At 51.9% G+C, this 224,732-nt stretch overlaps 2 protein-coding genes across 2 annotated transcripts; both read right to left on the reverse strand.

Moving 5' to 3' along the window:
• Nucleotides 1–6,275: 6,275 nt before the first annotated feature.
• On the reverse strand, nucleotides 6,276–9,492 carry NRARP (NOTCH regulated ankyrin repeat protein). The gene has a single exon (XM_061353049.1). It carries the CDS (start codon nucleotides 9,394–9,396, stop codon nucleotides 9,049–9,051), a length of 348 nt encoding a protein of 115 aa, XP_061209033.1. The 5' UTR covers nucleotides 9,397–9,492; the 3' UTR covers nucleotides 6,276–9,048.
• Nucleotides 9,493–49,785: 40,293 nt separating this feature from the next.
• On the reverse strand, nucleotides 49,786–212,193 carry EXD3 (exonuclease 3'-5' domain containing 3). The gene is given in 18 exon segments (XM_061353050.1): nucleotides 49,786–51,031; nucleotides 146,859–146,990; nucleotides 149,111–149,164; nucleotides 155,007–155,177; nucleotides 157,420–157,586; nucleotides 158,652–158,862; nucleotides 159,928–160,037; nucleotides 160,773–160,986; nucleotides 161,600–161,735; nucleotides 165,339–165,505; nucleotides 183,796–183,834; nucleotides 186,524–186,597; nucleotides 194,494–194,594; nucleotides 195,385–195,524; nucleotides 196,192–196,245; nucleotides 206,457–206,624; nucleotides 207,900–208,067; nucleotides 212,042–212,193. Coding segments are annotated over 18 exon segments (2,649 nt in total). The 5' UTR covers nucleotides 212,162–212,193; the 3' UTR covers nucleotides 49,786–50,608.
• Nucleotides 212,194–224,732: the final 12,539 nt, after the last annotated feature.

Consider the following 224,732-nt stretch of genomic DNA (forward strand, 5'->3'; position numbering starts at 1 on the left):
GGCCCTAGGGCACGGTCAGGCAGGACACGCAAGAAGCAGAAGGAGCTTAGGGGAAGGTCCTGAGAGCCCTCCTCTGCTCCCACCGCCTGTTCTGGAACCCAGACACCACCTTGGATGGACACCCCGAGGCCAGAGCTGAATCCCATCCCCCTGACCAAGCTGCATAGGCAGGGTCCCAGTGATCACAGAATCATAGAACAGTTTGGGTTGGAAAGGACCTTAAGATCATCAAGTTCCAACCCCCCTGCCACGGGCAGGGACACCTCGCTCTAAACCACATCACCCAAGGCTCTGTCCAACCTGGCCTTGAGCATTGCTGCCTCCTGAGCACTGCATGTCAACATTGCAGTCTTCATGGTCCATCTGGCATCACTCAAACAGCTTCCATCCTCACATGCTAAAATCCATGGTTTTAAACCCTTTTTCCATATTTGGTACCAAAAGCCCCATCTCCTGGATGCCAATGACATCAGCAGAACCTTGTACCAGAGGACAGCATGGAATCCTTCCTGGAAGTATGTGTCCATTTCCACCTCTGAAGGCAGCAGAATAAAATCCCTGTCTGTTCCTCCTTCCATGCCCTTCAGGAATCCCACTAGTCCCCAACAGCTGACATGGAGCCCACCTATACATTCACCTCCAGTGCTGCATCCTCCTACCAGGGGATGGGGTCTGAGGTCTTTGCACCAGAAAGCTGCTCTGACTCCAGGGAGAAATAGGCAAAATGGGTGGGAAATCATCAATTTTGGCACAAGGGACACCCGTTACCAGCACGAGGCACCTGCCCTATTGGGAAAGCACCAGCTTGTGAGGCAGAGGTGGCTGGTCCTCGCTCAGGGGCTGCTGCCGTGTCGCAGGCCCTTGGCTGTGCCATTCCTCTCCCTTTTCACCCTTCACCAAGACCAGGAGCTCTGATTTGCCTGTGTTAGACCCTTGCCACACTCAGATTCGTGTGTCCCCATTGCCCCATCACTGCTGCAAGAGGAACTGGATGAGCTTTAAGGTCCCTTCAAACCCAACCCATTCTATGTGTGTCAGTGGGAACTCTGCTGCAGATACTCTTCTAGTGGAAGGTGTCCCTGTCCATGGCAGGGGGCTGGAACCGTGTTAGCCTTACGGTCCCTTCCAACACAAACCAGTCTGGGGTTCTAGGAACAGTCTATGAGCAGTATCAATAGGCAGAGGACACAGGGGGATCCCCAGCTCGTTGCACCCCCAGACTCTCCCACCCCATGCGGTTCCCATTCAACCCCGAGCTGCCCAGGAGCTCCATCCCAATGGAGCCTGAGTGTCCCCGGCAGGAAGAAAGCTGACACATGGGTGAAAGGCAGCTCATGTCCCTCTGTGGTGGCCAGGGGGCTTTTGTCCTTCTCCTGCCATGCCGAGGGGCCGGAGCCCGGCGGTTCCCAGCCCATGCGGATGGAGAGCCCTTCCCTCCGCCCGGCCGGGATAGAGAGGGACCACGGGGCTTTCTCTTTAATGCAATGCTATGAATACCCAGGGTCTTTCTGCTCGCTGTTTAATGGATTTGAATGTGAAAAGGTGGTAGAATTGGGAGGAGGGGAAGGGGAGGGGGGAGGCCAGGCCTCTTTGTTCAGGGATGCTGCTCCAGCCTTGGATTTATTTAGCATTTGGAGGGCTCTGGGGTCTTTCTCTCCTCCCCAGCCACTGCAAAGGCTCGCTGCCTTTTCTGCCTCATGCTTATTAGCATAGCAGCTGCTCGAGAGAGGGGCTCGGCAAGAGAAAAGGACAGAGGCGTCCGGGAAATGAATAGGAGGGGAAAAAAATAGCTTAAAAAGACAGAGGCTTTGAATGAGGGGGAGCAGCGAGTGGAAAAGGGGATGGGGGCGGCTCGGAGCTGTCACCGCACTGTGAATGCGAGCAGGGTGCAGTGTGGGGACCTGCTGGCCAGGGGCTGTGCTGGGAGACCAGGGCCTCACACTGGTGCTGTGGGGAGAGGCCAGGGCTGATCTGTGCCCCCTGCTCATGGAGACACGCAGGGCAGTGGGAGCTGCACCAGCACCCTCCTGCACCCACAGCCCCTGAGAATGGGGTTCCCCTGTTGTGACCTCACTGAGACATCAGAGGGGTGAGCACACTGAGACATCAGAGGGGTGACCACACTAAGAGCTCCCCAGGCAAACAGGCAGAAAACCTGGCAGAGACCTGGGCACAATGAGCCTGTCTGTGCAGCTGCACCATGTGTACTAAACAACATTGCTGCTGGCATAGGTGAGAAGTGTGCTTAAAGCTGGAGAAAACAAGAACTGAGGCTGCAGTGCACTGCTGGGGTGGAGAGGAGACCACAGAGATGCTGTTTCCAGGCAGAGGATTTCCTTGGCTGTATAATTCATTAGAAGCCAGGAGTCTGCTCATTGTGCCCTTGTGTTTCAAACCATCAGTCCCAGGGTGCTGCTCAGGCCCCAGGTGAAGGCTCAGCCCCACAATGCCCTACCAACACATTGCCACCAGTTGGTGCCTGGATGATGCCCCCTCCGGTCATGTCCCCTCCTGTCAGTGCTGTGCATGGCTCAGCCCTGCCCTGTGCTGTGCGGACCCTCTGCTGCACGCCTGTGCCAGGGTCCCCATGTCCCCCACACCTGTGCCAGGGTCTCCATGTCCCCCACGCCTGTGCCAGGGTCCCCATGTCCCCCACGCCTGTGCCAGGGTCCCCATGTCCCCCATGCCTGTGCCAGGGCTGGCACTGATGGGGGTCAGCAGCTCCCACCCTGCTGCTGCTGAGTGCATCCTGCCCGGAATAAAGGTGAAGCTGGTTGGTGCTGGGCTGGATCAGATACAGGGAGCTCTGCCACCTTGCAAGGGTACTTCAGAGGCGCTGCTCTGCTTGGCCTGGCCTCAGACACTGCTCCCAGCCACAGAATGCTCTTGGGTTCAGGCTGAATGAGGAGTTTCCAGTTAAAATGGTTGTCCCAACCACCCCTGAGCCTGTCATCCACCCAGCTTTAACTCTGCTCGTTGTTCTACCCATCCCTCTGCCCATCCTCAGCCATGCTCTATTCCCCCATTCCTCCCAGCCACCCTCCATCCCTCCACCCAAGCAGCTTTCCACACCTCCGGACTCAAGCCCCTTCTTGAATATCTCCGTAGGGTCAGGAGGAGAAATCTGCTAATGTGAAGAAGCCAAAACCTACATTGCAGCCACAGCTCCGTGTCCCACCCAGTGTGAGACCCGGAGCTCACCCCTCCCTGGGTACCCCTCGCTGGGCACTGAAGGGATGGGTGCTGGTGGTGGCAGTGGGACGTGGCAGCTGAAGGGTTTCTGGAGGAGAAGGATGATGTTTCTCCTGTCCACACGATGGAGCAGTGTCATTCCCTGGGATGCTCGCTGCCACCAAGTAGAAATGAGAGGGGCTTGCATTCCCTGTGCTGATGCCTGGGAGCATCCCTGGGGGACACATCCTGCTGAGCATGGAGGTCTGCAGAGTGACAGTGATTTTAGTGCACGGGAATCCTGTACCCAGCCTCACAGCAGGATGTGAAGGTTGTGTGCATGCCCCAATGACTCTGCTGCAGGAACAGGGCAGCCAGCGCCAGCCCCAGCCTGGGAGCCTTTCCATCAGCTCCCAGCACCAAACGCTGAAGCACCTTTGGGTCAGAAGCAACATAGGTGGACACCATGGGCTGTCCTGTCCTGTCCAATGTGCTGTGACCCCGGTGCCTGCCCGGCCACCCCTCAGCCCCAACCCGCACCGGGGGGCTCCACGCTGGAGCAGGGGTGAAACCTGCAGCTGGAGAAGCGCCCATCCCATCCGGCTCCGCCCCAGCCCCGCACAGAGGTCGATTGTGATCCTCATTTTGGTACGAAAAGGTGACTGTGTTGGACCCGCAGCCTGCGGCATTGTCACCGTCACACAGCCGCCAACAAAGCGGCTATTTAAAATGTCCTCAGTTTGATTGCAGCCTGTCCCCTCCCGCTCGCCCGGCGTCGGCGCTTTCTCATTCATTACTCACTGTGTTAAGCTCCCTGAAATTCAAATCAAATCCCACCTCCTCCCCCCCATCCATATGCGTTGGTCGGTTCAGTGCCGCTGCCCGGGCTTGACGGATGAAGGGCAATAGAAGAGAAGACAAAGCTGTCGAACCTCGCCGGGCTGCGCTGACTTCCCATCACCCCTGCGGCCCGAGGGGAGCCCGATCCATCTGGTTTGGAGTCAGTAGCACAAACAAAAGCAAAAGACAATGGCAGGAAGCACTTGAAAGTTCAGATTCTTGCTTTGGTTTCTCTTGGAACAACAGCACCTACGTAATGCGGCCGGCGGACAATAACGCGCAGCCAGGGACATGCAAAAATGCCAGAAGAATGTGCTTACACCACCAAAGGAGCCAGTGGTTGTGTTTTACTGGAACAAAAATAGAAAAGGAAAGAAAGGAGGAAAAAAAACCCCAAGTCTTCGGAGTTCCTCGAGTTCTTGGACAGGGTTTCTGCACAAGGAGAGCTGTGGAGCGGGGTGGCCATGGGCCATGCAGGGACCCAGCACTGGGACCATCGCATGTGGGAGCTGGGGGACACAGGGTGATTTGTATTCACCAGCCAGCCCATGTCCCCGCAGAGGGGCTGTCGGAGGCCCCAGTGGTGCAGAGAGGGGCTGTGTGCAGGAATGCAGCTTTCCCTTGAAAAAACCCATCCTTGAGGTAGCAGCTGGAGCCCGGGGTTGGTGAAGGGCGAGAGGCCGCCGGGCTGAGCCCAGCTCAGTGGCACCCCAAAGCAGGCATCTGGATGATGTATCCTGCAGCATCCTGAGCCTGGGGCAGGGGACGGGGGAGGCTGCACCCACAGGTAAAACCCAGCAGCACTGCGATGGTGGGAGCCTTGGTGCCATCACCAGTGCTCAAGTGGGACAAAACCCAATGCACACATGTCCCACAGTGAGCAGCTACTGCAGGACCCTGGGTGATGGACCCTCAGGACCACCAGTGTTTGTGAAGGATGGTTTTGGCATCATCGGCTTTTTCCTAGTAAATCCAGGCAGTGACTCGTGCCCATCTTTCCCATGCTGGCAGGAGGTGGCATGGCTCTGGGCACATTGGGATGGAGGTTGGCCAAGCCTGGTAAGGAAAGCCTTTAATTCATGTTTCCTCCACACTGCCGTGGGGGATACCCCTCTTGGCATCCCTGGGAATCCACACCCCAGAGCCAAATCAAGCATGGCACAAATTTCCCAGGGATTCCAGTATTCCCAGAGGTGGCAAAATTATTGATACAGAGAAAGCCCCATGTCCAAACCTCACACTGCTGCCAGTGTGGGAGCCCTGCCTGCATCCTGCCTTCAAAGCCCCGGCTGCAGGCAGGGCTCAGCCAGCACAGGCTCAGGGCTGCCTCTGCTCTTCCCACTTCCCGAAGCAGCCGGATCCGGCCTGGAAAGCCTCCAGCAGTGCAGGGCTCAGACCACTTTTGGGCACCAGCTTGCTCCAAGCCACACAAGAGAATGGAGATGCCTTTAGGGATGGAGAGCTCATGCTGACCCTCAACCCATGCCCCTTCCAGGAGATGGCTGAAGCCACCATTAGTCTGAAAGCAGCTTCTTCCTCAGAGCCCAAGGACTTAGAAGCAAGGAGCCTGGGCAGGTTTGCAGGGAGCCATGGGGTGCTCAGCCAGAAAGGCTGGGGCTGCAGACTCAAATGTGACCACAGTCTTGGTCCATGGGGAGCTCCCATCTTACTCCCTGAGGGAAGCAGGTGCTTTAGGAACATCTCAAACACACTGTGACAGCCCCAGCCCAGGGTTTGGTCCAAGCCACCACACCTCCACCAGCCTGTGGGATGGGGTAAACCAGGACAATCCCCAGAGCCTCAGGGAGCTTCCTGCAGCCCATAAGCTGCACACTCCAGTCCCCCAGATCTACCCTAACCATCACCCTTGGGGATGCATTTAACCCCAGAGGAACCGCAGATACATCAGTATTTTTGACAAGGGCCTGTAGGGACAGGCCAAGGGGAATGGCTTGAACCTGCCAGAGGGGAGACTGAGCTGAGCTCTTAGGCAGAAGCTCTTCCCTGTGAGGGTGCTGAGGCGCTGGCACAGGGTGCCCAGAGAAGCTGTGGCTGCCCCATCCCTGGCAGTGCTCAAGGCCAGGTTGGACACAGGGGCTTGGAGCAAGCTGCTCCAGTGGAAGGGGTCCCTGCCTGTGGCAGGGGTTGGAGCTGGAGGAGCTTTAAGGTCCCTTCCAACACAAACCAGGCTGGGGTTCTGTGATTTGGCACCAAACCAGGGACCCCCCCCATCACCCCCCATGGGAAGGAACAAACAAATAAAGTCTTTTTCATTTTTTTATAAAAAGATCAATGAAAAATTTATTTATAAATTTCGCACTCTGGGGCTACACGTCTCTATCATACACTCAGGAATATGCTGTACTGTACAGACTTTATCCAGTTAGAAATGATCATATAGTGACCCACATACAGCTTCAATATAAGCCTAAAAATCCTTAACATTAATTAACATAATTAAAAAAGGTATTCGCATCTAAAGGAAAATCTACAGAAAAACTCCTTTCTGGAGCAATCTGTGCATCAGCTTCAATGTCTGCTTATTCCACTGACATTAGCAATATATTCTTCTTACAAAAATAATAATAAGATGACTGCTGGAAGGCACCAGTCATGCCCGAAGGAGCCTCCCCCACCTGCCTCTTTCCTTGCTTTATCTTGTACTCCCCGTTTTGGCGTGAAGGGTCAGCAGCACGATGAGCCAACAAGGGGGGGCGGGGGGGACCCTCATTTCAATTTGAATCAATCTGCATCCCTTTTATTTCTCAGGATCAAGAGAGACGAGGGGTGGGGGGGGTGGGGGTTGCATAGAAAATTGAAACTCCAGGGACTAGGAAGGGCAGCAGCTTTTCAGTAAAATACAACAGGGATGTAAAAATACATCAACTCACAATTTCAGAGCAAACCCCCGTCCCCGATGTACAGACTCCCCAAATCTCAGTGTGTCCAAAGCTCCAGGAGGCTGGAAAGGAACAATACTTTTCTTCAACGACTCACCCAGCAATTCACACAGGAGATTCACAGTCTCAATAGGTATTTTATAAAAATATAAATATGGGTTACATCATGTTGTCTTTACAACACTGGACAGAGCTCCCTTTAGACTGGGTTTATAACCAAGGCTTCTCTTTAAAAACTCCATCTAGAACTTGGCTTTACAATACACTTTTAATACCATGTCATAAATGTTATGACATTTCCTTGTGGCAAATCCATTTAGTCAAAATAAAAAACAAAAAATAATATAAATGTGCAACCATCTGGTAACGACGACAAAACCTTGCTAGAAAAGATCTTGTTCCCACCCCGTCACTGTCACACAGAAGCACCAGGGGAGGTGCTGGACACCCCCTTCCATGCTCACAGAGAAGACTTGGGCCAAGCAGTTCCTTGGGAATGGCAGCATCGGCAGCAGGCGCTTGCGACAGGGCTGCTTCTATTCCGCTTCTTGAAGTCTGGAGCTTTGAAAAGAATCATCTCAAAGAGTTGAAGTGGAGAAAAACCAAAACCAAACTGCAGTGAACCCACCGGAGACAAAGCGGGATATTCAGTGCAATGGGAAATCATCATGGCAGACTCAAGTGTTTTAGTTTTAAGACTAGAACAACAACAACAAGAAGGCGTATTTCCCAAACCGTATTTCTGAAACACTCACCACCAGCTTCCAACAAAACCAGGCTCACAGTCTTCACCCACAAATATATACAGACATGATAAATAGTTAAGACACAACCCAAATAAACCAGCAGGTAACTATTTGCCTTTTTTAATGGGAATGGCTGGGATGCAGGGAGCGAGAGAGGGAGGAGCGGGGAGGCGACAGTGAGACGGATGGCTTTAGTGCAGATGGACAGGGCTGAAGGACCAGCGGGAGAGAGGAGACTTCGGAAATCTTCCGCATTTTCCAAATGGATGTTCTTGTGCCATAGCAATAAAAAGCAGCATTTGCGACTATACGTGCAGTCACTTCCGAACGCGACTTCGGGTGGCTTCCTCTTCCTCCCTTTCTTTTATAAATATATATGGAGATATATATCATATAAAAGACGGGTGAATCTACAGACATCAAAGGAGTCGTTCTGCATTGAGAAGTGTTATCCAAGTTTCACCAAAAGAAAAAAATAATAAAATTCCCAAACTATTTTCAGTAGTTTTCCGGCATCTCTCCAGGCAGCAGAGAGCGCTCGCGGCCCTTCCTGTGCAAAAGCAGCTCCTCTGCCTCCAGAGTTTATTCACTTCTTTAAAAGAAACACAAAAACACAAGTCCAGGATTTGCTAATCCTCCTTTACTCATAAAACCAGAAGGATTCAATGTCTTTTCCTGGGATCTCACGTGTGCTAAACGGATTCAAGGTGGGTGAGGACACAGATTCTCTTCAGACACCCATAAAAAAAAAAAAGAAACAAAAAGAACCAGAGGAGAAAACCCAACGCAAAATACAACAAAACAAGAGCAGTTGGGGCGAGAAAACCGTGTCGGTCGTATTCCAATGGAGTCGCCTTGGGGAAGAGACAAAAATCAGTGGTGGGAAAACACTGGGAGCTTCCTGGAGGAGGAAGGTTTTCCCACTTTTCCTTGCCGGGAAGGGCTGCCGGGAACCCGCAGCCCATGACGGGCCCTCGGGGGGACCGGGCACCGGGACAGGGGAGTGAGGGGGGTTTTGGGGAGCGTTGAAATGAATTCGCTTCTGAGCCAGATACTTCAGGTCGGCGGGATGAGGCCAAGGGGAGCGGGGAGGGAGGATTAAATATTAGCGGGGAGGGGACGGGGGAGCCCTTAAAGCATCTGCCCAGATGTCAAACTGAAACCGTGAATACTGTGAGTGCAGCCGAGGTAGATGGAGGAGAAAAAAACAAACGTATTACAGTAGGAAAACAACCCTTGGAAGGAAAACAACAACGAAACAACTTTCGAAGCAGGCGAACGGCGGCGCTTTGCGGGGGGGGCCCGGGTCTTCGCCAAATAAACCCCGCGCGGGGCCGGGAGCAGCTTTGGCGGCCGGGTGACGGGAGGAGGGAGGGGGGGTGGCCCCGGCATCACCGGGCACCGGCGGAGTATTTGGCCTTGGTGATCAGGTAGAGGACGATGTCCTGGTGGCCCCCGAAGGCGGCGATGTGCAGCGCGCTCCAGCCGTCCCGGTTGGCCAGGCGAATGTCGGCACCGAACTTGACGAGGAGCTTGACGAGCTCCAGGTTGCCGTCGATGACGGACTGGTGCAGCGCCGTCTGCCCCTCGGGCCCGAAGGAGTTGACGTTGAACTCGCAGTTCGTCATGTTCTGCAGCAGCGACTGCAGCTCCTTCGTGTTCCCGCGCCGCACCGCCTCCTGGAACACGCGCTGGCTCGGCGGCGGCGCCGCGCACGGGGACACCTCGCTCTGGCTCATGCCGCCGCCTCCCGCCCGCCGCCCCGCAGGGACGGCGCAGCCTCCGCCCGCGCGGGCATGCGGTGGGGCTGCGGTGGGGCTGTGGGGCTGTTGCGGGCGCTGCTGGTGCTGGTGCTGCTGTTGCTGCTGGTGGTGATGCTGGTGCTGGTGCTGGTACCGGCGCGCAGCGCTCGGGCCCCGCCGCCGAACCCCTCCGGTCCCGTCCCGCCGCACCGCTCCCGCTGCCGCCGCCGGCCCCGCGCCGCGCCTTTTACCCGCCCTTTTATTAGCATAACAATGTCACGGTCGTGACGTCAGCAAGAGGGCGGGGCGCCGCACAGCGCGCCCATTGGAACCGCCGGGAGGGGAGACACGCCCCTCCCCCCCTCCGCTGTGAGCTACGCGGGAGGGGGCGGTGGGGGGCGCTCCCGGCTCGGCTCGGCTCGGCTCGGCTCGGCTCGGCTCGGCCCGACTCGGCTCGGTCAGGCCCGGCCCGTTTCGACTCGGGCCGGAGTCCGGCTCGGCCCGGCTCGGCTCAGCTCGGCTCCACTCGATTCGGGTCGGAGCCCGGCTCGGCTCGGCTCGACCGGGCCAAGCCCCAGCCCGACTCGGCGCGGTGGCCGCAGGCAGGGGGCACTACCACCCAGGCCGCGCCTCCCGCAGCGCTGCGCTGGAACGGGCAGAGCCCGTCCCTAACCGGGACCCCTCCTGGACCCCGCCGGCCCCGCGGGGGCTGCGGGTTTGGGTCCCCGTGAGCAAACCGGGACAGGCCCCCGGCCGCGTGGGACGGCGGGCTCCAGGCGCAGACTGGGGGGGGTGGTCGCACGGGGTTTCGGGGGTACACGGGTGGGGGTTGGTGTGGGGGCACCCACACAGCCCTGCAGAGGCTCAGTTCGGTCACACGGGGCTTATCCGGCGCGGGATCCTCCGCCCGCAGCCAGCCAGAACCCCGGTGTGGGAGCGCCGGGCTATGCTGGCACCGCGGGCAGCCGGGAGAAGGGAAACGCAGCCCAGTGACCGAGGGCTGTCCGCGGCGCCCGTTTGGCCTCGGGGGGCAAACGGCGAAGGCGGGGGAGGATGCGGCATTTGGCCGGCCGGAGCGGAACGGGAGGTGCGGGAAGAAAGGAATAAGCGTGTTGTAAAGCGGGGGCAGAGCTGCTGTCACCTGCCCGCGCCCACTCGTCCGTTTGGGGACAGAAAGGGAGGAATTGGCCAATTGCTCAGTTCAGACTCAGGCGATGAAAGACACCGCCTTGGAGCCTCCCGTGGTGTCTTCCGTGGTTTGGATAATCCTGTGTCCATCAGGATGGGCAGCGGCCCCCACTGGGTCCTGCTCCTTTGCTGGGGCGGTCAGACCAGCCCGATCCTGGCTGTAAGGTGCTGTGTGAAGGAGCTCCAGTTTCTCCTCCTGTAAGGGTCTGCTTCTCTTAAGTTTATTTCTGCAGCTGGTTTGTCCCATCCCCATGCCATCACAGAATCAACCAGGTTGGAAAAGACATTTAAGCTCCTCAAGTCCAACCACTCCCATCACTGCCAAGACCACCACTAACCCATGGCACTGAGGGCCTTGTCTCCATGGTGTGTGAACACTTCCAGGGACGATGTCTGCAGCCCTCCCCTGGGCAGCCTGTTCTAATGTCTGACCTTATCCCCTTCTCCATTCCTATCCTATACCCATCTCCACACCCATCCCCATGTCCATGCCTACCTCCCTGTCTCCATCCCATCTCTGTCTCCACCCTCATTCCGCGTTCATCCCCATCCACTCCCTGTTCATCCTACTTCCATGCCCATCACCACCTCTTCCCAGTACCCATCCTATCCCAACCCCTATCCCATCCCCATCTACCCCTGACTGGTGTCCGTATATCTCCCCATTTTGCTTCCCACTGCCAGAGCACTTCCATCACATCTTTCTAACGTGAACATGTCAAGCTACATCATCCTAATGGAAAAGGGCAAATCAGGCTGCAGCCATGGACAGAGGCTTGTTTTCCCATCCTTTCCTGGTGTCCTGTGTGCATTCAGCTTCTCCCAGGTTAAACTGGATGTGAGGCAGAAGCTCTTCCCTGTGAGGGTGCCCAGAGAAGCTGTGGCTGCCTCATCCCTGGCAGTGTTCAAAGCCAGGTTGGACACAGGGGCTTGGAGCAAGCTGCTCCAGTGGAAGGTGTCCCTCTCCATGGCAGGAGTTGGAATGAACTGTGTGAGCTTTAAGGTTCCTTCCAACCCAAACCAGGCTCGGGTACCATAATCCCAATATCACTGAGGTATTGAGCTCCCCGGCACAGGGCACAGAGGTGAGTTCAGGCGTCAGGCTCCACGTCAGAACCAGGTTTGACCACAGAAGCATTCCCCCTGGCCTGTCTCATCCCCCTGAGGGCCGCGTCCTGGGCAGGAGGTGGTGGCTTTGCCCCCATCACCTGGGCTGTGCTGGCACTGGGGGACACTGGTGGCAATTCCTGCCCTCCTTGCCCGCTGCTGTCCTGACGAGGTGAACGGTGGAGCGCACCATGACTCATGGTGACTCACGGGGAATTGCAGTTGTGCCCAGGGGTCTGGCACAGCCCAGAGCACCAAGAGCCACAGAACAGCCTCTAGCTGGGGAGTGCTGCAGGCATGGCAGTGACCCTGCAAAAACATCATGGCAAAGCTGGCCAAGGGGAAGCTGCATAGGATCACAGAGTCAGAGACTGGTTTGGATTGTAAGGGACCTTAAAGCTCATTCAGTTCCAACCCCTGCCATGGGCAGGGACCCCTTCCACTGGAGCAGCTTGCTCCAAGCCCCTGTGTCCAACCTGGCCTTGAACACTGCCAGGGATGGGGCAGCCACAGCTTCTCTGGGCACCCTGTGCCAGCGTGTGGCAGCTCTGCCTGAGCTTGCTGGTGTGGTGGTTGCAGTGGCCTGGGTGCCTTTCCGCTGCTAAATATCCCGGGACGGCTGATGTGATGCATTTACAGGCTGTATCCTGGGAGGTGTCGATCCCTCTCAGAGACCCGTGGGAGAGTGGGAATTGCTCACACCTCCCCGGTCTGGGGCTCGGCCAGTTACATCCTCGCAAGCAAATCTGCGTTTGCCAGTGACACTGGTGAGAAAAGCCAAGAGCCCGGGCAGGGACCCAGCCATGCAAATGTTCAGGGCTGGCAGGTGGGGGCAGGACTCGGCCTGGGAACGGCGCCAGAGAGGAGGAAAACAGCAAAAAACAACCCAGGAAAAAAATAAAGAAAAGGAAACGAAACCGGCCCTTTTGCAATCCTGCATCTCAGCTCCGGTTTGCTCCCGGCTCCGGAGCAGGAGCGGGGCCGATGCGGGGTGACGGCCGCGCCAGGTCCCCGCACAGCACCGGCGAGGGGCTGCGGTGGGCACTGGGAGGCCCCTTTCCTCCTCTCCCCGCTCACTCAATGGGGTCCCCCAAAACCAGGAGCGTCCCCCCCAGTGATTCGTCTGCTCCCCTCCGGGAAGCCGCGGCCGGGCGAGCTCCAGCGGTTGGAGGCGGGAGCGGGCCCCGGCGTTGCGGGGCCGGAGCGGGCTCTGAGGCTCCATCCGCGGCACAAACCTGCCCCTCGAGAGAGCGCGCTCCCCGCAGCTCGGCAGAGCCCGGGGGCGGGAGGAGGAGCGGCGGCGGGGCCGCAGCCACCCCGCGCTGGGCGCGTTGTGCCGGGCACGTCGCACCCACTCCCAACAAAGCCAAGCGGGCATTGCCCGCGCTCCGGATGAGGCAGCGAGAGCCCAACCACCCCCGGAGGCCTCCTCCTCGGGAGCCGGGAGCGGGGGGACGGATGCGGGGCCGGCGGGAGGGGGCGTGCCCCCACTTAATTCATTAGGATGTGTCGGGGAGCGTGGGAAAGACGGGAGCGATTCTTCCCAGCGCTGAGCCCCAGCGAAGGCGCGCGCAGAGCGACCTGCCCGCGCCGCTCCCCTCCCGCAGGAAGCGCCGAGGTTTCCTCTGCCGCTGGCCCCGCTTGCGCTCCGCCTGCGGCTCCCGGGCACAGCGGGTGCCAGAGCCCCCGGGGGTAACGTGGGGCTTGGCCCGGCCCCGGGGGTGCAGCGGGGAAGGGAGCCCGTGCGGGGCGTGGGTGCGAGCAGGGCTCCTGGTGCAGACCCGTGCTTGGATCCGTGTGGAGATCTTCACCTCTGGAGGGGGAGCTCTGCCCCAGGGAGCTGCTGCTGGCAAGGGGGCAGCGGGGAAGGGGCTGCGGGTGTGGGTGTGTGTTTCAGGAGAAAACCTTCCTCTGTGCTGCCTGTGAGCTGCAGTGCTTACAGCGGGGCATAAGCAGGGGCACAGCGATGGGATGAGCCTCCTGCTCTCCCCATGGACACATCACACCCCGTGAGCACCCAGGCAGTGTCCTGGGTGGGCTGGGATTTGTAAGAGAAACCCCGTGCTTGTGTGGTGGGGACACGTGTGAGGGGGCCCCGTGTCCTCTGTAGGGAGCAGAGCTCCCATGGGTGGTTCAGGGAAGCCCTGGGGATGAGGGAAGGCTCCAGGATCCTCCATCCTCCTGGGACACCCACACTGCAGGGGCCACCATGGGAATGTGGGCTGGGGACTGCCACTTCCCACAGGCGCCACCATGGGTGATGCTTTGCGTGTTCCTCCCCTCCCAGCCTGTGACAAGCGGGATTTAAAACCTGAGCGAGTTCCAAACATGGCTATAACCCTGTGCGTGGCCGTTGTCCTTGGGGCAGGCTTGGGCAGGGTCACCACTGCCCGCCTGGCCTCTGGGCTGGAGGATCCCAGGTGCTGCAGGGGCTGCAGTGACGCAGCTGGGCTGTGCGTGTTGGGTGGTCGCACCTCAGCTCAGCCTCTGACCATTCCAGTGTCCTGTCTTATCAGTCCTTATCCTGCTGGAAATGCTGCAGCCCTTCTGACGTAAACCACAGCCTCTGTGTCTGATAGTGAGAATCATAGAACCCCAGACTGGTTTGGGTTGAAGGCACCTGAAAGCTCCTCCAGTTCCAACCCCTGCCACGGGCAGGGACACCTTCCACTGGAGCAGCTTGCTCCAAGCCCCTGTGTCCAACCTGGCCTTGAACACTGCCAGGGATGGGGCATCCCCATGTCCATGGAGAAAACGCGGTTTGCACAAGAGGCCACCAACTGGGACACTGTTGGAGCTGGAGAGCTCCTGCCTGGTGACACAGGCAGAGTGCCTCAGTTGTGCTGGTGTCCCGGTGCTGCTGCGCCACAGTGATGGCTCTGCCATCACCTTGACTGATGTCCCTGCTGCAGCTGAGCACTCGTGTACCAAACTGCCCTGGCGTGAGCCCATGTTCTGCTGCACTGGTATCATTCCATGTGCCTGGCAATCGTTTGTAGGGCTTCTGGTGCTGGAAAACTGGTACTTGGAGGGACCAAATACCCACTTTGTGGTGATGATGCAGTCAACTGGAGACAGAGACCTTAGCGGTATGTGGCCTGGGCCAACCTCTCCATCTTTGGCTATAATTACCTTGCCCTGGACCACCAGAATGAGCTCCAGTGTTGAATCCCCTGTTGGTGGAGGGCTTTGGCACTGGGAAACGCTCATCTCCTGAGACATACGGTCCCCATGGCCACTTGTTTGATGGTGCTGTGTGGTCACTCCTCAGTGATGCTGCGGGAATGGGGGTACCCAACATGGGGACTGCCTCAGCGGGGACGCCTCTGGGGCTGAAGCATGCTCAGGGGTGACATGGCCATACCCGCTGTGGGGCACACGGGGAGGCATGCTTGGTGAGCGGGTAGAAGCTCATTTGCCTGAGAGTCATGCCCACATATTGGCAGCCGATGGGAGGCTCCGGTCCCAGGCTATTTCCCAGGGAGCAAACATCCTCTTGATGCAAATCTCCCTCCTCACGTGGCACCGACACCTCTGTCCTCTCCCACCCCCGGTGAGGGGCCAGCAGGAGTGACCCCCTGCCCGTGGGAGCTGCGGCTCTGCTGTGTGGGGCAGCAAAGGGCCTGAGCTCACAGCCAGCCTCAGGCTTGGCAGCGCTGGGCCCGTGCCCAGGAACACACCAGCTTGTTTGAATCCGGCAGCCGAGCAACTGGGAGCGTGATCGGAGCATCCGGCTGGAAGCGCAGCTCCACATCCAGGATGGGCAGCGGGACAGCCCTCGCCCTCCTCCTCCTCCTCCCTGCTCCGCCAGCTGCCTGCAGCACCGGCCAGCCCTGGTTCAAGGCACAAAGTCATGGCAGGGAAAACCGAGCTGATTCCTCTGAGCCCGTCAAATAAGCGATGGGGTTTCCGCTCCAGATTACAGGAGGAAGGAAGTTTGCTCGGAAGAGGATGGGGATAAGGTGGGGGAGAAAGGAGGGAAGCACATTCCTGCCTGATGAGGAACAATGTTGATATGTTCATTTGTAAACTAAAGCTGGCCTCAGTGCCAAACACCTTGTCCCCATCAAGCTCTGAGGATATGTGAGGTGTACACAAGGCGAGGAGAGGAACCCGCCTCACATCCGATGCAGCGTGTGATTCCTCAGGGCTCAGGGGTGCTCATTCACCCTGACGGGATAATAAACTCTTCCTGGTGCTGTTTCATCACAGGGTCCCCCTGTGATCACATCCTGCAATACAGGGGCAGGAGCTGAGTGCAGGGGAAGGGATGTGGGGACCTAAGGGGATCAAAGGGCTCTTGGCATGGGCAGCCCCCCACCCCTGTGACACTACTGCCACATGATCAAATGGCTCCATAAACCCATGGAGGGCTCGATGCTGCCCTAAGAAATGTTAAACATTTGTATGGCACACACAGTGGGATTTTTAGTATGTATTTTGTTAGGTAGCCGAATAGGGGAACACTGTTGTATGTTGATTAAAAACCTGGTTTGGCTCCCTTTGATCTGTATCCATCATTCAAAACTGGGCAGTTTATTACTTCCTGGATGCTCCTCAAGGTGAGTCGCATGTGGAGCTTGATGTTCAGTGTGTCTGTGACTGGAGGGGACCCTGCTGCACAGATCCTGCCTGCAGGCAGCAGAAAGGGAGAGGTGCTGTGCTGGCTCTCAGCTGCTGCCCCTGGCCTCAGGAGCTGGATGAGACCCTCTGGGAGCTGTTTTGTTCCATGCCCACATGGAACATGACCTGCTTATGTCTGCCTTCAGCTTATGTCCTCTCCAGCAGGTTGCAGTGTGGCGAGCCTGCCCAGCACGAGTGCCAGCAGCCCAGATGGTGAGCACAAGAGCTTCCCACAGGCTGACAGGGATCACAGGTATGGGCTCTTCCCCACAGCTGTGTGGCCAGGAGTCCCCCAGGGCAACGGACAGGCTCAGTGAGCCCCACTCTCCCTCTGCCAGTTCCTCTCTGCACTGGAAGCACTGGCACTGAAACCACAGCTCCCAGACCCCAGCGAACAGAGGCTGGCAGTGGCCAGGGGGTGCTGGGGGCATGCAGGGCTGCAGCTCTGACTCACGTTGGGGTGGCTCAGGCGCAGCCCCCAGGCGGGGTCTGGAAAGGTTCATCGATGAAGCACTGCTCACCGCAGGGGCTGGCAGCATTCCTGCTTCCTGGAGCAAGCCCTGGCGCGGCAGGATGCTGACACACGCGTGAGTCCGTGCGGAGCCGGGGGTTTGGGCTGCTGGGGGTAGAGGGGCTGTGGCAAAGCAGGACCTTGTCCTCCCTGTGCTCATGGGACACTCGTCAGGGTCCGCACATGCTGCTCAGCGGAGCAAGGGTCTGGTTGCCCACAAGGATGTGATAAGCACATAAGCATCCTGAGAGGAGGTGGCAGGATGCACTGGAGGAGCTGAGCATCGAGGGTGCTGGCACCAGAGGGGAGTGACTGTAAGGGCACGCTGCTGCCAGGCATTGACCAGGTCAGCTGGACACACAGGGACAGCAGCAAACCCCAGAGGCAGAGAAGAGCACAAGGCTGAGGGTGGCAAACCCAGCACCCTATGGCCATGGGGCAGTGGGTGCCCCAGGGGGGTGCTGAGGGTCCCTCAGCAGGGATCCCATGTGCCCCTTTCTGCAGGTCTCCCCCCCACCCAGCCTGGACACTTGATGGGAAGCCTTGTAACAATGCCAGTGCAGCAGAACACACTTTATCCTCCGCTGTCACTGCTGGGCCCCAAACTGTCGCACCAGAAACATGATAAAATGACCCGTGGGTAAAAGTGAAGAGGAAATTCCCTTGTAGATAAAGAGGGAATTAAGAAATTAATGCCTAGAGAGAGTGCACAGCTGGAAACCCAGGACATAAACCAGTTCCTTCAGGTTATATTGTCTAAAACTGAAGAGTAATAGAAAGAATCAGTGGAAAAATGATGCTACTGAGGGTGATACCCAACCAAGAGACATGGGGATGGAGGTGATGAAGGTGACAAAGTGGGTTTAGGGCACATCTACAGCAGCCAGTGTCAAAATACTAAGCAGTGCCCTGCAGCATGGTTGAAGCAGGAGCTGGGGCTTGGTGGTGGTCTCACTGGTGCATGGTCCCACAGACATTGCTTTGATGGTGATGCTCATCCATGGAGGTTTTCATTCCAAGCTCTACCAAGCCAAGTGCAGGGAAGGAGGGAAAATAACCCTCCAACCCTCCCTTGGAAACACAGATCCTTGTAGTTGCTTCTGGCCAGAGCCAGACTCACAACCCATCGTGTCCTGATGGGAAGGGGAGAGGCTCAGCATCCCTGCCCTTACACAGGCACAGAGTAGGCACAGGGGTCCTCTGCCATCTTCTGATGGAAATCAGGACAAAACAGCACACTGTGACCATAGGAAGTGTCACCAAGGGTCAACAGGGACCGCTGGGGTGTAGTATGGGGATAGTCACCTTATAAGGTCACTTGTAGTAAACCCTGGGCAGGAGATATGGAAATAGGGATGTTTAAAGTGGAAAAAGTGATTTTTGCCCATGGGCTGAGCCGGGGGGTGAGATTTCCCTGGAGGAAGGCACTGCGTGGCCAGGAGCTCCGGGAGAGGGAACGCGAGCCTTGGGCTGCCTATGGGTAAATGTCCCAGCCGTGCTCAGCCCCTCTGGACATCCACCCCTGTGCCAACCCATTGCCTCTGAGGATGGAGAAGGCTCAGGGGGGACCTGATGGCTCCCTACAACTGCCTGACGGGAGGATGGAGCCAGGAGGGGCTGGGCTCTGCTCCCAAGGAACATGGGATGGGACAAGAGGAACCGGCCTCAAGCTGCACCAGGGCAGGTTTAGATGGAGCTGAGGAACAATTCCTGCCCCAGAGGGTGCTCAGGCATTGGAACAGGCTGCCCAGGGCAGGGCTGCAGGCACCGTCCCTGCAAGTGTTCACACAGCGTGGAGACGAGGCCTCAGTGCCATGGGTTAGTGGTGGCCTTGGCAGTGCTGGGGTAAGGGTTGGACTGGATGAGCTTAAAGGGCTTTTCCAGCCTGGTTGATTCTGTGATGCAAAAAATGCTGGGAGATGTGGATGGGTTGTGGTATACAACAAGTCCCACAGGCAGGGGAGTGAGCTAGGCACTGGAGCTGCTCTCTGCCCTTTGCTGCTGTTAGGAACACAGCTCCCGGCACCCCATCATGAGCCCCTGAACAAGGATGCTGGGGCTTGATGGGTGCCATGCGGTTGGCACTGCCTGGGTGGTGTCTGGGAGAGCTCTGCCACCCTCTTGCCATGCCCAGCCTGGAAGGAGGCAGAACTAAAGCAAAGGCTCCATTCTCCAGCCGCTTCTGATTTAACGATCTCATGGAGGCCACTTGTTTTCAGCTGTCCCAAACCATCAGTGCAAGTGGGACAGTCCCCCCCACCGCAGACCCTGAAACGAGAGCCCTTCCCTTCCAGCCCTGCACCCCAAACCCAGGGCCCCAAATCTGTGTCCATCACCCTGTGGAGCCCCTGTGTCCCCCCTCAACTCAGCTCATAGACGGTCTGCTCGTCCCTGCTGGTGACAAGAACATCCCGAAACTGGGAGACAACGCGTCCAAAATGGGAGCCTTCCCAGAACACCTTCCCGCAGCCGGTGCAGCAGTAGAAGTGTGTGAGATTGGCTTTGTCCAGCACCCCCGGGGGGATGGCAGTGACCTGCAGCACCGTGCCCCCTGCCAGTACTGGTCCCTCCAGCCGCTCGGAGTGTGTGGAGCAGCAGGGCTGGGCTGTGCCATGGGAGGACACAGCAGCATCGCGGCTCCGATGGGGCTTCTCCTCACAGCTCACCAGGCAGCCTGTGGGGAGAGGGGACAGCAGAGAAACCATCAGGCACTAGCATGATGAGCGGTGTCTGTCCTCAGCCACATGAACCACTGTGTGAGGTCTGTCATCCCTGTGGGGAGTCCAGGCCCTGGGATGCATCCCGGGGATGAGCATCTTGTGAATGTGGGAGAAGGTGGCCCCCAGCACCCACCAAGTGCGTGCCCGGAGCATGGCACCCAGGCAGCCTCCTGTCCCCAGCAGCTCCTCAATGTGTCCACCTGAGCCTGGGCAGCATCAGGTCTGCACCGCTAACTGCACCAGTGCTTGTGCTGTACTGGATTTACCTCCCTGTGCAGCTCAGGTGAGGCTTCTCTCCAGTGTGGGCTGCTTCCTCCCCAGCCTGGGCTATCCTACAGGGCAAGCAAACAGCAAGGGAAGCCCTTACTGCTGCTTTCATTACACACACCCACACTCCCATTAACAGCTGTCTGCAGTGCTCATAGAATCATGGAATCCCAGACTGGTTTGGGTTGAAAGGACCTTAAAAGTTCATCCAGCTCCAACCCCTACCATGGGCAGGGACACCTTCCACTGGAGCAGCTTGCTCCAAGCCCCTGTGTCCAACCTGGCACTCACAACTGTCAGAGCTGCCCAAGGACACTGGTGTTAGGGGCTGTGTGACACCCAGCAAGGGGCACAGTGTGGTGCAACCTGGGGCCATGTCCTGTGAGGGGTCCCGTGTCCTGAGTCCTGTTTTGGGCTGCATCATTGCCGTCACCGAGTGCCACCAGTCCCATGGCATTCCTGGCAGCTCGTGCCCAACATCCAGGCAGTGGAAGCCGAGGGCTGAGCTGCCTCCCATCCATCAGGGTGGCTCTGGCCACTGCCATCCATGACTCAGTTTTGGCAGGAGGGACCTCAGCCTGCCCAGGCAGCACTTAAGACAAAAGGCGTCCTACATCGCTCCAGCAGCACCTCTGGGCACCCAGCCTGCCCCCGTGGGGGTGCAGAGGAAGCTGTGCTGGGAGCCAGCTGTGACACAGGCACACCCCTATTCCCAGCTGGCTTTTCCCTGCATCCCAACACCAGCAGGAGCTGGGAGATGCTAGGGATTACTGTGGGATGAGGACAGCCCTGGAATGGCCACCGTGTCCCAGCACAGACCCCATGGCTACCAGGCAGGGCTTGGACCCACCACTGCAGGAGCAGGAAGAGCCACAGTCCAGGAGAGCTGCAGGATGCTCAGCTCCCCCCTCAGCCTCTGGTTCAGGGGGATCCCCAGAGCCCCCCAAACCCTTCCACATCTTCCCAGAGGAGACAACGAGCCCAGTCTGGTGGGGATGGTGCCCCCTCATTCCCAGCAGACCCACAGCCACACGCAGGGTCAAGCCTGTCACTGCAGATGCTCTCAGGGTCTTTTGCAGACCAGCCCTGGACCACCACACATCCTCCGGTTTGGGGTCTGCTGGCACAACACAAGCAGCCCCACGCTCAGTCCCAGCCACTGGCCCAGAACTGGGCTCACCATTGCTGCACCCTGGGCATCCCACAGCCCTTCACATGGATGTGCCTTTCCTTCATCCTCTGCATTCCCTTGGGGCACAACATCCATTCTCAGACAGGAAACAGTGACCTCATTTTCCCATCTTCTCCCAGTTTGGCATGTGATAAAGCACCGGGGCTGCTCTCAGGACATCTCTGAGCTGGCTGGAGCAAGGATGTGAAGGAGAATCCCTGTTCCCAGGGTTTCCTCTGGGACAGAACCCATCAGTAGGTGGCAGATCCCTCTGCCCTATGCTGCACGATGTTGTGGGGTGGCCTCAGGCTGGGTATGCTGAGGAGGCCAAGCTGCAGGATGCACCTTGAAGCACAGGAACCACAGACAACCTGCACAGCCTGGGCCAGCACTTGTTTCTCTTCAGTATCTACCATGTGGACACAAATTTCCCTTTCCCCCTGTTTCTACTCATTGTGCCTGCTCTTGAGCCCTGGGACCTCTGCATCTGCCTCCAGGACCCCGATGGGAGGGACATCGACCTTGGGTGGCACTTCTGGATCCAGCCCAAATGGAAAGGATGCTGCCAGCAGCCAGCACCAGTGCAGCACCTTTCCCCTTCATGGATACCTAAATAATCCCTTGGCCTCACCCTGCAGCACCCAAACCCCCCCAGCGCCAGGGCACACACACCCCATGTGCTCCCCTTTCTGACACACTCCATCAGCCGCCCTGCTGCTGGTGGCAAAGGCAACTGCGGACCCCCCCTGCAAGGGGGGTGATGAAACCTCCAGCTCCCCCCAGGACTCCAATCCCACCCCCTGCGCCCGTGAGAAAAAGACAGGCAGGGAGGAAAAGTTCATCCCTTAAAAGCCCTGGGAGAGAAAGGCCATGGTGGTCACCCACTAGTTTTGCCTTTCACTTGCACCAGCCCCCCCCTAATCGTGGCTCTTCAAAGGGTTGAAAATGCTACATCACTTCAAAGTGACCATTTCTGAATGGGAGCTTGTAAAACCCCCTCTCCCCCTCCCACCAAATTCTTTCCAGGGCTTTTGAAGCTGCCTGCGCTCCCCTCGCCGCCGCCGCGGTGAAGGGGCCATCGGGCGCCAGGCACAGGGTGCCAGCCGGGCAGGGGGTGAAGCCTGCACCAGGAGGAGGTCAGATCCCGCAGGAGGAAATGGGGTTTCCTGGGGAAAAGGAGGGATTTTCTAAAGGAGGGTTTTTTTCTGCCCTTTGAGATAGGCAGAGCCCACAGAGCTCCTGCAGGGGGGCACGGCAGAGCTATGCTGGAAAGGGAGCAAAAGGCATGAGTGGGGTGCGTGGGGCTTGGGGAGCCAAGTGTGTCCTTCCCATGTGTCGGGAGGGTTTGAGGTCCGTGGCTTTCAGAGCTGTGTGATGGTTCACACCAAAGGCTGGGTTCCCACCGCAGCTCTGCGGAGGAGAAATGAAAGCGATTCCTTACCAAATCGATTCGAAACACCTCTTGGGAACTAATAATCCCATTAGAAAACATCCCAGAAATAAAAAGCCCTTTTGCCTCTCACTCACCTCTCCCCCTCTTGCCCAGGTCACCCTGGGGGTGACAGGGCTCCAGTGGGGGCTGAGCCCTGCAGCCCCTCAGCACCCAGGGGCTGAGCCCCCACACGTGCTGGTGCCCTGGAGCTCCATGGGCAGCAAGGACGGTGCTGGTGCTGCAGCTGCAGCCCTGCTCAGCACAGAGCCACCTCCTCCTGCCCTCACATGTGCTGCTACTCCCATCTCCAGCCCCTGTGCACCCGTGGGAACAGCACAAAGCGCTGCTGTTCCCACCCATGGACACGTCTCAGTGAGTGCTGCCATGTCCAGGGGAAAGGGGATGCTGCAAGTCCCCAGTTCTGCTTGTTTCTGCATCAAGTTCTTCCCTGGGCTGAACAGGGCCACCCTGTCAGTGGGATCCCACCTCTGCAGCAGCCCTGCTTCAGCCACTGCCACGCACCCCAGAGCTGGGCTGGCCCCATGCTCTGCAAGGTGGAGGGCAGCAGGAGCCCCATCAGCCCAGGGGGAACCACCTTGCTTCAGCCCCCAGCCTCAGACCCACAGCAAAGCCTCATCTCATGCCCTGGGGCACTGCATAGCTCCTGGTGGTGCCTCCACCCTGGGGGAGCAGGGCTGTGTGCCCCTAGGGCACGGCAGCATCTGGGGACTGGGGTGATGGTCCCACATGGATCCTGAGCAGGGGGCTGTGGTGGGCAAAGGGACGTGTCCCAAAGGCCGCAGGGAAGGCAGCGATGGGACAGGAGCTCCAGTTCCACATGCCCCACGGCAAGGCTGAGGGGCTGCTCCCAGGCTGAGGGGCTGAGCCCAGTGGAGGGATGTGGGACAGGGCACAGGCTGCCTGCAGCGGGCAGGGGGATGTGCACCCCCCCGCTGAGAGAGAGGCCCCTCGTGGTGCAGGGCCATGCTGAAAGGCCACTGTGATGGTGGCACTGGTGACCTGCAGACCCTACAGCCTATTCTGTCAGTTACAACGAGGTCCTGGGTCAGAATTACTGGGACAGCACTGGGACTCCCCACTGCGCGATGGGAGGCACAGCAGGGCCTGGGAAGCCAGAACAGAGCAGGATCAGGGCAAACCTCTGGAGCTGAGTCCATTCCCCTTTCCTAGAGCACACACCCCAGTTTCATGGAATCCCAGACTGGCTTGGGCTGGAAGGAAGCTTAAAGCTCCTCCAGCTCCAGCCCCTGCCACAGGCAGGGACCCCTTCCACTGGAGCAGCTTGCTCCAAGCCCCTGTGTCCAACCTGGCCTTGAGCACTGCCAGGGATGGGGCAGCCACAGCTTCTCTGGGCACCCTGTGCCAGCGCCTCAGCACCCTCACAGGGAAGAGCTTCTGCCTAAGAGCTCAGCTCAGTCTCCCCTCGGGCAGGTTCAAGCCATTCCCCTTGGCCTGTCCCTACAGGCCCTTGTCCCAAGCCCCTCTCCAGGTTTCCTGCAGCCCCTTTAGGCACTGGAGCTGCTCTAAGGTCTCCCCTTCAGGAGCCTTCTCTTCTCCAGGCTGCCCCAGCCCAGCTCTCTCAGCCTGGCTCCAGAGCAGAGCTGCTCCAGCCCTCGCAGCATCTCCATGGCCTCCTCTGGCCTCGCTCCAGCAGCTCCACGTCCCTCTTGTGCTGCTGCCCCAGAGCTGGATCAGGGCTGCAGGGGGGGGTCTCTCAGCGCACAGCAGAGGGGCAGGATCCCCTCCCTGAGCTGCTGCTCACACTCCGGGGGTGCAGCCCAGCACAGGGGGTGTCAGTGCTGCCCTTGTGTGCTGGAAACACAACGGGGCTGCCCCCCGCGGCCGTCGGCAGCTCCCGCCCAGAGCCCTGCCCCAGGACGTGTCCGCAGCTCCGGTCCCGTGTCAGGGCTCAGAGCCAGGCCTGCGGCAGGGCCCGGTCCCTCCTGGAGCTGCTCCTCGCCCCGCAGCTCCGCAGCAGGAGCCGCACCGCGGCCTGGCAGCGGTTGTGCAAGGGGAGCCCTCCCGCAGCCGCCGCCGCCGCCGCTCCATCCCGCCCCGCTCCGGAGCCCTCGTTGGGCAACCGAGGCGGAGGTGCTTTGGAGAAAGCAGCTCGTAAAGGCTGAGAGAGACCCGGGAGCATTCCTGGAGTACAAAGTGCATGGGAAACCTGGCCGCGGTGAGAGATGGAGCGGGATAAGAGGAGTTACGAGCCTGAGAACCATGCTGGATTGCAGGGCGCTGGAGATGCCTGGTTATCTTTTCCTCCTCGATAAGGCTGATAAGCACAGGACAAAGGACCCGAGATTGAGCAACTCGGGGCTGCAGCAGCCCTGGCTACAATCTTGAGACGTTCCCAGGGTGGAGGAGGGAGGATGAGCTCAAGGCAAGAGGCACCTTCGGCGGCTCTCATCTCCTGTGCTGCTGGGGGAGCACCCAGCCCTGGATGGGAGCACCGGAGTCCAAACCTCTTCCTGGAGTGTCCATAGAACCACTGAATCAGCCGGGCTGGAAAAGCCCTTTAATCCCATCCAGTCCAACCCTTACCCCAGCACTGCCAAGGCCACCCCTAACCCATGGCACTGAGGCCTCGTCTCCACGCTGTGTGAACACTTGCAGGGCCGGTGCCTGCAGCCCTGCCCTGGGCAGCCTGTTCCAATGCCTGAGCACCCTCTGGGGCAGGAATTGTTCCTCAGCTCCATCTAAACCTGCCCTGGTGCAGCTTGAGGCCGGTTCCTCTTGTCCCATCCCTTGTTCCTTGGGAGCAGAGCCCAGCCCCTCCTGGCTCCATCCTCCTGTCAGGCAGTTGGAGGCAGCCATCAGGTCCCCCCTGAGCCTTCTCTTCTCCAGACTGAGCCCCCCAGGTCCCTCAGCCATTCCCCATCACACTTGTGCTCCAGGCCCTGCACCAGCCCCAATGCCCTTCTCTGACCCTGCTCCAGCACCTCAATGTCTCTCCTGTAATCTCCCTTATTCAGCACAGCACCCCTGTCAGCGGGTACACGCAGGGCCCTGCATACCCACAGCCCCGCAGTGGGATTTATATGAGCAAATGAAACTCTTCTGAAGAAGGGGAGCTGGGAGAGCACAACCCAGTGGAGCTGGGGCATGTCTCTGCCCAATCTTACCACTGCAGCCCCCGCTCCCCACCCGTGTCCTGCTCAGGACAGACAGGAGCATGCTCCCATCACCATGCTGCACCCTGGAGGGAAGGGAGCCTAAATCTGTTCTGAGGGTGAAGGGGGCTGAGGAGTCCCTTTTGGACCTGTCCCCTTCGCTGCAGAAGCATGCAGAGCAGCCTGAGACATCTGGGGTGCCTGGGCCTTTCCAACGTGCTGAGTCTGGTGTGTGTTCCTGGGGCAGCACAGGCATCACCCACCCTTCCCACATGGCAATGAGACAAGCAGGATGCTCACAGCTGTACAGCAGGAAACAACCCTGCAATCAGCCTCTTCCAGAGGCCATCAGCGCCCTGGCGAAGGGGACTGGGTCCCACCAGCCCCTGCCCTCAGCCCCTGGGCAGTGGCTGTAGCAGAGGGACCTGGCACTGTGCTGGTGTCACCCTGGCTCAGAGCTGCAGTGAAACCTTCCCCATGCTGTTGTCTTGAGCTCTTCCTGCCACTGCCTGTGCCTGCCCTGTGGAGCTGAGGGCCACGAAGAGACCCTGGGCCACCCTTCTGGTTGGTGGTGGTGGGGGGAGACCTGCCAGCCCCACACCACCGCTCCTCCAGCTGCCCACGGGGCTGATGGGGCTTATCCTGCCCCTGTGGGATGTGATGCTGGAGCAGGTAGTGCACATGTCACTGCTCTCAAGTACCAGCTCTGTTGGCTGGTCAGAGAGGATGCTCTCCCAGCCTGAAGATCCCCAGGGTGCTGCACTGGGGGCCCTGAGCACCCTTGGCTGCTGTTCCTGCTCCTCCACCTCTCTCCAGCACAGAGCAGAGGCTCCAGCGTGCCTGGGGAGCAGTGCGGCCCTAAAGGAAAGCAGGACCAGTTGTTTTTATGTTTTGTAAAATGGTTCAGATGTGAGGGGTGATGTTATGGTTAAATCAGCCTTTTCTGCTCGGCAAATCCCAATGAGATCAAATGTGCTACATCTCTGCCCTTCCCAGGGATGAAGTTCCAGCTGGCAGAGCATCCCCTGAGCACCAGGCCCTGTGCCAGCAGGTTTTACCACACTGACTAAGCAAGAAGCTTCCCCCAGCCAGAACCTGTGACACATCCATCCCCCTGGGTCATCTGGGAGCCCACACACTGCCAATGGCCTCCTGCAAGTTATTGCCTGTGCCACGTGGTGACCCCCAGCCTCTCTCTGCCCCATCCCGTCTGCTCCAGGCACCTGAGCTGCTGAGAGCATCCCACTGGGAAACAGGCATCATGGGGCAAAGCTGTCTGGGCTTGAAGCTGTTTCCTGCACTTCCATCAAAGCCCTCATGCAGGGAGAATGTGGCTGTGTCAGGGAAAACGTTCCCTAGGACCTGGGAAAGTCCTAGGTGTGAGTTGGAGTGAGCTATTACAGGATGAATAATTTGCCTTTCATCACTTGGAAGCCCTGCCATAAAAATCAGGAGCCAAATGGAGCGGCACACAGGCCTGGGCTCTGCAGTCAGCACGTGAGCAGCCCCAGGCCAGCCCCAGGCTGGTCCTGCAGGATCATTGTCTTCACACCCTTCCCCTGTTTCTCTTCCATGGAATTTGACCCGCAGTGGGACATTTTGAGGGCAACCCAGTTGAGGTCATGCTGATGCTCACAATCCCTGCAGCCTCCAGCAGAATCTAACTAGAGATGGAAACTCCAGGATGGCCAGAGCCCTGGGGCACAGGGAACCCCCCCCTGGCAAGTCCCCAGGGGTCCTCACTTTGGATTGGGTGCCCAGGAATCACAGTTTCTATTTTATGCATCCATTGCAGCAAAACACCAGCCCTCTGAGGATGTTGTAGCATCTTTTGTCCCTGACTGCTCCATGTCAGAGGCTGCTCCTCATTGGAGGATGCTCCCCAGTCAGGTCGTGCCTGATGTGGCTGGTGCAGCAGACTGGTCCCTTGCTGTGAGACCCCCAAGGACATGGAGGACCCAGTGAGAGGCTGCATGACACGATGGGGACATGGGGTGTTGCAGACATAGTGTAAAGTTAAAGCAAGCTGGTCCCTGAAGACTCCACGGGGAGCAGCAATGATGCTGGTGCTGTGTGAGACGCCGCAGCTCCATCATCCCCATCCCAAAGGGGGAAGGGGAAACCGCTCACACGCTGAATACAAACCACAGCATTGCTATTTCCCATACTCTGGAACTGGCTGAACAGGCCCGGCTGGTCGCTGGGTACACACGGCAGTGCCCTCACCAGAGGAACTGCTGCAGAGAATGCCCTGGCCTCTTGGGCTCCCAGGCTGCTGGCACATGGGAAAAGCCGCCCCATCACATCCTGCAACCCCAGAGCCACACGTTGGTTCCCAGCAAAGCTGCAGCCAGCCAGGAGCACCCACATCCACTCTCGCATGGCTCTCTCCTGTCAAGGAGATAGGGAAACGGAGGCACTGCAAGCAGCAAGGGCTGGGGCAGAGCCTGCGTGGGGGCAGAGCAGTGAGAGGGGCACGTTCCTGCTGTGCATGCGGTGGGTGTCACTGACCAGCAAACCCCAGTTCCCCATGGGGAGGAGTGTGTGCAGGGCAGTGCAGCTTGGGGCAGGGCACAGAATAAGCCTGGTTTGTGTTAGAAGGGACCTTAAAGCTCCTCCAGTTCCAACCCCTGCCACAGCAGGGACCCCTTCCACTAGAGCAGCTTGCTCCAAGCCCCTGTGTCCATCCTGGCTTTGCATGGAAGAGCCCTCCTCCCTCCTGAGCCCACCAGGCAGGAGGCTCTGACTCACTCCCGCAGCCTGACCTAGTTTGGGAGGCACCGTGCAGGTGAGAGGCACCATCCACAGCACCAGCCAGGAGGCATCTCACAGCCCAAGCTGAGCCTTCCACATCAGACAATGCTGGCGGCCTTAGGCTGCCACTTGAGCCACTGCAAACCACCCTGGGCTGGGAACCCCATGCATGACCCGCTGCCTGCAGGGCAGTACGGGGCGGCTGGGGTGGCGGGCTGGGGGGGTGCACTCAGTGTGCACAAGCTCAACTGGGCACAAAGTGGGCTTGAACAGCTCTGTGCAGCAGGGTGCTGGCAGGAGACTCCATTCTCCCCTCTGAGAGAACCCCAGTCTGAGTGGGATGGCCTCACTCTGCCCTGGGCAGTGCATCCCAGGTGGGAATGCACAGGCTGGGGTCAGAGCATTGCTCCCACCATGGGCACCCACACACTTACCTGTGCGGCCGGCCCCCGGTGCCTGCCTGCTGTCCTCCACCATCTGCCTCATCTTCTCCCTCGAGACCTTCAGGTACTTGTCACAGTTGCATACCTGCAGGAAGAGAGAAAGGGAGCTGAGGGGGTTGGCATCTGTGCTCTCTGAGCATCCCCTGCCACGCAAGGCACCCCCCCAGGCTGTCAGATGCACCACAGCAGGACGTGGGGCAAGGCCTGTCCCACCAAGACAGGTGGCAGAATGGCACCAGACACAAATTTTGGGGTTCAAAAGCCACAACAACCTTCTCTCCAGAGGCTCTCCATCTTTATGCTGCTTAGCCATGCCTTCATGCCAGGCTGGCAGTGCTGCTGTCCACCCCAGGTAATCCTCACTACCCAGCCCTATACAATGCCAGAAAACACCAGCAATGGAGGTTACCTACAAACATCAACTAAGATTTGTCCTCCCTTGTCTCACAGAAGCTCAGGAGGATGGCTGCAGACCCCGAGACATGCTGGGGTCTTGGCTTGCTCCACTCAGCCCAGTTCTGCCACAGCACCACAAGCACCGAGTCACATTTTCTCCCTCATCTCTGGTTTGCCAAAATGTGCCCAGAGAGGTCTCTGAGCATCTGCACACGCTGGGTGCTGGCTGCTGGAGCACCAGACCCCTCAAGGAGCAGCTCAAACCCCCACTGAGGAGCACCCAAGCTGGGTGCCATGGGCTGCACCCAAAAGCAGCGGACACCAGATCTCCTTGGCAGCGTGCACCCAGCTCCCAGCCAGCTTCCCTCTCCTTTCCCTGCTTGGGCTGGCGCTGGGTGCTGGGATGTGCCGCAATACCTCTCATCAGCTGTTTGTTCTTAGGGGCTGTTTTCTGCTTGCAGAGCGTTTCCAGCACGCTGCACCCAAGGCAGGCAGGGAGAGAGGTGCATGACTTCACCCACCAGAACAAGATCCCTGCCTGGGGCTTCGCTCCAAACCCTCTTGAAACCAGAGAGGGTTTTGCACCTCCCGAGAGGCCCCGGCGTGGGCCCGCGGCTGCTCTGCTGGTTTGCGGTGCACTGGCTGCAGCAGGGCTGGGTTCACAGCCAGGTACAGTGATGCCCCTGCTTCCCACACAGCTGCCTGCGGGAGCACGGCGGGAGGATTTGCTTGGAAATGAGCTTGCAGCGTGTCCCTGCTGCAGGGCAGAGCTGCAGGAAGGTTGTTTCCACCAGCAGCTGCCACAGCCAGCACACGCTCCCCAGCCCCAGCAGGAATTGGATGTAGAGCTGAAGATGCTGCTCCAAAACTCTGCTCTGGAGCCAGGCTGAGAGAGCTGGGCTGGGTCAGCCTGGAGAAGAGAAGGCTCCTGAAGGGGAGACCTTAGAGCAGCTCCAGTGCCTAAAGGGGCTGCAGGAAAGCTGGAGAGGGGCTTGGGACAAGGGCCTGTAGGGACAGGCCAAGGGGAATGGCTTGAACCTGCCCGAGGGGAGACTGAGCTGAGCTCTTAGGCAGAAGCTCTTCCCTGTGAGGGTGCTGAGGCGCTGGCACAGGGTGCCCAGAGAAGCTGTGGCTGCCCCATCCCTGGCAGTCCCCCAGCCCAGACAGACAGAGATGGACAAGGTGTGACCCTGAAAGCACCCAAGTGACATGGGAGCTGCTGCATCACTTCTTATAGGGCATTTTGCAGCAATCCTTGATTTGCACTCAAGCATTAGGGCACTCGCACTCCTGCAGACACAGGTCAGACCCCCCTATGCTGCTCCAGCTCGTGCCCTGTCCCTTGCTCATGCTGGGGGCTTCAGTGGCTGAGTGAGCTCCCTGCCCTGTGCAGGGCAAAACCCATTCAAACCCTGACATCTGGGGATTGGAGCTGGGGGAGACCCAGGGAAACAGAAAGATTCTCTTACTTGAGCAAACCTGCATTTCTGCAGAGCCACATCAGCCGCTGGGAGTTACCCCATCAGGAGATGCCCCTTTGGAGTTCACTGCCAGCCCCACACAAGAGATGGTCACACTGCAACCCACAGCGGCCACCCAATACCATTGGATCTGACCTCTCCAAGCTTCAGCTGCCTGGAGGAATGAGGACTGGAGCTCACTGGCTCCTTTGCACACCTCTGCCTCCCCTTCTCTCAGCTCTGCACCAGCTCAGCTGTGCCTGATCCATCCTGAAAGATGGCTGAGAAAAACGGGAGGGGAGCACAGACAGATCCAGGGATAAGAAGGGAAGCAAATGGATGGGGTCCTTCTTTTGTGACTGATGTCACCTGCAGCTGTGGGGCAGCCCCTGATGCTGCTGGTGGAGCCAGTGCTGCTGCTGCAGGATGGGATGGATGGGACGGTTCCTTTGAGCCTGCACAGGCTGGACCTGGAGCCATGGGTGTCACCACCCGGCAGGGATCCAAATCCCTGGTGTGGCTCATAGGGTGGGATTGCAGCAGGCAGGGATTGGTGCCGGGCATGTGTGCCAGGCACTCCCACAGGATAGTGCTGATGGGGAGGGGGCTGCACATGGAGAGAGGCTTGAGCCTGGCACTGGGAGAGGTGTGGGGCAGCAGCAGCAGCACCAGCTCTGCCAGGATGTATCAGAGGCTCTCAGAGAGGTCCCAAACCACTCGCTTACCAGGATGGGTGCAGCAGGGGTACAAGGCACGAACAGCCCTCCCTGCCAGGCATGGACATGCACCCTGTGTGGACATAGCCTCATTTCCCCTTCATCACAACCCCAAAATCTACCTTAACAGCCCCCCTTGGTTGTTTGGTGCCAGCACGCTGGGCAGCAGGGGCTTCTGGCTCCCTCTCAGATGCAATGAGCAACCTCAAGCAAACTTCTCTGCTTCTCCAAGCTTCATCTCCATTGTAAACTAGGGACACCCCCTGGGTCAGGTTCACTCTGGCGGCCCAGGGGTAACCTGGCATTTCCCACTCCCTTGGGGCTGCCAGACACTTGCCGAGAGGCTCTGTGCCCCATACCGGCTCCCAGCCTCCAGGCCTTCATCACCTCAGCTTCCCCACAGCACGGGGCGGGCGCAGGAGCCAGAGCAGCCACTCAGAGCAGTGCCAATTAGCTGCAATAAAAAATAGCAATTAATGGTTCTAATGCCTTGCCAAAAGGAGCCAGAGCAGATGCAGCGAGCGGGGCAGCCTGCCTCCTCCATGGGCCCAGCTGCGCCTGCCATGCAGGGGCCAGTGGTGGCCTCAGGCTCCATGCTCAGCTCCAGCCTTGGGACACGGCTCCTACAGCTTTCCGCATCTGAATGCCACCACCTGGGGATGGGGAGCAGTTTTTGCATGGGTGTTGCTGTCATTTTAAGGGTAGGGAAGTGGGGAGCCCCTCTGCTGGGGAAGGGATGGGTTGTTGCTCCTTGGGAAGGTTTGGCTTCTCCCCATCCATTAAGACAGGATCAGTTGTGGCCCCATGGAGTGGGGTGGATATAAGGGCAAGAATCTCCCTGGCAGTGAGATGGTGGCTCCTAGGAACACTGCCGCTGCTGTAAGCAGGGGCTATGACCCCATAGCAAACCCGTCCCCGACACAACATCAACCCCGCAGCATCTCAGGGTCGCCTGTGCCTGGCTCGGGGCGGGGGTAGCAGCTTCTGCCCCACAGCCCAGCGCTGCCCCAGGATGCTGTGACGAGAGCCCCCGCTCACACGGTCCTGCCTGACCAGTGCCTGGTGTAAGTGGGAAAGGGGCTCAGCTGGTGGGGAGGGGGCCAGGGGCTGCGGGCCGCAGGGTGGCCGCGGGCACAGCCCGGAGGAGGAGCAGCGCCGCGGTTCTCACGCTGGGGCAGCCCGTGCCAGCACACGCTGAGTCACCGGTAAATCCCAGCCGAGATCTGCTCTGCCCTCTGTGAAATGGATCTTGGCTGCACCCCCGCTGAAGCAATCCCGGCGCTCGGGAGCCATGGCGGGCGCACTTTCCCACGGCAGCCCGGCTTCCAGCGCCCCGTGTGAACCAGCCCCTGCCCGGCCGGGCGCGGGTGCCCCTGGCACGGCGCAGCCAGGGCAAAGCGGGGCGAGAACGCCCCTGCTCTGATGGCCCCTGCGCTGCCCATTGGGGCTGGTGCTGAACTGGGGCTGTCTGGGCAGGGGGGACGGCTGTGACACCTCCCTGGGCTCTGCTCGCCGTGTCCTTACCAAGGATAGAGGGTGGTGTCCTCTAATCTTTAATGGAACAGGAGCACAAGTGTGATGGGGAATGGCTGAGGGACATGGGGGGCTCAGTCTGGAGAAGGCTCAGGGGGGACCTGATGGCTGCCTCCAACTGCCTGACAGGAGGATGGAGCCAGGAGGGGCTGGGCTCTGCTCCCAAGGAACAAGGGATGGGACAAGAGGAACCGGCCTCAAGCTGCACCAGGGCAGGTTTAGATGGAGCTGAGGAACAATTCCTGCCCCAGAGGGTGCTCAGGCATTGGAACAGGCTGCCCAGGGCAGGGCTGCAGGCACCGTCCCTGCAAGTGTTCACACAGTGTGGAGACGAGGCCTCAGTGCCATGGGTTAGGGGTGGCCTTGGCAGTGCTGGGGTAAGGGTTGGACTGGATGAGCTTAAAGGGCTTTTCCAGCCTGCTTGATTCAGTGGTTCTGTCATTCTAAGGATGAGGTGCAAGGCACATGTCCGCACCACACTGCCAGGCACTGGGGTTGTCCCTGCCTGCGTGGCCAAGGACCGGGCAGGTGAAACGTCCTTTTGCAATGCTGGCAGCCCGGCCGGTGCTTGTTGTTGTTTAGGACAATCCCAGCCTCTCCCAGCCCTCCTGGGTGGGGATTTCACCAGCAGTGACGCACGAACCTTCTGGGACTTGAGGGACTGGATGCTTCAGCCCGGAGCTCTGAGGCCATCTCACCATCCCGTCCCCTTGCTGCGCCTCCACCCAGGAAGCCAAGCAGCTCAAAGACAACTTGAGTCCAGCACGCAACAGGGTCTCGAAAAGGGCACCAGGAGCCAGTGTGAGCTTGGCCTAAGACGGCAGCAGGAGCTCAGCTGGAAGTCCATAGGCTGATGCCCAACATATGTGGAAGATGAGCAGTTCAGGCAGCAGCGCAGTCAGTTTTGGTACCCTTGAAAGCTAGATCTCCAAAGCACTACAGAGTGCATCTTGGTGATGCTGCGCTCTGCCCAGAGGACCTATCCCCAGAATGGTCCCTGGGCACACAGGGCTCCTTCCATCAAACATCATGGGCCAGTGTCTGAGGGATGTCCTTGGCAGGGGTTTTACCAGTGAGACACAACCCTCTGCCTGGTCTAGCTTCTGGCTTGGGAAATCCTATTGGAATTCCCAAGTATATTGGGAAGTATATTCCCAAGTGTATTGGAATCAGCTGTGAAGGACAACAGGGCCCAGTGTGAACTCTCTGGGGCAATCCAGGGCAGCTCATGTCAGGACAATTCCTTGGGCGTCTTCCGCTGCCGTATCACAGGACTATTCAACAGCCACCTGGAGTGATATCTCTTTTCCTACTCACCGCCTACCCTCTTCCCTTTCTTTCTTTCTCTCTCTCCGAGATGGATATCATCTGGTGAAAGGGCCACTCCTCCGGATGGAGGCTGCAACTCTCATTTCGGTTGTGAAAGCACGGTCCTTGAGCACTGAGAATTTCTTTCAGGGACTTACCGAGACAAGAAACCTCCCCAGAGGAGGCGTGCAGGATGCCCAGGCTCAGCAGCTCTCTCCCTAGCACAGGCTGCCCATGTGCAGCCTCCAAGACCAGGAGATACAGACAGGTCTGCCTCCAGCAGATGTCCTGCCCATCACCCAAAGCAGAGAGCACCCAGAAGGGAGGGAGATGGTTGGAAGGACAGTGAAAGAAAACAGGGTAAAGAATTCCAGACACAAGCCAGGAGTTTGATCATGCTCAACCTGCTCTAGTGGAAGGTGTCCCTGCCTGTGGCAGGGGCTTGGAACTGGATGAGCTGTAAGTTCCCTTCAACACAAACCATTCCATGGTTCCATGACCTGCCCACAGGTGTATTCTCACACGCTGCTCCCAAGTCTCCAGCTCCTCCTTGCTGCACGCACAGCTCTGACCTTCAGACACTCCTCTTCCTCCAGCCCGATTCCTCTCTGACCTGCAGTGCCTTCAAGGTCCTTGCACCAAGAACAGACACCTCAGCAATGGGACCAGAGCTCCCCACACCCTACAGTGCAGGGAGACTCTGGCTGCAGAGCAGGCCCTGGAAGAGCTGCACCTCCAGAAGCATTTCAGAAAGCAGCTCACTGGGAAACCCCTTTATGCCAACAGCTTTTCTGGTTGACCTTCTTATCACCAGCACCTGGGAATCAGAAAGGGGCACACTGCTGCTGCTGCTCTGTCCTTGGGGACCAGCAAACAGATGGGATGCTTGGCTGCGTTAGCCTCATCCTTCCAGGGAATGCCTGGTGCATACAAGAGTATTGACCAGCCACTAAAACCTGGGCAGCCCCATCTGCCAATGAACACAGCGAGAGCTGTGCCAGGGGATGAACCGTGATGGTCCCACATGGGGGTGCAGCCCACGCACCCTCCATACCTGCCTGCACAATGAGCACTGGTGTTTTTATGGCGATCAACCCACAGGGCTGCTGGTGGGTTCCTGGCATCGTACTGGGGCATTTTGGTTCACAAAGAGGGAAGGGCTCTGTTTATTGAATCATTAAGATCACTTCCCTCATCACCAGCCAGGTACTCTGAGAGCAAGTGCTGACCTAGCCCAACCCTGCTAAGCTGGTAAGATGACATGGGATCCCATGCCAGCCTGGTACTGCGTTCCCACTGCTTTCTCTGCTCCCGCTTTGCTATTAGTCATCCATTTCTGGAAGGTTTCTCATGCATAATAAAGTGTTTCAACACTTGCATAAGCCAGCTCTTCTCACCAGGAGTGACCCGCTGCATTTCCCAACGCTTTCCCTAGGCAGTCCTTCCGACTGCCATGACATACAGAGTTAGAACATGAAGTTTTCTATCCCCCTCGGAGGCAAAAGGTGTGGGAAATCGAACAGATAAGAATGCCTTTAATTAGTATCATTTGCATAAGCTCTGGGAAAGGCTCACCTGACAGCTAGAAGGGCCTTGCTTGTCTGGGAGCACCAGCCATGGGCACTGAAATGGGCAGATTAGTGGAGCTGTGCTGCTGACCAGAGTGGGGAGATGGGAGGTGATGGAGCCCCAGAGGCTCTGTGGACACCCCGGCTCCCACTGTCTCTTTGTCAGGGCACCCCAGCTCCCTCTGGTTTCTTTTTGGGGCTCCCCCCATCTCCATTTTCACCTGCCAGTTTGTAGCTGCTCCAAGTGAGAGACGAGGATGTGATTTTTAGGTTGCAGAGGTCCATCTGCCCTGCCCTAGATGGGAGGGGAAGCACAAGCACATTACTGGGTACCATGTGGAGGCTGCCGGAGCGGGCCCAGCATCCGGTAGACATGGGAGCTGGGTGCTGTGATCTCTGGTTTTCGCTGTGCGGATGGCTGCAGGTTCCTAACCACAAACCCCATCCCGCTGTCACTGCTGTGGGTACTCAGCGCCTAATGTCAGCTGCACCGAAAGCCTTTTTCAGTACCTCAAGGCCTTTGCAGTGATGAGAATCTCACCTGACATTGCACCTAAACCCACATGCAAAGCTGAATTTCCCAGGGGAAAAAACAGTGATGCTCAACCCCCCTCCAGCCACACATGTCCCCCCTCAGATCCCTCCGTCTCCTCCAGCTGCCTTTCATCTGGCTCAAGTCTCACTTGCTCGTGTTTGCTCCCAGCAGGGCTGTGAGCTGCTGAGATAGGGGCTGAGCTCCTCCAAAAACCTGGATCTGCCCCAGCACCCTTGACCCAACCTTCACCGTAGCTGCAAGCCCTGTTTATACAGCACCCAGAGCAGTGGGGTGCTGCTCCAGGACAGGCTCCCAGGGCTTACAGCGACTTTAATAACAAAGCTAAACCAGTAATAACTGCCTTATGAGGTTATGCAGCATCACTGGAGCCTTCGTTTTAGGGTGAGCTTGGTGCCAGGAGCTGCCAGGGGCAAAGCTGTCCCTTCCCACCCTCCTTCCTGCCTGACCATCAGTGCCTCCTCTCCTCCCTGTGCCAGCACTGCCTTCCTGCCTGCATGAATGTGCTTTATATCCACCCCTGGGGTGTGCATTAACCCTTCCTGGGTGTGCAGAGCTGCACCATGCAGCTCCAGGGCACACACTCCTGCCCCAGTTTGATTTGGAGCAACTCAATGGAGCCTGTGCCATGGCAGGAGAAGGGTTAACTTGCCCTGCTGCCCACAGTGCAGCTCATTGCTGCTCCTCTTCATCAAGCTGGCCGTGAGAGCTCAGCTCTTGGCCAGAGGCTGCTGGAGGCTGGTAAACCGGAGGGCTGGGAAAACAACCCAACCTGAGCTCTGAAGACACCCCAGCACTGGAAGCAGAGCGAGGGGCCGTGTCCTTTCAGCTCATCCCAAAGGATCTCACCCACAAACTGACATGCAGGTGGAAATCTGGCTACCAAGCACCCGCCAGGCCTTCAGGAGCATCACATTTTGGCATCAGAAAAGGAAAGAAAGGGTCACAGAGATGCATTTTCTGACTGTTAGAGTCAGAGCCCTGGCAACTGCAAAGGACTGAAGCTTTTCTTTCTATAGATGAGTCCAACACTCAGATCATTAACAGTCAGGCACAGCACTACTCTTTGTTACCCGAAAGCATGCTGGCCATGCTGGAAGCTGCTTCCTGCCTGACACAGGTCCCACGAAACCCCAGTGCAGGATACAAACCTCAGCCCCACTGCTGCATCTTCCTCCCTGCTGAACATGCAGCATACTGGGGGCATACTGGGGGCTCCATCCTCTGCTCCCAGTGCTAGACAAGATTTGGGAAATTATCTTTATTATGTATTAAGCCAACAGCTACTGTTATTCCTGCTCCTTCCTGGCCGCTGCTCCTCCTCTGGGTGAGGTCCTGGGACCTTCTCTGCTTGAGCCCTTGAAGCTGTGTCTGTCTGGAAGCCATGCCCCAAAAGCTCTCCAATTCACCCCCCCGAGCAGTTTTCCACCCTGTACAAGTGGCTGAGGCCACTCAGGTCCAGGTGGCTGCATGACTCTGTTGCTCCATGGCCATCTGCTCCACGAGCATCCTCACCCTCATCCCTGCTGCCTCCTCTCTGCTGGGAGGGTGATGGGGCCCGGTGGCCCCGGCCAGCGGCAGTGAGAGGGGTGTACGAGCAGGGCAGGGCTGGAGGCAGTGATAGGGGTGAGCGGGCAGGGGCAGGGCTGGAGGCAGTGACAGGGGTGAGCGGGCAGGGGCAGGGCTGGAGGCAGTGATAGGGGTGAGCGGGCAGGGGCAGGGCTGGAGGCAGTGATAGGGGTGAGCGGGCAGGGGCAGGGCTGACCGGGGAAGTCGGGCTCATGTTTCAGGTTCTATTTTTGCCTGGGAACCCGGGCCTGCCCGTGGTGCAGTGCGGGGGCCCCCGGGGCCGCTCTGCCTCCCTCGGCTGGAGCCAGATACCATCGGCGCTACCTGCCCATCGCGCTTCGCCTCGGGATGCAGGGCAGCATCTGCTGAGGCACTGGGACATCCCACCCGCGCCCTGCCTGGTCCATGGTGTGGGTGGCAGGAGGGAAGGAGCTCTGTCCTCTGGGCATGGCTCACTGCAGGCCACGCTCCCCGGTCCTCCTGCCACGCTGGGGCTGGGAACACCCCGGGGTTATGTGGAGCAGCCCTCGCATGCTCCCCATGCCATCTACACCAGGTACACGTGTCCCTTCTCAAGCCTGGCCTTAAATCCATGCCACAGGGGTTAGGATGCTCAGTGCTCGGTGGGAGCCCCTGCAGTTCTCCCTGGTGGCTCCCAACCCGCACCATGCTCTGTGGGAACCAGTGCCCATGAGCACGCAGCTGCACCAGCCCCATCACCTTTAATTTACTAAACCCAAACAAACGTGATTTAGCGGCCATAGCTGCAGAGGGATGGGATCTTGAGCAGCCCGAGGAGCGGGTGCAGCCTGCGGGATGTCCAGGGCCGAGCCTGCACTTCCATACCCACAGGCCGTGTCTGTGGAGCCTGTCCCCTCCTCGCGGGCACCCACGGTGCGAATGGGGGCGAAGGCGAGGGGATGGAGCCACCCGCGCGGCTTTAACGGGAGCGAGGGGAGCGAGGAGCTGCGGCAGCAAGCGGGGCTCACCCAGCGTGAGAAAGGGAAGGGACGGGAAGGAAACGTGCGCGCACCCGGAGCGCTCTGCCCGCACCGGCAACAACGGCCCGGGCAGAAAAACCGGTTCCTCGGGGGGGCGGAACGGGCTGGGAACGGGCTGGAGGGGGCAGGGCCGGCTCACCCCGAGCGCTCCCAGCCTGCAGAACAAACCGGCCTTCATGAGCCTGCGGCTGCGGCATCGCTGCCCCCCTGCCCTGCCCGAACCCACACTGCCAGGATGGGCGCATCCCCGGCCTCAGAGAGCCTTGGAATGGTTTGGGTTGGAAGGGACCTTCAGAGCTCGCCTGGTCCAATGCCACTGCAATGAGCAGGGACATCTTCAACTACATCAGGTTCACACCCCATCCAGGCCAGGCTGGGGCATCCACCACCTCTCTGGGCAACCCAGATGGGCCTCTGCAACCTAAAAATCACATCCTCGTCTCTCACTTGAAGCAGCTACAAACTGGCACGTGAAAATGGAGATGGGGGGAGCCCATCTAGTGCAACCTGTGCCAGTGTTTCACCACCCTCAGTGTAAAGAATTTCTTCCTCACATCCAGCCTGAATCTCTCCATTTTAGGTTAAAACCATCACTCCCTGTCCAGGCTGAGCTCACCCCCAGGTAGTGGCTTATCCTTAGGCTGAGCTCACTGAGAGGCTGGGCTCATTCCTGGGCTGAGCTCACCCCATGGGGCATAGGGATGTGCTGTGCTGCCGGCCAGGCTCTCCGGGGCCATGCATGGGTGGGAATGCTGGGCAGGTGCCCACTGGAATTGGTGGTGCTGCCAGCAGTGTGGCTGTGGCAGGGGATGGAGGCAGCATTGTATTCATAGAGGTAGAGAGACATTGGCAGGGCCCATGGACCCACCTCCTCACCCCAGTCGCACCCGTGGGATGTGTGTCCCTCGTGGGAACATGCCCCACAGGCACACTTGGGCAGAGGGATGGGTTGGTTGAAGATGGGGTAACCCCAGGTACACAGACCAGCTTCAGCATGGTCCAGTAGCAGGTCCCCAGCCCTGGACACAGCCACGTGTGCTGGATGCGGCCCTTTGGTTGCATGGCAGTGTTAGGACATGCTGGGGGCTAGATACTTCCATTCTGAAGCAGAAGCTTCAACCCTGCAGCAATCAAAGCCACTGTCATGCTCCTCAGGGCGAGCTGCGCTTCCCTGCACCCGAGGAGTGCAATTCCCTCCAGCTCTGGCTCTGCACATCAATCCAACTGCCCCAGACCTGCTCCTCATGGGGGTGAGCCACAGCCTCCCATGGGGCTGAGCTGGACCTGTCCTGCCACCCCCCACTGTGGGGAGAGCTGGGGAGAGCAGGAAAGGCTCCCCTAGACCTGCCACAGGCACACTGTTTGCAGCTCTCCCAAACACCTCCCTGCCCACACCAGGAGCCAAAGAGAGGGAGCACAAGGCTGTGCCCAGCACATTTCTCCGCCTCGACACACTTGTGAGCCTGTGGAGCTGCTGCTGGGCTCCCAGCACCCACATCAGCTCTGTAGTGGCACACAGGGCTCCAGGTTCTCCAGGTACCTGGCGAAGAGCAGCACTCCCAGCCCTGCTCTCACTCCTAACAGCCTTCTGGATTTAGCAAAACCCATCCAGTTCTTTTGATCCATTCTCTTTCTTTCCTTAATCAAAGGGTTTGCAATGTTCCCTTCTGGGGAGAGCAGCTGAGCACAGCAACCCCGTAAGAGCAAACCCAAACCTGTGCTCTGTGCTTCCACTCAGCCCTATGTCAGAAAGCCACGATGAGCAGCATCCAGCCCATGAGCATACCTGTTTCTGTCACACCCAGTGGCAGTGATGAGAAGAGCAAAGCTTTGGCATCATCTTGGTGGAGACACCCCCATCCCAGGACTCCCCATCCCATGTACAAGACAGTCTGAAGCTCCAGCTCCAGCCCAGAGCTGCGCCCTGCAGGGCTGGGGCAGTGGCAGATCCCTGTATGTGGATGGGAAATGGTTGGAAGCAGGTTTGATGCTTTGCAGAAGGGAAGGAGTGATGCTGGGCTCCTGCAGGGCTCCTGCTGCTGGTGGAGGTTTCCATCCTGCCTCTTGGGATCATTCCCCAGGTGTGTCTGGCACCCCAGACCCACCGAGATGGTGATGCTGCCCCTGGCAGGCTGTTGGGGTACCGCTCCTGCTGCAGCTCCTGGTGGCACTGGTGGCACTGGAGGAGGGATGAGGTTCCCCACTCAAGTCTTCAGGGCTGAGCTGCAGGCTGAGGACACACTGGGTGTCCCTGGCACAGGGAATTTATCCTGGCCTTGCACAGAGCCTGGCACCGCTTCTCGCCTTGGGATGGTCCCTGTGGGCATGGGACAGCTCCAAAACCTGTCAGTGCCTGGGCACAAAGCGTGCTGGGATGGAGCCAGGCACGAGGGCCAGGTCGTCCCTTGCCATGGTACAAAAGGGCTGCAAACTTTCCTCAGTGAAAGGAAACCTAGAGAGCAGATCAAGGCCTTTGGAACTGAGGGGGAAGAATGAGCTCCATTTGGAAGTTTCCTCTGTAACCGAGGTCCTTGGATGTGAAGCAGTGCCAAGAAGAAGTTACTTAGAAATGTCTGTGGTTAGTGATTTCATTCTGAGTGGCACAGAGGTACCTGCTCCATTGCACAGGCTCAAAGCAAGCTGCTCCAGTGGAAGGGGTCCCTGCCCGTGGCAGGGGTTGGAACTGAAGGAGCTTTAAGGTCCCTTCAACCCAAACCATCCTGTGGTTCTGTGGTTCTATGCAAACCCTTGCTTAGCCAAGGAGGGCTCTGGATGAAGCTGTCAGAGGCAGGCATGCGGCCCTGAGCTGAGGGCTCGGGAGGGCAGTGCAGGGGCAGCCCATGAGGAGGAGGAAGAGCACTGGGGGGCACAGGGAGCCCCTGCCGGTGGCCTCATGGGGTGTGGGTTTGCAGGTACACCGGGAGCCGCAGGTGGATTGCTCCCATCACATCTGCCTTGCTGGCACCTCCCCTCCTGGGCTGCTTGGCAGGGCTGGGCTCCATCCTCAGGCAGTGGCCACCAGCTGGGATGCCCTCGGGGTGATGCTGCCCCTTCCCTCGAGGATGGGCACGTTGCTGGGTTTATCCACACATCTCAACATTGGCCACCTTCCCCAGATGCATCTCACCCCAGAGGGAAGCAGTTGGGGGTGGGGATGCCCCTCACAGGCTCTCAGTGGGGACACAGAGCGAGTGTTTGCCTTTGCAGATGCAGTTGTGGCTGTTGGTGTCATGATGAAGTCAGGGTATGTTCTCAGTCACATGGAAATCCCTCGGGGCCAGGGGGATTTGCCTCTCCTGAGGTCACTGTTCACCAAACGCCATTGTCATGGTGCTGTCCCCCAAGGACCTTCCTGTCTCAGGGGAAAAGTCTCAGTGATTTTTCATTCCCACTTACTGGCTCCAGCCTAGGGGAGCCACCCCCAGCACTGAACACCCAACCCCATCCTGCCTGACAGCCCTGCAGCTCCCAAAGCCCCTCCAAGAGAAGACACCAGCCCCTTCAAACCCATGTTCAACCCCTAGGGTGCTGGAGAGAAAGTTGGGGGAAGTCCATCTTGCCAGCATGAAGAGGCTGAAGCCCCAGAAGGTCAGATCCTGCCCTCCTTCAAGCGGTGCTGAAACGTGCCCTGGGGTGGGGAGTGCTCTTGTAGGTTCATACCACATCACAGGCATCTCCACCCCACATGGGTACCCAGGCTACACTGAGCAGCCCCTCTCTCCATCAGCAAGGGGCTGTGGCTGTCCCTCACCATGGCAGAAGGGCTCTGAGAGCCCTGCAGACCCCCAGACAGAGCTTCTGTCCTTGGCTCCATCCCAAGGGCTCGGCAGTGCTCAGCCCCCCAGATGTTCCAGTTGCGGTCATTCACCCCATCACCAGAGGCCCCAGATCAGGAGCAGACCTGCCCATCAGCCACCCTTCATTCCTCACAGCCTCTGCTGATGGAGGAGTCCAGGCTCCCCAGGCTTTGCTCTCCTTGCAGCTCAAGATCTAACTTGAATCCCCCCTGCTCTGAGTCAAGCCTTGTCCTCACAGAGAGCACAAACATCCCATAACCCTGCTGGCGTTTGCTCAAGCACAGGCCAAGGCCTCTGGGATAAAGGTGTTCTTGGTGCAGACCCTGCTCATCTCACAGGGCCACCAGGGCCAAGGAAGCTCCCTGACAAATGGAGGGGACCATGGTGCTGCTGGTCACACGCTTGGCTGGGATGTCACCATGGGAATGGCCGAATTCAGTGGCACTCGGTCCCTCTGCACAATGCTCCTGGGCAGTTTGGGATGTTCATCCCTGTCACCAAGCCTGAAGGAGCAGAAGGTCCCCACAGCTCTTCTGTGGCCTCGCCTGCTCACGGTACTGCGTGTCCAGAGCAGGACAGAGGGGAACACAGGCAATAGGAGCAATTCTAACCCTCAGGACCACCTCCCTGATTCATCCTGCCAGCATCCTTCTCTGCACAACCCCTGAAGGGACTGAAGCTGTCCCTGAGGCTGTAGTGCACAGGCCATATGGTGCCACAGGGGCCTCAAACTTACTGAGGAACCTTTGGTAGAACTAAGGTAGAAAAGCAGGGATTTTGGTGAGGATGAGGCTGGTGCCAAGGACCTTTGGAAGGCTCCCACCATTGGGTGCAATGGTTGTCCTTGGTGGTGCAGCTCATCCCATGGGCTCTGGCAGCATTTCCAGCACAGAGGAGCTCACAGGGAGCACCGTCTCCTTTGAGAACAACCAAGTGCATCTCATGCTGAGGGAAAATGCCACCTCTTGCAGGACTTCTCCATAAGAGTCTCAGAAAGAAGCCATGCGAGCTCATAACTGGGACCTACATCCCCTGGGAGCAGCCCAGGCAAGAGCTGCAGGAGAGACCCCCGAGACCTTGTGCACTGATTGCCCCTGTTCCCAGCCTGACACCTCCCAGCCATGATAACACAACCCCAGAGTGCTGGTGATGTGTGAGGTCACTGTGGTGGGACAAGTGTGCTCCTCACACAGCCAGGGGGATGAGGAGCACTGCATGTGCGTGTCACACCCAGGAAAGGTGACAAGGGGTAATAACACACACATAAACATGGGGCTGTTGTTGGACCCAAGAGATTTGCCTTCTACTGTTTCAGTGGCCAACTGGAGGAGGCAAAGCTGGAAGAGATAGCAAGAGGAGTGATCCAGCCCCACCAAAGCAAGTTTTGCTTTTTCACTGATGAACAGGCAAGTGGTGGCAAAACTTCAGTTCCACCCATAGAGAAAATGAGTGGGAAATGCTGATGGAGGCGAAGCTGGGAAGGAAGGTGTGTGCTCCATTCCTCACATGCTTCCCCAGCTCCCTTGGGATGCTGGCTGCACCCCCAGGGTCCACCTGGGTGCCCAGGGCCTGAGGATCCTGTCCTGCAGCCTAACTGGCTCCTCCGGGCAGGGCTGAGCATCTCCCCAGTGCAGGGCAGAGGGATGGGACCAAACTCTGGATCCCACTGGGGTGTGAAAAATGAAACCTTTAATCTATGTGGTCAACCTCTTCAGAAACCCTTGGGTGAAGGTCCCTCACAGGCCAGCACTGTGTCCCCAGGTGCCATCCCACTGAACCCCAGCGCCCTGCCATGCGCATTGCTGTCACATTGCATCCTATGGCTCCATGCTGGAGCCTGCTTTGAGCAGCACCCGTTGGGCCCATCCAAACACCCAAGCGCAGCAGCTGGGATGTGCCCTCCCCTGGACACTGCACCCTGTCCCCTCTGCAGCCCAAAAGCACAGGGAAGGCCATGGCACTGCCATGCCCCATCCCGTGTGCCCCAGCTCCCTCGGGCACCGCGCCAGCAGCTAATGGGAAAGTTCAGGGTCGGGGCGAGCCGCAGCAGAGGCACATAAAGGGCTCATTGTGCATTGGGGCTCTCCCGGTACAGCTCACACAGGGCCAGCGCCTCAACAACAAAACACAGCCCAGAAACACGACAAGACACCTCTTTCCCAGGCTGCTGTTGAGCTCCAATGGAACATCTCAGCACACTCGGGCAGGGCCATGTCTGCATCTCAGCCTGCCTCGGCTGCAAAACAGCTCCTCTGCTGCAAGCAGCCTCGCACAGGCTGACCCAGAACGTTCCCCCTTTGGCCTACAGATGATGTGAACCCATGTACCACGGTGGGCAGCTGCTCCAACCCACCCACCTTTGGGTCCAGTTGCAGCCCCTCCTGCAGAGGACAGGTCTGGATGGGAGAGCCAGGCAGCAGCTGCTCCATGATAGCTCCCAAAGGGGCCTTCACCACCCAAAAATTGCTGTCAGTGAAGAGGGACCATGACTCTGTCTTGCTTATATGTGTCCGGGCAGCACCTTTGGAAAGGTCAGTGCCTTTCCAGCCCACTGTCATGGAATAATATCACAGAATCCCACATTGGCTTGGGTTGAAGGGACCTTAAAGCTCACCCAGCTCCAACCCCTGCCACGGGCAGGGACCCCTTCCACTGGAGCAGCTTGCTCCAAGCCCCTGTGTCCAAGCTGGCCTTGAACACTGCCAGGGATGGGGCAGCCACAGCTTCTCTGGGCACCCTGTGCCAGCGCCTCAGCACCCTCACAGGGAAGAGCTTCTTCCAGTCCTACAAACATTTCACCTCCTGCCCTAGAGCAGCCACAGAGCACAGCCACAGGCTCCATTGTCAGATCTGAAATTCTGGACCCCAGAGCTGCTATTCTGGTAAAACAAAATCTCCCTGACATTATCGCTCTCACCCCTGTCCGTGGGGCTGCTGGGTCCCCTCCCCATGCCTGGGCCATGGTTTGGCTTCCCCGCTCCAGAGGTTTGGACAGTTAAAAATAACCCAACAGAAAGGCAAACCGTTTGATTTGCTCTTTGGGTGCTTTGTGGTGCTGACCCACAGCACAGACCAGCAGCACACCTTGCTGTGACAGTTCAGATGGTCTGAATAACTGCTTCCCCAACCTTTCCATCCTACCTCACCCCCCACAGCCTTTTCCATGCCTGGGGAGGCAGTACTGGGGCTTGGACCCTTTTCTGTTCCTGCAGGGAAGCAGAGATGCTCCCATGCTTCCAACTGACCCAGCAATCTCCAAAGCTCAGCAGGCCGGGGGAGATGACCAGCCTTAGGATGCAGAAAGATCCAACCCAAAGCCCATCTCCTTCGGAAATGCCACCCTTTGCTTTCCTTTGGTTTTTCCTGGGAGCAGAAGACAGCCCAGCCCTGTGGGCAGGGATCTGCCACTCGCCCAGCATGCTCACGGGACTGTGCACCACCAGGGAGAACAGGGTGGCATTGCTACTGTCACCATGAAGCAAGACTCAAGAACCAGAGCACACAGCCTTAAAGTGATCCTGTTGGGAACCCCCGAGAGGCTGGAATTGGTGCCCTGCTATTTGAAAGAATGAAGGAGAAAGAAAAGAGCACAAACGAGATGAGTAACAAAGGCAGGAGCTGGCAGGAGTGAGGAGAGGCCTAAGCCAGCAGTCAGGGAACTGTTGGCTTGGAGGCATCCCACATATCACCTGGGTGCCCAGAATGGGGATGGTGGTAGGGAGCTGGCAGAGCTCCACATGCTATTAAACACAGACTGTGGCCGTCAGCTGCAGGAATTCCTAGCATCTTGTTTCTATCAAGCACAGACCACATCCCAAAACCCCCATCCCTGATGCTCTGATGTCCAACCCAGGCTCATGAGGGACACGGCGGCGCTGAGCTCCTGGCACCGATGGAGCCCATCTGCTCCTTTGCAGCACCTCTGGTTCCACCAGCATGACCCGGTGGGAGCAGCAAACCAAGGACGGGTGGCTCCGGCACTCTGGGGACTTGCAGGTTGGTGGTTTCCCATGTGCAACCCCACTGAGAGCAACAGGTCACCCAGGAAAGGGTTACTACAAAGCTGTTTCCCAGGTTGCTAAAGCAGTGGGAAGGTGTCAGCCCGAAAGGCTCCGCTGCAGTGAGAGCCCAGGCAATGACATCTGTCATCTGGCAATGTGTGCGGGTGGAATTCGGCAAAACTGGTCTCTCCTGCTCCATGGACGTTCCAGCTCCCCACAAGGGCGGAATGAACTGAACTCCCTCACCAAGTACAGCAGCCAAGGGGTTAATCCATGGGCCCCGGGGTTAGGAGAGCAGCAGCAGTGGCTTCAGCCTCTGTGAACCTCACCTTGGTGAGGAAACATTGCCCTGTCCCTGGTATCCTCAGGGATGGCATGTGGCTGCGGATGGCAAACAGCACTGGAGAGGCCACAAGCTGTCCCCAGGTCCAAGAACACACGGGGTTCATCTCCCTCCTAAGCAACTGCAGCAGGATGGGGTGGGAGCTGGGTTTAGGAAGGAAAAGCAAGGCAGGGGAGGGAGACCTTAAACCCTCCCTGCACAGCCCCGGGTTTGCTGCACTGCCCAGGCTCTGTGGGATATGCCACCTCCTGAATCCTGGTGCACTGAGGATACCCCCAAGCTGCAGTCCTGACAAAGACACTGGGGGGTGACAGCCACAGGGACATGGACTGAGGGCACCAGTGGCAGTGGGGCTCACTGACATGGCAGTGGGGCTCACCCCACCTCCTGCACACCTGACCCCAGGTATGGAGTTGGAGTTGTGGCTGCCCCATCCCTGGCAGTGCTCAAGGCCAGGTTGGACACAGGGGCTTGGAGCAAGCTGCTCCAGTGGAAGGGGTCCCTGCCCATGGCAGGGGTTGGAGCTGGGTGAGCTTTGAGGTCCCTTCAACCCAAACCAAGCTGGGATTCTATGATTCTATGACCTCAACCCCACCAGACCCCGTGACCCACAGCACTCTGTGGTGCCTCACCAGTTCCATGAGCTGGTGATGGGGGACCAGATCCCAACACATCATCACTGACTGTTTCCCAGGCTCTCCCAGCAGTGCTCCCCCCGTGAGGACACGTGTGCCAATGGGATAGCATCGGGGTGTGAGAGGAAAGCAGGGACAAAGGCACTGCTCCTCCTCCTCCTCCCTGCTCCTGGCAAGGCTGGGGCACTCCGGCTGGGAAGGGAAAAGGTTCCCAGGGCGAAGGTGTTAAATACCCTTCTCCCGTGCTGCTGTCACCTCGCAGTCCCCGGGGTGTGAGAATCAGACTCTATTATCCCCTCATTAGGAACTAACATACTGTACTAACCTTTTCACATGAAAGCTACGGTCTGTTCACCAACAAAAGCTGACGCTTGGTTCCCAGGAGTGGGAAAACCCAACCCCACAAGCACTTAGCAGGGGCTCTGGGGCCCGAGGGGGAGGATGGGGCTCCGTGAGTGTGGGGCCAGCCAGGCACACAGCCCGGTGGAGTGGAGCAGGGAAGCCCTTTACCAGAGCCATTGGATGGCTGCATCCCCTTTGCCTGGGAGGGATGATGGGCTGTGGGGAGGGCTGCAAGGGGGACTCCCTCCCCTGGGCTTTATGCTGCAGGGGAACCCTTTCTTATCAGACCCAGGGGTCCCTGGGGCTGGCAGAGGCCCTCCAGGCACTGGAGCCACTGCAGCTCCTGCCAGGCTTCCCCTATTCTGTTTGCAGGGCTCAGGCAGGCTCTTCCCACAACACTGACCAAAGCAGGTTGGGATGTGCGTCAGCTGAAGCTCCCACTCCCCTTCAGGCTGCTTTGAAATGTGTGAAGCGAGGCTGGGAAAGCATCACTGGGCTATAGAAACCCCTCCCTGCACAGCACCCGAGGCCTCAGGTCAGCATCTGGAGGGGCCAGGTTTTAGAGCACTGAGAACAGCAGGCAACGGCCTCCCTGGGAAACATGGCAGCAGCAGGGATGGGATGTGTTACACCATGGACCATGTCCCCTGACCCACACGTAGTCAGTCACTGCCCAAGCAGATGAACAACTGGGGTAACGTCCTCCTTGCTCAGGCTCTTAATTAAATGTTACCTGAGAAGGCAGGCAGAAGGATGTGGAACTGCTGGAGAGAGTCCAGAGGAGGCCATGGAGATGCTGCGAGGGCTGGAGCAGCTCTGCTCTGGAGCCAGGCTGAGAGAGCTGGGCTGGGGCAGCCAGGAGAAGAGAAGGCTCCTGAAGGGGAGACCTTAGAGCAGCTCCAGTGCCTAAAGGGGCTGCAGGAAAGCTGGAGAGGGGCTTGGGACAAGGGCCTGTAGGGACAGGCCAAGGGGAATGGCTTGAACCTGCCCGAGGGGAGACTGAGCTGAGCTCTTAGGCAGAAGCTCTTCCCTGTGAGGGTGCTGAGGCGCTGGCACAGGGTGCCCAGAGAAGCTGTGGCTGCCCCATCCCTGGCAGTGCTCAAGGCCAGGTTGGACACAGGGGCTTGGAGCAAGCTGCTCCAGTGGAAGGGGTCCCTGCCCGTGGCAGGGGTTGGAGCTGGGTGAGCTTTAAGGTGCCTTCCAACCAAAACCAGTCTGGGATTCTGTGATTCAATGGCAATTTGAGTTTCTACCCACAGCAGCTGCTTGATGCTGAGATAAAGAAGAGGCTACAGGGATACCCTGAAACGAAAAGAGTTTTCCTGGGGTATTTTTTCACTTTAAAAATATCTGCTCTGCCCCATTTTTGGCTGGAGACCTTTGACAGCTTCAGGAAGTGGGCTTGAGAGGAGCCCAGGGCCACAGTGGGTGCTGAGTGCCTGTGGAGTCCCACACTGTTGCACCCTCTTGTCTCCCCACCCCACTGTGAGACCTCACAAACTCCACATTCACTTGTGGCCTTGCATCCTAGCTTCTAGCTCCATGCTTCTAACAGGGAAAGCAGGAATAAGGAGGGATGTGTGACCATTCCCCCCTTCTCTTGCTTCCTTCCCTGCCTGCCTCCACCTGCAGTCAGCTCTGAAGGTGGCTCCCCCCTCACCTCACAACCTGCCTGTCCCTAAGGGCTGGGGGATGTTTCCAGGCCCCATATGCATCTCCTGGCCCATTCCCAGTGCCCTGGCATGGGGCAGGGATGGGGTGACCCCCAGCTCCCCCAGCTCCACCAGTGGGTCCCATTGCGAAGAGGAGTTGGCTTTTGCGTTACACACACGTGTTTATTAGATCCTGCAGGAGCTCACTCAGCTCTTTCACACAGGACGCGGGTGATGGCTCCCAGAGCTGTTTCTCTGCCAGGGGATGCTGTGACGGTGTCCTCGGCGCTGGGCTCTGCTTTGCAAGGTAATTGAATTACAAGCAATGAGCGTTTCGGCGCTGCCAGCCGCTCCTCTCCAGGGCAGGGCTGTGAGCAGTGGCCCGGGGTGGCCCCAAGCACACGCGGCTGCTCCCCTGGGCAGCTCCTCTGCAAAGGTCACTTTTCGTCCCCGTTGCCGCAGTCAGATGTGGGTCATCAGGTTCGGTCTAAACGTGTCAGAGGACTGGAATTCAGGGGGAAGCAGAACATGATAAACGCAGGCCGTGTCCTGGTGCCTTGGGCTGGGTTCATTAAACCCTCTTGTTTCACTCAGTGTCCAGCAGATCGGATGGGAAACCTGGCAGCAGGTTCAGTTCATCATCCAACACAGGTACCTTGGGGCTGGCGGCAGCAAGGGGGAAGCACTGACCGTGGCAGCACCTCTGCACACATTCCTGCCCCAGAGGGTGCTCAGGCATTGGAACAGGCTGCCCAGGGCAGGGCTGCAGGCACCGTCCCTGCAAGTGTTCACACAGCGTGGAGATGAGGCCTCAGTGCCATGGGTTAGTGGTGGCCTTGGCAGTGCTGGGGTAAGGGATGGACTGGATGAGCTTAAAGGGCTTTTCCAACCTGGCTGATTCTCTGATTCTATATCTCATTCTGTATCTCATTCTGACTCATCATGGAGATGAGTACAAGGGTATTACTGCTTGTCCATGGTTTCATCAAGCCCCCAGCTGAGCCAAGTAAATGGGCATTAAGGTTTGTCCAAAGTGAAAAGCGATCCTTACCCAGCAGCCGGGGCGGATGAGGCAGGAGCAGGGAGAGCTGATGCAGATGAGAGGCTTAGAGCTGAGCCGAGACCCCTGTCCCCCTGCCCATCGTCCTTGGGCTTCCCAGTGCCGACTGAGTCCTACAGGTCCTGCAGAGGCTGGTGCTCTCCAGGGAAGAGCAGGCACAGCACTGCCAAACTTGCTGTAGCTGTGACAGAGGAGCATCCACGAGGGCTTGTCCATTGCCTTCAGTCCATCCCAACCTCCTGGTGCTACCCCGCAGCTCCTCACGTTCACACTCATGTCCAGTGTGGGAGATGTGCCGTGTCCTCTGACAGAGCGCACTTGTCCCCAGGGCCGGCAGCAGCCCTGGACCTGCCAGGAGAGCAGCCAGGAGACACAAATGGAGAGGTGGGTTTAGAGGATGGCTCCAGAGACACTGGCACAGGTGCCTGCCCCATCCCTGGCAGTGTTCAAGGCCAGGTTGGACACAGGGGCTTGGAGCAAGCTGCTCCAGTGGAAGGGGTCCCTGCCCGTGGCAGGGGTTGGAGCTGGAGGAGCTTTAAGGTCCTTCCCAACACAAACCATTCCATGAGTCTATAATTTTCTGCTTCCCCTGCCTGAGGTCATGTCAAATTGGTTCGGAACCAACAAAGACACTCTGAGGCAGTGAAAATTAACTTAAACCACAACATTTTAAGCTGAAACAAGTGATTCTCTGAGCCCATTTTTTGTTTCCATCCATGCAGTGAGGAGCGCATTGCAGTCCAGGTCATGTAAATGCCAAGCAGGGAACCTCATCAGCATCCTTATCCAGCACTCTGAAGACCTGCTGGTCCCTACCTGCCCTGTCAGGGGGGTCAGCATCCTTTGCTCATGGCTGTAGCTGGTTGGGACCCCGCCACGAGGTCCTGCAGACTGGGTGAGCTCTGGGATGCACAGGGCCAGGGCTGGAGGGTGAAACTCCCCGAGCTCTGCTGAGCAGCAGGCAGGCTTGGTGTGACCCTGGGAGAGCTGGTGGGAGCAGTCAGGTGGGAGCTTCTCCTGCTCAGCCCCATTTATGGGTACCTGCAAGGTTGAGGCTCCTCGAGAAAACAGCCCCTTGCATAGAAGTTGGTACATAGAAAAGAAAAATGAGTCTTCCTGTACCTGGTTAGGGTCTCTGTGGGGAAGCTCTTGCCATTTGGTCTTGGAGGCTCAACCCCACAGTCTGAGGCAAGCCAAAGTCCAAACCTCCAAGTCCGAGCCTTCCTGGGGCAGGATTGGGTGCCCTCTGCTCCCACTGCTCTCCATGGGCCACTGGGGACAAACCACACCAGTGCAGGAGGATACAGGGCCCTCTGAAGAAGAGCATCCTCAGCAGCCCAGCAGGCACCTGCTCAGCTCATGGTGACTCTGACCTCCCTCCTGCTGCTCCAGCTTTAGTCTCAGGCCAGGGAGAGGCTAAAGAGAGATTACTATCCCCCCATGATAAAAGGAGGCCTGCCTTGGTGCTGCCTGTGCCCTGCTGAGTTACAGAGTCTGAGGTGACAGAGGAGGCACTGAAAGACCAGCCTGGCACACAGCCACCCCTTGAAGAGCAGCCGGGGTCCTGGTGTGGTCAAGAACTCTGGGGCTGAGCTAAAGGGAGCACTGTGTGCAATGGCAGCACAGCGTGGCATGGGGCACCAATCATGCCGGGCTCCTACTGTGTGCTGCACCGCCAGGGTGTGACATGGGAATACTCTTGCTTGGGGACAGGAGTCCCAGGGACTGGGGACACTGAGGTTAACCATTCCCGAAGCCACCAAGTCCTGTCCCAGCCTCACCTGATGGAGACTTCACCCAGGGCTGCATCCCTGCTGTGCCACCATTGAGCGATGGCTCCTGATGCTGGGCATAGGGACAGCCCCAAGAGCAGACACAGACAAGGGCTGGGAGCCGCGGAGCTGCCTCCATGAACATTCAGTCCCCTGCAGCCCTTCTCCTTTGTCCCACACCGCCAGAGCCCCCCTTCCTCACGGATGCTCCGCGGGCCCCGCTGCCGCTCCAGCACCGCAGCCCCAGCGGGGCCCTGGCAAAGCCGGTCCCTGGGTGCTGCCGCCCCGCTGCGCCGCACAGATGGGAAGAAAACCGTGTCCCGGGGCTGCGCGCACCTCCCGGCCCCGCCGCCTCTTTCATCTCCGGGCCCAGCGGCTCTTTCATCTCCCGCCCGAGGTGCGAACCCTTCCCTGCCCCCGGCCTGCGCTGCGGGGCCAAACGGCGGCGAGCAGCGGGGCCCCAGCCCTGCCGGCGGGCCCGCGGTGGGACAGGGCACGCAGCGCTGCGGCTGCCCCAGGGGCTGCGCTTCGGGCAAGTAAGACCCGGCCGGGGTTGGGGTTGCGCCCGCTCCCGTTCGTGCTGGCTTAAACTGAGCTCATCTTTGTTAACTCGGGCTGGAGCCATCCACCCAGCGGGCATTGGTCCTGACCGCCCCCGCCTTCCCGGTTGGGCATGACAAGGTGGTTCCCCAGCCTTAAATTCTGAAGGAACTACCCCAGCATCTCTGCCTGACCACCAGCCCAACACCATCCTGGCAAAGAACCCCATAAACAACCCTGCAGCTCAGGCTCCAGCTATGGATTATCTCGAGCTGCACCAGGGCAGGTTTAGATGGAGCTGAGGAACAATTCCTGCCCCAGAGGGTGCTCAGGCATTGGAACAGGCTGCCCAGGGCAGGGCTGCAGGCACCCTCCCTGCAAGTGTTCACACAGCGTGGAGACGAGGCCTCAGTGCCATGGGTTGGGGGTGGCCTTGGCAGTGCTGGGGTAAGGGATTCTGGTACAAAGGTGACAAGGTTTCACTATCATAACACAAGTCAGGGTGTCTGGGCACGGCGATACCTCTGCTGAAGGGCTGTGAATTCTTATGAGCAGCATTAAACAAGATGTATAAACTGCAAAGGGAGCACATCTGGGTAATGTGAAAAGAAGGGAGAGAATGAGAACAAGGAAGACAGAAAGAAAAAGAAGAACAGAAAGCACAAGGGAAAGGGCACAACAAAGAGAAGGAAAAAGAAATAAGAATAGCAATAAAAAATAAAAATGAAAAAAGGGAAAAGGAAAGGAAAAAAATGAAAAAAGAAAAATGGAAAGAAAAACAAAACAAAAAAAAAAAAAGGAAAAGAGAAGGAAAAAGAACAAAAAGAACTAAGAAAGGGAAAGGAACAAACCCATGGGAAGCACCTGGCTCCGGGACTCCCACGTGAGCTGGGGCCGGGAGCTGCCCCTTGGCACGGCTGGTGTTGGCTGCAGCTCCCAGCTCTGTCCCTGGGGACAGCTCTGCCCTGAGCCATCGCTGGAGCACCCACCCCTGGTGCACCCCAAGGGCAGCGCTGCACCGGCCGCAGCTCAGGCAGGGCTCATGCACGTCACTGGCTCTGCTCTGGAGCAGGGACGGTGCCACCGGGGACAGTGGGGCTGTGCTGCCTGCTTGACCTGGGCCAGATCCCACAGCACACATGAAGATGTTCCTGGCACTTGGCTGCCTGTGCTGGGGCCAGCGGTGCTCCAGCAGTGGGTCTGAGGGCAACGCTGGGACAGGCACGTGGCATCTGGACACACTGGCACCATCACTAACCACGTTACTACCATGTAACCGCACCCAAAAGCTGGTAATCACCACCAAAGGATTTTCACAGCACCAAACGGCTCTTCTGCAGGAGCCAAAGGGACGAGCCGTGGGAATGGTGATGCTCACAGGCAAGGGACCAGGGAGCTGTGGGAGGGCTGCAGGCACAGAGCCGCTGCAGCTCCCAGCACACGAGCTGCCACTGGTGCGCAGCATGAGCCCCAAACTGCCTGTGGGGGGTCGGAGCGATGGGGCAGGATGGCCCTGGCTGGTCTGACGCAACCCCTTCACCAGGGAGGTGTCCATGCCAGAGCAGAACCCCCTGTCCTGTCCCTCCTGGCTGACATCTCCCACATGGGGACACTTGGAAGGTTTTCCCATGGAGATTCCCAGGAATCTCACAGAGGCAGCTGGGTAAAACCCACTTATCTTAACTGTGAGCATCAGTTAAAAGGAAGCGATTAGCACTTGCTGTTAGTTGGATTGTTTTGCATGATTGCAGCAACTGAAAGGTTAACTATCCATCCAAATTGAGTCTAACCCTATGAAAGTCACAAAACTCAGACCAGCAAAACCTGACAGTCCATCTTAACACAGGCTGTCACTCTCAGGCCGAATCCCTCTGCCAAAGCCTAAGCCTAAACCAAAGCCTAAGCCTAAACAAAAGCCTAAATCTAATCCAAAGCCAAAGCCAAAGCCAAAGCCCACCATCCCAGAACCTCGCCTCCCCTCACAGTTACTATTTATCATTCTAACTGATCAGAGTGACTTAGAGCACTTCTTTTTCCCCAGGATGCACAGCCCCGAGGTTGGCAGAGCTGTGTGAGGGACACGGGTCAGCACCCACTGATGGCAAGGAGAGTCTGATCTCCAGATGTCTCAGACAAATGCCTTAAAGACTCCAGCCAGAGAGATGTGGTGTTTTGGGACAAGGGGACTGTTGCCCTTGGTCCTCTCCTGGCACTGGCATAAAGGAATAAACCCAGTCACTGGCAGCACCTCCACAAGAGCCATCTCCAGCAGTCCCTGCCCCATCACGGTCACCTAAAGGTGATGTAAGGCTCAGAGAGGTGTCAGGGGCACCACTGGAGCACAGAGGGCTCAGGGCTGGAGCAGTCCAAGCATCCAGCGCTGCTTGTTTCACTCTGGACATCTGGATCTTACCTATTCAAATAAATGACCGGGAGGATGGTGAAGTGTCAGGGCTGCTGCTGAGAGCACAGGAAACAGCTGGATTCCAACAGGCAGGACTAGGCTGGGACCCCGAGAGCCCGGGATGATGATGATGGTGATTACGACAACCAAAAAAAATCCCATTTCAGGACTATTTATTTTCTATGGATAGCTCCAAGTGCAGCTCAACACATCGCAACCAGTGCCCACCTGGCTTCCCTCAGCAGGTCTGCAAGGGTTGCATGTCTGAAGGCATCCCATCTGCTCAGAGCAGGAGAGCATCCCCCTCCCCATCCCCATTCTTACCTTTATCCCCATTCTCATCATCCTCATCCCCATCTCCATCCTCATCCTTGCCCCACATCCCTGCCCGCTCCCAGGCTCCCCAGGAACACCCCATACTGCCAAGTGCTGACTCAGTGCTTGGGCACAAGCAGGCTGGGGGCAGTGGGACACAGCATGGTGGGTCCTTGCTCTCAGGCCTGCAGGAGCCAGGAAGGCATTTTGGACATGGCCAGGTGGTGACTTGCTCCCTCCACCCACCAGGAAGGACCCGGACCAGCCTGGGCTGAAAACCCGGCTTCTTGGAAACCATTCCCATTTTCTTCATGGCTCTTTGGAAAACCCTTGGCTGTTGCCCAGCCCCAGCACAGCGGCGCTGCCCCTCAGCTCTTGGACTCCCCAGTGACCTCCAGGAATACTGCAGCTGCCCACACGGATTCCCAGCCTGCATCCTCAGCGGCAGAGCAGCCGTGTTCCCGCTGTCCTGCTTGGGCTCTCCAGGGTAATCCCAGCTTTTGTTTTCCCTTCCAACATCACGGGAAGCAGACAGAGGCCCCGGCAGAGGCAAATACATTTGCTGTCCCCCTCCATTTGCCTCCTTGCTTGGACACGAAGCCAGTTGGTCCCACGTGGCTGCAGCTGTTTAGATTGTTCACCTTGTTTGAGCCTTTGGGGGGGAATCTGGAGTCATCCCCATCCCAGTGCTCCCTGAATGGATCCCAGAGGAGAGGCTGCTGGAGCTTCAGCTCGCAGCAAGCCTTCAGCAGCTGACTCAGGCTCCAGAGGAGGACTGAGGGCTGGAGCAAGAGCCAGCCTTGGTGCTCAGCTCATTTTCTGACCTACAAAACGTGCAGAGCCCTGGCCCGGACCAGGCATCTTGCAGGGGTCAAGGTCACCTGCAGCTCCTCGCTGTGGGGTCACAGGGCGAAAGGCGGGAGGCGGGATGCAGGGATTTTCCCAGCAGGCTCCATCCCTGGCACGCCGCCTGTCCCCAGGCGCTCGGCGCTGCCGTGAGCCTCGGTGCCAGATGCGGAGCAGCTGAGCTCCACTGAGGGCTCCGGCAGCTTTGCTGCACCCCCAGAGCGCTTCACAGGGGAGCTTCCTGCGTGTCTCTGCCCTACGCGAGTCCAGAGCAAGAGCTGGACCCTGGGGTGGGTCAGCCCCAGCCCCTGCTCCCACCTCTCCTAGAGTCTCCAGGTCGAGATTAAAACCAGGTCAGCAACTAAGAGCCTGCGGATGAGGGAACGCCTGAGCATCAGTAGGTGTCCATGCAGGGGGAGCTGACACCGCAGACACCCTGTGCAGGCCTGGGCGGTTGGTTCCCAGTGGGAATTTTTGGCATGATCCTGCCTGTGGGAAATTTCACTGATAGCCCCAGGGCTGAGATAAACACCCCCCCAATCCCACCCAGCTGCTTGCTGGAGCACCCATCCTGCCCAGCCCCAGCAGGACAGTGGGCAGCACAGCTCCCGTCCCCGCAGGCGATGCTCAGCTCTCGGGCACCCCTTGAGCATCTCTTTGCAACACAGAGCATCGCTGGGACCACTCGCCCCGCTCCAGGCTGGCTGGTCGGGTTCCCACGTACCGCCTTGACGTCACCCCGAGGGCGCAGGAGGGAAAGGGGGGCCCTCAGTGCCTGACAATAGCGCTTTCCTTCCCCATCAATAGCAGCGAGAGACACGCTGGGCTGACACGGAACTGTGCACAACAAAAGCCAGTGTCCGAACAAATCTTCTCAGGCGCTGGGTCCCCCGGGTGACCCGGGGTTAGCCCGGACTTTTGCTCCCGCCCGGCCCTCCGGAGCAGGAATGTCCCTCCGTGCTGCGCCATGGCTGGTTCCCACGCTTCCAACCTGCTTTGCTATTTATCAGGAACCGGCCTCTAATCCCCTTTGTGAAGGCCTGATTCAAGCTCAGCACAATGTGGCAAAAAAGGGAGGGGGTGGGCGGGAGATGAGGGAGGGGAAAACAGTCCCAGGGAATGAAAATCAAACCCTTTACCTTTCCCCCCCTCCCTGATGATGATTCCCTGGGGATTCTTTAGGCCACCACCCCTATGGACAGTGCCAGGATGCAGCAGGGGGCCCGGAGGCTCAGCTGGAAGGGGCTGGTGGTGGGATGGGCTGGTGTTTAAGGAACAAGCATGCACTTGTGTCCCCTCATAGGTAAATTCAACTTCAACACTCATTGCCTTCCATGACCCTCCTCCTACCGTGGCTCCATCCATCGCCTCTGGTGATAAGTCTGTGCTCCCAATAGGGATGGATGAAGGATGTCTGTGGGGGAACAGGGAACATGAATCCTGATTCCTTCCTGTTCCAGCCATCCCACCACAGCCTCTCCCTGCATCCCTCTTTCTCTCCACAAACCCCCTTGGGGGGAATATCCTCATGGAATTCCCCAACCCTGCAGCAGGCAGAGCTGGGTGCAGGTGCCCTGTGCTGGGCTCCATCGTCCCCAGGGCCGAGCCCTTTGGCTGACTCTTGTTTGCTTTAGGGGGGGCTTCACAGGCCCTTTCCCCCGATAACGCTGGAACAAAACAGTTTCCAAAGGCTCCACTACTTACAAATGAGGGGTTTCGAGCTTTTGTCCTCAATCCAATGCTGTTTTCTTTGCAAACAGCAGGGAAAAAACGTAAAAGAAGAAGAGACGACCCCGAATGCTAATCTTGTTAGGTTAAACTGTTCGCTAAACAGATGGAGGTGCAAGGCAATGGGATTTTTGTCTCTTTGAGGAAGGGGTTACGTTTGCAGGGCACAGGGGTCATTCCGGGCAAAGTGGCAGCTTTGCTCTTTGTGTCACGAGAGCAGAGAGAAAGCAAAGGGGCAAAACTGCTCCTGGCTGAGCTGGTCCGATGGAGGTTAAGCCTCTCTCAGGATGGTGCTCTCACAGGGTACTCGGAGCCAGCGCAAGGCCAAGGCGCCCCAAAAGGGACATGATGAGAAAGACCCCAATGCCACAGCTCCTTGGCATTCCCTAAGAAAGATCATCCCCAAAGCCACCCTATGGCTCCTCCAGCACTTGGCCCATGTTGGGAGGATGCCAGGGATGGCAGCTCCCAGCTGACTGCATGTATGGGCTGCCAGGGAGTTTTGTTCCTTTGGCTGTGAATGGAACCCCCAAATCCTCTGGGAGACAGAAACTGTTTCAGCCTGAGGGTACAGCAGCAGCACCAGAGATGCTGATGGGGTTAGTGCTGTCTCTTCTGGTCAGGGTCAGGAGAGGAGGACCGTGGCACCCAGGACAAGCAGTCTGGATTAACCCAGATCACTGACACTGTCCACAAAGGGAGCTGGCAGAGCCCTGAAGAGGCCTGCAGAGGGCTCGAAGCGGCACAGCCACCATCACCCCACAGGCCTACAATCCCTTCCCATGCTAGAACACCCCATGCCCTGGGCAGGCTGGGGAGTGGCCCAGGCCTGGCAGGTCCCAGCACCCAGACTGCAGCCATCCTGCACCCTGTGGCACCCATGTGTGCCAGCAGTGAGGGGGCTTGCCCCAGGGGAGGGCAGTAGTTGGGGGGACGTTAGGATCCAGAGGGATGTGGGAAGGTGCTGGAGTCAGAGATGCTGGCCTGGGTGCTCCTGCCAGCCTGGGGTGCTGGTGCCTGTCCAGATATTTTACACCAGACTGGGAGCTAATACCAGCCAGGGTGCTATTTTCAACCTGTGTGCTAAGACCACACTGGGTACTTATGGTCAGCCCAGCCGCTAACGCCAGCCTGGGTGCTAATGCCAGTCCAGCTACTTAACATCAGTCTAGGTGCTAACTCTAGCTTGGATGCTTAAGGCCAGCCCAAGTGCTTAATGTCAGCATGAGTGGTGATGCCAACCTGAGTGCTACCACTACCGTGGCTGGTGATGCTGGCCTGGGTGCTTAAGGACAGTGCAGGGTGCTCAGCCCAGCTGGGGTGCTCCAGCCTTGCCATGTGCTGTGAAACACCCCAGCTCTGTTCCATACCCCCTGAAGGTGCTGTTGGGACTCTGCTTCCCCAGGTACCTGTTGACATCTACCTGGTGACAAATGCTGGGCAAGCAAATCCAGGTTGCTGCAGACCCAAGCCTCATCTTTCCTTGAGCTGTCTGTGGGAAGGAGAGGAAAGCCAGGGTCCCTGCATGGAGCTGCAGCCTGCTGGAGTTACCTTCCCCATCCTGCTGTCCCTGTGCTCCTCACTGGAGTGAGGGCCCATCTCTGCCAACCCAGTGCCCACAGCTCTGGTTTGGGCACCACACTGTGCTGCCAGGCAGTGGCTGCACCCGGCTCCCTGCCCTTCCTGCCCTTCCTGCACACACATCCACATCCTCCTCCTGCCTTCACCCCGGTGTGTCGCTGGGCTGCTCTGGGGGGAGCCTGGGGCAAAGCATCAGCAGAAATGAACACACAAAAGGATGAAGAGTCAATCAAAAACCCAACAGCCCCGACCGGGTCCGACAAACCAGAGCCAGAAACAAGGAACTGCCCTGAGGGGTCCGCCACAAACAGGACCTGCTCCTGAATGGCAGGGGAAGATGTGGGAAGGAAAAGGAAGGAGGTCCTGAGCACAGCCAAGGAGAGGCCAGCCGGGATGGCTGCTGGCTGAAGCTGGATGGATGTGAGGAGATCCCCTGCAGGGAATGTGCCCAGCCTGATGCAGTGACCACGGAGGCAGAGGGCAAAGCCAGACAGCCCTGAGCACCCAGGAGTGCTCTCAGTTGTAGAGGACTCTGCAATGGTGCCATGACACAGGACAAGTGTGGGCTGGAGCTGCTGAGGTTGGCATCAACCTCCTTGTCTATTGTTTCAAATTGGAGGAAGGGTGCTTGCTGGGCTTCCTGGTGGGATGTGCTCCCCTGAGCACTCTCAGCCTCATTGAGCATCCTGCAGAACCAGAGCCCAACAAAAATCCCATGGGAACACTCAAGACAGCTCAGTCCCTGCATAAGCTGGATGCTTCCTGCCAGCATCCACAATGCACAGCCACAACCCATCCCTGGAGAGCTCCCGTCTCTGCCCAGCCTAGCCCAATACCATCTTGTGACCCACAGCTGAGGCTTGCTGCGGGACAACAGTCCCCTTCTATCGCTGAGCCCTGGCCTCTTAGCAGGGAACTGCACAGCCATGGGGTGGGCTGGGAGGACACTGCACACCAGCATAAAACCCTTCAGAGCAGGTGTACATGGTCCTGGCTGGATGAGCTGCTCCCACCTGCCTGCCCACTCCCTGCAGAGGGAACACCAGGTTCCTCCCTCTGGCTCCATCCTTCCTGGAACACCACAGCGGGTCCTGCAGGAGCTGCCCACACGAGCTGGAGCAGGGGCTTAGGAGCTGCTTGGCTCCGTGCTCCAGCAGCCCCCATGACCACATGAAGCGCGTGAGGGCTGCAGGCACTGGCTTTGCTGTCCCAATGTGAACACGCTCTCAGCAGGCGCTTTCACAGCCCCTGCCCTGTGCTGCTCCAGGCTGGGAGCTGCTGGGGTTGTGTCCGGGTCCCACCCCCGGCACTCAAAGCAAACAAACAGGAGATGTGAAAACCAGGGTCCAGAAACACGTGCAAAGCAGGAAACAAAGCACTCAAGTGGCTGCAGTGCCGCACGGCTGGGGCAGCAAATGAGTGACAGTCCTGGTGTTGGGAATTCATCACCTTGGTGCACGGGAGAGCAGGGTCCCACTGAGGCCAGTGGAGAGACAAAAGGGAAGAGAAGTGAGTCTGCTGCATGACAGGAGCTCTCGTACCCTGTGGCACCCAAATGGGGGGATTTGCTCTATCAGCTGTGCCAATCCACATGCTGGGGGCTGGAATCCAGCACCGCAATGGGGCGAGCTGCAGTGCTGCCTATCCCGGTGGGAATGAGCCTGCGGTCAGGAACGTGTGTGAATTCACACCACGGATGCAGCACTGGAACCCTGCCATCAGCAAAAGCCAAATGGTAAAATGTGCCCTGTGGCTCCCATAGCAGTGAGATTTGTGCAGGAGCTGGTGCTGGTGTCCCGTGGTGGGCACCACTGCTCCTCCGGCTCCTGCATTTATGCCATGGGCAGAAAGAACCAATTTCCCCTTTCTCTCCCCCTCTTGCACCCATGGAAGCAGCCTGGCAGAGGGCATGGGGAGCATGGGGATGTGTGCTCACCTGCCTGGCACCCCAGCTCAGCTCTGCCCTGATTCCCCACTGCCCTCTGCACAGCAGAGACCCCCGGGTCAGGAGTTTGGTGTTCAACTGCATCCTGGCCACACGACTCCTCCTGGTCTGTGGAGAGCAAGAGACACCAGCCGAGGCCAATTCTCCCCATCAGCATTTAGGAACATCAGGGACCAAGCTCCTCCCCAACCACTGCCATGGTGAACAGCCCAGGTAAAGCACCCAACATCTCCAAGTGTCCAGGAAGGGGAGATGAACCTTCCTGAAGTGCAGAGCTGTCAAGGGGCTGGTTCCCTGCAGACAGGGCACCATGATGCTGAGCAGAGCTGACAAGGGTGCTGGCATCTGCTGGCCACAGCTGTGGGTTCTGGGGGGCAGCTGGACCCACTGGAGCACAGGGGCTTCTGTGGGTGCCACAGCCCCTGTGCACGTAGCTCACACAAGCCCAGCACGTGTTTCCTGCTCCCCAGCGCCTTCAGACCCTCTATTCATATCACATACGTTTACACGTGTTTTTCCAGCCATACGCATTCTGCATCCACTTTGAAGCTGCGATGCACAATCAGGCAGGAAAGGGGAAATTTATGCTCCAGGAGCAGCCTTCAAAGCTCCAGGCTATCAAAGGCCTATAGGAAATGGTCCTGGAGGGGGTTTGGGGTGGGCCCACCATAGAATGAGAGTCAGCCCAGCATTCAGAGGCACCATGGGCACAGGATCAGTGCTGAGCTTGTTTCTGGGCTCTTTTTCCAGTTTCACTCAGTACAAGCTGTCGGAGGCTTTGGAGATGATGGACCTGGGAGCAAACCACGTGTGGTTTCTCCCACACAGTAAACATCCATCCCTCCATCATCTTTAAGAAGCAGAGCACCAACTGCTTCCCTGAGCTGGCAAAAGAGAATCCTGTGTCTTTAAAACATCTACTATATTTTGTTCTCTGAGCATTTTCCCAGAGGAGAAAGGAGAAGTGAGGAGCCTCCCGTGCCAGACAGCGCCATAAACATCTGCTACGCTGCAAAGCCTGAAAGGAAAATACCATTACCGGAGCCCCTGGGGACATCACGAGTACTGGGGCCAAAGCTGCTGGCCTGGGAAGCTGTGATGCCCAGCTCTGAAAGCCTGGGCTGAGGTCTCCTGAGGACATGAGTCCAGGGAAGGTGGCTGGTGAGAACCATCTGGCTCATTGGTCTTGAATGCAATTCATACCCGAGCATCCGTGTGCTTCCAAGTGGTACCCAGCGGTGTTTGCGCCTGTGCAGCCTGGACCAGTCCTGCTGACCCACACCCCAGCACAGCACCTCCCATGTACAGGAGGCCCAAAGCTCCCCAGGCTTTGTGTCCAGTGCCTCCAGGGCAGCCATTCCATGCTTGATGATGCCAGGGCTCCATCAAGGGATGGGAGCTAAGGGGTTCCTAGGGCTGGAATCCCATCGGGAGCACCCCACATCCCTCTGCCAGGCTCCACCAAGGCCAGCTCACCAGTGCTCACCAGTGCCACAGTGGGAACCTCTCTGTGACCATCTGATGCATGGCCACAGCCTCTTGCTCAGCCTCCATGTCCCCATGGAGCCAAGCTGCCCTGTAACCCCCCCACAGGCATGGGCTGTGGTTGGGTTCCCTGAAGCCTTTCCTTCTCCAGGGTGATCTAGATGTGGGATGCCAAAGATTTTGTGACACATCAGGAGATCCTTAAAGAGGGCTGGAAAAGGCTGCAGATTAAGACAGGGTGACCATCTCATTGCAAACAGACTGAAGAAGAGAGGGATACCCAATGAGTCCAAACCAGAGGAGACTGTCTGGAAAATAAGGTGAGAAATTCCTATGTGCTGTGAGCAACCCTCATCACATCTGTCATGTAAAGGGAAGTTTGTTGGGTTGGAAAAACGTTTCCTTGTCAGAAGAGGAGAGAAATACGGGAAGACCCTTCTGAAATTAGAAATCACGTTGGTGACAACTATAAACATTTCAGTGGGGTCAACAAATGAAACACCCAAGTCCTGCACAACTCAACCTACAAAATCTCCTTGTGATCCTGAGCAGGAAGAAAACCTCTGTGTTGCTGTGCCCCCCACAGCCTGAAGCCCAGTTTCCAGCTCTGGCACTATTAACCTCCTCTGTGGACACACTAATGGAGATAAAGTGGTCCTGGATGACAATCACAGCCTGGGGCTTTCCCTACCAGAATGAATCAAATGGAACAGCTACTGCTATTGCCAAGGAAAGGGCTTCGCTCCACATTTTGTGACTTACAGAAGCCCATAACCCCCAGATAATATTTCTTTCAGCTCCATCAGTTTTGCATTGACTTTCCCACTTTATCTCAGGGAGGGTACCACATGGACATTCATGCACCAGCCATCGTGTGCGATGTTTCACTTTGAGGAGGATGACAGCACTCGGGCAAGGATGGGATTTTTCTGTACAGGGTTAGATTTTCCTCACAGGAGACAAAAGAGCATTTTGATAAAGCTATACTTCTACATCCCATCACTGAGAAGCCTTTCCCCAGGGTGGAGAACTGGACCCTACAAAGCTGACTGTACTTGGACATCTCAGCTGAGGCGCATTAGGGACATATTAAATACCCACCTACTGAATTCCCAACCCTGGTTCTCTACGAATGTCATCTTCTTCAGGCAGACAGAGCTCCCAAAAGCAATCAAATGCACCAGCACACAGAGGTAAGAGCTCATGGATGCGATGGAGAAGTGGCTGACACAGCAACCTGTGTGGGAATGGCATGCTCTTATTTCACACACCCTACAAACCATTTCCTCCTCCTTCGTCACAGACCCAACTTCTTTTTTTTTGACCTTGGAACATGGTGTTTAAGGCACTTTCTGGCCATGGCTCTGATGCCCAAATTCCACCCTCAGTGTCTTGACAGGACCCAAGAGCAATGCCAAGGACTTTGCTAGAGTCATTCCCACATGGGCTGAAGCACACTGGGCAGTGAGGATGGGTAATGGAATAATGAGAAGGGACAGCAGTGGGGATGGGGTCCGGGCTGCCCAATGTGACCACAAACACTGGCACAGGCAGGTATGGGACAAGTGTTACTGCTTTGCTTTGAAGCAGTTTCTCCCCATGCAGCCAGCTGGGGCATTTTTCACAGTGATGATTTTGAAGTTTTTCACCTTGTTTTGGAGCTGGTTCAGACCCAAGATGGGTTTCCCAGGATCCTTGGGGCAGAGATGGTAAAACCCATCATTCTTAGCCGAGAAACCTGCCTGAAAGACTAAGAATTGAAACGAACTCCTCTGTGGGGATTTCCCCTTACAGTGTACCTTGGGATACTGGAGCAAACCCCATCCCACAGGCAGACCAAGGAGGGACAAGGAAGGGCCCAGGGGCTACTGGCTCCCCAGGAGCACTCCCTCCCACCAGACCCAACTTAGGCTGTCCAGCCCTGCTTGAGACCGGAGTTAATACCCTTCTTAGCGCCATCAGGGACATCTGTTGGCCCCATTCCCCAACACCCACAGCCACAGGCAGCCACAAGCCTTTCCTATGGTCCTTTAATCCCACCGGGTCCCCCAAAACAAGCGGGTGAGGGCTGGGGGATATCTCACTGTGACCCAGCTGCCCTGTCCCCATGGGAGGGGACCTCCAGGCCCCCCCATCACACACCATAGAGCAAAACCCATCCAGCCCAGAGACACCCTCTGGTTGCTGCTGCCTTTTACCCAGTGCTCCAGATGTTCCCAGAGCAGCGGTGAGGGGGCTCGAAGCGCAGAGCTCTCCCCAGCCATGGGTGCCCCCCAGCAGGCAGGCTCCCTGCCTGGATAAGGGCAGAAACCAGCCGAAAACAAACAAACAGTTGGAGTTAATGGGGCGGCAGTTATTTTTGGCCTAGAGGGAGTTCACACACTCTGTGTTGTTTTAGTAAATAACTGTAAATGGAGCTTGTGGTGCGGGGAGCGGGCTGGGAACCAGCTCGCTCCGGGCGGCGGGGAAGAGCCATGTCTTGTCGCACTGGTGCTAACAGGAAGCCCAGGGCCTCACCTCCCTTCACACCTCTCTGTACTCGCACTTTTATTGTTGCCACATCCTTCAGCAGCCACATCAGAGGGAAGCCGAGGGGGCAGGGCTGGGGCAGGCAGCATCTCCCCGTGGGAAGGCAGCTCTGGGGCTCGTCACCCCGCAGAGCCCAGCAGCCCCACATCCGACAGGGGCAGAACTTGTCTCAAGATGCCACCGTGACATGGGCAAGGCAAAGCTGGTCTGTTATTGATGGATGCTGCCTGGGATGGGGTGAGGGGATGCAGGGCACGCTCTGGACCCAACCACCATTGCACCCAGTGCTGATGAGGGCTCGCTGCTCTCCTGCCTTCCCGCAGCCTCTGCAGCAGCACGTGTCAGGCTGTGGCTGATGAGCCCACAACAGTGCCTGCATCCCCCTGGGTCAACAGGCCCTAGGAAAAGGCAGTTTTCTATGGAGCTGCATCCTGCAGGAGGGCCAGGACCGCCTCCCAGCCCAGCCTGGAGCCTTCAAATGGGCTGAGATGCAAACCCACGTTTTCTTTACTGTTTCCTTCTTTTTGGTTTTGAAAGAGCGATTCCACTCCTGGGTGCCTGGGAGAAGGATGCCAGGTACCTTCAGAGGACTCCAGTGGCACTGGTTGAACTGGCTTGACTCTACGAAACAGACACAAGGCTTTTCACAGGCAGAAAGCACAGCCCATCAGGGAAACACACATAAAACCAAGTGACACATCATCTCAGTAAGGGGAAGGTGGTCAGAACCCACCCCCCCCGCACGGCCTGTAATCTCAGAGCAATAAAACTTGACACTAAAAGACAGCTGCAGCAGGAGCAGGGATGGGGACACAGGGTGGCATCAGGCTCACATCCGAACCCCTGCTCTGCTGTCAGCTCACACCAGGCTGCTGGTGACACGTGCCTGGGGAGCTGCTCCCCCATCCCACGGCAGCAGCATGAGGGGAGCTGGGGGAGGCAGCCCCAGGCCAGAAGCTGCAGCGATGGCCCCGTGCCCGCAGCGTGGAGCCGGGCTCCCACTGACAGAGCCATGGGGCTGGAACCTCCATCTGGAGCGGGACAGAACAGCCTCGGGTGGCTGAGGAGAGACCGGGTTTAGGCAGAAAACAACTGAAATCAGACAAAATCACTGACGTTTCAGCAGGGAATGAGCAAAAATAACTTGGCTTTCACAGAACCCCAGCCTGGTTTGTGTTGGAAGGGACCTTAAAGCTCCTCCAGCTCCAACCCCTGCCACGGGCAGGGACCCCTTCCACTGGAGCAGCTTGCTCCAAGCCCCTGTGTCCAACCTGGCCTTGAGCACTGCCAGGGATGGGGCAGCCACAGCTTCTCTGGGCACCCTGTGCCAGCGCCTCAGCACCCTCACAGGGAAGAGCTTCTGCCTAAGAGCTCAGCTCAGTCTCCCCTCAGGCAGGTTCAAGCCATTCCCCTTGCCCTGTCCCTACAGGCCCTTGTCCCAAGCCCCTCTCCAAGTTTCTTGGGTCACCTCTTATATACAGCATCCAGATGCCAAAGCTCAGGATGCTTTTACTCAATGACTGTTACATTTTGGGTCCAGCTCAGTAGGTGAAAGCAGGTAACAATGCTGTGAGCTGAGACAATGAAAGCCCTTCAGAAATCTCACTGTGAAAGCCACCCAAATGGTCCAGAGCCCCAGGGCTGGTGGCAAGATGCTGCAGGGTTCATGCCCTGCAAGGCACCACCCCACCTCCTCCCTGTGGTGTGAGACTTGCAGCATGGTTCTGTTTCGTGGTGCTGGAGCACAAGGATGCTTCTCCCTCCTGCAGCATCCCGGGTTGAAGGATCCAGCTGAGGGTCCTTATCAAGCCCAGCCAGGCCCACATGTGGGCCACCAGGGAGCCTGGGGCTGCATCCATCCTTGCCAAGCAACCCCTGAGCCAATGCAGCCACCTATTAATTGCTTGGTCCTCAGTGAGTCCCCAGAAGCTGCTGCTGTGACTGGTGCTTTTCAGGCTCCCAGCCCATGGTACCTGCATACTGGGACATCAGGGGGCCACCCAGCCCCATGCCCAAAAGCAGAAGGGTGGTTTGGTTAAGCAGGAAAGACCTCCTGAACTTGGGACCACCGGTTACTCCTGGTCCCTGTGTCACCAGGAGACCCCAGTGAGGATAACGTCTTGCTGCAATGAGCACAGCTGAGGAACTGTGCCAGCATCCCCCATCCCAACTCCTGCCAGGGCTCCCAGGGACAGCAGAGAGTAGGAACAGGGCCGAGGAGGGCTGGACATGGATGCAGGAAGCGCAGAACATCACACCACCTCCGGAACCAACCCTGCATTTCAAGGATTCCAGGAATTTTGCCAGTGGGGAAATGCCCTCATGTGCAAAACCAAAGCTCTGGATGGAAAGGCCCTGTCCCTCTGTACTTCCTTTGGCCACCCCAAGCATGGCCAAGGCATGTCCCACCCCTGCCCTTTGGTGGGCAAACCCCTGGGTGCGCCCAGCGCAAGGGGCCTGATGGCTGCAAAGGCACTCATCTTGCACTCAAACCCTCATGCAGTGCCAGCAAAAGGCATCTGCAGCAGCTGGGGCCAAGCCGCAGTGTCTGTACAGCCCTGGCTTGGTGACATTCCTGGAGCCACGAGATGAGAGCAGACAGTCCCACACCAGTCCCAGTGGCTTCATCTGCCTCCTGGCAAGGATGTGCCGCTCCCTGATTGCTGCCATGGGGAACAGAGGGTCACCGCTGCTGGATGATCTTGGCAAACTTTGGTTCTATCTGCAGCACAAATCCTAAAAACAGTGTTTGTAGACCCATAAAAGACTTCCCTGGGGGGAGATAAGAACTGAAGACAACTGGCCTTAATGATGTTGGAGAGATTTATGGGATCACCTTAAAAGAATTTATTGGAGGGCTTTTTAATGAGCAAATAATTAGTAGATTTATCTGCTTTTAGCTGCCTTGCTGTTTTACGGCCTTACTGAAATGGCTTTCTAGGGTGTTTAATAAAGTCTGGTTCTGCCCTGCTTCCCGGGGTCCAACCAGCATCACCTGCCCTGGGCACTGTGAGCTCTGTGGGAGCTGGAGGGCAGGGGTGGGAGGGCCCCCCTATGTTTTTAAGGACAAATCATGCAGAAAAGGAGCAGAAAAGGAGGAATAAGCAGCTGGTGAAAGGCAGGGCTCTGAAAAATGCCTGTGCAGCCATGGCGAAGTGCAAAGCCATGGAAGGAGTAACACAGGGCAGCAACTGCCTGCGTCCTGGGGAGGGAAAGGGCTCCAGCAGCCTCTCGATTTTAAAAATCTGGGGAGAAAAATCAGCTGAAGAAGAGTGTGTGAGTTCAGAAACCTGGAGAGGGGCTTGGGACAAGGGCCTGTAGGGACAGGCCAAGGGGAATGGCTTGAACCTGCCCCAGGGGAGACTGAGCTGAGCTCTTAGGCAGAAGCTCTTCCCTGTGAGGGTGCTGAGGCGCTGGCACAGGGTGCCCAGAGAAGCTGTGGCTGCCCCATCCCTGGCAGTGCTCAAGGCCAGGTTGGACACAGGGGCTTGGAGCAAGCTGCTCCAGTGGAAGGGGTCCCTGCGCATGGCAGGGGTTGGAACTGGAGAAGCTTTAAGGTCCCTTCAATGCAAACCAATCTGGGATTCTGTGATACTATTCCATGACAGTGGGTTGGAAAGGCACCCAGGTCCCCGCACCACATCCAGGCTGCTCTGACCCAGGTCCCTTCTGGGGCGAGGAACCTTAAAGCTCAGTCCAGTGAAATGAGCCCCAGCAGGGTCAGACAGGGCTGGACTCTGCACCAGCTTCCATGGGGAGGGTGGGCTCCAGGCAAGAACCAGCCCATGGGGAACCAGGGTCCAACACCCCGGGGCTGGCAGGATGTTGGCTCATAGAATCATAGAATAGTTAGGGTTGGAAAGGACCTTAAGATCATCAAGTTCCATCCCCCCTGCCATGGGCAGGGACACCTCGCTCTACACCATATCACCCAAGGCTCTGTCCAACCTGGCCCTGAACACTGCCAGGGATGGAGCATTCACAACCTCCCTGGGCAACCCATTCCAGTGCCTCACCACCCTAACAGGAAAGAATTTCCTCCTTATATCCAGTCTAAACTTCCCCTGTTTAAGTTTTAACCCATTAACCCTTGTCCTATCACTACAGTCCCTAATGATGAGTCCCTCTTCAGCATCCATGTAGGTCCCCTTCAGATACTGGAAGGCTGCTATGAGGTCTCCACGCAGCCTTCTCTTCTCCAGGCTGAACAGCCCCAACTTTTTCAGCCTATCTCCATACAGGAGGTGCTCCAGTCCCCTGATCATCCTCGTGGCCTCCTCTGGACTTGTTCCAACAGTTCCATGTCCTTTTTATGTTGAGAACACCAGAACTGCACACAGTACTGCAAGTGAAGTCTCACATACCAGAGGTTGTGCTGATTTAAGCTTGCCTGTCTCTCCCACAACCCAGACATCTCACTGGTGAGAGGACCCTTCTCTTCTGGATGCACAGCAGTGAATACTCCTGTAGATATACTCAAATTCCAATTTTAAGCAATGGATGTGACACTTTAGTTGAGACAAGTTCTGAACCTCAGGCTCCAAGCTGAGCAATTTTTAAAGTGGGCTTTCTTGCAGTTTTCTCAAGTGTACCAAGAAAGTTAAAATGCATTAAGAATGTATTAAAAAAGCTCAATGGTATTTTCCAACAGAGACCTTTTTATCAGACCACAGGTAACAATGTGAAGTCAGTGCCTGGCAATCAAATCTGGAAAGAGCTTGTACACTCACAGTGAGCAAAGAGGCTGTGCAGTCTGGGAAAAGCCAACTGGGAGCATCCCTGGGAAGGAGGGGAGAGGGAGATGCTGCCCTGCCTGGGAGCAGCCCCTGGGCGATACGGTGGCACAGAGCTATCCGGAGGGTAACGAACAGCCCAGCAAGGGGTTATGGGGCAACCTAACTGCTGTGGGAAAAGAGAAACCCAGAGCACTGTGTGTCAGGAAGAGCCAGCGGCGGCCAGGGTCACGCTGTGCTCCAGCCCCCGGCCCTGAAGGGGATGTTCATTCGTGGTCAGAGACCTTTCCGGGAGCGGACAGCATCAGCCCACAGCCCTGAGCAGACCCCCAGTGGGACCTGCGGGGGGAATTCTGGCCTTTTCCTGAGGTTTAGGGCTCCCAGAGGAACCGGTACAGCAACAGCAGCGGTGCCACGGCCCCTGCAGCCCTTCATCCAGGAGAGGAATGAGCAGCCAGTGACACACTGCTCCAGCTCCAGACGGAGCAGGCAGGCTCCCGCAAAGCCAGCTCCATTTCTCACCTCCTCGGTTGTCCAGTGAAAGGAAACTTCATTTCCAGAGCTGGGCTGTCCTTCAGTTTGTTTGACTTCAGTGTGAGCAGGAAAATTCCACTACCTCATCCCATTACAGAGCATCATGTGAACTATATATATGAACAATGTTAACACACTTTCATACAATAGGGCCTGAGTGATATAATAGCCAGGGAAGGGGATTTTCTAACAGTCCCCACCCTCAGCACCCAGAAGCTGCCGCTTCCCCCCAGCGTGGTCCAGGCTCCAGCAGAGCCCGTTTTCCTCAGGCCAGAGCATCCTGTGTGCAGATCCTGCCAGCGAAGGGTGGCTGGGAAGGAAACAGCCCCAGAGTTCACGGGGTCTGTGAGAGGAGCCGAGGCTGGAGCTGCACATGCTGTGTTCATAGTGGCTTGTGCTGCTAATTGGGCACAGGCTGCCAATTTGGGCTTATTCCAGCGGAAAAAGGGATCTCTGCCCTGCTTTCTTCCCTGACAAGTCAAAGGTTGGACACCTCTAAAGCCTCTACAATGACTTAAAGCTTTTGACATGGTTGCACTTAAAAGCCTGGCTGTGGTGGGATTCTGCAGTTCATTAAGAGGCAGAGGACCAGGCTTGGCCCAACCAGCCCCATCCCACCGCCCTGCTCCCTCCTGCTGTCAAATTCCCTCTGGGTTAAAAATCCCCAGAGCAGAAGGGTTTGTCCCAGTCCTGCTCCACCTCTGCTGCCAGACCCAGCCCAGGCCCAGCCTGCACGGCTCTGCTTCATCTTTCTTAATGGGATATTCATAGAGTCACAGCATCCCAGACTGGTTTGGCTTGGAAGGGACCGAGAAGCTCACGGGTCCCTGCAGCGCTGGGGACTGTGCTCCACAAGATGCTGCCAGGAGCTATGGGACATGGTGGGGATGCTGCAAACCCCTATGGAGCTGACATCTCACAGGGGAGCCCATCCTGGAGCCTGGGCATTCTCCTAGGGACATGGGAGCTTCTGGGAAAACCGATGCCGAGGAGTCTGTGCTGCACTGTGAGAATCGGCCTCGCCGGCTCCATGGTTTTTATGTACAGTCCTGCAGACAAGAAACCCAGGGTCCTGTGGGAAAGGGGAAGACCTTATCTCCCATCCCAAGCCACTTCTGCCACAGCCTTGGGCTGTTTTTTCCCACTGGTCCCCAAAACTACATGATTCAAGTTGTCAGAGAGGGCTTTGTGCTGCTGCTCCGTGCCCCAGCCTCAGTGCAGCCCTTCTGGAAGCACCACTGAGTCCCTGAGTGCCTGAACTGCTCCAAGGGATTTAGTTTCTCACCAGGATAAACCCATAGCCACATCCCCAGGGTCCTCCAGAAGCACGGCAGATACCACAGGCTGCTGGCAGGAGCTCTCTGCTCAAGTCAGCCCCACACCACTGGCACAGGTTGCCCAGAGAGGTGGTGGATGCCCCATTCCTAGAGACATTCCAGGCCAGGCTGGATGTGGTTCTGGGCAACCTGATCTGGTTAAAGATGTCCCTGCTCATTGCAGAGGGTTGGACTAGAGGGGTTTTGAAGGTCCCTTCCGACCCAAACCATTCTGTGATTCTATGATTCATCAGGGGGCAGGACTTGGGTTTAGCCATGCCTTGAGCCACCTCCAAGTGATTCCTCTTAACACCTTATGAACGACCAAGCCAGCTTTCCTGCAGCCCCTTTCAGCCCGTCTGTCAGTGAGATGCTGTTGTGTGCAGGTGATGGAGACATCTCGGCTTGGACCTGGCCATTACCAACAGCAACGGTGATGGAGCTGCCGGGGAAGGAGACAGCAAGAAAGCCCTGACCCGGGTGAGGAGAGGAGAAGGGGATTAAAGGGAGGATTATCAGTGAGAAAACTGAGGGTCATCCTTGGGGGGACAGAACCGCGGCGCTGGAGCCGCTGCCCCTCCTGCCCCTGTCCCAGCTCCTGGTGGCGGCACCTCCTGTGTGCCTGCCGTGACCTGGGGATCACAAGCATGGCCAGGGCAGGGGATGGACGGCAGCGAGAGGCGGCTCCTGCTTGCTCCTGCTCGGGTCTCCCGAGCACCCCACGGTGCTGCAAGGCCACAGGCAGAACCGGCTGGCAGGGCTGTGCCCTGCTGTGCTGTGCTGTGCTAACCCGACACTGCCCATCTCCCATCACCTCTGCTGGCGTGGCGAACGCTCCTCACACGCAGCACATGTGGCGGCTGGAACGCGCTGTGTGTGTCCGAGCACGGCGCTGTCACTGAGCAAAGGTGGTGCATCACAGGTCACTGAGCCCAGGCACAGCAGGAGCTTTGGTAACACCCAGCTGGTGCATCCAGTGAGGTGGGTCATGGTGCTCCTCGCTGTGGTGGTGATACTCAGCCTGGGAGAGGCACAGAGCCCCAACATAGAATCATAGAATCATAGAATAGTTAGGGTTGGAAAGGACCTTAAGATCATCAAGTTCCAACCCCCCTGCCATGGGCAGGGACACCTTGCTCTGAACGATATTACCCAAGGCCTCGTCCAACCTGGCCTTGAACACTGCCAGGGATGGAGCATTCACAACCTCCCTGGACAACCCATTCCAGTGCCTCACCACCCTAACAGGAAAGAATTTCCTCCTTATATCCAATCTAAACTTCCCCTGTTTCAGTTTGAACCCATTACCCCTTGTCCTGTCACTACAGTTCCTAATGAAGAGTGCCTCCCCAGCATCCTTATATGCCCCCATGGGTATTTCATTCTTACCCACTGGGCTCTGGAAACCTCAAAGACACAATACATCCTCTTCTCCCCCCTCTCTCCAGGCTAAGGAGCTGTGGCAGGAGCCAGGTCCCACCGGTCCTTGGGGATCCACCACTGCCTGGCCCTGCCAAAGACCCTCCTCATGGGGAAGAGAGCCCGTCCCTGCCTCCTTGTCTCCTCCTGGCACACATGCCATGGGGCAGCTCTGTTCCACCAACAACTGCTGGTTTAGAGGCTCCTGCCACAGCTGCCCTCCAGCAGATGGATCACCCAGCATTCTTCCAGGGGTACATCCCGGCTGCAGGGACTGTGCAGAGGGAGCATCAGCTCCCAGGAAGAGTCAGAAAGGCTGGTCCATGATTAACGACTGATTAGGAAATGTCTGTCATGGTTATCCCAACCATTCTGGTGAGAAAGGCTCCTTACCTTAGGAAAAAAGGGCCGTTGGCTCCCAGCTGCCACTGTGGGAAACTCCAACTTTCACAAACACGAGGAGCCTCGGGTTTGTGCATGAGTTTTTATTTTTACATCAGCCAACGCCAACTGAATGGTTTCACAGAGTAACTGTGGGCTTGTGGGGCTGGCGGGGCTGGGAGCAGGCACCAGGCACGCTGCTCTGCTGGGAGGGAGACCCCCTGTCCCAGTCCAGCTGCATCCCCCCTTGCCTCAAGCTCCTCCTTACAACACAGCAACAGCCCAAACCCATCGCAAATCTGCCACTAAAACAGTGAAATGAAGCACAAAGCCACGGAAGGGGACTGGTGCCATTTCATCTGCTATTAACCCTTCTTGGACTCAGTGTCGATTTACAGCAAAACCCAAGGCACGAGCAATGCCAGCACAGGAGTCAGCGCCCTAGCTGGACAGCTGAATGTTTAATCTCATACTGCAATTAAATAGGATCATTGTTAACCAGCCTCTAAGACCTATTCAATATAAATGCAGAGGTTAAGAAGTAAAATATTAAATATTTCAAAATTTGCCTAAAAAGACATTCCCAAACAACACAATGCTGCTCCTTAATGAACAGGCATTAAGGTTCAGCTCTAAGGCTATTAGCCTGCTTACTCCTTCTGCTTTCCACTAACTCCCATTAACTTCAGGAGCTCAGCTCAAAGGATTAGGAAATAGATTAGCTGAAGGCTGCAGAATGGGAAGTGCTCTGACACTGAGCCACACCATCATATGGATAAGCACAGGATCCTCCTGGGTTCATCAGTGACATGAGGACTTCTCCAGTTATAACAGTGAATGCTTTCCAGCTACATCAACCAAAGCCCACTCAATTCTTCTCAAGCAATCAGCACTGGTGGAACCATGCAACTAGGAACTCAAGGAATTCATACTGCCCTGACGAACCAAGTAACCAGAAAGAAAACGTACCACGCAACTGGGGTTTCAAAGCACGTGAGCAGATGGGGGTTTGGGGACACCACTGTGTCCCCCAGCCTCCACCACAGCTCATGAATGTGGGCCCCACGCTCTGGGGTGATCCAGTTTAGCACTTGCTGAGGCTGAGACCTGGCATTGGGCTCTTCCTCCTCCTCCTCCATGCCTGCCCCCAGGAGGGACCTCAAGCCCGTACTTGTGTCAGGCTCTCAGCACGGGCTCATTAAAGGCAGAGCTGGAAGAAATCAGAGGAACAGTACTGAGCAGTGAGGACAGGGCAGGAGCCTGCTTCCCCCTTCCTGAAAATCCTTGGGTTTTCTTTTACACTGCTGACTCCACAGAAAGCACCTTCCCCAAAGAAAGACATAGAAGTGTGCCCAACACCTACACTGCGAGTCCTTGCAGCAGAGCCACCAGCCCTTCGGGTGCTAGTGTCACAAACACACCCAACTGAGCACATGGTCCTGGGTGCCACCAGGTCACCCACAGCTGTGATGATGCTCACTTGGAAACCACGAGCTCTCTGTTTACTTCATCTCATACATGGTGACTAATTCCAACATCCAAAGAGCTGACGATGATGAAAACAAGTGGAATCATCAGGAAGGAAATTAAAAATAGCCCTCATGTGGCACTGGGTCAAATGGTCATGTCCAGATTTTCATTTCATTTTTTTATTCCAAGTTTCTTTGATAAAATATTTTCCCATGCTGAATACACTTGGAACGTCCCCTCCATCATGGCATTCCTGATGCATGAGCCAGGCTGTCACAGATCCTTATGCCAGAGCTGTATTCCCTCTGCTCCATGATTCTCACTCCCACATCCACACCTTTGGGACCTGGAAGTCATTAATCATCACTCAAAAGCCAGGAAGGTACCGCTGAAGGCAGAAATATCATCTTGGACACAGCAAGGAAAGGAAACTGGGACTGACAGCCAGCACAAGACAGAACTGTATCTCTGCTTGGCTCCTGGGCTGGGCAGCAGTAGGGAAGGTTTTCAGCAGGGAGATTTTCTCGGCCATGAGACTCAATAATCTTGGTAGAAAAGGGATGTTCTGTCATCTGACTGGCTCTCATGGGCAGAAACTCATCAGTGACCTGGGGGTCCATCCCACCTGGCCACGCTGGGGATGCCGGCAGCTGCGCTTGGCACTGTGGCTCTGGCAGAGGGGAACAGGATGATTTGACTCACTCAAAGCAGTTGCTGCTTGAGGCTTAAGCAAATGCTACCCCAGTGGTCACTGGTGTTGCAGAGGACAAGGACAGCCCCCATGCTGCAATCAGGCCACTGAGACCCAACTGGCCACCAGGCATGACCACTCACCATCAACCTCATCTAGTTGAAGATGTCCCTACTCATTGCAGGGATTTGGAGTAGATGAGCTTTGAAGGTCCCTTCCAACCCAAACCATTCTGTGATGCTATGATTCTATAACTTCCCTATTAATTCCAAGTTCTGCATTCCTTGGAAACACCAGAACCAAAGTGACAGTGTGATTTTGACACCTTTGAACAAAAATGACGTTGAAAAAACCTGCTAATCTGAACCACTGCTTTCATTTGCCTTTCTCACCAGGAGCCTTTGGGGATTCTTTTCAATTTCTATTTCTATTCCCCCCCCTGTTTCAGACACCTCACCACAGACAGGAATCCCAAGAACAAGCTGGCAAGGTCTCATCATGCACAATTACTGACTTGCAAGCATAGGAAACACACCTGTGTCCCCAGGCTCCCACTACTCACGTATCACCTCTATGGGAAACACATTCCCAGCCCTGCTATTTAGGGGAATGCATTAAAATCCCATGTGTTAAAAATTGTTAAAAGACATCCAAGGGGGGAGGGAATCCTGAAAACAGCATTTACAAGGAGAAATGTCTGCCAGGCTGGTTTGGTTCCTTCTGCAGAGGCTCAGGGATGTGGCTGTGGTGTCAGTGATAAATGTGTGGTGCCAGCCTGTCCCGTGCGCCTGGAAACACACACGTTGTCACTTTGCAGAGTGAAATGCTCAGCTCCAAGCAGGACAGGAGGATGCAGCAGCCACATGCACCAAAAGTAACCTAGATTTAGTCTGATATGGTAGCAGGGAAGTGGTGAGCACTATGGGAAGAAGGAGGTTTTAATGGCTCAGTTACTGGAAAGCTAGAAATCTGCCTTGCCAAAGCAGTGGGAAAAGTCCATATTTGTAAATATCTTGCTTGGATATTTATCCCAGAAAGGGACTCTTCATCAGTGACCATAGTGATAGGACAAGGGGTAATGGGTTCAAACTTAAATAGGGAGGATTTCGGTTTGATATGAGGAAGAAATGAGTGATGAGGCGCTGGCACAGGGTGCCCAGAGAAGCTGTGGCTGCCCCATCCCTGGCAGTGCTCAAGGCCAGGTTGGACACAGGGGCTTGGAGCAAGCTGCTCCAGTGGAAGGGGTCCCTGCTTGTGGCAGGGGTTGGAGCTGGATGAGCTTTAAGGTCCATTTGAACACAAACCATTCCATGATTCTATGACTACCCAGCTATGAAACCTATTTCCACCCACCAACGTTGCCCCCAAGTCTGGGCATGGGCTGCTTTCATCACAGACAAATAGAGTCCTGCTTCACCATCCTTCTGTCCAAGAGGCTCCTCAGCATGGTGGAGTGATGGCCCTCGGGATCCTGGAGAAAGGCTCTCCCTTTAAGGAGAAAGGCAAAGCACTTTGTGCAGGGATCTGTGCTTGTTTTGTCATGGGACACATTACCCTGAACCCAAAAGAGGAAGGAAAAAGAGGGGGGGGAGCTTTGCCTTTCTGGTGGGAACAGTGTTTGAGCTGACTTTGCTTCCCTTGGGGAAAGGCACCAAAATAACCGAGAAGGGGGTGGGGTGGGGGTGAAGCTGAAATGGACGTGCGATCTGCCTGGGAAAAGCCACGCTCCCAGCAGTGAGCCCGGGCACCACGGCTGCGGCACCCAAGGAGAGCGCCCAGCACCCTTGAGCCCCGCTGGGTCTGCAGCACCATCTGCCCTGTGCGGGGCTCCCAGAGGCACCGTGCAGAGGGAAGAGCACTCACCGGGGTCTGGAGAAGTTACTTGCTCCATACACCAGGCTGGGACAGCAGCCTGTGATCACACAATCAAAGCATCATTAAGGTTGGCAGGGACCTCTGGTATCATCCAGTGCAACCCCTTGCCAAGGCAGGGCCACCCCAGAGCAGGTCACACAGGAACGTGTCCATGGTGGGTTTGGGATGGCTCCAGAGAGGGAGACTCCACAACCCCCCTTGGGCAGCCTGTGCCAGGGCTCTGCCACCCTCAAAGGAAAGTTCTTCCTCGTGGTGAGGTGACACTTCTCATGTTTTAGTTTATGGCCATTGCTCTCATCCTGTTGCTGGGCACCACTGAAAAGGTGGTCTGGCCTCCCACTACCCAGATCCTCCACCAGCCTGCCCTGCCTGCACTTAATGCTTTCTGCTGCAATGCCTGAAGTAGGTGTTGGAAGACAAAGCAGGCAGGTTACCCCACAGGGTCCCTTATGTGGGAAGAGGGATCCCAACACTGTCCTGATGGTCTTTCTTTACCTTCTACGATGAAGCATCTGCTGGAGCAGCCAGCACAGGCATTCCACACAGGCATTAGTGTCGGGCTTTATTCCAAAGCATAAAGCTGTGCGGACCAGGAGGCTGTTAAAACCTCATGGGAATCACACTCATAATGTTTTTCTCACCACAGTGTTACTTTCCTCAGGCAATGTGGGTGAGGAGCCTGCAGTGTGCCAAGCCTGACCGGTGCCTGGTGCTCCCACGTAAAACAGGGATCTTCAGTCCCTACCTTTTTGTGTCACACCTTGAACCCAGCCAAGCATGGGTTAAAACCACATCAGCTCTCTCTGGCAGAACCTGCAGAGCCAGAGGGATAGCACAGCACCCCACTGCAGCTACACCTGCACAGAGCAACGGCCCACCTGGGCATCAGGGTGAAGAATGCAATCCCTTGCCCATAAGGTCACCATGGTGAAGAAAACCTGCTGGTGCAAGGTGCCAGGGGCAGAGCTGCTGTGTCTCCACGCGCAGGAGAGAGCAGAGCAGCCCCCTTGTCTCAGGACATGCAACCTCCTCTGCAGCAAGTGAAAAACTGCTCCAACCTCACCCTGCTCCAAGATCCACAATGACTAATCCTGTATCAGCAGAACCGTTCCCAGGCACTGACCATGCTCCCCCAGCTCTGACGCAGTGCTGGGCACTGAGGAACAGAGGTCACCCACAGCCCCACAGCCCAGGATCTTCTCTGTGCACCATACCCAGGCAGATTTGGTGTTGCAGCATTGGAACGAGCCCCCTGCTCCTCACCATGCTGCACAAGGCAGGTTGCAGGTCCTTGCTTCAGCTCCTATGTGGGGAGTTGACTTTCCTGCCCACAGCAGCAGCCTCTGCCTGTCCTTGCTGCAGAGTTTGTGAACATGATACACAGGAGCCTGCTCGCACCCCTCGGGTTTCCATATACCCCAAAGAAACTCAAAGGCATGAAACCAAAGGGCAGGAGAGGTGGAACACGTCTCCTGAAGAAGCTGCTGCACGATGGAGTCCAAGAGCTGTGCTCCCACCATTGCTCTAGTGGGCAAAATCACAGAGGGATGCATGTGGCATCCATTAATAGCTGCATTCCTAATTATGTCCTCAGAGGGCACAGGAGACCTCCAGGGCCTAAAGGGGCTACAAGGAACCTGGATCAAAAGACTACCTGCAGATCTCCAGAGCAGCAGGCACACGTAAGATGTGATGAGTATTGTCCTCCAATGCCCCTGTGGGAGGGTTTGTTGTCTGTCCATCCAAGAACCTGGCATAGCAGATACCAGCCACATTTCAACCGCATCTGTTTGAGCTTATTTGCAAGCTCAGTCCCGTATCATGTGTTTCCCCCCCTTATCCAGTGGGTTACTTAGAGAGACAGGAAAATGGACATGGGGCTGGCTTGCAGGGCTTGCTCTTGACCAGTCCTGGTTTGTGTCACAGCGGTATCTTCTGGGCTCTACAAATTGATTTTTAATGGACAAGGCCAGTCACTTCCTGGGTGCTAATTTAGGATTCAGCATTTTGCCACAGGGCTTTGGGCAAATGGCCCATTAGGTTTTTGCTTTCTGCCTTTGATGAAGTCCTTAAGTGGCTGTTTCAAGCAAATAAAATATGTGCCCAGTTGCTTTACTTTGTGTGTGTGTTCGTGAGCTTGTTGACTTTCGTTTCACCTCGCTCACATCCTGCAGCCCTGTGCAGGGGTTACAGTTCTGACCAGCAAAGAGGTGGCTGTGGGTGCAGCGCTGCTCTCCCATCTCCCTGCACCCTCCTCCTACTCCCACAACCTTCCTGCTCCCTGCTACTTCATTCTCTTGCAAAGCCTTGTCATAGAATCATCACAGGATCCCAGCCTGGTTTGGGTTGGAAGGGACCTTAAAGCTCCTCCAGCTCCAACCCCTGCCACAGGCAGGGACCCCTTCCACTGGAGCAGCTTGCTCCAAGCCCCTGTGTCCAACCTGGCCTTGAACACTGCCAGGGATGGGGCAGCCACAGCTTCTCTGGGCACCCTGTGCCAGCGCCTCAGCACCCTCACAGGGAAGAGCTTCTGCCTAAGAGCTCAGCTCAGTCTCCCCTCGGGCAGGTTCAAGCCATTCCCCTTGGCCTGTCCCTACAGGCCCTTGTCAGAAGTCCCTCTCTAGATTTCTTCTCACTGACAGACAGGGAGGTGCCAGGGCTGGCAGTAACAAGTGACAAAGGAGAAGCAAGGCCAATGCCTTGGCACTGCCAAGTTGCATTTGTTTTGTTCCTTCCCCTGTTTCTCACACGCCTGGATATCCACTGCTCCTGCTGCACCTCCTCATCCCACTGCTCCCAGCTGCCTGCACGTGGCGCGTCCGAGTGCCCTGGGAGGGGTGTGCTCCTCTGTGTCTATTTTCGTCCGTGAGGATGAACACTTCACTCTCACATGCAGAGAGAAGCAAATGGACTGGTGTTGGACTGGGAACGGATGGGGGATGGCTGGTGCACATCCTGCTTGTCCTTGCTGTGTGAGCCCAGCACCAGCTCCTAGTTGAGATGCTGTTAAAAATTCAGGGCAATTAGGACGCAGATGGTCTGCACACCAAGCTGTCCCTGCACTGCTCCCACAGCCCTGCCGAGGTGCAGAAAGCCAGAACCGGGTCCCGTTTCTCTCCTGGGGATGCGGATCTGGCTTGCTCACAGATGCAGTTGCCATCGGCATGAAGGGAGAGGAAAGCAACGGGGAACTGCCCTTAGAAAGCAGCACGGACCGCTTGCCTGCGGCACTTAGTCCTGTGCTCTTGGCACATGCCTGACACATGCCTGGCACATCCTGGCTCCGGCACGCCGCATTCCCTGTCACCACTGCCCGAGGTCCCTGCACTGTGCAGCGCTGCACTCGGATAAAGAGTTAAGGCGCTCTCAGAGGCGGTTCTGTGAGAACATTTCTCAGAGGGCAGTGCACTTATATTCAAAATAATTTTCCATTCCATTTATATCTATATAATAGGAGGTGGCTCTGGGGTCTGAGTTTTCCATAGCCCCAGACCTCATTTCCCTGCCTGGGCTTGACCCCTGCTCAGCTTCCCCAAGAATAACAGAGAAAAGTTCAACCAGACAGAAAGCCATGGGGCTGAGGTGCTGCTCCCTGCCTCTGCTGCAGGCACACAGACTTCTTTGTTAACAGAAGATGTTATATAGAATATATACATTAAATGCCTCTGTTATACACATATTAGTGGTGGGACACTGGCACAGGGTGCCCAGAGAAGCTGTGGCTGCCCCATCCCTGGCAGTGCTCAAGGCCAGGTTGGACACAGGGGCTTGGAGCAAGCTGCTCCAGTGGAAGGGGTCCCTGCCTGTGGCAGGGGTTGGAGCTGGAGGAGCTTTAAGGTCCCTTCAACCCAAACCAGTCTGTGAGTCCATGACTCTATGAAAGTGCTGTGTTGTTTCCTGCATTGTTTGGGAGTGGGGGGCATCCTCCTTGACCAAACCTCCCTCCAGTTCCACAGAATGAGGCTGTGGAGCCCGGTGTCAGGGCAAGGATTCTGCTTCATGCGAAAACACGCATCTGATGGGAAACGTTCTCATCACCCCCGTGGCCTCTCACCCAGCGGTTGCCCTGGCTTTGCTGCAGGCAGTGCTGTGACACTCCTGCTGCCGGCGGGGCTGGCACCCACCACGCTGGACACACACTCTTCCTGAGCCTCCAGGGCACCGGAGTGTGGCACCTCCTCTCAAAGCAACTGCTGCAGTGCACGCCCCATGGTCCAACCTTATGCTTGATTCTTCATCTGACAGACCCAGAGCCACACACTGCGTTTCCCATGCTAGGGTCCCCACAGACATGCTCTTGGGAGATGTCCGAGGTGCCACGTTTTGAGGTGTTTCCCCTTCAGGACAGCAGTCTCCAGCAGCACCAACCACCTGAGCACAGGAGGAGGTAGAAGATGTTTGCGTTTACATGGCAGAAGAATGACTGGTATACCAATGCCTGCTTGGTCAGAGGAGCTTCCAGTAACATCCAGAGAAAGGCAGCACCTAATGAAAACCCTGGCTGGTTTTTGCTGTATCATGACTCTCAGCTGACTGACTTTAAATCATGAACAGCTGCATCCACACCAGAGGTGATTTCCAGCCTCCTCGCAGACTGTGCAGCATTAGGAAGTCCCAGTTACCTGCTTCTCTCCTTCCCACAGAGCTGCCTCCCACCTCCTCCCTAAGGCCTCCAGGCACTGAAGGTAGCCGAGCTCAGGTAAATGGCACCAGGTCTCAGGGACTGGCACAGGATGGAAAGGTCCTTCCCTTGAAAACTCTTCAGGCAGGCACATGTCGCACATGGGAGACCCTTCAACCCAGCTTTCCCAGCAGGAGCTACAGCAGTTCCCACCTCCAGGCAATGGGGACCAGTCACACTCAGCAGTTTGTTTTCACACCCTATGAACAACCATGTTCCCACCTTCCCAGGACCATCAGGATCCTCCTCCTCCTCCCTTTGCTGTGGCAGGAAGGAGTCACTCTGATGATGGGTCTTCATGAAACAGGCCTTTAATTAATTCATTGAATGATAAAATCATGGAATGGCTTGGTTTGGAAGGGACCTTCAAGCTCCTCCAGCTCCAACCCCTACCACAGGCAGGGACCCCTTCCACTGGAGCAGCTTGCTCCAAGCCCCTGTGTCCAATCTGGTCTCGAACACTGCCAGGGATGGGGCAGCCACAGCTTCTCTGGGCACCCTGTGCCAGCGCCTCAGCACCCTCACAGGGAAGAGCTTCTGCCTAAGAGCTCAGCTCAGTCTCCCCTCGGGCAGGTTCAAGCTGAATTATTTGACGTCATTTTTAGCTTCTGCACCTGGTTACATCACTGCTCAATACACATCTAGTGCAACACCATGGCTATCGATCTTTTCAGATCCCAAAGCTGCTAGTCAAATACAGAAACCCACAGTATGGATGATGTCTGGCCCTTCAGGAGGCGCTGAAACAGACTGAGAGAAGAAACCACAAGGAATGGGTATGAAAAACTAGTGGGCAGAAGAGGGGAATGAGAAGAAGCCAACAGATGCCTGGATGTGATGCTTACACCTGCTGTGACAGGAATCAAAATATACAGGATTGAGAGTTTAACAAGCCTGCCAGCCCCACAGGAGTCTCCAGCATTAACACGCTTGCCGGACTGCACCTAAAAGGGATGGACCTGAAGGATGCAGAGCACGAACCCACACTGTGGTTAGAAGTGTGGCTGCAGGAAGGGGCACCCACCTAAGTTGCCACTTAGTGAGCTCCAAGCCCATCAAGCCTGAGCAGAGCTGCTGCATGGTCAGCAGCATCCCCACCTGCCTGGCACAGCCGGGCTGCTTTGCCACAGAAACAGGAACTAATGGTGAGCTGGGATGTGTGTATTAAAACCAGAGACAATGTGATTCCCAACTGAGCTTTAAGAGAAGCAAGGCGAGGGATAACAATGCCAACATTACAGTATCAAATCACGTCCAGTTTTTCACTTACGGTCTCAAAGGAATCCCAGTGCAGAATCCCTCTATTTAAGCTGGACCAGAAACTGCTAAATGTGTAAATTCCTCACCAAGCTGCTGGAAGCATTTAAACTGATACTCATAGAGCTGTCTCGACCTTCTCTTGACTCCTTAGCAAGTTGGTTCCGTGATGGAGGTGCTCAGGGCATGCTGGTCACTATGGTGGACCAGCAGACACATCTCTACAATTGATGCAATTCCACCACTCTTTGCCTTGTGGCACATGCTGGCATTTTTGCAGTAGTGTAACACCCTTGCCCCACACAAACCACCTTGCACTTCCCAAATGAGACTTTTGGGATGGCTCTAGTTGCATCTTTGCATCTGGATCCTTCTTGAACCATCTCATTCAGGCAGCTCCACAGCCACTGCACGCTGACTTGCTGCAGCTGCCAATGCACTGTACATCATGGGGTGCTGAAGTCGTGGGAGGGCAGCAGTCACATTGCTGTGTCTGGGAGAGTTGTGTATTTCAGCTTTTCCAGTAACTCCACAAGATTCTCGGCTGAGAAAGTTGGGGCTGTTCAGCCTGGAGAAGAGAAGGCTGCGTGGAGACCTCAGAGCAGCCTTCCAGTATCTGAAGGGGGCCTATAGGGATGCTGGTGATGGACTCTTCATTAGGGACTGTAGTGACAGGACAAGGGGTAATGGGTTAAAACTTAAACAGGGGAAGTTTAGATTGGATATAAGGAGGAAATTCTTTCCTGTTAGGGTGGTGAGGCACTGGAATAGGTTGCCCAGGGAGGTTGTGAATGCTCCATCCCTGGCAGTGTTCAAGGCCAGGTTGGACGAGGCCTTGGGTAATATGGTTTAGAGCGAGGTGTCCCTGCCCATGGCAGGGGGGGTTGGAGCTTGATGATCTTGAGGTCCTTTCCAACCCGAACTATTCTATGATTCTATGATTCCAGATAAAGCAAAACCAAAAGAACCAAGTGCCTTTCTAAGCACAGAGGGCTTCTTCGGTGCAAGAACTCAGAAGCTGGTAAAGCTCATGGTGCCTGTATCTGCTAACACCCTTGGCTCTCCTTTGGGCTTTGAATCCATCTCCAGCTATAATGGGGTTTTTCCACTTTAAGATGCCTGACTGGAGGTCATTCCAGAGACCAGGTGGGTCTGAAAGCATCCCCTGAGCCATGCTGGTTCCCAGAGCAGGGGACAGTTGCATGAGCAGTTCCACAGCCAACACCAGGGTTGGACAAACTACAGGTAGTGTTATCTTGTCCCCCTAAATGGCAACAGCAGAAGGAAAGGAGGAGAGCACCCTAACCCCACACCAGTGCTAGCTTCTTCCTTTTCTAAACTTGAGCTGAAAACCCTTCTCAGGAGCCCTACAGCAGCACTTCACTGTGGGGAATGGCAGCAGTGCTGCTGGGGTAGGGAAGGGAGCCACGCACATCATCTCCCTTCTTCACACCGGGCTGTCAAGTTGGCAAGGGAAACACTAAACACTTCTCTGAACTTCCTAAATGTCAAGAAAACATTTGCAGGGCCCACTCTGCAGCACACAGGCGCCAGCCCAAAGGGCACGGACACGTGCTGCACCGGCGCTGCCTGGCATGCTCCGTGCAATGATTTTTATTAAACATTTGTGGTTTTCCTGCTGAAAAACCCAGTGAAAGATTAATGCCAAAAAGTGACTCCTCTGGGGCTGGAACTGTCAGGGAGCCAGGACATAGGGAAGCACGGAGCCTGCGCGTCCACTCCTTCTCTAACGTATTTTACAGCTAGAGAAATAAGACCCAGCCTGGCCAGGGCTGCAGCATGTTTAGGGGGGAAATCTGTGTTAATGCTGACTGGGCTCTGCAGACACAAGGAATGCTCCAGGCTCACATTCATGAACATTTCACCAGCAAATAAATTCATGTAAAAACATTTCTCATGTATGTACATTTTATTGGGTTTTTTTTTTGCTTTAAAATGGCATTGCCACGCTCTCAAATTGTCTCTAGGCTGTAACCATAACTTTGCAATGCCTCCCAGCTGCTGAAATCCTGTGCGAGGCCTGGTCATGAGCTGAGTGTGGAGCTCAGCTCCCGGGAGGCTTCCTGCACGGGCTGGAGTCATGCCATGATGCAACCAGACTGAGCAGGTTGGCAGCAGGACAAGTGACGTGCCCAGGTTTGGTGTGTGCCATGGTGCAGCCATGGGGCAGGCGAGAGCCAGCTCCTGCACCGGCACCACATGTGGCAGTGATGGTTGCCCTGGAACCCTTGGATAAGTGATGGGTGCCTGGCATTCTGTGTATCAGTGATGGGTGCTCCAGCACCCCACTGAGCAGCGATGGGTGCTGCAGCCTGCACGTGGGAGGGTAGCGCTTTACCGCAGCATCAGCCTCCGTTCACTTCCAGCTTCAACTATTACATGTTAATGAAGGTTTTCTAATGAGCTGTTTAAATAGTAATTAGAGGCCGGCACTGAAGAGAGAGATAAGTCTTGTGGGTATCTCACCCTGCAAGAAAGGACCTGATAAGAAAGAACTGAATGATTTTCTTCTGGGATCAATTCCAAGCAGCAATTATCCCCTTGATACCATGCTGCTTAATCAGGAACAGATTGAAAAAAACACTTGACAGCGGCAGGAGATGAATGGGCCACTTTCCCAGCGTTTTACAAGGGAAGGTTGGAGGCTTTATGCCAGTACCTGAGATAGGAGATGATCCAGATAGCGCTGATAGCTCATTTGATTTACATAAAATCATAATAAATCTTTTCTTTTAAAAGCTTTGCCCAGGCGGAAGAATCATCAGCTTCATTTCCTGATGGGTTCCCATCCCAGCTATAAAGGGGGTTAGGCTTTGTTTACTCTGTGCTGCTGGGCTTGAGTGACTGCTAATGCTGACCAGGAACCCGACCTGGCTGTGCTGAGTGATGAGCAGCTCGATGCTCGATGTGAGCAATTGCAGGGAGCAGTGAGCTGAGCTGTGACAACCGGGGAGGACAAGATGAGTCACAGACTTGGTGAAAAGCTGCTGGCTCCATCCTCTGATGCTGCCGGAGAGTTAAGTAAGCTCAAACATTTTAATAGGCTTATTTTCTCACCATTTCAGTGCCTCAGGTGATCCTTTGTGTTGCAACACGAAATCCCGTCTCATGGGATTACTAGAGAAAAGAAAGGGACGTGCTCAAACCCTCATTTTTTTCTCTTGTCACACTCTGCCAGTGCCAGTATCTGGCTGGAGCTCTGGAAACGGTGCAGAGAGCTAATGGTGCACATGGATTTTGGCAAAGTGCAGGAGCAGCAGCCAGGAGGGATTTTGGTTAAGGCTGGAGTCTTACTACCTGCAGTGCAGCACAGCCAGGGGATGTAGCTGTGTAGCAGGACATGGGAAAGAAACCCCTGATGCTCACATGCATGTACATGAGCACAAGCAAGGACACATGGAGGGGTGCAGCCATGGGAGCAGAGGCATATGGCCCTTTGTTAACTGGCAAAGGCAAAAGGAAACCCACAAACCTGTCTTCTGCAGAGCCAGACCTTGATTGTGGGGGATCAAACATAGGAGGAGCCTGAACGCAGGGATGGGAAGGGTCTTTCTGTGTCACCAAGGCTGGGCTTTGCTCCTGCAGTGCTGTGTCCTCTAGTCTCTGCAGGAAGCAAGTGAGGGTTATTTTACCCTGGGACAAGGTGTGGAAACCTGCTTCCTGGGGGACTCAGAGCTGCCTTCTAATATCCAGCCCAGCTTTGCTCATGGGACTTCACACTTCTGCTCCTGTGCACTGCTGTCTTGGCTCACGTCTGGTCCACTTCCTACGTGCACATCACCCCTTGCAGCCAGTGAGAGCAGGGAGACCCCTTCTGAGCTCACCACTTCAGACTATTTCATATCTCCTCCTGTACAACAGCATCTTCACTTCCCTGATCTGCCTAGAGATTTCCCTGCAGATCCCACCTGACTTCATCTGCTGGGGACCAGAGCTGGACACTCATCACACAGGGGTTACCCCAGCAGCGTAAAGTCAGAGCAAAGATCCTTCTAGCTCAGGAACCTGCTTTAGACATCCCTGGGTGCTGATGCTCAGGATACAGTTTCATGGTACAATGGAATCAGCTTCAAAGCTCACTACTACCCCTCAGGAGCCCTCCTTCCCTGAACCCCTTCTTAGTGCCTCCTCACACCCTTGCACTGGTCCTGGCCCAACCTCAGATTACACAGGAGCCATTCAACTTGCAACCATGGAAATACTCTCTTTTCTTTGGCAGGTTTCTCTTCTGCCATTGCAGTGCACTGAACTGGCTTCAGTCTGCTCAGAGGAGCCCCAGTGGGTGCTAGAGCTCAGCAGAGCACACCAAGGAAGGTGGGTGGAGCGGGACCTTCCGTGGCAGCAGTGATGAGTTAGTCAGGTCATCCCATGAAATCACATCCTGCACAATGGAAAGGAAAGCAGGGAATGGAAGAGTGAATCCTCCCCAGGCTTCAAGAGCAAACACACCCAGGACATTGGGGGGTGCAGATGACCCCTTCGCATCCCAAAAGCAGGACCTCTGCACCATGTATTTGGTTTCTACATCACACAATGAGCTCCAAATGCAACTGTGCATCACATAGAAATGGGCAGCACCGATTCCCTCTGCCCTTTTCCACTTTCTCAAGGGCTGACTCATGCACTGGGGCCTTTTGCATCGCTGGAGTTTATCGGGCTCCAGGTGACCCTCAACTCCACACCAGAGCACAAACCCAAGCTGCACATCCCTCCTTGTCTGTCATTTCATCTCACTCCTTGTTTTCCTACCCTGAAGGGCAGCCAGTTCTTCGTGCGCAATCTCAGCCACCTCCTTTCTTTTGATGATGATTCCCAATTATGGGTAAGTACCAAATTTCATTAGAAATTTCTGTGTTTTGTGCCAAGCCCATGAAAAATGTGAAACACCATCATTTCCAAGGCTGATTTTTGAGAAACCCATCTAGCACAGTCCTCTCAGCCCAGCACCTTCCTCTTCTAATTGATTTTGTATTTCTCCTTTACTGAAGAGCAGAGAACTTTAGCTATACCCTGTGTGCCTTGCTGAGAAGATCAGGTATTTTACCTACTCTAGCATCATTTACTTTCGAAAATCCACATTCATCCATTTTCCACGTTCTTAATTATTTGTTATTTTAATGTTTATTCTAAAGCTTTTCATACTAATAGATTCAGACTAATAGACTCCTGTGTGCCAAGAACACATTCTCCCTGCTCCAGTAAATAGACCTCTATTTGCTGTTCTCCAGCCAAACACTCCAACCCCTGTGGTTTGACAGATTTATTACAAACCCTTCTTCCATGACTTCAGCTTTGTGCCAGCCCTTTCTCATTACTGAAGGAGAATCTGGCTGGTCCTACCTGTTTACATGCTCAAAGATCTATGTTGTTTGTGGCATTTCCCATTCCCAGACACTGACATCCCTCATCCTGCCTCCCTCTCTCCCCTGGTCCAGCATCTCTGTCGCTACCAAAAACCTGGGCAAAGTTTTCACTTTCTTTCTTTCAGGACTATATATAGATAATCTTTAGTCTCTGTCCCATCCTTAGTGCGCAGCAGCCCCACTTCTTTCCTGCTTCCCCTTGTATGTATATGGCTGGACAGTTTCCAAGAGTTGTGCAACCCGCCTTTTGCTATTTCCTTTAATACCCTTGACAAGGTTGGATTCTGCCTCACTTTCACACTTGCTTGCTTTACAAAGATGGAAATAATTGCTTTTTAACACTGGGCTGTTCTCTGCTGCTTGTGATTCTTGGAATCAAACTGAACTTGATAATCATCCTTATTGAGGGGAAATGGCTTGAACCTGCCCGAGGGGAGACTGAGCTGAGCTCTTAGGCAGAAGCTCTTCCCTGTGAGGGTGCTGAGGCGCTGGCACAGGGTGCCCAGAGAAGCTGTGGCTGCCCCATCCCTGGCAGTGCTCAAGGCCAGGTTGGACACAGGGGCTTGGAGCAAGCTGCTCCAGTGGAAGGGGTCCCTGCCTGTGGCAGAGGCTGGAGCTGGATGAGTTATAAGGTCCCTTCCAACACAGACCAGTCTCTGACTCCATGATTCTGTGCCTCTCCCATCCCATCCTCATGGTACTAGGATGTAGTACCACTAGAAGCCCAGGATGGCTCCTCAGAGCACACCCCCCTCCCCAGCACAGCTGCAGGGCACTGTCCTTGCAGGATGCTCTGCTGAGCCAGGCTGGGACAAGAGCAGCGCTTCCTCTTTGGGGATAAGCAGAGATAAAATTCAGTGCAGAATTAGAAGACCCTGGTAAATGAGAACAAACAGCAGAGCTGTGGATTGGGTATATTCATCTGCTGCCTCTGGTGTTACAAAAGCAGCACTTCAGCTCTACTGCAACAGCAACAGCACAGGTTGCCTTCCAACCCAGACCAGTTTGTGATTCTGTGGTTCTATGATTATTAGTTTGAGATCTCTGCTTCCAGCCACTCTCTAAAGCAGGCGGAGGCTCTGCTGAGCCACGCAGCACTGAGTGCCGTTAGTGCAGACCCACAGATACCCACAGAATTGGAGGAAAGAGGTAGGCGGAGGTGGGAAACCCAAGGAACTTGTCCCAGGAAGCGCTCTGTGGCAGCACGCCTTGCTGCAGGAACAGTGCCCCGGTCATCAACAAAGGCTTGCCAAGGGTCCTACCCACAGCCCAGCCCCCGGTAGCCCTGCACAGCCTGGAGCCAGCTCTCCCTCCGGCAGGGAGCCGGGAGCCCGGTGCGTGCTCCGGCCACGGGCTGCCTGTGCACCAGGACCTCAGGAGGTTTCTACTGGAGAGGAGCAAAGGAAAGTGCTTCAAAAGAGGACAGGGAACTTCTTGGAACAGCTCCAGCCTTGGCTGGGAAGTTGAGACATGCCTTGGAGGGGATGGGAGTCCCCTTGGAAGATAATCAGAGATTTCAAGTCTCTCCTACTTCCTTCTATTTACAAAGGCAGTGAAGGCAGAAAGCTGGTTCCCCACCCCCTGGACACACGGCAGCCTCTGCTCACGCAGGACACCTCGATGGGAGCCTCCTGATGCTGGCCCCTTGGGAGCTGCAGCCCTGGGGAAGGGGGTGTTGGCCTGCAGGAGAGTTCCCAAAGCCCCGCTGCAGCCATGAGCAGGGCAGTGAGAGGGCAGCACTGGAGGGATCTCGCTTCTTAAGGGCTCATCCCCATCATGGGCCACACATCCCTTAAAGGAGCCTATAAAAAAGACAGGGAGAGACTTTTCAGCAAGGCCTGTTGTGACAGGAGGGGTGATGGGTTTAAACTAGAATAGGAGATTCAGGCTGGATGTGAGGAAGCGATTTTGTACAATGAGGGTGGTGAAACACTGGCACACGTTGCCCAGAGAGGTGGTGGATGCCCCATCCCTGGAGACACTCAAGGCCAGGATGGACGTGGCTCTGGGCAGCCTGATCTAGTTAAAGATGTCCCTGCTCATGCAGGGGGGTCTATGATCCCCAAGATGCTGGGGCAATGCCACAGCCCTTGTAGCATGAGGAAAAGCCCCTCTGACCGTCTCCTTCTGTCCCCCCAGGGCTGCCCCTGGTTGCTCTTAGCACTGTGCTGGCTCCTGCCAGCTGCTGGCTGGACAAACTGCCTTGTCCTGCCCTCTCCCCTCTCAGCCTGCCGGCCTCTTGCCATGCTCAGCCACTGCCCATGGCTGCAGTGTCCCGGACCCACTGCAGTGCTTCATGGCCACAGTCACAGGACCCAGGCTGGAAGGGCTCATCCAGGTTAACAAGTGCAGGGTTCAGCATGAGGGGCTCTGCAGCACCTCTGTTCTTCACGTTGGCACTATGGCTGTGCAACAGTCAAACTGCATCCGAGGGTATGCTCCAGCAAGAGAATGTAATGGCCACATTTAATAGCTGTCTGCCCACCCCTTTGTGCCTGCTCAGGGGAGATCCTTCTCTCTGTACATTTCCCTTCACTGGCTTAAAAGAGTAAGGAACCTCAATCACTGGGTCCCAGAGTGACTCCAGCTCTCACAACACTGCGCCTGGCAAACACAGTCAGTTTAATGCAGAACTTCTGCACACCCAGCAGCAGCAGAGTTAAACACCAGCAGGATGCGGGTGGCCATGCACCCTCCCTGCTTCATGGGACCAGGAGTCACAGCAACATCCTCCTCCTCTGTAAGATGCCAAGATCCCAGGAAGAGCTCCTGGATGGAAAAATCCAAGCAAACCCACCCAAGCAGTGCAGAGACGAAGGGAGTTTGCACAGAAGCTGCTCCCTACTGACACTTCCTCCTGGTTTGACTCCACAGATTGCCCTGGAACCTCACAGTGCATCTTTCAGGCAGCGAAATCCCTCCATTCACAAAGTCCCAGGGCCCTTGGGCTATGTCCATGTTGGGTAGAAACACAGAATCAGATTCCTCAGGAGAAGTCAGACACAAGTTCAGGGAATAACCAGAGTATATAACCTGGTGACATATTACAGTCATGGTGATGGTTATACAAAGTGGTGAAGGTCACACACTGACTAAATAACTTAAGCCTAACAGCTAAGGGCAGCCAAGAGACACAAAGTACCACTGGCACCTTACAGGGCACAGAGCCACCACTTTACCTCCGTGTGCCTCAGTTTCCCTAGCTCCACCAGCAGATGCAGGAAATCGGTTGTCTTTCAAAGGCATGGAGAGAGCTCATGAACAGTGGGAACAAAACAGCTTGAGAGCCTCCAAGGGCTGGTGTTAGAGGCACAGCAGTGGTTGCTGCATGCCAAGCTGGTTCGCAGCACTCAATGAGAAAGAAAGCCCAGTCCCTAAGCGGGGCACTGCCTAACATTGCTCATCCACAGCTCTGTTGTCCTGGAGCTCCCCCAGCCCCAGCTCCCGTGCACAGGGTTAGGGTTAGGAGTGAGGAGGCTTTAAGTGCTGCAGATTCCCCTGGCATTGCCATGGGAGGCTTCAAGCTCCCTTCACTGATCCTGCCTAGAACTGTTTTCCAGCCAGGAGGATATTCCAGCACTGATGCTCACAGACAGGAACTGAGGACAGGGTCTGAAAGAGGTTTTACCATTCTTTTTCCCATCAAAAGAAGCCAAACATCCTCCCTTCACCCAAACACGCAGCTGCACACCGGGACATGGCTCCCCCAGCGCCGCTTCACCGTGCCTGTGCCTCACCAAGGAGTGAGTAAGGATTCAGACATGCAAACCTGAGGGCAAGCGTGTGCGTGTTGCAACAAGGAGGAGACTGCTGGGCGCGGGGACCCGGCTCCTCCTGCGAACGGATCCAGGGAACGTGCTCATGAAAAACCTAAGTCTCCAACTATTTTATTTTGATCCAGGAGCCTGGCAAGGTCTCCTGTGAACATCCACTCGGCTGGGGCTACACGGGCCTCGGAGGAAGAAGTGGGAGTGGTTGGAAGCCAGAAACACACTCAAGCGAGGCTCGGGCTTGGATATGGGTGGGCTGCTGGGAACCCAGAGGGCACGGCTGTAATCCCTGACACCAGAACTGGGGCAGAACCACGGGGAAAAGCCTGATTTTTCCTCTGCTTTTAGTTTGAAAGGGATGCTGCTCCCTCAGCTCCAGCACCTCGTGCCTGGGAGACACATGGACACATCTGGGGTCAGACTGGCTCCTCCAAACACTCCTGCCAAGCTGAAGGGAAACTCAGCAACACAGCACTGCAGATCTGTTGAGAAGCAGAGCCTTTCACTCTTTCTAAATAAACAGAGAAACCTTAGGCTTTTATACCAGTGTCTTGGTTTGTGTGCTTGAGCAAAGGCTTCTTGGACAGCCCCCAGCCTGACTGAAGAACTGGGGATCAGTAACAAGCTGAATGGATCCTGTTTGACACAGGTCAGAACAGGGCAAGAAGTCCCAGCACCCAGCTGGTAAAGGGTGATGGAGCAAGACACATCTTGGTTCAAAAACTTCATATGACGAGGAATCTGCCCCCTTCCTGGTTATGTTGCACACCCCCTCTCCGCCCCCCCAAGCCCAAATCTTACATGCCATGGGGGTGTCAGCCTGATGTGGCCTTGCTGGACTCCTGCAGGACAGCACAACTGAGCCCATCCCTGCTCTGAGTGATAACTGGAGAGAGTGCTCAGCTCAGCAGCCAGCACATCACCCACGTGGGACATGGATTTTCAACAGCCTGAGTCTCTGTGTGACACCAATGGCAGCATCAGCATCCATCAGGATGTGGTACCCGCAGTGCCCTACAGAAGCTCAGGTGAGCACAGCACCTTCATCTCCAGGCTGCCAGCACATTCACACAACATGTGACGTGGTTGTTCATCAACCATCTAGTGGCTGGCTGAGCCCAGCATGGCACGTGAGGAAAGGAAAGCAGCAGCTCAGGCTCATCTTCCAGGGAAAATCCAGGGAAGTCCATGGCTATAAAGAGCTGAGGAGAGCCGAGGCAGTGGGAACATGCAGTCGGCCAAGTGCCCTTCTGCACCGAGACATGAGATGCAGATGAGGCCCCGGTGGGAATGGAGGCGAGCTCACCGCCAGGATGAAGGCTGCGGTTCACACGCCTGCAGCCACGGCATTGCAGACCAGTGAAGTCATTATCGATTCCCATCCACTGCGACACAGGCTCCACAGCAAGCCTGTGACATGGGAAACGCTGCCACTGGGAGCCCAGTACCCTCCAGCCTGGTGCATTTTGTGGTTATTGACCCTACAGTAAGAAGCTCGGGCTGAGGAAATAGGCTCCTTTTTATTCCATGCCTCCACAAGGGTGTTTCTGTTGAAGCCTGGGGGCTGCTTTCTTTGCACAGCCTGGAGTGATGCACAGAGCAGTGTTCCACGGGATGGATCATTTATTTCTGTAGCTGAACACTATATACATCATCTAAACCAAAGCCATCCAGAAAAGCCTTCAACTTTCTATCTTTATTCTTCTCTTTCCCCCCTTTTTTAAGCATACAAGATAATGAACAACAGAAACAGGCAAATGGTTTTGTTATTCGGGAAACCCTCCTGGCAGGAATACTCAGCACTGTGGCCTCAAGCAACCTCCCATCCCTTATGCTATGTTGGACATTTCTATTACTGTCTTGTAACTGGAAGAAAATCTTTGCTCCACTGTCAGCTTCGGAGTTTGTCCATTTACAGTCAATCAAACCCAAGGAGAAGAAAGCACTGTTTTTCACTGGAATTTGCAAAGAGGATGAGCTTGAAGAGGTGAGGTGATCAGTGGTGAGCCCACAGGAGCATGACCACACCATCTCTCCAAACCACACACTGACATCTCCCCCTGCACAGGTCAGATGCTGCTGCTCAGGACTTGCTCTCAATACCCAGTTAGCTGTGGGAGAGTCAAGTCCTCCTCAATGACTCAGCTCTGAACTGGTGATGATGTCTTCCTACCTGACCCCTGTCTAGAGGCATGTTTCTTTTGTTCATTCTAGGAAGCCCCAGGACATGCTCAAACCAGAATCTGGTTCAAGGGAGAATGATGAAAGCTTAGAAATTAGAATCATAGAATAGTTAGGGTTGGAAAGGACCTTAAGATCATCAAGTTCCAATCCCCCTGCCATGGGCAGAGACACCTCGCTCTAAACCATATCACCCAGGACTTTATCAATCAAAATTCCCCAGTCAACCCGCACTGGGAGCAACTGTACACCCAAGGTGAAATAGCCTGGACTCTAAGAGAGGACTTGACGGCAGCATTTGACATGGCACATCTCCCTGTCCCTGGCATGATGGACTCCTGCTGCTCCAGAACAGATCAATACTCTTGTCTGAGCAACGCCTGAAATGAATACATCCCAGGATCTTCTGCAGGTTCTCGTGGAGCCAGGCACACAAACCTCACAAAGCTCAAGGATTTTCAGCAGGGCATCCTGCCACAGGACGAGGGGTGATGGGTTTAAACTAAAAGAGATTCAGGCTGGATGTGAGGAAGAAATTCTTTACACTGAGGGTTGTGAAACATTGGCACAGGTTGCCCAGAGAGGTGGTGGATGCCCCATCCCTGGAGACATCCCAGGCCAGGCTGGATGTGGTTCTGAGCAATCTGATCTAGTGGAAGGTGTCTCTGTTCATTGCTTTGAAGCAATTTGAAGCCTTGAAGGTCCCTTCCAACCCAAATTGTTCTTTGAACCTATTCTATGATTCTGTGAAGCTGTTTCCAGTCCCTGATGGATGTGAGTGGCTGGATACCCCCGAGGGGCAGTGTGCCTGCTGCAGGGAGGGCTGGCAGCTGTGCTGTGCTCTGCTGTGTCTTGGGCTGGGACAGTGCTGCTGCTCTGCCTCGCTGTGTGTGCTGTCCCTGGCAGGAAGCCGTTTGTCTGCAAGGCAAGGAAACGAGGAGGGTTGGGAGACGGCAATCCCATAGAGCTTCTCGCTGCTTTTCCCAGCTACTGATCCAAGAGTGCCTGTGTTTACTTCCAGCCTTCCTCTCTGCTCTGCTGCCAAGCAGCCTTAACGACCGGACACAAGCCGCTCCACCAGGAAATGCGCTGGAGCGGAGCAGATAAAAAGGCCGCTGCACTGGGACACTTCAGTGGCATTAACCCTGCTCTACCTGGCTCCCAGCAAGGTGCCCATGGGCCAGGGCTCCTGGCAGGGCAGCCCACCCCATGCATCACTAGGATTCTGCTACTGCAGTCCCCGTTGTCGTACCTGGGGCTGCTCCACAACAGGAGGGTGCTGCAGCAGCTTGAACCATGGCCAAGTGGCACCAAGCTGCTCACAGACGGAAGGACGGATGTGCCAAGTGCACATGGCTGCAGCTGCAGGTTCAAACCTGGATGAGGGTGAGGAATCCACCATCCAGCACCACCTGCAGCAGGTCCTGCACAGCAGCGTGACGGTGGGAAACACATGCAATGGTGCTTGTGTACACCAGTGGAAGCCGCAGCTCCCAGGGGTTTCGCCAATGGTGTGGCCAGACTGACCTCACCAGCAGCATTGACTGACCCATTGAAAATGCTTTCAAAGAGCAAATGGGATGGGATGGGATTGCTCTGTGGGTTGAGGTGGCTCACCAGACACAAACCATGGACTGATGGGCCTTGTCTCAGCCTCTCCTCTGCTGAAATCAAGGGCACATGATGCCTGCCTGGGCTGTCTGGCACAGTGGCACACCAGGCATGGCTTCTGGCACCCATGCCAGCCCTGCCAGGTACCTTCCCCCCAAGGTATAACCCTCAGCAGCACCATGAGGCTCAGACGATGGGGCCTGGCTCTGGCACAGCTTCCCCCCTCAGCCTGGATGCATCACGTCCCCCATTTCCCAGCTGAGAAGCTCCCAGGCCCTTGTTTTCTTTGTGGCACTGCCATGTCTGAGGGCATCACCACCCATGAGCCCCAGTCTCCACATAGCAGGGGAGATGAGGCAGGAAAGCAAGTAGCAATTAAAGACAAAAATCACAGATTCATAGAATGGTTTGTGTTGGAAAGGAGAGGTTGGAAAGGTTGTGTTGGAAAGCTCATGAAGTTCCAACCCTGCCACGGGCAGGGACAGCTTCCACTGGAGCAGCTTGCTCCAAGCCCCTGTGTCCAACCTGGCCTTGAGCACTGCCAGGGATGGGGCAGCCACAGCTTCTCTGGGCACCCTGTGCCAGCGCCTCAGCACCCTCACAGGGAAGAGCTTCTGCCTAAGAGCTCAGCTCAGTCTCCCCTCGGGCAGGTTCAAGCCATTCCCCTTGGCCTGTCCCTACAGGCCCTTGTCCCAAGCCCCTCTCCAGGTTTCCTGCAGCCCCTTTAGGCACTGGAGCTGCTCTAAGGTCTCCCCTTCAGGAGCCTTCTCTTCTCCAGGCTGCCCCAGCCCAGCTCTCTCAGCCTGGCTCCAGAGCAGAGCTGCTCCAGCCCTCACAGCATCCCCATGGCCTCCTCTGGGCTCTCTTGAGACCAGAACCAGTGCATCCAAAGACAAATCCCTCCTGAGACTGAGGATGGGAGCATCCTCAACAGGCCAATTACCAGCATTTGGTTGCCTAAATCAAGGGCTGAATAGAAGCCCCAGACACCCCTTTTGTCTCCTTGGCTTAAAACAGGCTGTGCCCTGGCTCTGCGAAATCACCCAAATTCACCCATAGCAACGAGCAGCAATACTACCAATGGGGCAGACACCAAAACCCAGCTGTGCAGAGGGAGAAGGCTCCTTCTTTGGAGTAATATCTGGTGAAAAACCCATTTAATAGCCTTGACATGCTTTAGCTCCACTGCTGTGCCTGTTCTGTTATTCCATCCCAGTGCTGCCTGCACACTGGCCCGCTCTGCGAGGAAGTGCTCCTGTGTTTCACATACTTGTTATTGTGTCTCGCTTGCTCTCACGCTCGCTGGCCCAGGGCCAGGCAGCAGAAGGACGTAACCTTGAGCCCTGCCTTTCCCAGCCTTTGCAACGGGAGAGGGGCCGAAGCAGGAAGAACAAGGAGGCAGCTTTTCCCTTCCTCTCCGTGGCTGCTCCCCGCCCTGCACACGCATTCCTGACCCGCTGCCAGCATGGACGTGGGGCAGCCGTGGGGAGCGAATGCCCTGTCGGGGCGGAGGCCAGAAGGAAACCTGCAGCTCCCTGTGCAGGGTGATACGCGGCTCTGACTCACCCAGCGCTGCACAAACAGGCCCAGTGAGTCCCATATCCGTCCCCTGGAGTCCATTTGGGGAGCAGTGGGAACGGCTCGACACCGACTCTGCTTTGGGGTTGGTGTTTTCCAGGTCTCCCAGCCCTTCACCTCAGTTCAAACATGCTGTGCTGTTGCTGTAGCTCCAACCATAGTGGTTACAGCATTCAACCCACACCTCATGGACATCCTCTACAAGCTCCAGCAAAACCTGCTTCCTGCCCGTGCACCATGTACCAAACAACAGGGTGATGGTGGGGAGTGCAGACATGCCGGGGTGCAACGTGCTCTGCGCCACCAAACTCAGCCTCCTGCACTCAGCTCTCAGCTGCCACGTCCACCAACATCAGTTCTACCTCAAACAAATCTAGAGCAGAAGCCCCTTCAGCTCTCCTCCAGGCTTTGCAAGAGCCTTCCCAAACCCACCATGGCAGATGGAGCACAGACTGGGCAAGGTTTGGAGCCCAAACCAGCATGAGCCATGGATGCTGCCCACAAAGCAAGCAACACCTCAAACCCATCAGTGACCAGGACACAGCTTGCAAAGGGCTTGCTCATTACCTTGGTTATGGTCTTGCCTATGAACACGGCTGATTTTTAAGGGTGTGTTTCAGCCTCAAAATGGGTGTCTGAATGAGCGTGTATTAAAACCAGGCACCTTCCAGGTTTCACAATGATGTTTCCCTGCCAAGTGGTCTGGCTGTTGGATCCTGAACTGAAACTTTGCTGTTGCTGTCTCCCATCATGACCACCTATCTGGAAAGCAATACAACTGCAGCAATAATGGCCAGGGGATGCTCTGGGGACAGATAAAAGGTCCCCTAAGGGGCAGGAGTTCTCTGAGAATTGAAAATGCAATATATGATTCATAAAAACTACAGCAAGGTCTGCTGGGGTCTAAGGTCTGATTCCTGACAGCTCCACAGCCCCCAGGCCACCTTCTGCCAGGCCAGCTCCTTGACCATATGCTCAAGACAGGAGATACAACCTGCTCCTGAGCAGATGCTGTATCCATCCCCCACGCTCCAGAGACAAAGAAAATGCCAAATACTTAACCTGTTTTTCACAGAAATGGCTTCACAGAGATATTCCCAATGGGCTTCCAGGCAGCTGTGCCAGGGTCTACCTGCTCAGGCCATGGCAGCATTTGCTTCCCATTTGGCACAACAGCGCGGAGGCAGGGCAGGTAGGGCTCTGGGGCAGGCAGGGTTCTGGGGCAGGCAGGGCTCCAGGGCAGGCAGGGCTCTGGGGCAGGCAGGGCAGGCAGGGCTCTGGGGCAGGCAGGGCTCCAGGGCAGGCAGGGCTCCAGCGCAGGCAGGGCTCTGGGGCAGGCAGGGCTCCGGGGCAGGCAGGGCTCCGGGGCAGGCAGGGCCTGGGGCAGGCAGGGCTCTGGGGCAGGCAGGGCTCTGGGGCAGGCAGGGCTCCGGGGCAGGCAGGGCTCCGGGGCAGGCAGGGCTCTGGGGCAGGCAGGGCTCTGGGGCAGGCAGGGCAGGCAGGGCTCTGGGGCAGGCAGGGCTCTGGGGCAGGCAGAGCTCCAGGGCAGGCAGGGCTCCGGGGCAGGCAGGGCTCTGGGGCAGGCAGGGCTCCGGGGCAGGCAGGGCAGGCAGGGCTCTGGGGCAGGCAGGGTGGGGGGGGGTGGGGGGAGGGCTCTGGGGAGGCAGGGCCTGGGGCAGGCAGGGCTCCGGGGCAGGCTCTGTCTCCCTGCCCAAGGGCTGTCCCTGCGGAACCTGGAGCTGTCCCACTCCTTGGCTGGGCTCCGATCGCCCGCGGGCACGGAAATGCTTGTGAATGGGGACCCCAGGTCCCTGGAGCAGCCATCGGGGAAGGAAGCACCAGGCCCGGGATGCTTGCAGATGAGACAGGAAGGCATTACACATATCCCACCGATCCGAACATGCGTCCCCCTTGAACAAAGCCGTTCCTGCTTCCCCGTGCAGCCGGGGCTGGGAACCAGCTCCCAGCTGCTCTGGGAACTCCATGGATCACTTTCCTTTCCCACTGTCAGCACCTGCTTAAAGGTTACTTCCTATGACCTTCAGGGTAACCCCGTATCACAGTTTTACTGCCCTGAGAAAGAGATGGGGGTGATAAACCAGGGTGAGGGAGAGAAGCCCCTTCCCTCCCCTGCAATCCCTGAGGCCCCAGCGGACACACGGCCCCTGTGCGCGCCCAGGGTCTGTGCCGCAGAGCCGAGTCCCCTGAGGGCAGCATGCGTGCACTCTCTCCCATCAAGCTAGAGACCAAGGCAGGAATAATATGAACATATATTTTTAGCAGCAGCAAATTATTTCTCTTACAGAAGGAATATTTCCATGCTGGGCTTTTTCCCTTCCCTTATCACAGATTGTATATTTAGAGCGTGAGAACTCTACCTCGCACAAACAAATGCTGCCAGGCCCCTGTGCTCGGGGAGAGATCCGCTTCTGGCCTCTCCATCGTGCCCCTTTTTTGGACAAAACCCCCCACCTTTGCTCCATAACTGTCAAAGGGAGAGCTGAGCTTGGGACACGATACAGCAGGGAAAGGAAAGTGCACTCTGGAGGGTTCTCCATCATGTGTGTTAAATCCTAGCTGGAAGCGGGCGATCTGTAGGGAAGCCAGGGCAGACCCTGAGCCCTGCAGCAGCAACAAGCAGCAACTCTGGCGCGGCTGCACCGCTTCCCCTCCAGCTGCAGGTGCAAGCAAGGATCCCGAGGGATGGCTGGAATGGTCGGGGACATCCCCAGGGCGATCTGGCTGCTAAAACACATTGTACTTGCCAGCAGAGTCTCACCAAAGAGTGGCTTTACAGCCTGATCTGCACAAACCCTGTGCTTAAACCCCCTTCCCACCATGCATGCAAGTGCTGCATTAATGGAGCGGGGTATCCAACTACCACAGCCTCTTGTTTTCACTCTGTTTCCCTGTTCCTCTTGCACACTGGGCAGCCCTGCCCGCCTGCTGCCCTGGGAGCTGCTTGCTGGCAGGGAAGCCCCAGCCAGCCGGGCAGCCCTGGATCACAGCTATGGAGGCTTCTCATTCCTAGAGAGGAGGCTGATTTCACAGGCCAACTGTGGCAAACATCTCTGCGATTCCTGTAGTTTGTCATGGATGAGCTGTTAGGAACTGCTGGATCCACACGCCTGCTCCACAAGGCAGTAGGATGGCACCGTTCCTCCCGGCCAGCGAGGCCCAAACACTCCCCATGGCCCCTCTAACACAGATTTAACGCATTTCAAACAAAAATGCATCAAATGCCATATTTCCACACCCAACATGGGGATTTCACGGTCTGGGTGACTTTCATGACATCGAGATTGATACGGACTCTTAATCATAGGTAACAGTTGCTGGAGGAAGCCCCAGGGTGAGGGCTTGGTGTCTCCGGAGCCCGTCCGCATTCGCTCCTCTCAGCTTTGCTGTTTCTTCTCCCCACACCTCTGCATGGGGCAGTCACCCTCCCACCACGATCAGCATGTCAAGTCATTGGGGTTTTGCAAATCACAGCACCGGGCCTTGTGCCTTGCTCCAAGAGAGCTACGACAGCAGCATGGGAACGGAAACAACCCGGGGTGGTTAAACCCTGTACCTGTGGTCGGAAGCAGTGGCACCCAGGCAAAGCTTGCAGAGCAAGCGGCTCACACGTCCTGCAGCTCCCATGGGGTCCACACACAGTGACTGCAGAGGTGATGTGCACACCATGCAAAGGCAGGTTTTACTTGCAGTCAGACATCGAGGATCTTGTTGCACCTGTGGGTCCTACCACAGTGCCATGGTGGTGGGCTCAGCCTGGCTAGGAATCCTGTCTTGCACATGAAGGTTTACACATGCCCCCACGTAGCCTGCTTTTCCTACTCTGTCCATGCTTGAAAGTCCAGGAGAAGAATGGCTTATCTGGGCACGTTTGCGTTCCCATTCTTGATCTGGATTTCCACCAATTAACAGGGATTTTCCCAGGCATGACTTTTCCCATCGTGATCAGAAACAGCTGCAAATGTGTCACCTCCAAACTCAGATCCTGACCCCACATGTCCTTGCTGCCTGGGCTGCCCCAGAGGATGTTCCCACCTGCCTGCAGCCCCACTGGTGGCAGCATGGGCAGGGCTCTGGTCTCCTACCAGCTCTTTTATTTCTGCTAATGGTCTGCGGGTGCAGCTGGGAAAGCACTGGAGGATTTCTACACTTGGCAGATGAGCTGGGACTATGCAAAGGCTCATAGTATCCTCTACTACTGACTTGGAAGAGGGGAAGAGCAACTAGAGACTGCATGACCAGCTCATGAGCTGCAGTAAGGAGCCTCAGGTTTCATTCAGTCACCTCTAAGGGTTAACACAGGCTCAGTCCTCAAGAGACCAGTTTCCCTCTGAGTAATTTGATTATTGCTCTCAGAGGCACTGGCCAGTGGAGGTGGTCTGGAGCCCTTTCTGTAACCCTGCTCCATCCCACCGCCCTGCTGGGCTGGGGCCAGTTCTACACCCACAGCCCAACTTCCCTCACCACATAGTGAAAGCCTGATGCACCTCTGATCCCTTTGCCTTGGGAGGCTCCAGCATTGAAAACCTCCTTGAGGAGGTGAGACTTACCTCTCCAGTGCCTCCTGAGAGCCAAAACTCCACGGCACAGAGACCACTAACAGCTCACAGTGCAAACCTCCCACCCTCAAAGACAGGAGGAGGAAGGATGCTGGAACAAGCTTTCCTCAGTCACCTCCTCCACTCTCCCCTCCTGGCTGCAGGCAGAAAGGTCAGCACAGCCAGGGCACAGATGCTCTGCGTGAAGCTGGCCCAAAAAGACAGAGCCCAGATGCAGGAGGCAGCATCCTGCTGCAGCCACCTCCAGTTCTTTCCCCCCAGAAGAGCCCAGACGTCTGCCCTGGCTTGGGCATAGGCTCAGGCATCTCTGGAGAGACAATGGATGGGTCTGAGGCTTGGGGTAGCTCTGCCCACAGTGATCAGGGCAAACAGGATGCAGTGGTGACCAGGGGCTTGTCAGGACACCCAGGAGCTGTCCCACAGATGGAGGGGTCTCCATCAGCCCCAGGAGCCACCCAGCACAGGCAGCCCTTGGGAAGGGGCAGCAGGCGGGAGGGAAAGAGAGGAGCGAAAGACAGTTCCCTGCCAAGACTCGTTTCTCCCATGCACGGGGCCAAGATCGGTCGCAATGATATCAGCCCCACGTACTGTTTGGAGCTGGCTCGTCCCTGCAGGACACAAAGGCTCTGGCAGGAGCTGAGCTGCACCATGTGAACCACCACAAGCAGCAGTGAGATCCCACTGAAACCGGAGCACATTGGACACAGTGCTCAGAGCACAGCTTCCGAGAGCCAAGCTGGCAGCGGGGGGAACAAGCCCTGGTGTCCCTCACCTGCTCACCCAGCACACCCCAAATGCTGCTCCATGCCACGTCCCACAGAGGAGAGGCCCCAGCTCTCAGGGGAGCCCACACAAGGCAGGGTGGGCAGCGATGGGCACTGCCTGCTGCTGAAAGCCTGAGGTTAACGGGGGACAGTCGGAGGCTGGGAAGCATTTGCACATGTTTCTTATGATCTGGATTTCTGAGAAAAGTGGTTTGGTAACGACCAACAGGCTCAGACCCTGGCTTCATCCTGGCAGAGGGACCTGTACCACTGGGGCTCAGTGGCCTGGGCTGGCAGGGCCATGTGTGTGTGGGATTGGTGCTGGCAGAGCAGCCCAGGGCGCAGGAGGCATTTCAGGAACCGAGGAACCCTGAGTATTCTGGCTGAGTACCACAGACCAGAAAAATACCTCAAATGAGCGGGTGAGGTGGGGGAAGGCAAGAAGTAACAGCCAAAAACTGGAAGGGAAAGCAGAGGACGTTTGGGGCAGTATTTGAATTGAAAACCCAGACAGTGGGAGTGTGAAAATGAGATTTCCAGGCAGACGCCTCCTCTTCTGTGTGACCAGATGACTGGCTACAGGAACAACCCATCTCATACTGGGACACGCACGTCCATGCACATCTCTCATTGAGTATTTCCACAATTGCTTTTTGCCCAGTTCCTTCGTGAAGGAAGGGTCCTTTCCACTGGCACTGCTCTTCCCTTGTTACCTTCTTCTTGCAGTGTCATCACCCCAACTGCATTTTAGGCCTTGGGGAAGGCAATCCCTGGGCACGTGCTCCAAGAGCCAGGAGGAACAGTAAGTTTCCCCACAGGGGCCATGCTCCTGTGTTGCTGTGGTCACTACTGTGCAGCATGAAAGCAAGAGACCGAAATACTCATCAGAATCACTCAAAGCTTAAAGCTGAAGGCTGGGGTGAAGACTTCACCCACCGAGCAATAAAGGGTGTGTTTTGCACCTTGCCCATTGCTTGAGCTGCCCCACTCCCTAGCACAGGTAGAGCTGGGTGAAAGAGAGGAGGGTCTGACCTATCCTGGCAGCGAGCTCCATCATGGGGCGAGGGGGATGCAGGAGAGCTACCGTCCAGCTCCCTCAATGCTCAGCAATGCAGCTGCAGCCCGACAGCTGCAACAGAAGCCATCTGCCCATGTGGACAAGCAGGAGGAGAGCAGGAAGGATTTCCAGGATAAGGGAAAGACAAGGAGGCAGGGTCTCCTGTGAGACAGAAGGAGCTGGGTCTGGCGGAGGTCTTCCTGCCATGACCATCCATGTAGGGATTGGATTATCCCATGGTGATGAATTGGGAATGAGGAAGGAGAGGTCAAGTCCTCTGTGAAGAGCTCAGGAAGAGAAATGAAGGTGTTAAACAGCCCCTGCAAGACAGCCTCTGTCAAGTCTTAGGTGGCACCTTCCCCCTCCAGGCACTAGCTCTCACAGCAGGAGGGAAAAGCTTAATTCAACCTGAAACAAACAGCAGTGTTCAGAAGCACCCCTGGGTTTGCATGGATCTGGAGTTCGTTTATAGACTGCATGTTCTCTGCACACAGATGATCTTTCCTTGCTCAGCATCTGTTGTTTCACTTGTCCGGCCATGGCAGCCGTTTGATGGTGAAGTCAAGGGCTGTATCCAGCAGTTTCACTCTGGGTTCTCCCTGCTGCACCACTAGATCCTCACTGACATACAAGTCAGGAAAATCCCAAGCAGCCTTCAGCACATGAGACCTCACGGGGAAGGCCACCGAGGGACTATTCCCTTTCTGAAAGGATGAGAAACTCATTACCAGCACAGATGGCCCGGCTCTTCCAGGCCCCTTGCCTCAAGTGCCAGTCCAGCAAAGGCCACAGGCTTTGTAAGATTACAGCTACTCCAAGTTTATGAGGTTACATACGACATTTATGGGGGGTGCATTAGTAACACAGTGGCCTATATTTACGGCTGGTGGCTGCTGCTGCAGAGCAGCGGTGACCCCGAGGCTTAGCTGCAGCCATGTGCTGGTATTTGGATGGCTTCCATCGGCACTAGCAGCTGGGCTCCGAGCAGCGGCCAAGGCAGCTCAGATGTCTCCTCTGCGCTCCAGCGCTCACCCACAGGCTGCAGCGAGGGCCCCCGGAGCCCAGCACAGGGGCTGGCTGCGGCTCTCCGTGCTCGCTCCTCCTGATGCTGCTCCCAGCAATGGGCTTCTGGCTCCAGCACAGAACCACTGAATCAGCCAGGTTGGAAAAGCCCTTTAAGTTCATCCAGTCCAACCCTTACCCCAGCCCTGCCAAGGCCACCACTGACCCATGGCACTGAGGCCTCGTCTCCACGCTGTGTGAACACTTGCAGGGACGGTGCCTGCAGCCCTGCCCTGGGCAGCCTGTTCCAATGCCTGAGCACCCTCTGGGGCAGGAATTGTTCCTCAGCTCCATCTAAACCTGCCCTGGTGCAGCTTGAGGCCGGTTCCTCTTGTCCCATCCCTTGTTCCTTGGGAGCAGAGCCCAGCCCCTCCTGGCTCCATCCCCCTGTCAGGCAGTTGGAGGGAGCGATCAGGTCCCTCCTGAGCCTTCTTCTTGCATCGCAATGGGCCTGTGTTATGCAGGAGCAAAATTAAAGGGTTGGATGGGTAAGAAGAGCAGGCAAGGTCGAGCTGGCAACTCTGGGAGCAGGGAGGAGGTGACAGCAGGAGCTGGCAGGTCCCTGAGCACAGCAGAACAGTGTCTGCGTGCCCCCCCCTTCTTCTCAGGAAGAAGGAACAACAACAGGAAGAGAACTCGCTCAGACATAAGATAAACAGAGCAGCAAGACAGCAAAGCCAGAAGTTGCTAATTAACCTCAAATTGCTTCAGCAAGGACTCCAAATGGAGCATTCCCCACTGAAACACGAGCAGGCAGAGCTGTCCCAGAGCATCTGCTCCAGCAGCCCTGCTCTGCCCACACCACAGCCGGGGCTCCCGGTGGAGGTCTGCTCTTGGCAAGCCGTGGGTGTGAAAGCAGGAGCGAGCAACCCAAGAAGGAGCTGCACCTTGCTCTTCACTCAGCCTAAACCTTGCGTGGGTTCAACAGTGATGAGCTGGAGCCCCTTCTGCAGAGACCTTCTCCCTGGGCTTCCGTCGGCACCATACCGAGCATGTGCTCATGGAAGGAGCTTTGTGCATCTCACCAGGGCTTGGAGCTGTCAGACACCCAGAGCAGCCCCTGTGCTGCAGCATCACAAAACGCAGCTGGAGCTCAATTCCTAAACACAGCCCTTGCCCCTGCTGAGTGCATTTCATGTGCTGCATGAGAAGGAGATTTACAGAGGGGCTGAAGCACAGATCCCTCAGGCAAAGGGAATAAACGAGAGAAAAATCAACCCGACTGCTCAAACCCAAGGGCCAGTCAGGAACAATCTGGGCTCCTCTGAACAGGAAATGACACTCAGCAGAGCATCTGTGTGCATGTCAGGATGGATTAGGAGCCTGTCAGGAGCTCCACATCAGCTTTACAAGGCGATCACGTGCGAGACGGCTGCAGCAGGGCTTTGGCCACCAGAAGCATCATTACAAGCACCGCAGCCTAAGAGCATCAGCCACTATCTTGCAATACAGGATTTTTTCTCTACCCACTGAATGTTCTCAGACAATAACACAAGGCTGAGATGGCGAATTTGGCTGCAAATAAGAGCAGGCTTTCAAGCACAGCATCTGGAAGGACAGGGATGTGACACCTCTGTTGTGCCAGGCTGACTCTGCCCTTGCCAGATCCAGTTGTGTTTGAGGAGTGAGGAATAATTCTCATCCTGCATCAGACAAGAAGAGGTTTTGGTATCAGTTTTGATGGAAATAGGTCTGTGTTCAACTCTGGGACCCCCAACAAAGAGGGATGTGGACCTGCTAGAGTGAGTCCAGAGGAGGCTATCCTATATGCAGGCTACATAATTGAATTAGATGTCTCTATTAAATCAGGTCTGTCTGAAAGATGGCAAAGAACCACCAGAAGATGAGCTTCTAGATACTTGTTGGAGCGAGTCCAGAGGAGGCCATGGAGATGCTGCGAGGGCTGGAGCAGCTCTGCTCTGGAGCCAGGCTGAGAGAGCTGGGCTGGGGCAGCCTGGAGAAGAGAAGGCTCCTGAAGGGGAGACCTGAGAGCAGCTCCAGTGCCTAAAGGGGCTGCAGGAAAGCTGGAGAGGGGCTTGGGACAAGGGCCTGTAGGGACAGGCCAAGGGGAATGGCTTGAACCTGCCCGAGGGGAGACTGAGCTGAGCTCTTAGGCAGAAGCTCTTCCCTGTGAGGGTGCTGAGGCGCTGGCACAGGGTGCCCAGAGAAGCTGTGGCTGCCCCATCCCTGGCAGTGTTCAAGGCCAGGCTGGACGTGTCCAAGGTGTCCATCCTGAAACTGGATGAGCTTTAGGGTCCCTTCCAACTCAAACCACCCTGTGATTCTATGATTCCATGGTTCTAACACTTCCCTGGTCCAGTGGTATAGACACAGAAACACATTAAGATTTTGCCTGTTCCCAACAGTTTCAGATTAGGAAGGGCTACAGCTAAAGCCTTCATCTGTCGATGCGTATTGCAGCCCTCCCTTCTGGGATTCTTGGCTGTAGGAAGATAATGCAACCCTGCCATGGGGACATGGGCAGCAAAGCCCAGAACACACAGAGAACAGTGATGAATCAAAGGGTTTTGCTTTTTGTCTGTTCCGACTTTGAACAAAAATCTTGATTTTTTTTCCCTGAAAGCAAAACCTTTTCCCTGCAAAAATGTTTGGTCTTAAAAAACTCTACAGACATCTGTGCAAGAGATGACTTTAATCATTCTGCTCTGGATTGTCTTTTAACATCCCAACATCTGTGGTGGGGGCTGAACACTGCCTGCAAGAAGAGTACAGCTTCCTTAACCCCTCATTTTCTTTGCAAAGAGAAAGGAGTCTCAGAAAGTTCAACCCAGCTGCTTTCCACTGCTGTGGTCTCACTTCACGGCGTGTCACAGATGCTGCCCTGCCATTTTCTTTGTGGATTCCCTGGAAACTCCCAGATTCTTGTCTATAAACACATGTCAAGAGCAAGTAAGTCCGTGTTATGGTAACAGCCTAATGCTTTCAGCTTCTGGGCTGAAGTCCTGCTGGCTGAGCTCCTTGCTCGCGCTCGAGCAGTGCAGCAGAAGTCTAGCAGCAGGAAAACCCTCACTGTGAACCCACACTTGGGCACCGAGCCTCAGCAAACCCCTCAGAGTTGTAGTGGACTCACAAGTCCTTTGTTTTCTGAAATGAGTAGGAAGATATGAACTGATTTCAGGGCAGGTTCAGGCCCCTGGACCTTCTCACCTCACCAAAGTGAATGTCCCTCATTCCTGAACATCTCACAGCATTGCATGGGCCACAGAGGAGAGAGACAGGGACCTGCAACAAGTCACTCACATCCCTGTGTGCCTCAGGACCAGGGGAAGTCATGCTGGAGACATTTGAGTCTCTTCCAAGACCTTACACCATCTGCCTAATGGTTAGGCGTCCAAAGTCTGGGGTGCCACAAGGATCCTAGAGCTGCCACTTGATGCCAAAGGGAGCCTCTGTGCTGACTTCAGAAGACCCTGAGATAAGCCCTAAGAGATAACATTTCATGTAAGCACTCAAAACTGTGTTCAGATCAAACTAACACCAACCCTATGTCAATCCCAGGAACCCCCAGAGGTCCTTTCTAACCTCAGGTGTTGAAGGATTCCAAACAGTTTTCCCCTTTTTCTTGTTAAAGCCTTTTTGGGACAAACACACTGAGGACATCATCATGGGTAAATCAGGTAAGTGTTTTACACCTCTACATGGCTGAGATGTTGCTGGGGTGGGACACCCTGCTGGGATGGCTACAAGCTGGGAGAGCTGTGCTGTGAAACAAGGCTCGGACACTTGTGGTGAGCACTGAGTTATTAGCACAGTTTGCTGCTAAAGGGACCAACACTGAACACCCTATCCAGTCTGATATATTTTATCATATGATATATTATGATATATATTAATTAACGTATAAGACAGTAAAAGCCCATCAGATTTTAAATGTTCTAAAAATATTTTAAAGCTTGCTATGATAGTGTAAATACTCCCCATCTTCTAATGCCAACCTCCTGTCCTACAGTGGAGACCAGTTATGTCTCATCTGCCTCTCCCACTGAGGAAACTAGACTCAGAACACCTTTCCCAATAACAGTTATAGGCACATGAATGCAAGGATTTCCTGAGGTTGGTTTCTAAAAGCCTCCCCATCCCTTACTCCTGGGTGTACCACAGCACTGCTGAAACATCACCCAGCAGTTGATAATCTTGCCATTTAAAGCAAAGCACTAAGAAAATACGCCAAGATCTGTCACAAAGCAATAACTGCTTGTACAATCCATGGATGAAGCTCGGGTAAAACAATTTGGGTATTTGACAACTAAGGAAAAGTTTGGACGCAAGCAGTCCTAGTGGCTGCAAACATTCTCTGGAGCAGGGATGGGAATAAGACTCAGTACAGCTCTCAGCCAGGTCAGGATGGGAATAAGACTCAGTACAGCTCTCAGCTGGGTCAGGATGGGAATAAGACTCAGTGCAGCTCTCAGCCAGGTCAGGATGGGAATAAGAGTCAGTGCAGCTCTCAGCTGGGTCACTGCTTTTCTTGCTAAACTTGACTTTCTGTTATTTAGAAAAATAACAGAGAAATTACAGAAAACAAAGCAAACAAACAGTCCTTGTCTGAGCAGAATCACAACACTGTGATAAAGTGAGATAAGGAATGCTGAAAAAGTAACTGGATTAATGATGAGAGCCCATAGGTGTTACACAGCAAGAAAAACAAATGACTCTCTCTCAGACGGAAGAAAACGTTTCTTCTCAGTTGGAGAAAGAAAAACACAAAGCAGCTCAACTGCATCCCTGAAATTGTGCAATTAACTTTGCATATTTGGCAGCAAAAGTAGAAGAAGCAGTTTCTAATCCTGGGTTTTCATGCAAATGACAGGTTCTTGGTTCTCCGAGGAGCATTTCATTTTGGTATGCTTTTTTAATTAACATTCTAATAGCATGTTGGAATTAAAGGAATAGCATCAACTTCAAACTCACAGAGCTGATGGAGCATTTCTAATAACTAGTGTCACAGCAACCCCTAGACTGGCTGTAATTGAAGCAGATCAGAGAACCAGAACTTACTTCCCTGCATACTTTGGGGTTTGTATATGTAACCAAAGCACTTTCTATACAGCCCATTTCTCTGTCCACCTCTGCTAGGCAGCTCCCCCCTTTATGCAGCAACAGGGGACAATCTTGAAGAGGACAAGGTACAATCTACCCGAGAGCTGTGGCTGGACTACATGCGATAGCTGGGGTTTGGTTTTGTTTAACCATTTCATTATAAAGATGTGAACTGCTGTATCATTGAATCACTATGGAACTGCAGCCTGGTTTGTATGGGAAGGGACCTTAAAGCTCATCCAGCTCCAACCCCTGCCACGGGCAGGGACCCCTTCCACTGGAGCAGCTTGCTCCAAGCCCCTGTGTCCAACCTGGCCTTGAACACTGCCAGGGATGGGGCAGCCACAGCTCCTCGGGGCACCCTGTACATTTTATTGTTTTTAAATGTTGATCTTAATTACATTCAGGTGGAAATCATGCATAAAACAACCCATAAAGCTCCTTTTTCTATGCCAAGAGTTCATTCTGTTTCAAGATACAGAGCAGCCGGTGTGAAAACATCTAGAGAGACTCCCCAGGGCACTACCTGCCTGGAAAAACAGCTTGAAATTGGTGAGAGTCACAGGATCCCAGCCTGGTTTGGGTTGGAAGGGACCTTAAAGCTCATCCAGTTCTAACCCCTGCCATGGGTACGGACAATAGTAATTTTTGGGAAGGAGCTGTAGCAGGGACCTCTCCAGGCTGCTGTGGGGCAGCAAAAAGAACCAACTCTGCTGCCTCCAGGAAAGAAGGAAAAAAACCCATGAGGGAAGTGAAACTTTGACAATATTTAAGTCCCAGGGACAGAGCCCTGTGATGGGGCAAGGTCCTGTCACACGCAAGGTGTGGGAAAACGCTGCAGCCTTGGTTAAACTCGCATTTCTGGCTTCAAAAATAGCCTGAGAACCAAACTATTACTTCATAGCCGTGGCAGCTCCCCTGCACGGTGCTGCCAGGAGGGGCTGCCGGGTCCCAGGAGCTGGCCAGGGCACCAGGACCGGAGTTCTGCTCCTGCCTAAGGACACGGCCCCGATCACACCCAGGCTCAAAGCCCAGCCCTCGGCCCTTGGCTGGAGCTATATGTGTTTAAGCTTAGAGTTAAACCCCGAGGCCAGCCCGGTGAGTAAGGCATTTTCCAATTAGCTCCTCCAGCGGATCCAGTGGCTGCACTGCCTTTGTAAACTAAATGAAACCGCACACAAATTACACTGACACGAACAACAACATTTACCAGGGCTGCCCTCTGCAATGCTCTCCAGGTTTAGTCTGTTTACAACTCTGTTCACTGCCCTCATCTCTCCACATTACCCAGTCTCCAACATGAGATGTAAACAGGCAGAAAATTGGCTACTGGTTCTGACACAAGATTACTTTTGTTATGAGTTCTGATGGGGATAAGAAGAATAAAACAGGTTTTTTTCTTCCCAGCATTGGCCTGGCTGCTGGTGCGGCGAGAGCCTGGGCAGAGCACAGCCAAAGTGCCTCCAAAGGTGTAGCATGTCTCACTGTAACAGCCCTGTGGCTGCCTGAGGCTCACAGCTTCTCTGCCTTGGGAAGACACAGGTTTCTAACTGACATACATTAGAGTGAGTCCAGAGGAGGCCATGGAGATGCTGCGAGGGCTGGAGCAGCTCTGCTCTGGAGCCAGGCTGAGAGAGCTGGGCTGGGGCAGCCTGGAGAAGAGAAGGCTCCTGAAGGGGAGACCTTAGAGCAGCTCCAGTGCCTAAAGGGGCTGCAGGAAACCTGGAGAGGGGCTTGGGACAAGGGCCTGTAGGGACAGGCCAATTCTGGGTAAGAGCAGCTCCTATCTCCAGTGGTTCCTGCTAGTGCCAACTGGTCCTCAACATTGCTTTATGCTACGGGCTTGTCAGCCCTATGGAGATATTTCCATGCCCTGCAGTTACGGTAGAGAGCTCTGTATGGCACTTCAGGAGCAAAAGGAGAAAGACAATCCCCAAAACATGACTCTGCTCCCATCTGCCACCCTGGCCATGGGTGCAGGAGAGATGCTTTCCATCATCCAATCAACATAGAATCATCACAGAACCACACACTGGTTTGTGTTGGAAGGGACCCTAAATCTCATCCAGCTCCAACCCCTGCCACGGGCAGGGACCCCTTCCACTGGAGCAGCTTGCTCCAAGCCCCTGTGTCCAACCTGGCCTTGAGCACTGCCAGGGATGGGGCAGCCACAGCTTCTCTGGGCACCCTGTGCCAGCGCCTCAGCACCCTCACAGGGAAGAGCTTCTGCCTAAGAGCTCAGCTCAGTCTCCTTTCGGGCAGGTTTAAGCCATTCCCCCTTGTCCTAGCAACAGAACATGCTGTTAACTCATGTCAGTGCAGCACACGGGGGAACAGCAGCACTTATCACAGTGCCAGAGTTTGCAGTGGAACTGGAGAGGGACTTAAAAGACAGTATGAGATCCATAAATGCCTGTAAAAAATAACAAGAAAATAGAAACCCAGATGCATTCATCAGTGCCAGGTACCTGCACTTTACATTTAAACTGTAATGCAGTTGAGCTATTCAGCATTACAGCAGGGTGATATCCAACATCCCCAGGCTGCTTCTACAGGAGTAAAGTGACAAGGAAAAAGGGAATGATGAAGAAACTACTGGCTTTGCCCCTGAGGGTACTCTGCTTGTGAAGGCCCAAATCCATGTCACTCCTCATCCCCTTTCTTTGTCAGCTGAGGGTGTCCTTCCACCCAGCCCAGCACATGCTGCTCCCACGTTCCTGCTGACGCAGCTCTTTGGTGACTGATGCGGTAAACCAATGCAGTGAACTTGTTTGTGTTGCACGTAGCCCTGCAAAGAGACAAATAATTTGTGCTCCACTTCTTTATGTTTCAATCCTTTTTTGCATGCTTAAAGCAGCTCTATGTAGTTTGTCTTTTTTCCATGGCTTCAGCTGCCTGTGGCAGTGAGAACCCGCTCATTAAACACCATTTTTCATGGCAGGTTACTAAAAGGGATGCTGAAAAATATGATTCTTTAGAAGCTCCAAAAATGACAACAGCATTTCCTCTTCAGAAGAGCACAGTAATAACTGAAAATGTGACTCCTGCTATAGAAGAGGAGCACAGACAACAATCAGGTAGGTAGGGGGTGGAATTATATGATCTTAAGGTCCTTTCAAACCCAAATCGTTGTGTGACTCTATGATGGTGAATGCAATCACCCAGGAACTCAACCAGCAGATAATGGGAAGCACACAGCAGAGACCAGGCTCTCCATGGCCTCAGACTGCCCTTGTGATGGGGCTGGTGTGACTTTAAACTGCATCTGAAAGTGGTAAGGCTGATGCTTCCTGCGACAGATGAGTTTGTAGCCAGAGCTCAGGGCTGGCTACCAGCAAGTGCTCAGGTTCTGGTAGCCCACAGAGGTCCTTTTGTTTCCCTCTGTAAGGTAAGAGCACGAGGTATGATGCATGTACCAATGAGGTCTGAAATGCAGCGACCCAAAAATAGGTCAGAGCCCCACAGAATAGAACAGAGACTATTGACAGCTCTACAGAGCCTCAGCATCTGAGGCTTTATCCTGCTGTTGCAGCTAACAGTGGCGAGGGTGTGGATGATGTGAAGAGGAAGAACTGTCCTTTCCAGACTGATGATGTCCATCCCTTAAAGCTGTTGGTTTCTGGAGCTCAGGAGCTAGTTTGTGTTTCTCCTGTCTCTTTATGATTGGCATCTAAAAGATGGCTTCCACAGGCTGTGAGTTCTCTTACTCTGTCATCTCCATCTCTGGATCTTGTTCTCCGTAGGTATCCAAGCTTTGAACCAAGCACTGCGTGATGTTTGACACATGGGCATTCAAAATGAGGAAGGGTGATGGGCAGTGGGTAACTCTTTTTCCAGTGATCTCATCACTATGGTTAAAAAAGGGAACTCAGATAGATAAACTTTGTGGTCTAATCCATAGAAATACCTGTATTCCTTAGAAATAGAGTTTCAAAACCCATGTGCAGTGGCACCCATCATTTACATGTGCAGATGCCATGACTTGTTGCTCAAATCAGGTCTCTGTGCTCAGAAATTCTTTGCTAATCTGGATGTCTGTTCCTGCGTGTGTTTGAATTCCTGGTGCGTGTTTGCACTTGCTACGGTAACTACATGCAGGAATCAGGCACACCTTGTTTGTACATCTCTACCCAGACAGTTGCATATTTGGCATGACTGTGCAGTCCAGAGAGCATTTATGGTGTCCCTGCCCGTGGCAGGAGGTTGGAACTGGATGAGCTTTAAGGTCCCTTCAACCCATACCAGTGCTGTGATTCTATGGAAGGCTGGGGATGGTTCAGTCACCACCAGTGGAACTTTCTGTGGTGATGCAGCAAAGATGGTTTAAGAGATGTTGGGGAAACAGGATGAGCACAGTTTGTGTCTGGACCAGCTCAGCAGAAACCAGCAGATCTGTTCCTGGCCCCACTCTGTCCAGCTGCAGCACTCGTGTGATCTCAGGCACAGAGCAGGACCTTTCACAAAATACGTCTCTCTTAAGAGCTCAGAGCCTTACAGTTCACAATGAGCTCATCTGCACCCCCCAAACCTTGGTGTCTCTTGAGCCTTCCCCATAGCCCTGCTTCAGAGACCTACTGGAACTCAAACCTGATGAATTCAGCCCAAATATGTTGGGTTTTCCAAAGCACCCAGGTAAGCTTTTGATCCAGTGAGAGCTGACTTACACCCACTGTCCTAAGGCTCGCTGCCTTGAAAAACCTGCCCTTGTTTCAGAGGAAGGGGGTATCTTTCCAAAAGAGAGGCTTGAGCCAAGGATGGAGATGGAATGCACTGGTGCCTCTTTCATGGAGGTGTCTTTCACCTGCAGACAGGCGGCTGGTGTAGGAAAAGGGAAAGAGAAGCATTGGAGAAGGCACTGAGTGAGAGCAGGACCTCAGGTGGTGGGCTCCTGGGCAGCACCAGCACACACTGGCTGCAAGACCTCTGTGTGCCTGTCCATCAGCCTAGCGCAGGACAGCGGCACCTCGAGCTTCCTCGGGGTGCACTGGCTCTTCTGCTGCTTGGGTGCCGATGCCTGCAGGTTACTTACTTCAAACGCTCAAATACAGCTCACTCAGTATTTTATAGCATTCCCCAGTGAATTCCATTGCTCTGCAATGTGGCCATTTCTGGCAGGCAGCTTCTGTGAACCAGATTTTAAACTTCGGGGTTAACCCCAAGGCAATCTGTATTAGCTCTGCAATGAGAGGCTTTCTGTCCAGCAGGCCAGACTGGGTTTTTCACACTGCTTTTATAACCTGTGCTATGGGAGCCATCAGAACCTGTGGCCGGAAAAGCCTGAGTCCAGTATCTGCGTATAGAGGCAATTTGATTTTTCTGTGTACTACTGTCACATGCTTCAGCTTTTTTTCGGGGTGTTTTGCAGCCCTTGCTCTTAATTTGATAAAAGAAAGTTACTTTCAAAAGTAAGGGCTTATAACTTCTGGTGATCTAAACAGATGTGACTTGACAAAGGGGTCCATTGTAGGGCCGTGTTAGTGCTTTATTTTTTAACGATGAAGGCTTTGGTTGTTTGTTATGGTGAGAAATAGTTTCCCCTCCAGATAGCCCCTTGAGAAATTCATGAGAGAAAATCCAGACTGTGAAAAGCATGGCTTGTGAGGAATTTGAACCAACATGACAGGGGGAGCAAATCATCAGGAAAATCCTATTACAGACAGCCTGGGCTCAGCATCACCTCCAGTCCTGAGCTCATCGTCCCCAGCCCCAGGTGAGCTGTCTCACTGGTGTCTGCTTGATGACTGCCTGCAGGGATCACAGACACCCTTCACCCTTCCTGTCCTGCTGCTGCCTGGAGACCCGGAGCTCGCCCCCGCTGCGCCTGCTGCTGAACCCACACAGAGGACGAGGGGCTCAAGTGAAAGACAAAACACGGTGGGAATGAGTGAATCCATGGGTCAAGGTAAGGAGGGAAGAGCTGGCTACAGTGCCGGCTGCCGTTGCGCAATTGCAGCTAATCGCACACAGATACAGACGCGAACCACCCGTGAACACTTTAGAGGAGTTTACATTTCAGCTGGGTTTCACAGCTGGACAGTGATGGCTTTGCATGCAAAGCTGATTTCTCCAGGGTACAGCTCCAGAGAGGGGAACCACTGCAGTGCCTCTGCAAAGCTCCAGTTTCTGATCCATGTCCAGGTTTGTTCCCCTTCCTCCAGGCTTCTTTCCACGCACATGTTAAAGTCCTCTGCTATACTGTAATTGAAGTATAGCTCAGTAAGTTTCAGTTCTCATTTAGGATTTCATTTTTTAAGACAGCAGAATAGCTCAGGCTCATGTCAGAAGAGTTTTAAGGCCTTCAGGATCAAAAATAATCTGTTGTAAATCTAAAAATACCAGCTTTCCAGCGAGAAGATGTGGGATGCCAGGAGATTTTACACACACACAATCGGGAGATTGGGCTTCCAGCTCGATTTGCATTTTTTCCATGGTTACCCAAGGCTGGACCCAGCAATCTGATCCCAATCACCTCGAGCTTTCTCTAATGCTCCCCTCGAGCTCTGGTCTCATCATCCCTCAGTGGATCCCACGTTTCCTGCTGCAGGAGCTCTGCCTTTTGCGCGGTGCTTTTCAAGAGCTGACCTGCAGCCATGGCTGGGTCTTGCCACCACTCTGCACCAGTGGAGACAGCCTTGACACACAGCGAGGAGGATGAGCCCCAGCACAATGGATCCACAAAAGTGCCAGCGTGCAGGAAATTGGCCAATTATCCAGCACTGACTTTGAGCAGAAAAGGTACAAAGGGATCTTTATGGATGAGAAGATCGCAGGAAAGGAGGGAGAGAGGCAAAGATTGGGGGAAATGAACAGTGTGCTGAACTACCATCAAGTATTTATGACCATCCCCTGAAAGGTTGTTCTTAGTCTGGCCTATAGCCAGTGACTGAATGTCAGGACAATTTAAGAGAACTTGTTAAGATAATTGGTGGATAAACCCAGCAGTGCTTCTAAATCACAGCAGGAAATACTGTCAGCAGCTTCATTCAGTGTGACAACCTGGTCTGGTAGAAGGTGTCCCTGCCTGTGGCAGGGGGCTGGAACTGGATGAGCTTTAAGATCCCTTCTAACCCAAACCAGTCTAGGATTCTATGACCTGCGTCCTTTCCAGCTGTGTTTCTCTGGCACATCAAGGCAGCCAAGGGAAGGGATGAGGGCTGAACTGGAGTTCTCCTGGCAGAAGCTTGTCCTCCTTGCTGATGGTCCTGTAGCACCAGGGGCAAACTCTTCATGGGATGTTTGGGCTCTCTCCAAGGTCAGCACACAACTGGAGCAAGACGATTGAAAACAGCAAGAAAGGGATGCTGAGGAGGTCGAGCCTCTACAGACAGCAAAGACACCCCAGCCCTGCACATACAGGCCCCAGTGATGCTGCTGCCTGGCTAGAAGGAATGATCAGAGAATATCCATTGATATTTTCCTGTCTGATATTGTAAACACAAGCTCAGCCCAGGGGACTCCATGGGATAGGATGCTTTTGATGACTTCCAGCCGTGTCTATGCTCTGCACTCGCTTTCCAAACAGCCGATTATTGCATGGAGGCAGCTCATTTATTTGCTGAGAATTCACATTTAAAACACTAATCACTCCAGATTTATCTTGCCCTGACACGGCCCAGGAGGGCACTGCGAAGGGTCTGGCTTCTGCCGGTTGTCAAGCTTCTTGCCTAGCAGTTAATGTCAAGCTAACACCACGACAGAGCTCTAACACATCCCTTCTGCAGCCGTTGTGTCCTGGAGGTCTGTCTCCAGAACCTGGGGCTTTGCCACCGACATTCCCACAGGCCACAGGATGGATCATTTCACTGCCTCAGTTTCTCCAGGAGTAAAAGTCAGGTATTCCAGCCAAGCAGTCACAAGCATGCAAAGGTGGGTGTCCATGACTGTGATTCATAGAATCCCAAAGTAGTCTGGGTGGAAGGGACCTTAAAGCTCACCCAGTTCCAATCCACTGCCATGGGCAGGGACACCTTCCACTAGACCAAGCTGCTCCAAGCCCCATCCAACCTATGTATTAGTCCTGTATTAGTTTATAGGAGCTGCCTGGAATGGAACTAGATAAGAACTGGAATGTTCTTACCAAACATTTGAAGGAAAGTTCAAGGGAGAAGGAGGTTTGAGATGACAATGAAGCATCTTAGACTGCCCCAGAAATCACGGAATAAATCTGAAAGGCTCTTCTTAAAGCGTGTGCACAATAAGGGCAAAGTGGTTGTCTTAGTCTTTAACTGAACACAGTATCATGTCTGCCCAGAGCATCTGGAGCTGCCATAGGAGACAGGATTTTGGGACAGCAGATTAGGGCTTGGACATCCAACCTAACGCCGTTTTTCCCTATGCTGGTCCCCTGACACTGTCATCTTGGGGGAAGCAGTACCAGGACCCCATCGCTCAGCAACCCTTGGTTGGGAAGGAGCAGCAGTGAGGGGAGCTGAGCTCCCCCTTCGCAAAGAGCCGAGATCATCATTGGCAGATGTACCTTCCCCAGGGCTCCCAAACCTCTGTCAGCAAACAGAAAGCAACTGGAAGGGGAAAAAAAGCCTAAAAGAAAGCCTGTATTTGAAATATGTTTTGTTTTCTTTTAAAAAACACAGGATCCCATCCAGCCCAAAAGAGGAGGCGAGCGCTGAAACAGCTCTTTGTTTTTTGTCTTAGTTCAAGAAGAAAACACTTTTTTTCTATATAGTCCTCCAAGGTTTAAATAGTGCCTCTGGCCCCACGTTTGGCCATGGGGAGCAAGCAGGTCACAGGTACTGCTCAGAGCTGAAACCCCACAAAATAACCCCATGCCCAACATCCCCTCTCATTAACCCTTCCAGCCTGCATCAGGGGAGTCCTCCCACCCCAACCACCTCCTGCAGTGCTCCTATCCCTCATCCAGCATTTTGGCCATGGTGTGGTGACTGAAGGACATGTCCTGATCACCTCAGTGGCACCTCCCTCTTGATGCAGGGCCAGGAGCTCCTCTGCCGCCCTCTGGAATTGTGGCCCCTTGAGCTCCATGGAGAAATACAAGAAATAACAGTCTCACAGGGAGGCCAGGGTGAACTGGGGGCTTTGTGGGAAAATTGCACAATGTTACCACCATGGGCACCATTGTACCACCCTACCACCACAGGCACCATTGTCCCGCACTACCACCACAGGCACCATTGTACCACGTTACCTCTACGGGCATCATTGTACCACATTACCACCACAGGCACCATTGTACCACGTTACCACTATGGGCATCATTGTACCACATTACCACCACAGGCACCATTGTACCATGTTACCACTACGGGCATCATTGTACCACATTACCACCACAGGCACCATTGTACTATGTTACCACTATGGGCACCATTGTACTATGCTATGACCACAGGCACCATTGTACCATGCTACCACCACAGGCACCATTGTACCACATTACCACCACAGGCACCATTGTACCATGCTACCACCACGGGCACCACTGTACCATGTTACCACTACGGGCATCATTGTACCACATTACCACCACAGGCACCATTGTACCACACTACCAACATGGGCACCATTGTACTATGCTACAACCACGGGCACCATTGTACTGTGCTACCACCACAGGCACCATTGTACCATGTTACCACCATGGGCACCATTGTACTATGCTATGACCACAGGCACCATTGTACCGTGCTACCAACATGGGCACCACTGTACCGTGCTACCACCACGGGCACCATTGTACTATGCTACAACCACAGGCACCATTGTACCATGCTACCACCATGGGCACCATTGTACTATGCTACAACCACGGGCACCACTGTACCGTGCTACCACCACGGGCACCATTGTACCGTGCTACCACCATGGGCACCATTGTACTATGCTACAACCACAGGCACCATTGTACTGTGTTACCACCATGGGCACCATTGTACCGTGCTACCACCACGGGCACCATCGTACTGTGCTACCACCATGGGCACCATCGTACTGTGCTACCACCATGGGCACCACTGTACCATGTTACCACCATGGGCACCATTGTACCGTGCCACCACCACCGGCACCATTGTACTATGCTACGACCACAGGCACCATTGTACCACGCTACAACCACGGGCACCATTGTACCGTGCTACCACCACGGGCACCATTGTACTGTGCTACAAACACGGGCACCATTGTACCGTGCTACCACCACCAGCAAAGACGTTTGTGCCATGGAGGCAGGGCCAAGGGCCAGGGCAGCACGCAGCGGTGGCTGGGTGGGAGCAGGACTCACCACACCTCTGATCTCCTTCCACTGCCACCCCCAGGCAGACCCAGCCACCACTCAGCCTGCACAGGGGAACCTCGAGGCTCCATGAGTGGCAATGGCTCCACCAACACCTGCAGTGCCTGCAACAGCTCTACTCTCATGTCCACAGCTCTCTGCACACAGGCAGGAGCCTCCCACACCTCAGAGAGCCACCAGAGAGCCGCTGAGAGCTGTTCTGAGCCCTAGTGGGCTCTGAAGCCTGTGGAGCAAAGCACTGCCCTTTACCAGCCTCAGCTGGTGCTCCCACAAACACCCAAGGGGTTAATTCCCATCTGCAGATCACCCGTGGTCGGGTGCTCTCTGCCCAGAGCTGAAAGATGCTGCTTTCTAATGGTCCAGCCCCCAAAGGGGCCATCACGCAGGCAGTGCAGCAGGCTACATCTGGCACCAGTGCAGGGTAATTACTGTAATTGCTGAAGGCAAAAACTCGCTCCCCATTTTCTCTTGGCTGCACCGACCACGTAGGTTGAAGCATGGAAGGGTGAGTGCCAAGTGTTATGGTGTGAAGCCATTTTCCATTTAGAGCTTTTGTTTTTCATGGCTTATAAGTTACCACTCCCCGCCTCCATTCCTTTGGGTTGAGATTTGTCATGCTTGTTCTTAACCCAGTGGAGAATTTCTGTAGGAGAGTTCAATGGTATAAGTAGCAGCAATTATTCATCTGGCTTTCGTCATGGAAGATAACAGATATTCACAGCAAGTCGCTGTCTCTGTGAGGGAGGTGGCACAAGGAAGGACTTCTGCCCTGCAGCCCGCCAGAAGCACAATCCTGCACACCCCAGGGTTTTCCAGGAGTCAGTTCAGGAGCAATTCCCACATCCAGACACCAACAAACACCCACCCGAGCCCGAGCATTTCACACAGCCCAGGGGCTGGTTTTCCACAGGAACATGTGCTGACCGTCAGGTAATCAAGACATTTTCCAGACGCATCCTGGGTGCAAGTGGAAATCCTAAACCCCCTTATAAACCCACCACGGCCCGAACCTTTGGACCTGCTGTGGAGAGTCCCAAGCGAGACACTGACTCCTGAGCTTGCACAAGGAAATGCCATCCACAAACGGTGACAGCTCTGCTCCCCGCGGCAGGAACTGACCCTGCCGCTCACCAAGCCTGCTGCGAGCGCTGGTTCAGCAGAGAAATAAAAGAACTGGTTCTTCAGTTAAAACCTAAATAAATGCAAGGGACTTGGATACAAGCAACAGCGTGAGATGCTGTGACTGAAATTCCAAATGCCAAGTGCAGCGTCCCCATCCCACCCGCATCCCGTGTGCCTGATGTGCCCCGCATCCCACTTCACACACTGAATCAACTGAGGCCGAAAGGGGCTTCTATGGAAAACGCAGCTTTGAACACCCCAATTCTGAGCTTAAATCTTAACCATAATATTTAGATGGATGTTATTTATGATAATTTATTTTTATTTAAATGCATCCTCAGCAGTACAATAAAATAAAATCATGTTGGGCTGTTTTAAAAACAAAAACCACAGAGCAGATAAGGAAGATATGAGACATCTTTCTTGTGGAGGGCTGGCCGTGGGTCACCAGAACAGCAATTTGCTGCTACACCAAGGAATAATAAAAGGGTGTTTAAACACCCAGGTGAGGAGTTGTGAAGGCAGAGCAGCATTAATCCAGCGAGAATAGATGGCTTCCCACTCTTCCACTTCAGCACAAAAAAGACACATTAAAAAATATAACTATGTCTAAATCCTGTTGGAAAAAGTCTTTTTTGTTCCATGAAACAAGATGTTGCTTTTTCACAGCTGTTAATTTATTTACCAAACACTGAATCTCTCCATAGAATTTAGGGTTAACAACATAATTTTGCTTGACTAGCTCCTTGTTCTGCTGTCACACATCAAAATGACTTTAAATCTCAGGCTATCAACCCCAAGGGTCAGAGGAGGCACCGTGGAGGATGCACCATGCTGGTACCTGAGGTGTTCCAGTGATGAACCACATTATTTCTCCGTGTGTCATTCCCAGCAGCTGCCCATTCCCAAACTCTTCCCACCTTGAGATAAAACGGCTGATCTCACATGAAGCAGGAAAAAGAAATGCCAATAGCTGCTAATAGCAACAGCTTGAACCTTGCAATGATTCTGCCATCTCCACTGCTGAGTCAGGAGAGGAAACACAACCAGGATTGCCAGCAGCAGGAGAACCACGGCACTGGAAGGCTGGGTAAAGCAAAGAATGGGAAATGGGCCAATCTGGGGCAAAATGGTCTTTTTAAAAGAAAATAAAAATGCACTGTAAACAGGCAAGTTCCACTTTGTGGCCTATTAGACAAACCTCCTCCTGCTTTGATGCTTCCAACTACTGTGGCACCCAAGTGGAAATGACCTTCCTCCTGAGGATGAGGAGCCACCCTGGTGATGCACACAAGCTCCCTCCTTGGAACACACCAGTTTGCTGCAGTCCCACAGACAGCAGTTTATTGTGTGTCATGGTCAGACCACTACAGACTGATGCTAGAAACAAACTGCAGCCTGATAAAAGGGACACTGAGGCATAAATGGAGTTCAGAAACTGTGTTGGTAAATAAAAATGTTGTCATTAAACAATAGAAAATGCATGTCCTTGTGCTGCAAAGACAAAGGAGACACTCATCCACACTCTCCATGGGACACCAGTCCCTCAGACCCAGACACAGCCTGAGAAAGGGCTCCTATGGCTGGACCATTTCTGAGTTGCAGAGAACTGCTTCAACCAAGAGGGTCCCTGAAGTCCCAGCTCAGAGAACACCACTCTGTGAGGCACATGCTCTTCTCCAGAGGTGCTCAGAAAGCCTGAGAGGGCTCGTAGCTCCAGGGGCAGAGAGGCCATAATCCAGGCTGTGATGCAGACAGCCATGAGTGAGGGTACAGCTTCATCGCTGCCCATGAAACAGGGCACCACGAGGGGCTGAAGCACATCTGAACAAGCTCACAGAGCTGCCCCATCCTCACACATTCCCCTTTCAGCCTCACATCCCTGCCTCTTCCCCATCCTGCCTGTCCCACACAGTGGTGATGCCATGGGACAACTTCTTACTTCCCCATCCCAAATTCCTCAACCTCTTTCCCATGGAGGACTTCCTTCCCTAATGCCTTCAGCCCCTTGGGAGCAGAAGCCTGAGCAGGAGGGACCTGTGGATTGCGATAGGGATGGGATAAAAGTGTTACTCAACCTTGACTGAGCTACAGCTGTACTCACATAACCAACACCAAGCATGGGAGATGCTGTTCATCACTCTCTGCAGTGCCAGTGGTTTCCCAGGTTACCTGACATCCCCCATGGGTACCCAGCTCCTCCAGCAGACAGGCAGTCTTTGGGACTTTCCAAGACTACACTGCACTTTCCCAAACCTCCACCAAAATTCCCATTTTCTGGACATCTATGAGCTGACTATCCAGTGGCTGTAGCTTTTTTGGCCTGGGCTGGGGTGTGCATCAGTTCTGTGGGGCAGGCACCTGTCTTTTGCCCTATGCCTGCACTGCACTAACCACACCAGTATCAGTGTGCTACCAGCAGTGTTCCTAAATGTCAACCACACAGTGTATCACACCCAGCAGACACCGCAGGCTGGTGGAAGTCACTGGGTTGCTGCCTACCCACCAGCTTCCTAAGAGCAATGTGGAAAGGAAGCAAAAGGGACTCAAGATATGGCCAGCCAGCACTGTCTCTCCAGACAGACTCCAGCCCAGACTTGAGTCTCACGCTGACGGAAGATCAGCAGTGATGGTGACATCCTCCAGTATAACACCAATTTCAGTTAGAGGTCACAAATAAAGACAGTCACACTCCTGATGGAGACACACTGCTCACGCGGGCTGAAGCCACTCTCCACTGAAGATGGTTCAGTGACCTTCATTCTGAAGGTCCCCCCAAGGATGGGTGAGAGGCAGAGAGGAGCAGGAGCAGACCAGCAGATATGGGGATGTCACCAGGTTGTGAAGAGTTGGAGCTTCACTAGAAAAAGGAACATTTCTGATTTTCCTTGTTGCAGACAAACGAAAGGTTCTTTAGTACTTAAAGAAAAAGCCAAAGTCGCTTCCTTGCCTCCACTTATGATGAGTTTTTAAGCTCACATCATATTTCACTTTACCTCACTATTTTTCACTGTTCAGTGTTAACCACAGAGAACCTTTCAGACATAATTCTCGTGACCAAAGCAGAACTAAGTGTGCTGTGTGTTAGAGGAAACAAAAGGCCTGGTTAAAGATTTGCAGCCTCTCTAGATAAAAGAAGAGGGTATTTTAATTAGAGTGGCCCTTCTATCCATCATGTCAAAACCACATCAAATACATACAAATACTGACTGCAGGAAATTAAAGTTGGAGACTTAAAAATATGAATAAATCAAGGAATTCTCACGCTTAACTTTGTTCTCTGACCCCCAAGGTCTCCTTTCCTGATCCACTTCTCTAACACAAACAGAAAGTCCATCTGCCAAACCAGGCCGTGTTCTCACCTCTACATGCCCGCAAAGCACTGAGTTCTCTCGCCACATCACTGCCCATTTGGATGTGCATGACTGTAATTATTTCCGCAGTCACAGTGGACTGAATCAGTGCGACTCCAAAGGCCTTGGCCCATAAGTTGGCTTGTCTCCTCTTGCTGGGGTTTTGGATGAATAATACTAGGCAGAAGCTCTTCCCTGTGAGGGTGCTGAGGCGCTGGCACAGGGTGCCCAGAGAAGCTGTGGCTGCCCCATCCCTGGCAGTGCTCAAGGCCAGGTTGGACACAGGGGCTTGGAGCAAGCTGCTCCAGTGGAAGGTGTCCCTGCCTGTGGCAGGGGTTGGAGCTGGAGGAGCTTTAAGGTCCCTTCCAACACAAACCAGTCTCTGACTCTATGATTCTGTGCCTCTCCCATCCCATCCTCATGGTACTAGGATGCAGTACCACTAGAAGCCCAGGATGGCTCCTCAGAGCACACCCCCCTCCCCAGCACAGCTGCAGGGCACTGTCCTTGCAGGATGCTCTGCTGAGCCAGGCTGGGACAAGAGCAGCGCTTCCTCTTTGGGGATAAGCAGAGATAAAATTCAGTGCAGAATTAGAAGACCTTGGTAAATGAGAACAAACAGCAGAGCTGTGGATTGGGTATATTCATCTGCTGCCTCTGGTGTTACAAAAGCAGCACTTCAGCTCTACTGCAACAGCAACAGAGGGAGGGAGGCGGCACTTCCACCTTGAAGAGGCAAAGGATGAAGATGGGGAGGATGTCAAGAGAAAATACCACAGAATGAAGCAGCTTGGAGTAATAACTGCGTGTTTCATAAGCCAGATATCAACACTCACCCTTCTTATCTCTGCTGCACACAAAAAAGAGGTGCTAGCCAAGCTGATGATCATAGACTGGCTTCAACACAATAGAGCAGGCATTGCTCGCTCTTCCAAGGGTGAGATAAACTGTCAAGTGAATTGGAGATTAACTATCCAGATGTAAATGAATTCATTGCTATGCAACTGATAGGGCTCAGGCCTGGTTTAGTGCAGGATGGAGTCAGGTTTGGAGAGCTCTCTCAATGGCCAAAGAATTTATAACCTGTATTCATGGCTCTCTCTGTAAAGGGCTGCCTAACAATGCAGGAGCTCGCAAGCATTGTTCCTTTTGAAGGGCTCCACCACTCCACCCCCACTTCTCTGCCCCCAATTTACTCCCCTCCTCCCGGGATCCCCCTCAGACCCGCTCCGCACCCTTCCCTCCTCCTGGTCACACAGGAAGAAAGCTGGGGGGAGGTGACCTCCGCTGCAGAATTCGCCATTCATGTTCCGTTCCCCCTCACAAATCCTTAACTTCTTGTCTCTTTCTAATCTTTTTTCTCTTGAGAAAGAAAAGATCAAAGGCTTCGGGGCTGATGCTTTCTGAACTAGGCACTGTTTGCCATGGGAAAACAGCGCCGGGGAAGGGCTACACAAAGATGCTTGTGACTGGGGGTGGGGGAGAGCTGACGAGACAGGACTTTCCTACACTGAAATGCTTTTTGAAAGCCTGCACCAAGCAGCCCTGCAAGCAAGAGGCAGCTTCCCAGCATCCATCCCAGTCTGCCAGGCCCAGCCGCGGTACTGCAGCAGCAATCAGGGCACAGTTTGTTTCAGGGTCACACATGAGCAGTGTTAATGTGCTCCGGTACTGAGGAGGGAAATGGACAGTCCAGGCATGCACTGGACTGCATGGCCCACAGCCACCACCAGCAGGTCCCTCCTGTGGCCACTGGTGCATGCAGCGGAGCAGACCTTGTCTGTGGCCAATCGTTTCTCCTGGATTCCTTCGGAATGCATTTTCCAGGGAAGAAGCAGCAGAGACTCACACAACAGTTCCAAGCACAGAGAGAAACCCCACCAGAGCAAGCACATGCAGAGCTGTCCCATGGGCTTTGGCCTCATCACATGCATGCAGCGGAGCTTCACCTTCACATCTGCATCTTCATCCCGACCTTGTGCTGCCAAGCCTGGGCAAGGCTAAACACCTTCAAGAGGCTGCCCTTCAGAGGTGTATTTAAGACATTCCCTAGTTCCAAAAAGACAAAGGATTATGCTGTGTATTTCCAAGCAATACATCACTGGTACACAGGAGCCTGAAAAGTTTCTACATTCACAGAGAGGAAAGGGGAGAGATCCAGAATACTTCCATCTCCCAAACTGGAGATTTTATCTCAAGGCAGGATTCTGAGGTCCCCAGGTGTATTGCAAGGGCAATGTGCAGTTTCCCCTCATTCAGTAATCCCAGTTTGTCACTGGCTGTCTGTCTTCTGCCAAGATAGAGTCACAAAGCAGAAGCTGCACTTGAATTACAGGTAGCTTCAGAAGCACTGATATCCAATAGTTCATGCGGAAAAGTGCTCTTGGCCCAAAGGTTTGTGTGAGCTTCCAGCCAGAGATGGAACTTCAAAGCAGTGGCTCAAATCTCTAACGAGGGAACAAACCTGCTTGAGAAACCTTTAATCACTGTCGCTTGGACAAGCAACACACAAATAATCTCCTTTTCAGAGCTCTCCTGCTCCTGGGAAGTGCACATTCATGTTTTGGGAAAAGGTTACCTGGGCTTGAAGGACTGCTGGCACAGAGGGGGGGGATCTGCAAAGACCATTCAGTTGTCCGTGTTCAGTCCCACCATCTCCTGCTCTAACAGAAATCCCTCATTTCTTTCCTGTTCACCTGCCCTGAGGACCAGGACACTTCAGGGAGAGGGTGGGTCACCAGTGCCTAGTTCATCTTTGTCACTTCTGTTCTGGTGCCTGCTCTGCATTTTGCTTGTGCAAGTCCTCTCATGGACTTTAGTCTCTCTCACGTACCACTGTTCTCTTCCAGGAGGTCTCGGCACCTTCATGTTCGGCCACAAATAAAGCATCCTTCTGATCTCACTGGTAAATGACTTCTCCAGAGCCTTCAAGCTCACCAGCATTGAGCAGCTCAGGCACAACTGTTTTCCTGCTCTTCCAACCCTGGGACACACAGGACAGGGCAGGATCTGAGGCTTACTTCATGCATTTAATGTTAAATTATTTTAGGACAGCCTGAATTGCACTGGGCTGACAAAACCTCATTTCTTGGCCAGTTTACACTCAAACCCACAGGGCCTGAACTCGCGTCAGGAGAACGTCTCTACACACTAATGACCACATGTCCCAAGCCTACCTTCTCACACAGCAACTTCTGATTGAACTCTCTGCTGTTAGATTAAAATCTGCTAAATGTGCTGCAGTGTCAATCCCGTGAGGGCTCCACTAACAAACACCACAATCGAGCTGCAGCACCCACAGTGCTGTAACAAATTACAGGTCTTAGAGGAACACTGCAAATTCACACGGCTTTTCTGCCTTCGGAGCTGCTTTCCTGACACAGCCTTTAAGAATGTGTTTCCTCTGTAGGCTCAACAAATGCCTGAACCACGCTGGTGAGCCAAGGAGAACAGCTGCCTCTCTTCAGACTTGAACTACTTTCACCACCCCCCAAACCCAAGCACAGGAGCGTTCTCGTTATTAGACAGGATAAGTGTTTGTGCTGAAAGAAAAATGTAAATGGCTGGAAGAGAGAAGCCGAATTAGCACAAGTGACCCAGGGCCAGAAACGGGAAAACTCTCTAGTGGAGATTTAAAGGCAGTTGAATGTCTCGGCAAATTAGCTCTGAGGTGCCACGATGACAAACCTCCTCTCGCACCGATGTGACGATCGCTATAAACCACTTGTTGTGCCAAAGTGTTTCTGATTCATTCTGCTCTACCTCTGGGGAAAGAAAAGCTAAAATACCACCGTCATAAAACTGACAGATGTGTGTTTCCTCAAATCAGAGACCCGTCAGGTGACAAACATCTCCTTCATTCTCCTGGATGTGCCACTGCACTGCAAACCAGGTCCTCGGCACTTCTGTCAAGTCCATTAGAAACCCTGCTAAACCCTGATGAGGTTTAGAGCACCTCCCATGTGAAGACTAAGAAAACTGGGTATGTTCAGCCTGGAGGAGTTGTGTGGAGACCTCAGAGCAGCTTCCAGTGTCTGACGGGAGCTACAGGAAAGCCACAGGGGGACATAGTTAATCCCTGTTTAATCAGCTGGGTTGAAAAAGACCTTTAAAATCATCAAGTCCAATTGTTACCCCAGCACTGCCAAGTCTATCACCACTGCTCCTCAACAGGCACCGAAGGTTTGCAGTCAGGCCTTCTAAGAAGAAAACATCCTTTTTCACAGGTCTGTATGTCATCATGTCTATACAACTGCCAAACCCTCCTGTTTTTCCTTCCACTGGTCAGTAAGGACTTCCTGTTTTTTCCCAGAACAACCATACATGCTCTACCCAGTAGCTCAAAAGTGCTTTTGATGGAATAAATACTATAGACCTAAAGTATTTGATTAGCAATTTGTCGTAAGCACTAAAAGCACTCTGTAAGCCCATTGAGAAAGACCAAGTCTACAAGATGCAGAAATTAACATGTACAACATAGAAACATGGGATGCAGAGAAGAAAAAACCTCAGTGACACTGACTGCAACCAAGGGGTTTTGGGAACATTGTTGCATGTCTCCATAAGCTGAAAATCCACCGTGTTACCACTATTAAATACTCCCTATAAGGAGAAAAGCAGGGCCAATGCTCCAAGGAGACATGCATGCAGCCTTGTTCCCTTTCTAAAAATGAATCCTGATGAATATGTGACCTTTTTATGACTCCTTCCCTACTAACAAACTGGCTTCACAGAAAGAATGTGAATATACATTTGAAACATATACCGGCAGAAACTGAATTGTGAAGATGGAAACTTCAGACAGGGGACAGAAGTAAATCAATGAATTCAACCTTTCAAACTCCACAGTCTCCCATGAGCACCTTGGGTGAACTCCAGTGAAGATAAAGATTTGTTCACTGAGGCTGAATTCTTTTCAGCAGCCCAGAGGAGAGGGATATATCAATACCCCTAAACTCGGTGGGAGTTGGGCTCCTCATATCTACATCCACCAACAAAACATCCATGTCCGGAGTCCCTCAGCAAGCAGTCTCAAACCCAGCACAACAAACAAGCATAACAAAGCTGCAAGCTGTTACCAGGTAATGTGTTAGTAAGAAGTGTGCATGGTCCTTGTTCTCAGGGGGAAACCCTAACAGACCTGCAGCAGGTCCAAGCAGTGCCCAGGTGACGCTGCATGGTGTGGGACATGGTCTGTTATCAAACAGCCTGATCCCGCTGACAGTCTGGAGGTGGCACTGCCAACATGCCACCCATCACCACACCACCTGAAACACGCCTCTGACATGTGGCGGCTCAGCAGGACTTGCCCAACCATGCTCCACAGGGATTGCAAGTGTGGGTATAGAATCGTCGCAGACTGGTTTGTGTTGGAAGGGACCTTAAAGCTCCTCCAGCTCCAACCCCTGCCACAGGCAGGGACCCCTTCCACTGGAGCAGCTTGCTCCAAGCCCCTGTGTCCAACCTGGCCTTGGGCACTGCTGGGGTAGGGCAAGGGGATTCCTTGTATTTCACCGCTCTGTGGGAGTGGAGAGCAGGAGCTGTGGACACTGGGCAAGATGCGAAGCTGCTCCCCAAGACACAGAGGCTCCTGACAGAAGGGGGCACTTCCAGGCCAGCAAAGCCACTACCACCCACCCCAGCACAGCCCATGTGTGCTTTGATCAGGCCTACAGGCAGGACCTCAGGGCACAGAGAGCCAAGTCCCATTTCCATCTCTCCGGTGCCCTGAGCTGCAGCCAGCTGTGAACTGGTGAGCACCATTCCCATCAGCTTTCCCTCCTCATTCCTGTCTCATCTTTACTTTCTCACTGCATGTTGGGTGATGCTTTTACAGTAGCATTGATCACCACAGCATCCAAGTGCACCACAGGAAGAGAGAAAGCTCCCAAAGGCCTCATTTTCTTCCCAATGCTGTCATTTTGCTTTTATATTTCAATTGTTTTCATTAGAAGAGGCTGTGAAGACATGAAGATTGTTGTAGCAGGCAGAGAGCAAAGAAGAGAGCTGTCGTTACAAGCACACACTTCTCTAACGGCAGCTTGGAAAAGTACCGAATCACATTTCTTGTCCAAATGTGCTCTGCTCTGCAGTCCTCCATTAAGCAGTGAGTAAATAGTTTCCCATAAAAGCCTGTGAAAGAGCCCCATGGAATCTTATTCCCTCTTTAACTTCCAAAACCATTAACTTCTCCCTCTTTACAGCTGATAGGGATTCTTGGAAACAAACCTCTTCAGCAGAGGAGCCAGGATGAGGGTGGCCAGGGAAGCCTCCGGCAGCATCCCTGCATCCCGCACTTGCTGGTTCTTGGTGCAGGGACCTGGTGGCAGTGGTGCCCAGGACCCACGGGCAGGTAAAGCACAGCCCGAATGCGGCAGCTTCCAGGGAGTTTCCTGGCAGAGCCCCGTCCTGGATGGTGCCTCGCTGCAGGACTCCCTCTCCTTGGCTCCAATTCCTCCACCCCAACAGCAAGTTCAGAAAATAACGTAATGAAAACAGTCTTTTTTCACCCTTTTTTTTTTTTTCCTTCCTTTTTTTCCATTGCTCATTTTATTTTACTGAGCTACTGCATACGGAGCCGAATCTTTATTTTGGCTCATGTCCTCTTGCAATATCATTACCCGCGCGCAAAGGAAAAGCCCTCTGGAGATTTCCAATCCAAACAGGCCCTTGTTTTATCTACAAGTATTTGAGTACATGACCTCAGATAACCCCATGGCCAACTGCATGCCAAATCCAAACTGCAGCCATGGGAACTTTAAATACAGGGAAGATTTTCCAGCTTCTCTCTGAAGGGAAGACATCGAGTTTCTTGCTCATTTTGGGTCGGATGGAGCTGGGAAGCTGGGCTGTGCCCGTGGGAGCACGGCCATGGAGCCATGGTGGCACCCAGGTCACCCCTGCCACGGGAAGCTGCTGGGCTCAGGCAGCAGCACAAGTGACCTCTGCTACATCCACACAGTCACTGTCCCCTCGGCTTCTCAGGGTACTGCTCCAGCTTCAGATTACTGACAAGACAAACAGCTGCACTTGGGCCAGCAGACTCAGATGTAAGACTGTGTTTGGATTGCTCGGGACAGGGGAGGCTTTTCATCTTCATTAGCAGCCACATCCGCAGTTTCTCACCAGGTCAGAGCCTCCTGCTCTCTACTGCTGTTTATGAATTTCAATAAATCAATTAATCTGGTATTTTGAATGAAACTCAGAAGCCTTTGGCAGCTGGTGTTTCCTGGACACCCAGTGCACGTGGGTACCTAACTGCAAGTCCTTGGGCCTGGCTGATTGAGGTACCAGAATCAGTATTTTTCACAGCAGTGACTACTTGATTTTTCTCCCCAGATCAATAGCTCTGTGTTAGCACTAATGCATTAACAGGAAAGAGAAGAATGAAACCTACAGCTGAAAGGGGGAAAAGCCTCGAGCTCTAGGAACAGCACAGGAATTCGGTCTTGACAGTCTCCGTATCAGTTTCCGACAGTGTCACACCGAACATGCCCGTGTTATTTCATGCTGGGAACCAACCTCAGTGCAAAGGGCACAGCCTGTGACCCTCGAGAGCTGCTCTGTTTCTCCTCACTGGGATTTCCATGTCTGTGCAATGGGGTACCCACCCCTGGAGCCAGGACACGAGCTCCTTTCGGCAGCAGCTCTCCCAGCCATACGCCGTTCGCTATCCCGGGACACGCATGGCTTCCTGGGACTCAGTGCAGAACACATTGCTTAAAATAAGCACTGAAGCAGAGGCAGCTTCAACACAGGGATGAAAGGCAGGGCTAGGACACCAGCCATTGCTTTGGGATCTCAAGCAGCCCTGGTGCTGTTGTTGGGTCTTGGGCACTGCAGCTCCCAGAGCAAGACCAGGGTGACACCAACCTGGGGCAGTTTTTGGCCGTACGCAGCCACACATTCATATGCACCATCGGGAGACCTTTGCATCTCAAGACTGTTGCTATTTCGATCTTTATAACCCCTGGAAAAAATGAGTTCAATTAAGTCTCATCATTAGGAATTTACATAAGGTCACTTCGAGGCTTCATGCACTTCCTCTGGTTCAGATATCAGTGCTCTTGGTGTTTCCCCTCTTCATTTATAACCTCGTTGCTGTAGGGCATTCCAAGTAAATCATCCACCACCAGTTTCCTCTCTTCAGCAACATGCATCAAGTTTTTCATTCAGGCTAAATGAAGCTTCAACTCCTCTGTACAACAGTAGCCCAGTTAAAGGCACAGCAGTGCTCTGAGATGGCAGTTTTCCCCTCAATGAATAAGTGATTTTAATCCAGAAGAGAATGTATGAAGTTTGATCCCTTCAGCAGGAGGAAAGATTTAGTTGTATTTGGTAGCACAAGCACAAGCAATGAAGCAGTTCTTAGCTATTCCATGGGAAATTCATTTGCTAACCACTGAGAAGAGCCCTTTTCACTATGAATAAATGGAGAAACGCCCTCGGCAGCTGTGAGCTGTGCTCAGCCACGATGCAAACCTGCAGCGAGGTGCACATCAGTTACAAGCTGATGGGGATGAGTAAGGGCTTACCTGACTCTGTGCCTCATTTATAAAGCTGAGGAGCAAATTTGAATCAAAACAGCTTTTGAGCTGCTGGAAGGGTCCGAAATGAATGGATATTAACAGAGCAGGGCTGAGACAGGCTGAGGGTTCACCTCGTGAGCCAGGACCCCTCCCTGGTGAGCCTGTCCCTGGCACACTACATGGCACAAGCCAAACTCTCTTCGTTTGGCTTAACTGAGCAGCCAGGGCTGTCCAAGCTCTGGCCTGAGCAATTCCAGCTGTGGGCTCACAGGGCTTTGGCCAGCGTAAGCCCATGCTGACACAGCCCCCTCCTGCGTGGATGCACATCTGGGCAGCTGCAGAGTGAACCAGAGTGAGGAACTGAGCTGGGTTAAAATTAACCATCTGCTTCTGACAGGTCCGTTTCCAGCAGGATCAGTTCCCTGCTCCAGCCACCCCGCAGTTCAACAAGCACAAGGGGGGCTTCGGGAGGCACCGGTGCAGGGGAGAGGTGAGAGGAGAGGCCTCATCTGGCAGCAGCGTCTGCCTGCACCGACTGAAAGCTCTCATGGCATGTGTGCCCCAGCCCCATTTCCAGCAGACCCTCAGTGATCCTCTAGTGTTTTTCTGCCTCTCCTCTGCAAATGGCATGTAGAGCCCAGCTCATTTAGACACCATTTACATTCTTACTTGTAACCCGTAAATACCACTGTAACACCACTACACATCGGGGAGCAATGAACCTTGTCACACCTCTGATACAGACAGACCCTGCCTTAAGTTTTCAAAACCTTCACAATTTTTCTTTCACTTTCAAAAAGGTTATTTTCCACATTGAAATGCATTAACGCCTCAAACTAGTGGGGATACTTTCCACCAACCCTTTTTCCTCTATTTATTCCGTGTCCTTTACTGCCACAGCTATCTCTCTCCTGCCAAGCAACCGGCTCCATACGCATGGATGAGTCTTTGCAACTGAAAAAATAACCAGGCTGATGCAGCTTAGGTAGGAGAATCTGAGTGTGTGCATTCCTCCTGCGGCTGGCCCCGGGAAAAGGACACCCTGCCACTTCTAAACCTGGGAGGTCTTTGAGAGTTTGGCAGAACTCCCCTGGGAGGCCCGTCATTAGCCATTTAAAACTGGCTATAGTATAGGGCTGAATTGAAGCCTTGGACAAAGCCCCTGCAGAGCTATCTGTCAGGAAAGGCTCCCAATACTGGCAGGGGCTGTTAACAGTAACAATGATGACAATATAGTGGGGATTTTGAGGGGTGGGGACTTCAAAGAAACCCTAAAGAGGTATTTTTCATTAAGAAGTAAGAAAGCAGCTGAGTATTGTTTTTGGCACTGCAGCTGAATATGAATGTTACTGCAGTAAGTCACAGATCAGCGACAGCACAAACTGACACCGATTTAAAAGACGCACGGGCTGCTTTTCTGTGCTGCTCTCATCACATCAGGATCACATTACTTGGCCAAGGCAGCAGCTCTTGGACCATCCCTCATGCTCATTACCTCGGGATCCTCCAGTGCTTATAAAGATCAACAAGCAACCAGCAAGCCCGTTACGACAGCTACTATGTGCCACTGCTGTGATGGCAGCACAGTGCCTGCTGCAGACACAGTCCAGTGCCAGTGCCAGGTTAGTTCAGGGTTACAGCCTGGGCAGGTTGGCCACCCTCAGCCTCCCACCAGCTCAAATCAGGAGCAAGCCCGTGTCTCCGTGCAGGAATGACCACAGCTGGTAGGCAGGAGGGGTCAGGAGGGGGCTGTTGGTTCACAGGGACTTTGCACTGAAACTCCAAATCTGTGGTTCTACCTGGGAGAAAAGTAAAATGATTATGAAGAAAGCATAAGCTGGTTTCCATGAAACACTTCTGCTACAGCAAGTCCTTCTGCTATCCATGAGAACTAACTAATCCCATCCTGGTTTGTGCTGAAGGGACCATAAGGCTCATCCAGCTCCAACCCCTGCCACAGGCATGGACCCCTTCCACTAGAGCAGCTTGCTCCAAGCCCCTGTGTCCAACCTGGCCTTGAACACTGCCAGGGATGGGACAGCCACAAACTCCCAGAGAAACACAAACAAGTAAGGTTTGAGATCCCACTGGTTTGTGTTGGAAAGGAAAGGTTGGAAAGGTTGTGTTGGAAAGCTCCTCCAGCTCCAACCCCTGCCACGGGCAGGGACACCTTCCACTAGAGCAGCTTGCTCCAAGCCCCCGTGTCCAACCTGGCCTTGAACACTGCAGGGATGGCTCTGATTCTATCTATTCCTGAGCAACTGTGCAGCTCAGGAGCCCCATCCCACCATAACCACCTGTGGTTTGTGTTCCTTTGAACACTTTTCCCCCAAACAGGCAAACCCTAAAGCTATCCTATCCAGTCAGCACACAGACAGTGACCGCAGGCTGTGCGGAGCAGATTGACTTTCACACCTCGCTGGCCACACAGAAGAAACCCAACCTAAACAGCGTAACTTTGCATAACCGATTATTTTCACTGGGGTAATCTGAGCCCTCCAGTAATGCCACCAAATGCTGCTGATCCCAGGAAGGCCCCGCTCCGGGAAGGAACAGCCCAACTGCAGGAGACAGCTCGAGCGAAGGCTTGTCAGGGCGAGGGAGGGCTGGTCCCTGCTGCGGGATGGGATTATCCTGGGAGCAGAGGCTCAATCCTTCGGCACAGGCCGGTGTCTGCACTGATGGAAGCACAAACAACATTTTAGAGCCCAGCTCAGTTATGTTGTCAGAAACTGGAGTGTGCAAAACCGAGCACAGGGCAGCACAGCAGCCAGAGCTGCTGGTGTGCAAGAAGCTGTCGGGCTTTACTTGATGTCCTTTTAACTTTCTTTTCCATAGTGTCCCACACATTTTGAGAGGCTTCAGCTTTCAGGCTCACTCCCCAGTGACCTATTATCCTTGCAAATCAATCACTCCATCCTGTCACCAAACAGCCATTCACATGACCTTGTTTGCAGGGAACTGTGTTCCTCCTCTGACTCCTCTGTCACCAACTTCCCTCTCTCCAACCACCAGCTCATTTCCTCCTGCAGGACCCTGCTCAGTGATGTCCCCGTCTTCAAGTCCATGCAATGAGACTGTCAAATTAAAATCCAACAGCTGAGGAGGTCAGGGTCCTGCCCATACCCATGCAGGACACCCCTACCCACTGCCATGCCCCAGGATCATGCTGCCAGAGGTGAAGTGGTCCATGCCATTGGTGCACCTGAGATGTAACCTGCTTCTGCAGTTCCTCCTACAAAACACTCATCCAGCTGCGAGTTGGAAGTCCCATTTCAGTCTCAACATGGAATCATGCAGGACTGGTTTGGGTTGGAAAGGCCCTTAAAGCTCACCCAGCTCCAACCCCTGCCACGGGCAGGGACCCCTTCCACTGGAGCAGCTTGCTCCAAGCCCCTGTGTCCAACCTGGCCTTGAACACTGCCAGGGATGGGGCAGCCACAGCTTCTCTGGGCACCCTGTGCCAGCACCTCAGCACCCTCACAGGGAAGAGCTTCTGCCTAAGAGCTCATCTAAATAGCATTTTGGCACAGGGTGTCATCTCGCACAATTAATAATGCAATGAATAACAGATACAGTTCATTTTATGCCAATAGGAAGCTACACAGTTTAATGCCTAAAGGTCTTCAGATAAATGCTATTGAGCAATTACAGATCTGGCAAACTCTAGGATGAAGCCACATTTGTGTAGCTCAGTGAATAATGCTGACTCAAACAAAAGCTTTGAAAACTGCCTAAAGATCACACATTCTTCAGAAGGAACAAAGGTCTGCAGCTGGAATTACAGCTGCCCGGGTAAACCCTGCACATCTTGGATGACTGCAAAACCGTCCCTTCCCCGTGAACTAGGATTTAGCTGCATTTGTAACAACAGGACAATGGATTCTCAACAGGAGTTGGGAAAACATTGCTGTGATACTCCCTGTGCTGCACGATGGCCACAGCAAACGGTTTAGAAGGCATGACACTGTTCAATCATCTTGAGATGGGAAGTGAAAATAAAAGCATGGAGGTCTTCTGGATGGTTCCTATCAATTCACTTCAGCTGAAGTCCTAATGAAGCTGGTCACTCCATAGCGAAAACAGGAACTTCGACATGCCATTATTTAACTTCTAATGTAGAAGGTCTCTCAAATAAAGAGACACAGCGATCATAATGCTGGTTTATATGTAGGATTATCATTCTGGGAATCCACCAGTATAAATACACAGCCATTCAAGCAGAAGGAGTTGGACATCCCATCCTTACCATGGCATACAAACAAAGAGCATTATGAGGGCACCAATGTCAAAAAGGAGAAGAAACTCCACAGTGCATAAAACATGGGAATCTTGACTTCTTGACACAGTCAATCCTCTGAACTCTGCCCTCAGGAGGCACAGGGGACTGGAAACCAACAGAACTTAAACTGGCTACAAATGTCTTGGTTTCTCATGACATTTGAGAGAAAACATAGGGACAGTTTCTTCAGGACACAGGGGAGTTATAGCTGTGTCACTGCCTTCCCCAGAGAGTTCTGTCCTTTCCTTACAGTCACTCCATCACTGTCACCCACTGACCTTTCATTACTTTCTCCCAGTGCACCAGCATCACTGCTGACCAATGCACAATCTGGCCAAACCCACGAGAGGAAGAAAAAGCCTTGCACAGAGCTGTATGAAAGGACATTTACTCTGCACTACATTGTGTCTTCTTTTCTATGCTAGTCTAAATACAAGTGCTGTTTTCCCTGCCAATCGTTGTTTGCTTGTGCTGTTTCCACTGGCTAAAACCAGCATTTTTCCAGCTCGTGTTGCCCTCCAGGAAAAAACACACATTCATACCTATCTTGCACTTAGCACAGGGGAACAAAACTGGTTCCCAGGAATAGGGATGACTTCCTCAAAAGAAAACATTTGCTGTCAGCTGAGGTTTGACCTCTAATGGCTGATTTGGCATCACCATTTCGAGCAGTGCAACGCATAGCACCATGCAAAATGAACAGCTTCCCCCACCTCCACGTTTAACAACCGCCCACAGCTTTGCAAGTGACAATAAGGGGATAAACAGAGAGACCGAACCCTCGGGTCCAGTCTCTCACACATGTCCACAAAGTGAACCTAAAGACAACGATCTGTAAAGGAAATTTCAGTGAAAATCAAGCTTGTGCAGACACTGAGAAAGAAAGTGCAACATGAGACCGTCTTCCTTGAAGAAACACAGCTGATGGGCTGCATTCCCATATCTGACTTCCACTGGTCTGTGTAAAACATAAACTTCACGCTAACCTTATGAAAACAGTCAACATGCTGGAGAGAGACAACAGTCTGCTCCGAGCTGGTGAAAGGGGGAAAAAAAGCTCTCAGGCTGTCATTCTTCCCTTGCTGTGACCTTCATGCTCCACTGAATTTCTGAAGATACTGAAATCTTGGCAGGGAAGTGTACAGTCTGTGGGAACCAGGCAGCACTGTCCAGGCTCGCTGCTGAGAATTAGGCCCAGGCGAGCCCTTTCTTTGGGTGGCTCTGAGCTCTGCCTGGGCAGCAGTGTGGTGCTGAGAATTCGACAGGATTGGTGCTGTCTGCACTCGTGTGTTGTGAGGCAGAGCCGGTATGCTCAGTGTGCTGCCCACCCTCCTGCCCTGCACCCATGAGCTGGGGCTCGCTGAGCTCACACTAGGATCTGGGAACTGGGAGGAGCCCCACTGCTTTACAGTGCCCCTGTGTTCCTGCACGTAACAGGGACCACTCACAGTCAGCTCTCGCTATGGTTTATAGAGCCTTAAGGATCAGCAAATCCAAATCTCAACTGGAGGCTCGAAAGGAGTGCAATTTGCCACGACAAATTATCACAAACCCCGATGCTGTTTAACGACCCCGGTGTAGAGGCACTCAACTAAAGAGAGCTGCATCTCTGAATGAACGGCTGCTGCACAGGGGCTAGGTGCATTCACGACTCAATGCTCACATTCAGACAGTCTCGGGACAAGCACCTTTGGAGGTCAATTCCCTCCCTCAACAATGTCTGTAGAGGCAGAATAATACCAGCTGTGCTTCCTGGCCAGAGTCTGGCAGCACAAGTTGCAGATTACATCTAAATTGCCAAGCCCAGGATAAACAAAAAGATTAAGAGGGCCTTACCCTTTGTGTTGAACAATCGCACTCTGAAGCAAGAAATCACAGCCTACGGAGTGGGCAGGCACTGGGCTGAGTTTTCCGTTTGGGTGAAGGGCTGGTGAGGAGCAAGCAGCTAACTCACACATCTGGGGAAACCACAGATGCTCTTAATCACAGGTTTTCCTGACCTGTAGGCACTGACAAATTGCATCCTATGGATGAACCTTCTATTAAACCACAGAAGGTTTCAAAACCATATTCTCCCTCTCAGCATTCCAACGTTGACAAAATCCAGCGCACATGACCCTTCTTAATTCTTCATTTAGATGGTGACACAGCCCTTTCCAAAGAGATTTCAAGGCTGAGAGGAAGCAAATAGGGACAAGATGTTACATCAGTGGAAGGCATCTCAAAATGAGCCACAGGCTTCAAGAACTGACATTTTAGAAACTCTTTGATGATCACCTCAGCCCCATTTCAGTGGCAGATCCTCTTTGTCCTAAGTGACTCCTGAGACAAACCCCTCGCTGTCTACTGGGGCTGAAATACGCAGCCTTTACATTCGACTGGTTTTCCACTGTGCGTAGGGAAGGACATTTAAAAGAATAAAACAACTGTTGCTCAGGCCAGGAAAGGTGACCACAAAACTAAATTGCCCCAGTCCCAGTTCCATGCCATGCGAGAGCAGGGAGATAGCTGCTCGGCTCACAAGTTAGTGAGAAAGATGATGTCTGGCAGTTCTCATCATCATCTGGACCGACAGAGCAACCCACATAAAAGGAACAAAAAAGCCTGCTGATCAGATTGGTGTGACAGAGGCTCATGAGAGACATGCACATTTTCAATCTAAATGACAGCTTGAGGGATCTATATTACTAATTATCGACTAATATTGCCTGAGTTCCCAGGCTGGCTTCAAAGGTTCTTGCAAACTGCCCCAAGCAGAGGGTTTTTCATCTAATCATAAGGCCTTTTGCTTTGTCCCTGCTAAATGCATTGCTCCATCCTGGGCTCCCTCTGCGTAACTCGGCTTGCACATGATGAGCTTTGCAGCGATGAAATTTGGTACCTCAACCACAAACCCAGCAACATTTGCTGCAACTGTTAGAACGTTTCTGCACCTCGTCTCATGTAAAAAGCAAAGGTGGTTTCCTCTGTTCCTCCCCTCCTCCGCGCCGCCTCCTAATCCCATGGTAACACCTTTCTCAAAGGCTGGGGCTTTGAAACCGAAAGAGCAGGGAAGGGGGGGAGAGATACCAGATCTCCAGACAATGAAATAAAGCAGCTATCTCTCACATCCTGCGGCGCTCCGGCTGAGGTCATAAGTTAAACAGGACATCAGAATAGGTGATGTAATTTGCTTATTTAGGATCAGAGCATTCAGTGAAGTGGAAGAGACAACCTGTTTGAATTTGCAGATAATCCCGTAATAAATGCAGAGCTGTTCAGCTGCAGAAACTGCAGCTGGAGTCTGGCATGGTTCTTTGCTCCCTGCACATTTATTTTTGCAGGGGACATAACTGCAATCATTCTTCCTTGCAGGAAAGCCTTGAAACCTCACCTGGGACCAGCCCCCCATTGCATTAGGTATTGTTCAAACAGGGTCCCTGCCCCTGACAGCTGAAAGGTTAAAGGGTCAAGTCAAACAGAGGGTGGGAAAGGAAGGAGAGGCCAAAGGGAGGCAAGAAGGTGGCACGGCCCCACCGCGGGATCCAGGTCTCCCATTCTGATGCCTCCCTGCTGCAAGAGCAAAGCTTTGGGCTCAAAACCGAGCTGAGCATCAGTTACGCTTTCAAGTAAAGCACAAGCCAGCTTTTTGGAGGGCAGGCAGGCTCCAAAGCTCTCTGCAGAGCCCCAGACCAGCAAGGATTTTACAGCAGAGTTCTCAACCTTTAATGACAAGGTTCGTCTATAAGAGGGGCAATTTCTCAGCCATCCTGTACAACACTGAACACACAGTTTTCCCTTCAACCCGTCGGGACTAACACTTGTGATACACAGATTTAAGCTAACAACTTGTACTGTTTATCTCCTCAGTTTATCAGCATTCAAAGCCTAACTTCACCCTGCCTGTGCCGCTCAGAGCAGCATTTCTCACAGCCAAGCCCTGCCAGCCCCTTGCCTGAACTTATCTTCAGTGTTTTCCCAGTGACAAGCAGTCGGCTGGGCCAGACAGCAGACCCCAGCCAAGGGAAGGAAAACGTCCTGGGTACCTTGGGCTGCCCGAGAAAAACCAGTCTAGAGAGGCATTGCTCACACTGACAGGTCAGTGGTGCTGTCACATGGGCTTCAGATGGACCGTGCTTGTATGGAAAAGCCAGATGGAAAAAGCCAAGCCAGTCACTCAGGTAATACCTGCCAAAACAGAATCAGCATAGAATCCCAGACTGGTTTGGGCTGAAGGGATCTCAAAGCTCCTCCAGCTCCAACCCCTGCCACGGGCAGGGACCCCTTCCACTGGAGCAGCTTGCTCCAAGCCCCTGTGTCCAACCTGGCCTTGAGCACTGCCAGGGATGGGGCAGCCACAGCTTCTCTGGGCACCCTGTGCCAGCGCCTCAGCACCCTCACAGGGAAGAGCTTCTGCCTAAGAGCTCAGCTCAGTCTCCCCTCGGGCAGGTTCAAGCCATTCCCCTTGGCCTGGCCCTACAGGCCCTTGTCCCAAGCCCCTCTCCAGCTTTCCTGCAGCCCCTTTAGGCACTGGATCTGCTCTCAGGTCTTCCCTTCAGGAGCCTTCTCTTCTCCAGGCTGCCCCAGCCCAGCTCTCTCAGCCTGGCTCCAGAGCAGAGCTGCTCCAGCCCTCGCAGCATCTCCACGGCCTTCCTATTTTCAAGTTTCCTTACAACACTGGACTGGAGCTCCTGTCTTCCTCCTGCACTACCCAGGCCATACCCAGGTATCAAACATGCCCCATTCTCAGGCACCACATCTGAGCAAGGGTGGCAGCAGTACCAAGAGTGCTGGGAGAGAAGCTCCTGCTCAGATGGACAGACCTGTGAGAGGAGCCTAAGTTTCAAACCCCCTACAAAATAACCCCGATACCAGATGTCTGTGTCCATAACTATCACCATACCACACAGTAGGTCACCTTTAGCAGGTTGGGGTTTTTTCTTTCTTAAATGCAAGTTCTGTGTCAGAACTTCCTCCAAGTTTCCAACAGCTCTGAAGATCACTGATCTTTCACTCCAGCCACTTTGCTGGCTGCCCTAGGGCTGCCTACAACAGCTCCTGACAACTCGACAAAGCTCTTCCTAGCTAGTGTAAAGGACCAAAGTGCTGAATGTATCATGTAAGGACACCCTCCAGCATGTATTTCACATCATCCCTTTCTGAAGGAGCTACTTTTGGATATCGGAAAAGAAGAAAGAAAAGCTGTATACTAGACATTCAAATGCACACAGAGGAGACAGACAAAAGATATTTGCATTTCAAATAGAGGCAATGGGTTCATTTCAAATATTTTAAGGCTATGAAATGTAGCACTTCTTGGTGGGGGGTCTTTTGCATGTCACCAAAAGACAGAATTCACCTTATTTTCACTCAGCCCCTCTAACATGTTCCTCACTGAAGGCAACACCAGGCCTGGCTAAAGCTGCTGTGCACTGGTAACTTCTCCATGACCACCAGTCTTAAATGCAGCACTTGAGAGACACATGCAAAGAGAAGATCACAGCCAGCAGCAGCCTCCACTGCTGGGGCCTTTAACCAAGCAACCACGTCAAAGCCTATTGCTGAGAGCAGAAATGCTGAGAAGCCCTGGGTGAAGCTCTCCGTGCACTTGATGCTCTAAGTCAGACAGAAATAACTGGTACTTGCCATTGTTTTAACAGACAAAGGCAGTATTTTGGCAGGGTTACAAAGCAAGGCCATTCTTTATATCAGCAATCGAGAGACTGTTCATCCCTGCTGAGGAACCTGACTGAGGAAACATTTAACAGCAATCTTGGGTACAACATTGTATTGGGACCTATTTTTACCGTGTGCTCTGCACTACACGCATTAATTGTTACAGCAACAATATTTGCTGACATATTCACTCAAATCATTTACAGAGTAGAAGCCCAAGAGACAAAACAAGCCCTTGCTCCACGAGACAGAGAGAGTCAGGCAGGATGCCACATTGCTTCCTGTGACACACAGAAAACCCTTATCTACAAGGGATGATCGCCCCGATAACCCAGCCCAGTGCCTGGCGAGCACCGCGGGGCTGCCCCTGGCTGCCAGGCCCCAGGGTCAGACACTGGCCGAGCTCCACAGGGGTGAGGAAGGAGGGAATGGCCCAGGTTACGGATCACTATCACCTGGCCTCCTTCTGCCGAGTGTGTGTCCTCAGCATCAGAAGGCATGGAGCTGCTGGAGCAAGTCCAGAGGAGGCCATGAGGATGATGCGGGGCTGGAGCAGCTCCCAGTCAGGTTTGCAGAGTGTTTCAGGGAGAACTTACAAAAGAAGTGCTGAGGTCTCTGATGGCCACAGTGGCCCCAGAGCACCCTCTTGAAAGCAGAAATTGGCCAGTTTTGATGAGGGCAGTCAATCCTCTGCAGTTTTGCACTGGGAATCTTCTCACCCTGCTGCCCACTGCTCCCTAAACAGGCACACCGGGAGCTGCAGCACCGGGCACCACACACAGCTCTGAGGGCTTGGACTGTCCTTGAGAGCAACAGCAATGTGAAACTCATACAGTCCATAGGGGACATCTGGACAAAACCAGCTCAAAATGCCAGAGATCAAATGTAGGTAAATACAGGATTCAGAACCCAGAGCTGTTTGACAAATAATAGTATCTTCCCATGGCTAATGGTATAAAACATGCAGCTGTTCCACCACCACAATTTACAGGGAAGGCATTTCTCCTGGAAGTAAGGGAACACTTCGTGTATATTCCTAGCCAGACTGATTACCCCTATTTATATTGTAAAATAAGACAGCATGGACTAAAAAGCCATACAGTTAAACAGTTCCAGACTCCAGATCATGGGCAAGAGGTCACTTTTCTATCATGTGTTGCAGTCATCTGCATTTCTTACAGGTATCATGGAGTTTGCAGCATGTTTTTCTGTGTGTGCTGATTCTTGTGGTTCTTCAGCACCCACCAGGAAGGACACTGCTATTTTATAGGATCTCAGGGAACTGGAGAATCCACAAGGTTTTTTAAAGGTTTCTTTAAAACAGCAAAGAAGCCAGCGTGCCACTTTCTAACAAGTGCAATCTGTTCTTAGCACAATAAAGCTACAAGACTGAACAGAGTATCTTATCTCTGAATATATACACTTATCCTGAAGTAAGACCAACCCATTATACACCGATCCAATCTGCATGGTGCTACACCATCCTCCTCTTACAGACAACCCACACAGCTGGACAACTCTCATATTCTCTATAAATTACAGATGGAGTTTCAAGGACTGACACCAGATATGAGCAGAGGTCTAGAAAATGCTCTGTGGAGTGTCTGCTCCGGAGTCGTTGCTATTCCTACACCTCTTGTGCAGTTCCACCAGGCCAGGAGACCCCGTGAGCTCGACCACAAGGCACTGAGCCAGGCTTCACTCAAGTGCTCAGCTTGCTTGTTTATTCCTAAGAGAAAGCTCCTTTTCCAGCCAGATTTGCAGTTTCTTCTTCTTTCTCTCTTTAAACACCGATGAGAGATGTTGAAGCTGCAAGTCAGTCTCTATTACAGTTCTGGAAGGGGTAGGTTTCAGTGTGTTACTGTAACAAATACAGGAGTGAAACTGGAAGAGATGGAGATTTGAGCTAACACTATTAAAACTTCTCCTTAACAACAATGCAGAGATACCCAGTGCCAAACACGATCTGGAGCCATCGACCAGCATGAACATGAATGAACCTAGCAGCTTCTGCAAAAAAATTACAGTCCTAAAACCAAATCCTCCTATTAAAGTAATTAAGTGTTATCAGAATCACAGGGCCATAATTAAACATGCTTTATAATTAAAACAGCATGTGTCCTAGACAGGGAACACAGCAACAAAGAGACTATAACCACGATACTCTGCCAAAACACATGCCAAGTACCAAAAATCAGAAAGCAGCGGAGCTCGTAGCAGAGTGCTTCTGTTCTCCTGACATAGCCATCCCTGCTCCCGAGGGGCACAAGAACACCCACAACTCCCCACAGCAATGCAAGATGTTGCCAAAGTTCAGGGGGAAATCTTGGGAACCAAGTAGAAGACACTGAGTGCAAGACCCAAAAGGCTGAGGAATGGAACAAGCATGAACTTTAACTCAAACAAGCCTTGTCCTACCTGGCAGCGGCTGAAGATATCCGAGAGGGATACTTGAACATTGAAGTGCTTCAGAACATGCAGGGCCTGTTCTTTTGCCTTTTCTGAGCTGTTCACTGAGAAACACCTTCCTTCTGCTACCTGGGACTGCAGCTTCAAGAGAGAAGGCAAAACCAAAGATGACAATAAATGATGCACTCCAGACATCGGGATCTGGGGGGTGCTTATAAGACAACTGGTTTGGTTTTAATTACAAATAATTAAAGTTAGGATGTGTTTACAGTCTAAATGTTAATCTAACAAGCACAACTGGCAATATAACACTAAGCCACTGCTGCAATAGCTCCGAGATTATGGAAGCACTGCTGTATTTTATATATATATGAAACATGATTGCCCAAGTCCCCTTCAAGTTATGATGTGGTGGTGTGGTGCTGACAGGGGTAGCAAGAGGAAACTGAATTTAATCACAGCTTTCACATGGAACCTGGCCAGATCACACACAGTGTGCAAAAGCGTAACTGTAGAATCATGGAATGGTTTGGGCTGGAAGGGAGCTTAAAGCTCCTCCAGTTCCAACCCCTGCCACAGGCAGGGACCCCTTCCACTGGAGCAGCTTGCTCCAAGCCCCTGTGTCCAACCTGGCCTTGAACACTGCCAGGGATGGGGCAGCCACAGCTTCTCTGGGCACCCTGTGCCAGCGCCTCAGCACCCTCACAGGGAAGAGCTTCTGCCTAAGAGCTCAGCTCAGTCTCCCCTCGGGCAGGTTCAAGCCATTCCCCTTGGCCTGTCCCTACAGGCCCTTGTCCCAAGCCCCTCTCCAGCTTTCCTGCAGCCCCTTTAGGCACTGGAGCTGCTCTAAGGTCTCCCCTTCAGGAGCCTTCTCTTCTCCAGGCTGCCCCAGCCCAGCTCTCTCAGCCTGGCTCCAGAGCAGAGCTGCTCCAGCCCTCGCAGCATCTCCATGGCCTCCTCTGGACTGGCCTGAGGGAGATGATGTCCAGTGACACTTCTAGCACTTCAACCCCTGTAGTTTATAGTTTATATACCATTTCACCAGGAGTTCACTGATGGCCGATGAATTTGCAGTCACTGATGTGCACAGTTTCTCAATGTTTGCTTCACATTTAGCAGAGAAGTTTGTGTGTGGGAACAAGCATTGGGAAGTTCCAGACACATCTTTACGAACAGAATGAGCACTCTCAGAGAGGTGCGATCAGCTACGCACAAGTAAAGGAGGCCACAGAGCCATTTGGTCCTTGCATAGGGCATACAAAGGTAAAGGAACAAAGGGAAGCAGACATACCCCAGGAAAGCATTGTACCCTGGGAAACAGTTGTGTTCTTTCTGCAATCCCTATGCGTACTTTGAAGTTAAGGCTTTGCTAAGTAAGATTATGCTGGGTGCCGAATTACCTATTACATCAACTGTAGGCTCAAGGAAACACAGTCTGGCTAAGGAACCTGTAGCATTGCATGGCTGCACTTGCCTCACAGTGCCTCAGCATGAGGGGAGTTTGTGATGTTCAGGTATTATGTAAGAAATTAGCAACCTATATTCTGCAAACACCCCAACAAGCTCCTTGTGTAGTTGGGATACAGCTGCACTCTTCCAAGTGAATTTCTGGGCAGCAACAAAGAGCAAAGGAGCTGCAGCAGGCATCATCACATTGCAATCACTGACTTGATGGGTTCCACGTACTCCCATCAGCAGTCTGATCTGAACTGTGTCTCATGAAGGGCTCTGAACATCTGGTGCTGAGGGAAAGGGTGGGTTTTGCTTTGGGGTTTTTTGTGTATTTACAGGAACACAAAACCCCTCCAGCTTCCATCCGGATCCATGCCTGGTGCTTCCATTCCCTCCCGTCCAAGCCTGAAGAAATGTCTTTAAGTGCTGAAACTATGTCAGTGTGGAGCCAGTCAGTAAACAAGTATCTTTGTGATAGAAAGCATGGGAATCGAGCTGCCTTTCACCTGCCAGTGAGGCCAAACAGAAACACTTTGTTCTGGATTGCCTGGCATGATTTCCACCCCTGCCCCAGTGGAGGGCAACCGCTCTCTCCACTGAGGCAAAACTGAGTATATTTCCCCCTAAGCTTTGGCCATTTGGAACATCAAACATCTCAAGACCCTTAATGTATGTTTTAGTACAGAAAACAAGAAAAAGCCAAACCAGGTGTCACACTCACATCTGACTTTTCCTCTTCTCTACACCGCCCATCCCAGACCATGCAATGATACAATGCCAGAAAAATGCCAGAAGCTCGAAACACTTACAGTGTGATATGGGAGTCCAGAGGTTAAAATGACTCTTCCTTCCTGTCGGGCAATCTGGAAAAAACAGTAATAAAATAAATAATGCATGTGGGCTGAAGTTCCACTGGATTCAAGCTTTCCTTTCAAAGCAGAAGAACATGAACTGGAGATACCGAGTCATTCTCGATGAACACACCAGGCCAAGAGTATCTGGGTCTGGTTCAACACATGCTCTTGACAGCAATAGGAGCTCAAGGTATCACTCACTACATGTCTCCTCCTTGCCAATACCTGCCTCGTGCTGGAACAAGCTACTTGTGCATCTGCACTGCAGATGGCTCAGGGAACTGATCCACCCTGAAATAATCCTATCAAACTCTTTTCTATCCCTTTTTTCGCCCCTTAACCCAGACTATTTCTATTTCCCCAGTCTGGTTCACAAACAAAAAAGCAGCTCTGCTCACACAGCAATGCACAGGAGAGAAAGACAAAAATAACCTAAATCCAGGTTATTCCAGAAAAAAAAAAGTACCATTAAACGTGCCTACGAACTTCTCAGACATTAAGAGAGTGATGCTCACTCCACTCCTGAAAGATAAGATGGTGTTATTCTTCCAGCAGCCCCACGCAGACATGCAGAAATGAGGCACCCTTTTCAGGCTGCTAGGAACAGCTCCATCAGTTTCTCACCTCCTGACTTGCAATGCTGCCCTTTTATCAGAGGTCTTGGCCTTCAAGGGAAAAGTCTGCGTTGGATTATCAGGGGACTCATCACCCGCACTTCTGACCTTCGCAGTGGAGTAAGAGACACTTTCAAATGGTTTGGTGCCAAAAGCAGATACTAAATCTGGAAGTGCAATTCTTCACAAGGTTGAAAGTGTGACTGATCTTTGCATGATGGAATGACATCCCCTCTCCCACTCTTCACCCCTCCTCCAGGAGGGAAATAGTTTCATGGCCATAGTGACAGAAGGATTCCCATGTGAACCAATACTTCAGCTCTGCTCGTGCTGACAAGAGATTGGCACTTCAAGGTAGGCACGAGGTTATTTCTCTGCTCTGGCTTGGATTCTGTTGGAAGCCCTTGGATGTTTCACTGTTTCCAGATGTGTGTCACGGAGGTCTCTCTTGTGGATCAGAGTTTGGGATGCTCTCTCTGGATCGCTCTTTAACCCTGGCAGGAGGATACATCTGGGAGCAGAGTCCTGCTCCATTTCCCAGACAGTCTGACACCACCAGCACAGCCAGAGAACACTGGGAAAACAAGCCAAGGTTCTTAAACTGGGTCACGGGGAGCCACTGGATCTATGGCAACGTGAAACATGGGGAGAAGGCTCCAAAGCACAAACTCCCTGTGCCAGGCAGTCCTGGGGGAACGGTTGGACTTGATGATCTTAAAGGTCTTTTCCAAACTAGTTGATTCTACAACTTGTTTCCTATCTTGACCTTTTAGGTAGCTGCTTCCCTCCCTTTTTGGTGAAGTCACTCTTTGGCTGCCAGTTTTGCACTGAGAAAGTGATGGCAACAACTTCTAAAGCATCTTCCTACAGGCAGGATTACTGGATTTCTCTTAAAATGAACCCTCACCCTCCATAAAGGAAAAAGTCTCCAAGCACAGGAACCCTGAAGTGGCAGCAGAGACACCCTGTGTGGCATGAATCCTCCTACATGCAGTATGGGTTACTGAAAACCCTTGCCAACAAACCGCCCTCATGACACATTAAGTCCAGTAAGGCACCAGCGAAAGTTCAGCACAGTGACTTGCTGACAAGGGAAAAGAGATGTGAAATTCCTCCAGACCCATGTGTGCTTCAGGATAAGTCTGAGGATTTCACAGCTGGAACACTCCATTCTGACTTCCTGCATCCAGGGTTAATTAGTTCAAGCTTGATAAATCCCCTTATCTAAATGGCTCTGCAGAGACAGGCAAAGAACATCAAATAAAAAGGAGAAAAGCAATAACTCTTCCAGCGTGTTTTTCCGCCTCTGGAACAACGACAGGGAGAAGCCTGCAGAGCCAGAGCAGCCATGTGATAGCACACATCTGACTGAAACCATGGAGGATACGTGCTGGAGAAAAGGGCACAATTCCTTCTTTTTTTCTGACAGAAGTAATGGGAGGCAGTGCTGGGCCCAGCCAGGAGATCTGTGCTCCGAGATGCAAGTAAAAGGCCAAGAATGCCCTAAGTAGCGTGTTGGGATGGGTGTCAGGGCCTTGTGCTCCATGCCAAGTGCTGCAGAGAGGGCACTGGCCTCGGTTTCACAATCTATTACAAAGATAATATCAACTTCCTCTGGAAAAGGCTTAGACCTTCTGGATAGAAAGCACTCTCTAATAGCTTGGTATTATTACTTAGCCCTTAACATGCCTGTCTGTTCAGCCAACTTTCGTCTTGCAGAGATGAATGAACTCCAGTGAATTACTATGAGAGAGACCTGGAAGGACAACGACTGATGAGAGAGGGCAGAGAGGGACCCGATGTTTCAAAACCAGCACCAGCCACAGAATGATTCGTGATAACCTAAAGGATCCTGACTGAGGGTCATTGAAGGCTTCATGAAACAGCAGCCCAAGGCTGTAGGTAATTTAAAGTTTGCCAAGCCCATGTACAGCTCCTGTTGGGCAATGCCACATGTCCTTGAAGAGTCAAACTGCTCCCTTTGCAGGGCAGTAGTGCAGGAAAAACTGTGTCCCCACTTGCAGTGGCAGAGGTAGCGCAGTGACCCTGAGCCCAGGCCAGCAAGGTCCCAGTTCACACAGAAAGGGAGCAGACAGAAGGCATCTGCTCCAGGATGTGTGCTGGAAAAGCACTCAGATGAGGATCAACCAGAGAAGTGGATCACAAACCTCAATCCAACCCTGGAGCATCTACCTGTTATCTCAGGCTCTTTAAAAGTAGAGAGTAAACCAAGAGGTTAATAACTAAACACAGTCCAAGCAGCCCTGCAGTGCACTTGCTGTACTGCTGGTACCTCAGACTTCTTTTCAGCATTCCCACAATTGTACAAAGTTATTGCATGATTTCCTGATGTGTCCTTAAGAACCACACCAAAACCATCAACCCAGTTTTGTTTCTTAATGTAAATTCCATTTGTATCAAGGTCTCCCATGAAGGATATTCTCTTCCTGACCAAATGTCAAAAGCAAAGTCTTGATCTTAAAGGCAGAAGAGTTCTTCATCTATCCTCTCTGAATTCACAGGCTGAAAGGGAGGCAAAAGGACTGGCAAACTTGAAGGATGGTGTTTACACCAAAACCATGGAAAAACACATTCAAAGCTGAGGCAAGATCAGAGATCAGATTCCTCCATTACATGAAGCTCTGTCCACTGCAGTATTAGAAGTCCCCTTTGTTTCTCATGGCTCCAAACCAGTTCAAGGCAATTTAAATCCAGGTGCCCATCGCTCCTGAGAACCATCCAAGCCTGGCTCTCCTCTCCAACCTGTGCGTCACCTGGAGCTTTGGGGGCATAATCTTGCAACGGAACCTTCTACACCATGGGAGCTGCAGGACGCCAGTTCTATCAGCCTTTCGGTTATTATCACACTTCAAAAGACACCAGGTTTGCCTTAGTGTGCAAATAATTCTTAGGCATGAAGATGATTTTGAAGACCAAGAGCACAGTCCATTAAAAAAATAAAACAAATTAACCCACACCTCAGCTGAAGGAGCTTTGAGATCCCACCAAGTCTCTTAGAAACAAGTGCCCAAAAAGACTACCAACATTTTCTTAGAAGCTTCTGCTCTACTCTTGAAGTACAACATTGCAAGACCTATTGTAGTCACTTCAGGCTGGTGGTCATGATCCTTTAAAGTTAGCATGAAAAGCATCCCTCTGCTCTACCTCATTCTGCAAACCTGCAGAGAAAAGACCACCACTCACTGAAACTTTCCTACCTCCTTCCACTTACCTATCTAGAGGAGCCCAAAAGATAGGTTTAAGAATCACTACAAAGAAGAGTGTGCTGAAAATAAGCTGGAAGATGTGGCTGGAAACACAAGGGCAGAGCACTGTGCCAGTGCTTCAGCACCCTCACAGGGAAGAGCTTCTGCCTAAGAGCTCATCTCAATCTCCCCTCTGGAAGGTTCAAGCCATTCCCCTTGGCCTGTCCCTACAGGCCCTTGTAAGAAAGAAGTATTAATTGGAAATAACAAGTTGTTTGTATGAATAAGTGCAAATGCAAAGGGTGGCACACACTGAAGGACTCTGCAAAGGAGATCAAATCTCCACATTCTTTACCAGATGGAGACATTCTTTACTTTGGGATGGAGTCAGAAGCCCCTGGTGAGGACCAGCAGGATGCACAGAGTGCAGGATTCAAGAGAGGCCTCCCTTCATGCCCCACAGCAGGGACCCAGGCCTGGGCCACTACCCTAAGCCCTCCCAAAGGGTCTATAAGAAAACACCAAACAAACCCATAGCTGACCCAGCACAGCCTGCACATGTCTCAGGCTTTTAAGTTTGGTGCAGGACATGACCCATCTGCTTACCAGCACTTGAAGTCACTTTGAGAAGCAACAGGAATGAGAACAATAAGAAGCAAATGCCAGGCGATTCAGGAGTTCTTGGCACATGGAGATGTGCAACATGACTGACAAGTCATTTGAGTGAAATGACTTTAATGAAGGACAAACACAAACTCTGTACACAACTACGTGTTCCTGGTGACACTAGTTTGAGACTGGTGGGACAATACCCAAACCATCTCTCTCGTATTCAGTGACAAGGATCCAAACCTTTCTCCTGGCCTTTGCAATAACATTTACATGTCTTTGGGCACAGGGTGGTCAACATTCAGTTTCTATTAAATCAGAATGAGACAGATATAAAGCAGGGTGGGAGGGGTCTATTTTTATCTTTGATTGTCCAAGCACAGATCAAAGGCTCTGCAATACAGTAACACTCCAAAGGCTTTTGATAGTGAAAGGATGTTTGTCCGGTCACCATAGAGAAAGCAATGCAAAACATCCTGTCCATGGCACGATAAGGTATCAGGATGAGAAGCGGAGCTGGGGCTCTGGGGGCAGGCACTGGGAATGAGTTTGTTTAAATGACTTGTGCAAGTCTGGCAGAGATGAGATATTAATTATTTCTGCAGAAGTCAGAGCCTGCCCAAGATCTGGGCCAAGCAGACATCTGAAGAGGAAACATCCTGTGCACCAGGGTGCACAGGTGATCCGTGCGCATCTGACAGCAACACACTGTGTGGGCTGGATATCTCCAGTTCTGGCACAGTAGAAATATGTCTGAAATGAAGCAGCATGTGCCTCTTCTCCAAAAGGCAGGGGGTCAAAGCTGCTATGGGAGTCCAAATCAATGTTCATTGTCCTTATATATGTTAGAGACTTTTCACTTCTCAGATATTTCATTGCAAGTTGTGGCTGATCAGCTTTGAATCATCTCACAAGTTGGTAGCCAGCTAGGAGGTTATACAGCAATTTCACAGAGTCAGAGACTGGTTTGGGCTGTAAGGGACCTTAAAGCTCCTCCAGCTCCAACCCCTGTCACGGGCAGGGACCCCTTCCACTGGAGCAGCTTGCTCCAAGCCCCTGTGTCCAACCTGGCCTTGAACACTGCCAGGGATGGGGCAGCCACAAACTCCCAAAGAAACAGAAACAAGTAAGGTTTGAGCTCACAGCACTCTCTGCTCACTTCCTCTCCCCTGGAAATGCAGAACCAAGGCCCCAGACTGCTGCAGGGACTAAATAACACTAGCTGCCATGCGGCACAGCTTCTTGGACTGAGCCAGAGGACCTGGCCTCAGCATGGCACAGGAGGAATGTGCTGGGCACCTCCTGCCAACCCGCTGCCTGTTGGGCATGGGTGAGTAACCAGTGCAGTTACACAGCGAGCAGCAGGCCTTCCCCAGGGAGTGCATGTGGGAGTTCTAAACATACCCCATGCACATGACTAACCTCAGCAGCCTTCCTATGGTCATCGCCGTTCTCCAGCATCCGGACATCCACACCAAGGCAGCGAAGATAGCGCCCGAGGCCTTGCAGCATGTTATCACAGACCACACTGAACTCCTTTGGAGAGATGGGAGCAGGGCAACACAGGGTCTCTGTTCTGGATCCTTGGCATTGCTATAGAAAGGCAAGAGATCCGTAAGAAGCACAACAGAAGGCTGCCTTCCATACAATTGTGTGTTGCTTCCCTACAGTCACCTGCCATGGCAAATCCAACTGTCCCCTTCCACCTGTATTACAATATCCCCCCATGCTATATCTACAACAGCCCCAGTTCCTCCTTCACGTCCCTTCTACACTGCTCACCTACCACTTGGGCAGGAGGCAGCACATGATAAGGCTCATTCTGAAACATCTCCTCATTCACTGGCCACACAGCCCGAGGATCTGCAGCCTTGCAGTGGAGAAATCCCAACCTGGACTTCTATGCCCTACACAGCCATTCATTTTCATCAATCCACAGAAACACATCTTCAAGACTCCTATTCCCCTACAGAATCAGACTGCAACTAATGTACATGTGCCAAAGGTACGATCTGGGGAGGGGATCTGACAGACAAACAGGTAGACAAAGCAACCACTTCAGCTTTGTTACCTTCGGAAGATTCAAAATAGGCAGTGCCTGAATTCTGTTTATTTTATTTCCAATGGCTGCTGCTGGGAGAGTTCCTGCAGTTGGAGATGCACATGGGAGGCTCCCAGAAGTACAATAGCTAAATTCATGGAGAAGGGAAGTCATTAAGGAACCTCCAATGTTCAGCTTTTGCCTCCAGGAACTTGAATCAGCTGCAGTGACTGAAGGACACAGCCACCATCTATGCAGGGCTACTGTGTCTTTCAAAACAGAGAGTTCCTGCAGCATTGCAGATGGGCTCTGCAGGAGCTCTACCAATGTGCTGCTGCACCTCCCAGAAGCTGGCACATCCAAAGCTCTGAAGCACTCGGTAGACTTCTGCAAGGACCTTGGTGGATGCAGCTGAGACATCAAGGGATCAAGCTGACCATTCCATGCCGAGGTAGCTGAAAGACACTAACCCTGTGCTGCTGCTTGTGTTGTAGCAGATGGGAGGGAGCAGCAGCTGGCTCTCAGTGCGTGTTTACTCAATGACCAGCAATGGCCCAGGTAGCTTTTTTTTCCTCATGTTTCATACCAGCAGAGAGCAAAAAGCTTATAAAGGAGAAAAGTGTCATTAGCCCCACTTCAGGTAGTGGAGCAGGGAACACTGGGAAAGAGAGCTTGGAGCTGTGCAGGATGCAGAGTCAGAAGGACTCTGCCTGTTTGAGTCCCAGTCCAGGTTTTACCAGTTACCTCTCGCTTAGTGAATCTGACTGTACAGAACAGAGATGACCTGTGAGTTCACAAGGTAATTCAAGCCTGAAGTACTTACTTTTCCCATCTCTGCAGCAGCCAGTAGGATCTGTTGTAATGTACAGTATTCCCATGAAGAGAGCACTTAGGAAACTACCAGGCAGCTTTGTGTTTTACTGCCTAAGGCTAATGGCATACTGTCCATTTACACACAATTGATAAGGAGGATCCTGAAAAGGTGACTATAATCAACAGCCTGTCAGTCCAACCATGGAATGTGCCATTGACTTCAGGAGCTAAATATGCATTTGGGACTATCCAGAAGGATACACAGCCATAGAGAGTCTTCTCAGGTAATGAGCTACACTGGTTTTCTGCTGATGTTTTCATAGGTGCATAAGCAAGCAGATGGGACCATTTAAAAAGTAAAACTCTACAACAAACAGAGAGGGACCAGTCACATTCCAAGATATTTAAACAGAGCCACCCAGCTCCAAGTTATGACCTACGGAGTTTTGAAGCTCTGACACAACACACATTGCAGGGGAAGCCAGGCATGGAGTACATGGTGGTGAGCAGGAAGACAGAGACAAGCCATCAGCAGAAAGGGTTTTTTGATGGAGTTTGGTTTTAACTTTGCAGGCACAATAAGGGAGGCATTCCCAAAGGAAAACCAAAGTGTAGCTCAGTTAAAAACAAAAGTAAGGAATGCAGCACTTAAGCCACAGAATTGAAACACACACCACTGGGGAAACATAGAAGGAACATTTCTACCAAGGTTAGCTGGACTCTGCCACAGAGACCTGCACTGAGCTTTTGAGAAGACAACTGACCCTGAAATTGCAGGGAGAGCTGAACCAAGGCACGCAGAGGAGAAAGCACATCTTGGCAGTGCAGGAAGGGGTAAGGAAGAGCTTTGCTGCAATAGTCCTGAGAACAGACAGCAAACAGGCATGCCATGCATAGCTAATGGCATGACTGAGAGACAAGGCAACATATGATTTGCAGGGGTCTTGAGCAACATGCAGCTCTTTGAAGATGTTTACAAACCTGTCCAGAAGGTGACAGTGCCTCTTGTTTATTCAGCTGCTTCTTTGCCTTGGGTTTTATGCTTTCCTTTCCCAGCAGACTCTTTGTCAGGTCTGAGCTCAGCCCAAAGCTCTCTGGATCCTTACAGAGCTTCTCGTAGATCTCCAGCAAACAGTAGGCATCTGAAGCTGAAGATACAGCAATATGAATCTCAGCATCTTTCCTGATGCAAGGAGCAGCCCTCACCTTTGTACATGCAACACAAACCACCTGTGAAGCTCCAACTTACTAATGTCATCCTCTGCACTCTTTCACTGATGTAGTGAGCATCACAGCCTAACACCAAGGTGGAGGAGCTCAAAAAGCCACAGGTTCTCTGCTGTTTCTGGCTCTAAGGCAATGCAAACTGTAGTGTGCCTGTTCCAACCACCTCAGACAGCTTCAGCCAAGGCATTTTACTCTCCATTGTTCCTGAGCAGCGGCTTGCCCACGGTTTATTACCACATCCCAGCTCTGGGAAGGTAACTTCCCCTTAGATGCAATATCTGACAAAGTAACAACCGAGTTGTTTGCAATCCCCTGCCCACACGCACTGCCATGCGGCTCCTGTTCCTTGCAACGGGAACTGTCGAAGTCTCCAAGCCAGTTTTACGAGTCCTGGTGATTAACTCTTGTGGGAACTGTGTCAGCTTCAAGGATAGCTGAACTGAACACAGGGCTTGTTCACTCCACAAGACTGTCCTTTGATGCCTCAGGAAAAGACTGAGACCCAGACTTGTGGCTCTGGGGTAATCAGCAATAAACTCCACTGGTCCCTCCACAGTACTAAGGCTGTGCTGCAGTTTCTGACACCATGCCTACCCATTTTTAACTGCTCTAACAAGCACTTCACTGTGACAAATGAACACAGCACTTGTTCCCCAGAAAGGCTGTGTAATGAGGCAGAAGGAAGTGGACTTTCCTCCTTTCAGTTACTGAGAGGAGTTTCCACTGAGGTGATGTTTCATCAGACAAAATCTGCAAAGCACAGGATTTCTTTTATAAGGGAACTAATGAATCACTGGACAGTTTAAACATCAGCCACCAAAGCCATGTCCGCAAAGGACAAACGTAACATGTGCTGGCTTCTCTGAGCAGGGGTTAATCTGCAAAGCCACTTTCTTCATTTGCTACCAAACAATATTCCCAATGACAGAGAACAACTCAGCAGTAACAGACAATCTGTAGCACCTTGCCACACTCAGTGACCAGACCTGCATAGAGGATCTGCTCCTCCCGGAGAGGCCGTTTCTCCCAGTTAGAAAGTTGCTCTGTTTTATCTAGAGGTTTCCCCAGGACGTATTGCACCAAGAGGCTGAGTCCTTTCTCTGGCTGCTTGATTCCTCTCCCCTCATCGCTCTGCTCCAGGGACAGGACATCGACCTCCCGGCCACCCTTCTTCGAGTCAATGGAGCGCTTCTGCAGCTGATGGGAAGATATAAACAGAAACCACCTGGTTAGAAACCAACTTCTACATCTCCTGTTCCAGTGGGTGGGGCCATGCAGCAACCCTATCACCTTTATCTCTTGCCCGGCATATTGAATCCCTTGTCTCAGACAAGGGCTGGGATGCCTTTAGATATACACGGCGTCTGGTTATTTGTTTAACAAACACATGCTGGAAAGAAATCTGTTTCACAGCCAAGGAAGGGAAAAGAAGTGCACTGTTGTAGAGCACTGCATCAGAGCAACCACAGCAGAGTGGAGCTGTGGCTCGGACTTCTCAGAGGTCTGCAGGGTGCTCAGCAGTGCTGGAGGCCGTTGGGCACTGGTTCAGGAAGAGAACAGCAGCAGCAGCTCAGCACCTTTCTCCTCCTAGCTCCAGTGAGAAAAGGCATTCCTGTGAAACAGTGGGCAACTGCCCTTCTGCGGCTGCCATGTATCAGATGAAACTGAGCCAGTGGCTGTTGGCAGGTGCCTCAGACCCTGCAGCACTTCCCAGGTTAAACTATCACTCCCAAAGATCTGGATTCACCCCAACCCCCAGCCTTCAGCACACTCTGTACATTTCACCCATGAAAACGGTTGAACCTCGTATTTCTGCAGACTGTTACAACCTGTGTGCAACCCCGGAGCAGAAATCCCTGTGCTGAATTCACCAGCAGCCCTCTGCGAGCATTAACTCCAAAACATCTGCTCCAGTACTGCATGCTCTTGGATACCAGAATTCCTCCAAGAATTTACTGTTTACGACTTGGGCTCAGCCACCATTCCCTACCTGAATGGAGCTATGTGTCCATTTCAATTGCTCTTTCCTAGCTTTTACAAAGGCTATATCAAGCTCTAACTTTTTAGTTGAAAACTAAATGCTTCCATCTTTTTACAGAATCACATTACCCTCAGCATCACGAGTGGCAAAGCTCTGTTTTCTCATTAGGCATGTCCCTGCCAACACAGGACACAAAAAGACAATGCTGTGAATTCATGACAGTTATCTACAAGCAAATGCAGCAGACACAGTTTTCCGTATCTTCATGTGTTCATCCTTACTCGTTTGTCCACTGTGAGTAGGTCCACCATGCCTTTGGCTTTCTTATCTGCGTCTTTCAAAGCAGACCACATAGCTGCGAGGTTGCTAAGGTCTCCAGACATCCCATAACCTGGAGGAAAGAAAAGCCCAAATCACTCAGGTAGGAAAACCCAGATTGTGGGGCTGATGCACCGAAGCTTTTCCTAGTTCAGAGCCACAATGCTGACAATATCTGTATGAACTGGTGAAAAGACTGTTCAGACAGAGAGCAAGGGAGGCTCCTGACTCTCCTGCTCCTAAGAGATCTTGCAGATCTCTCCTTGATCTTGCAGATGAAGACTGGGAGAGAAGAGGTGGGTGAAGAATGTGAAGTTTAAGGTCAACTTCTTTGCAATCTGCTGTGTCAGTGAAAGGCAGTTTGGAATTTGCACTTGAACTCCAGATTTAACAACTCCTGCCAAAAGCCTCCAAAGAGGCTCTAAAGGCAGGTATAGTAAACTGGAGAGCTCTGGTGTCCAGCACAGCAGCTCTGGGACAGGAGCAGCAAATCCAGAAAGCTCTGGATGGCAGACTTCCCTAGACCACTGGAGGCTAGGTGCAAGTCGAGTTTTAAGTGTGGAACTAAGACTATCCCAAGGCTGAGGGGGCATTCTGTTGTATCAGAAATCTGGGGTCTGACCTGAAATGGGAAGACATTTCTATCAATCCCCTGCTTCGTGGCATGGCAGTATTTGAATACCCAGGGTTACAAAAGCTGGTTCCATGATAAGTGAATTTAGAGAATGACAAATCCAAGAGGATCTGGGAACTGTACATAATAAGCTGGATATTAAGACCTGAGGTGGGGGGAAGAGAAGCACATTACCTAGTTTAGTGATGGATGCATCTGAATAGAGCATTTGGATGAAATGGGGAAGCTTCTCCTTCTCACCATCCACCTCAGCTTGCTGGAAGAGCCGGGGCAGGTCAAGCAGGAACACCTCATCCTTCAGAGCGATCTGAAGGAGGGAGACACGGGGCTTCCCAACCATGCCAAAAGAAGGCCTCCACTCCATGTCAATGCCAACAACCTGCGCAGGCTGCAACACAGACAAAAGCCTTCTTCACTTAGGGACTGCACACTTAGAATCCCAGCCTGGTTTGTGTTGGAAGGGACTGTAAAGCTCCTCCAGCTCCAACCCCTGCCACAGGCAGGGACCCCTTCCACTGGAGCAGCTTGCTCCAAGCCCCTGTGTCCAACCTGGCCTTGAACACTGCCAGGGATGGGGCAGCCACAGCTTCTCTGGGCACCCTGTGCCAGTGTCCCACCACCCTCAGAGGAAAGAATTTCTTCCTCATATCCAACCTAAACATCCCTTGTTTCAGGGTGAAAGCAGCCTGGATAATCCTTGTCCAGAACATGAGCCGTTCCTTTCCAACAACTGCAGCTCTCTGCTAGTGTGCAAACTTCTACAGAGACAAGTAACTTCCATAGCACTTCCATAACTTTCCGAGTTAGCCCTGCAGGGACCTTTCCTGGCACAACAATTCCCAATGTGTTGCCCAAACTGGACAAGCCTAAGGGAAGCAGCTGTTCTTGACTTGAGGAGGGAGATATTTCATGCCAGTGGCCCACATTCAACCCTGTGACCCAGCCTGCTGTGGAGTTTCTGCTCCTTGACCCTGCAAAGTAAATACCAGAGTAACACTCACCTGCAGCACCTTTTCCCAGCACTGCAGCATCTCTTCCCATGTCTGCAGGAGGTGAATATTTGCCCGTGGAATGGGAAGTTGGTAATAGTCCTTCTTCTTACTCCGTTCATAATTATCTACTGCGACTTCTTCAACTCTGCACAGAATCAGATGCAACAGCTTTAGGCCATGTAATGAGAAGAAATCCTGGACTGGAGGAACATCAGAATCTTAAGCTCCTTATTTCCTCCCCTAGCCCTCCATCTGCCCATGGCACTCAACTCTCTCACCCTCTCTTTTCTCACTTCCCCTACAATCCCAGTCTCTTTCATCCTCTCTCTCAATTCCTGTTACACAATGGCTCTGAACCCAAGATCTCACCACACACACGCACTGTGCCCACTGCAGAGAGCACCCAGCCCCAGACACTTGCTGGAGCCCAAGTCCCCAGCCCTAACTTCAGTGCTCAGCTCTGCTTCCCAGAACTGACTCAACATGGATGATAAAGTTGGGCAGCTCTTTCCACATCCAAAGGTAACACATTTTAGATTTACTGCTTTTTGCCATAGAGGTTAACATGGAAGTCTGCTGGCTCCCACAGCGTAACACAACAAAGTCAGGTCTGACCAGTGCTCTGTCCAAACGGGAGCTTCACACTTCTCCACAGCACAAACTGCCTCCATAAGACTCTCTGACTGCTCCACACCAAGGTCACTGCCAGCTAGGAATGAGCGAATCTGCCTCATCATTTCATAGTGCAACAGCCTGGGAAGGCTTCAGGATCTCCCTGATGCCATCCAGCATCTCCTCCATCCCCTTCCCTGTGAAATGTCCACAAAGGCTGCACAAGAACATTTGTCCTGCATTGCACAGGGATTAAATGAGAAAAGCTCAGAAATAGTTTCAAACCCACCTAGATTTAGAGGAAGGCAGCCCCAGAGTGAGCCTGCGCTGCACCCTGCACTTAGCTTTCAGATGGCGCCGTGCAGAGAAAACCAGTATCTGTGATGGATACCCTGGGAATGCTGGGAGACGCAGGCACGAGCTAACTGACTTCCTATGGCAGGATCTTACACAGCGAAGCGCGGCAGAGACTCTTGCAGTGGCCCTGGCGCTGGGAGGTCAGCACCTTGCTGGGGTGCCTCAGCCAGATGAAGCAATCAGAGGAAAGCAACTAATGACAAATATCCAGCTATTCTGGACATGTCACAGATTTCTGGATAGTCTCTTTTCCATAAAGGTTTGAAAGAGTTTATTAGGTGAGGAACTATTTACTAACCTCCTGTTTAGGGGCCTGTGTGACTAATTCTGTAGCACAGCAGCTTCCACTGTACAAACACTCTTTCCTGGGGGTTTGTGTGCATGGGGAAGTCAATATTTGTGTAAGGTATTTAATGAAGGGGTGCAGCCTCGGGTCTCCAGCAATATTCTCACCTGCAGAGATCAGGAGCCACACATGGTGTGAGCAGTGGCAGAGCTGATGTCATTTATATGCTGGTACCACCTTGTTCTCTGCAATGTGAACATCCTCCCTGGGAACCTGCTGCTTTGTTAGCTCAACAGATAAGGCAGGCAGACTGTTTGACTGGGTTCCATGGCTCTGCTGACTTGACAACAGCTACTACAGCAGGTGTAGGACGGGATGAGTAAAAGGGATTTACCCAACCAGCACAGCTCCTCGTGAGCAGCAGAGCACATCCCAGTCCGCATGCCTCCACTCCACCAGCACACAACACAGGATTCCCAGGGCACAGGGATGATGTGATGGTTTTTATCCTTCTAGATGTAGAGAGTCTGTGGCTAAATCACACTCCTGCTAACCAGCCCTCTGTGTTTTGAGGGATTATCCCTCGTGCAAAACCCTTGTGGTTACCAGCTGGTGGTTGGTGCAGCTTTAGGAGGGAGGAAGAGGGCAGCTCCAGCAGTGCACCAGAGCAAAGCAGAAGCATGCCCTAGACACACAAGAGTTTCCTGTGCTCCAAGAAAGCTGTGTCCACCTGCAGAAGTGGGCTTTGCAGATGGTGTTTCCAGTGTGATTACATCTGTGTAATGTTTCCTGAGGTTACATGGGGCTGTCCTGAGGTTACATGGGTGCCCAGAGGAACTGCGGTTGCCCCATCCCTGGCAGTGTTCAAGGCCAGGTTGGGCAGAGCCTTGGGTGACCTGGTTTAGGGTGAGGTGTCCCTGCCCATGGCAGGGGGGCTGGAACTGGATGGTCTTAAGGTCCTTTCCAACCCTAACTATTCTATGATTCGATGACCCTCATGCAGCACCATCTGCAAGCTCTGCAGCTCCCCAGGGCAGGTGTGCAGGCCTTTCTGAAGGGAAAATAAAAGGTTTAAAAAAGGGTGCCAAACGTGGCTATCTGAATAACCTGCTTAAACACCTTGTGGACAGAGTCACCAAAGTATGGAGATACAGCACCATTCAAATGAGTGTAAATGTGAACTACTGGGGCTCAGCAAATCGCTTCCATTAAGACCTTTTTTCACATACAACCTTTCTTCCTCCCCATAGCGGAGCTGAGCAACTGCCTGGGATATTGGTATATGGAAATCTTGGCCATTTTCTCAAAGAGACACAGCACAGAAGACCCAGAACCAAAACTACAAAGCCCTGCTACTTTGCCAGCTCTGGTGTGCTGTGGGGATCAGACACCGCTGCCAGTACTTTAGGTGGCCTGTATGTGCCTTCCTACGTTTGCAGTCTCCTTCCAACTTCACACAGCTTTATCTCCATACAGCATGGAACCTGGCCACCCTCTTCCCTCCATCCTTCCCCTCTGCTCCTCCTACACCAGCAGGTTCACAGAGATCCTTGACTGGGGCTGTTTGCATAGCTCTGTGCACTTGAAATCAAGGAGTTGTGAGAACACTTCTCAATATAAGGAGTTTTCAATCCCTTTTTTTTACTCTGCCTTTGTACTATTGCTTCAGGTCATGCCCCAGGATGAAGCTCCCATCAGGGGAGGAACTGCAGCTACTGCAGGCTGATGTGCTGCACACAACATGGGGGTCCCAGGGCAGGAGAGGAACCATGGCACTGGGTTACTGGGGTTGCAATAGAGGAGGAAAAGGGGACAGAGGCTAATCAGGGGGCTAAGGGCTTCTTAAGTTCACTTTGCAGCTTTGTGTCAGTGAGTCTGTTACTATCCCAAATTCAATTAGTGCAACTCTTCTGGGATCTGACCCCAAATGTCAAAAATTCCCATTACTTCTAAAAGCTTCGGATGAAGCAAAAATTACAGACTGGGATGAAAAATGGCTTCTGAGCTGTCAATGGAGGGAGAAAATAAATGCAGTAGAAAAATCTAAGGAACTTTAAAATGAGTTCCTTGGTTATAAGTCTCCTAAAAGGCATTAAAACAGAACACAGTACAGTGGGGATCAGAGTACAGAAAACTATGATAGACACGTAATCAGCTCAGTAGAATAGACGCATACTCAGGTAGTAAACACATCATCTCATCTGCCCTGTTGATCTGGCAGAGGATGTCTGAAGACCCCCCTGCAGCACACAGCAATCTCATACGGCTTCTAAGTACTCAGGAGTGAGTTTAAAATGTACCTTCACAGCCATTTCCAGGCTGATGAGAGGCAAACGCAGCATGTACATGGCTCACATGTGATCTGAGTAAATGGAGGAAGATTCTGCAAAATCATCTCCCCAAGGAAACATTATGGAAGGTTACCTTCAGCAAATATGCAGTCTTTGTATTATAAGTGGTCTACATGGAAAAGGCACGAAACAGAGTATTTACCTCTCTTGGATCTGAAGCTTTTGAAGCTCATCAGCTACTCTGCAAGGCAGCATCTCCTTGGGCAAATTGCAGCGTTGGGCCCATCTTGCTGCTGTGTTCAGATCACAGTAACTGGTGAGCAGCTGTATCAGGTGTCCTTGAAGCCATCGATTCTCTCCAACTGTGCTCTGAAAGGGGAATCAAGGGACAAGGAAGACTGTCAGAGCAATTTCCACCATGGGTGTTTCTACCCCCAAGAAGACAGCATGCCCAGCGGCCCTGGACTAGTGCAGGAAGGGACAAGAACCCTCTCACTGCAGGAGTGGTGTTGTACAAACCCAGTTAGTGCTGTACTTCTCTGCCAAGAGATGAAGAGCAGATACTTCAACTGACAGCTCATCAGGGTACCTGGGACCCCTTGTCAGCGCAGCTATTTGCTCAGGGAACACCACTTTGCAGGTGTGGCACAGAGAAGCAAGGGTAAAGCAATACTATTGTGTGTGACCGAAGATTAGCATTTTATTTGCTCAGATGGTAATTATATTAAGCAAAATCAGACCAAGTGACTAACCAGACAGTAAAGGTTTTTGGGCTCATTATGCATGCAGGCAATTCATACAATCCCAGCCTAGTTTGTGTTGGAAGGGACCTTAAAGCTCATCAAGTTCTACCCTTGCCACGGGCAGGGACCCCTTCCACTGGAGCAGCTTGCTCCAAGCCCCTGTGTCCAACCTGGCCTTGAGCACTGCCAGGGATGGGGCAGCCACAGCTTCTCTGGGCACCCTGTGCCAGCGCCTCAGCACCCTCACAGGGAAGAGCTTCTGCCTAAGAGCTCAGCTCAGTCTCCCCTCGGGCAGGTTCAAGCCATTCCCCTTGGCCTGTCCCTACAGGCCCTTGTCCCAAGCCCCTCTCCAGCTTTCCTGCAGCCCCTTTAGGCACTGGAGCTGCTCTAAGGTCTCCCCTTCAGGAGCCTTCTCTTCTCCAGGCTGCCCCAGCCCAGCTCTCTCAGCCTGGCTCCAGAGCAGAGCTGCTCCAGCCCTCACAGCATCTCCATGGCCTCCTCTGGCCTCACTCCAACAGCTCCACGTCCCTCTTGTGCTGCTGCCCCAGAGCTGGATCAGGGCTGCAGGGGGGGGTCTCCCCAGAGCACAGCAGAGGGGCAGGATCCCCTCCCTGAGCTGCTGCTCACGCTCTGGGGGTGCAGCCCAGCACACATGAAGGGTTCGGGGCTCAAGGGCACACTGAAGTGCATCCAGTCTCCCCCAGCCTGTGTTTGTGCTTGTCCCAGAGCCCCTCAGCCAGCTGAACAGTTCACTCCTCTCACCAGAGTGATTTACACATGAATCTACCTTAGAAGTACATATTGCCAAGAACACTTAATTGCCAAAACAAGTTGAAGCTGCATGGAGGATCAGGATCTGGATGGATATGTAATGATATGACTATATTGCTGCAGGCACCACCACCAAGTATTTTTCAGTGTGGTAAAATGCTCAGATACGCACTGAAAGTCCATCCCCACCCTGCACACATGCCCCTGCCCCCTCTCCCTCCTTCACTGCCACCATGCAGTGCTTGTAGGGCAGAGGCTGCTCCCAGGGACCCCAGGCACCTTCCTCTTCCTCCCTGCGTGTACAAACACAGGCGGGCTGGGTGGGAGGCTGGGGCCACGGGGCCTCATTCCTCACATTCCTTCAGTAACCAGAAGGTGAGAAGTTGTCTTCAAAGCAGACACCCTGCACAGGGATCAGGAAATGAACCTGCTGATGGCCCCAAGGGGAAAGGGAAGGAAAAAAGAAAGCACAAAAGGAATGACCCACCCCAGAGAGATGCAGGAGGGGGTAGAGGCTTGGAAGAAAAGCCATGGCGAAATCCAGCATCCCAGGGAGTGCAAGGAGAAGCCAGCCTGCTCCCAAAAACTGCAGCCTCAGCACGAATCTGCACCCCTGTGCCTATGCCAAATGCCAAACCACATTTCTTCTCATGGATATGGGGGGTACAGTGTTACTGCTGCTCCTAAGAAGCTGGTGGCTCAGCAAGGAGCTGGGGTCAGCGGGATGGGGGTCCAGCAGTTAAGCAGAAGCTCAGTTGTGGGGAGAAGCAGGAAAGGGAACAGAGGGAAGGGGCAGAGCAGGGCAGGACAAGCTCTCATGGTAACACTGCATTTCCCCCTGAATTTCTCCCCCTGGCCATGCCAGTCCTCATACATGTGCATCTCTATCATTTGTGCTTCATGCAGCTGAACTCAGCCAAGCACCTAACACCCGAGGGGGCTTTGAACCACTCCTGCTGTGTCTGCCAAGCCACTCCTCAGAGTCCTTCCCCAGAAGAACATACTTTCTTATTAACACCCCAGAGCAATCCCCCCTTGTAGCTTCCCCCGTGTCCATCCTATTGTCTCTGCCTTTTTTCTAGAGCACAAACTCTTCGGGCTGGATCTCTCTTCAGTTCACCCTGAGTAAATGCTTCATAAATCTCATCGGGGCAGCTCAGTCCTCGCAATAATGAGGTGCAGACTGCTATTTTTTTTCTCTTTTTAATTTTAATGATAACAGATTTATTCTTTCAGCTACAAACCCAGCTCTGGACAGAAGGTCACCCTCTCCAGAGATATTCCATCTTGCGTTCTGAAATGGAAAATAGCTTTGTTTGGTTTTCACTGACAAAAACCCCAACACTGCTCTAAAGGGAAAAGGCTTCCACCGCAACAGCTCTGCAAGCAGCAGGAATGTGGAAACTCTGGCCCCGGAAGATGTGGGCACAGATGCAGACAGAAATGTTTCACTAGGGATGACATTTCATGGGTTTTGTTGTCAGTAAATGAACACTTCAAGGGGAAACCAGCAGAGTTGTTCTGATCCCACCAGCGACAGCTCTGAGCAGGAAAAGATGATATTAACGTGAGCCTTGGTTATGTCCCTCTCTGAATGTTCTTTAATCCATAGGTGCACACAAAAACTCCTGACATCAACAATGAGCCATGATTAAAGCTTTCCAAAATGAAAGCTGCAGATTACCTACCCGTAAATCCTGTTCCTCCCCAGCCAAATGCTTCACAAAGCTCACAACAACCAGTGCAGGGCGACCTGAGGAATGTCCTGATCTTAACCCACAGCATCAGCAATCACATTGTTATCAATCATTTTGGATATATATATATACAATAGCCAGTATCTCCTTTGGAAGCCACCCGAGACTACTTCTATCTGTATGTGTTGAGTTGTATGTGGATACAACTCTCTGCTTTCCCTCAATAACCTTTACCAGAGAGTGAAGTTATTCACACCAGTGACACTGGCTATTTGCAGAGTCAGGTTTTCATTTATGTTTTGAATGTCTTGGCCAATTTCCCCTGTTTTCAAGTGCTTCCAGAATCAACAACAACAAAAAAAAATCCTGTTAGCGCAGAGAAAATGTCAAGCAGAGTATTTCAGAGCCAGCAACTTTCAAAGGGGGAAAGGAACCTGGCCTTTGAAAGGAAAAAACCACTGTAAGCACTGGAGGATACTAACAGCATTCTTAAACTCACTGTGGTGACACCTCTGTTTAAAGACTCCTGGATTTCATAGAATCATAGAATGGTTTGGGTTAGAAAGGACCTTAAGATCATCCAGTTCCAACCTCCAATTTCCTTGCTACTTTATGTTATTTGCGCTTGAGATTTCTGTTTTGAAGTTCACATCATTTGCATTCCATGGAGAGATGCTGCAGTAGCACTTCACCATTGAAGGGAAGTCCTCTGTGCATGAGATCAGAGCTGGGACTCTTTGTGCCAGCTCAGACCAGGGTCGTAGCCTGTTCTGTGTGAGAAGGGGGATCCTGACTTGTGGATATCCTACCTGGGCGGCACTTGGATAAGAGATGCCAATTTTAGCCAACCTTACAAGGGTTTCTCATGAAAGCCACTCACCCACAGCCAATGCATAAAGAGAAGCATGAGAAAGCTGTGCCTGCTCACCACTGGAGCTGCTCTCTCACAGGCACTGCCTGCTCAGATGCACTAATTTATGAACTGAAGAACAAAATAGGCTCCATTCATATCCCAGAAGGCTGATTTTCAGATAGCAATCAGTGCGTCACTGACAGAGCCACACTTCAGTGTTCTGGAGGCCATTACCACATCAATGGCGGGGAAGTGGTCTTTCTTCTCTCTCAACAAAGCTTTGGCAATGGGGCTTCCTAGGGCATGTTCACACTACCTAGCTTCAGCTTTGTGAATCAGGAGACTCAGCTTCCCAGTCTCCAGATGCAATCAGCTCTTCCAAAAGGCAATTCAGAGGAGTCTAACTTACGATATCACTTGAACCAATCAAGGCAAAGGCAGCTCTTAAAGCCAACTTGTTACTGTAGTGGGGCTCCTCACAAGGAGCTTTTTGTTCCTGGGCAACCTGAATGAAGCCATGAGCTTGTGATGAGTGGCCAGGACAAGTTCTGGTTTTTCTCTCTGTACTCACTCAATCTCACCAATGCAATTTCTCATTCAGAAGTTCAGGCACCACTACCAAAGGGCAGGAAGAAGACAAGAAATGTATGGCTTGTGTGTTAAACATTGCCTGGCCACCTGCACATCCAGCTGTGCTCCACCAGCAGCGTGATGGCAGTGATGACTCCCCTCTCCTCTGCACTTGTGACACCACACCAGGATATGGGGCCTAGGCTTGGTACCTCAGTGTAAAAGAGGTGCTGGGGCCCCAAACACAAGAGGGACATGGAACTGCTCAAGCAAGTCCAGAGGAGGCCATGAAGATGGCCAAGGGCCCTAAGGGCTGGAGTAGCTCTGCTCTGGAGACAGGCTGAGAGAGCTGGGCTGGGTCAACCTAGGGAAGGCTAAGTTGGGGCATATGGGGGATTATAATCACCCTCTTCAATTTTATCATGGGGGAACATAGAGAATATGGAGTCAGATCCTTTCAGAAATACCAGCCAGGTCTAAAGGAGAAGAATGGTGACTGAGAGTGGCTAAACACTGCATCGGTTCCAGAGGGACTGTGGAACCAGGCAGGGCCCTGCAACACCTTGTTGGCCCTCCTTTGAGCAGGAGAGCAAAGAAGAGACCTCCACATGCTCCTTCAAGTGAAGTGAGCCTTGATTCTGTGACCAGCACTGCTGTGCACTGCTCAGCACCAAGGCTCGTCCCCACACAGACAGGCGGCTTCTCACAGTGACTGCTGCTTTCAAGTTCCAAGCACCTCCAGGGCAAAGAACACCCAAGATCTCATCTACCAGAATATAGGATGGTCCTGATCGTGCTCAACAATGCTACACAGAGATCCAAACACACTTCCTGCAGTGGGAGTCTTTCCAAACTGCTGTCAGGCAACCCCCAAGGGAAGTAATTCATCTTCACCAGATGAAGTCATCATGTCTCCAGAATCTGCTCATACTGCTACAATGAGAGAAGGTGTACAGCAGAGACAGAGAACAAACTCTGCTTCCAAAGCAGGCTGAGCCATTTTCCTAAACACAGCATTGGACATCCTTCATACAACCTTCCCCCAACGCACAGAGCCACTGTCTGCTGGCAATGGCTCCACCTCACAGCACATGACACTTCCTGCACACAGTACTTGACTTCAGTGGATCTGGCATGATCATTACCGTGTCCAGCTCTGAAGGCCTCAGGACATGAAAGCCATGGAGCTGTTGGAGATGGTCCTTAGGAGAGCCACAGAAATGATCAGATGGATGGAGCACCTCTGCTGTGAGGAACGGCTGAGAGAGTTGGGGTTGTTCAGGCTGGAGAAAAGGAGACTCCAGGGAGACCTTATTGTGGCCTTTCAGCACTTAAAAGGGGCCTATAGGAAAGTTAGGGAGAGACTTTTTAGCAGGGCCTGTTGCAATAGGATGAGGGGTGATGGGTTTAAAAGAGGGAGATTAAGGCTGGGTATCAGGAAGAAATTCTTTACAATGGGAGTGGTAAAACACTGGCACAGGTTGCCCAGAGAGGTGGTGGATGCCCCATCCCTGGAGACATCCCAGGCCAGGCTGGATGTGGTTCTGAGAAACCTGATGTAGTTGGAGATGCCCCTGCTCATTGCAGGGGTTGGACTAGAGGAGCTTTGAAGGTCCCTTCCAACCCAAACTGTTCTGTGATCCTATGACTGCCAGATCTCACTTCAGTGGCTGACCTCAACATGATGTCAATGTTTCTTGGCTGGAGAGGGCACAAGCCTGGACATAAACTGAGGTTTGATGGAAAAGGTGTGATACTCTCTAACATTGCTCCTAACTGCCCAGGTGAATTGCCGGGCACACAATGCCCTAGATGCTTCAGGACATCATTGGGTTTAGTGCAGTGGACCCCACAATACATCTGTAAGATGGCAAAGCTCAGCACTGGCACTGAACCACATCACCCCCCCACGTGCAAACGCAGCCGCTTAAATACTGTCCTGAAGAATTCAGCTCTTACTGCCTGGTGTGGCAGAGCTGCTGTGCCTGAGAATGGCATTAGTGAGGGGATCCCCTCATCCCTCCGCTCCTCACTGTGGGTGATGGTACCCGTCAGCCACCACCACCTGTCCTCAGGGTCACAGCTGAAGCCCATGGTTGTGTTCAGCAGTGTAGGTGTAGCCTGACCCTTTGGGGACTTTCCCAGGGGGAAGATCAGAACTTTCCTTTTTATTTTAATCCACAATTAAGTAATTTTCCTCAACTACATCCTGTAATAACTCCAGGAACGCTGATACACAAAATCAGGGTGCCTTCACCTGCAATACTTGTTCTCTCCACAGCTTGTCCAGGGAATGTCATACGCATATGCCTTTAATGAGCTATGGAGTCAGGCTAACCCGATCACAATAACTTCTGTCTGGAGAGAGAAATTAACTGCATGCCATCCATGACAACAAAAACATAGTTCCTTAACAAACAGACTAAGGGCACTTCACACTACTTGCTTTCTAAGATATTTCTTTTTCCTTCCCGTCAGTGTGAAGCCTGTCCTGAGGGTCTGTGTTTCTCCCTGGAATCCCTTTCTCACAATCACTGCAGAGGCGTCTTCTGAATTCCAACCTAACCCTGGCCCCAGAGCTGTTGAATATTATTCATCCCAGGGATCAGCAAAGGACCAAGGACTTGTTCTGCATACATAAGCCACACAGTTTTGACATGCTTCCAGATTTCTCACACCTCTTGGTCCCACGATGGCAGGCTGGAGATATTTTCTGGGAGCATTCCAGCACTTGGCAAGACTGAAGATGAATGAGGATGGGGAAATTGGCCAAACTCTTTCAGAGCACAAAGTAGTATGTTACTTATCACAGTAGATGCTTTGTCTAAGTCCAATAACACAGTGCATTGAAGACAAACTGGCAACCCTTTTCTTCCCAATGTATTCTGAAGTAGCATTTATCTACCCGCCTTTTGTCATTATGTCACACACACACATGAACAGAGTGTCCCTGTGGTAAATGGCAAACTGTGCTCTCCAGCTTAAGAAAGTGAGGGCTCCCTGCACATGAGGTGACCGGCACTGCTGCTGAGGTTCACTGCGCCTCTCCAGGGTTCTTCAATCATACCACGGGGTCTGCCTGCAGGATCTCCACTCCAGCGACAAATACACAGCCAGGGACCGCAGCGGCAGCCGCACGGGGACAGGGCCTGACACCAGTGTGGGGACAGGACCAGGGAACTACAACACTGTTCACACCGGGACCCTGGGAGCTGCCCGTGTGGGAAGAGGAAGAGCCTGCAGGAACGAAACCACGACACTGAGTCTCCAGTGCTGCTGTGAACTCGACAGTTCAGGGATGTCTGTAGGGATGGACATGGGCTGGAGCCACCACAACACCTTCCCATTTGTTGTGGATAGCTCGAATACTCACCCTAACGAGCTAAACCAGTACAACAATTAACTCAGCCAGGCACTGAATTCCATGTTCCCATACCCAGTGAGAATTCATAAGCTCTATATTCCTTTCCAAAGTGCTGTGGGATTCCAGCACACTGACCCCCCAGCAGGGCAGGAGGATTTACTGCTCAGGTCCAGCCTGTGTCAGCTCCCCATGGCCGATGCAGCCTTCAGGAGGAAGGATCTGCAGATGAGAGAAGAGCCTCAGAAACCTCTTTCTTGTTCTCTCCCTGCTTACACGCTCCCTGCTCAGGTCAAGTTCCAAGTCATGAGGAAAAGCAGCAAAGCAGGAATCTCCCATTACTTGGTGCTGGCTCCATATTAACAGCTTTCTACAGGGGTCCTCCTAGACCAGGATGCATCGTTACTCTGCCCCCACTGATTCCTGATGCACGTCAATTCCTCTCAGATCTGCATTTTCTTATGGAAATAGCTGCATGAAAGACTAGTCATCAAAGAACTCCAGGTTCTCACCTCTATCACTACTTTAATTAAAAGGCCTGTGAGCCCAAAGTGGAATTAAGCTAAAATCTCCTGTGTTTATTGCCAAAGAACAGAAGCAGCAAGGTAATTTCTTTGCTTTCTTTTTAATCCAGCCTTGAGTTTCACTGACCTACAAGAAAGCTGGAGAGGGGCTTGGGACAAGGGCCTGTAGGGACAGGCCAAGGGGAATGGCTTGAACCTGCCCGAGGGGAGACTGAGCTGAGCTCTTAGGCAGAAGCTCTTCCCTGTGAGGGTGCTGAGGCGCTGGCACAGGGTGCCCAGAGAAGCTGTGGCTGCCCCATCCCTGGCAGTGCTCAAGGCCAGGTTGGACACAGGGGCTTGGAGCAAGCTGCTCCAGTGGAAGGGGTCCCTGCCCATGGCAGGGGTTGGAGCTGGAGGAGCTTTAAGGTCCCTTCCAACACAAACCAGGCTGGGATTCTATGATTCTATTCATCAGACATCCTTGGTCTCCGCCTGTGCTTCTCTTCTAGGCAGGTTTCTGAGAGCTCTGACCTGCCATTGGAAGCCCTTCTCCAGGCCATGCTGGAACTTTCCACTGATGCTCACCATGGGCCATGTCATTCATATTCCTGAGCCTCACTGTGCCTTGTGTCCACACCTCACACTCTCCCTGACTCCACTCTGCTTATGGATCTGTTCCAGCTCAGGTCTGCTTCAGAATGCTTAGGAACTTGGGCTTAGGTTCTTTTCTCTCTAAGTACATGTTAATGTGGCATTCCCAGCAGGGGACATTTTTTCTCCTTAGGAAAGTCTTCAAAGTGAATAAGCAAAAATCCTGACAATGGAAATCCTCGCTCAGGAGCATGAACTCTTCCCGTCATTAGTCTACAAAAAATAGATGCCCACAGGAAAAACATGGGTTACCACTTACTTCTCTTTTACCAAGCACAAACCTCACTGGCTCCCAGCCAAAGCAAGAATAAAGTATCTTCCCAGGATCTTTACCAAAAGCAAAGCTTGGCAGTAGATTTTTCTCTCCTTTAATCTCTTTTGGTACATTTAAACTCCTGGTGTTTTTTGTTCTGAAGAAGAAATGCTTGAGAGGGTTGACTGAATGAACTCTGCAATTCACACCCTGGCAAATTGGACTGATTTCCGAAATCCATAATTACAACATTCCTCAGAGATATGCATTCTTTCAGCACAAACAAGGGAAGATTAGCTTCCTGTTTCTTCCCACTTACATGACTTCTCCGTCAAGAGGCACTTTTTTCATTCTAAACAATCCTCTGTTTGTGTGGTTCTCTTCTTGGCAGGGAACTGGTGAACTAATCTTGCCTAAAAGTATAAGACAGCCAAACTATCAATTGCAAATAGGCCGACTATCTTTGTGCAAGGCAGCTGATTTGCACAGGCCTTTAGAATCCAGTATCTATCCATGGAAGCACTCAGACAGGTACTGATTGATTACAGGGGTTTTAAATAATCTGGGATGATTCTTGAATGACCAGATAGTTTTACTGCTGCCTGGATAAGAACATGAGAGCGGACCTGTGAATATGTGCAAGGCTTAAGACTTCAGTACAACTGGGCAAACGTAGCCCCTTGCATCTGCACATCCCCAAGGATGCAGAAACTATCATAGGGCACGAGTATCATGGTGTCTCATGCCACAAAGCTGCAAACAAGAGTTGTCTCCCACTTGCAAACAGAATATGTGCAAAACCCTGTTTTTTCTCCCCTCCTGCTACCACAGGAAGCAGGCAAGCTCCATGTCCCATCCTCTTCTTGACCTTTCCCTGTTTCTGCTGCAGAGGCCGAGGTCAATGCTCTGGGTAGGGCTCCCTGTGTCTTGGAGTAAAAGAAACATGAGCATTTGCTTTTCAGTGAAGCTGTCCCAGTTTTAACTTTGCGATATCCAGTCCTATAGCTGATGCAGTTTGGAGTCAGTAACAGGTACCCTGGAAACGGCTATACTAGACTCCTGATGTAGCTCTTAAGGACCTTGGACATACTCCATGTTCCTATAAGGTTTTGGATGACATTTCTTCACACACTGCTTCCTACTCCGAAGATGCTTCTCCCATTTGGCCGAATTAAACACACCACCAGGGCACATTAGTGGAGTCTAACAGCTTGCTGATGCTTTTAACTCTTTAATCTAATAGTGACCTCTTAAACTGCAGCCATAAGCCAATTAGCCTCTTTTTTATACCATACCAAATCTCTTTCTGATGAAGTTATGCTGTCGAATGAATGCATGCTAGTGACAGAAATGTAATTACACTGCTTAGCAGCAACCTAGCCCTGCCTGGCTGCAGGGGGTTAGGGTCAGAAAGCACCTCTAACACACCAACACCGTTAAAGGAGATTCCTTTCTCCCCAGTGTGTTCTCTACAGTTTCCTCTCTTCACTCTCCAGAACTTAATATAGGCACATAAAGGCTATTTGGCCACAGCTTTTAAAACTGAAGTCCTGTGCTTTCACTGCCAGTCCCTCAGTGAAGCAGAAGGCAGACACGCAGCTCCCGTAAGCTTCTGCTGAATCCCCAGAACTTGGCCCTGGAGATCCCTACTTAGGGGGAGCGGATTTTCCAAAGTTCTTGAGCAAACCCATCTTCCATCAGTCCAGGGCAATTTTCTGGCTGACTTTTTAAGATGTTTTTGACAATGTGGTAGGCAGGATGGAAACCAACAGCAATTCTTGGCTTCTTTGTACCCACTGTAAGTTCTACCAGAATTCACTAGTATATTTGTGCTCAGCCACAATTCATGCATCTAGATGTGGCTGGATTTGTTACAACTACATACCATAATTAACATTAGGCACACCACGTCTTACAGAAAATAATCCTCTCAAAGCCAAGCAGGAGGTACATCTACATTTAACTGTATAGCTCATCCCTGATAGACTCTTCTTTAGATAGTCAGGCATGGAACACACTGCATGATTGCCTTTTCCCATGTATTTTTCCCCCAACAGCTGGGGGTTTGTTAAACGAGAAGTTCCCATTTCTTTTAGCCCAACAGTGCTAACTTCATTAGTACAGATGCATGTTTTACTGCTCTATTCAGGAGGCAGAACGTAACTGAAGAATTACGTTATGCTTTTCCTGAGCCAGTCACAGATGTGCCTGTTTTCTGCATCAGCCCTATCAGTAAGGCCTTTTGCTTTGCAACTCTGCTCTTATTTCAGCTATCAGTAAATATATGACACCATTTACAAACTGAACTGCAATACAGAAGGAAATCTATACTTTGCTGCTACTTTTATTGTCCAGTTTTCCATGGTTTAATATTCCCTTAGGTACAATATACTTTTACATCACGTTGTGTCTCTATGTTCTTCTCAGAGACCTCCAACAAGAACAGTAAATCTAAAGAAAAAGGCACAGGGCAAAAGCAGAGGCACTGCCAAAACACTCCCACCAGCACTGAGCTGCTGGTCAGTCCCTGAACAGAGGACAAAATGCAGGAAGAGGAATGAAAGGAGCAATGAGAGCAACGAGTGGACACTGGGGAAAGAAAAGCTGCCAGTTCTCAACTAATAGAAAGCAACTCCTGCAATCCTGGCTTCACAAGACAGACACCAGATCTGGAACCTGTCACTGGTCCAGGTCTAAATTCCATCTATTTTGCAAAAGGGTGAAAAAAATACCAAATAAAAACTTCTCTTTTTTAAACAGCAGCTGTTCGGAAGCTGCTTAAAGCTGTGGAGAGACAAATGCAATTCTTTTGCAGATACCTTCACAGGCAAACTGTAGGCAAAGAGAGGCTGGGAGCAGCTCCGGCACGTTTACCCACACACCCATACTCAGAGCTACCTGGCTCTAGTGGGATTGCTCCTCAGCTCAGGCACCCTGTTGCAGCAACACCAGTAGAACCATGAACATTTATTTCAGCTGATGATTCCTTCCTGAGATTTTAAGGGCCAGAAGGAACAAAATCAATCACCCGCTGGTTGTAATTTCCTGCTAAAAAGGAGGCCATAAATACTAGCAAGGGACTCACACAATGCCTGGTTAAACTAGGTTTGGTTTCTACCTTCCAGGAAAACAGCCAGTTGAGATTTGATGTCTGAGTGATGAAATCCATTATATCCCTGACTAAACAGTTCACTCAAACACAGAGACAAAGACAATTTGACATGCAGACTTCTCCCCAAAGACATGTCATTTATTAATCACCTCCTGAATATCATTCCCATTTGCATTGCACGCATTGCTTCATTCCCTACAGACACCAAGTTCCTTGCACTACAGGGATGTGGCTGTACTCAAAACAATCCTGAGGCAATTTGAAGGTTTGCCTAAACTGGGGAGTCCCTGGGAAGGACGCTCCATGTGGATAGCTGCAAAGTGGCCTATTTAACCTCTTGTCCTTATTACAGACTCCCCAGAGCAGGATTAACTGGCCAGGTGTTCCAGCCACAAACACTACAAACAATAATTGCATTCTGCCCTCTGAATTCCTCTTAAAAATTACCTCCTGGAGCACAACAACTATTGCATTTGATTCCAGAGGTGGCTCCATTTTCACTGAGGTCAAACTGGTCCTGTACAAACAGAGCGCATGAGGATCCTGGGAATTTTGGCAGTCAGAAACTCATTGGTTAAATAAATAAGGTGACAACAACTCCTTGCTGCAGTGTAAGATAATTGAAACCTATTAAGGACCAGGAATTGTCAAAGCTTTTCCAATGTGTTACACATAAAGGAGGGCATTTTGCTTTTATGCCTTCTGTTTGGGTAGATTTCTGACTATTAGCTGAATATTATCTGTCAAGTAGCATAACAACCCTAGAATGTCAGCGGAACTGGAGTTACACACTTGCTATGTGCTACCAGGATCTCCCCCCGAGCCACCCAGCGCAGGAGCTGGCACAGTGCTTCATTTTCATGGTCAGAATCTTAAAATAAGTCCGTTATCTCATTGTCACGGCTGGAGAAGGAGAAGAGATTAACTGCTGCTGCCTCTCCCAGCGCTGAGCGTGCTGAACAGCTGGCTCCAGGGCTCAGCTCCTGCCTTCTCATGCAAGACCAGAGCAGACAGCTCCAAAACAGGGGCCTGAAGAAGAGCAAGGGCCACTTCTCCAGGTGTTGTACCCCGGGACTTGTCTCTGTGCACAGGCAGGGTGTTTCCAACCATCACCTGGCAGAGGGCTCATGAGGAGGCCCCAGACCCAAGTACCATCTTTTCAAGCAACAGCACTTTTCCTAAGCAATTGGGGAACAATTTAAGATTTCCACATTTGAGGAATAAAGGGTTTCCCCATGCAAACACCAGCACAGAAGGTTTGATTTAGCAACAGAAGGCCTTTTGGCTCAAGGTCAGTAAAAGTGGAAGCACTACTTCACCACCTCACTGTCTTAGGCATGTTGCAAAGCAGCTGATCAGGACACTGACAGTCCTAAATCAACTCATTGGTTTTAACCCTCCCAACACTGATTCTAGTTATTGCCCCAAAGGAAGCTGTGCACCATTACCCTATTCAGCTCCACAGGAAAAAGAATTCCACGGCAAGAAGTCCAAATAAAGATAAGGACCAATGTACCCTGAGGTAACATTTTGAACTGTTCTGGTTAGCTCTGCTTCAGTCAAACTATTCCCTGCAAAAGTACTCTGGATGTTAAAATCATCGAGCAAGTGTTTGCCTTCTGGGCTGTAACTGTTCAGAAATCCCCATAATATTCTGTTATTCCCCCCGCACAACTACTCCAACCTTTCTTCATCAAGCTGAGACTGTTTCCTGTGTGTGGCATCAGGACCTCAGAGCTTCCCAGGCAGTGCTCTCCTCGCATGGATGGGCATAGTGCCCACGGGGAATGGACCAGACCTGAAGGGGTGTGGGAGTCCTCTGGCACTAACCACACAATCATGGAATGGTTTGGGCTGGAAGGGACCTTAAAGCTCCTCCAGCTCCAACCCCTACCATGGGCAGGGACCCCTTCCACTAGAGCATCTTGCTCCAAGCCCCTGTGTCCAATCTGGCCTTCATCAACAAATAACCTTAATCAACCAAGCTCAGCCTAAAAGGGCACAATTGCAAGATCACCTCCAAAACACCAGTGAGAACACTGCACACTAAAAGCAGTGCAGCAAAGTACCAGGCCCTCCTATTCCCAAGCCCTCAAACTGGAATCACCAAAACACATGTGTATGGTGCTGAGCTGTCCTCAGGCACCACAGAATCATGGAATTGTTGGGGTTGGAAAGGAGCAGCTGCCACCCGAGAAGGAAGTGCTCCTTGGTAGGTCCCATGTCACATTGCCAACCTCATGCAAGTATCTCAGATACTATCCAACACCTAAAGCACTGGCAGAGGTGACATTTGCAGTCAGAGTTGCTTTCCTACTATGCTCCTCCTAGACATTACTGTTCTGTGTGATCATTTTCTGAGCACTTGGCAGATGACTGAAAAATGCCTTCCATGCTTCTCAGTCTCAAAGTGATTCTGTCCTGCAGGAACAGGGAACATTCCAGGGAAACATCAGCATTCAATGAGCCCCTCCTGCTGCTGGCCAAGTGCTCTCTGCAGTCACTGGCAGACAACCCTGAACACATCTGACCAGAGCCATGTATCGCCTGCTCCATGCTTGCTCTCCCCAGTTCGCTCATCTCTATGCACCTGATTAAAGCTAGGAACAACATGAAGCATGACGAGATGGAAGCAGAAGGGCATACAGCAAAGCAGACAATTGGCTCATGCTCTGCCTCTTTTTTTCCTGCCTATCTACCATCAATACCCTCCACACCTTCCCCTCTGCTTGTGAAGACAGGCACTGTCCCGCGGGTTTCCAGGCAGCTTGGGAGCAGTTAGGCAAGCTAATGAATAGCAGTGCAGCTGGCACTGGGCAAGAGGAGGGCCCTTCCCTTCCCTCTCCCCTCTAGGCAACTCTGCTTGGAGCAGAGGATACAAAGGGTAGCTCTCCCCCAGGCTCAGCAGCCTTTGCCAACAGGCAGTTGTGATGAGGGCAGTTTCCCCAGGGTATGAAGACATTCAGGTGCCTTTGCTTCCCCTCCTGCCTCCTCTGCAGCCACAGCCCGGACAGCGCAGCAGCAGCACAGGCGGTGGCAAAGGGGCAAAACCAGTTTGCTACAGGGCTGGAAACAGGTTCTGTTGGCCCCACAATTAACTACTGAGTTTTGTCTCTTGGAGGAGCACTCAGGATCACACCTTCAATTCCTCCCACAGGGCAGGAATGGGAAAATTCCGTACTTGTACTGCTCAGGGTGAGCAAAAAGAAATCACAACCCAGGAATGTCTATTGCCAGCCCCACGGAACGTGCCATGGCCAGCACCACTGAGCACGGAGGGACACCACGTTCACCAGGGCTTTGGCATCTACATCATTGAAGTCTTTTGTAACAGCTGCAGCACAAATGAAGAAAAATGGGCTTTAAACCCATGAAGGTTTTCAACCCCTTTGGACAATTTAGGTATGAGGCAGAAGCTCTTCCCTGTGAGGGTGCTGAGGCGCTGGCACAGGGTGCCCAGAGAAGCTGTGGCTGCCCCATCCCTGGCAGTGTTCAAGGCCAGGTTGGACACAGGGGCTTGGAGCAAGGTGCTCTAGTGGAAGGTGTCCCTGCCCATGGCAGGGGTTGGAGCTGGAGGAGCTTTAAGCTCCCTTCCAACCCAAACCAGGCTGGGATTCTATGCTTGAAACTGAAAAAAATATCCACAAATTCTGACTGGGAGTTTGCCATTGTGCAGTCTTTGGGGAGTTTTGGTTTCCTGAGGTTATGCTGCAGCCCATCTTCTGCCTCCTACCCCGCACAACGTCCTTAATACTGCATCTCCAGGCAGAACTCAGCAGACACAAATTGTCTGTGAGCCTGAACCAAACATTCAAATGGACACACAACTCCCTCCAGCCCCACAAGGAGTCTAATGGATTTTTTTTGTCAAAACATGTCAGGTCATTGATGAAGCTCTGCGAGGGAAGTTAAACCTTTCCCTCGCATAAACCCACCTCTTGCAATCACAGTAAAGTCCTGGGCAAGCTTAGTTTTTGTCCTGAAAACCAGAGCTTGCTCAGAGGTTCCTGCTTTGTAACTTGTCCTTTGTTTGGTGCAGCAGAAGCCAACCTACACATGAGATTACTTCAGTTTCCTCCAGATGCACAGGTACAGATTCCAATCACTGTGAAGTGATGCCAAAGACAGTAATTTCTGATAGCACTGAGAGGCAGGACTGATAAGAGGCAAGTTTAAGCACCACTCGTGTGATAATTACATAGTTGTAAAAAACAGATTAGTTGGCAGTACACAGAAAATACAAAGTTTGGAATACTTTGGGAAAGCAAAGAGAAGCTTCTGTCAGAGACCAGCATGAAGCTGAGCTCTTTGTGGTTCTCTAGGGAGCTCTCACAGCAGGCACCAAACAAGCATTTTTCAGAGAGCATCTATTCCTAAGCCTCCTGTCTCCACAAGTGACTGACATGATCCGCAGCCATGTATCTGAAACTGGGAGGGTGCTCCTATCATCCACCATCAAACCCTTCACTGCAGACACTGAAGTACATCCAGAAGTTGTGAGGAAGATAGTGGCTATAATTTCATGGCTAATCTCATCTCAAGTCTTGATCCTGCAATGGACCAGATCCTATAATATCCTTTCAACTTGTGAGGGTGAAAAGGAAACCTGGAAAGTTCTTTCACTGGACAAGATCACCTAGATCAAGAGGCAAGACTTTCCGCACAAAGCCTGGCCTCTCGCATGGGTATGATAAACTACACTGTGTGTAGTTTATCATACACAGTGGCATATTCACCACTGAAAACACACAGTAGACTTAACATGCCATGCTGCTGGGCATTGGATCCATGGTCTCTGTCTTAAAAAACACATCCTCACATCTTTTGAACTGTTCTTTTTGCTTCTGACCATAAAAGAGAGAAGAAGTATCTCATGAGGACAGGCTGTGACAGCTGGGCTAGGTCAGCCTGAAGAAGAGAAGGCTACCTAAGGGGAGAGCTTAGAGCAGCTCCAGTGCCTAAAGGGGCTGCAGGAAACATGGAGAGGGGCTTGGGACAAGGGCCTGTAGGGACAGGCCAAGGGGAATGGCTTGAACCTGCCCGAGGGGAGACTGAGCTGAGCTCTTAGGCAGAAGCTCTTCCCTGTGAGGGTGCTGAGGCGCTGGCACAGGGTGCCCAGAGAAGCTGTGGCTGCCCCATCCCTGGCAGTGTTCAATGCCAGGTTGGACACAGAGGCTTGGAGCAAGCTGCTCCAGTGGAAGGTGTCCCTCTCTGTGGCAGGGGTTGGAGCTGAGGAGCTTTGAGATCCCTTCCAACACAAACTGGTCTCTGATTGTACAGTGATTCTGTGTTTACAATTCAGTCATTTGGTTTGCACAAACAATGCCAAGATCTCAAGTGCATGAGACTGTCAGTCATCAGCCTGGCCTGCTACCACTCTAAGGTCTACACTGACCATTCCTATGGGTTTTCAAAGGCAGATTCCAGCCAATGGTCAGAAATCTTTACTGGCTGCAGAATTCCAAGTGAGATAAGTTACAGAAAAGGAGCAAACACTCCCCATGAGGTTGCAATTCCATAGGGATATCATGAACACATAAATCATCAGTAATGCCCTGTTACCCTGTAATTTCTTGGCATTTCATTGTCACAGAAATATTTGTTGTAGTATCAGGCCAAAACACGGCTGTCTGAACTCTCCAGTTTATACACCAAGAAAAAATAATACACTGCTACCCTTCTTCCTGTGTTAGTAAAATCACTTGTGTCCTACAGCACAAGAGGTAGAAGTCACAGCATCCAACAGTCACCCAACAAAGCTGCTGCAAGTGATCAGAGTGGAGCATGCAAAGGGAATCTAAGATTTGTCCTAATTTACTCACACTCCTTGTTAACTGCCTCAAGTGAACTGTCTTTTCCCCTTTCCTTGTAAGTAACGTAACTACCAGTGTTCACTTACAAATAAGTGCAGGCAAGTAAAGGAATGTACTTGATAATCTTATCTAAATGCTCCAGCAAAATTAGAGCATCAGGAATTAAAACATCAATGTTCTTCCTTGCCCTCCCCTGCGTGTACTTTGATGTATGCAACTGTAAAACTGTAACAGCAGGACTACAATATCCAGAGCTGGATATTCTGAACATCTTAAAATCACACCTCCAAGAAAACAACCTTGAGGAAATGGAGCGGGAAATCCGTACTCACCTGGACGTGGTCTGCCCAGTTCTCCTGAGTCATGGTTTTCTGGAAAGACAAAATCATTTCAGAGCTGTCTTCGAAACAAAAGAATGCTGCACAGAGCGAGCTGAAATTTCACACACATCTTCCACACTGGCATCAACTGTGCTTGAGGAATGTGTTCTGGAGCACACGGGAAATCTCTGCTTCTCAGATGTCACCAGCCGGGGCATGGCACAAAACCAGCTTAGATGAAGTAATTCAGACAATTGCTGCACTACAGCACATGGACAAACCCCCTCATCTGCAACGCAAGGACACAAGCAATGGCAGGACCTTCCTCTGCAGTAGTCTAAAATCTCATTATCACCGGGAGCTGGGCTCATTTCCAGGACACCAACCACCTTAAGAATCCCCTGCAAAGTACAGCGGTGTTTCTGAGAGCCTCAAGGCTCACATTGTGCCCTTGGAATGACAGAGACAGCACTGAGCAAAGCTGAAACAGGCCACGGTCTGGGGGAACATGTGGATCACTGCTGCTGCCTTTACCTTGGATTTGCAGTATGTCCATGGACTGCTCAACTCAACAGCTGCCCCAGCAGAGCTGTCCCCACAGGCTCCAGTAATGGCAGTGATCTCAGGGATCACCTGCAAGGCTGAGCCTTCAGAATACTTTTCTCAACAGACAGTCATGAAAAATCCACTGGAATCAGGAGGTCTGGGAAAGGCACCCCATAAGCTAAAATCCCCATTCCAGTGCAGCTCAGAGCCAACCTTCGGGAGAAACCAGGATGGGACCTTCACTCTGCCAAGAACATGGGCTGCGTGAGACTGACTGGCCAGCGAGACCTGAGCCTCCCCCCCACTTCTGGCAGAGGTAACAAGGATCACTAGTGCCACTTCATGGAAAGGTACAAGAGCAAACAGGGAGTAAAGGCCTCAAAGTAAACATCTTTGAGATATACAAGCATGTAACTTCAATACTAGTGATATAAAGGAGGCATTTAACCAGCTGAGAATGGTAAACAGAGAACACGAAAGAGCTCTCAGAAGAAGGGACTGTATCCAGAAACAGCTGCCAAATGTACCTTAATGGAAGCAACTGGCCAGCTTGGATACTTTAAATCAAGCAAATACTCCAAAACAAAGGAAGTGGAAGGCCAAAGAGAGCAGAACACCAGATCAAGAATCCAGTCCACTCTGCTAAACAAATACACCTGGATAAATGCTCTTTGTTCTTTCACTGCAGATGACCAAGCTCTCTAAAATGATGTCATCCGACATTAAGGCTTTGAGATGCAGGATGCTGGAAGACTCAATCCTCCCCAGCTCTTCTGACAGGGATCTGACAGGCAGCAAAGGCAGATCAGAGCCTTCACTGATGGATCAAGAGGTCTTGGAAGCAGAACTGCCTGTGCCAGAATGGTGTCATCAGGTCACCACCACTCAAAGCCATCTTCACCTTCAAAGAACTGGGAAGTGAGTATCAGAAAAAACACATGGGTCTGCCTTCTTCTGAATATCAAATAAATCCTCTTTGAGTACAAGAATAAGCACTTTTGGAGGAGGTTTCTCTTTTCCTGAAAACTGGCTCTCTGAAGATCAGATCAGTTGTTCTGTAGGAACATCTGAACAACCTGTTGGCCTCTGCTAAAACTGTTAAAAAGGGTTCTTGTATCTACAAGGAGAAAGTCTTCCATGACCTGCAGGGGAAGCAACACCTCATGTTTGGCCAATACAGCTTGATAATGCAAAATTCAAGAAATGGAAACATTTTGCTATGATATTTGCTCTCTTGTGGTCCTTGTCCTTTGCAGTCCTATTGCTACACCTGGATACAACACGTGCAGACTGTTTTTTTTCCAGAAGAGGCAGAACAAAACCTTACTCTCAGCTGGTACAACCTGCTTCCAGGCACAGGATAAGGATGAATGCCAGGTTCTCAAGAGAAGCATCAAAACTGCCTTGCTAACAAGAGGAGAAATGGGCTCCCCAGCACAGTGTGCTCAAGAGCATCCAAAGGGCAGTGACTTGGCTCAGTACACTCATGGGAGGGGAGGAGAAACCATAGTGAAGTAATTCTGCAGAGAGTCAGCCTCCGAGCTGCCTCCTAGAAACCTGCTCCTTAGAAGGAACTGAAGGCATCTTCTTATTTCTACAAGACCCCAGTGCCAGGACAAGTATCAGCACATTTGGAAAGAGAATTTGGAGGCTGGACAATAGGAGTGGAAAGTGCCACCATTTTGCTCAGCAGTAACATGTCAGCACAAAAGAGCTTCTGGGGCAAGGTTGGGCCATACCTATCACAGCCAAGCCACAAGTACCAAAGCAAAGTGCCTACAAAGAGCCCAGCAATGTGAACTACCTAAATCCCAGTGTTAAAAAACTCAAGACACAACTGCCCAGAACCTCTCTAGCCAGTACACTCCTGCTTATTTGAGACAGCTGAGAGAAAATACGTGTGTGGAGAGACATTGTGACCTACCTAGATGTGTCTCAGAACACTGCTGAGGATGCTGAGGCAAACTAGCACCAAGTCTCAGCAGTCATGACACCCAGTCATTACAGTATGAATGGAAACACAAACTATTCACTCAGAATAAACAGGCCCAATGGCAGATCCATTGCATTTCTATATAATAATCATCACAATGAAAACTATCAATACATTCCAATCATATCAATTATGTTATTAGAAATGCAGAAGAAACAAAAAGCCTCATTCACACCCATGGCACACAATGAAGAAACATACCTCAACAAATCTCTTGTAAAAGAGGTATTTCAGAGTTCTCAAGTGCCGCTGATTTACGACATTAGGGCAGAGAGCTGGAAGAAGGAGAAAGACATTTAAGTACACAACACAGCTGAAATTCCTTGAAGTTTAACTGTCTAGACATGCCATTTTTCCTTCCCCAGTTTCAAACTCGGTATGTAGAAGGCAGGATGCCATCGTGCTGGGAACAATGATGGACAGAGACACACACTGCCAGCTTATCTAAAGAAACTGTTATTTACACTCTCACTCATGATTAGCAATGCTAATCCTTGGTTCTGATATCTCTGGTTCTACCACCTTGCAATGATAAGATGCACTTACTGGTTCAATACACTTCCCAGTCAATGACTTCACACCTTTAATTAGGTGGTATTCTCATAAAGGCACCACCTCCAGTCTCTAGAGGCTGTGTTCTTTTGATTTAATTGGGACCTGTGCTGTTAACTCATTGAAGCATTCTTGAGCATGTTCCTCAGGATGTAAACTTGTGGCTAAAGTTTATCTGATAAAATACATATCCATGAGAGAAACTCCATCTCCATACACGGAGGGAGGTGACTATTGTTTTGCTGAGCTAGCAAGCAACAGTTGTTATTAATTTTATTACTGTCATCTTCATTAGCTAGGCCTCATTATAACTGCAAAAAACAAGGTCTTCACATAGCTCCTTGTTTTGAAATCCAGCACAAAGAGAGATAACGCAGAAGATAAAATACATTAACAGGATTAGCATACTTATCTGTCAGTTCTTGCTGGATGCTGGTATGCATGTACAAGGAAAGGTTTAACCAAACCCTGAACTGGGGTTTCAGTGGCTAAACCCATCTCACTGGTAGTCAGAAGGAGCAGGACCAGCAATTGGAAATGGTAACAGAAAACAGTAAAGTGAAAGGAAAAGCCTCCCTTGAATCAACATACACCAGGAGAAACTGGTGTTACCAAGTCAAAGGACCTCAGAGCTTTGCACTCCCCCTGCCCCACACATATGGCCATGCCCAAAGAATAAAAACTGAGAGAATGCCAGCCCCTGAATCTAGAGGGACAGGAACTGATGTCCCACTGGTTACAGCAGCATCACGCCATAACTTGACCATTTCCACCTCAAACAGAAATGCTGGAAGCTGTTTGTTATAAGCTCATCCTCCACAGTGTGACAGCTTATCCTCACCCACTAAAGATGTGAGGAAATTACTGCAATCATATCACTGGATATTACCCCAATAAATAGTGATCTTTCCTCTGGATGTTATCCCAGTACCCAAAGGAACGATCAGCAGCTCATGGAAAGCAACACTCTTTGAAGAAGGTGAGATCAACGTAAGAGTTAATGATATCACCACCTGACTTAGAGATTTCAAAGCACTTCAGAAAGGAGCAGAGCATGGCTGCTCTGGGTCACCCAGGAGATCCACTGAGCTTAGAGGAAATAACCAAAGCTTAGGACTTGGCAGAACTGAGGAGTTTTAAGTGCACGGGTATCTGTGAGGGAAGTAGGACAGAGCAACATGGATGGACTGGAATAGTTTTGAAGCCATGAGCAGCATTTTGTATTGTGGTGCAGCAAAATAACTGAGTTTGAGTTCAGTTTTCTATATTTGATTACAAAAAACATGGAGGGACTAATCAAAAGCATGAAGATGAAAAGGCCACTTGGCAAGAGACAACGAAATGAAGAGTTCAAAGCTCTAAGGCAGAACAGCAAAATAAAACCAACAAGATGGACTTCAATAAAATCAAGGAACTGGCAGGTAAGATTTCATGTGAAAATACTTTCTAAGGGGAAAGGAGTTAAGAAGGGCTGGCAATGGAAGCACTAGAAGTGAAGCAAAGGACCTAACTTCTACTGATCTCAGTCCCAAAAAAGAAGTTAAAAGAACATGGGAAGTGGAACACACGCATACAAAAGAACAGGACAAACACAAAATTGGTACAGCCAAAGTAAAACATAAGGTGCATCTATCAAAGTCATAAAGGCAAAAGATTTCATCCAGCCTCTTGGAGGAAAAAAACCCAAACAACGAAAACACAACAGAAATGAAATGGCAACGCTAGAAGAGAACTGGCATAGGTGGCACAGGAGATAGCAAACTTTCCACCTTAGAGGTCTTTATCAATAGGTTCCATGTTCATTAGGGACTGTAGCCACAGGACAAGGAGGAATGGGTTTAAACTTAAACAGGGGAAGTTTAGATTGGATATAAGGAGGAAATTCTTTACTGTAAAGGTGGTGAGGCACTGGAATGGGTTGCCCAGGGAGGTTGTGAATGCTTCATCCCTGGCAGTGTTCAAGGCCAGGCTGGACAGAGCCTTGGGTGACCTGGTTTAGTAGGAGGTGCTCCTGCCCATGGGAGGGGGTTGGAACTTGATGATCTTAAGGTACTTTCCAGCCCTAACTATTCTATGATTCTATGCTCCCTGCATATCAGCAGTAGCAGAAGGAGGTCCTTTGGCTTTTGGGCAGGAAGGTGACACAGATGGGACTGCTGAGTCTTTGTCAGACCTTTTCCCTGCCATTTCATGACCATCTATCTACACCTTACATCTGCAGAAATCCAATCCAGAAATCTGCTTCAGGACATAGCAACTCATTTAGCTGAGTGAACAGGAGTTTGAACTCAGGTCTCCTGAGCCAAAACCAATGTTGGTGCAAAAGACAACATCCTAAGCTCTCCGGAACAGGGACCATGCTTCTATTCAGTGTTTGTACAATGGGGTTTTGGGATCATGACTGGGTTGTGGAGCACTAGTGGAATACAAAAGGTTTAACACTATAACAGCACCTCTGGGCATATGTTAACTCTTAACCTGACAGTTGCACCACAACAGTGCTTCATCTGAACCACACTTCACATCTGGGACTGACTCAGAAGCAAAAATCCCAGTCTGCTCTCAGCTGTTAGCACAGAGTCAATGGCCATCAGCAACACAGAGGAAGTAAAAATGAAATCCATCTGTCACACAGACAGGGTATGAAACCCGCAATACATACTTATCTCACGCTTGTAACATGGGTGAGATGTGTCTACTGGGGACATGGCGCAATACACTTTTAGGTGTGGTGTGTGGCTACCGCTCCCAGGTGATACACGATGCCTCCTGAGCTGGGATGTGGACCCAATCTTCCCTTTACACTGCCCTGAGAGCTTGACTTCCATTCACAATGAGACTCCTTCACCCTGGCAGTACAGAATATGTCAGACAAAGCACACCTTGTCTGGGGACAAAGTAAAGGAGCCTTTTCTTAACAAAACCAGGTACCTGAAACACAAGAGGCTTTTACCCTGGTATTGCTAAGGATTAAGGATTCCAGGGAATCCCCTGAGAAGCAAGCTGGGCATTAGTCTCTCATGTATTATGAGCCTAGGCCCCACGTGTGAATTAGTGGAGGGTAGGGCAGGACTCAAGAAAACCTCATTTTGTTGTCACTTCAAAGATGCAGTGGTGCCTCTCATCAAATGCTCTGTGCCACTACAGAGCAGGGTCAGCAGTCCTCAGAAGGGCAGGTGAAACAGCAGAGGCCCCAGAGTATCCCCCAGCCCCTGAGCTACCTGCCCAAGTGACTGGAGGAAGAGCAGAGAGCACAGCACAAGGGTTTGATCTATGCCTAAAGGAAAAAACGCCCTGCTGTGGTCTTTAGACTCGTGCCTGGGTATGATGAATTCATGCTCAGAACTGCAAGGACAGGGTCAGCTTTTCCAACTCAAAGACTGGAGCTGCTGGCCTGCTTGTCTTGGTCTAACGCAGATCATCTTCAGTAGACAAAATGTATCTGAGAAGGCAATAGCCCCAGAAAGGATCCTTGGATGTTCAATCCCCTCTCCTTTCAGATTGACTCTGCGGCCAGTGCAGCCTCATGAATGGCTGGCTCCTATCTCCTGATGTCCAAGCCTAGAGGTTCTTCTCAGTCACAGTGCTGGGTAGAGATGTGCTGGTACATAACATGAGAGCTAAAACACGCTGAAGGAAAATCACCATGGAACTAGGGGGAAACAACCCTTGTAAAACAAATGTAAAGGGAAGGAATAACCATGTTTTCATGAGGAAAGGGCAAAAACATTTGAAACTTCCCCCTTCCAAAAGCATCCCTGTGGAGCTCTAACAGTCATTCCTGGTCTCTTAACAGAGCATCTTTTGAAAGCGCCCAGTGTGGATTCCCACAGTCCTGCTGGAGCTCTCCCTGGTGACTGCCCTAGGTTGTGCCCGCAGCTCTCCAGGACCTGAGGACAGTGGTGCCTCACCTGAGGAGATGCACAAGCTGCTGAGCAGCCCTCGTCTGCCCTCTGCTGCCCCAGCGCTGAGGCAGTGGGAACGCTTCATCTGGCCAACCAGAACTGGGGTTTAGTGAGGGAGGTTCACACCAGATGGAAAGATTAAATGAAAAGGATAACCTGGTGGTCAGATGAAGAGAAACACTTCTCTTAATTTATGCTAAAAAGAACCAGGTTTAAAGAGTATGGTAGAAACATCTGCATCGCATTCAAACCTGAGGGTGCTCAGCTGATTTACTACACTGCTACAGGACAGCTGCTCACTGTGCATTCAGCTACCATCTCTCTTCTGTTAACACCGTTACTGTCTGCGTTATTGTCACACAGGCACTAAGGCCCAGTTTCTGAGGACAGTTGTACTTTTCAGAGTGGCATCATTTCTACCTCATACCCAACAAATTTTCAATGGGAACTGCCACTGAACCCTCTGTGCTACACCAGCTGTGCAAAGCAGCAGAAAACAGCCTCAACCCCTTGCAGGGTCTGTCCCATCACCTCTGAGAACTGTTCTGACACTTGAATTTGTAAATCTAAGTCAGGCTCACGGGGTCTCCAAAGAGTAGTAAGTAATTAGCCTGCAGAAGCTACAGGCTCATTACAGCAGAGCATGCTGTCCCACGGGTGAGAAAAGACTCTATAAAACCCAATTTCCTCAATCACATGCCATTTCTGCCCAGCTTCCCCACTAAAGCCAGTTAAATGGAATCCATACACAATTTACTGATGCACCTTTTGGAACTGGCAGAAAATCTTCCCCTTACTAGGTGCGTTAATAGGAATTCTGGAATATGGTTTGGAAAAAGAAGAGGTGGAACTGATCTAAGATGATGCTTTTTTTTTTGCCCGTGGGGTTCCAGATCCTGTTTATATTGGACCAACCTCCCATGTGGCTCCAAAACGTAAAACTGGCAGTTCCAAGGAGTGTTTCAAATCTTAATGGCTGATCAACACCTGTATTTTCCTTAGAAGTCAGTGAAATCTACTGTGAGTGGTAAGAGTGAGCTTGGGCAGTGAAATATGAAAGTAGATTTGAAACTGCAAGAACTGAGTCACCTACAAGTTTGCCTTATATCAAGAAACCCTATCCTCCTCCTGCCTTTCTCACCAAAAGCCACTTCCCTCTTATGCTGCTGCTCTCAGCCTCTATCAGCAAGTGGAGTCATGAGCAAAGAGGAGACAGAAAGCAGCAGAAGACTGAAGCATCCAACAAGCCCACAGTCAGGTAACAAAGGGTGAGTTTTACCTCTGCCAGCTTTTGGTGGAGCTATTGAGAACCAGAGAAATGGGGGCTTCATCTGTATGGTTTACCTAACCTGCTTCCTTTCTGCAGGCTCTTTCCTTGCAGTCAGATTTACTTCCACTGAAGAATGGAGAAAGAACACCCAGAAATCCAGAAGAAGGGAAAGCACAATGGTGGGAAGAAAAGAAAGCCATATTATTCCAGCTGTCACCATTTCCCAGTTCAGTTCAAGCAGGATCAGCACTACAGCAGAAATTCCTCTGTAGGCATTCACCCCTTTCCAAAACACTTCAAGGGACAATAAAACAGCCACAGTTCAGTGAAATTAGAAGTTCTGCTCTGAATTACATGTGATATTATGTAAAAAATAAATGCCTACTTTCATCTATGGAGTATGAAAGTCATTCAGCACTCGTTTTAGCTGCCCCAAATCTGGCATCTTGTCTAAACCAGAAGCCCGCATCCCCTCTCACATCAGCAAAGGTGGACAGCCCTATCTAGCAAGTGACTTACCCTGCACTGTAGACACTGCAGTTTGCACAGGATAAGTCACTCTCTGGATGTGTAGGAAGGAATGGGATCTGTATCTACATCAAGGAATGTGTTGTCATTACCACCAGTGAATGTGTTGTGGAGGACCAGCAAGATTTGGCTATTATTAGCAGCACCGTCTGGGACACCATCACCAGGCTGAGGACACCTGGGATAAGCACCTACGTGCTCCTCTCCTAGAACTTTTCTTTCCTAGTTTCTCAGGATTTTGCACATGAACAAGTTCCATCATTTCACCTCTACAGTAAATACCATACCCTTGGTGCATCTGTCACAAGGAAAGGGGAACAACTCAATTCTCATTACAGATCATAGCAGACAATAGAGCCTACTGCCCTGGTGAGATCTCATCTGGAATATTGTGTCCAGTTCTGGGCCCCTCAGTTTAAGAAGGACAGGGACCTGCTGGAGAGAGTCCAGCACAGGGCAACTAAGATGATTAAGGGAGTGGAGCATCTTCCTTATGAGGAAAGACTGAGGGAGCTGGGTCTCTATAGTTTGGAGAAGAGGAGATTGAGGGGTGACCTTATTAGTGTATATAAATATATAAAGGGGGAGTGTCACGAGGATGGAGCCAGGCTCTTCTCAGTGGCAAACAATGAAAGGACAAGGGGCAATGGGTACAAATTGGAACACAAGAGGTTCCACTTAAACCTGAGAAGAAACTTCTTCTCAGTGAGGGTGACGGAACACTGGAACAGGCTGCCCAGGGAGGTTGTGGAATCTCCTTCTTTGGAGACATTCAAGACCCGCCTGGACACGTTCCTGTGTAACCTTATCTAGGTGTTCCTGCTCCGGCAGGGGGATTGGACTAGATGATCTTTTGAGGTCCCTTCCAATCTCTAACATACTGTGATACTGTGATACTGTGAAAGGGGAACAACTCAATTCTCATTACAGATCATAGCAGACAATAGAGCCTACTGAATGACCAACCTTGTAAAGTAGGAAAATTTCTGAAGACAAGTGAACTCCTGGGAAGGTTTTACATTTTAAATAAATCACCCTCATACGTCTCAGCTTTTACACCAATGTGCTAATTTTAATTATATTTACTTAGCCTCCAATGGGGGTTTGTAAGAATTATCTTACTAACTTTTGAATACCAGTCTGAAGATGTGAAGATTAATATGCAACAGTGCTGCTGCCAGGTGTAATAAGCCCACAATTTGTGGTTAGAAAACACCTTTCAGTCCATGAAAAGAAAATTGCAGATCTTGAGGTGCTGATGGAAAGCTTTGCAGGGTAAAACCTAACAGTGCACCTAAAGGTGGCTGAAGGAAGGTCCCAAAGAGAAGGAAAAGAAGATCAACAGTCCCTGCTAACAACCAACCAAAGCAAAACAAAGTAGTTTTCATTAGGTAACTACTAATGAAGCAGATCTAGTCACTGATGTAAAATGTGTTACTGCTCTCAGAAGGCTGGAAGAGCCTTCAAATTCCCTTCCACCAACCCTAGTTTATGCAAAGAATACAAAGAGCTGTGAGGCTCCTGCTTCCCAAGGGTTATCTCTTCCCAGCTGACAGACCCATAACTCAAGAAAACAGATCCCCAGACGAATGATGACTTGCCTCTTATGTGAGTGGAATGGAGTCATAACTCAAAGCTGACCATCATGTGTTTACGTAGAGCCTTTCTGAGGTCAAGATTTATTTCCCATCATGGCAGAAGCAGTCTATTAGTCACAAGCACTTCATTCTTTGACAGTCCAAAGTGATAATTCCCATAACTTACCAGCTTTGTTTTCCAGTATCATTAATTAAACCCTGAAACTCCCCGTGATGAATTGCACCAGAGGTTTCTTGCTGAACATGGAAGAAGACAAATTGACCTCATCTGTTCTCTGCTGGTGAGATAAGTCCACAATGTGTTGCAATATCGCATACCTGGATCAACGTTAAACCGCTCTAGGAGCCTGAAGACCAGCTTGCTTAGTGTTTTGCGGTTAAATTTCTCCGGCTTGTACCTGAACAGGCCTTGGTACTGTCTGTAAGCAAATAAATGAAATCTGAAAGAAACATCTCTGGAATCTCCTGAACTTTGTTGCTTCCCAAATAGCAGATTTAGCAGCAGAGGTATTTGGGTTTGCTATGAGCTGGTAAGAACAGTCCCCAGCCTTTCCCAGATTACAGCAAAAAGCCAACAATACAACCACACGCATTGCCCAGCCAGTGACTGAAGCAGGTCCAGAGGCTTATTTTAAAGAAAGAGAAAGCAAGCAACTCCCTCTTGTCTTTTTTCAGAAGCAAGACTGCAGCTATTGCATCTGCACTGTGAGCTTGACTGTGCTGTTGGGTCTGTGACTGAGAGGAGCTATTCTAGTGAGAAGCAGTTTATAAACTAACACACACACAACTTTCATGAGCACATGGAGGTTAACCACTTGCAGCTCTTGTTTTTCTGCCACTTCATCACAGTATTATCTTCCTGCAAAACCTGTACAACCGATACTGAAACTTGCCCTTGTCTGCAGCAAAGCACGACAGTGTGATTGCTACAGCCTCCTGGAGGAAGCTCTGCTATTGCTGTATTGCTAAGAACTACTGCTCAGGTTTCATTTTGCACTCATCTCTCCTGGCAGGAGCTGAGCATCTGTCACTAGGAATGACACCTCTGTCTCATGGGCTCTGTGGCACAGGTACCAGAATTTACCCTTTCTCAGCTGAAGAGTAAATATATTGCACTCCACTATGCTGAGGAATTATCTTAGATAGAAGATACTCTCCTCTGACAGCAACTTGGCCCCAGATGTTCAGAAAGTCAACAAATGTTTCTACCTTGTGATGTCTTTGATGTTAAAATGGGGTTCACACCACGTGTCCAGGATGTGCAAGAGCTTGCTCTGGAGCTCAGGATATTCTTCCACATAATCTTCCATCAAGTTAATTTTATCTTGGAGCAGAAGTGGCGTGCACATCTAAGAGAAGAAATCACATTTAAAGCCCTGTGCCCTGCCTTTGATCACCATGTTCCACAGAGTGAGAGCTGCAGCATACAAAAGGCCATGAAGAAGAGGCTCATGACACTACAGACTGAAACCTGTCCAAGGGCTGTCCTGTTCCCTGCTGCTCAGACACGGTGAGCAGGTCACAACCCCCCTGCTCAACAACCAGCACTGCCTGAGAGTGATGGGACATTTTCAACACAAACATGAGAAAAGCTTCCAAACAGCAAAATCAGTAAATTCAACCAGTGATAACCATCCCTGGCAGTGCTCAAGGCCAGGTTGGATGGGGCTTGGAGTAAGCTGCTCTAGTGGAAGGTGTCCCTGCCCATGGCAGGGGGTTGGGACTGGGTGAGCTTTAAGGTCCCTTCAACCCAAACCAGTCTGGGATTCTATGAATGTTTTATAAGAGTGGCTGCAGCATGAGAAGCACTCTGGTAAACTGCAGTGGGAACTGTGAGAACACACTGTGTCACTTCTCCCTGGATGAAAAGGGTACATTGGCATTGCAGCAGTTGCTTCTTGGGAACAAAGTAAAGCCTCAAGTGAAAGACAGCCCAACTTGGAGGGCCATGATGTATCTCCTGCTTAACAAAAGGTGGATCTGATGACAGAGAAGCCTGCAGAGGCTATGACTCACCTTCTCCACATCTTGATCTGGCTGCAATTTTAGCTTAATACTCAGCATGGCTGCCTAGAAAATAAAAGAAAAAAGTGGTACATTTAGGAGAACACCACCACAGTGGATAAATGGGCATTAGTCCATCCAAAGCCAAGTATACACTATTACACAAATGTTTAATGTGTGAATGATTCCTGTTAGATTTAAGTATAAATCATATAAACATTTAGCTACATGCATACCTCTTAAAAACAAGAACACTCCTGGCAGAGCTGCATATTCTGAACAGCAGCATACCCTGGAGCAAGAATTAAAGATCAAGTTGTCTGGCAGGAAAGAGTGAGAAAGCTGGGACAGAACCAGCTTGGAGGGTATTTTCCATGGCTATCATTTGAAATCACAGCTGACCAAACACCCCTTTCTTAATGAACGTTATCCACCTTGCTCTGCCTTCTGACTGTCGTGAAATAGTTGGAATTTATGGGAGCAATTCAAGATTTAAAAGACCCTGAAATCAAGAGGTCTTTGACTCCACCCCCTTGGAAGTGCCAGGCTTCATCAGTCAGAAAGATGGGAAGAATGGCATTTTTCCCTTTTGTGGTATCCTCAAGTCTCTGATAAGCCAAAACCCACCACAGTCACAAAGGAACTCCCAACCAGGATCCTCTGCAGATGAGGAAACTGCTGCAGTGAACTGCAGGAACTCTGACAGCGAGAAGAACTGCTTCAGCCATTGTCTCTCCTGTCCCAGGGTGGTGATCACAGAAATGCATGAAGATCTAACTGTGCTCTGCTGGGGAGGCAGGTAAACTAAGTAAGATTGTAAGCAGCTAATAGCATCTCCTTTCTGGAGTGTGTGAGAATACCAGGACCTCAGGTACAGAATAAGCTTACAACGGTGTTCTTTAATAGTGTATTGCTCCTGTCAATAGAGTAGTAAGAGGAAGGAGCTTTCTAGCACATTATGTATTAGTACTGATGTAATTGTGAATGAGCTGAGCTATGAAGGATGTTTGACATGAAGAGTCCTTCTAATCACTTTGCACAGTAAGGCTGTATTTTCCCAAATGGTTGTAAACAGTGTTTGAAAACACATCTCTGCCCCATGCAGAGCCCATCATCAGCTGAGGGCACAAACCCATGTTTATTCACATGAGGGCTTAGAGGAAAAGCTCTCATCTTCATCAGCCTTCTCTGCTCTCCTTTCTGAGATTGATTCTGCTTGGAGAGAAAGATCATGGAAATGATGGATTTGTCAAAATAGGTACATTTTAGATCTGGGCTGGTTACAGAATGAGTAAACTAACCTAATACAGTAAAAAATGCACATTCCCCCCCCCGGCAAACACATACCTCAGCATTACCCTTCACCTGGATGAAACCCTCATAGAACAAATTAACCAGAAAAGCAAGCTAAGTGGGAGCTGGAGCACCCCTTGAGACACATCCCCTGCCATCTCTCCTAGCACTGAGATGACCCCTCAAGTTAACTGGCTGCTGGAAAACCACATTCTGCACCACAGCCCAATCCCCACAGCTTATGGAGCCCTGCTCACAGAGGAAGCCCTGGCTTCCACCACCTTCTGGGAAATTCCTGTGGGCACTTCATCCGCTGCCTCAAAGACTGACTGTACCAAAGCAGACACACACAGAGCAGCAGATTGGTTTTCAATCTTACAGTTCAGAAAGAACAGAGATATGCTTTTGTCCCTGCTTGTTTTGGGTTGGTTTGTGGGGGTTGGGGTCGGTTTTAACACAAAACGAACACTTGCATCACTGACGGTCCAGGCTTCCTCCCAAAAGAGCAATCAGTGGATGAGCTTTAAGTGACAAAAGCAGAAGCTAAGGTTAACAGTGACTGTGTGCTGCAAACCAGAGACTGAAGAGAGAGGCACATTATCACATTACCATTCCTCAGCCCAGCTAAATCTTCAACCAAATCTCCCTCTCTTACTCCAAACTTTATAACCGAAACAGGTTAATTTACATTAGATCTTAGGCAGAAGCTCTTCCCTGTGAGGGTGCTGAGGCGCTGGCACAGGGTGCCCAGAGAAGCTGTGGCTGCCCCATCCCTGGCAGTGTTCAAGGCCAGGTTGGACACAGGGGCTTGGAGCAAGCTGCTCCAGTGGAAGGGGTCCCTGCCCATGGCAGGGGTTGGAGCTGGAGGAGCTTTAAGGTCCCTTCCAACCCAAACCATTTCATGATTCTACTTGATTAGAGACCAATATGCTACTCTGCTCCACCAGTCTCATATGACTTTTCTCTCAAAAGACCAGATTAACACCACAAAGTTCCAGCTGTGTAATTATTCTCAACACGTATACAAGTTGAAGGCTGCTACTTCTGTTTTGGCCCTGAAGAAGGGGTTTGGGTCTCCCTTGCTTTGGCAGCTGGTTTTCTTTTTCTCCTAGCTATCTCACCGAGATAAGACTTGCAACTCTCCAAATCTTATTTCACCATTGGATCTCACTGGTACCTTGTATAAACCAAGTATTAACTGGTTAATACCTTGTATTAACCAAGTAACCTGTTACTTTTAGATGCAAGCATACAATGGTTTTCCTAATAGCTTCCTAAGGTTCACATGCACGTTCAGATTAACCTAATTGCAGAACTGTTATCTAAATGACACAGGTTTATCTCCATCGCTATTAACTGTAGAGGTGACTTCATCAGATGAACATGTGCTGTCTGAGGTCAGGTTTTCCTCCTTTACTGGATGCATTTTCTACCCTGAACCAAAGGGTGTAGAGAAACAAATACTCATTTAGCCAAAGGGTGGAGAGACATCACCTTCAGCCCCAGCTGTAGCAGACACAGCTCAAACCACCACTGCTGTGGGGCAGGAGAACTTCAAGCACATCACACAAGCTGGTTTAGCATCATTTTAACATCACCCAGCTAAAGCAGGTGATGAAGCAGAAAAAGTGTGCAGAAATGGGAACACCATCAGCAGTGGGGCAGCAGACTTGGCCATGCACAAAGCTGAATGTGGAAGGACGTGCATGACCTGGGTCCCAGGACAGAGCACCCAGGCTGGATCACAGGCTGCAGTTACATGGGCTGGTGGCTGAGGATGACTGCGATAAAATCAGAGTGTTTACAATAGGAATAATAAGAGAAGAGATATGAGTAACTGTAATAAAGATGAAAGTGCTTGGCAGCTGTGCCTGTGGTCTGGACTTACAGCTATTTTAAGACTTTGTTTTGTTATTATCATGTTTTGAATTGTTTCACTCCACAAACAAGTTTTGTGTAAAACGACCCTATTTTTAACAGTCTGTTTCTAGATGATAAGATCTCCAGAAAAGCAACACCTCATTCGCAGACTCATTTTGGAGTTAGAAAACAAACACTTGAATTAGGCAGACAGCGTGCTGGAACTGACTGGTGAGAATCCCCCTCCCCAGCCAAGAAACCTGCATTCCCCACATGCAGTGGTGCGCTCTCCAAGCTGTGCTGGGAGGCAGCGATCATGGAATCATAGAATCGCACAGAATCCCAGCCTGGTTTAGGTTGGAAGGGACCTTAAAGCTCCTCCAGCTCCAACCCCTACCTCGGGCAGGGACCCCTTCCACTGGAGCAGCTTGCTCCAAGCCCCTGTGTCCAACCTGGCCTTGAACACTGCCAGGGATGGGGCAGCCACAGCTTCTCTGGGCACCCTGTGCCAGCGCCTCAGCACCCTCACAGGGAAGAGCTTCTGCCTAAGAGCTCAACTCAGTCTCCCCTCGGGCAGGTTCAAGGCATTCCCCTTGGCCTGGCCCTACCCAACCACATTCATTCAACTACAGGTCCTCGGACTCAGGTTGGATTAAACCAGGCCACAAAAATCCTACACAGGAGAAACCTCCCTGACTCCACCAGCCAATCAGTCAGGGCAAAAAACCTGGCTACGGTGCAGGAGCATGGAACAGCTTCAGTGAACACTAAGATATTGTCAACTTATTGGGGCTACTCACTCTCCCTCAGCTACGAAGAGAACATGTTACAGTCTTGCATGGTGGTGCAAGTGGCCTTTTCACAAAATACAGTTCATACATAAGTTTCCAGCCTGTAATCTAATAACAGCAAAGAAATAACATTATTGCTACACAGAAAAGTGCCTAACCCTCCTGCCACAGACCACAACAGACGTATGGGAAAGGCTGGTCCCCCTCTTGCCTTGCATGCTGCAAGCATATATGGGACAGGTACATGATAAAGCCACTGCTTATAGAGGAGAAAAGTCAATGACCCATAGCCTGATTCACATCCCATCAAAGTCCATGAGTCTTCTCATCCCGGGGGAGCTCTGGGTCATTCTTTGATTTAGTTATGGTAAAAGTGAAAAATGTATTTGGACATTTTGGAAGCTCTTCCCTGTGAGGGTGCTGAGGCGCTGGCACAGGGTGCCCAGAGAAGCTGTGGCTGCCCCATCCCTGGCAGTGTTCAAGGCCAGGTTGGACACAGGGGCTTGGAGCAAGCTGCTCCAGTGGAAGGGGTCCATGTCCGTGGTAGGGGCTGGAACTGGAGGAGCTTTGAGGTCTCTTCCAACCTAAACCAGGCTGGGATTCTGTGATTTTGTTGTAATTTTGTTTTCCAAAGATAAACACCTACAGAGAACGCACAGGAAGTTTGGATGAGGATGGGGAATAATTCAAAGCTGGGCAATAATACATTAAATCATAGCTAAAGTGTGTGGGGGTGCACTGACCATAGGATGCAGGAAATTACCCAAACCTGACAGGTTCAGGCCAAGCCATGAGCACCCAACCACTCTTCCAGTCATCTGATTGCGAAACAGAGAGTATGGGAAACGGGGAGTGTTCTGAAGTGAACGCACCAGCCCAGGGCACCCTGCACCAATACCTGAGCCTCTCTGCTTGTTTTGAATGCAGCTGGCTCTGTCACATCTAAAAATGACTATTCTTTCCATATACAGAACGAAGTGCAGGAAGCCACACAAGATCTTATCTGCAAGGGCATGTGCACTTGGGTGGTGTCTACACTGACAATTTAGGCAATTTTCCCACGGTGGGGTTAGCATGGGAGGAATAACCTTTTGCTGGTAGCACTGCTTGGAGTGATGATGCAGGACAGACACAAATGGTTTCTGATGACTCTTGCATTACTTAGCTCTGCTGCAAGCAAGTTGGGACAACACAAAGGTAAGTATGCCTGTGCCTGATCTAGTGTAGTATTTCTGAACCAATGGTGAAGGAATTTCTGAAACCAATAGAAGAGACCAAACAAGAGAACAAGATTTTGCAGAGGTGGATTCAATGTCAGCTCAAAGGAAATCACAGTGATCAAAGCCCAGATACAGAATAATGGTAGAAATAACTGAGTAAAAGGCACACCATGGATTAATCATTGGGAACATCTGTTCTGTGTTTTGGAATCACTCATTTCAACCTTGTGGCTAATCAGCTTTGCTCAGACTCTCAGAATGCATCACTGCACAGTGTATGACATCAGGTTAGATGTTTAATTACTTCCTGCTTAAAGAGCATAGGATATACACAGCTGTCCTCAGGAAGAGCTTCAGAAATGAGAACTATGACATTTCCCAGGTCCACTTTCAAGAGAACGTATTTCTTAAGGAGACCATCAAAATGAAGCAGTCACAGGTTACTCATATCTAAGGGATTTAAGGGAGAGGGAGAGAAGTAAAAGCCCAGGCTGGGACCTGCGTGTGCACAGGTGAAGGGAAAGTGAACTGAAACAAACACTTCCATAATTTGCCTTCCTCAGGTCATTGAAAGCAGTTTTAAACCTGCTTTAACTGGTCAGTGCATCCTCCAGAGCACTGCCCAAGTTTCCTCTGCCCACAGGCCACCCACCTTCACCAGATCCTCCAGATCCAGCCTCTGTATAGCTTTACATTAGCTGCACATTCACACCTCTTCTCCAAGAGCCCCCTGCTTGACAAGAGCCCAGAAATGCTGGCAGGAGGAGCAGAACTATGATTCTCCAGCAACACCAAGCTCCTCCCCAACCACTTCACCAGACAGATGCCCACAGCCAAGTTGGCTCCAGCAGACACAGTGTTTGGGAGCAGGCAACAGAGTGGTCCGTAGCCACAGGTTGGCTACCTCTGTTCTGGAGCAGGCAACGTGCCCCTAAAGCTGTCCTTTAGCAGCAGATAAAGTTAATAGGAAAAAAGGAGTGAGACTGACCTCATCATCTTTACATAAGAAACATCCCCTGCAATGTTTTCTTTGGGTTTCTTACCGATTATTATGCTCAATATGAAAGAAACAAGGAAATTCAAATGCACACACAAATACAGTAAGAGTTGAACAAGCCTCTGCAAATAAGGTGGTGAATGGGGAAAGAAGCAACATCAGACCTATTTTCCCTGGCCTGAGAACAGCTCAAAAGTCAGAATGAGGAAAGCCAAAATCTGAATGTATATTCATGAGCTCAATGAACCTGAACACTGATTTGTATCGGCAGCCTTACCAAAATGCCCCATGTGCACTCAAGCACCATGTATGAAGCAGCACCACAAACAACAACATCTCTAAATCGGTGTTTAAAACATCACCACACTGAAAATCCAAGGTCATGTTGGTGATTGGATTATGCATTTCTACTCCTTGCATCTTGATGTTCCTTTAACTCTTTGGTCAAGCATCCTTTTTACTAAATTATCAAATTACCTCTGTATTTATTGCTGATAAACCCCTTGTATTCTGTGTCTACAAAGCTTCTTCTCTGGGTACATAACTTACTTTATGATGAATTTTAACAACTGCATTTTAATAGGTAATCCACATTATCTTACTTGAAAAAGCAGACATTGACTGAGTTTAACATAGAGAATCAACGTGCATTGTTTGTAGAAATGAAGGGATGAAGCATTAGTGGGAAAAGGAACCTCTGCTTTTGAAATTTGGGTAATCTGGATGGACAACAAGCAAAAACTACATTAAAAATTAGATACTCCCCATCCCACTGAAAGCTCAGCCCAAGATTCTTGTTTAAGAACCAGACTGTTGAAGGGGAGGAAAATGCTGCTGGTCACGATACAGAGAGTTTGGAGTGGGAGGTCCCAGGCCCAGGAATATTCCTGGTTGTCAAAGGCTAAAAAGATTATTTATTGTTTCCTTCCTAAACCCGGCTCCGCTGCCACCTGTTCTGAACTTACTATAAAGCTGTTAAACAAGATGAGAACGTTGATGCTGACTGTGAAACAAGGCTCGCTGTCCCTGACCCGAGCGGCGCTCGCTCCTGCTCCAGCAGCACAGGAATTTGATGTTGCTCTTTAAGCACAGCTATCTTTTTACCTTTATAAGCTGTTTAAAAAAATGTAAATAAAATAACTCTGTGGACAATAGAGGGCATTCATCCCACAGAAAGACAGCCGCCACCCTTAGACATGAAATATCGCAGCACATTAAGTCATGAGACCCCGCTAATCAAAGCTGACAGGGCCCTGAATGTGATTTCTGCTGAGACGCAGCGATATCATGGGGCACTGAAGCATGCACAGCCTGCCAGACTGCCCCTGTTCATGTGACAATGGCTTTTATTCCCAAAAGGGGCCTGCGAGTGACAAGAGTTCCCTTTGTCTTTAGGCTCCCGCATTCGCAGCGCAAGAGAGGTTCATTCAACCAGCCCCAGACACTCTTTGAAAGGCTGAAGTGTAACATAAGATGACCATGAAACACTAGCTTGCCTTCTGCCTACCCCTCATTCTTCTCAAGCACAGCCTGGCCTATTCAGGGCCTCTCTCAGACTCGCTCGCACTGCATTACCCCCGGTCTGCTGAATCCCCACATTGTCCCGGCCCCACCAGCAGCCATCGCCTGCCCCACAGAGCGGGCTGGAAGGACAGCCGGGGTGGAGGGCAGGGTGCACCCATGGCCTGGCCTAGGGGCTGCAGGGCAGGGGACAAAGTGCCACAGTTCACCTGGAGCCACCCGAGCGGGAATGGAAAACCCTTTGGTGTCTTCATGCCATGTGGGCCATTAAGAGCAGAGCCCGGAGCCCCTCAAGGCCAGGAGCTGCCATGATCCTCCTACAGCTGCAAACACCATTCACAAAGAAATGGATAAAACCCCCAAATGCCTTCATGGGCCAGACACCTTGAAACCCCACTTACACGTCCCTGCTTTTTCCTTTAACTCTCACTGCATCAATCTGGTTTCCCGCAGCATGGGAGCACCAGTGCCATCCGCTGGCCAGTGCTCTCATCTGGTGTCTCCTCACCACAGCTACTGTTTCAGTTACACTGGTAAGTCAGAAAGAAGCTACCTCCACCTGCACCGTCTTCCATCAAGGAGCAGTGCTCTGCCCCAGCCTGTGGCACTCCAGCAGCCCACAGCAAACCCCCGGCCACTGCAAGCAGAATCCCAGAATCCCAGACTGGTTTGTGCTGGAAGGGACCTCAAAGATCATCCAGTTCCAAGCCCTGCCATGGGCAGGGACACCTTCCACTAGAGCAGCTTGCTCCAAGCCCCTGTGTCTAACCTTACCTTGAACCCTGCTAGGGATGGGGCACCCCTGATTCATAAACCATCTCAGCCTTTGACCAGCTCTAGCAGAACAGGGCACACAGTGAGCGCTGGATGTGCTTCAGGAACAACTGACCACCATGAATGCTCCCAGGGATCTCTGAGATCTCATTTTCTGAAGAGATCTTCCTGCAAAACCTCTGTGAGGGAAAGGAGCCTTAACCCACAGGGCAGAGCTGGGAACTATGGTTTGCACACCACAGTAGGAAATACATCAAAGCAGCGAAGGGGATAACGCACTGTGGCATAGATGACTAGTGTCTTATTGTAAACAGAGCAAGGAATTAAATACTGACAGCAAGGACTTGTAAGGATTTCTGTCCTTTCAGGTGAGAGACAGAAGAGCCAAAATTCCTACATGTGAATCTGCCTTATTGCCCCATCTAAAAGATGGGAAACAGCGGCACGAACAGATGTGCTGCAGAACAGCCCACTGCAAGTGCTCCAAGCCTTACTTCCAGGGTTTCTGGGGCAGTTGCTGTGAAATTAGGTAAGATCAGTCCCCAAGCGCAGTAAAAGATTTCCTGTTATTCTTGAAGATAATTCTATTCATCCTTCTGGCAACAAAACAAAAGCAGAAGAAAGTTATGGCTGAGGGTAGGCAACAGTTGAGGTTTCCTGTTCTTCACACTGGGAATGAGCAGTAAATGAGCTTTTCTGTGGAAGAAGGAACAGAAAAACAATTCTACACATACAAATAATTCAGAGCTGTCCAAAACCAGATCTAGAAAGAACTGCATTTCTAATGAAAACAACACATATCTTTGAGCCATGAACTTAAAGATCACACAAGTACAGTCAATGTGTTTCTGTCAGGATTTTCAAGCACGTTCAGAACCTCATTGAGTAAAAGGTTAAGTTTCAAGCAGCTACCTGGGAACATCTAATCACATACGAAACATCCTTGTTTCATTATTCAAATAAATCAACAAGAAAGAAATTCCACAGTTTCCCTTAGGAATTCAGCTTCACTGAAGAACATTTTGAAATGCTATTGAATTGCTTCTTTTGCTAAGCAAGATCAAGCTGCTCTGCACCAGAAGAGTGAACCATCTTCCTCTGAGATGAATAAACATATGTCTTTTGCCTTAAAAAAACCCAGGCATTAACAGTATTGTAGCTTACTCATGGAAACACCTGCAAGGTTCCAAGATATCCCAGTGATGCCAGAGGTGATGCAAATACTCTACAAGCACTCTAAACCACAGGGTAAAACATATCAAATTCATGGTTGGGTGAACTCCTGCTAGCGTCAGCCACCCGAATTCAAATCCATGAGTACTAACACGTTGTGAATACAAGCATCAATGGTAGAGAGGCTTCAAAACTCCTCAAACTGGGACCACTTTGGTTAGGGTAATCCTGTGGGAACAGAGATTTCCCAACCCCTCCTTGCTGCAGGCAGGCTGCAGGTAGCACAGCAGGTCTGCCACCAACTACTAAAATCCCTTTTCCTTCATGCCAAGGAGAAGGAAAACAAGAGAACACAACCATCCCCTTAAATTCTCCAAATGAAACCCTATCCACCTATTACTTTCAAAGGTCAAAAAAGGGCTGAGGGAAGGATTCACTGGTATTCTGTACTCAGCCATTAGTAAAACCGAGGTTGAACACAGCCTGCTCCTGTCCATGGAAGACCAGGCTGAGCCGCACCATTCACAGTGTGCAGCTGCTGCCATGGAACGGAATTCACATTGAAATGCATCCAAAAAAGAAGGACACAGACATTAACAGAGAACTGGGGAGCTGGGAAGGTAAATGCGTTTGAAAGACATGACCCACCTCTTTGTAATCGCCCTTGTGATAAAGATGACTGACATGTCCAAGCAAATAGTTCCGGTCTGCTGTATGGAGCTGGTAAATGCTAATCAAAGGGTCAAGAAGATTAGCTGGGCACTGGGCTAGTACTCCCAGCACACGGGCCTGCAGCTTCTTCAGCTTGATGCCAGACTGGAAAAGATGATAATAATAAAAGCAAATCAAAGACAGATTTAATAGAGATGGCTACAATTCAATGGCAGTTGAAAACGCAGCTTGTTTAAACAGGGGAATAAGCCAATTCCTTGGGAAGGGATTCTCCAATTTCCCCATGGAGTCTGCAAGCAGAAATCAGAACAATATGATCCACATTTTTTTCACAGCATCCAATTTAAAATCATGAAATGTGTGCAGGATAATTCTGGACAAGGCACATGGCCTTGTCCAAAAGTAGAATATGAAATGGAAAAATGCCTCCTTTACTAACACAGCTCTGCAGAAACCTTCCCCTCTTGTTCCCAGCAGAAAATGCTTGAATCCAACACCTCCCCTCAAGGGAGATCTCACCTATCAGGCACAGGAATTCAATTTTCATTGCCAGGCTTGCTCCTGGGAGCAAGAAGGGCAGGAAAAGCAAAGCATCGTCAAAAGACGCACAGATACAAGTATTAATCGTTGTATGCCTACGCGACCATTCTCTTAGGACACAGGAATTGCAGTGCCACTGGCACTTCACTCTGCAGATACTTTCAAGGGCAGAGCTCAGCATCTAAAAGGAGCCATTTGGAAAAATGGGAACTGAAACAACACAAATATAGAAGTATCTTTGCAGTTCAGAGTCAGAAGCATATAAAAAAGGGAAAATCTCAGTAGGACACAGTACATGAAGGCATAAGGAATCGTAAACATTGGGAGGTACAATCTGATGACACAACGTTACAAAGCTAATCATTCAGCTGCTGAAAAGCCATTACTGCTCCATTTTCTGCATTCCACATGATAAAAGATCCCCAGCATATGGCAGGAGTTAAGCAATCCTACAGTAACTGGCTTCTATTTGCAGAACTGGAAGAACATACAGAGTGGGTTACTGCAATTGGTTTTATCCTGACAGCAGGGATGGGAGTTCCAGTGGGAAAGCCTCCAGCCCAGCAAAGGCAGAGAGACCAACGCTCGATCAAAGTGGTTTGATCTGAAAAGATGGAAAACCCAGCTTGGAAGGCGACACAGCTTCCAATGCTATTTTGTTTTCAGGCCAGCATACGACAGATAACATCTCAGTATGAATTTCACACCTCCTCACACCGTGGTTGTATGAGACACCAGGATGTATGAGATGGATGTATGGACATGTGGATGCATGAGACATCAGACCATGGGATAAAGTGAAACTGGGGACACTTGAGGGATATGAAAATCAATTCTCCTCCCCTTTCTCCTGGCTCTCTTGCTCTCTCTTTTTCTAACCTGTTGAGCAGCAGGATGCTCTTTTATCCAAAGCTGCAGCTCTGTGGTGATGTAATACCCGAGGGAATGCCCCTTCCCCTTCCAATCACCGCTGCCCTCCAGCATGTCCAGGAGTCCTGCCAATGGGTCCTGCAGTCCTGCGAAGCCCCGCCTGACTTCTTCCTTGAGCTGCTGAGATACAAACCCGCATTGTCACGTACAAAGAGATTAGTGAATCCTCCCTGCCCCCAGCCCAACACAAAGCTTTATTTTTTTTAATTTAATCTATTCAGAGAGGTAACTGTTGCTATTCAGCCACCATCCGCGCCTCCAGTGACTTTTCATGTCATTACAGATTCCTTCATGGCTCACTGCACCTCAAACCCAATGGGAAAAGCAGCAATTGTCCACACTAATTATCCCATAAAGACAGAGAAGTTGTTCCATGGGGCAGACAAAGGGGCTTGGAATTTGGGGGAGGGGGAGAAAAGAAGGGAGCTGGAGAAAGGGGTGTTACTGGGAAAACGGCAATACTGAAGGTAGATAACCCAGCTCAAAACCTGCTCATCTTCTAACAGACCTACAACCAATAAAGCACATAAACCCCTCTGCCTCACTTCTGTACCGCAAACTTTCATATTTGACCTTACACCCACTTCAGCCACGATGCAATAACACTCCTCACCGGAACAGGAAAACTGGTGAGTATTGAAATAGTTGGATTTTACACACAAGACTAAAAGGAAAGAAATGATTCTCTGGTTCTCTGAAATACCAGAGTTTGAACTCTGCCATCCTGCAAATCCTGCTCTTTCCCTCCAAAGCTACCTGAGCAGGGTACTTTCTGCTGCCTGCCCCATGCCCCTGCGCACCAGGCACTGCCCTCCTCCAGGAGTCTAAAGGCCGTACACAGCGGCTCGGAACATGGGAAAACTCCAGGCCATAAATCTTAGGAATCCCGGGGTGATGTGTTTAGAAATGTGAAGGAATTGGCCACTCACTTTGTGAATGTTAATAGGCTACTTACTACCCATCTGGTAGAAGTGATAAATTAGCAGTACGGAGCAATATCTTGATAATGTTTACATTAGAAGTAGTTTCCAGGGAGCTTGGGGGGTTGGCAGGGTGAAGAAGTGGCATCCTCTGGTCCCCACACAGCACCTTTCACTGCATGGTACATGTACTGGCGTGGAGCAAGGCAAAAGCAGAGACAGAAAACAAGAAATCACTACGAGCAGCTGCTCTCTTTCTTTTCTGGCAAAAAAGCGAAATCCCAAAGATGCTCATTCCCGCCAGCAGCCAGCACTTGTAATTTACTGTGCATGGCCCCAGTCGCAGCTTCCAATGGAAACAACTTTTGGAGAACATGGAAAACAAAAGAAAACCTACAGAAAATTTGCCAATGAATTTGTTCTATTTTATTCATGGACATTATTTACTGGAAGGCAGCTCTTTTCCATAGTGTCCTTCATGTCTGGAAAAACCACAAACCCCATCGTTTACGACAGACGCTGCTTCTTTCTCACTAGATTATCAAAAGCAGTATGAAAAAGCTGATGACTAACAGAGATGGGACTTCAGATAACACATTTCTCCCTGTAAGTATTTTTCCCTGTGGCAAGAATTTGTGATGTTAAACACAGGGCTCCAACTTCACTGCAAGATTCAGCAGAAGGGAAAGGCAAGCTCTTATTCAACCACAAATATCCAATGCAACAGCCAAGGGAAAACAGAGCAACTCACCAACTAAATAGCACTGTTTCTAAATAGCTTCTCTTCTCTCCCCCCTCACCTCAAGCCCCACTTCAGCACATTGAGACTGAACAAGAGCTTTCACCACACTGCTCAGCTCCTCCTTGGGCTTGAGCCCAGGCTTTGGCAGGATGGGCTCTAGCAGACACCAGCTCCTGCAAGAGCATGAGTGAGCCAGCACTTACACAACTGCCTGGGAGCATTGACTGCTGTTATCTACACCGAGCCTTGACTTCATACCAGCTAGACTTTGTCAAGCAGGGAAAAGCCTTCTTCAACACTTCCAAGCGATCTGAAGGCTTCAGCTATGGTCTGGATAGTTTGGGCAGGAGGAAGCAAAGTGAAAAAGGAATGAGACACTTAAACGAGTGAGGAAAGAGTGCTGTGCTGCCTGCCTGCATCTCTGCCAGAGAAGGATTCCTCTCAAACATGTAATTGCCATTTCCATTTCAATTGATTCCCATGGCAGGGAATGCTCCTTGGGGGATTTTTACAGCCTGACAGATCATGGGAATAGGAAAATTTTGCTGATGCCCAAACTACATCATCCTTCATTCAGTTCTGGTCCCTTATTTCTAGTGACACAGAACTGGGCAGTCTGTTGATGCTTCTTGGTTATTCCAAACCTGCCCTTTCTATGGAGGAAATGATGGCTTCTCATAGCTACGTTCCCGAACTGAGGTTAGATGTGTTCCTTCTGCTCATGGTCACTGATCTGAGGCCAGTGGGCTGGCTGACTGACACTAGTGGATAGACAGCATTGACTGACATTCACACCCAGCCAAGGCAGAGAAGCTCCCTGCCCTTTCAGTGGCAATGCAGCAGACTGAGGTGTGCTTAAGGCAACTTCCCTCCATTTATTTGAACCACCCAGTTGGAAGTGTTCAAGGCCAGGCTAGATGGGGTTGGAGCAAGCTGCTCTAGTGGAAGGTGTCCCTGCCCATGGCAGGGGGTTGACACTGGATGGGCATTAAGGTCCCTTCCAACCCAAACCATCCCATGATTCCATGATGTAAGCAGCAGCTCAGAGGGCAGCGCACCAGCTGCCTCTGAACAAGGTGTTTATGCTTGCTGCAGGTGGAGGGCTTCTCTGAAGGGTGGTGATGACCTGAGCATGGATGAGCCCATCTCAGTGTCAGTAACACTGGGGATGTTCGTGCTGTGCTCCCTACCCTGGGGGCAGCTGCTGCTATGCCACCGCCTGGCTCCACCACAGCCCCCCTCTTGCTTTCCCTGTGGTTCAGAAACACATCCTCCAGGCACAGATACACGCTCTTGGCCATGCCCTGAAGGGCGGGCCGAGGGGGCCAGGCACTGAGGAGCTGCAGCCCGTGCTCTGCAGACCCACACATCCCACTGGGATAACCATTCCCGAAACAAACCAAACATGTGAGTGTTACTCATGGGGTTCCTCAAGCTCTTCCACCCTCAGCAGGGAAGCTGTGGTGCTCCTGCCCAAGGACACCTCAGCGAGAGGCTCTGTCTTTTCAGGGTATTTTCCTTCGCAATCCACACACATCCTGGGGATTGCAGTGCAGAGACTGTGATGATTCCTCTTTCCCACTGCTGTTCTGTGGCATAAACAGCCCTCAAGGCCTGACAGTATTTTTTTCCTCTAACTCTAATATAACTTGACAGAAAGGCTTCAGAGTTGCTGAGCTCAAGCCTATGTCTGTGATGGACCATTTAGAAAAGCACCTCTTGCACTGTGTTTCCAGTTGTTCAATCATTCCAGCTGGGAGCCACAGACTACCAGTAATGCAAAGTCTAAGTGTGGCACACAAAGAGAATGACTAAACACTCCAGACACCTAGGATGGAGCACGTACTCCAAGGTACTCAGCCACACAAGACACATTCCACACAGTTCTGTGGTGAGCTGCAGGTCTGGGGTCTTCTAGGAAACCGTTTCTGCTCAGAACCTGCCTGGACAATGCAGGGTTAAACATGGGAAACTCCCCACTGAGCTGATAGATCCACTGCTTGTGTTAGTTTTCAAGCTCCCAAATTTAGATTAAGTATATTTTACTCCCTATGAGAAATTGCCAGTAGAGCCCATAGGGTGCTGTATCAAAAGACAGCACTGATTTTAGGGAGTGTAAATGGCATTCACCACTCTAAATGGCAAACCCAAACCGAATCAGAGAAAACGGGAAAAACACTTTGACTATGAAGGCTTTGATATCATTCTACCTGGCAAAGAGCACTTTTCTATGGACTTCAACCCTAATTTTTTCAGCTACTAGAAATATTCCTCCCCTCCCCCACAGATCCTCCATTTAATGGACAACAAAAGTGTTTAAAAGAAAACAAAAGCAACTTTGATTTTTTTCTCCCCTGCTCTGTAAGGCAGCTCCGTAAACTTCAGCTCTTTTCTATGAGCCCGAGCTGCTTCACATCACACAGAGCTACCTTTTCTTTTCACTTGTTGCTGCAAATGCAAAAGCTCTTCCCCTGTGTGCTGGAACTGAAAGCGATCATGAAGAATTGCAGGTCTGACCTAAGCGTTCTGCGTCTGGACATGCTCTGCATGCAGTTATTAACTGCAGCGTGAAGGGCCGGCTCAGCCTTACCTTCTCCATCTCATTCTTTGTCCAGAGGAGCTGAAGGGCTTTCAGCAATAGCAGTGGGTCCCGGCCTGGAGGAGGGAGGGAGAGAGGGAAAAAGGGGGGAGAAAAACAAAACAAAACAGATTTATTGGCTCTGTACAGGCAGCCCAGACACACTGGGGCATTGTTCCACCCAGGAGAAATCAGCTACTCCATGCCACTGTGTTTGAAACCACCACCCTTCCAACTGTCACTCAGGATTAAAGTGCTAAAATCCTCACTCTGAAACCCTCACAAAATAACAGACATCAACTTTAACTAAACACCCGCATGGGCTCCAATACTGAAAAGTTGTACTGGTGCATGAACAACAGTTTGCTGCACCCAACACATTCCTTCCTCTGTTAATATCAAACCAAAATGGTCCTTGAAGAGGAAGCATCTTGCACAGGTTGGAAAGGATTATCAACACACTAATTTGTAATGAAATGGCTCTAAGTGTTTAACCTCACCACAAGCTGTGGATAGAAGATGCAAGTGGGTGAATTCGGGAAGCTCGGGCTCTAGGTGCTTGGCAGTGTGTGTGTGAGCCCAGCCAGGCCAGCCAGGGGGCTGGGAGCAGTCCGGGTCAGATGTGCTCTGAGGAAGGGGAAACATGAAATGTGGCTGGGATTAGTGGCAAGGCTGAAAAATAGCAATCAATTATTTAAAAGGATGTGATTTGGAATTTGTCTCTTGCCTGTAGGGACAGGCCAAGGGGAATGGCTTGAACCTGCCTGAGGGGAGACTGAGCTGAGCTCTTAGGCAGAAGCTCTTCCCTGTGAGGGTGCTGAGGCGCTGGCACAGGGTGCCCAGAGAAGCTGTGGCTGCCCCATCCCTGGCAGTGTTCAAGGCCAGGTTGGACACAGGGGCTTGGTGTCCCTGCCTGTGTTAGGGGACTGGAACTGGATAAGCCTTAATGTCCCTTCAACCCAAACCAGCCTCGGATTCAATGATTCTATGATCTGTTCTAATTCATACCAGTATTATTCATCATACCACTATTTCTGAACCAAATATTTTTGGATATTTCATTTTAAAAGCAGTAAGAATTTTGATATCTGTTTCTATTTATTTCCCAATCATTTACTTACGAAACCATGACTCAGAATGTTCTGAATGAAAAATCTTCTACTGCATCAACAGTTTAAATGTGAAGAATGAATTTAGAAGTATGAATGAGTTCTCCAGAAACACCCCCCGTGTATTCAGTGAGCATCTCCTCTTATATTTTCATAAAGCCAAAAGAAAAACATTCAACTGAAATGGAAACACCCTTTCAATCACCTTCTGCATTCTACGGTTCCTAAATAGCTCATTTCCAAGTGGCAGATTTCTTGCTGAGTCTCCTCTCTCACTTCATATTTCAGGTCACAAAAAGCTACTTCAACTGAGAAAAGCTCCACCTCACCCAATCCCGCACTGAAGCACGGAGTTTATGAACTAGTTCCAGTAGCAAGACGATTGCTGGTCGAGCCAAGAGCACAACAGTGTTCCCCTTACCCAGAACCTCTGGGAGACAGCAGCCAAATTAAAAGTGCCACATTTACAATTCAGAAGATATTATTTTCTCTCATCTCTGGTTGTTCTGAAATCCTGAACTCTCCAAACACCCCTGTTCCTGCTACTGCAGCTCCTTGGAAAAGTCTCTTTTTACAACAAAACAGCAGAAAATCCAGATCTCTCCTCTCCACAAAATTAGTGACTAAACATCAAATTCAGCCCATGTGTGAATGCACATGCAGATATATATATATATGCATATATATATACACACATCCCCCCTCCTCTTGGCCTGGCTCCCAAATAAATTTATACACACACAGGAAAAAAAGGAGCCTGCAGCCCAGTGTGTAACCAAATACACTGTAAATCTGAGCTGTAATTAATGCAGTGACCAAGCTGGAATGATACAGGAAATGAGAGCAGTTAGGAAAGCAGTGGTTTGCTCCAGATCCAGCCAATAATTCAACTTGTTAAAAAGCTTTCTAAACCTCAAGCAAAAAAACAAGCCCTTTTCTTACGTGACTTTTTCTCTACCTCACCTCCCTGTCACAGAAATGTGATCTCAGGTTTTTCAATACACAGACACATGGCAACCATCTCTCAAGCCAATTTGAAAGGACTCAGCATGTTGCCAGCATGCCACAGGGCAAGCACGGGTCAGGAGAAAACCACCTTCGCCCTCCCCAGCTCTGGAAAGGAACACACTCACTGGGTAGTTACATCCACACCACATCTCAGGGTGCTGCAGAGCCCTGCAGCAAGAGAAGGTCAACCATGGGGATGGCAACCACCCGTCTTCTGGCATCATCTGTCAAAAACGTTTTGCTCTCTGTTCAGAGACCAGATGTTCTCTATGTTCTCCATGCATAAGAAAGAGTCAGCTCCCACTCAGTGCTCCAGAACTGGGACTGAACAGAGAGAAATCACTGAAATACTAACTGCAGTACTCAGGTGTCAGAACAGCACTGTATCACAGAATCACAGAATCCCAGACTGGTTTGGGTTGGAAGGGAACTTAAAGCTCCTCCAGCTCCAACCCCTGCCATGGGCAGGGACCCCTTCCACTAGAGCAGCTTGCTCCAAGCCCCTGTGTCCAACTTGAACACTGCCAGCGATGGGGCAGCCACAGCTTCTCTGGGCACCCTGTTACCTCCTTACCTGGTAAAGCCTTGTAGGTACCTAAGGGTGAAGGGCAGTCAGAGGCTAACATAACAACCAGTCACTCCTAGAGCCAAACATATATGAGACAACAAAGCAACATTATGTTTCAGCCTAGTCCCACCAGAGTGGAAAGACATTGCAGTTCACGTTGGATCTTGGGTTATTGTATCTAGCTACCCTTCAGTCAGAACAGCAGACATCAGTGTGAAGGTGCACATCATTTTGGCTCCTGAAAGAAATGAACAATCCATCTTTCTCCTCCAGGACCTCTTTGTCTCCCAAAAGAGAGACAAAGAGGTCTTCTGGCCTCATCACAGCTCTTCTGGATCCTTAAGGAGTGAAAAACGAGTGTCTTTGGCATAGATAATGAAGCAGCAACAGCACTGCTACGTTCCAGCTGGAATACCAGACAGATTCCTGCTCATCCACCCCTGAGAAGGAACCAGAGAAGCAGCACAAAACTATTGCCAGGGTATACAAAAATAAATGACTGGACCCTACATGGAGTTTCATAAGCCTTCCAGAACAAATCTGGAGAGCACATGATTACTCAACACAAAAGGGAAAGAGGAAGAAATACATGGCAAGAAAACACAAAGCAAAGTGACCCCCTCAAAATGGTCACAACTGAACCACAAGTGCATCTGGGCTCAACTCAGAGGACAAGAACGAGAATATTCTGGAGCAACCTCTGACACTGTATTAGGAGCAAGCAGTGGTGATAAGTTACATGTATTAAATCAGCAACAGAACAGTGCCTGTAAATGCAAGGCTAGGTCATGGAGGCCAGAAAAACACCTTCATGTGTCACACCAGGAACACCCAAAATCTCCACTTCTAGAGAAACGTTCGGTTCTGCAGACTCCTGCACACTGAGGTGTCCAGCTGTGAGTAAGGGCCATTCAGTGAGCAAAGCAAACAGAACTAGGATGGGGCCATGTAAAACTGCACAAAAAGCAGCAGGGCAAGTAGGAAAGCACCAGCTCCGATTGCCCTCGTCTGACAGCAGCCAAGGGTGGCCAGGTCTACCATGCTGGAGAGGCCAAGACTACGCCCAAGGCAGCTAATCCCATTGAGTCCCTGGGTCAAGGTGGAAGAGAAAGTGCTCAGTTTGACACTGATCAAAACAGGGGTTGCAGACCATAAAAAATTACACAAAGCTTGACAAAAACAAGGCTACAGCACTTTGGAGGAGCTCTCAGAAATGCCCATCTGCACCCACTCCATCAAGACATAAATGATGTAGACTTCTTGGAGAAGGACTTAGATAAGGGCATTGGACAAGGGCCTGTAGGGACAGGCCAAGGGGAATGGCTTGAACCTGCTCGAGGGGAGACTGAGCTGAGCTCTTAGGCAGAAGCTCTTCCCTGTGAGGGTGCTGAGGCGCTGGCACAGGGTGCCCAGAGAAGCTGTGGCTGCCCCATCCCTGGCAGTGTTCAAGGCCAGGTTGGACACAGGGGCTTGGAGCAAGCTGCTCCAGTAGAAGGGGTCCCTGCCCGTGGCAGTGGCTGGAGCTGGGTGAGTTTTAAGGTCCCTTCAACACCAACTAGTCTGGGATCCAACGATTCTTCATCTGACAGTTTCTCCAAACAGTATGCTCCTGGTTAAAAAATTTTAACATGAACTTATTTCCTTTGGACATTTTTCATTCTGAAGACCCATTTCCCCGCCCTGCATCTGGCACCAAAACTGGAGGAGATGGTACATCAAGTGTTTTCCAGTTCTCAGTATCTGCGGTTACATTTCAAAACCATATAAACCACAAGGCTTATATTTTTGAGTTAGCAAAGTGCCTTTGAAGAAAGCCATCAACTACTTTCTGTTCATTCTCTGCTTCTCCTTTGTGCACACATCACTGGAAACCTGCTGTGATCACAACAAAAGCGGTGCCCTCGGGCTGCTGAGCTACAGCAGCGCGTTTGCTGCTGCCTTATGCAAACTCCTGCTGCATTATTCACTGGTTCTGCTGAGCCCCCCTAGCAAGAGAATCCCACTTTCTAACTGAGGCTCCCTGTGTGTCTTGCAAGGGGAAAGTGAGGCATCCAACCCCAGAGGAGTTATTTACCAATGAGGAACATCTCTCACCACTTTGTGTCAAACGCCAGTGAATGTCCTGTGACTCTGCAAAAATGACAGTCACTGATGAAAAGCTACAGAATGCAGAAAACCCAGGAACCCCTCAAAAGGAGGGGGTCTAATGGGACCAAAATGCAGGATCACATCTATCAACCAGCTCATTATGGATGAAATTCATGGATAGAAAAGGTTAAGAACAAAATGCTAATGGTCAGGTCTCCCTTTGGCAGAAGCTTATAGCACTGCCTTGCAAATTAATAAGATTGTAATTAATTTGTAATGGAATACATAAAAAATCTAACTCACCCAGGAAACAATCAGTGAATCTTTACTCTTGCCAATTGTTTTGTGCACATTCTCTCCTAGTAAACCCCTGAAACCTGCCTTCTGTGAAAACTCCTGGGAGCCCCAGCAAGCCTTTGAGGTGGTTTTCTGAAAGGCAAAGAAAGGCTCTGGATGTGTCAGTGTCCCCATGAGTGCAGGTAGCCCAGCTGTGTTTAAAAAACTAAAACATATTCCCATATAGGCAATGGACACACTGAGGGGGGGAGCAGAGCCATTCAGCCAGCTCCTGTTTTGGCAGCAGGATGGGTTCACCCAACACTGTGTGATGTCAATGACAACCAGTACTGAGCTGGGCAATTCAAGTCTCTTACCAAAACCTACCTTGTCTAAGGTATTTTCAGTACGGTGCCAAGTTCACCCCAAGTGAATGCAGAAAGCAAATGGCTGCATTTTCTAGTGACACATTTTGAACCTCTATGAACAAAGCTGATTTAATTAAAGAGATACAAAAGTCCTCCAGAGAAACTCAGTGATTTTTCCACCTTCCACGTTTCCGTGCTGCGCCTCGTAAGGAGCACATGTAACAGAAATAAACCTCCTAACCCTGAGGACTTTTAAGCTAAAGAAAATGTTTCCATATGGAATTTCTCCTTACAATGCGAAATGACATTTAAAAGACACAAGCCCCATTTCAGACTGTGCAGGTATTGTGCAATACACATTGTAAAATCCTGGCTTGCAATTAAACAAAAACACAGAGGACATAGAGACAATAAAGAAACAGAAGTGCTGCATCATTTTAAACTAAGCAGAAAGCCTTAAGGAGAAGCCTGTGTATGTGACTGTGTGGGTATGGCCAGCAGGGCACAGCCCTGCCACTCTCCCTTGGCTTTGTGGAGGCCTTTTCTGTCATTTGCTCCTACTTGGATTTATCCCATGGTATGGGGAGAGACACCTAACACACTGCAGAGGCGTGGAGGGGGTAAAGATGTCATGCAGATGACAATTAATGGTTCCCAATGAAAAAAGATATGGTACAGATTAAATACTTCTTTTAAAATCAGTTAGGCTTATGCCCCAAATGGGTTTGGTCCTGCCACATCCCTGTGGTGCTGAAGACTCACCTTCAAGAGATGCTTAACCCTCAACTCAAACCACTCCAGGATTCTGTGAACTTTGGGCAACTTCTTGCTTATTACTGTATCTTCTGGAGTAACTGCGGGCATCTCAGGTGAAGGCAGGTAAAACATAACCTGGCAGCAAGGCCAATGTTTCAATGTTTCAGTGTTTCCTCGGTTTCAGAGGAAGGAAAGAGCAAAGGGTTATTATGCATCATCAGCTGCAGTACAGGGGTTGGATGCAGCTTTACTTCAGCAGGTCAGAACTCGATAGATAGGTTACCCTGAGAAGTGGGTTTGTGGCTATTGTTGCTCCATCCCCCTTGTACCAATCCATTCTCCGGCTCTTATTGAGAACACGTGCTCTAAATGACATCTAATGGCATTGCTGTAATTTGCCTGTGTTTTTGCAAACAGTGCCAAGGATCACGTTTCCTACTTCACCCACAAGGAAACGCAACCTCTGCTGCTTTGCATCTGCACCGACAATGGAGCAGGGCTCAGCCACCCTCCTCTGCAAAGCCAGGGTCAGCTCTTCCTCGCTCTCATCCAATTCACTCTCTGCATATAAAAGCCACAGAGGATTGTGCCTACTGGACATGGCACTGCACCAAACAGTTATAACTGGGAGTGGAAAGAAGAGGAAAATGAAAATGTAGTTTTCCCCACAAAGAATCCAAACTCAAACAACTTAGCGAGTAGCCAAGAGGGCACAGCTCCCAGCTCCTGAGGAAGCACGCTGGGGAGGTCTGTACCAAGGCAAGAAACTCTGGGAACTGCTGGGCTTGTCCTGCATCCCCCCCCCACCTCCTTGCCCCACAACTTGTGCTGCTTCAGCAAGGTCTGAGTCCATCCCATGCCCCTAGAGTTTCTCCCCACATTAGTGCCCAGCATGTGTTCCTCGGGCTGGGAAGTGACTGTAGGCCTGTGTGCCCTGAGCACCCATCACCTAATGACTGTCCACATCATCTTCGGACCAGATCTGCGAGGTCACATGAACCAAGGCAGTCTATGGCTCTTGGATACCTTCTCATCACCAGTTAAACTGCCTACAGGCGTCTTAAGGGAGACTGAGGATTTTCAGGGATATCGCTTACATTCCAGTAACACCATGACCAGGATTAGTTCCCAACGCATCCTTCTCCATCTGAGCATTACTTTTAAATGTAAACCAGCACCACACTGGGACAGGGAGGATGTTCGCTCATGAGAGTGTCTGGGGAGACCTTACAACAGTTTTCCAATACCTAAAGGGGCCTATAAGAAACTCGGAGAGGGGCTTGGAGCTGGATGAGCTTTGACCTCCCTTGCAACCCAAACCAGTCTGTGATTCTGTGATTTCAGATGCACCTGCACCAGGGGGTTCAAAGGCTCACTAACGTTTTCTCATGGCAGAGTCTGTGTCTTAGGAACAACAGATATTTCCAGGAATGATAACAGCTCGTTTCCAAGAACTCTGTGACTAAGGATTAGACCACTCAGTGATTCATCCCCATGCCCACCAACTGCAGCAATGAGACACCCACTAAGAACAAAGCGCTCCCGCGCTCTCTGCTGGCAGGGAAGGGCTCAGGTAGCAGTGTCTGTAGCCAGCCAGAGGAATGCTCTGTAAGAGCCGGATCCATTTAAATGTTAATTACATCCCACCACTGAATCCTCCACTGCAAAACATACAGGAGGCTCAGATGTCACAAAACCATTTTAGAAGCTTTAGCACCATTTCCAGAGCTCCGAAACTCACCATCCCAGCTCCCACGTCCTTAACTGCCTCTCCCACAGAAGACAAATATGCTTTTAAAATGTGTAACTCTGTGGGTTTAGCTGAATTCAAATAAGGAAGTGAAGCAGCAAGATGGAGAGGGTCCTGCTTTAGAAGGTATGTGAGGCTCCCTCCAGCCTTCAGCTCGGTTTCCAGTTTTAGCTACAGCTTTCTCATCGACTGAGCTTTGAACCCCACCACACAGAAGGCTTCAGAAGGCTTCCAAAGGGAAGTAACCACAAGCAGTTACCACAGGCTTAGAAACTCCACACACCACACACCTCCCCTGTAATTTAACATTAAAGATGAGCCTTTGGGGTGGTATGTGGATCTCAGTTCCCCAAAGGAGAAGCAGTCCTCACTTATTCCTCCAGTTCCGCATTCACACATTGGCATTCACCTTTTGCTCTAACACGGTCAGTGGAGGATTCTGCATCAGCCATGAGAGAAAAAAAAGGTCCCCAAACACAGTGAGTTCCTCACTTGAAACCACCTGATTATGAACACCAGCTCATTGTCAGCAGCCAGAACCCTCACTTAACAGGAATGGTTCCTTGTTTCTCCAGTTGCTGACCAGCTGTCACTGCTGTGGTACATTTCTCCCAGCCCTGTGATGCTCTTACATGAAAGTCATCTAGTCCCGCTTGCCAGAGGAGAGGAGACCTTTGGGCCCTGGGTTTCTCCTGCAGCCTCTGCACAGGAGATGATGTACCCATGACTGGAATTGTTACTGGAATGAATGTGCTCACATCCCCTAATGCACAGCCATGAGGTGGTCCAGAGAGCACTTGGAACTGTGGAACCAGTTTCTGTTTTGGTTCATAGGCCAGATGGAAAATTCAGGTCAATACAAAACAATTCTCCCTACCCCAGTTCTCCCCCTGTATCAAAAGCAGCAGGAAAGCTTCAGTGGAGTTCAAATGAGACGATTGTTCCAATCAGCAGGAAATATTTTGCTTCACTTTAGGGGGGAGGTCAGTACCATGGAATCCCAGCCTGATTTAGGTTGGAAGGGACCTTAAAGCTCCCCCAGCTCCAACCCCTACCACAGGCAGGGACCCCTTCCACTGGAGCAGCTTGCTCCAAGCCCCTGTGTCCAACCTGGCCTTGAACACTGCCAGGGATGGGGCAGCCACAGCTTCTCTGGGCACCCTGTGCCAGCGCCTCAGCACCCTCACAGGGAAGAGCTTCTGCCTAAGAGCTCAGCTCAGTCTCCCCTCGGGCAGGTTCAAGCCATTCCCCTTGGCCTGTCCCTACAGGCCCTTGTCCCAAGCCCCCCTCCAGCTTTCCTGCAGCCCCTTTAGGCACTGGAGCTGCTCTAAGGTCTCCCCTTCAGGAGCCTTCTCTTCTCCAGGCTGCCCCAGCCCAGCTCTCTCAGCCTGGCTCCAGAGCAGAGCTGCTCCAGCCCTCGCAGCATCTCCATGGCCTCCTCTGGACTCCCTCCAAGTATCTAGAAGCTCATCTTCTGGCGGCTCTTTGCCATTTTTCAGACAGACCTGATTTAATAGAAACATCTAATTCAATTAAGTAGCTTGCATAGAGGATAGCAAGGTATGGGCCAGCAGTTCCTGAATTGTAGTCTCTGGGTTTCATCTGCTGCATTCATGTGACAGCATGCAGTACCATGTCACAGGGTTAGCTCTACTAATTGTATTTTCTCTAATATCCTTGCAAAAGCTTATCACAAAGCCTTCAGCTCCGCATTCAATGTTGATTTCATGTTTCTCATTTGATTGTTGTAGAGAAAAGCTGGAATTCCTCACATGCCATTAGCTGAGGCCACCCCTTCCTGAGCTCACCATGTTAAGCCGTACCTTGGTCTCTATTGCTGACTGCATTGTTACTGAAAAGTCAAGATGTAGAAACCAAATAGGGACATGGCTGAGAATGAGCTGCACAGGCAGAACACTGGGAGAGAGGAACTGCCATAGAGAGGAGAAAGGGAAATGGACAATGGTGGGTAGAGTAAAAGTGTACTGAAAGCAACACAAGTATTTCTAGAAAAGAATCCAGTCTGTCTCAATGGCAGTAAAACCCATTCTTTAACCGAGGGCAAAAGAGATCCCTTCATTCTGAGACATTCCAGTTATGAAAACATAATAGGAAACCTCACAATTTCGCTAATACATGCTCCATTTCTCAGTGAGTCACAAGTTCACATTCTTCTACGGCAACCTCCCAACTGAAAACAATCCCCACACTTGAAGCAAAAGAATAATAAAGCACACATATGCTTCTTATAAAACAATCCGGACAAATAACCATGGCTTTTGTTTTCATAATGGCTAAAATTCATCATTTCCCCCCCAAAAAACATGGATCAAACAAAAAGCACTCTCATTAAAAGCAAAGGCTGGCTTGTCTGAGCAGAGCAGCCAATCCCTTTCTTAGTGCTTGCAGTCAATGAAGGGAAAGGAGAGCTGCTGAGCACACAACTGTGGTCAGACTGGGCCAGCTCAGTGGCCCCTGCCCTGGTACTGGGACCAAGGACCTTCCTCTCCCCACCACTGGACACTCACACTCCCCTCTCCCAGCTGGTGCATGCAGACACCTGAGCAGCACCACTGGGAGCAGCACATGAGCAGGAAAAGCCCTTCAGACCCGGGAGCAACTAAAGAAATAACAATGAGACCTAACCACGAAGATCCGTGGCTTCGGGAACATCCTCACACAGCCTGAGATGACCCTGCTCTCAGGGAGCAGAAACATCCCATCCCCATGGTCCCATCCCACAGTGGCCAAGCATCTCACAGCTTCAGTCTGAGCATGCTTTTGGGTCACCCACCATCCCAACCAAGCAGAAGTCATTTTAGGACACTTCCCATACACCCTAGCTTGTCAAGGAGAAGTGCACCTAGTTTTACGTGAGTAGCAATTCTAAAAATAACATTAAGAAGTTGCTTTCTAGGCAGTCAATGAAATACAAATTAATAAAAGCCTAAAATTGGAACAATCTTAAACCTTTTGCAAGTAATTGGCAACACTGTTACTGGTTTCCTCATCTGTTAAAATGGGCTGTAACCTCAATACCAAAGGTTAGTAAGCACCAAGGTCATACAGTCCTAGAATCCCAGACTGGTCTGGGTTGGAAGGGAGCTTAAAGCTCATCCATTCCCAACCCCTACCACGGGCAGGGACCCCTTCCACTAGAGCAGCTTGCTCCAAGCCCCTGTGTCCAACCTGGCCTTGAACACTGCCAGGGATGGGGCAGCCACAGCTTCTCTGGGCACCCTGTGCCAGCGACCAGATTACAACTGAAATGAACTTTCCCAGCAAGTAAAAAGCCCTCAGTGTTTACTGTCCAATGCTTGACAAAGGCAGAATCAGAGGAGGGAGACACAACTACTGGAAGAAGGCTATGACATTTAAGAACACGTTACATTTTGCCACTTAACTGCTTTTACTATTTACTTTGAAATTCACGGCGTGCCAGTGCGGGCTCCTCCTTATTTGTTTTGCTCAGTACATGTTAAACTTGTGCAACTCGTTCCCACCAGTTAAAAACCAAAACCACCACAAAACCCTTCAGCCTGCTGCAGATACTGGTGTCATCCCCCAGCACAGGGGTATTTTTAGCCTTAACTGATTCGCTGAGAGGAAAGGCAGAGGAAACTGCAGCAAATGCCTCCGCAAGCTTCATCCCTGTCCATTTCTGTACATGCAGATTGCAGGAACTACCTCCATTCTGTTTACTCCCTTATCTCCAGTCTGAGCATCAGAGGGGGATGAAAGGAGCACACACTAACCAACCACCAGTAGTTCTTCACCTTTGCTCACAGATGCTGAATGACAGTTCCCTGCATCACACAGCACCATGCCCTGGAAGTCACCACATGCACCCTGCTGCTTCCCCCCACTCCTCTTCCCTTGCCCCTTCCTCCAAGGCACAGGTACCCAACGATCCCTGATGACAGGCCAGCTTCCTTTCTGTCCCTTAGGCTGAGTGTTGAAGAGATGAAGACTTGACACTATTGTCACCTTCATACACTCCTTCTCTTCTCCTCCCTCCTCCTCCTCTGCCTGCATGGCAGGACAGGCTGCAAGCAACTGAAAGGGCAGATGGGCACCTTGGATCCATGCTCTTGATGGGCAGTATATTGAACCAAACTGATCTGCATGTTATATATAATGTAATTAAAAGACCCAAGTAACCAAGGTGGAGGTGAGCCGTTTGTTCAGGCTGAATGAAGCTCTCCACAGGCAGAGTTGATGCGTGGATTGACTCCACAACTCGTTAAAGTTGTAAAGTAGGTATGCTTTTTATTCAGCGCCGAGACGCACGGGGGTAATTCCTCAAAGTCATGCGTGCCTCAGTGTTGTTTCCTTCTACATTTATAAGGTTGCACCATACACCTATACATATTCATGTCCTATCCCCGCTTCGTATTACAGTGAGCTAAAAGGTCCTTTGGGCCTGCGCAGTGCCCCCTCTGGTCATGGGCAGGGGTCTCAAGATGAAGTAAATGAGTCTTCCTCCTGTGGGGGTAGGGGTCTTCAAGATGAAGTAAATGAGTCTGGGCACCCTGTGCCAGCGACCAGAGATTACACCTGAAATGAACTTTCCCAGCAAGGAAAAAGCCCTCAGTGTTTATTGTCCTCTTTATCTTCAC

The sequence above is a fragment of the Neopsephotus bourkii genome, unplaced genomic scaffold, assembly GCF_033783945.1.
Source record: "Neopsephotus bourkii isolate Nb327-2 ecotype Australia unplaced genomic scaffold, CSIRO-AGI_Nbou_v1 NB_659, whole genome shotgun sequence".
NCBI classification, from domain to species: Eukaryota; Metazoa; Chordata; class Aves; order Psittaciformes; family Psittacidae; genus Neopsephotus; species Neopsephotus bourkii.

What these genes read in the sequence shown, in the direction of transcription:
- NRARP (XM_061353049.1), bottom strand. Translation starts at nt 9,396, where the DNA reads ATGAGCCAGAGCGAGGTGTCCCCGTGCGCGGCGCCGCCGCCGAGCCAG.